At 38.7% G+C, this 288,358-nt stretch overlaps 3 protein-coding genes across 12 annotated transcripts; 1 reads left to right on the forward strand and 2 right to left on the reverse strand.

Annotated features, from left to right (window-relative positions):
- Positions 1–4,585: 4,585 nt before the first annotated feature.
- On the reverse strand, positions 4,586–56,269 carry TNFSF13B (TNF superfamily member 13b). Of its 3 annotated transcripts, XM_041731147.1 has the most exons (9): positions 55,990–56,269; positions 38,050–38,180; positions 36,636–36,727; positions 35,901–36,054; positions 35,716–35,803; positions 20,250–20,306; positions 9,637–9,749; positions 9,402–9,552; positions 4,586–6,196 (listed from the first exon to the last, which is right to left on the reverse strand). In XM_041731147.1, the coding sequence occupies exons 3-9, from the start codon at positions 36,683–36,685 to the stop codon at positions 6,084–6,086; spliced, it is 726 nt and encodes a 241-aa protein (XP_041587081.1). In that variant the 5' UTR covers positions 36,686–36,727; positions 38,050–38,180; positions 55,990–56,269; the 3' UTR covers positions 4,586–6,083. The 3 variants fall into 3 exon arrangements, with proteins under 3 accessions (XP_041587081.1, XP_041587079.1, XP_041587080.1); XM_041731145.1 differs by lacking the exons at positions 36,636–36,727; positions 38,050–38,180; positions 55,990–56,269 and having other exon boundaries at positions 35,901–36,597; XM_041731146.1 differs by lacking the exons at positions 20,250–20,306; positions 36,636–36,727; positions 38,050–38,180; positions 55,990–56,269 and having other exon boundaries at positions 35,901–36,600.
- A 10,679-nt stretch (positions 56,270–66,948) lies between these two features.
- On the reverse strand, positions 66,949–84,006 carry ABHD13 (abhydrolase domain containing 13). Its single transcript, XM_041731148.1, has 2 exons — positions 83,714–84,006; positions 66,949–68,110 (listed from the first exon to the last, which is right to left on the reverse strand). Exon 2 carries the CDS (start codon positions 68,088–68,090, stop codon positions 67,077–67,079), a length of 1,014 nt encoding a protein of 337 aa, XP_041587082.1. The 5' UTR covers positions 68,091–68,110; positions 83,714–84,006; the 3' UTR covers positions 66,949–67,076.
- A 2,399-nt stretch (positions 84,007–86,405) lies between these two features.
- Positions 86,406–219,403, forward strand: LIG4 (DNA ligase 4). 8 transcript variants are annotated; one of them, XR_005984082.1, is made up of 6 exons: positions 86,428–86,533; positions 152,464–152,539; positions 186,352–186,420; positions 214,349–214,375; positions 217,447–217,542; positions 218,990–219,403. XR_005984082.1 is itself a non-coding variant. In XM_041731234.1 (2 exons), exon 2 carries the CDS (start codon positions 90,660–90,662, stop codon positions 93,192–93,194), a length of 2,535 nt encoding a protein of 844 aa, XP_041587168.1. In that variant the 5' UTR covers positions 86,406–86,533; positions 90,511–90,659; the 3' UTR covers positions 93,195–93,482. The 8 variants fall into 8 exon arrangements, 6 of the variants coding, with proteins under 6 accessions (XP_041587168.1, XP_041587163.1, XP_041587167.1 ...); XR_005984081.1 differs by lacking the exon at positions 186,352–186,420; XM_041731234.1 differs by lacking the exons at positions 152,464–152,539; positions 186,352–186,420; positions 214,349–214,375; positions 217,447–217,542; positions 218,990–219,403 and adding an exon at positions 90,511–93,482 and having other exon boundaries at positions 86,406–86,533.
- The last annotated feature ends 68,955 nt before the right edge of the window (positions 219,404–288,358 follow it).

Below are 288,358 nucleotides of genomic sequence, written 5' to 3' on the forward strand. Positions count from 1 at the left end.
AGAACAGCTGCCCAATACTCCTCAAAACTGCAGAGGCCACGAAACCAAGGAAAGTCAGAAGCTCAGAGCAGGGGAGGTGAAGGGGCTGGACATGCCCTGGATAGGATTCAAGGAAGAAAAAAGATAGCGGTGGGAATGCCAGTGAGATTCTGGTCAAGCATGGAGTTCAGCTAATCATAATGTATGGGTGTCCTTTCCCAGGTGTGATGATGTGAGAAACGTAGACGATGTAAGAAACACAAGAAACATGTAGGGGAGCCTAGGTGAGGCATATCCAGAACTTTCTGTACTCCCTTTTGTAGCCTTTTGTAAATCTAAGCCTACTTTAAAATTTTAAAAACGTGCTTCGCATATTTTCCTTAAAAGGTGGTAATGGTGGTTGTAGCTGGGAGACCCTTCTTTCCCTTCCTGGCAATATAATCTCAAGTTCCTAATATTTTTGTTTTTGTTTTTTAAAAGATTCTATTTATTCATGAGACACACAGAGAGAGGCAGAGACACAGGCAGAGGAAGAAGCAGGCTCCCTGCAGGGAGCCCGATGCAGGACTCGATCCCGGGACTCCAGGATCACGCCCTGAACCAAAGGCAGATGCTCAACCACTGAGCCACCCAGGCACCCCTCAAGTTCCTAATGTTTTCAACTAAATTCTGTAACTTTCTGCACAGCTCTTCAAATTCAATTAAAAAAAACATTGCATTTTGCACTTTATATGAGTAAATTTTACAGCATGTAATCTGTACCTTAATACATTTTTTTGAAAAGAAAAAAATTCTGTAAGTTCTATCCATTGATTCCAATTTTATCCTCTAGCTCTTTAAGTAATGAAAATGTTTCTTCCTTCCTCTTCCTCTCCTTTTTATTTTTTTTGGATTTTGGCAGGAGGGGCGGTGTCTTTCTTTTTTTATTTTTCCCTCTCGTATAGAAATTTCTACTATCTTTATGCTTCATTACTTGGGAGTTTCTATATTTTTCTCAGTCAGGTGTCATGTTGGGAAAGGCACATATGTGCAGGTGAGGGCTCTACTTTCCTGAGAAGCTGTAGGATCCACTCCCCAGGACCAACAGGCCGGCAGCCAGGATTCCCGTTAGTGTTAAGTTGCACAAAGGGAAATCTCTGCAACTTCCCAGACTCGCCCAGCGGCTGCACCTGAGCTCATGTGGGAGCATGAGACAGTGTGCCAGGCTTGCCAGCCTCCTCTCTGGGACCCATGGTGAGACAGGTCCCCGGGAGCGTGGGCTGTCTTCTCTTGGGGAGTTTGCTCCGAGGCTGGAGACGGCCTGCCGACGTGGCGGAGAGCAGTCCTCAGCAGGTGATGCTGTTTAGAAACATCTTGTTCATTTTTGCTCTGAGTTTTGGACCCTAACTGAGCAGTCCAATCAACTCTGAGGTTTACACTTTAAAAAACAATCACTTGCCTTAACTTCCAAGGCAGCCAGATGGCCCTGTATGATGCAGTGGACTTCTCTGAAATGCAAACCAATGTGTGGCTCTTTTCATTCTCACATGACTCTTCACCCACAGCGTCCTGCTCATCCCCGAGTGTGGCTCCTACTCCAGGGGGTCACTGTGCACCCCTCGGGACGCTCACTCCCTGGCGAGGCCCCTTACAAAGATCAGCTGTTTCCCAAGGTTTGGAGGGAGCCATGTGGGGGGCGATGCTGAGGGCTGTGGGCAGGTCCCCCTCATCTACCTCCTGAGTCTGCTGAGGCTGCAGGCTGGGCATGTAGGGCGCCCCCAGGGCCCAGGAGGCTCTTCCCTGTGGACGTTTTCTTTCTCATCACCACTACCCACCCCCTTTCTGTTTTCTTGCCACTCCCACCTGATCCCCTGGATCCAGGTCCTTTCACACTTACCAGGTTAAATTTAGGGCAGCCTTGGCTCCCACACTGACACTCTTGTCCCTACATCTTGGAAATGCTTAGCCTCTGGGGCAGGATTTCTGTTTCCATTGGCACCATCAGGCAGAGGCAGTTGTCCTTTTGGGACCTGAAGACAGGCAAGAGTGGTGTTCCCAACCCTGAGGGGCTGCATTCTTTCTTCTTTTAAAATTTTTGGTTTATTCAAGATCTCTTAAGACCAAACAAAACCAGGTTCTTTCAGATCTTTTGCTAAAATAAAACCAAACACTGCATGTCTCTTTACTTCTTTTGAATTCCATACTCATGCTGCATTATTAATATTCTTCTATAATTTTATCTTATTACCTTTATTTTTAAGTGATGGAGAACATAATTTCATTGCATTCATTTTTAAACAATGCGAGACTTAGTTGACTTAAATAAGGACAGTGGTCCTTATTTTGAGGTCCTCACAAAGCAAGCCTGAAAGCTGGTCAGGCCATGACGGCTGGACAGGGATGTCCCCAGAGTATGGTATCATTGACCCTGCATGGGTCCCTCACTCCCGTGCATTACCTCACAAAAGATGAGGAACCCCAAAGGAGAAGCTGCCCTGGTATCAGCATGACCAGGGATCTTGGTCCACTGCCTTTTAAATTTTTTTTTTTAATTTTTATTTATTTATGATAGTCACAGAGAGATAGAGAGAGAGGCAGAGACACAGGCAGAGGGAGAAGCAGGCTCCATGCACCGGGAGCCCGACGTGGGATTCGATCCCGGGTCTCCAGGATCGCGCCCTGGGGCCAAAGGCAGGCGCCAAACCGCTGCGCCACCCAGGGATCCCGGTCCACTGCCTTTTAACGGTGATTTGTTTGTAAAAGTTAATCCAATGTATACAAAGTTACAGAACTGATGTATGAAAGTGAATGTGCCCACAGATCATCAGGAGCAAAGTGCATTTGATAATCACTAGCCTTGGGCAGCCCCAGGTGGCTTAGCGGTTTAGCACCGCCTTCGGCCCAGGGCGGGATCCTGGAGACCCAGGATCAAGTCCCACCCACATCGGGCTCCCTGCATGGAGCCTGCTTCTCCCTCTGCCTGTGTCTCTGCCTCTCTCTCTCTCTCTGTCTCTCATGAATAAAAAAATAAAATCTTAAAAAAAAAAAAAAAGATAATCGCTGGCCTCCTCATGCAGGGCCAGCAGGTGACAGGTGGGCAGAGAGTCACATGGGGTCTGCAGCCCAGCACCTGCCTGGATAAAACTAGCCCACGGCACTGCTGCCTCTACAGCCTGCTTCTGTGCCACTTTCTGTTAACTCTTTACCCCTCAGATATCTTTCTGGCAGTATTTACTGAAGCTGAATGTATGAACATTCAATGTCACAATAGTTCGGCTTCTAGGTATCAATCCAGCAGAAAGGTGTCCATAGGTTTCCTCAAATATTTTCGGAGAATATTCATAGAAAGTTTAAATGTCCTGTTTTCATGTCACGAATCTAGATTTTTTATATTAGCAACCAAGTCAAAAACCATAAAGTGACACGGAAGCCAAAGCAAACACATTAAGCTGGCAGCCTTGATGCCCCATTCATGGGTCACCACCTCTCTCCCGGGACAGGCAAGCCTGATTTGTAACTCAAATTACAACAGGATTCATTAAGTTCCCCTATCAATACACTGCTGCACCCATAATCACCCAGGCCAGGAAGATCCCCTCTCTGGCTCATCTGTCCCACACGGGCGAGCAAGCTCACACCCTCAAGCTGTCAGTTGTCAGCCCCGTTCCTGCGTTCACATGTAAGACCAGAGCCTCAGGTCTGGGCTCATACACCCAACCTTAGAAATGCTCTGTTCTAGAAAATCTCAGTACAGCATCATTTTTCTTAAATTGGGGGAAAGATGGGGAAGAAGGAAGCTGGACCACCAGTGCTGCCATGGGGACCCTGCATCCCCCACCCCTGCACTACCTCATCTTCGTCCCGTTTCCTCATTGCTAAATAAACTCCTATTGGACGAGTCTGACTGCACTCACAGCTTACACTCGAAGAGGATGGGATTCACATGTTTAATGCTGGTTTAAGCTGAAAACAAAGTAAGAGTTAAGAATATTTCATGCAACGGAATGCAGCATCTGCTGATAACTGCGCTAAGCCATTGAAGCACAGGGTAGCTGTAGACTACGGTGGCTGGTATGCAAGCCTGTTCATCTGTAGCACTACCTTCTTTACCCATGTGCTCCAAGAATTACTTATTTTCTATCTATCTTTTTTTTCTATCTATCTATCATCTATCTATCCATAAAAGCAATGTGAACAAATTCTTTCTGAAATATGTAAAATATTCATAATTTCAAATGCTTTGTTTCATACCCTAACATATATTACTTTATAATGTTTTACAGGTATGCACTGAATTTTAATTAATTTATTTATTATTTTTTTAAAAGATTTACTTATTTTAGAGAGAGAGAGGGAAGAGGAGAGAAAGAGAGTGTGGGGGAGATGGGGCAGAGGGAGAGAGATAGAGAATCTCAAGCAGGCTCCATGCTGAGCACTGAGCCTGTCCCGGGGCTCCATCTCATGCCTCCAAGATCATGACCTGAGCAGAAACCAAGAGTCGGACACTCAACCAGCTGTGCCAGCTGGGTACCTCTGCCCTGAATTTTTAAAATGGCATTTAGTTACGTGAGGAAAAGCCAAAAGATGAGTTGGTGTTAACCAAACTCCAATCAAAAAGCCAGGCAGAAGAAATTGAAGTTTTTTATTTGGCGATTCAACTTAGCAGCAACACTAGGAAAATGACTCACCCCCCAGATCAGGACTCCTGCTCCACCTACGCATTCAGATTATAATATTGTAAAACAAAGTAAGTTGCAAAATACATTTGATTTTAACCAAAAAAGCCAAAATTGTAGTAATCAGAGTTTTAAACAAAGTTTAATCTTAGACACAAAGTACAAATCATTTTTTGTTCTGTTGTGAAAAGCATATTCTTCAAAACATTTTAATGTAGGCTGGAGAAAATGAGTGTAGATCTGGGTCTATTGTTTTCCATCTACTGTTTAAACTAGAGAAGGAAATTGTTTAATGGAGTAAACTCCTTAAACTGATGACATTTAACAACAACAACAAAAAAAGACAAGCAGAATAGGGAAACTGGTGTTCTAAGGACAGTTATGACAGCATTTGCAAATAGATTGTCTATTAGACTGAAATGAGGGTGATGTCCCTGGCACATTCTGAGCACACAGCTCAGCTCACCCTTAAGGAAGCCAAGAACTTTAATGAAACCTCCACTTCTGTAAAAGCTAATCACAGGAGTATGTTGTAAAGGCTGTGATAATAGCAGCAGTTCAAAACAGAAGAATAGGAAATAAAGGGCAAATATATTCCATTGTTATAAATGTATTCATTAACTTCTCTTGGGAGATTTTATTTTTACATAAGAACAATTATAGCTGGGCTTTTTTTTTTTCTACCTAATGCTCGTATGCGTAATAATTGGAATTACCCCACAGTAAAATTTCTGAAGTGAATGAAATTAGCTACGAAAAAATACATCAGGTGCAGATACACGAGAGAATTACCTCCCTCCTGTGAAAAATATCTGGTGCTCCATCAGGTGATACATAATATTACAGGTAAAAACTGCACACTTGAAGTAAACCAGATGAATTTAAATAGTACCTGAATTTGAAGTCCAACTGCTTAATATATTTAAATGTAAGCTTTTAATTACTTTCTTAATGTGTTAAGTGCAAGATTTGTTTGTTTTTCTTACTTTCTACAATATTAACTGAAAGAGACTGGCAGATTGCACACGAAGAGAGAGGATGGACCTGAGAGTTCCCACATGTCCTAAGGTCCTGTGGACGCCGGCAGCTGGTGTGCAGCAGTGATGGAATGCCGTTTTGGAAGAAATGATTCTTGCTCTTTTGCAGCCTGTGCTTCCTCCAGGTCAAGAAGCTATGACTAAATTGTTTAACATGGCATTATAGGGAGAAGCCTATTTCTATCTTTCCTTAAATGGGCCCTATTTCTCATAATTCACATGACACCCTTTGGCTGTGGTTGTCTGTTAAATTTCCTGTTTTGGTCTAGTTTCAGCGAATCAAAACAAAGAGCTCACAGAGAAGGCTACGGTAACTACTGTTTTTCTTCCTTTTGGTGTTTCCAGTTAAGAGTCTTCTCCTTGGAGGTACAGAGAAAAGAAGGGATACAGCCACAAACGAGGTGTAAGTAGGTCACAGAAGCTTCAATGCACCAAAAAACGTGCCGTCCCCGTCTCGTGATATTTTAGCGTCCTCACGCGGTATTGCAAGCTGGAGCTCATCTCCTTCTTCCAGCTTTGCGATGCCTGGAAAACAGTGATTTACAGGGACTTTAAGTGATTGTACAATGCGGGAGGCCAGGGGCGGGGCATTAAGTAAAACAATGTTATTTTGGAAAAATGTGAACATGGGCATTCACACTTCAAATGACACCAGCAGACTTCTAAACCAGTTACTACTCTATCAGCCTAAAGACAAAAAAGAGCTAAAGCAAATGAGCACAAAGAATTACAACGGGTATAAGTGTATTTATCACCTACTATCTGTAAAATGGAGACTCTGAACAGAAAGCCATGTCTTAGTTGAAGAAAAAAACTTAAGTATGTCATACACATTCCTCGATGGGATATTGTATGGTTAAAAGTGGTTTTGTTTCATTTTATTGACAAATAAAACTGTTTATAATAATGTTAACAAATAATGTTAAATACGAACACAAACAGAAATACAAAAAATTAATGGTGCTAAACAAAAATATAAAATAGAAACACAAAAAGTACTCACACCATGTAGTATGTATATACTGCATAGACACTCATAAATACACTTAAATGTGGATATAAAATGTGTGTATAATTAAAAATAAAAAACAAGGGGAGCCCGGGTGGTTCAGCAGTTTAGCGCCGCCTTCAGCCCAGGGTGTGATCCTGGAGACTGGGGATCAAGTCCCACATCAGGCTCCCTGCATGGAGCCTGCTTCTCCCTCTGCCTGTGTCTCTGCCTCTCTCTCTCTCTCTCTCTCTCTCTCTCTCTCTGTGCCTCTTATGAATAAATAAAAAAATATTCTTAAAAAATATATTCTTAAAAAAAATAATAAAATAAATAAAAAATAAAAAACAAAACACCACCTATTAGCAAAGCGCACCTGTTAACAGTTTTTTTCTGGAGTCCAGACAACCGGGGTTAGGAGTCATGTGGATTATTTTTTACAATGTTCTATATTTCCATGTTTCCTTAAATGACCATATTTGTCCTCATAATCAAAAGCAATAAAGTACTTAAACTGACTGAAAAACCTGTATGTGCCTAATTTACAATGATGTGTTCTGCCTATGTGTACACAGGGAGTACACTCAGCACATCAGTGGGGACCCCACTTTAACAGACAAATATGAGGGAAAAGAAAGGAGAATCAAGGGAGGAGAAGACACAAAGAAACTAACAAAGTAAGAAACTAAGAATACCAAAGCTGTTAATACTTTCAATCAAGTATTTAAAAAGTAGTTGCATTTTCAAATATCTGCCATGAAAACGTATTTACGCGAATTATGTTGTGTATATTAACATCCATCATCCATCTAGACACGCACAGGGCTGTGATCAGAATGACAAAAATTCTGTCTCCAAGGATCTTGGGTTTTTTTGTAATGGATTAAGACAATAAACAAAAGAACAGTTTCAGGTATTGTGGAGGGTGACGTGTACACTTTTGAGGATTAGCAAAGCATTTGATGACTACATGAAATAGTAAAAAATAGACTGGAATTTATTTGTTGAATAAGTCAGTTGTTATAAAGACTGGATATAATGTAATATTTTGACAAAGGCTATTGATCACACAGCATTAGGTAATACTAACTCTCAAAACAAAGTCAGAGTGAACCAACGATTTTAAAGTAGGTTCGGTTTAAAAATTGCAACACAGGGCTATTGGCTATTTCAATTCTTCCAGGTTATAGAAATCAGGTATAACTTTGATTTGTAACTTCACCACACACTCGCTTTGTTAATGAAATATTAAGACTCAGCTTTGTGTAAAAGCAGGCCTTGATGTTACACCGGGCTCCTCAAATGGACCATTTACATTTTTTCCAGGTGGAAGTACTGCATTCTCTTATATATTAATATATAGTTTTTAACGGTTTTGAACAGAGTTGTCCTAGAACAGATTAAAATTGCACACCTGAAATGCTCTGGAGAATAGTTCTCATACATAATGCGAAGCTGCTGGCACTGAGACACAACTTTAAGGTTTGGTTAATTATTCTTAAAAGGCAAGGCACCTAGGGAATGTGGCTTAGAGTGTGAACAGGGAGGGGCCAACAGCCAGACACCATCCCAAGAGCTCCTGGGGAAGCTCTGAGGGCTGCTGCATCTGAACACGGTACCAGGCATGGCCCCAGGGAGCTCCTGAGGTACCGGTTTGGATCTGCAACTCCAGGATACTGGTCATCATCACTGGCTGCAGGGGAACATCTCTTTATGAAAATTAGGGAGTTTTAGTTCAACACACTTCCTCATCATCCCCTTACAGCTGTTTATGGCTGTGGGTCCATAGTACCAACTGTCTCCACTTTTTGAACTATTTTCCTTCCTTCCTGATTGAGTTACTATGTACTTGTTAGCAGGCACCTTCACATCTCAGGGCCTCAGACTCGGCGGCCAGGCTCCCAGCCTGTGTGACAGTAACTGTCTGAACTGAAGACATTCCTCGGGTTCTCAAGGGATTTGTCAAATGACCAGAAAGGAACAAATGTATAAAAGGCAAATATTCCTCCCCCAAACCAGCTTTGATAAATTTATCCCCAAAATAAAATGAAGAGTATGTTGGCAATTATAGCCCCAAAGACCTGACTGAACAAAGCCCTGCCTTTCTCTTTTCCTCTCTACATTTTCACTGCCCCTGATCTGAAGAAGCTTTGCTCCTCCATGTCCCCATCCCAAATCAGCTGTCTGGTGTCCACGTGCACCAGACGTCACCTGTAGGAAAGTGAGAAAGCCACTGGGCAACTTGACCAGACCCTCAGTTCAGTCAAGGGCATTTCTTCAGCAACACGTGGAAAAAAAAAAAAAAAAAAAAAACAAACCCTAGAGGCTCATTCTCTGGGGTCGGACCAGTTGGTTTAATCCAAGTTCTGGAAATTAGAAGCTGTGCCACCTAGGACAACGTGTACTACCTCTCTGTGCCTCAGATTCCACCTCCCTTAAAAAGGGAGGATCATATGAAGGAGCCCAGGTAAGGTGCAAGACAAGGATGCCTGGCACATGGTAATCATTCATCCTGTTATCCTCATCGCTGTTCTTATGCAATATTATATGCTGAAGCAAATGCAGTTTAGAATGGCTATCCATGTTGCCTGCCCTTTCTCAATTACAGAAGAGTGATAAAACTATTGGTCACAATTTTATCCATTTCAATGCATATAAACTAGCTTATCATTCCAGAGAATAAAAACCATGCAGTATATCAAGGAACATCTTCCTGTCTATTGATACAGAACCATTATTTACCAGCTGAATAACAGGAATTATTGGGTAGTGTTTCAGGCATATTTTGAATACATCGGAACAAAGTCACCAGGCTCAGTTCATCCCCAAAGACATGGACTTTTTTCCTCTGTATTAGGTGTCCCATGGCAAAGGTGTTATCGGTGTATAAAACCTGAGAAACAAACCAAAGAAGCTGGTCAGAAGTGAGCATGGGACGGAGGCTGGGCGGTTGGCAGCAGGTGCGCGGGGAACCTACCTGACTGTATATGAAAAAGTAACCGGCTTCTTTTACAAGTATTTTATTTTCTTTCTCCTCCAGAGCTCTTCCCCTTTTAAAGCTGAGCAGCCACGGAACAAATGTGTAAGCTCCTGTGATGAAGACAGAAAACTTGTGAGAGCAGCAGTTTTTCACCTCCACTTAACGGTAAAACCGAGTCTGAAACTTAAGAGACGAATTTTATCTTTTGGTAAAAGAGGAGAAGGAGACAAATCAGGATGCTCCGTGCTGTCTCAGCAGTGGTCTGCACATTACTACCACACCCCTCAGACACAGGAACCCAAGGGCAAGCACTTTGCTTTTATTCTCATGTATTTCAGCAGCACTCACCAGACAGCCTGGTCTGGATGGGAGAGTCTCTGAATGACACACTAATAATAGGGATTTTCTGGTTTTGCTTTGGTTTCCACAGAGAAGGGAGTTAGTATGGGGAAGAGGTCCTCTCCCCAGTACAGCACCAGAACAGCACTTAGGGACAGCAGGGAAGGGACCAAGACAAAACCTATAATAGGACACAGTCAAGGAACTCGGAGATATTCGTCGGTGATACTCAAGTTGAAGTGGTTACTGGTCAGCACACTAATTCTCCTCCGTGACCCCTGAGATCTCTCTGGGGAGTGACAGGGGAGCCGGAGCTCAGAGCAGCCAGCAGGTCCAGAAGCAGGCAGGCAGGAGGGGACCTGGTCCCCACGCCAGGGCACCCTGCTCTGGGATGAACACCCATGTGGAATGTGCAAACACTCCTCTCCTATGAATTCACACCACAAATTCACTACATCTCTCACCACTATGTAAAAATATTGGAATAAATGGTGAACTTTGAGGCTGGCTTAATAAATGGGGGGGGGTTATAAATAAGATGGCGTGAAATAAGTGAAAAGAAGATTAGGGAAGTGGTAATATAAGGAGAGAATAGTGAAATGAAACTGTGGTAGTATAAAATAGTCTAAAAAATGTTCCCATGTAGTTAGTACTGTAGAACCACAGGCGTCCCCGAGCTTCACCTTGCTCATTGCATAAAGGGAAATAATAAAACTCAGAGCCCACTGGACAATAAGCCAGAAGCTCAGCGAGAACAATTTGTCCTAGCAGGAGCTTAAAGAAAATGTTTCCCTGTGAATTTTTGTAAGAAGGTGGCACCACCCAAGGATGTGGTGTTGGAGATGCTTTCACGTTCATAGATACAACTGCTAGGTGAATGTGCCTGGGTCAGCCATTCCACCAAGGCAAACCCATCATATCTGAACTTTTTCTAAATAGATCTTTGAGGGAATAGTATAAAACAAGAACCACACATTCTCTGAACACTTCTGAGAAGTAAAGAACCTGAGGTGCTCACACAAAGCAAACGACAAGGTGAATCTGAGTTCAGTTCCCTCAGGCAGCCCTGTAAGTGGGCATGCCAGACTGGAGGGGAAGGAAGGAGCCTGGCAGGTGCCTGTGGACGCAGGTGCTCTCGTGCCTCCTCTGCTGCACTTCTAGGATGCACCTCTGTCTCCCACAAGTAGGCTCTGCTGTTCCCAAGAAGGTCTGTGAGGAAACTTGGCTTGGGTGAAAGTCCTCTGGTGCTGCGCTGAAAGGTGACAGTCCCTGGAGAAAGCCTCCTCAGTTACAAGTCTCAGAGGCAAACTCACCATCCCCTGCTGTTTACACAGCATCAGCATCGTTTCAGTGGAGAGGATTATGGTAGCATAGTTTTACATTTGTTTAAGTGAGATCATGTGCCCAAGGCACTTCTAAACGCAGTGTGTCCAAAAGAGGAGGAGGAACTAATGATCATGGCTGTTCTTACTGTAAAATAACTGATGATGGAAGGGGACTGCTCTCGTGGTCATGAGGACACCTGCCCGATGGTCTGACCAAGGAGCGCCTTCCTCCATTCAAAACCATACACGTCTTAGGTTCTGACCTCTCTGGGTTCAGGCATCACTGCTGTCTGGTTTCTGGCTCCTCCCCAGGGCCTAGTCACTGAATTAACTACTTCAATTTTAAACATATAATAATTAAAATTGGTGGGGTACGATGCAGTTGCCCACCAGCATCCTGTTGTTTTTTAACATTTTTTTAGGGCATCCTGGGGGGCTCAGCAGTTTAGTGCCGCCGTCAGCTCAGGGCATGATCCTGGAGTCCTGGGATCGAGTCCCACGTCAGGCTCCCTGCATGGAGCCTGCTTCTCCCTCTGCCTGTGTCTCTGTCTCTCTTTCTCTCTCTGCGTCTCTCATGAATAAATAAATAAAATCTTTAAACAAAAAAAAAAAACACATTTTTTAAAAAATCTATTTTTAAAAGCATTTTATGAGCTAGTTGCTGGAACTAGCTAGTTGTGTGAGATGGAGCGCCACCACGGAGGCAAGATGCACTTGTGAGCTGAAAGCAAGATACACATTTCCAAAACCGCTTGCCCATATTCTGTCTAGAGATATTTATTTACTAAATTTATTTTTCAACACCTTAAGTTGGTTTCCTACTTCTTTACACCATACATCTATCTATAAAATCAGTAAGCTGGTTTTTACCCAGTTTCACTGCTGCATTGTCAGAATAGAAAGAAAAACAAGTAGTTATTAGGTATAAATTTTTATGTTTTCTTGACATTTTCTTTTGGCATTTCATCCTATCTTGCCGGAAATATTCTTACAAGAGACAGTACATGGTTGCTGGTTTTTATGCACTGTCTATATTTCTCCTCCCAGCACATACATGTTGCACACACATGCACACTCACAAATTACACTGCATGAGGCCAAATGCCAAGGACACAGCCCTGCATGACATCTGCATTCAATGAATATGTGCTAATGAGTGAATCTTAAATCCTTTAAGAAAACAGACAAAACAATACATTAAAAGCTAACGTAGGGTAGCCCAGGTGGCTCAGCGGTTTAGTGCTGCCTTCAGCCCAGGGCCTGATCTTGAAGACCCGGGATGGAGTCCCATATCAGTCTCCCTGCATGGAGCCTGCTTCTCCCTCTGCCTGTGTCTCTGCCTCTCTCTCTCTCTGTGTCTCTCATTAATAAATAAATAAAATATTTTTTTAAAAAGCTAAAGTAATTATAAACATAAGCATAAATATTATAAACATGTTTCTACATCTTAAAACTTAATTTAGATATTTAGCATGTTAAATTAGACTATGGATAAATGCTAACAAGAAAATATGCATGAAGTGCCTATTCTGTAGGATGCTTTTCTTTCTTTTTTTTTTTTTTAATTAATTTATTTATGATAGACATAGAGAGAGAGAGAGAGAGAGGCAGAGACAGGAGGAGGGAGAAGCAGGCTCCATGCCGTGAGCCCGACGTGGGACTCGATCCCGGGACTCCAGGATTGCACCCTGGGCCAAAGGCAGGTGCCAAACTGCTAAGCCACCCAGGGATCCCCTGTAGGATGCTTTTCTAAGCCAGAATGTATCACTACCAATTGATATTTGAGAATTTGTAAATAAAGTCCAAGAGTATTACTGCTTCTCTCTCTCTCTGTTAGTCCACAGCTAAAATACAGATGTGCTGCGGCATGTAAAGGCTGAACTTCCCAGGTCCACTTAGCTGTAAATACTTGATGTATTTAAAGGTTTTTGAAAACTTAATATGTACAATAATATGTGAACTTAAATTAACAGAATGCCAGTATTAATATGTGAAAATAATTTATACATATACTTGAAAGTGTCCGCTCTTAAAGGAGCTCTTTCCTTTTTTTTTTTTTTTTTTTTTTTTTAAGGAGCTCTTTCCTGATCAGACTTATACAAAATATATAAATTTTAGGTTGACAACATTTCATAGAAAAATCTGATATATTTCATTAATACTTGCTTTTTATTTTACTTTATGAATAGGAGATTTCCTTGAAAGCATTCATACTTCCGGTGTTACCTCCCTCAGAAACGGAAAATAAATGTTGCAGAGAGCAGCTGTCAATTACACCTATCCTATTGGGTTACAACTCTTGATTTTGTAATCTTATTATCATACAGCTGCTGGAAATAGTTTTAGGGGATAAGATATTGATAATACTTTTTTTAAAAGGCAGATTATGTCAATTAATTTAAGAAACAGTAATTTCTTGTATAAAACAAGTACTGTTTGGCATAGAAACCCACAGTTATGGCAGGTTTGGTTTTATAGTTGAGGCAAGCAGCTAGGCTGGTCATGGGGGCTGAGCTCTTCAAAGGGCTGTGAGCAGCAGACAGAGATGATTACTCTATTTTAGAGAAACCACTATGTGGCTACCAGTCAAGGAAAGGAACAAAACTGGGGCCAAGGAAACCAGCCATGGGGACACATGAGGGCGGTCTAGCAGGATGGTGAGATGGGAATGAAGGGGAATAGATTAATTCAGGTTATATTCATGGGAATAAATGATAGGGTTTTGAGATTAATGTACTGAGTCAGAGGGAACAGTCAAGAATGACACTCAAAATTCTACAGGAGGCAACCGAGGACACAGTCATCACACTCACTGAAATGGGAATGCTGGTGGAAGGAATCTGGGGACAAATTGTACAGCCCAGGCTGAGATGCCACTGAGTTACAAAGGAAGAAATGTTAAAGAGACAGAGGTGTATACAGGATTGGAACTGAGTGGTTTGGGCCAAAGTGCTACATTTAAACCATCCGCACATAGATGCTAAGTGACAACATAGGAGTATTTAGCCAAAGCAGAGAGAAGAATGAAAAGAGAATGAGACTGTATCAGAGGACTGAAGAGCATCTATAGTAAGGTACATTTAAGAGTAACTTGCAAGGAAATTTACAAAGGAGTGGCCTAAAGGGTCAGAAAATGGGTAGAGAAACAAACAAGGGCAGTGTGTATTTCATCAAATGTCAAATTCTATTGGGATACTACAAGTAAATCTCATCATTTCCTGTAGAAAATACTCACATGGCAAAGGCAGAAATAAACAAGAGCCTTCTGCCACCAACATGAGTGTGGAAATAATGTCCATCCTTTTCTACCTCCTGTTCCATCATGTGAAAGAAGCAGACAGATGCATGTTCCAGAGTAGTCGTAAGGGCTGCAAAGTCACTGGGATCCCCCTGGTACTGGGTGTGGAAGGGGAGGGACGAAGCAAGGAGAGCAGTGACAGGTTCTGGAAGTGGCTGAGTCCACAAAGAGCCAGCAAAAATCACCCCCCTAAGGGTGAAGAAGCCCTCGTATGCATGCAGACATCTCTGACGAGTACACAGTCCAAGAAGTTTCTGTGTCACCTAAAAGAACTTGGAAGATGAGGAGGGGAAAAAAATCATTTAAATGAAAATAAAAGTTTCAGAGTGGAAAATAGGTTTTGTACAAAAGAAGATGGAAATAAAGAGTTTAGAATTTGAAAAAAAAAAAAAAGGACTATAGAATATATAGGACCCATAAAATAGTCTTATCCACACACCTGTGAACAGACCCCTGGTAGGCAAAACCAGCAACAACAAAAAGTCAAGCAGAGCAACCACAGAGGGCTGCTACAGACAGAGAGGACACACCCCAGGCCAGGAAAGTTGATTCCAAATAGCTTCACTAGTTTTGTGCTGCTGTAACAAATCACCACAGACTTAGTGGCTTGAAACAACACACATTTACTAGCTCATGGTTCTAAACATCAAAAGTCTCACTGGGCAGAAATCAAGGTGTTGGCAAGTCTGGGTTCTTTCTGGAAGCTGCAAAACCTATCCCTTTTCTGGCTCCTGCAGTTGGCCTGCTTTCCTTGGCTCATGGCCACCTCCATCTTCCCAGGCACCCATCACACCATGCCTATCTCCACTTGCATCACCACATCGCCTCTCTGACTCTGATCCTACCAACTCCCTCAGTAAGGATGCTTGTGATTACCCTGAGCTCCCCAGATCAGCCAGGGTAGTTCCCCCAAAGTTATTATCTTACATCTGCAAAAGTCCCCTTTCCCACATGACCTACAATACTCACAAATTTCAGGGATTAGGCTGCAGACATCTTTTGGAGCTGTTATTCTACCTACCATAATAGTCAACTCTGAAATATACAGTAAAACAAGCATTGACTTTTTAAGGTAAATAAACAATTCTTTGTATAATCAGGCAAGAAAGTCAAGCCACTTATGAGAAGAAAAATTTCTCTTACCTTGGTTTTCTTCAAAGTGCATTTAATGCCAAAAGAGAGTAGAGAAATTCCTACAACTCAAGTAAAGAAAAGATAAAATGGGGATTTTGCATCCAGCCACCTTTCTTTAAAATATAAAAACTACAGGGCAGTCTGGGTGGCTCAATCAGTTGAGCACCTTGCCTTTGGCTCAGGCCATGATCTCAGGGTCCTGGGATCATGTCCCACGTGGGGCTCCCAGGTCCTTTTTTTTTCTTTGATACTTCCTCACTTTATTAAGGTTAACAGGATACTTATACATCTAAACATTTACTCTAGGTATTCAGTGACATTTAAATTCTGAATTACCTTCCCATAATTAAGTTTCGTTAGGCACATTGGTTTGTATTTTATAGAAAACACTTATCTTAGGTCACAAACAGGAAAGAGTATAATTTGCAAATGTTACAAAGATGATACCAAATCTCAGCTAACCTCTTTCCCAAATTGCAACCACTGTTAGTATTTAATGAAAACAGAGCCCCCAAATAATTGCTTACACATTATCACTGTATGATTGTGGTGACTAAGAAATCCCTGAAAGAGCAGTAAGCCATGATTACTGGAAAGCTCAGAAGACTAGCAAGGCTTAATTGCAAAGTATTAAACAGAAGGGCACAAATTGTGTTTTCCTAAGAGGAGCTAGGAACTATGGATGTCATTTAGTAATGCATTGGAATGGCATTGCCTAGTGCGAGTGTTGCACAAAAACTCCAGGTCACCTCTTCTTTATCATTATTTTGGATAAGCTTCCACAATCATAGCATGGCCCTGCCTACCAACTGCACAGGCAGCCACTAAGCCTAAAGTAAAGACCCCTCCCCCCTGCTCATGCTCTCTCTCTCTCTCTCACTCATGCTTGCTCTCTCTCTCTCAAAAAAAAAAAAAATCTTAAGAAAAGAGTATTTGAAGAATAAGGGCCAAATTCTTCTTAATTTTGAAGAAAGAATGAATCTATACATCCAAGAAACTGCATGAATTCTAAAAAGGATAAACTCAAAGAGATCCATACCAAAGTGAGTTATAATTAAGGGGTTGAAAGAAAGAACCAGGAGAAAATCTTGAAAGCAGCAGGACAGAAGCAATTTTTCCAATACAAACAAGGGGGATGCTCAATAATATTAACAGTTGATTTCTTTCTTGAAACCATGTAGGCCGAAAACAGTGGGATGACACATTTAAAGTTCCAAATGAAGGATTACATCATCAAGGTGGCAGCATAGGAGTCTTACACATCATCCCTCCACAGAAACAATAATATTGGTGCCAAAACACCAGAAATTCAGAATCCAGCTAAGAAGTAGAAACTAAGTAGTAGAGCACAGACTGAGAAGTAGTCACATTTATATAGGTAAGAAGAGCAATTTCAACTTATTTACATTAGCCCCTCCCCCAAACATGCCTAGGTCAGCACCACAAGATGGCCTTAGCCTGTGATTCCCCTGTGGAGGAATGGTGAGATCTGACATGGGGCATCTCCAGGCTCCATGGTCTCTCAGAGTGCCTTCCGTGGAGCTGGTTTCCATCTTGACCCATACTTTGTGCTGAACATCCAAAAGAGCTTGGTCCCTGCTTCAGTTAGAAACAAAAAAAGGGAAGACATTCTTCTATAGTTCCAGTTTGTTTTCTTTGTTTTGTTTTGCATGATTGAGGAAAAGCAAAGAACAGATTATTTTCCTCCAGGAGGGAAGGGAGGAAGCAAAGGAGACCTTGCCCCTGGCCTTACAGTGGATAATATTAGGCACTGCTGATCAGTAAAAGTGTCTCCCAGTCAAAATCAGTCCATGAGAGGTAGCTGCATAAGCAACAAAGCAACTCTGCAAGGAATGTGAAGAATCAAGAAAATCCAACACAATCAAAGGGATAAAACAAATCTCTAGTAAATCTGAAAGAAATAGCTATAAAAAGTTGTAGATTACTCTGAACTCTAGTATAAAAGTTAAAAGACAAAAAAAAAGCATTAAAAGGAATTATAACTACAGTAATTTGTTAATAGACACACAATATAAAAAGTTGTAAATCAAAGTTGTTATCAGCTTAAAATAGACTACTGTAACTACGTTGTTTGATATAAGTGTCATGGTAAACACAAATTTAAAAACCTACAGCGGATATCCAAAATACAAAGAGAAAGGAATCAAAACATATAAATTCACAAAATAGTCAAGCCACAAAGGAAGACATCAAGAGAGGAAGAGAGGAACAAAGGAACTACAAAACAGCTAGAAAACAATTAACAAAGGAAAATAAGTCCTCACTATCAGTAATTACCTTAAATGTAAATGGATTACATTATCCAATCAAAAGGCAAAGACTGGCTGAGTGAATTGAAAGAAAAACAAAATCCAAACATATTCCACCTATAAGAAACTCCCTTCAGCTTTAAGGAAATATAGTGAAGGGCTGGAAAGCAATATTTCATCCAACTGTTAGACAAAAGAGACAAGAAGTGGCTATTCTTGTATTAGACAAAAAAGACTTCAAGTAAAAAAAATGTCACAAAAGACAAAGAAGGTGTCAAGTAGATGTCAAGTAGATTGATTCATCAAGAGAATATAACAAGTATGTATGTGTGTATATATACCCATACACACACATACACACACACACACACACACATACACATATACACTCAACACTGGAGCCCCTAAATGTAATAGGCAAATACTAACAGATTTGAAGGGAGAAATTGACAGCATTTCAGTAACAGTAGGAGACTTCAATATCCTACTTTCAGTAATAGATAGATCACGCAAAAGAAAATCAGTAAGAAAAAAGTGTTCCTGAACAATACTATAGACCCGACGGACTTAGCAGATATGCACAGAATATTCTGTCCTACAGTCATAGAATATGCATTCTTCCTAAGGACACAAAGAAAATTCTCCAAGATAAATAAAATATTGGGACACAAAATAAATATGAACAGATTTAGGAAGACTGAAATCACACCAAGTATCTTTTCCGGCCACAATGATATGAAACTAGAATCAGTAGTAGGAGAAAAATAGGGATATTCAAAATATGTGGAAATTAAACAAAACACTCCTGAACACTAACAGGTCAAATGAAATTGAAAGGTAAATTTAAAAATATCCCGAGACAAATGAAAATGGAAACACAATCTATCAAACTTTATGGGACACAGGCAAGCAGTGATGCTACAACATGCCCATGTGCACCACCAGGTGCTGGTATCACAAGGCTAACCAATGGTTCCAAAGGGCAAGGCACCCAGTTCAGCACCCCCTGGTCAGTGAAGAGCAGTCACTACATAATATTCTTTGGAATTCATGTTCACGATCAAGGAGTAACTTCATCTTCTTGTGTGACATATAGCATTTTCGTTTCGTCCAAATGTGTAAAACAAAGTTAATATTTTTAAAACGTTTTCTTTGGTCCTTAAGTTCTTCTTCTGACTTCATTTTAATTCTTAGTAAACAGTCTGATGCCTATTAAAGTGGCAAGCATAGGACTTTGGAAAATGCAGAGAGATAAATAATAACAGAATCTCAAATAGTTTCCTCTGTGTTACATGTTACATTTGGGATCACTAAAGTCACTCAGAAAGATACAGATGCAAGACAGCACTCAAAAAAAACAAAACAAAACAAAACAAAAAACCCAGCACTCCTGGCACTCAAAGGCAAATCCAAAAACATTCTCTGGGCTCCTTCTCATTTCCATCCTGGCCTCCAGCTTGACTCTCTGATACTTGTGACCTCCCTGTTCTGGGTCGCAGCCCAGACATTCCCTAGCCCCTGGCCTGCTTTATTTTTCTCCATAGCACTTAATTTTATCATTCTACATTTTACTGATTCATTTGCTTTTTTTTTGTTATTTTTTTCCTGTTTTCCCCTCATCACAAGGTAAATTTCATGAAAGTGAGGAACTATACATATTTTCTTCATTGCTAAAGCTCTATGGCTCACACAGAAATTGGAACATTGTATGTCTTTAACCAATATGTGTAAAATATAAAGCAGTCATTTCACATTAGATTATCATAAAAGTGTGATATTTATTTGCACACATTATATATTTATTAATAATTAATATTAAATGTTTGTGATATGTTCAGTTTCATCTTCATCCTATTATGATTTCTCAATCCTAGTAAAATAGGTGAACTGATATTTGTGCAGATGATCTCAAGTCATTAGAGAAGCCAAATTGATTTCTAAAAAATAAAAAAACCAAAAACTGAATTTGGCTTAGTATTGATTTTGTTTTATCATATGCTAATTTTAAAAAATTTCTAAGTATTAGCACCTCTACTAAACTAATTCTGTTTGTTAGATTATTATATTAGCCTAAATATTTACTCCCCAATCATTTTGAATACATTTCAGCTTCTTATTTTACATCTGATTCTGAGAAGCTTGGAGGCAGACAGCTGATGTGAGATGAAGTCTGAATATAGTCTTACAAGTGATTAGATTGGGTGGAACCGTAATAAGAAAAGTTATAGGAGATGATCTTATTACCTTTTCGTATAGTAGGTGTGTCACTGTCTGCAATCAGTTGCAAGCAGTCCTGAGTGACTGAAAAACAAAAATACATCCTTTTAGCTATTTGAATAAGAATGATAAGGGAAGTAAGATGTCTGAGCGCATAAGGCTACACAGCTGTTCTTCCAGAAACACGGAAACAATTATGCTTCCTACAGAGCCTGCACTTTGTTTTAAAACTGCTTTATGAAATCTGCACATAGATTTTTGTTACAAATTTTACTTAAAATATAGTACATACATGAAATTCATGCTTTAGAAAAGCTCTATGTGCTGTTTGAAACACAGTAAGTGTACCATCCTTAGAGTTCAACCTAACTTGCTGTGAGGTATGATGCCTGGACAGAAAGTGAGTTTAGTGATGATTATCATGTGCCTTTCAAGCCCACCGTACATATGAGCCAAATGTTCAGAATACTCTAATGTAATGTTTTTGTTTTAGAAAAATCCTAACATTAAGGAGTGCCTGGATGGTTCAGTCAGTTAAGTGTCCGACTCTTGATTTTAGCTCAGGTCATGATCTCAGAGTCATGAGATTAAGCCCTGCATCCAGCTCTGCGCTGGGCATGGACCTGCTTGAGATTCTCTCTCTCCCTCTGCCCCCCTCCCTCACTCTCTCTCTCTTTCAAAACAAAAACAAAAACAAACAAAAAAAGCCAATGTTAAATAGCAATTCACTGTTACTGCTAATACAATTACCATTACTGAGAATAAAAATATTTACTGAGTAGATACAAATACAGGCAACCTCACAAAAATACTAAAAATTATGTACGGGAAACTAAGTCCTGAAAAGTGTAAACAGCTCATTTGGGGCCCATGGTGAAAAGTGACAGGGCCAGAGCTTAACCCGTGCCTGTTTCACTCTGGAGCCAAAGTCAAGCTTTGGGTAAAGTATTTTGGACCAAGAAGAGAGAAGAGACAGCATCTTTCAAAATAAAATGGGAGATTTCCCTGAAACTGCATAATCAGTAAAGTTTCTGGGAAGCATCAATTTGCATCACATATCACGTGTCCAATATTCCAGACAGCATTCAAGGAAACAGAGGACTATTCTGTTATATAAAGACAGATGCCTCCAGGTAAAAGCATATTGAGAACACTGTGTAGATATCATGAAAAATAGGACACAGAAATTTAAGTTTGCCTATTTTAAGTCAAGAAGACATTAATTTAGAGTTTTTTATTACCCAGCAAGTATCTTATTCAGAGTTGAAGTATTACTTTAAAAACATTCTTCCCACATTTTAAGAGGTTGGCACAGTGAATTCCTGCTTCATTGGATTATTTTAAAATGTTCTAAGTTCTAATATTTACAACACAACACCTAATAACAGATGTAATAGTTACAAGCTATTCCTAAGCTGCACAAACATACGGCTCTACAAAGATCACCGCTGCAGGGAATGATCACAGAAGAAAATCTGTTATGAAGTCTCCCTCCGTGTTTGGGTGGAAATACGATGTTGCAATTCCTTTATCACCCTGAAACTTTCCTAACATATTTCTATGTTTATCTGATCATTTCAATAGGAGCAGAACATTCTGGACTACTTGTGATTCTTTTGTTGATCTGCAAAGCAATGGTGGCCATGTCTGTGCCACAGGGAAAATGTGACTCATTAGTGCTGTTACTATGGTAGACCTTCTGCCACCACAAATAAGTAAAAGCATCGCAAAAGGAAGAACTGTTGTGAATAAGGATGGCATGAAAGAAAGAAGAAACAAAACACCCACAGCAGTGAAAGACTGAAGAGCGGGCACAGTATCTAGCTAGAGTAGCCCTACTAACCCTACCTTAAACGTGTTCCTATCTTTCTAGCAAACACTTCTTAAGGAACTACCACTCATAGGGCACCATGGTAAGTTCTGTGAGGGATGCAAGGGTCAATCAGAGTTTGGGAGAAGAGGATGCTGACAAAGGTCAAGGTCAAATTTCCAAATGTTCCATCTTTCCCTTGCTGTATGTGCATATGCATACAGAGATTATTAAGTGAGATAGTGTATGTGGCCCATTTAGTACCATTTCTGGTCCACGATACTTACAAGGTCAATCTTGGCTATTATAGTGGGAACAGTGCTAGCATTATTGCTCTTCACACTATTGCACTCAATAAACTGGACACATAAAGGAAGAGCACCAGGAGGCCATTAAAACCAAATGACCCCAATACAGAGAGACAAGAAAAATTGTAATATGTTATTCCGATTCCAATTAACCCTTCTTGACCATTTACCCAACATCCCATAGAATACTTACATGTTTTATTCAGAGAAAGAGTCTACCTAGAAAACATCTGAATTTTAATCTCTGCAGCCCAACTAGAGTTGGCTACAACTTACATGTTAAAAAACAATGATCTATTCCATCATGTAGTAGCAGAAATATAATTTTTAATAGAAAATACACTGCGGTAAGAAAAGTGTATTCCAAGAAAATACTCTTCAGAAAGTGGAATATTACAATAAAAGTTCAGTAATATGTTTGAATTACACTCACTGAGACCAGTGACATTCTTTGACTTTTCTTGTTCCAGACAAAGTCAATGGGCTTTTGAACGAGTGCTGTCAGAAATAAGGCAAGGACATCCCACTTTGGCCTCATGAGTTGCTGCTTATGTGTTGTCAACCTCATCAGTGCTGTTTACCTCTTTGCTTTCAGCTCTTCCATTTTAGGAAATCTAATGTCCATTATCATCTTCTCTCTAGTACAATCCTTTAAGACCCTCCAATTCAACAGATCTGGCCTTAAAGTATGTATTGTTGCTCACAAAAAGTGGGTCAAAATAGCAATACTGCTTTTTCACATCTCCCAGTAGCACAGATAGCCAACCACAAGAGTTTTGAGAATGCACAGTCGAAGGTTAAGAAACACAATGCTGGTAACAATTATAATGGTCATCGATGTGTTTGGTTTTCAAGTCTTGCATACATCCTTCTCTCTACTACAACTGAAGGAAACTTGAAGAGTGTGAGAATAATTTATCTTTTTAACTAAACAAGGTAACAGCATACATTAAAACCTTTCTATATGATGGGGATATACATATTTCTAAATATATATATTTTATAGTATAATAATGTGTGAAAAAGGATAATTGATAAGTACAAATTTACAGCATAATATTGATTCATAACATTGAATTTTGTGTAAAATGTTTCTAAAACAAAAATATTATATTGATGGCAAAAATAGTTTACAAAAGAGAATTCCTAAAATAAGAGTTTTTAGAACAAAAATAATTTGCTATTGCTCAATATTTGATATAATAAAATCCAACCAACCTCACAGTGAGAATACATTTAAATATTTTCCATACGGAAAACATTTTGAGTTTGAAAGCCATGTGTATGACATTTTTGCAGAGCCTGAGTGGCTCAGTCTGTTAAGCATCTGCCTTCAGCTCAGGTCATGATCCCAGCCCCACATTGGGCTCCTTGCTCAGTGGGGAGTCTGCCTCTCCCTCTTCTCCCCACCCCCCATGCTCTCTCTCTCAAATAAATAAAACCTTTAAAAAAAATAAGTATGACACCTATGCTACATTCAAACACCATTTAATTAGGAGAAGGGATTTGACAGTTTATGGGATTGCTAGTATCTGCTATATTATTTTCTGTATTGGAACTAGACGTTTTCAAACTAGAATTGGGTTTACTGTACATTATTTCAAGAAAGTTCAACCTAATATAAACTACCATAAAGAATGCAGTTATTGCAGATTATGCGTAATTCCAGTAGAAAGCACAGAGCTTCCCCCATTACATCTGCCCCATTCATATGGACCTCACCTACTTGTTCCTGATCATCCTTCTTATTCAGCTCATTCAAGCTGCTTCCAAGCTCCTCAGTCTGGATGAGAGGCCCTTCCTGCATTTCCCTGTATCTCTTCTTCCTCCCGTCCTCTTACTTACTGCACCATAGTTTCTGAAGGTGATGCCTCTCTCCTATTGCTGCATACTTTCTTTACCTGTCAGTATATGGAAGTCATGTAGTTTGATTTTTATGGAACTAATTTTTTAAATTTTATTTATTTATTCATGAGAGAGAGAGAGGCGGAGACATAGGCAGAGGGAGAAGCAGGCTCCCTGTGGGGAGCCCAACATGGGACTGATCCCAGAACCCTGGGGTCACAATCTAAGCCAAGGGCAGATGCTCAACCACCAAGCCACCCAGCTGTCCCTGGAACTAGTTTTGAACAAATAATCAGTGGAAAAGTCTAACTAGGAGAAATCCCATAAAGATCTAAATATTGACCTAATGATGGACATGGATTTATGAAGAAATTGAAGAAAACATGACTTTGGGATAAACATTCCTTAAGGAATGGGAATACAAGAATTTAGGGGTAAAAAAATGGATTTTAGAGTTTTATTTGACCATTGATAAACAGTTTGCCAAAACGAGTTAACAGAGTTTTAAAAGTCTTTCTAGAGATCTAAATTGTATATATTTGACTTACCAGAAAAGCTTTTAAAAATTCAGAATTTTTAATCTTGAGAGGGGCCTGCCTGATACATGTTGTGCTTTAGAAAGATCATAATGCATCCTTGTGTAGAATAAAATGCAGAGAGTATGAAAGCAAAGGGTCAGCTGTTGACTGGTAGTAAATATAACATGAGGATTTGATCTCAGAAGCAATTATATAAATAGAGCATCCGAGGTACATTGTGAGAAAAAAAAATAAAAGTTTGTAACTAATGAGTGTGTGTCTGAAGGAGAATTAAAAACTAATAATGAAAACAAGATTTCAATTCTGGATAATTCAGAAAGATGGTAGTACTACAATTCTGAGGCAGTACAAAAGGGGAGCTGGTTCTTTGGAGGTTTTGGAAAGAGGTTGATAAAATAAAATAGAAATTACAAGTGTCAACAGGAGTAAAGAAAGATATCTCAATGTAAGATTTGTGTGTGTGTGTGTGTGTGTGTGTGTGTGTGTGTGTGCTGAGTCCTAAGCACTAACTGGGCATTGTTACATACCCTTCATAATGTGAGTGTATCTTCTATGCCTAAAGCACTGTAGGATATACAAAATGGTAGCCCTTTGCCTTGCCTCATAAACATCAAGAGTAAAAAAGCAGACAAAACAAAATAAAACAAACCCCGGAAAACAAGATGCCATCTTCATAAGTTATTTCATTTTACAAGTGATGAACTATTTTAATTTAAAATTACTAATTTTATAATCAAGTCATCATCTCCATAGGATGTGTTTTTATTTTTATTTTGCCATGACTTCTTTGCATCACTTTAGAATATTTCTCATTATTAATGATGTATACTCATAAAGCCCTGGATATCAGTAACTTACCAGTGAAGAAAATTAGCTTCATGCAAATTCCACAACATGCAAACATACTTGAAGTCAAGGAAGGTAAAAACAAAGAGAGAAATACACAACTGAATGCTTGGAGAAAGCTACCAGAGAGCTGCACAACAAACTCTTACACCTTCAACTCCCCCTTGGATATTTCTGTCTAGATGTCACACTGATAATTCAAATTCAACATGACCCAAATCAATCTCTTTACCTTCCTCACATGCACTCACCTCCTACTCGTTTTCTCTTAGTGGCTATAACCATCTTCTTAGCTGCCCAATCTAGGAACTTTGTAAAAATGCCAGATTCCTTCCTCTGCAATCTTGAAACCCAGCAAATAATTCAGTTCTAATGGTTTGAATTTTCAAGTTTTGCTCATTTATCTCATTCAATAATTTCACTGAACACTAAATTTGGGTCATGGGTTGTGCTCTGGATAGCAAAAAAAGAAAAGAAACAGAGAATACACAACCCCTACCCCTATGGAGCTTCTGATCAAGTGGAAGGAACAGGTATGAATCAACATCACGAATACAGAATTGAAGTTGCAAGAGAAACACAGTGCCCAGACTTTAGCCCAATCAGGAAGGCTTCTCTGAAAGGGATGCTTAAACTGAAGTCAGAAGAAAGAAGGGGGGCATGAACATTCCAGACAAAATTAACAATCATGAGTATATACAAAGGCTGAGGTTGGAAAGACACAAGTATGGCCAAAGGGGAGAAAGACAGACAGACAAAGAGAGACAGGGAGAGGACAACACACAAGGACAAGACAAGCATGGCAGCCATGTTCAGATTTCTACGCTCACTGCTCTGGACAATTGTACTCATCCACTGAATTGTGCCTCTTCTCTTTTCTGCAATTTCTATTCCATTGCTTGCATTCCCTCCAGATTTCCTTTCCTAAACCAAATTTTATCTTGTCCTTGTAACATTTATAAGTCCTTCAGTGGGTTTTCCCTGCACACAAAACCCAAGTCTACCTTTACACCTCCATCCTCCCACCCCACCCAGAATGGGAGCTCAGCCTCATGCCTCCATGACTGTTTATCCACCATTCCCTCTGGCTACATATTCCTCACCTTGACATCTCGTGAAATCCATCCATCCCTCAGGGCTCAGACCAAATATCAATCCTTTCCCTCATCCTTCTAGCTAAATATTTGATCCTATTATACTTTGTGCACACATCTACTGAAATAGCATTTCACTATCCATCCTAATCGTTTCTATTATTGTCTCACTCCCTAGGTTGAGCCACTTGATACTAAGGACCATCACTTACAAATTTGCAGTGTCTGGTTTACATCAGAATAAAAAAAAGAAGAAAAGAAAGAAAATTTGTGCAATCATTTAGAAACAAAAATAGACATCATAACAATACCCAACTTTTTCCAAATGGTTCTTAAAACTAAAATGCTTGAGGGCAAATAGGTTCTATAAAAACCACCACCACCACTGATATCTGGACTCTCTAACAATAAGTCCTTGGGCCCAGGGTTATATGGAAAAGACTTTCCATTGCAAATAATCCTCAACAATAAGGATTTTGAGTTTTCATTTGTAGACCTATAGCACACTATAACTATTTTTTGAAGCAAATGGTTGTGCAGTATTTCTCTAAAATTTTGTGCTATTTCCCAGAAGAAGTTCTAGTGTAGCAGATGGGAGAGAAACAGAACAAACTGTGAAGTATGACCTCACAGCCAGTGTCAGAGCTGTCACAGGGTAGTTATTTGCAGTCATCTCCCCGTCTACCCCAAACGGCCCGACCATAGGAGGAGGAAGAGAAAGCCTGAACTTGTAAAAACACTTCAGACAATTTTCCTTTGCAAAAATCCAAGCAAAGGAAGAATGCCAAGGCGGTGGCAGGCATTCTGTCACAGTAATGCCACTTCTTGCCTGTTGTAACTTCATGATGCATCACTGTTCCCATATTCTGGAACATTGTTGCTTCTTCCCCAAATCTGCTCAGTCTTCAAAATTCAGCTCAGCTCTTAACCATCTTGGTGTCGACCATCGTTCAGCCTGTGATCTGAGCCAATATCCTGTGATACCATAGCTAAATGTCCTCTTATTGGTACTCATGTAGATAACAGTCTAGGCCTCTGGGGGACCCAACAGATTGTGTCAAATCTGGTGCATTACTTGACCATCAAGCATGTACAGCTCGCATAATGGAAAAAAAAAAAAAAAACCTCAGAATTTGTAGTCATTCATCTCATTTGATAACTTTCCTGAACGCTAAATTGGGGTCATGTATTGTGCTCAGGAGAGCAAAAGCCAATAACACCAACCTAATAGGGATTACCGAGAAGGTAAATGGTATCACAGATGCACAGAGCCCAACCCAGAGCTTGTGCATGTAACATACCCAATAACTTATCCACTCTCCTCGTATATTCTGGAGTGCTCACCTCAGACCTCTGCACAGTGGATGTTTCCTCTATTTTTGAGCAATATCTCTTTCTTCTCTAACTCTTAAGAAATGAGAACATCTTTTATTTTTTAAAACATTGTATTTATTTGAGAGAGAGAGAGCAGATTTGTGCAAGCGGGGTGACATAGAGAGAGAATCTCAAGCAGAGCCCTCCTGGAGCGCAGAGCCCGACATGGGGTCGATCTCAGGACCTTGAAATCATGACCTGAGCCGAATCCAAAAATTAACTGAACCCACAGAGCCCCACCCCTCCCGCCCCAAGAGCCATTAGAATACTCTTTTTTTTTTTTAATATTTTACCTATTTATTCATGAGAGACACAGAGAGAGAGAGAGAGAGAGAGAGAGGCAGAGACACAGGCAGAGGGAGAAGCAGGCTCCATGCAAGGAGCCCAACATGGGACTTGATCCCGGGTCTCCAGGATCACACCCTGGGCTGAAAGGCAGCACTAAACCGCTGAACCACCTGGGCTGCCCTAGAATACTCTTTAAAAGAAAATCTGACCACAAGAAAAGTGCAGCTGCCCAATACAGTTCTTTTAAATAGGACTTGACTTATAAAAATAATAATTAAACATTAAAATGAATATCATCCATTCCTACAGGATTATTAAGAAGAACAACACATTCTTCAATATTATGAATTTATTTTGAAAATATCAACCCAGGGCACCTGGATGGTTCAATTGGTGAAGCATCTGCCTTCAGCTCAGGTCATGATCCCAGGTCCTGAGATTGGGTCCTGAGATCGAGTCCCGCATCAGGCTTAGTGGGGGATTCTGTTTCTCCCTCTACCCTCTGCCCTTCGGCCCCACTTGTGCTCACTCTCTCTCATACTCACTCTCTCTCTCTCTCCTTCTCAAATAAATACATTAAAAAAATTTAAATATCCCTCCATTTCTGCAATTTTTTTTAAAGTTGAAAGTATAAAGAATTATTGAGCCTTTGAGGAGAAATAGAAAGACTTACCCTGGCCTTCCTTACATACGCTGCCCCTCCCCTCCTCCCACCCTTCACATCGCCCATCTTATGAACCCCTGCCCAAGATATTTCACTTTTTCATGCTCTTTGCCATTTTGTATTGTAACTTACTCATTAATTGTGTTTATTGATTACTTTGTGTCTTTCCCCTTTGCAGTAATGTAATCTCCCGTGGGCAGGATACTTTTATCTGTTGTGTTTTCTGATCAGAACCCAACACCTAGAACAGTCCTTAAGACCTGGCAGGCCTGTGGCATACATGGAAGAGATGCAACATCACTTCTGGCTGCTTTGATTGACTCATTTCCTGGCTCTTCTGTTTCCCAAAACTTTAAACTTGACAAAAACAGGGTTCAGAGATTTGGTTGTGAGGTCACTAATTTATTTTATTACTTTTTTGGAAACTGAACAGAAGCCAGCTCTTGCAACACTGAAAAAAAGAAGTAATTATTGAAGCAAGGGGGAAAAAATAGCACTCGGGGAAGCTTCTGGTCAAAGATCACCATGACAGCAGCCAGCTGTTTCTGTTCTAGGAAGGAACACGCCCTTACTGGGTAAAAGCCTCCACCAGCCTAATTCTGGTACAAATTGGATGACATTGTATATGCTCTACATTGTATATGCTTTCAACATTCATTTTACAGTCTTGTAAGATACCGCCAAGCCAGAAATGGCAATGAAACAAAGACTGGATGTTACAGACCCATCAGACCTCCCATCTTTCCTTGCAAAGGAGATGGATTATGGATTTTAAGAAAGAATACTCAAAAATGGAGTTCAGTTATTTGTTAAGTACCAATGCTGGTATCTTAATTGTGACAAAGTATTGTAATGTAAGACAACAGGAGACACTGGATGGGGGCTAGATAGCAACTCTCTGCACTACCTTTGCAACTTTCCTATAATTCTAAAATAATTACAAACCAAGAAAGTTTATTTAAAAATGGAGAAAAATAAAGTAGATTGGCCAAAATCTTACAACAAATACTTAGAAGATGAAATATGAGTAATTTCCCCCCTCTTGTTTGTATATTTTGTTCATGCTTTCACACTGTTTTACTATTATAATTGAGACAAGTATAATACACATTATCAACAAAAATAATTTTTGTATTTCTATAATCTAAAACACATACATTTCTAATAACTTTTAAATTCCCTACTGAATAACAAGAGGAAAAATATAAAGGTTACCTAATTTTATTAATAAACTGAGCTCAGTGCAAATCCATTTGAAAGAACCCATTCTTTTGATGGCTCTTGGTATGGTTATCTCTACATTTTTTAAGTGGATGGAAGAGTTAGATGAGAACTGAACTACAGGGATCATGATGATTCCATTTGTGAAGAAATTTTAACATGTAATATTTCAAAGCCAGATCACTTTAGTTATTAATTTTATTTGGGAATATCTCCAAATACACTTATGGGCTGAAAAGTGAACTTTTGGCTAATGCAAGCCATTTGGCAATTCTTTGATCCTGGATTTCCCCACATTTCTGTTTGTTAGATTACAATCAGAAATTATCTTATGAAACACAGAAACTTAATAAGACTTCCATTTGAAACACAACACAATTAAGAAAAACAAAACCGGAGCCAAATACCCAAACTGTATAACTAAGTAAGAGCAGCACTCACCCTTGGGAGGACTGGAAGAATGTCAAGTGGGCACGTGGGCTGAGGCTGATGTCGTCCCTTCATCTACTGCTATTCATTTTGTGAATACTCACCAAGCTGTATCCTTAAGATACGTGCCCTTTTCCGCATGTAAATAATACTTCAATTAAAACCAAAACATTAAAGAAAACCAGAAATTCATGAAATTAGAGTTAGATTGCTGAATATGAGAGTTTGTCTCTGACTCTTCAGCGAACCCAGATTGTGTCTCTACCTGGTGAACCAAGAAGGTCTGGGACAAGGGGCCCCTGAACTCTCCCTGCAACTCTAGCCTTGCAAGCAAACTCATCCTTTGGTAAATTAGTTGCTTTCAATGTCAAGTTAAAAAATTGCATAAGATGGCCTCCAATCTAAACCTGAGAAATGAAGAAATATGGGAAAATCACTCCCTCTTCAAATGATGCCAAGTCATTGCATCTTACCTCATAGTAAGCCCCAAATCAATCAGCAAATATTCATAGAACACCTACTGTGTGGAAGTATCACAATGAATGTGCCAAAGAAAGAGGACCTGGACCACAGAAGCCTCTACTCTTAGGTTGTACAGACAGGACACATACAAACCTCCCCTGGGTGCTATGTAATCCCAGGTGTGCTACATACTGAGGATGTGGTGTGTTCTAGCCCAACACCCTGGAGTTTACTTACAAACTGAACAAGCACACAATAAAACTGAAGTACTGCTGAAATTTAGATTGGATTTACAGAGAAATGAAAATGGGCAATGTCCTGGGGTGTTATTTAGCAATAGTTAGTTCTGAACCTATTTGATATAGTTATAAAATGATGGCACACTAATATTGAGGAGTATATGTAGAAAGCAGACTACTCTTTAAAAAAATCTGAAACAATATTATAATTCTGTTAAGTACAAGTCCAGTAAGGGTGTTGATGTGGCTCAAAACTATCCATGAGATTGAATGCTACATTATTTGTTGAAAATTCTGTGTATTTTAAAACAGTTTAATAAGCTATTTGAAAATCCCAGAACTCCAAAATCACAACAAAACCTTTTTAATAATTAACTATGAAAGAACAGTAAAACCTAAGAAAATTCTATCTAATTGGGAAATTTAAGATTTGTTATTTAATAAAAAGATATTAAGCATTATTGGTTATATAAATTAAACAGTGAACAAACTCATTTTCTTCTTCAGAGTTACAATTTGCATAAAATTCCAACAGAAACTGTCAATGGTTCTATAATGCATATAGAAAATTAATAAATAAGAACAAGAATGGACAGTTTGAAAGCAACAGGGACAACCTAAAGTTTTTGAGTCTTACTTCAAATAAATCAGGACAAGGGGTGCCTGGGTGGCTCAGTCGGTTAAGTGTCCAACTTGTGGTTCTGATTCAGGTCATGACCTCGGGGTCCTGGGATTGAGCTCCACATCTGGCTTCCTGCTCAGTGGGGTATCTGCCTTTCCCTCTGCCTCTGCCACTGCCTTCAGCTCATAGTCTCTCTCTCTCTCAAATAAATAAACAAATATCTTTAAAAAAAATCAGAACTAGACTAGAAACAAACAAAAACAAAGAAAGTTGCATAGATTCAAATTATACAGAATTTTCTCAACTCCAAAGAAAGGACATTACCAAACAGACAAAGAAAGAAAGAAAGAAAGAAAGAAAGAAAGAAAGAAAGAAAGAAAGAAAGAAAGAGTCAAGGAGTTCCAGACAACCCTCTTGGTTACATACACATTACTATTGTAGTACTAAGCAAATTACATTTTCCCTGCACAGAAGTATGGCATCTAAAATGCCATTCAAGCCAATTTCACCAATGAGGAATAGCAGATATGACCTGTAACTGAGGTCCTCCTCTTCAAGGAGAGGAGATCTCCTCTCAGATCTATGGACGGTATGAGTGTTAGTGTGTATATATATGGCGGGGTACTATTTATTGCATATATATGTCATCTATACATATATTTGATATATTTATATACATACTATATATACCTATACTAATATATATATAATGTATATATACACACACATATATACTATATGAAAGGTCTATGAAAATCTCAGGCAAATTATGATTATGAAAATAGCAGTTATATCTGGACTGTGGAAACTGGGTAAATTTTTATTCACTTGATACAATTTTTTGTTACTTTCCAAACTTTCTAAAAATTACAAATTTATTTAGAGAAAATCTTTAATCAGTATATGATTTTTGGATGCCATAGAATCACAAATTTGTAAAATTTTGCACATAGGAGGAAAATTTAAATATAATAGAGGGTATTTATGGAAGTGGGACTCTGGGAGTTAATTAATCTCTTATTCAATGTCCTTTCTTCTTAAACCTGCTATAATGAGCCCTTTGCAGCTCTTTTGCAATGGTAAAGTTAAGGATTATTCATAAACCTAATGTGCAGAGGCTGGAGAATACTAGCATGGAGGTTGAAGAAGATTGAAACATTCTGACTCTATGAGATATTAAAGCTCACTATATTACAAAATACTTAACATATTTTATTTAATACATATAAAAAGAATAATAAATCAATGAAAATGTCTCAAAATAGATTCAACTATATGTGAGAAACTTAATACAATATAGTAAGCTTTCCAATGCAAACAAGTTAAAAAGAATCATCTAATAAATTTAGTTGAGATATTAGGAATAATTTAGAAGGAAAAAAATTAAAGAAGAAAGGGAAAGTTAAAGCTAGTAGACAGGATCTACCAAATGAATGCCAGGAGGATTAAGGAGTTAAATAACAACAAACTAAAACACAAAGTTATAAACCAGTCAAAGTGGTAGAGAATAGAATAGGCTATATAAGAAATTATGAAGAAATACATTTTTAGCTTTGACGTATGACAGAAGATCAGAAGGAAAAGTTTATCATATTACATACACAGATGCAAAATCTCTGCACACGTTTTAAATAAGCAAGATATTGGGAAGATATTTACAGCAAAATTTTGATAAACAGAATGTTTAATATAGTTCATTCAAAATCACAAAGAATTAGGACAAATGAGGGAAGTTATAAATAAAAATTAGCAGAAGATAAAATTAGAAGTTATGTAAATATGCAGAAAGAAATTCTTATTTGTAAGCGAGTAACAAATTATATTTGAGATACTGTTTACAACTACCAAGCTAGCCAACGTAAATTTTAAAAGATAAAGCACTGTAAGAATGTGGAGAACTTGTACACTGCATTTCTGACTGCAATACATTTATAATTCATTTTGGAAGCAACATGGCAAAAGGGAGTAAGGGTGATAAAGATGTTTATCCTCTTTATCTCTGATATTCTTTCTATGGAACATGTAATTCATCAGAAATAAGAGGGTGGCCCAGGTGGCACAGCGGATTAGCGCCGCCTTCGGCTCAGGATGTGATCCTGGAGTTCCAGGATCGAGTCCCACGTCGGGCTCCCTGCATGGAGCCTGCTTCTCCCTCTCCCTGTGTCTCTGCCTCTCTCTCTCTCTCTCTCTCTCTCTGTGTGTGTGTGTGTGTGTGTGTGTGTGTGTGTGTGTCTCTCATGAATAAATAAGCAAAACCTTTAAAAAAAAAAAAAGAAAAAAGAAACAAGAAATCTGCACAAAAGTTTTGGAAATGGTCATGTTAAATAACTGTGTGACAGGAAACTAACATGGATGTGTGAGAATAACTTAGTAGTAGGGAAAATGCTTATTGCATAATGATAAGTGAACACAAAATAAATCCATAGTATATATGCTGTATTTTTTCAGTTAGGTAGGAAATACATATGATAAAATTGCAAAGTATGAAAATGATTCACTTATTAAAGTATAGTAAAAGTACTCACATTTCCTAGTTTATATATATTTAAACCCAACTGTTTCTGATACTTGACACAAAGCATATGTAGAAAATTATGGTTTTAAGAAAGAAGTAAGAATTTTCTTTCCATGAATAAGGCAGTTAGTAAAGAATACATTTCCAGCCAAAGCATCTAATGTGTGTGAGTGTGTGTGTGGTCTGACGGAAGAACACCTAGTCTCTAAGTTGCGTGCTTCCCTCCACAAGTACAAATACATATGTACAGAACTACACCTGTTCTGCTCACCTCAAGGCCAACGTGAGGACTTAAGGAAATGGTAGCCGTGACAATAACTATCCCAGCATGCGCCAAGCAGGCCCATGCTGTTTGCTCAAAATGTGTTCTTTCAAAAAAAAAAAAAAAAGAAAGAAAGAGAGAGAGAGAGAAAGAAAGAAAGAAAGAAAGAAAGAAAGAAAGAAAGAAAGAAAGAAAGAAAATGATACCAGGGATTGTTTAAGTTGTGATATTATTGAATGAATGTCATGCTCTTTTTCATTGTTGAAATGCAGGAACTAGAATCAAACATTTGGGGAAGCCCTGCCCAATTCAAGGTTTCAGGAATCTCTAAGACTGTGGAATAAGTGGGACAGAAAGAAAGGCAGCAATCATGAAAGAACTCTTACAAGAAGATTACAAACTTGTAGATTTCCTGGAAAAGCATTAAAGAAAAGCTTTAAAATCTGTGTGTATATGCATGCATGCATGCGTGCGTGCACATGTGTGTGTGTGTAAAATGAACTTTTTTAGAACTACAGCAATAAACAAATCACAAACACACACCTGCTCCCAACAGGAGCTTCACTGGGCTGGATGGCACACAAGGTGCCCTCAGGAAGTGTTTACCTTTACCTGACTGTCTAAGACTCAGGTAGACAGAACCTATACTGACCTGAAGCGCTTTCCTGCTGGAGTGATGGACACTGTTTCCAACACAGGCACTATCTATTGGAGGAAGACTCTGGGCTCTTTCTCATCCTTTATGCTGCCAGGACAGCACAGCCCTCACTATGGTCATGGAGGACAAAACGTGGCGTGCAGGCTCATCAATGTGCCAATGCACAGGCTGTGCCCTAAAGCCACATCTGGTGTAAATGCACCTCTCACAGTCTTTGAGTACTGATCAACTCTCGGGACCCCAAAGCAGAAGCCAGCCTCCACACCTGTGGATGCCAGGCTCCCTGGCTCCCAAATGCTTCTGCACCCAAAACTTACCTGTTTCTTCCGGACCCTGAATGGCACGCTTGTTTCTGCTGCTTTGGCTGGAGTTGCCTTCTCCTGCAGCGGATGGTGCCAAGATTCCCTAAGGAGAGAAAAACACCAAGTTATTGCAAAGATATCTGAGGTGTGGGGGGCAGTGGTGCGGGGCGAACCTGGGGCCGCAGCTGCTGCAAACTCACGTTCAGAGCTGAGGTGACAGCTGGGGTCTCCCGCATGGCTGCCCTGGGGGCCCTGGCTCTGGCCTGTGGAGGGCCTGGCAGCCGCTCAGGCTCAGTGTGCTGTTCCCGCAGCTCCGCCCGGAGGCTCCCCAGCTCCGCTTGCAAAGCAGCCGCCCTGTGGAAAGACACCACGGAGAGGCAGCAGGCCGTCAGGGCCAGTAGCAGGGTCACGGCCAGCAGCGTTCCATCTTTGGAGCATGGGACAGAGGGGCTTTCCTTCAGGGGGAGGATGGAGACACACTCCTTCAGTTTCATTTCTTCTCCCCTCTCAAGGCAAGGAGAAAGGCGTGACTGCTGGCCTTCTGTGCAACCATCCATGGCACTCCCGCAACTTTGAAGGTTTGGACCTTTCGAGTAAGTGAGCGCAGGGAATGGATCATTTCCTGTGAGCTGTGCTTGCTCATGTCCTACACGGACTACATGGCCTGGCCCCGCGGTCGCCCTCAGGAGAGCTCTCCTGAGCTTCCCTCCGTCTGCCTGGCCGTATCGCGGGGCCCCCCCCCGCCCCCCGGTATGATAGGTCTTCCTGGCACTGGCCCTTCTATTCGATTGCCCAATCATTTCCTCATTTCGCTTTCAGTTTTTGTAAGAATTTTAATCGCATCTAAGACACACACACAAATGGGCCTCGTGCATCCATTGGTATGACAGGACATGGGGTTTGGGCTGGTACACTTGGGGCAGCTGGACAGGTACCGGAAGAGCCGCCGGTGGCAGGACGGGAGCCACTCTGCTCGGGGCCACATGGCTTCGGAGGGCAGGGGGAAAACACACTGACGTTCCTGCTGCTGTAATAAAAATAATTAATGTGAAGGTCAGATAAGCTAAGTACTAGCACTGAACTGTACTCAGCTGGAGAATGATTTATGAACAGTTTCAGAGTAGGAAATAAAACGAGATTTCCTCAGGGGAGGCACAGACATCCACTAGGGAATATTCTCTTTATTATTATCTTAGCAATGAGATAAAAAGAATGTGACTAAATTTGGGGGATGTACTTAGATTACACATGAGGGCTTCTTTATATGCAGGGGATGCATTTTGAAGGGAAACATGTGTACTGCGTTCCTTCTGGGACTCACTGCCCGGCAGTCAGCCACCCACAGGACGGCCAAGCCGGGAAGCATTCCCACTGAGCTCCAAGTGTCCACTCAGGCCGACAGCATCTGGGAAAACTGGCCTTATCTCCAGCTCCAAGTGCCTCAGTCCAGCCCACCATGAACTAAGTGCTCTTTCTCTAAAGCAGCTAATCTACTGGTCCTTATTAGGCTGACCCTGCCCCAATCTACTGTGTGTGCGAACAATCTGATTCAGCCCAGAGTCATGGTAGTTCCAAATCACGGCTGCTGGATGTGGTCTTGCCGCCAAGACAGCGGTCCTGCCGTCTTGATGGCTAGCTCCTGGGTACTTCCTGGTGTCTGGGCTGCTCGGCTCCTAGGACCTGCATGTTGTGTCAGGAGCTCACACTTCAACAAATGCTACTAAGCACTTGCCAAGGCCTGGCTGGGCCTGAATCCTCCATGTGCCACGACCGGAGTGCTAGCTCTGTCTCACATGATGTCCCTATGCCAGCTTCAAAAGGAAAGTCACAGAAATAACGTAAGTGAGGGTAGGAGCTCCAGAGCCAGGGTGTGAATCCTCACTCTCCTTGGTCAAAACACATGGTGTGTCTGGGATTCAGTTTTCTGTCTGTGAAATGGGATGGTAAGGGTCCTTGGGAACTGTAACGGGGCTTATAGGAACCAGGACAAACTAGATTTAATATGCTTCCATTTCTCATCCATTTTCACTTATGACATGAACTATTTTTCTTTATTACAAATGGCACCATCACAGACATCTTCGTGCGGGTCTCCTTGGAATGTCTGCAGGGATTTCCCCGGGAGACACCTGCTAGGGTGTCAGCACATCTTCACCTCTGTCAGGAGTCACAGAGCAGCCTCCCTGAGGAGTTCCTGCTTCCTCCCTGGCTCACGAGGGGTGACGTCACCAGACACTCATTTTTACCTACTAGGTTCCTTTATGTCTGTGAGTTCTAAGACCTTGTTAAATGACTTTTACAGAACTTGAAAAAAAAAATAACACCTCTAAAAAGTTCAATGAAGATTACCTTGGCTGCCCAAAGCAGCTGTTCTCCGATCTCTCAGGTGAGTGCGTGAACAGACTCCTTTGTGTCAGATGTCACGTAACACACGTCTCCTGTCATAGCTCTTGCTTCCAGGCCAATCAGTGGGACACACACTAGAAAAAAAAAAAAGAAAGAAAGAAAGAATCAGTTTGGGGATTATACTAAACCCTTCTGATTGAAAGTAAGGGAAGCTCACTCAGGTTTATGTGTGTGTGTTAATATTACCCAAAGACATATAGAATAAAAGAATTTGAGGCAGTGCTAGAAATTCATTGCTCTGTGCTTTCACTCAGGACACTTGTAGCCACTGCTTCTTTCTGTGAGTTGACTTTCTTCCACTTTTGGTGGGACACTCTTGTCCATATGCTGCTGTAAAAATTCCAGAGAGGGGGAATAGTTCGATTGCGTTGGAGAATTAGTTCTGCCTTCATTGCTCTTTTGGATAGACACCTTCATGGCCGACTGTCTTCAGAGAGTGCCACTGACCAGCCTATGTGTAGGTCAATTTAAAACAAGTGTCTAATCTTGGATCAAGTGGTGGGCAGCCCTAAGCATAGAGAGGGCTGGTGCGTCTTCCACAGAAGGCGGCAGGCCGGTGGCTTCCCCTGACCCAGATGTGAGGCTCATGGCTACTGCCATGTGCACATCCTTCACGGTGATCACACGACCGAATTTCTCTGAAGACAAGTGGAAACCAAGCAGCATTCATGTGCTCCTGAATTTCTTATTAGAGGAACAAAAGGAAGTTACTACTCCATAAATCAAGGATCTGTTTCCTGCTGAGGAAATGTCTTGACAATAATTTAACTGAAATTCTGTTAAACAAATAGCTTGCCACTCATTGAATAACACCCCACACCACAAGTTTATTCAGAGAAGGAAGCTACCATACCTGAGCCACAGAGTGCTCTCTGCCAGGATGCAGCTACTTCTTACCTACTTTTTTTTCTCACCTGAAATAGAAAACATTCCCGTGTATCACAGCTACACCACTTGTAATAAATGAATCCATGTTGCTTGTCCCGTCCACTCAGGACTGGGCAGATAGGAACATGTGAGAGTATAGGTGAAAAGAATTTAAGTTATGAGTTTATCCAAGGGTGTGAACCAGAGAATAAAATATTAAAAAAAACTTAATTAGGAACTTCTGGCTTAATAGTATTATGAAGATTTAGCACCTTTAGGAAACCTCTCTTATACCTCTTCTTTGAGGATAAATTATCTTTATTGAGGATGTGGACCTCTCAACTACGTGAACAAGAGCTCTTCTAGATATGCGGATGTAGCTAACAATGGATCTCGGTAAAACTGGCTTCCTAAAGAGCTCAAAATGTGGTAAACAGTTGGATACAAATAATTATTACATTTGAGAAACAATCATGTTGTTTTCTTTTGGAAATATATATGCAGTTAGTGAAACTGATTTGTAAGGCTAAATGCTAATCACCTGGTAACTGTGAAGTAATGATGTATTTTTCTGGTCATTTTGTGTACAAAAAAATAATCCGGGCAATGCTGATTCCTATTTCTCAATAGTTACACTAAAAAGAGGAGCATGTGCATTTACTGGAGCTTAATTTGTGTCACTCTTGGGAAAAACATCCACTTTTGTTAATGATTTAGTTTCATTTGCAAATATGTCTTTAGTTTGTCGGGGCGCTGCTTTCAGACGTAATGCTCTTGAACAACAGTGTTTAAGTGTGTGCTTTCAATAAATTTCTGTCGACCTCAATACTTTTCAATGATAGTGCAGTTTAGTTTGCTCTTCTTTCCCCTTGTAACACCAACATGAATAAAATTTTAATTAGTATTAAGGTGGGTATGTGTCAGTCAATGCCATCATCTACCTATTCCATATACATGAATGAATCTGTCCATGCCACATATAAGGCCACAGAATACACACTCACACCTAGGTACACTTGAATAAAAACTGGTCATATTCAACCCATCTCGAAAACACTGGGAGAAACGATAGAGTAATTGTTTCTCTAGAGTAGAAGTAGAGTAATGAATCTCTGTTAAGATTTCATGCAAGAAATCTTACTCTCTGCCTCTAAAAATCATTAAGGCAGAACTTGCAAACATTTAAAATAATTTATTTGAAATTTTGTTCAATAAATGTTAGAAGTAAAGTGATGGAAGTAGAGTGCCCAGGTCAGACATGTATTTCTGCATTGTCTGCATGCCTAAGGTTGCTTCACCATCTAAACAGACTCTTTCCTGCCCAAAATCTAGAAACTGATTTTTTTTCTACCTTCAGCACTACTTTATTATTATTTTTTAAATTTAAATTCAAGGGGCACTTGGTGGCACAATTGGTTAAGTGTCCAATTCTTGATTTCGGCTCAGGTCATGATCTCAGGTTGTGAGATCAAACCACATATCAGACTCCTCTCTGGGCATGGAGCCTGCTTAAAAGTCTCTTTCTCTCTCTCCACCTCTGCCCCTCCCCCAGCCCCTGCCTATGTGTGCACTCCTTCTCTCTCTCTCTCTCTCTCTCTCATAAATAAACTAATGCACGTTAGTTCACATATAATGTACTGGTTTCAGGAGTAGATTTCAGTAACTTATCACTTACATATAACACCCAGTGCACATCCCAAGTGCCCTCCTTAATGCCCATCACCCAGTTACCCCATCTCCCTGCCCACCTCCCCTTCAGCAACCCTCAGTTTGTCTCCTATTGTTAAGACTCTCTTATGGTTTGCTTCCCTCTGTTTTTATCTTATTTTATTTTTCCTCCCCTTCTCCTATGTTCATCTGTTTTATTTCTTAAACTGCACATATTTATTTCTTAAATTGCACATATGAGTGAAATCACATGGTATTTGTCTTTCTCTGACTGATTTATTTCGCTCAGCATAATACCCTCTAGTTCCATCCACATCATTGCAAATGGCAAGAGTTCATTCTTTTTCATGGCTGAGTAATCCATTTATGTATGTATATATGTATGTGTATAAATATGTGTGTATGTGTGTGTGTATATATATATCCCCTGCATCTTCTTCTTTTTTTTTTTTTTAAAGATTTATTTATTTATTTATGATAGACATAGAGAGAGAGTGAGAGGCAGAGACACGGGAGGAGAGAGAAGCAGGCTCCATGCCGGGAGCCCGACATGGGACTCGATCCCAGGACTCCAGGATCGCGCCCTGGGCCAAAGGCAGGCGCTAAACCGCCGAGCCACCCAGGGATTCCGCCCCCTGCATCTTCTTTATCCATTCATCAGTTGATGGACATTTGGGCGTCGTCCATAATCTGGCTACTGTGGACAGTGCTGCTATCAACATTGGGGTGCATGTGCCCCCTTGAATCAGCATTTTTTGGGTGGAATCAGCATTCTTATATCCTTTGGATAAACACCTAATAGTGCAATTGCTGGGTTGTAGGGTAGAAACTGATTTTGTTTAGGTGTCTGTCTTTGTGGGATGCTGACCAATTGCACTTTAAATCCTAATTACTGAACTGCAAGCCTGGTGATTCCATACACATTGTCTTTGGTTGCTCAGCGTGGACCAAGTGGCGAGGTTCCTCACAACCAGGTGTGAGGGGGGCTCATGAGAGAGAGTTCATCATCTTTCAGGAGAAACAGAAGGAACTCCTGCTCTGGCACACGTCGTCACAGGACAACCTGGAAGTGTGTTAGCTGGCCTGACTGCTAGGCTGCGGGTAGGAGCGCAGAGTCAGGAAGAGACCTGGGTCTCTCACCACACTGCTGAGCTGCTGAAGTAATCAATCTTCCTGTTCCTTATTCAGGGATTTTCTATATTAAGTCATACATTTTCCTTATTCTTTCAGCCGGTTTGCTACATGATTAAATGCGGAAGCTCCTGGGGCATCCTTAACAAATTCTGTTCGCTTGAGGATATTTATAGGTCTGCAATTACAGACTCTTTGTGCTGAATGGGTTTGAATGTTCGTTCAGATTTTTTCCACGCGTCCACATTTTAAAAACCACAATATAAAGAGAAAAGGTCGGTAGCCACAGCTGGGAAAGCTGGATGCAGTCACTAAGAGTCTTCTTTCCCGTTTTACTTTTTTTTTTTTTTTTTTATAACGTCAGTTATTTCGTGGTGTTGGGATCTTCAGAAAGTAACATGATGACCAGTGCTGCCATGTGCAGACGGGCATAGTGGAGGGGTCTTCTCTGGAAGGAACCAGACCCCACTCAGTCACCTGCCTCGACAGGGAGGACATGAAACCAGCACTGTGGGTGTCCGCATGGGAAGGGAATCACCTCGCACAACCCAAGGGGATTCCGGGGTGTTCCTGGGGAAGCAGTGTGGATCTGTCCTTCTGTGATTCCTACCAGCTCCCAGGGGGAGCCTAACTGCAGGGGGGGCCAGAGGCAGCTGGATGGTGGGTAGTTTTGGAAGACTGTGAGAATAAACCATCTGGTGGGAAGTCCAAAGGTGCCATGAAACTCTGCACCTTTTCCTATCAAAAGAGTTCTCTATTTCCTTGCCCCCCTGAGTCTGAGATGAGCTTGTGAGCTGCTCTGACCAGCAGAATATGGGAGATGCAACCGAGTTCCAATTTATACTCTCTTGGGCTGTTTTCCTGAGACCACCATGTAAGAAAGTCACTGAGAAGCACCCCAGGGTCCCAGGGTAAGAAAGCCAGTCTATCCACTGTGGGATAGGAAGACACGGGAGTGTTCCCAGCCAAGAGCCAGCATCTAGTGGCCAACATGTGAGGGAGGCCATCTTGAGCTTTGCAGATCTCGTGGCTGCCAGGGACAGGCAACCATGATAATGAGGTAGGTGGGAACAGGAGATGCATCAACCAGAAAGCCACAGAATCACAAAAATGATAAATCATCATTGTTAGAATCCACAAAATCAGGGTGGCTTGTCACTTAGCAATAGAAAACTGAAATACCACATTCCCTGATTATAGTTTAATAAAAATCATTTAAAAAGCTCACCAAAGAGTTACTTGAAAATGTAAAACTGCAATCACAGATAAAATCTGAATCAAAGGATCCCTGGGTGGCGCAGCGGTTTGGCGCCTGCCTTTGGCCCAGGGCGCGATCCTGGAGACCCGGGATCGAATCCCACATCGGGCTCCCGGTGCATGGAGCCCGCTTCTCCCTCTGCCTGTGTCTCTGCCTCTCTCTCTCTCTCTGTGACTATCATAAATAAATAAAAACATAAAAAAAAAAATTAAAAAAAAAATCTGAATCAAAGATGTCTGCAAAACTGAAGTCAGAATTGGAAAATGATGAAAAAAGGGAACAATTTATATTAAAATGGCAATAATGCTAACGAGATCAGAGCTCTAAAAACAAAGCTATCGTCAAAACCCAAGAATATTCTGAAGAAATCAGAAGAGGACATAAGAGGAATAAAATAAGCCAAAACAATCCAGGAAGTGAAAATTAATAAAGGTAATCAGCATTGATGGTTAGTTTTTAATTGTGTATTTCTAGTTGGAATGTCAGAACTCTTTCAAAAGTGCAAAATAAAAAAGTTGTTTTGGAAACGACTCTGGCAATACCTAGTAACACTGAAAACACATACGAACTTGGTTGGATGCAACGGTTCTGCCACTAAGAACTTATCCATGGGAGGCGGAAACAATAGAAAAGGACATATAGATATTATCTCAAGGAAAATTAAATCTTGTTATGTTTAGTCCTCTATTGACAACAGGCAACTTCTTTGGTGTGTTTTCCCACTACTCAAAACATAAGGCTAAATAAAAGACCCTCTTTTTCTCAAACTGTTTCATTACCAAAATGATGGTCCAACTAATTTATATGATAATTTGTAAAAGTTGTGTTAGATAATTGTGTGGAGTCATAAAACTTATATGTTAGTAAAAATTCATCAATCTTATTGTTGATTACTTCTGAATTTTCTGCATTTAAAATGAACTGACTTTTGTCTATTTATCTTAAAAACAGGTTTCTTTGTTCCACCACTAGTGTAAAAAAAAGAGGGTGATTTCCAGAATTTTAACCAAAAGCATAATCTGTTATCTCACGGCTTCAGCTGTTTACATATTTTAAACTGAATAATGGGCTTCTAATAGCTTCAAAAATTAAACACAATCCAGACTCATGTTGGTATTTCCACACTTAGGAGAAGCAATCATGATGCAGCTCAAAATTCCTGCAAAATTCTCATTGTCACTTATCAACCAGCAGTTCTCGTGATACTTAACCAAGAATGACAAGTAAATCTACTAGTGACTATTAAAATCTTCCACCAGGCAGCCTGGGTGGCTCAGCGGTTTAGCGCCGCCTTCAGGCCAGGGTGTGATCCTGGAGACCCGGGATCGAGTCCCACGTCGGGCTCCCTGTGTGGAGCCTGCTTCTCCCTCTGCCTGTGTCTCTGACTCTCTCTCTCTCTCCCTCTGTATCTCTCATGAATAAATAAATAAAATTTAAAAAAAATTAAAATCCTCCACCATTTCCGGATGCCTGGCTGGATCAGCTGGTACAGTGTGTGACTCTTGATCATGGGGTGGTAAGTTGGAGCCCCCTGTTGAGGGTAGAGATTACTTAATAAGTTTTTTAAAAATCCTTTACCATTTCAGAACACTAACCTTAAGTCATTAACTATAGATGGTTTTTCACTTTTTATAAAATTGCATTAAAATACAAATAACATAAAATTTACCACCTGACCCTTTATAAAGGCACTCTTTGATTTCTCTTTAACATAGTTGATTTTTGAATTTATCATTTTCACCCCAACTCAGACAAGGAAACCTATTTCACTTTGGGAAACTTCTGCATGTCTTGGGTTTTGCATCACAAAGAAAACTGACACATCATCTCAGGCTCCAGAAGGTGGCAAAGTGTGTGCAATACTCCATTCAGTATAGAGAAAGGTATTTTGGTTCCCACAACTGTCCTTTGCCTATAACGCCCTCTGGCCCTAGATTGTTTTTTATGGTGTTAAAAAAACCTACAAAATAAAACCATCTCTCACTGTTGTGGAACTGCTGCCACCCACCATCTCCAAAACTTTTTCATCTTGCAAAACTGAACCTCTATTCTCGTTAAACTAACAACTACTCTGCCCCATACCTGATAACCATCATTCTTCATTTGGTCTCTATGATGTTGACTATTCTAGATACTCAGATAAGTGGAACCATATAGTATTTGTCTTTTTGTGACTAGCTTATTTCATTGAGCATAGTATCCTCATGGTTCACCCATGTTATGGCTTATATCAGAATCTCCTTCCTTTTCAAGGCCAGATAACATTTCATTGTGGGTATATATGTCTATGATTAATGTGTGTGTCCCTGTTCACTCTGTTGATGGCCCGAACAAAACTACTTATTCCAAATAAGAGGGAATTGCACCTGCTTGACTGCAGGGCTGGAATATAGGTCTTTTCCTGTCTTCAGACTTGAACTGAAATGGGCTCTTCTGGGGTCTGGAGTCTGCTAACTTTCAGACTGGAACTGTCAGCATCAGCTCTCTGGGTTCTTAGGCCTTTGGATTTGCATTAGAATATATGCATTAGTATTATAACGTGCATATATACACTTATTCTGTTGTTTCTGGGAAGAACTCTGTCTAATGCAATACCACATTTTGTTTATCCACTCATCCATCAGTGAGGGATGATGATCAACTTGGATTGCTTCCACATTTGAACTACTGAATACTGTTAGAATGTTCTTGTGCAAATAGTTCTTGGAGGTCCCATTTTCGATTCCTTTGGATAAATATACACAGAAGTAGAATTGCTAAATCAGATGGTATTTCTATTTTTAATCTTTTGAAGAACCTCCATAATGTTTTCCACAGTGGCTGCACCAGTTTGCATTCCCACCAACAGTGCAAAGTGGTTCCAATTCCCCCACATCCCTGCCAACAAGTGCTACTTCCTATTTCTTGATAGTCACCATCCTAATGGATGTGAACTGATATGTCATTGTCGTTTTGATTTCCATTTCCCTGATTAGTGAAGAACCATGGACAATGTTAAAGCGCTTTAAAAAATTACCTTAGAAAAAAAGCACACGTTAACTTGTTTGCACTATGAAATAAAGCTACAGATAGACACATAGTTCTTGCTTGCTGATTGGCAAATTTTCTCAAATATGCTCGTAAAGAAAATCTCTGTCATCCTCCTATGCATCTCTTTTACTGTCACGTAGTTACCATACTCACAACACTTCTAACATCAGATATATGGGTGTTCTCCCCCATCAGTGATTCTCCACAAAACCAGACAGGTGTCCTACAATTTACCCCAGTTCTGACACCATCTACCTGGAGACAGGATCAGATCCCACAGGTTAAGGGCTCAGTCACTTCAGATTGCCTCCACCTCACTTCAGACGCCAATGATAAGTTGAGGGTGTCACATGTGCTTCAGATGGAGACACTCTAAATCAGAGGTCCTTACCATCCCGCCTCTGGTTTGACTAATTTGTTAGAGCAGCTCACAGAATTCAGGACAAGAGTCTACTTACTACTTAGCAGTTTGTTATAGAAGAATATGATAAAGGATACAAAAATATCCAGATGAAGGGGGTGCACATAGCAAGGTAAGTGGGAGGGGGTGTGGAGTATCCATGCCCTCCTCAAGAACACCACTCTCCCAGCACCTCTATGCTCTCACCAACCCAGAGGCTCTCCAAATCCAATGCTCCTAGGATTTTTATGAAAGCTTCCTTGGGTACTATGGATCATTAACTCCATTTCCAGACCCTCTCTCCTCTCTGGAGAAGGGAGATGATAGGGTGCTGAAAATCCCAAGCTTCTAATCATGAATTGGTTTTCTTGGTGATCAGCTCCATGCAGGAGCCTACCAAGAGTCACCTAATTAGAACAGAAGACACTGCTATCATCTAGGATATCTCAAGGGATTTACGAACCAGGGTCAAAGACACACACATATATATTTTTTTTTCTAAATTCTTTTTTAACAATAAATGCTAATTTATTTACAATGTGAAATAAAACTACACACTGTGTTCAGTGAGCTGCAACTTCCTCAAATATGCTGATTCATTTGCAAACACAGTAGTGAAGCAAATTTAGAAACACATTAGTTGGATTCTTTCTTTTTTTTTTTTAATTTTTATTTATTTATGATAGTCACAGAGAGAGGCAGAGACACAGGCAGAGGGAGAAGCAAGCTCCCTCTTGCTTCGGGAGCCCGATGTGGGATTCGATCCCGGGTCTCCAGGATCGCGCCCTGGGCCAAAGGCAGGCGCCAAACCGCTGCGCCACCCAGGGATCCCTAGTTGGATTATTTCATAGTAACTGTTATCTACCCATGTTAGCAAAAGAAATCCACATCCTCTATAAGGACACATCTGCTCTAAATACCCACACTCTCTAGGTCACTGTGTCCTTGGTCAGGACAAATCAGGACATGTACTGTCAATCTGAACTCTACTGTCTCAGCCCTGGTGCTTGACCACTACTCTGAATAACTATTTTCCTTTGGATTTGTTATTCTTGTCCAATGGACCATCCTACTTTTTAAAGGTGAATTTGCATATTTTTAATCTATTATAGTTTCTTTTCTAATACAAAACATAAACCCCAAATGCAATGTACAACCAGATGAAGATCCCGGTTAAAAAACAAAAACAAAAAAAAGCTTCAAAGACATATGGGGAGAGAATGAGGGGAGCTGAATATGAATTGGCTGCTTTATTGTTCATCATTATAGGTTTAATATTGATAATGTGCTTATGCAGGGGGACATCCTCATTCTTAGGTGATGCACACTGAAGTATTAATGGGTAAAGTGTCATCACACTGTAACTTACTTTACAGTAGTTCAACATAAAAGAATAGATACTTGATGGATGTAGCAGATTGACACAGGTGAAGCAAAATATGCCCAAATTGGGATGCTGGGTGGCTCAGCGGTTGAGCATCTGCCTTTGACTCAGGGCGTCATCCCGGAGTCCCAGGATCGAATCCCACATCAGGCTCCCTGCATGGAGCCTGCTTCTCCCTCTGCCTGTGTCTCTGCCTCTCTTTCTGTGTCTCTCATGTATACATAAATAAAATCTTTAAAAAAAAAAAGTTTCTAAAAAAATTTATGCCAAAATTCTGACTCTAAGTGACAAGTGAATGCTTACTCATTTTACTGTTATTTCAACATCTCAGTAGGCATGAACATTTTGTAACCTCCCCAAAATGAAACAAAAGATCAAGCACTTTTTTCTATTTACAAGTTCTAGGAAAAGCAAATGTTGAAGATGTCACCTCAGTCTTTGTCTATGTGCGTAATTATCCTTTTTCTCAAAAGTAAAATGACACAAAGCTGATCATCATATAAAAAGCAGATTTTTCATTTAGCCATTATTTCTTGTATATAGCACTGAAATTGCAATGGAGTTTTTGGTATGAAAACAATCCAGCTAAACAACTGTGCCAGCTTTAATGATGTGTCTCTTGCTTCTATCCTTCCTTCCAAAAGGCAGATCAGCTGTTTTCCACTCTAATCCTTCAGGGTCTGTGCCCACCACATGCTCTTTTGATGTGGATTTTCAAACTACATAGCATTTATGTCAGTTTCTAATAGATATACATTCAGAATACAGACTGGAAAGACAAGGGGGTAGCTTCCACCAAGGAGGGACACCCATGTCTCCCATCGTGTAGGGCCTCTAACAGGTGCCTGTGTGGGTGTGGGCACCAGAGACAAATTGTGTCCTTAAAAGCCATGGGACATGATCTCCTGACTGAGCCTGGTATGGAAAGAGTGACACTGCTTTACAGTGAACTCAGGATTAGAATCACCCAACACAGGCCTAGACAGCAAGCACTTCAGCAGTTGTCATAATATACTGAAAATCAGAAGCACTGCTCCAGGTCAGTCTGATGGCTCTTCGACCAGCAACCATTCCCAGATTCCACCAGAACCATTCTCCATTCAATCACCTAGAGTGATGATGTAGCCAGACAGGTCAGGGAGGCTGAGGCAGGTTAGTTTGATTTAGAGAAACAGAGGCAGCTGAGTCCACAGAGTGTGTGACTCTTGACCTCGGGATGGTGGGTTTGAGGGCCACATTGGGTGTAGAGATTACTTAAAGTCTTAAAAGAACAACAACAAAAAAGAAATAAAAACAACATATGATGTTTCCTGTTTCCAAGTAGAAGACAGTCAATTCTTTTTCAGGGAATTCTATTCTTTCCGAATATAACACTTACTGTGTATTTGTATTGCATGTGCATATATTTCTTTATTTGCCTGTTAATTGTTTATCTCCCCAAACTCCATGAAGGCAGAAGCTGAGTCTGTTTTGCTTGCCTTTATAGAACCAAAATAGTACAATGACAGATGTATCATAGACGCTCCATACACGGAAAGAATGCAGTAAATAGTACCCATTGTGTAGGCCACATGTCTTTAATTTGGCCACATCTATATAATCAAGAATTTAGGCTAGTGTATATCTAAATGTGCACTTGTCTACCTATGGAAATTTTTATATCGGAATCTTATCAGCATAACTTAGATTAACAATACATTAGATTTCTGGTAATTTATTATACTTCAGTATGGCAAATGTGATGCATGCCAATTAATCAGATTTAATGAATTAAGGTTGGTTATTATGTAGAATGACCTTGTCTGTATAACAATTTAGGTTTTATAAGAAACATAAAGACTGTTGGAAAAGGGGGTGCCTGTGTGCCTCAGTCAGTTAAGCAGTTGACTCTTGAATCTGGCTCAGGTCATGATCTCAGGGTTCTGAGATCAAGCCCCAAGTCAGGCATCATGTTCAGTGGGGCATCTACTTGAGATTCTTTCCTTTTGCCCCTACCCCCCTGTTCACATATATTTGCTCTCTCTCTCTCTCTCTAATAAATAAATAAATCTAAAAAAAAGAAGGTTGTCGGAACCTTCTTACATATGTATAGGCCTCCTAAGAGACTATTACTATTCACATTGCACTGCAACTTATTTGTTTCAGTAATATATCATGAGTATTTCTGCAGATCAAAAAAAAGAGTTAGTTCCTTCTATAATTTATTATTTCCCACTGATGGAGTTTCAAGCTGTTCTGTAGGTTTTTTATTTGCTTGCTTGCTTGTTTATTCTGGCTACTCCAAAAATGCTACATTATACTTTTACACATGCCTTCATCTACTTATATTTTAGGGATAGGCTCCCCAAAGTGAAAACACTGGGTTAAAAGTAATGAAACAAATCTTCAATTTCAATACATAGATGCAATTTGGTCTCCAAAAATGTAACAATTCTTAATCCTGCAGCTACACTTTCTCCTACCCTTGTCAGCACAGGATCTTAACAACCACTTAAATTTCATTCCTATTAACCTTGAAAAATGAAACAGTCCATTGTTCATACACTGACACCAAATAAAACTGCTATTCTAGCTATCTCTATACTAAAATGTCCCAATTCTTCAATAATTTTACTGAAAATTAAATTCTTATGGTTTTTAAATATAATTGCCAACAAATCTTCCTAGAATTCATACATTCTAAAAGAAATATACTTGTACTGAAGATACTCATCATGTCCTCCTTCCTTTTCCTACATTCCCCTCTCAGATAACCTGCCCCATGGACAGCTCGAGAGCTGAGTAGTGGAGCTGAGGGCATCTCTGATGGCACCAATTATGAACTAAATCCAAGCACAGCAGAAGTCAATCTGCTAAGTGAGAGCATAGATGTGAGTCCATCTGACCCCAGAGCAGGCCAGAAAGAAGCTTCATTCATTGATTCTTTGATCAAAATGGTCACGCTAGGGTCTGCTTTTGTTGGCATTTAACAAAACCGCACACTCTTTCATGGTATAACACTTAACAAACTAAACTAGAAGAATATTAACTCAACATAATAAAAGCCATATATTAAAAGCCCACATCTGACATCATACTTAATGGTGAAAAACTGACAGCTTTCCTTCTAAGGTTAGCAATAAGGGCAGAATGCCCATTCTTGACACTTTTATTTAAAACTATATAGGAAGTCCTAGCCAGAGCAATTAGGCAAGAAATAAAAGGCAACCAAAATTGAAGAGGAAGTAATAAAACCATCTCTGTTTACAAATGACATGATCTTATATGTAGAAGACAGGATTCAATTTAAAAAAAAAAACTATTAGAACTAATAAATTCAGCAAAGCTGTACAATATAAATCAACACAAAAATCAGTTGTGCTTCTGTCTAGTAACAATGAACAACTTGAAGGAAATTTTAGATACAATCCCATCTACGATAGCATTTAAAAAGAATAAAATAATCAGGAATAAACTTAACCAAGTAGGCAAAAGACTTGTATGCTGAAAACTACAAAACATTGCTGAAAGTAATCAAACAAGACAGAAATAAATAAAAATACACTGTGTTCATGGATTGGAAGATTTAGTATTGTTAAAATGTCTATAACATGCTCTAAGTGAACTACAGATTTAATGCAATCCCTTTCAAAGTGTCGATGGCATTTTTTTGCAAAAATAGAAATAATCATAGTAAAATTCATATAGAATTTCAAAGGACTGCAAATAGCCATAACAATCCTAACAGAAAAACAAAACGAAACAAAACTAACATCTTCACACTTTTTGATTTCAAAACATAGTATAATGTTATGATAATTAAAACAGCATGTTTCTGATACAAAACTAGATACACAGGGCAGCCCGCATGGCTCACCGATTTAGCACTGCTTTCAGCCCAGGGCGTGATCCTGGAGACCTGGAATCGAGTCCCAGGTCAGGCTCCCTGCATGGAGCTTGCTTCTCCCTCTGCCTGTGCCTCTGCCTTTCTCTCTCTCTGTCTCTCATGAATAAATAAATAAAGTCTTAAAAACAAAACAAAACTAAATACACAGACCAAGGGAATAGAATAGACAGAAAAAAAATGCATAGCCATGTAGATGATTAAATGATCTTTGACCAGGTTGCCAGAGCTGCACAACGGGGAAAGGATACTCTCTCTTCAACAAATGGTGCTGGGAAAACTGGATATCCACCTTCAAAAGAATAAAGTGGGACCTTTCCATTAATACCATATACAGAAACTAGCTTGAAATAGATTAAAGACTTAAACTTAATACCTGAAACTATAAACCTGTAGAACAAAAAGCATACAGGAAAAAATCTCGTGATGTTGGATTTCACAGTGATTTCTTAGACATGGCACCAAAGGAATAAGTATAAAAAGCAGAAATAGACAATTGGGAATATACCAACCTTAAAAACTTTTGCATAGCCAAGGAAACAGCAAAATGTAGAAGCAATCTAAAGAATGAAAAAATACTGCAAATAATATATCAAATAAGGCAGTAATATTCAGGATATATAAAGAACTACAACTAGCAACAACAGCAGCAACCCCCCCCCAAAAAAAACTGACTTAAAAATGGGCAAAAGACTTGAATAGACATTTCTCCAAAGAAGATATACACAAGGTCAGCAAGCACAAGAAAAAGATGCTCAACATCACTAATCATCAGGGAGATGCAAATCAAAACCACAATGAGATACCACTTCACAACTAATATGATGGTCACTTATAATGACAAAAAAAAAAAAAAAGCAGAAAATAAAGTGTTGGCAAGGATATGGAAAAAGTGGTACCCTTGTACTCTGTTGGTAGGAATGTAAAATACTGTAGCTGCTATTGGAAAACAGTATGAAGGTTCCTCAAAAATTAAAAATAGAGGTACTATATGATCCAGCAAATCTCACTTCCTACTACATATCCAGTATGATTGAAAATGGGATCTCAAAAAGATATTTGCACACTTATGTTCACTGAAACATTATTCATAATAGCCAAGATGTGGAAACTAAATGTCCACTGACTGGTGACTGGATAAAGAAAATGTGATATATACATACAATGGAATACAGCTTTAAAATAAAAGGAGAGCCGGTCATGAGTTGCAGCACGGATGAACCTTGAGGACATTGTGCTAAGTGAAACAGGTCAATCCCAAAAAGATCAATATTGCCTGCTTCCACTTACATGAGGTATTTGAAGTAGTTAAGTTCATAGGAACAAAAAGTAGAATGACATTTGTCAGGGGCTAGGGAAGGGGGAAAAAGAGAGTCATTCAGTGAGTATAGAGTTCCAGTTCTATAAGATAAAAATGTTCTAGAGATCTGACACACAAGGTGCATACAGCTATCACTACTGTACTGTTCACTTAAAAATTATTAAGATAGTAAATTTTGTTATATGATTTTTACTACAAAGAAAGGCAACTAACTTATGACAAAATAATAATAAATATGTAAGCTATATAGAGGCAAAATATTTGACAAAAAAAGCACAAAGGCAAGAGATGGAAAAACCAAAGTGTTACTTGAAGATAAATTATAAATTTAAAAAAGATACTGAGAGAACTTAAGGCCTAAAGATGCATATTTTAGGATATTAATTTGACCCAAATTAATAAACAGCTCGTCAATTTGCAGACTTTTTTTTTTATAAAGTAACATGCTGATTTCAATGTGTAGAGAAATGCAAATGATTTAGAACAGTCAAAAAATCTTAAAAAAGAAATCAAAGATTTGCACTAAATGATTTCCAAACTGTCTTACAAAGATCCAACAAGAGTAGTACTGAAATACACATAGAGAAGTGAATGGATCCAGATACAAGGCCGGACATAGTTTTTCTGGACCAACCAGCCTCCCCGCCTCCCCTGCTCTCCCACTACGATGGCAGCAGAGCCAGTACTGCCTTGATCTGCTCTTTCTCAAGGATTGGTTATACTTCAAAATAAAACAATTTCAAGGTAACAGAACATCTAAATGTAAATGCCACCATGTCTCTCTTACACTTTATCTGAATATGTTCATTTCTGCCACCTCTAAGTATCCAGCAAAGGAGAAAAAGAAACATAAAAATTAACTCTGACATTTTTATTGTCAACGGAAAGGAGCTGGCGTTACTAATTAAATAAAGCTGTGGTGATCCAACTGTAATGAAGTTTGTTAATAACAACCTAAATTCATGAATACATCTTAATAGACTGACAATACATTGAATGCAAGCATGTGTGACGGGTCATGACTGTTTTTTTGTTTGTTTGTTTGTTTGTTTTTTAATGATAGTCACACACACAGAGAGAGAGAGAGAGAGGCAGAGACATAGGCAGAGGGAGAAGCAGGCTCCATGCACCAGGAGCCCGACATGGGATTTGATCCCGGGTCTCCAGGATTGCGCCCTGGGCCAAAGGCAGGCGCTAAACCGCTGCGCCACCCAGGGATCTGACGGGTCATGACTGTTAAGTGTCTCAGAGGTGCTGTGCTGCCTCTCACAACATACAGGGTCAGTGGTGCTGGGCTGAGCGTACCCCTGTCTGTCTTCAGTTCCTGCGAACTCTGCACTGTAATAAAAAAGGCTGTTCTGGGCTGTGACACCAATTTGCTAATCTTTTTCACCATGATACGATACACCAACTTTTATAACCCATGTGTATTTGCATAAGCAATCAATACTCAGCAACCTCCAAAGCTCTCTAGCTGAGCATTAAGCTCATTCATTCATTCACATTTTGAACAAACCTTGTTCTAAAACTAGCAAGTGCCAGCTACTCTACCAAGAGGTGACGAAAACATCCTTCTCTTTCTCTTCCAGGGATATCTTCTCTTCTCCTAACTTTATATATATATATATATATATTTATATTTATATATAAATATATATATATATATATTTTATTATTTATTTATGATAGTCACAGAGAGAGAGAGAGAGAGAGGCAGAGACACAGGCAGAAGGAGAAGCAGGCTCCATGCACCGGGAGCCCGATGTGGGATTCGATCCCGGGTCTCCAGGATCGCGCCCTGGGCCAAAGGCAGGCGCCAAACCACTGCGCCACCCAGGGATCCCTCCTCCTAACTTTAAATGTTCAAGCTCCTCATACTAGGTCCTAGGTTCCGCCTGTCCTTTCAGACTCTTTTCCTCAACTTTCTCCCTTTTTGTTACTTCTGTAAAACATACATGAAATTTACCACTTTATCTGTTTTTTCAATATATGGTTCAGTGCATTAAGTACATTCCCATTGTTGCACACTATCCATCTTTATGGTATCACTAATGACTACCTCAGTGACTATCTTTAGATCTCTTTCCCAAAATCTAATGCCATCTTGGATATCATATCCTTCAGGTTTCTCTTAGGTACAAGTGATAAAAATCATCTCTAGCTAATTAAATAGAAAAAGATTTCACTGAACAGATTTGGGGTAACTTCTAGAATCTTTGTAAAGAACCAAGGAATCATGCTTGGAGGCTCTAGATCTATATATCTCTCCTAATCATGATGCAGAATTGGGCCCATGAAACTACCACTGCTATTGCCACTGGCACAGATCTTTCAGCTTGCACCACCATTTACACTCCTATCTCTGGGAAACTACGTCTAGAACCAAAGGCGCCAGAGGCTCTGAAATCCACATCTGGCTGCTGCTCTCTGCCACTGCCTACATTGGTGTGGGTTTTCCACGGCCTTTCTTTTCCATGTCACTACCCTCCACCTCGAAGTCTGGACCCAAAGTCTGGATCCCACACAGAAACCTGTATCTTTGCTGTGAGAGGAGTACCCCACATTGGGAGCCCAGTTCAGCTAGAACTGCCAAAGCAAGGGAGGGTGCTGGGGAGTTAAAAGAATGAGAAATGTTCATTATTTTGTTCTATAGCACTTCAAACTCATCATAAAATTAACCTAAACTAGCATTTCTGTCAAAACCTTCTTGTGCTCTCCCCATCATCCAGGCATTAAAGGCAGAGACACAGAACTAATAATTCTGTATTCTTCTCCACTCCTCCCCATCAGCCACATCCCAAGTATATCTTGAATCCATCCACTCCTCTCCAGATCCAACATTATCATCTGAATCCAAGATTTTTTAATTAAAATATCCCTAAATGGTCTCACCCATTGTAACAGCCTTATTGAGATATAATTTACATGCAACACTACTCACCCATTAAGAGGGGCAATTCAATGATTTGCAGCATTTTCACATAGTTGAGGTAGAGATAGATAATAATCTATTTTAGAACATTTTCACCACCCCAAAAAGAAACTCCGTCCATCAGCAGTCACTCCTCATATCCCTTCGGTCATTAATCTACTTCTTGTCTCAACAGAGCTGCCTACTTTGGACACTGTAAATGAATGCAATCATATAGTCCACTTAAACCTTCAACAATGGGGGTTAGGCATGCTGACTCACTATGCAGCTGAAAATTCATGTATGGGGCAGCCGGGGTGGCTCAGCAGTTTAGCGTCACCTTCGGCCCAGGGTGTGATCCTGGAGACCCGGGATCAAGTCCCATGTCGGGCTCCCTGTGTGGAGCCTGCTTTTCCCTCTGCCTGTGTCTCTGCCTCTCTCTCTCTGTATGTATCTTTTGTGAATAAATAAATAAAGTCTAAAAAAAATTCATGTATGACTTTGGACTCCCCAAAAACTTAATTACTAATAGCCTATAGCTGACCAAAAACCTTACAGATGGCAGTTAACACAGATTTTGTACTTTATATGTATTATATACTGTATTCTTTCTTACAGTAAAGCTAGAGAAGAAAGGTGTTAAGAAAATCATAAGAGAAAATACATATACAGCATTATACTGTATTTACATTTTGAAATTTTGTGTATAAGTGGAACTTTGTCACTGTAGTTCAAACCTGCATTATTCAGGAGTCAACTGTATATAGTCTTTTGTGACTAGCTTCTTTCATTTTACATAATGTTTTTAAGGTTCCTTCATGTTATAGCATCTAACAGTATTTCATTTCCTTTTATTGCAGAACAACAGCATATTCACTGTATGGATACATCACATTTTATTTATTAAATTATCACTTAACACATATTTGGATTGGTTCCACTTTTTTGTTATTATGAACAATGAATGCTTCTATGAGCAATCATGTACAATCAAAGTTTTTCTGTGAATACATATTTTCAGTTCTCTTGGCTATATACCCAGGAGTAGAACCCCTGGATCATATGCTAACTCCATTCTTAACCTTCTGTGAAACTGCTAGACTATTTTCCAAAGTGTCTTCTCCATTTTACATTCCCACAAGTAATGTAAGCATTCAAAATTTCTCCACATTCTTGCTGATGCTTGCTGTCATCTTTGATTATGTCCATCCTAGTGGGTGTGATGTACTATCTTATTGTAGTTGTGATTCATATTTCCCTTATCACTAATGACATTGAGCATCTTTTTATGTGCTTATTGGCCACCTGTATTCTTCTGGAGAATGTATTCAAATCCTTTGTCCATTTTTAAAGGTATTTTTATTTATTTATTTATTTATGATAGTCACAGAAAGAGAGAGAGAGAGAGAGAGAGAGAGAGAGAGAGGCAGAGACACAGGCAGAGGGAGAAGCAGGCTCCATGCACCGGGAGCCCGACGTGGGACTTGATCCCGGGTCTCTAGGATCGCGCCCCGGGCCAAAGGCAGGAGCTATACCGCTGTGTCACCCAGGGATCCCCCTTTTTCCATTTTTAAATGGGGTTGTCTTTATATTGTTGAGTTGTAGATGTTTGCATATTCTAGAAAAAGTCCCTTATCAGTCATGTGATATCTACATATTTTCTATCATTGTGTTGGTTGTTTTTTCATGTTCTTTATAATGTTCAGGCAGACTTTAATTTTTTTTTCTTTTAAATCAAGCTCAATTTATCTAGTTTTTTCTTTTGCCACTTGTGTTTCAGTGTCATAGCTAAGAAACCATTGCCTACCTAATCCAAGCTCACAAAGATTAGGGCTATGTTTTCTTCTAAGTGTTTGTTACATTTTGACTTACTTTTTATATGGTGTCATGTAGGAATCCAAATTATTCATTTGCATGTGGGTATCCAGTGACACATCTGTTTGTTGAAAAGATTGCCCTTTCAATACCAAATTATCTTGGAACTTATGTCAAAAATCAATTTTGGCAGGGGATACACAATCCAACCCACTACATTATCATGTTTGGGTTATTTATTAATAGTGCACAGATATAAAATTGATTTTTGTACCTTGATCTTGAATCCTGAAACCATGCTGAACACATTTATTAGTTCTGATTTTATTGGGATTAGTTCTGATTTTAGGATTTTCTATATACAAATCATTTCATCTATAAATAGGTATAGTTACTTCTTCCTTTCTGATCTGGCTACTTTTTATTTTCTTGCCTAATTGGTCTGCATAAAACCTCCAGAATAATGTTAAATAGAAGTGGCAAGAGTATACGCCCTTGTCTTGTTCCTGATCTGGAGGAAGGTTTCCAGTCTTTCACCTTCAAACATGATGCTAGCTGCAAGTATTTTGTAAATACTCATTATGGGCCTAAGTTTCCTTCTATTTCTAGTTTACTGAGTGTTTTCCATCAAGAAGGTGTGTTGTATACTGTCAAATGCTTTCTTCTTTTCACACAGTGTTATAAACTGAATTATGTCCTCCAAATATTTCTATGTTGGAGCCCTACCCCAGGTGTGACTGCATTAAGGGATAAAGTTAATGGGGTACCTGGTAGCTCAGTCATTTGAGTGTCTGATGCTTGATTTCAGCTCACGTCATGATCTCAGGGTCCTGGGATCATGCCCCATGTCAGGCTCTGTGCTGGGCATGGAGCCTGCTTAGCATTCTCGCTCTCCCTCTCCCTCGGCTCCTCCACCTCCCTTAAAAAAAACAAACAAACACCTTAATGGGATAAAGTAAACCAAGATCATAATCATGACCTTGATAACTGGTGTCCTCACAAGAAGAGGAAGAGATCTTTCTCCATCTACTCACAGAAGAAAGGCCTTGTGAGGATACATCAACAAGGAGGCCATCTGTAAGCCAGGAGGAGAGCTCTTACCAGAAACCAAATTTGCTGGCTTCTTGATCATGAATTCCTAGCCTCCAAAATGGTGACAAAGTAAATCTTTGTTGTTTAAACCACAAGTCTGGGTTCTGTTATAGTGGCCCAAGCAGATTAATATGCATAGTGTATTGCATTAATTCAGATTGTAAACTAAACTTGCATTCCTGCGATAAAGATCACTTGGTCTTGGTCCATAGTCCTTTTGTATTTTGCTGGATTCAATTTGCTAGCATTTCATTGAGGGAGATCCTTCTTCCATAAAGGATATTGGTATAACTGGCAAAATATGAATGGGATCTGAGAATTAGGTATAATAATCTACTTGTGTTATTTTCTTGGTTTTAATGGTTGCATTGAGTATGTATGCAGGAGAATGTGTTTAGCTAAACCCATTAAAATATTCATACATGATGGGCCATTAGCTTGGGAATTTACTTTTAAATGCTTCATTAAAGATTCTTTTACTATAAATTCATCTTTTCTGTAAGTCTGTGATTGTTAACAACAATATAATGAAAGGATGGATGGAAAATAAAGAAAGGGGGATACAGAATTGAAAGACTAGTAACTCCAGAGGAAGACATGAGAGATTTAAGTAGGAAGGGGGAATTCAACAAGATGCCATAGGGCTCTCTAATCTTGAGGAAAGGAAAAAAAAAATAATAATAATAAGGCTATTTTCTGAGCCACGTTATAATCTGGATGTGTACTATTCTCACATGCCAGGATCATTCCTCCTCTGCATTTTCCAAAAGCTTAGTAGGAGATAAGAACACTTTGCTAAAAGTCCTTCTTATGAACTACTCCTCAGGCAGATTTGCCCTCAGCTTTTCTTCCAGTTCTACTCATAATAAATAAGAATTAAAGGGCAATGAGTTACTCATTAATATATTTTCTTAAATTTTAGGCTCCAAGCAACGATTATTCTTATTACATAAGGGAAACAAGTTATACTATTAGAACACAAATGGTTTATATTTTAGATTAGCTCCCCCATAGAAAATGTAAGACAAATAGTTAAGGTGTGCAAAACACATATACCAAATATGATGTCAAACTGAGAAAAACTGGTCTTCACAAGAGAGTTCTATTCAGAACTATAGGAACAGTGTCCAGAACCTACAATTCTCCAAGACTATATGAAAATGTTTAAATCGCTCAAGAAAAGCTTCTATTTTGTATAAAACATTATTAGCTATATACCCTATCTGGTATTCTTAGTAAAGAAGTATGTCATGTAAACTAACCATTCTTGTTTGAATTATAATAACATCACTTATGCTGGGCTATAACCTTTATAATCATCTTAACAGCAATACCTAGATTAACTTCAGTGAATACTTCAGCCTTTACGAACTTCTGAGATGACACAGGGATACGAACAAACTACTCAAAGTTCCAGGGTTTTCTGCTCTTCAGATAAAGTCTCTGGAGTGCAAAGGTATTTACATATATTTTCCATCTATATCATCATATAATGGAGTATTTGCTATATCTAAAGAACATTTTTCATCCATCTACTATTTTCTAAATCCCAGCTATGTGTCCAAGGCAATGAGGAGAAATGAGAACTGTGTCCATCCTTACAAAGTTTAGTCTACTGGATGACACTGTGTGCTTGATGCCTGTGTGTCTGTAATTTACAATGTTACTGATGAAAATGCAGAAGTCCAAATAACAGATAATGGTGAAATATAGTAAAAGACTGGGAAAGGCTTTAGCAATACTACATCACTTATCATTCATCTTCAGGTCTGCTTTTATTTGAGAATTACAATTGTTTACCAACTATCTCCCAAGATTCTGAGCTTCCCCCTGGGCTCTACCTTAACCCAGTCCATCCCATATTTACAGGTCTACATGAATACAATAGAGGAGCCTTGAACTTGTGTTTACCTCAAGGTATATGCCCTGGGAATAAAGGCCACACAAAAAAACCCAATATGCCTCATTAAGTGCATATCTTACTGGTTTAAAAAATGATAATAGGGATCATGATAAAATTTTAAAAGGGGAATTACAGGTACATGGTTAAAAATGTAATGGAAGATAACAAAACTGGGACATAATCACTATCAACCAGAGAAGAAACCCCATGACAAGGGGTTCTTTGGCCTTCCACTGATGTGCCTGCTAACTTTGTGGCCCTTGTTGTCTTACCCTGTACTTCTACCAGTTAATGCCAAGCTTAGTGGTCACATCTTAGCGATGTGACTTAATCACATGGATACCTTCGATGTTTCTACTTTAATCACAGGCTGGTGTGTGTGTGTGTTTACCTTCCCTTATAGGTGTTGCTATTCTAGATCTAAACCTTTAAGAAATATGAAAAGTATTTTATTAATTGCCTCTGTGCATCTTCTTCGTTCTTAGAGAAGGAAAGTGTGGACTAACTTCAGTGAGCACATTCCACACAGAAAACCTACAAGGTGCTTAGCACTGTGCTAGGTGCTGTATCAATCAGAAAGAAACCAAATGGCAGCCTACCGTATCTTGGTTTATTATAGAAGCCAAGACATACAAAAAGGAAATAACAGTGTGTATAATGAAGAACTAAATTGAATATAATCAAGTACCAGACTACAAAAGGTAGTGAGTGCCATAATCTTCAGAAAGGGGAGCAACTATTCCTAGAACTACCATGAATTTGGGTTCTGGGTATGGGAGCTCAGCAAGGTGAGAGGACATTCAATTTAGAGGTCAAAGCACCAGGCTTAAGTAAATGCAGAGATGAGAAAGGAATCTGATTCATGGAAGAGGAGTCGCCACCATTTAGGAGAATATGGTTAAGTTTACTTTGTGAAGGACCCTACGGACCAAGAAGTCTGACTCTGATCTGATGAGAAATGCAGTCACTAAGTACCCTTTGGTAGGAAAAGGTGTGGAGTGGTTTTGGCAAGTTAGAACAGGACAAAGATCAAGGAGTGAGATCAGCAAAGTCAGAAACCAGTTCACTACTTTGTGATCAAGAAAAAACGACAAAAAGGAGTCAGAACAATACTCGGTATGTCACAAGCATTCAATAAAAGTGCTCGCTATTATAAAATAATTTCAGGGACCAGCATGGTAAGGCTGGGAAAATAAACAGTAAGATCTATTTCAAAAGTACCTGTTTCACAACATGAGAAAGATGGACACTCATATTTTTTTGGGTCTTACTTTTCTATCAAGGGCTGAAAAAAGAGAATGAGCAGTCTTAATAAGGTTAACTTCTAGATCTTCCACAGAAAAGCATTTAAATGCTTTGTGGAAAATGTGGTTTATTGGGTAACATTCCTAACAAGTAAATTGCTCATGAGTAAAGTACTCAAAGGTTTGTTGTGGGGGGCCAGTGATCATTAACACGTTCTACCATCAGGTCTCACACTCGTAGGTATTCAGAAAATGTCTTTCCCTCCCTTTTCCTTATATTCTCTAACTGATCCAACTGTTGATGGCTTTTAGCATGTAAAAGAATGTAAAGCAAGAGTTGGGAGAGTGAAATAGGAATGTGAAAAAAAAATTTTTTTTTTAAATAAGAAGTAGTAGTTTAAAAAACTTTTTCTTGAGATTCAGGTTGGCAACCTTTCAGTAAAGCACATGGGAGATCTCACCTCCCATCACATCTATCAACGGAATGGTGGTCTCCAATAAGTGAACTCTTCACCTCCCCTTGTAAGGGGGCCATTGAGGTTTGTCATCCAGTTCCTATCATCAGACTGGTTCGGACACTCTTGAAACATGTGAGTTTCTTATCAGGGAAAGCAAGCTACAGACTCTTAAAGACTAAATGAATATCAGGCCATTTTTAATCATACTAAACCATCAACTCCATAGTAATGGGAGTAAAAAAAAGACCAGTTTTGTGAGAAGGCATTTTATGAATCTGAAGGCAAAAGGACGATGAACAGTTAAAATTTATTCATTCCTAGATTAATTTAGCTAATCAAATGCTTTGGGGCCTAGTCATTCACCAATGGTTCATATTACAGAAAATACTTACAATTAGCCTAAATTAAATGTCTGTGGAGGGATAATATGAAGGAAGAGAATATAAATCTAACTTCCACTTATCATCCTTACCATTACAACAATAAAAATTCATTAATTTCCATATGAATTCAGAAATTTTATTTAACCCTTAAGGAAACCTTAATGTCCTACCATATAATTCAATAGAAAATTGGGGAAAAAAAAAGACTGAATACAAACTATCTTAAGACATTAATCAAACTTTTAATGTTATCAATTTATTGCATATGTCAGTACAGAAAAATAGAAAGTATATTCTAAAAGAAATTTATTGTAAAAAAAAAACAAATGTAAATGCTTGCTTGCCATGGCTAGCACATCGTTTACGGTAACATTCAAATTTGAGTTATAAAATTTTATTACTCCTTCAAATAAAATATGGCAAATAACAAAAATATGATTTACATCATGAAACTGGGTTAACGTATTTTATCCTGAATGTACTTGAATATGCCAAAAACAACTTGACTTTTCAGTATTCACTGTACTGACAGAAACTGTTATAAATTATGTTAAACAACACACACTCATCCCTGTTACATTATGAGTATATGGCACTTTTTGTAAAAAGTGTCTCTTATATGTAGTCCTATTTTTAAACTACATTTTTAAGATACAAAATATAAATGGAGGTATATTTGTGCCATTTGGCAAAAACATGTCAACTATAAGTAGGATGAATGTATTTATTCTGCTATACAAATGAATATATTATTTCTGATTAGCTAAGATGATGTGCATATATGGTAATATAAATAAACAGAAGTGCTTTTCATTTTCTACCCTACTGATTTAAAAAATAGATGTCTGTGCTCTGTCATTTCTAACTTTACCTGAGTGATATGAAAATACATAAATCTAAGTGGATAATCTGAAAGCATTATAACGAATGTTTTTCACAGTTTTTTTTTCTTCTTCTCTAATTGTTGTCAAACATAATAGGAAAAATGGAGAGGGGGGAGGTCAGTGGAAGAGTTCAGTATATCTCAATCATGACCTAATTTTAAGTGATTTCTGTGACATCCTGTTTAAAAGTACCTTATTTTTTTCCCGACCTTAAGGAAGAAAGGGACTCAATAATAAAAAACTGCCCTTAAACTGACATTGAGAGAAAATTTATATAAAATTGAACATGGCCTTCATTCTGTAATTTGACCAAACAAACCTATTCAGACCTCAAACCAAATCTTACAAAAATAAGAAATGAATATAAAAGCATCAGGTGGTATGAATTCTCAACAAGAGACTATAATTGACACATTACCAAAGCTGGAACTTGGGTGATTATCAAGTGTCTACAGCTCATCAGGAAAGCTGCCCAGTAACAAAAAGGAAAATACTATTTTAATAAAAGTATCAATTCTACAGTCAAAGTATTTGCAATTCAGGTGCTCTAGTCACTTTCTCCATTAGAGACGCCTTGCATACAAATGTATTGTTTTGCTCTGTTAGGTATCCTTTTTGCCAATCTCCTCAGTTAATCATTTCCTGGATCTACATCCAAGAACGAGGTCATATTCCCTTTCCAGCTATTTCTATTCATTTAATATTTTTTACCTTTCATCTGTCACAAATTCTTTCTCCCCATAGTTTGCAATATCCTTCTCAGTATCCTTTTTGCCATTTCCCCTCCAATAATCCCTTTCAAAATAATGATTTTGATCTAAATGAACTGTATCTTCCTGTATTTAAAATCGTTATACGATTTCCAAATTTGCATTAACTTAATAACTTAAAATTCATTCATAATCTCTTAGAGCTGCTCTTGCAGATGAGGCAGAAATTAATACACAAGGCAGACATAGTTCTATTCCCACTAGGACATGGGTCCAAATGAAGGTGTGACCTATGAAGCATTCACATTTTATTAAGACCGACTGCTTTGGCCACAAATTAGATGTTTTGAAAAAATGACGCCATGAGCTTCATGGACCTCTAATAACAAGAGTTTGTCTTCTACTCTCTACCCATCTAAGAAATTTCAAATACAGAAGCGAGGAAAGAAAGATGTATTACAACCCTAAACACAGCCCCTTCTGCTGCAGGAAGACACTTCCTTAATCCGAAGAGAAATGAAGGTGAGGATGGAAACAAGTACTTTACAATTTTTGAAATCCTGGCCTTAGGGAAAAACAAAACAAAAACCTGTTTAAAAACCCTTAAAAAAAAGCAGCATAAGAACAAAACACTGATGAAGAAAAGGTTGAAAGCTTTTATACTTCATCAGCATATTTACAACTAAAGTTGATAAATCCCTCCATGAGTAGTAAACCAAATAATCACATGAAAACACACAAAGGTACTCTGTAAACTTAAAAGACTGATACAAGTCTAAGGTGTGCCAAGTAAGCTCATGCCTAAGGACACTGCATTTGTTGTATTAACTCTTTTCTTTTTAATATATTACTATTTAGTCATTCTACATATCAAGGATTGACAAGATGAAAAGTATCCTTTAATCATGGTGAATTTATACATAAAAATACACCTTCTAAAAAAAATACACCTTCTGTGATATGCATTACCAACTTTTTTTTAAAGCATGACTAACAATAATTTTTAGAAAAAGTGTCCTTAAAAATCATACTTGCTAGAATTTATTTTCTAAATACTGACATAGAGTGATTTAGAATGTTATGCAGCAAAAGTATTTCTAGCCCAATCTCCTTGGAAAGATTTTAAAATTAAAGTCAAGAATATTGACCCATTATTCCTCTACTCTAGCTGCTTGCACAAAGCCAATAAATATAGCTAAAATATTCAAAATATGTTAAAGCTGATGTAATGTAATGTACAGAGCTCAATTACATCTAATTTTTGAAGACGATTCGAAACAACCTAGCACAATTATACCTCATAGCTTATTTTTTTTTTAAGTAAATCCTGCAAGTTTTAAGAGGCTTTTTTTTTAAAGCAAGATTTTTCTTACTCTTCTATGTGCCTAAGTGCTACTTCTCACTTATAGCCATTTAATTGTTAAATGTGGAAATAGGTTCTGTAAGAAAAAGCTCTAGAGTTCCTTCACTCCCACATTCCTACACTGAAGAAAAAATAAAGACTTCCTGAAACTGTCTTTCAGTGCTATCGTAACAACTGAAACATTAAACCAAAGAACAGCTTTTTTGCTTTTGTTTTTGTAACTTTTATTTTCAGAAAGTCCAATAAATGAGATCTTGACTTTAGTGGGCTAGATATACCTAGATACTGGACTTAAAAATCAAATGTGGGAGTTTCTATAAAATCGTATGTACAATCATGTAATGATGGTAAGACTTGCTAATTTCATTCTTAAACAAGTTCTAATTATCATTATGACTGCTAGTAGTGGTTCAGCTGTAGACGTACAAAACCGACAGAAGCTAAAAGTCTCTTTGCCACCAAAATTACAAATGTTAAAAAGTTCAAATATGCACATCAAAGCTGCAGTAAAATCCTAAATTTCTATTTTTACATGCTATGATCCAGACTGTACCTAACAAAACACGGTACATGTATATTGGAAAATGGGGTCCCATTTATTTGTAAGAAAAAGCTGGATCTCAGCATTCACCGGAGCAAAAGTCAACGGCAACCTGCACACAGGCCTCAATTTCACTTCTTGCCAAGAACAAAATAGAGTTTACATAAAAATAGATATGACCCAGGTTACCATATACATAGGTATATGACCAGTACTATTTACATTAAAAACATTGCATTGCATAATTCAAGGAATAAAATACCATCATGCATTTCATTTTAACTGTTAAGGGGAAGAATGCAGTTACAGACTACGTTTGCTTACCATGATTGTCCTGGTATTTACTAAAGGCAGAATACTCAAAGGTTTCTCGTTTACAAATCTCCTTCCGCACCCAGCCATTAATCCATGTGTCACAGAGGGCACACCACTGAGGTAACAAGAAACTTTTGAATACAATATGCTATTATACTGGCATATTAAACTAAAGGTATGGATACATAACCACATTGAAAGGTTCGATGAAAATGTATGAAATAATCCCAAGAATTATAGTTCTTCAAATGTAAAAAACTATTTGGATCATCTCAAAGGAGCACTGAAGTCCTTTCAAAGTTTAATGTCACTCTTCAGACAAGTACAGACATAACACACTACTAGAAAGGAACATTCTTTATCATTCTGCACAAATTAAAATACAGTGCATTAATCAAAAAAAAAAACATCATATAATTGTTACATTAGATGAAGTTTTTGCCATTTCTTCAGGAGAATGACTTTTTATTACTTCTTTGATGAACTGTTCAAGGGCAGTGAAGTAACCCTGGCACTGCCATGTATCATTATGAGTTCCATCAGGAAAAATAGCTAATCTCTTAGTCCGAGATGGGGATAGTTCATAGAGTTGCTTCATCATTACTGGTGGGATCAACTGGTCAGAGAGTCCAGAGATGAAAAGAGAAGGCATTCTGCACTGAGAGATTTTTCTGTAGGACAAGAATTTATTTTTGTAGCACCATAAAGGAAGGTAACGCATCGGAAAGAATGAAAATAAAGTGCTGGCCATGTGCGGTATGCTTAAAAATGTGTTCTCCACCATAATGGCTGAAATCCTATGTGAATTTTCAGAAGCCAAATGAATAGCCACTGCTCCTCCCAAGGAACGGCCAAAAAGGAAGATTTTTGTTTTGTCAAGGTCAGGTCTAGTCATCACATAGTCTAGTACAGCTTCAGAATCTAGGTAGAGTCCTTCTTCACTTGCTTCTCCTTCGCTTTTCCCATATCCTCGATAATCAACAAGCAAAAGATTAACTTTGAGGTTAACCAACATAAGCAATGCATTTGGTAACCTGTGACCTATGTTGCCTGCATTCCCATGAAAATAAATTATAGTTGGGGAATAAGGTGAATTGTCTCCAGTGTATCTGATCAATATAAGATTTAGACGCACTCCATCTTTGGTTCTGATGAAAATGTTTTCATGTGGAATACCAGTGGGCATGGGAACATAAAGGCGTGACGAAGATGGCTGTTCTGGAAAATAAAGCAATACATCCTGGAATTTATATAGAATACCTGCTATTGATACGAATATTAACAAAAGTAAAATAACGCCTCCATACAGGTGAAAAGTCACTATTAAAGGTAAAAGAGAAATACGGCAAAGAGCCCAAGACCATGAAGCCAAGGCTATTAGCCATCTTTCAACAAAGTTCCACAGCATCCAGGACTTTTCCATTGTAGCTCTCCGAAAGTATCCTAAAGAGAAAGAGAGAGAGAGAATCAGTAATTCAACATACATTATTTTAAAAGTTAGTTCCGTGATATAAGAAATCATGGTCCTACGAGAATCTTTGAAAGGCTACATCAATCCATCCACCGTTGCTCTAATTTCCCTTGTTCCTTCAGTTCTCAAGTCTCCTTTCTCCTTCCACTACTGTGTTTAAGAAACACATATAATTCATCAAATTATATTCACTTTTTTTTTTAAAGTGCGTAATTACAGCCAGGTACTTTCATTACTGCTTTCTCCTTGATTTGATAGGACAATCAGTTGATGTCATGTTCCCAAATTTTTATATAAGGGATATGGAGGCTCAGGGGCATAAGTAAATTGCTGTGCTACAAGCTCCTCAGGCAGAAGAGCCCAGGGGCCAACTAGGATAATCCCAAAGCTCTTGGTGTGCTTACCAGTGAGCTAGGTAGGTTGAGGGGGGAAAAAAACTGTACTGAGGTTTAATTGACATATAACATATTATTTTCAGGTATACACATAAAGATATTGATATATGTTGGGAAACAATCACCACAGTAAGTCTAGTTAACATCTGTCACCATTCATAGTTGCAGAATTGTTTTCCTGTGATGAGAACTTCTAAGATGCGCTCTCTTAGCAACTTCCAAATATGCAAGACATATTAATGACAGTTGCCAAGCAGTAGACCATATCCCCATGGCTATTTATTTTACAACTGCAAGTTTGTACATTCACCCATCTCATCCATCCCTGCCTCTGGCAACCAACAATCTGTTCTCTGTATCTAAAAACTTGGGGTTTGGGTTTGGTTTTTGGAGTTTTTTTAAAAATTTTTTTTCTTGTCTTTCTCTGACTTCTTTGTTAGCATAATGCTCTCAGGTCCACCAAATTTTGTCGCAAACAGCAAGGTTTCATTCTTTTTTATGGTGTGGTAATAGTTTGCCATGTGTATATATCACAATTTCTTTACCCATTCATCCATCCATGGACACTTAGGTTGTTTTATATCTTGGCTGTTGTAAATAATGTTGCAATGAACATGGGGGGGGGGGGCGTATCTTTCTGAGTCAGTGGTTTTGTTTTCTTTGGATAAAGAGCCAGAAGCAGAATTGCTGGATCATCTGCTGGTTGTGGTTTTAATTTCTTGAGGAACCTCCATACTCTTTTCCACAGTGGCTGCACAGTTTACACTCCTACCAACAGTGGATGAGGATATCCTTTTCTCCACATCTTTGCCAACACTTCTTGTCTTGTTGATAAGAGCTATCCTGACAGGTAGGAGGGTATATCTCACTGTGGTTTTTGACTTGCATTTCCCTGACAATTTGTGATGCTGAACATCTTTTCATGTACCTGCTGGCCCTCTATATGTCTTCTCTGGAAAAATGTCTATTTCACTTCACAATCACATTGTGTTTTGCTGCTATTCAGTTGTGTGATTTCTTTATATACTTTGGATACTAACCCCTAATCAAATATATGATCTGCATAGATAGTGTGCCATTCAGTAGGCTATCGACTCACTTGTTGACAGTTTCCCTTGCTGTGCAGAAGCTTCATAGTCGGATATAGTCCCACTTACTTATTTTGTTTTTGTTGCCCATGCTTGGGTATCATAGATCCAAAAATCACTGCCAAGACAGATGTCCAGGGGCCTACTGCCAAGTGTTCCTCTAGGAGTTTTAGGGTTTCGGGCCTTAAAGTTCTTAATCCATTTTGAGTTAAATTTTTGTTTATGGTGTTAAGACTGGGCCAGTTTTATTCTTCTGCATGTGGAGATCCTGTTTTCCCAGTGCTATTTGTTGAAGAAATTGACCTTCCCCCACTGCATATTCTTAGCTCCTCTGCTATAAATCAACTGACCATTAGTGTGTAGGTTTATTTCTGGTCAGTCTATTCTGTTCTACTGATCTATGTATCTATTTTTATGCCAATACCACATTGTTTTGATAGACCTTTGTGATATAGTTTGAATCAGGGAGTGTGATGCCTCCGGCTTTTTCTTTTTCAAGGTTGCTTTGGCTCTTTGAGATCTTTTGTAGTTCCACAAAAATGTAGGATTACTGTTCTCTCTCTTTCTGCAAAAATGCCACTGCAATTTTGATGGTGATTGCATGGTATCCGTATATTATTCTGGGTAATATGGACATAACAATTCTTCTAATCCATGAACAGGCAGTATCTTTCCATCAATTTCTGTCTTTTTCAATTTCTTTCATTAATGTCTTAATAGTTTTCAGTGTACAGGTCTCCCACCTCCTTGATTAAATTTATTCCTATGTATTTTATGAAAATGTAAATAAAACCGTTTTCTTAATTTCTCTTTCTGATAATTATTAGTGCATAGAAACACAACAGATTTTTGTATATTGATTTTGTAAACTACAACTTTACTGAGCTAGGTAGGTTGAAGGCAAATTTTACTAAAGAGATAGTTAACATATTCTAACCAAGGCCACTCTGATATAATTTATTGTCAACTTTCTTTTTCACATTATAAATTATAAGTAAACAAACTAAAGTCAGAATAAAATATTTTCTTCTCTCCCTGGAGGTTTTCCGTTAAACTTAGAACAATAATTTATTTAAATTAACCACGGGTTTCTAATATTGTATTATTTTTTAGAAAAAGTTGAAGACTTTATTGTACACATTAAAATTTCAGATTGTCAGCATCATGAAATAATGCACAACTGTTCATATAGCTCTTATTGCAATTTCATATCATTGAGTCAAAACAGGTTGCTATGATTGCTATTGATAAAGCCACAAACACCTGGGGAATAAGTGTGAAACAATAGAGCAATTCTATTTGAGAACCAGAGATAAATGAAGAAAATGACTTACTAGAGAAAAACTTCTTTAAAGATTTCTGAAAATTATAATTGATAGAAGAAAACACAGAAGTAAAGTGATTCAAGCCAAAGCTTTTTGGTTATCAAATAAAAGTCTATGTATGGTATCTTAAAAAGGCAAAAAAGGTGAGATACAAGTTTTCTTATGTAGCAGTCATCTATTTATACATTTGCTTAATTTTAAAAATATTAAATTCTCTTTTACTCACTAATAAAACTACCATAAAGAAGTTATTCTTAAATTTAATAAATAACAGTTAATGACTAGCTTTTAAAAATTTTACTGTATTCTATAAGCTAATAAATGTGAAATTTTCATTCACTGAACTAAACACTGAAAAAAATCATAAAACCAAGTTAAATTAGACAGCTATAAAGAGGAGTTAGATGACTTAATAGATATGATCTTTCACTATTATCTCACCAAACACATCTTACTATTTCACTAAACACAGACTTTCAAATTTGAGTTCTTGTTCAAATGACTCTCATTGAACATAAACAGCATAGCATTTTTCTAAAGTTTCTCTGAAATCAATACTGCCACCCAGTTGTAGCAAGTTTTATTACAATGAGTACTATGGTAAGCCAGAGAAAAGCCGATATGTGAGGTGAAACAAAAATTCAAGCTTAAAAACCACAGAGGCAATACCTGAGCAGTAGGTATCAAGAACTGGTTAAAGACCGGATTGAAAGAGTCCGCACTCTAGCAGCCAAATCAGCCAATTACATTCAATACTGAAAACTGTTCCAGATCAATTATCAGTTAATATCTTTTACAACCTATGACAGCTATGTATCAACAGAGCTTAGAATCAGATAGGGCTACTCTATATTCCTTCAACATAGTGGATAAGTCTTAACAACACATCCGGCCCACTTAAACTTTTCATCTAATGTTTAATTTTATTTTTATATTTTTTAATTATAAGTGGTATCAATGATTTTCATTTGTACCAAAAAGGTGTACTTGAGAAATGTGAAAATACAACAGTGTTAACTTTATACATAATTTTTTAAAATTTATGTAATGATTAGGATTAGCAGAGTTTGAGATAAAATACAAGTATATTTTGCACTATTGGAAAATATATACCATTTAAGATTGCACTATTTGGAAAATATATACCATTTAAGATATTTCTTTAGTGAACAATTTCATGGTCTTTTCATAGTTAAAGCCAATCATTTATGACAGTTTTCAGAGAGATGAGTAACTCAAACACCATTTATTTGGTGATTTAGTAGAAAAAAACACTAACATTTCATCACCCTAAATTCTGCTCTATCATACATTTGCTGAATAATTTTGTGTTTGTCACTTATTTCCATTTTGAATTTCCTTTTTAGTACAATGAGAATCTTTAAAATGTCTATATATAAGGATGGTCAGTATTACCAAATGAAACTAAAAGCATTTACAAATACTATGGAGATATGGTAATTTCATCTGCTTTTGTGACTAGTATTTCTAGCTGTACTACCATGTTTCTAACCATGTTCTGCTCAAATTAACATCAACATCAGAATGTACAAAGTAAATCTAGAAATTTGATAAGGGTCCCTATTATCTTGCATAATCAAGAGCTGACTCAGTTTTCAAATCAAACAAAATCTACTACAACATTACATACATACATATATGTAATATATATACACACACATACATATGTGTATATATAATATATAGGAAATAGTTATAATCTTCAATTACTCAAACTCTGAAAAATTATCTTTTTAAAAGTATCCTCTTTAATTTCTAATTTCAACATACAATTTTGAATTTAAATCTATAAGGCCAACAACTGTCTTCCTTTTTCACTACCATATCCCTACTGGGTAGTACACCACTTGACATACATTCAAGACTAAGATGCTTTTTAAATGAACAACCCAGTAATGTATCTAAATTATTAGACTTCTTAGAAAACATAGCTGTATTCTGAGCATATATATATATGGCATATTTGAGTCCATTTCTGGTTAGAAATAGAGGAATTAAATTTGCAGTTTTCAACAGAGCATTCCTGAACAGTCTTTGTGACTTTTGTGATAAATGTAGCTAAATGACTTTGTGATAAACAAATGTAATCTTATAATCTTAAACTGTAGAAGATAGAATCAAAGTCAATCCATTTGGAAGAATATCAAATAGAAATCAATTGTAAGGGGGACAGGTGAATAAAAACTGCTCTGAAGTGTGTATGCTGTCTTCTATTTACTATGCTTTGGCATATCAGTGGTTTAGAAAGAGACCTCTACTCACAGACTGTCATTTTTACTTAACCCAATTATGCTAATAATTTCTGATCCCTAGTCTGTGTCACACCTCTATACTCTTAAAGGAACTGGAGCAAGCAAACCTAATATAGGAAGGATTTTTTTATTTACTAAATTTGTTGAAACGATCAGCAAAATACAATTACTGGAGGCATTTGCTCACATGTAAAACTTGTACAGACCCAGATGTTAGGAAAGTCAGTAAGAATGAATGCCACCTCTAATACAGTCCACTGTATAGATCCCATAGCTAGTGGTATGCAAGTTTTCCATATATTTTGTCAATAATTTAGTGTAAGTAAAGAAAGTAAAACCTTTTCTCAGGCATGAAAAAAATGACCTCTGGTTAACCTTCTAGTAGTTTCCCTGGAAACCCATAAAGGTGGGATACTAGCTATTTCTAGACAATGTTTTGTGTGGTAAACTTGACCCCGAGTGGTGAGCAAAATCTAGATTGATTTTTAAAGATTTTATTTATTTATTCATGAGAGACACACAGAGAGAGGCAGAGACGCAGGTAGGGGGAGAAGCAGGCTTTCCATGGGAAGCCTGATGTGGCACTCGATCCCAGGACTCAGGGATCATGAGCTGAGCCAAAGGCAGATGCTCAACCATTGAGCCACCCAGGTGTCCCTAAATCTAGATTTAAATACTGAGGAGGGCTACCCATGTCCAGGAGGAAGTATAAAGGTGGCCTTTTCTCAACAGGGATATGGCTTGTAACTGGCGTGTCCTCTGCTAAGTCCTGGATGCCCATGAGCTATTACAAAAGATACTATTTCCCAGTAAGCAGGAAGCAGCTAAGTCAGAGTGGCACCTGCTCCCAACCACATCATCTTTCCACTAGCCTGAGTTATTATTTGGGAACAACACACCTGATACTAACATGCTGGCTTTTCTATCCCATATATTTCAACAAAGGCGAGAGAATGCCAAGTATGGTCTATCAGGTCTTGAGAGTGTGAATATCCACCTGAACCCAAGACCATTGCTGGCCGTGGACAATAAACAAGGCAAGATGTTATACCTTAGAGTACATTTTATGGGGCAAAACATTTATGAAATGTGATGCCAAATAAGATGGATTATCTGCCAGGTTCTTTTGAATGATCAAATGCATTTGCTGAGGCCTCTTAGTATCCTAAACAATCAACTTTATACTAACTAGAAGGGTTGCATAAAGGGAAAGAACATTAGACCTACAGACAACAGAAACTCAGACAACCAGTATCTTCTCATCTTCCATGCTTCCACCTTACTATGTTCTATCACACCAGATCCCACAGTCTGAAGTCTCTAAAACCCATCCAGCTGTGGCTTTAACCACCTCACTTAATCTTTACTTAATATAGGAGAATCTGATGCATGAGCTCTCATCACGATCTCTCATAAAAAGTAAACCTCATTTGCTAATAAATCCAATGGTTCTTTCTCAATAAACACTGCAACATCACAACCCCTAAGCAGCACCAAACACTGACTTCCTCAGCTTCCAGTATACTCAAATTCCAGCAGTCCTCCCTCTGACCCAACCCCTAATATAGGTATTTTCCAAGGTCTTGTCCATTTATCTCCTTTCCCTCAGCCATCTCATTCTCTCTCATGGCTCCAATTATCATACTGGTTGTATAAATTATTCTGATTCTGTGTCTACTCCATCTACAGTCTCAATTTACCTGTTTCCTGAGTACCTGATGTTCAGTGACACCTCAAACTTATCTATAACTAACCATACCCTTCTCCTCATCTTACATTTTGAATGTTTTATGTTAATTATGAAAAAAAAAAAAAAGCATGATGTGTAAACACTTTAAAAAAACAGGTGAAATTCTGGAGCTCAATATATAATAATAAGTAAACTAAAGCTTAAGCACATTATTATAACACACACAGGTCGTGATTCAATGAAAAATCAACATTAAAAATAATTTTGTGCTTTTTATTTAGATGAAGTAATTAGAGGCCTCAAATTGATACTAGTAAGCACTTCTCAAGAAATAATCTATTGAGGGGTGCCTGGGTGGCTCAGTCGGGTGAGACACCAACTCTTGATTTTGACTCAGGTCATGATCTCAGGGTCTTGAGATTGAGCCCCAGGCAGTTGGGCTCCCTGACCCTCCTCCTGCTCCTGTGTTCACACTCACTCTAAGATAAATAAATGAATCTTTAAAAAAGAAGAAGGGGCACCCGGGTGGCTTAGCATCTTCCTTTGGCTCAGGTCATGATCTCATAGTCCTGGGATAGAGCCCCCATATGGGGCTCCCTGCTCCATGGGGAGTCTGCTTCTCTCTCCCTCTCTCTCTCTCTCTCTTTCCCCCTTCCCACTGCTCATGTTCTCTCTCCCCGTCTCAAATAAATAAATGAAAATCCCCCCCAAAAAGAAATATTCTATTGGAAGCATGACTAATTTTTATTATAATGTATAGGCAAAGTAGATATGAAAGTTTTCCTTTTAAAAAAAATTGTTTTGAAATATTAGCAACATCTTGTACTGTCAGAACCATCAGGTTGGCTACAGTGTCAGTAGAGTGATAAGTCAACCAAGTGAGTGATAGGCATGCTCACCTGATCTCCATCACCTCATGTGCTCCCTCATATATACGTACCTGGAGAAATGCGAATGGCTCCATGCCTAAGGGAAAATACTTAAATACTGTCTAACCTCATGCTCAACAAAAAGAGAGCAATAGCAAAGTCATGCCCCTCCTCAATGACAAGTCCTCAGAACACCACAAACGCCCACGGGAGTTCTCAAACCCATCCTAGGCCAGTGAAGCGGTCCCTCAGTTTCCCAGCCTTGTCAGATTCCAATGCATCCCTCCCTACTATTTAAAGGTTAAAGGTCATGCCACAAATATGTACAGATCCCATTATGTGCATGATAGTGCCTAGGGACTACAGACTATTTAAATTTAATAAATGTATAGCCCTTGTCCTCATGTAGCTCGTGATCTACTAAGGAAACACACGGGGCATATATAACAATGCACGTGTAATATAAGTTGACTTAATTATAGAGAAGACAAAGAAAATCAAAGATCACAATTGCCCTTAAACACAGCAAAAGAAAAATAAAGCCATAATGATGTGTCCTTTACAACATGATTTAGTCATCTCTACATTTTATCATGCTTGTTTACTTAGAGAAACCATGTGGAAATCTATGCAAACTTTTAAAAAACAGGACAAAGCACAACTCCCTGATTAAGGATTTCTCTTACTTGCCATCAAATAGCTGTCTATGCCACATATTTTTATCCATTTAGCATAATTATTCACAGGAAGTGGAAGTATGCAGGCATAATCTAAGTAAATACTTGGCCATCACAGTGTCAAGGAAATCAGAGCAGCCAAACTGGATGAGCTTAACGTTCCCATTAAGCCTGAGACCTTCCTTTGCCAGTGGTTTTCAAAAGGTGGTTGCACTGCAGATGCCTAGGGACACCAAGACCCTCTGACGTGTCTCTGAGATCTGCATTATAATTATATTAAGACACTATTTGCACTAATGGTACAAAACCAGTGCTGCATACGACTGCAGCTGCCTGGCAACAAACAAGACAGAGCAACCAGGAGTCCTATTCTTTATCCCCATGAATTCCAGGAAAGGGGGGGAATGTCAGTTTTACTCAAGAATGTCACTGAAAAACTCATTAAAAAAGTATTAATTATATCTCAACCAATGAGTACACATCTTCCATGTTCTGAGTGACAAGTGTGTGACACAATGAGGAGGACACCAGATCACTAGTGCTGTGTACTGACAGTCTGAGTTGTGAGCTGAACTATGTGCTTTGTTTAGGTGATAATATTTTTACTTAAAAAGACAATTAAACGGGAAGTCCCAGTGGCTCAGCAGTTTAGTGTTGCCTTCGGCCCAGGGCGTGATCCTGGAGACCCGGGATCAAGTCCCACATCAGGCTCCCTGCATGGAGCCTGCTTCTCCCTCTATGTCTCTGCCTCTCTGTGTGTGTGTCTCTCAGAAATAAATAAAATCTTAAAAAAAAAAAAAAAAGACCATTAACAAAACTATGGTTCCTCAGGCTTAGGTGTCTGGCACACATTCCACAGAAAATGAATGTGAAGTTGCCAATAGCTTCCCATGACTTCAGAGACTTTTCTGATGGCATTGTGGTAATGATATTATTAGCAAATGTGATTTTTGATAACCTTTCAAACATATCGGCATTTGGAACTATCTGCCCAACACAGCAAACAAATATTTTCCAAACAACCAATGAATGATACCACATAAACAAAGCATGAGTAAAAGTTTATTGTGAGATAAACTGATGGATTTTTTAAAAAAATATTTTCTTTATTATTCATGAGAGACACACACACACAGAGGCAGAGACATAGGCAGAGGGAAAAGCAGGCTCCCTGCAGGGAGCCTGACGCAGGATTTGATCCCAGGATCATGACCTGAGCCAAAGGCTGATGCTCAACCACTGAGCCACCCAGGCGTCCCTACAAAAGTTCTTTGATACAGGTTTCAGATTCCACAACGTAACTAACCCTTAAGATGCTATCTGTCTAGTATTGGAATAGTATCCATAATAACCATAATACTACTCTCTTATCAACTATGGGTCTGTGCAAGCCTGATCTGCCTCATAAAGTTCCCCTCAAACAGCCTACCTTCTGAGAATGATACAGAAACGTGATGATCAGCCTGTATTCTATCAAGCAGACATTAAAGATATTTTTTTTTTTTGACATTAAAGATATTTACAGAGATCTGTAAAACAATGCCATACTCCTCATTATTATTTTTTTGCAAAGACAGCTGTTCTGAATAAAAAATATATTAATATGCAATAAATATTTTGCTGCCACTTTAAAATGATAATTTACATATTTCATAAACTCTCAGCTTTAGTTTCTAACAATGAATACCTCTCTCTAGAGTATACATATACAAGAACACTTTGGCATCCCTGGTAATTCTTTAAAATGTAAAGGGTTCTGAGACCAGAAAGTTTGAAAAACACTGTTCTATAGTGCCTAACTATATAACCTTACCATCTTTCTCCTCCAGAAACTTGTCTCCTTCAAATTAAGAATGATATACTATGGAGAGAACTAGGTAACTATCAAATCATCCTAAATACCCCACAAATTGTCCTGAAGACTGACAGAACAGATTCCACAACTAAAAGGAGAAAAGAGGCCACGTCTAAGAAGATTCTTACAGCTGAGACTTGCAGTACTAGGTGGAATCAAAGCGGGGCAAGTGGACTTCCTTGTCTTGTTCCTGATCTTTGTTAGGGCTAAAGCATTAAATCTTCCACCACTGAGTATGCTGTTACTTTTGAGTGTTTTATATTTACATGGCTTTCATTTGTTGAAGTATATCCTCTCATACCCACTCTGTTGAGAGTTTTTATAATAAAACCAGATGTTTGATTTTTTCAATAGTTTATTCTGAACATTAAAATGATCTTATGATTTTTATCCTTCAATTTGTTAATGTGTGGCATCATGCTGACTGAGAATATTGAGCCACTACTGGATCCCCAGAATAAGTCCCTGAAACTAGTATAATAATGTATGCCAACTATACTGGAATTAAAATAAAAGAAAAAAGAAAAATCCCCACCCCCACTCCCAAAGAAAGAAGTACTACATTAAGTATTTTGTGCATTACAACATATGCAGGTTGCTAAAGCTTGCTAGATTTTGGAAGAGAAGTATCCTTTTTTTTTTTTAATTTTTTTTATTTATTTATGATAGTCATACAGAGAGAGAGAGAGGCAGAGACACAGGCAGAGGGAGAAGCAGGCTCCATACACCGGGAGCCTGACGTGGGATTCGATCCCGGGTCTCCAGGATCGCGCCCTGGGCCAAAGGCAGGCGCCAAACCGCTGCGCCACCCAGGGATCCCGAAGAGAAGTATCTTTAATAAAAAGACCTAATATTTTTCAGGTTCCCAAGGATCCTAAACATAAGACAGATGACAAGCTGTGGAGAGGAAATTTTCTGCCTAGGCAAAGGTTCTGTGTCACTCTGGGTGAGGCTTGTACCCGGTGAATGCTGCTTCCCACATTCTCAAATCACTAGCCAAGTCGATATTTAAATATGGCAACCTATTTTTTTTTTTTTAAGATTTTATTTATTCATTCATGATAGTCACAGAGAGAGAGAGAGAGAGGCAGAGACACAGGCAGAGGGTGAAGCAGGCTCCATGCAGGGAGCCCGACGTGGGATTCGATCCTGGGTCTCCAGGATCGCGCCCTGGGCCAAAGGCAGGCGCTAAACCGCTGCGCCACCCAGGGATCCCGGCAACCTATTTTGAATGGGTATTCCCACATATCATTTTTTTAGCTTGGGTTTCAGTTTCCACATTTGCAGAAAGAATCCCTAAGATCTCACAAATTCTTTTTTTTTTTTTTTTTAAGATTTTATTTATTTATTCATGAAAGACAGAAAGAGAGAAAGGAGCAAAGACACAGGAAGAGGGAGAAACAGGCTCCATGCAGGGAGCCCGACGGGACTCGATTCCAGGTCTTCAGGATCAGGCCCTCAGCTGAAGGCAGCGCTAAACTGCTGAGCCACCAGGGATGCTCAGGTCTCACAAATTCTATTTTATAGGTGATAGAGAAAAATCAAAGGCAGAGTTGGAAAATAAGCATCAGATTATAAACAGTCTTTGCTAACTACCACAGAAGGTTGGCGGGCCCAGTTATATGACTTTAACAAGTAACTGAAAAGTTAGGGAGAGGTAAGTATTCACCAAGATTAAAAATGATTCTCCAGCAATCTCGGATGTGCACAGATCCAGTGATTTTATATTTAAGTTGAGGTTTGTGAAGTATTTTATTCATCATACACTTTCCAGTCTCCTTCCCAGACCCCTGTCAAATAACACATTTTTAAAGCACACGTAGTTAAAGTTGTAGAAAATAACTCTGGCTGAGCAACCTTTACGTAAAACTACAGACATAGCATGTTTTAGGAGTGTGTAATTACTAGGAGAGGAGAAAAGAAAACTAGGAATATACAAGGAATGATCATGAGTTTCTGTGAACTCTGCAATGTCTTGTTTCTGCTTTAATAGAACTCAGGTTAATGTTTCCAGTAGAAAAGTAATGTACATGATGGCAAACATTAAACATTACTTTCAAGTCTAGAGTAACAACCACCATCAACTTCTTCCTTGCCAAAAAATATTATCACCCCCCTTTGAAGTTGGTAATCTATTCAGATCAGTTCTTTATCCAGCAATATTTTATCTACAAATTAAAAACAACTTAAATATATCAAGACTAAAACCCAAATTATGGGAATGAATACATTTTAATTATTGCCTCGATAACTAGGGAGAGTAAATCAGACAAATACGTTATTCTTTCAACCACACTTAAAATTATATTTTAATAAAGGTCAGAATTTTCACACAAAAAAGTAAATGCTCATTATCCTTACTATTTTTTCATTGCAAATGTTTACACTGTATTACACAGTATATGGTGATTTACTGATTCTGCCAACAGTACAAGATCGTTAAAAAAAACCACAGATGTTTACCTGCACGTGAAAGACAAATTCCCTCTATGAATGTGAGTGAAGGTTCCCCAACTATATACACACAATGGAAAAAGTCCTCACTCATGAATATACTATTATTTTTCAAGGCCCTTAAGTCCATCTCAAATTGATAATTTGGGGAATAGCTTGTTTAAAAATAAAAACTGATCATTCATTAAAAAACGTACCTACAAACAAAACAAAACAAAACAAAACAAAACAACATACCTACAAGTGACAGAACGGTGCACGTTCAAGCAAAGGCTGTAAAACTTAGAAAGCAAATTCATGTGTCATCACTAACAGCCAGATCACAGACAAACAATGAGTATCCCATGCTGCTCCTCAAGCACTCTGAAGGAATTCAGTTTCCAATCCCATTCCCAGTAATACAGAACTCAGACTCAACCTTCCTGCATCCAAAGATCTCCTTTTCTGCGCAGGGAAGTTAAGAAATCATGCCAGCTGCACAGCTGACGTGGAAACACAAGTAGCTATCTCTGTGCTGGAGACACCACAGAATGAATTATCTACTTCCCTAATGGGTATCCACATGTCATCAATAATGAAAAAGGGTGTATTAATAGTCCTTTGGGACAAATGAACAACAATGGCCTATGAAAATGTTGGAGAGTAACTGAATAGTTGAGATAGCTTTTTACATTGGGATTTAAACCTGCTTGAGCAGATATCTCAAACACATCAGACAGCCACACAAATGGCATTTTCCTGCTGCCCCCTTTACTTGAAGCATGGAAAACTTGGCAAATACAGCCAACTCTGAGAGAACAAAGATGACAGATCACTGTCACTATGGAAGCCAATCACAATTTGTCCTGAGATTATAAATATCTGTAAGAAAGAAAATTATTTAAAAAGATTCACAAAAGCTAAAAATGCAAATAAGTAATGTTAGAATTAAAACTGATAATGAAATTCAGACAAAGTTTCCAACTTATGGAGGGGGTACTGTTCTAGATACTTTACTCAAAACTAGATGGATGAAACTTAAAAATCATTTTTCTCATAAAACCAACGTTGCAGAAATAAAATTCTCAGGCTAACTCAATAATGTATATAGTTCACTTTGGTTAAATACTACAGCTTTGCAACTTCAGAAGGTACTGCTGTAGGAGTCAGGACCTATAAGAAATAGTAACAAAATATGTAATAACTCATTATGAAGTGTATCCTTTGAGGGGGAAAACATCTCAACTAGAAAAATTAGAAAAACTGGATCCCTTTTCTTCGGTCCAAACCTAAGAAGGGTTATCTAAGGGTCTCAGGCATTCCTGAATGAGATTTAAGCAAGAATTAGAAAGATTTTAGAATCTGAGTTATAACTGAGTTCTAAATCAGTGAAAAACAGAAATAGATTCCCCTGAAATGAGCAGCAAGAGAGGGGAGATCACAGGAAAACGTCAGGCCTGGCAGCCTCCTGAACCTATCACCAAGTTCTCACTTAGCTGGTGAAGCCTGTCACTCAGAGGGCAAGGGCCAGGTGTGCCCGAGAAGGCAGGTGGGGCTCCCGGGTCTGGACGCACAGATGGTCCTGAGCTGGCTTAGACGCGTCATTTCAAATCACCTACCAAAGGGAGGCAGTGTGATGCAGCGGAAAGAGACCTGTTTTCTGGCTTGGTCTGTAATTACCTGGGTGACTTCTGCCAACTCACTTAGCTTCTCTAACTATAGGTTTCCTCCGAGGTAAATGGGAGGTGAAACACATAATTGAAAAACTGCTGGGATCTAGCGTGATACATAGTGTGTTAGTGCAGCTACTTCCCTAACTAAGACCACATTCAAAGCGTTTATTATCCACCCACAGCGGGGTAAGGGAAAGTAAGTACAACTAGAACTTCTGCTAGACTTGGGTTAAATAAGACAAGACTCACTGGAGAATACCTGAGTATGTGCACACAGGAAATAAGCTGGGCAATGCCTTATTTTTTCTGTGAAAACCCAGCTCCCTCAGGAAGCCTGCGAGGGACCTCTGCTCCCTACTAGCAACCGTTCCACATTCTGTAGTCAGTACAAATTTACGTGGTGCCGCCTACTACCACAGGATAACGAATTTATCTGCTTCACACAGGCCGGGACTTCCTTGACGACGAGGACTTCATCTCTTCGGTTCTGTATTTTCAGTACACAGCGCCTGGCACATAGTAAGTCCATGCACAGGGACTGAATGGAGCAGTCTGCTTTGGGGTAGGGTAGTGAGATGGCATTACATGGGTAGCGGCCAACGGCTACTTACTGAAATAACATTGAACTTTTTAAGCAAAAGACGTGATTAATCTAAGCCTGCACACGGAGAAGTACTGACCCGTGCCAGGGAGACCGGGAGGGGATCACCCAACGTCAAACATCAGCACGCGAAGCCCCTGTACCTACTCAGTTACCACCTAGCTGCCCCATGTGAAGCGGCTGTGGAATAAAAAATATGGGGTTTTGGTCATGACACCCCAGGAGTAAGGCTAATGACGCGTTCTGCAGGAAATGCATTCAGCGGACAGACACCCCGGCGGGACCGGCCGCGGCCATGCGGGGTGCGGTCGCGCTGGTCCCTGGACACCCCAAACTTCCCGCCCGGGAACCCGCAGGTCGAAGGCTGTCGGCGCCAGGTCCCCGCGCCCGAGCCAGGGACGTTCCGGCTCGCTGTCCCTCGGGGCGCGGGGGGCGCGGGGGGGCGCGGGGGGCGCGGGGGGCGCGGGGGGGCGCGGGGGGCGCGGGGGCCTCCCGGTACTGGTCCGTGCGCGCTCCTGGGAACGCGGCGGACCAGGTCCCGACCCCCGCACGGCAGCCCGGGGCCCCGCGCCCGCGCCCGCGCCCGCGCCCCCGCCGGGCCCCGCACCCACCTCGCGGCAGACCCCGCCGGCCGCCCTCCCACCCCCGCCGGGAGCGCTCCCGGCCGCCGCCGCCGCCGCCGCGCGCCGCACTTACTTAGACCCGCTCGCAGGCTGCGCAGTCGGCCGCGGACACGGAAGCCGGCGCCGCGCAGCAGCGTCCCCCGGCGCCGCTTCCGTCGCTCCTCATCGTCCTCCGCCAGCCGAGGGGCCGCCGCCGTCGCCACGGTCTAGCCCGGAGCTCTTGCGGCGCCGCTCTCGGCTCCTCCACTTCCGGCCCACGCTCGGTGTCGCCGGCAAATATCCCCGCCGGCACCCACATCACCTGCTCTCCTCTCAGCCTTCCTCCCCCAAGCGCGAACCGGCCCGCCCTCCCGGGCGTGCGCACAAGCGGCGGTCGCGGGGAGTCCCCGCGACGGTGGCCCGCGAGGACAAGATACCGTGGAGCCTGGACCCCGGCCCAGTGGAGCTCGCGGCGCGCTACCCGCGGCTTCTGCGCCAGGGGGCCTCTGGAGGCCTTCGACACTCCTCCGGGGGCCCCCAGGTGAGTGTTTGTAATGCTCCAGATTTCCCTTCGGGACACAGTTCTAAGTGTGCACACAAATAAATATTAATTACATAAGAAAGCGTGTCTGCCTAATAGAGTTATGAGCGCATTACAGTGTATTCCCCTACGTACTTAAAATGCATGCATAACTCATTTTGTTTCTATTTTCTCCCAACCCAGCCCTCTCCGACCTCTAGCAGAGGCCTGCACCTGGGGAGATTTAGACGGGCTTTCAAAGGAAAAGAATGCAAAATAATCTTATTTTTGCAAATTTTACAAAAGCACGGGCCCAGGGGAACACTGCTAGAGCCCAGGGCGTGGGAAGTGGCCACACAAATGAGCCCTTGAAGCTAATATTTCATTAGATTCACTGTCTTTTTAAAAAAATTTTTTTAAGAGATTTTATTTATTTTGAGAGAGAACACAAGTTGGGAGAGGGGCAGAGAGAAAGAGAGAGAATCTCAGGCAGACTCCCTGCAGAAGGTGGAGCCCAACAGGGGCCTCCATCTCACCACCCGGAGATCATGAGCTGAAATCAAGAGTCCGAGGAGGCTTAACCTACTGAGACATCCAGGTGCCTCTCATTAGCTTCACTGTCAACCCACCTGGGGACCAAGTTGTACTAAATAGTTTTTCTACAGATGTTTGTCCCCCTCCCTCAGCCATTCTCTATTCTCTGCACCTTATTTTATATATAGAGAAAATATTTCATATTAAAAACAAACAACGACAAATAGACGTGTATCTTGCCATCAGTCAGAGCGCTCCAGGTCAAATCCAGGCTCTTGATGATAGCCTCCTGTGTCACCTAATAAATGCCAGGCACTAGGGTAGACTACTTATATAAAGTAATAATCAAAGCAACTCTAGAAAATACGTAATGAGAAACCCTTATCTTTGAACCAACCGTTAGAAAAGCTAAAATATCATGGTAAATTGGAGACTAAAATTTGAATCAATTTGGAGTTTGGTTTCATAATCCATGGTTCTTCTCTTAGATCAGCAACATAAAGTGCAAACTCTGATACTGTAGGAGCTCAGTAGATGCTGAACAAGCTGCAGATGTGCACAGACAAATGCCCTTTCATAAGATGGGCAACTATGGGATGTCCTCTACCAAAACTGTTGGGTGCTGCTCCAAAATAAATTAAATAGTAGGTAGAGAAATTACCATCACCAGAGTATCCTGTGACTTTAAAACTTCATAGCTGATTTCAGAGACATTTTTGGATAACTTAGGTGAGTTGGACATACAAGGAAATTGTTGTTGGACTCGAAGGAGCCCTAAGTCTAGCTCTACTACAAACTAATACTGTGAATTAAATAAGTGTCAGTTTTGTAAAATGCGATTTTTGTACACTAAGGACCCCTAAGGGCACTTAACAGCTTCAAAATGTTCTCAGAATCCATTGCAGCAAAATATCACTTTCTTATAATACCACATCTTAGAGCAACAATATCTTATGCTGAGGAAATAATTCCAAAAGTTGTTTCCCCCATTGTCATGGATAATTTCTCAATTCTCCATGAAAGAGGACAGGCCGTAACAAAACACTGGTAGAAATCAACAGCTCCTGGGACATAAGGACTGAGTTTGTTTTCATCTCAATCTTGAATACTTAGCAGAATTACTGTATTGGTGCTGAATAAAGGTTTGCCAAATAATTTTATTTTTAATCCTGGAACGGACGCTAAAAGAGTCCATAGTTGATTTCTGGGCATGCAACTCTTTATGTCTGTATCAAAAATTATGTGTTACGTATTTTTATGAATTATGTATTATTTCTGCATGAAGAGACAAGAACTCCCATCAAAGTTGTAACATCGTGAGAAACAAGTAGCAGAGGGCAGCCTTAGGCAATTTTGCAAATGCCTGTTTTTCCACTTGAATGAAACAGCAGACGTTTTGGGAGGGAAGATGCCCCTTTCAGTCCTGGGCACTGTCACAACCAAGCAGTGAGACACTCAGACGCCGTCACTTGCTAGGGAACACGCCACGCGGACCGAGGCCTAGGCTCATGGCCCCGTGCGCTCGATTCTCGCTCAGAGACGAAATCCACCCTCATCGGTCAACCACTGGCAAAGGGCACTGCTCCTCTGGGAGGCTAACAGGAGTCGTGTCGGCAGCTACCGGCGCCCTCCGCAGCCTGGCCAGGAGCGCCCCGGCCTAGCCCGAGCGTCCCCGCGCCTGCGCACAGCATCCCCGTGACGTCACGGCCCCGCGCTGCGACTGCGCCGACGCAGGGTTTGATCAGTCGGGGCGTCTCCCGGCCTCAGCGGCGAATGCGTCTGCGCCCGGGGCAGCTGGCGGAACCGGCTCCCGGTGCTGCGGCTTCCGGTCTGGTGACCTCACCTGCGGCTCCGGGGCCGGTAGGACGTTTGCGCGGCGGCGCGGCTCGGGGGGCGGGGTGGGGAGTGCCTGGGGGAAGGGCCTGGGCAGGCGGGCGCCGGGACTGGCTGACGAGCGGAGGGGGGGCCGCCCCGAGTCTTCTCAGCCCGGCGCAGGCGTGTGGGCTTGAAAGTTCGTTTTTCTTGCTTCGGGACAAAAAGTGTGGCAGTCCCTCCGCCCCTCCGGGCGTCACAGGTGCAGGGCCCGGGCCACCTCGGCGACCGCGCTGCGTTAGAAGGCGGGCCTTGGGCCCGGGGTCCTTGATCGGGACCGCCATCCCCGGACGCGGCGGCGGGGCGGGGGTTCGCCCGCGTCTCCCCCCGGGACCGTGCTGGCTGCGGTGTTGCAGTGGTTGTGGACGTTCTGATTGCGGGGACCCCCTTCCCCAAGCCGGTGGGGACCCTCGGGCTCAGAAAGGTAACGGGATGCTTGCCCGGGTCCGTGGCGGGCTTCCTTTGGGGGGGGCGGAGGAGGGGTGTGCCCGCCCCCCCCCCGTGGTTCCGCAGGCGGGCACCGCTGCCTGGAGCCGGACAGAGAGGCTGGAGCCTTGCTGCTCTTCTCACATCTCGTCTTTTGTCGTCCTTTCGGCTCCCACCGCCTTCTGGCCTTTTCCTGCCCCAGATTCCTTTCTGCTGAGACTCCCCCCGAATGTCACAAGTGCTTGGAAGGGAGGCCGCTGTGAACCTTTGTCCCCTAGGGAAAGAGCATCGTCTGCTCAGGGGCTGTACGAAGGACACTTAACTTGCACCAGTCGCTTTCTCTCCTGTAAAATCACACTGAGTCATCATAGTCACTGAGTACAACCTTGCTAGTGTGTTTTGTCGTGTCACTTTAGGACAAGACAGGCAGCCGCTGAGTGGACGATGAGTCATTATTGTATACGAATTGTACTCATTCTCTTGAATGTTTTGCTTATGTTTATTAAAAGGTAAGCGTATCCTTCCCTTTTTTCCTTAATATTTTGTAACATTTACATTTTGAATGTCACTTGCATCAACAAGCATTATAGAACTAAAATTAAGGATTTGCTGACTGCCAAGTACTGCGTTAAGCACCTTGTGTACATACCTGATGTCATCCTCATCTCACCTTCTACAGTCATTATCCCCATTTTACACTACAGAAACTGACAAAGACATTATGTGGCTGCCCCATGTCACGCAGCTATTAAGTTGTTGAGTTCACAGTTGAACTCACATTTAGTGGTCTCTAGAGCCTGAACCCTAACCACAAACGTTTTTTTTTTTTTTTTCCCACAAATCAAAAACATCAGCTAGGAACCTCAGAAGCCAGAAAATAAAATAAGAATGTTTAAAAGCATTGGAAATTCTAATGTTTGACTTTTTTGTACAATTTTATTATTTTTTTTGGTACAATTTTAACGAGTAAAAATATTTAAGCCTACTCATACTAATTTTGGAACCCTTGTTATATTTAGAGCAATTTTGGGATACATGTTTAACCTAGATTTCAATGTGGTTATAAAGTAATTTGAGTCTTTGCCTGCAGATTGTTGAGAGAAACCAAGACCAAGTAGAATATTCAGATATTTAGAAACTATATACCCATCTTGAATGCTCAGAAAAGTATTTCTTAACATTCTTCATATTATATCTATATATAATATATGAATTATAAATACAAGATTATATACTGGCTTGAGGGAGCCTGTTTTGAGAGGTAGACAGTGAACATACATAACCAGGTGGTTCAGTCAGTTATGCAGATGAGAAGAGAGAGGGAGCAGTTACTGATTCAAAGATAAAAGTCTCAGGAAAATGGTGTCTCATGGGTTTACCTCTTGGTCTAACTGACTCCGTAGAAGTTGAATTTCCCTTGTCAGGCATTAGACTGAGAAGTGTGGCCTTTCTGCCAAAAGGCCACCAAATGGGTGTTGAGAAACTTACCTAGTGCAGTCACAGCTGCTAAATGTTTTTGACCAAACTGAATCCTAACCGGCATATGTGGGGGGTTTGCGGGGGTATGACCAGCTGCTGGCCTTTCCTAATGTGATCTTCCAGGGACCCAACTCTAGGGGCTCAGTAATCCATTCCACAAACAGACCTACCAAGTGCCAGGCGCTACGGACACAGATCACCCCTCCTGAGTTTCTGGAGACTGTAGTAAAAGTGGTCCCATATCCAGCCATTGGATCTATTGTGCCAGATATCAGACAATGCAGCGGTGTGCCGGCAGTGTGTGTGCCTTCTTGTCTGCTGCTGCAGGGACTCTAGTGGTCTCCAGAGATGACATAGACCTCCTTCCTCCCTGTAAGGCTGCTCTGACTCCCTGCTCTCTAGGCAACATGGGGATGTGCCAGAAGGTGTCTGAAACCACAAGACAGAATGTAGTTTATATTCTAAGGATGCACATTTTTACTTGAAGTCCTTATTGGGAGAGTGAATTGATTTTAATGTTACGTAGTTTAAATAATATAATAGCTCTGATATCATATAGATTTTAATAGAATTTTCTGGGATGCCTGGGTGGCTCAGTTAAGCATCAAACTCCTGATTTCAGCTCAGATCATGATCTCAGGGTGTGAGGTTGAGCCCCGTGTCATTCTCTGCACTGGGCATGGAACCTTCTTAAGATTCTCTCTCTCCCGCTCCCTCTGCCCCTCCCCACCTCTTAAAAAAAAAAAAAAAAGAATTTGCATGAATATTTAAAATTTCAAAGAAATGTCACACTTGTGGTGACCACTTTAGGAAATAGTCTAGACCCTAACCCAGCAAGGTACCTGTTATTTCCTCTCTGACTTTAGACAATGCTTCAGTGAAAAACTGTCTCGTGACATTTTACTTTTGTTAAAACATTTAGCATTTTATAATTACTTCCCACTATATCCCCTTTTTCTTTAACAGAATGTATGCTGTATTAAGGCAGAAGCAAACTATTTGCCTATAGTATGTTTCCCTGGTGCATATGTAGCTGGTGAATTGTTGGAGGGTAAATGGCATGTGAATATGAACAAAAAACTGTACTAATGAATTTGAATTTATAAAGCTATTTAAATTACTATGATAAAATAGAGCTAAAAGAAGTACATTACGTAAGGATTTCATGGAGAAGGTTTTTTGAGTTGGGTTTTGAATACTGGAGTGATTTGGCATAGCTAGTAGTGAAATGAAAGTAAACATAGACATAGGCTTTGTTTGGCTGAAAGAAGATTTTTTTTTTTCTTCCTGCAAAGCCGAGTTTCAAGTCAGTGATTTGTTAAAAACATCTATTTCTGATGTTGTGTGGTAGTCTGACAGGAGAAGAGGAGAAATGTAAGGAAAGGCCTTCCCTCAGAAACCCAGAAACGAAATTAATTGAGCCTTGTTTTTCTGTTATTGTTATTCTTTGGCATTATGTGCTAAGTAAGGAATGGAATTGGGATCCCTGGGTGGCTCAGCGGTTAAGCGCCTGCCTTCCGCCCAGTTGCAATCCTGAAGTCCCGGGATCGAGTCCCGCATCCGGCTCCCTGCATGGAGCCTGCTTCTCCCTCTGCCTATGTCTCTGCCTCTCTCTCTGTGGGTCTCTCATGAATGAATAAAATCTTAAAAAAAAAAAAAAAAAGGAATGGAATCATTAATTCACTGAAAGTTGGATTTAGGGAGAAAAACAAAGTGGTCCATCTCAGTATCGTAAATGTAGGGAAAGGGGCTGGTGATACTTTCGATAATAAATACTAAATAAGATTGAAGTAAAATAGTTGATTTTTCACTGAATGTAGAGATTGAGAAGAGATATAATTTATAGAATTAATTCATTTTCATGTGGCAAACATTGATAAACATTTATTACAAATGAGGCACTCTCTGTAAGGTCATTACATTAAATATTTAGTTGAATTTTATCTTTTATTTAAAGCTATTCTCTTTTTGCCTTATTAGTTAAACCAGAGGATTCACCATCGCTTCTATGGCTGCCACACAGACTTCACAAACTGTTGCATCTCACGTTCCTTTTGCAGATTTGTGTTCAACTTTAGAACGAATACAGAGAAGTAAAGGACGTGAAGAAAAAACCAGACACTTCAGAGAATTTTTAGATTCTTGGAGAAGATTTCATGATGCCCTTCATAAGAACCAAAAAGATGTCAGAGACTCTTTTTATCCAGCAATGAGACTTATTCTTCCTCAGCTAGAAAGAGAGAGAATGGCCTATGGAATCAAAGAAACTATGCTTGCTAAACTTTATATCGAATTGCTTAATTTACCTAAAGAAGGAAAAGACGCCCTTAAACTTTTAAATTACAGAACACCCACTGGAACTCGTGGAGATGCTGGGGACTTTGCAACAATTGCGTATTTTGTGTTGAAACCAAGATGTTTGCAGAAAGGAAGTTTAACCGTACAGCAAGTAAATGACATTTTAGACTCAATTGCCAGCAATAATTCTGCCAGAAGAAAGGACCTAATAAAGAAAAGTCTTCTTCAGCTAATAACTCAGAGTTCAGCACTGGAACAAAAGTGGCTTATACGGATGATTGTAAAGGACTTAAAACTTGGTTTTAGTGAGCAATCTGTATTCTCTGCTTTCCATAATGACGCTGCCGAGTTGCATAATGTCACTACAGATCTGGAAAAAGTCTGTAGGCAACTGCATGATCCTTCCATAGGACTCAGTGATATTTCTATCACTTTATTCTCTGCCTTTAAACCTATGCTGGCTGCTATAGCAGATATTGAGCGAATAGAGAAGGACATGAAACACCAGAGTTTCTACATTGAAACCAAGCTAGATGGTGAGCGTATGCAAATGCACAAAGACGGGGATGTGTATCAGTATTTCTCCCGAAACGGATATAACTATAAGGATCAGTTCGGCGATTCTCCACGGGAAGGTTCTCTTACACCGTTCATTCACAGTGCATTCAAAACAGATGTACAGATCTGTATCCTGGATGGCGAGATGATGGCCTTCAACCCTAATACACAAACTTTTATGCAAAAGGGGAATAAGTTTGATATCAAAAGAATGGTGGAGGATTCTGATCTGCAAACCTGTTATTGTGTTTTTGATGTACTGATGGTTAATAATAAAAAGCTGGGACGTGAAACCCTGAAAAAGAGGTATGAAATTCTTACTAGTGTTTTTACACCAATACCAGGTAGAATAGAAATAGTGCAAAAAACACAGGCTCATACTAAGAAAGAGGTAATCGATGCTTTGAATGAAGCAATAGATAAAAGAGAAGAGGGAATCATGATAAAACATCCTCTATCTATTTACAAGCCAGACAAAAGAGGTGAAGGATGGTTAAAAATTAAGCCTGAGTACGTAGATGGGCTGATGGATGAACTGGACATCTTAATTGTTGGGGGCTATTGGGGCAAAGGTTCACGAGGTGGAATGATGTCTCATTTTTTGTGTGCTGTAGCAGAGAAGCCTCCTCCTGGTGAAAAACCGTCAGTGTTTCATACTCTGTGCCGTGTTGGTTCAGGTTATACTATGAAAGAACTGTATGATCTGGGTTTAAAATTGGCCAAACATTGGAAGCCTTTCCATAAAAAAGCTCTACCAAGCAGCATTTTATGTGGAACAGAGAAGCCAGAAGTATACATTGAGCCTTGTAATTCTGTCATTGTTCAAGTTAAGGCGACAGAGATTGTCTCCAGTGATATGTATAAAACTGGCTGCACATTGCGTTTTCCACGGATTGAAAAGATAAGGGAAGACAAGGAGTGGCATGAATGTACTACCGTGGATGACTTAGAGCAACTTCGAGGGAAAGCGTCTGGAAAGCTTGCATCTAAACACCTTGATATAGGTGGTGATGATGAACCACAAGAAAAGAAGCGGAAAGCTGCCCCAAAGATTAAGAAAATTATTGGAATTATCGAGCACTTGAAAGCACCCAACCTTACTAATATAAATAAGGTTTCTAATATATTTGAAGATGTGGAGTTTTGTGTTATGAGTGGAACAGACAGCCATCCAAAGCCTGACCTAGAGAACAGAATTGCAGAATTTGGTGGTTATATAGTACAAAACCCAGGCCCAGACACGTACTGCGTGATTGCAGGATCAGAGAACATCAGAGTAAAAAACATCATTTCTTCAAATAAACATGATGTCGTCAAGCCTGAGTGGCTGTTAGAGTGTTTTAAGACCAAAAGCTGTGTGCCGTGGCAGCCCCGCTTTATGATTCACATGTGCCCATCGACAAAAGAACATTTTGCCCGTGAATATGATTGTTATGGTGACAGTTATTTTGTTGATACAGATTTGAACCAACTGAAGGAAGTGTTCTCAGGAATTAAAAATTCTAGCAAACAAACTCCAAGAGAAATGGCTTCTCTGATTGCTGATTTAGAATATCGGTATTCCTGGGACCGCTCCCCACTCTGTCTGTTCCGACATTGTATTGTTTATGTGGACTTGTATGCTGTTATTAATGACTTGAGTACCAAAATCGAGGGAACAAGATTAGCAATTACAGCTTTGGAGCTTCAATTTCATGGAGCAAAAGTAGTTTCTTGCTTAGCTCAGGGAGTGTCTCATGTAATCATTGGGGAGGATCATAGTCGTGTTGCAGTTTTAAAATCTTTTCGAAGAACTCTTAAGAGAAAGTTTAAAATCCTGCAACAAGATTGGGTAACTGAGTCAATAGACAAGTGTGAGTTGCAGGAGGAAAATCAATATTTGGTTTAAAGCTAGCTTTTCTAGTGAGGAAAGCCTGTGATCTGGTGGCCACATTGTAACATGTGGTCATAATAAAATATCAAACTATATTTTTATCCCTTAAAATTTATGCTTAAATATATTAGATATAGAAAAACAATAATTTTAACTTTTGAGATAAGACATTGAATGGACCAAAGCCAAGAAAAAAATTCATTTTAACAGTGTAGTATTTAATGACTTTTAAAACCAAGATGAGGGACACCTGGATGGCTTAGTGGTTGGTCATCTGCCTTTGGCTCAGATCCTATCCCAGGGTCCTGGGATCGAGTTCCACATCGTGCTCCCCAAAGGGAGCCTGCTTCTCTCTCTGCCTATGTCTCTGCCTCTCTCTCTGTGTCTCTCATGAATAAATAAATAAAATCTTTAAAAAAAAAAAAGTTTTTTTTAAATAAATAAAACCAAGATGAAATAAACAGTTTATCCCTACTGAAATCTAGAATTCTGACCCAAATATTAATAAAATACATTCAGAAGCTTTTAGAGTCATTAAAAGCATTGATCTAAGTGGATTTTCTGAAGTAAAATTTTAATAGTTTTTATCTAATAAAAGCATTGCAAGAAAAAATTGTTACAATCGGACATATATTATGTCTTTTAAACTGAAGGTGAAAATATAAAATGTGAAATGTAAACAAATTTTTAAAGTTAAGGACAACCTCGGGAATAAAACCTCATAAAAAAAAACTTGTTAATGGCATCGTTAGGTAAATTAGGAGAAATAAAAGTAGATCTATTTAATTAAAAGAAACTTGCAGTTTTAAAAATACTTGACCCACATTTTTTTTTTTTTTTCAAAACTAGAGCATGTTTTAAAGAGAATGTTTTTAGGTGAACTGTACACCAGGATAAACAGTATTCACAGAGAGTGGTTTTCTTAGATGTAATCCATTGAGTACATGTCAAAATGGCATATGTCTCGTGACTTCCATTACATAGGGGTAAACTGCTTTGACTATTTAAAATGATTTTTATCCTTAGGTTATTTAAATTCAGTATGTATAATATGTATTACATTTAGATTTATATACCAAATTTTGGAATACAGTCTATTCATTTTGAAAAATATGTTTTCATGACACCTTTGCAATACTTGAAATATGGTACCTGAGGAAATGTTATTATTTATTTGTAAGTAATTTGAAATTTTATCGAAACAGTGGAACAAATGTTATTGTTATATTTCTTAATTTAAATAAAATATTTAATATGCTATTAAAATGTATGATGTATTTATTTTAGAACACTTCCTAATAGTTATTTCAATCATAAATATGGTATCAATATAATTTTTTACAGATTCAAATCAGATTCCTATTTGAGGTCCTTTCTATTTCATATTAGAATGAACTTTATTAAAAACTTAAACTTTCAAAGTTTTAGGATACCTATTGAGAAAAACTACAAAATAGACACCAGTAAGAATAATAAGGGAGGAAAGTACATAATTTTACCACCAAAGCTATTAACATTCCCTATTTTATGTTATTGATAGTAAGGAAAGCACAAAATACTTTATTTACAGTGTAGCAGATAAATATAAAACTATAATGCTGTATATGATCAGCTTTTCTCAATGGGTGGATTTACAGGTCACTAAAATATATCAACAGGTCACTAAAATATACCAACATCACTTTAAATTGTTGTACACTGTCCTACTGAATGTAGTGTAATGTATTCAGCTAGCCCTTATTGTCACCTAACAGGTTATTTGACCTTGCACCCACTGCTGCCCCCCCACGCTTTTTTGTTTTCCTACTAAACATAATAAATCTGAATCATAGTCTGTGTATTCTAGTTTTGTTTGTTTCTTATACATTCTTAGAATGGAGTCGCTTATTCAAAATTAATGTATTTTTTAGTAAATTGATGTGCATTTATGCAAAGTACCTTTCTAGTTTCTTCTCATCTTTCTCATCCCTAAATGTTGTAGAGTTTAGTTTCTTAGCATTGGACCTATTCTCTTTCTTTATTCGCTCTGTAGGTATTCTCATCCCATCCCTTGGCTTTAACTTTGCTAATACCTCTCATGTATTTTTAGCTCTGATTTCTTTGCTGAACTCCAGTTCATGTATCTATCCACATAACATCATCACATGAAGTCTAATGAAACTCTCATACTTAATGTGTGTAACTATATCATATCAAAATTTTAAAATGAAAAAGAGAGTAGTATAATTAACCTACATGTGCACATTGCTCAGTGTGAACAATTGTCAATGATCAGTCTTTTTCATATTTATAGACCTGGATTGTTTTTTAACATTTAGATTACCTAATTTAATTTACAAGTGTTCTGGATTTCTCTGGATTTCTCAAATACACTTACACTCCTTCCTAGCATTCCCCTCCTCACTAAATGGTGTATCTATTCACCCTGCTGCTCAAGATGAAAACCTTGGAGCAATCATTGGCTCCATCTGTTCTCATATTTCCAATACACAGCAAGTCTTACTGGCTAGAGTTTCCAAATAATCCAGAATATGACCTCTCACTGGCTTTTCTTTTTGCACTTTTATCATTGCTCTCCAGAACAACATTTTTACTTTTAAAGATGCAGTCAATTCATTTTTCTTCCACTGGTCAGAATTACTGAATTCCCATCACTCATAACTTCCAAAATCTTATAAATAAATGGCCAGTTGGACTTGGCCCCAATTACCTGTCTTTTGTTAGCTCTCTGATTTGATTTCCTACCAGGTACCCCCTTGCTCACCACACTGTAATCTCACTGGTCTGTGTGCTATTGATTACAACTTCCTTCAGGTCTATAGTTTCCTCCACTCACATCCCCAATACTCACTATCCCTTCACTTTGCTTTACCTTTATTTCTTACCACTAGAATACAAATTCCATGAATAAAGGCACTTGATATAGTTTGTTCACTGTTGTAATCGGTCATTCAATAAATATTCATGGAATGTATCCTCTGAATCAGATGGGAAAGCCTACTTTGCTCTTCTTCAAAGCCATGGGTTCCTGCCAGAAAGCAGGATGAGATATTTCTTGTTCAGGAACACCTTTTTCTGCAACCCTGATGGTTAGCACCGTTCTGAAAGAGTTCCTATCTTTAGGCTGATGGCATCTTCCTTGAAAATCAGGTAGCTACCCTACCTACTTCACAGTCATGCACTTTGTTTGACATTGAAGTGAAAAGGGCTGATTTGGAAGCTTGGAATTCTCACTCGGGAAAATAGATTGAATACAGCTTTAAAACATCTAATATGGAATTCCCTGAGCACTAGAGCTATTCTATAAACCATTACCATTCAGTTTCAGCCAACATACATTTGTACTTTCTTTGATAGTCATATAAGTTTAAAAGAATGAGTATGACAGCCTTTGCTTTCAAGGAACTCACAGAATACCAAAAGATAGGTAATTGGAATACAAAAGATAAGTGCTTTCCTAGATAAAGGAATGATGGATTCCCTGAAAAGCCATATGCTGTAATGAAAAGAATACAAGCTTTAGGATCTAGTTATCCTGGGCTCTGTTCCAGTTTTTGCACCAATTGTCTGTGTTATCAGAGCAAATCACAGCCTCTTTGGACCTTAGTTTCTAAACTTTCAAATGGAAACTATCTATCCCACCCAGAATGTTTGAGGACAGAATTATAGCACCCAGCATACAGAAAGGACCCTTCAGCTTTTATCTGCTGCTCTTATCTGGACCTCTCCAGAGGAGGTTAATTATACCAATGGGGGTTAATAAGTGAGTGGATTCTGGAACCATAAGTAGAATTCCATCAGGCATAGTGGTATGGAGGGTGTTTCCTGGCAGAGGGAAGGTAATACAGGCGTGGGGAGTACAAAAATTCAGGGGAGAGTATGTGTAAAATATTCAAAATTAGGTGGGAGGGAAAGATATAGGTAAATTTGGATAGATTTTTGAAAGATTAATGCCATGCTGCAGAATATGAAAATACATTGAAGAATTTTAAGCAAGGTATTTCAAGTTCCTGTCTAAGGCTTACTTCTTGATTCCCCCCATTTTAGTTCAAGCTCATGTAGCAAAAATACCGTCAACTGAAGGGCTTAAACAGCAAACATCTATTTCTCACAGTTCTGGAGGCTGGAGGCTGGAAGTCCAAGATCAAGGTCCCAGCATGGTTGGTTGAGGGGTGTCTTCTGTAGACTTCTTATTGTATCATACCTGGCGGAAGGCACTAATCTCATTCATGAAGGCTCCCCTCATGACTTAAACACCTTCCAAAGCTCCTACCTCCAAATACCATCACTGTTAGGGGTTAGGATTTCAACATACAGATTTGGAGGACACACAAACATTCAATCATTTTGTAGAATAAGAAAGTTTTATTTAGATGTAAATTTGTCTTTCTATCTGGGGGCCTGAAGCTCCATATTCTTGAGCTTCTATAACTGGCCGCACACTCTTCCTATATATTGTTGTAAATAGCAAATATATTTTAAAAGACTTGATAGAGTACCTGGGCCATAATAGTCTCTAAACAAAAGCAATTGCCCATTTCTCTTCATCTCTGCTTTTTCTCTGGTAGAAATGTGCCAGAGACAATCCAAATTGGTCCTTGATCAAAACTGATTTAAAAAAAAAAAAAAACCAACTGATTTTTTCCCTGATCTATAGTTATGACATTAAATAGTCATTTTACTGTTATTCAGGGTATCATGTCATGTGTGATCTCAAGTAAATAATGTGTATTCCCCAAATGTAGCACTTATCCTCACTGGATCTCGGTATTGGCATTTGTTGAGTGTTGTAAAGGACAACATGGCCTTAGGTCCCTCACAGCTCTAAAATTATTATGCATTTGTAACCTTTCATTTAGGGTTATCATGTACTAGTTGAATTAATTAAAAGCCATTTTATATCTTTGGGAAGTTGTAGTGACAGTAGGATAATATCCTGATCTATGTAAAATCAATAAATAGTTTTCATTCTTTTTTAAAAAATATTTTATTTATTTATTCATGATAGACATAGAGAGAGAGAGACAGAGAGAGAGAGAGAGGCAGAGACACAGGCAGTGCCTGACGTGGGACTCGATCCCGGGTCTCCAGGATCCCACCTGGGCCAAAAGCAGGAGCCAAACCCCTGCACCACCCAGGGATCCCCAATAAATGGTTTTCAATACATACTAAGTCTTAAGCATTATAGCAAATGTGAGAATTAAAAAGTAACAAAAATAAACAGCATGAAACATGAAATATGTTTTAGAATATTATATATAACTTTAAAGTTCTTAAAATTTAACTTTTTAGATTAAATTAATGATCCTAAATGTGTTAGGGGTATCTCTTTATTTGGAACCTATTGTTTGAATAATTAATGAAAAATAGCCAAATATGTATTCTATTAAGGAGGTATTAATTCTTAATATTACTCTTTTATACATTTAGAATTATATATATTAAAAGATCACATTTACTAGACCTCAATAATGTTAACTAAAAACTATTTTTTAAAAAGATTTTATTTGAGAGAGAGTGGTAGGGGTGGGGAGAGGGAGAGGGAGAAGCTCTGAGCAGGGAGCCTGATGATCATGACCTGAGCTGAAGGCAGACACTTAACCAACTGAGCCACTCAGCCGCCTCACTAAAGACTATTTTTACATATCTATAAAAGATACATGTTTTCTTGTATTTCTTTAGACTATTACCTGAATGCCAACAATATTAAAATTTCTGAATTGGGCAAAAGGATATAAAAACATGTATGAATGTCATGTAAGGACAGATGGCTTGCATCCTGGAGGCTTTTATTTCTTATGATATTCTTTAGAATTCACTAATAACTGCAATACTGTTAAAAGTCATGCAAAGAAACTTCTTTAGAAATGTATGAAATATCTGTCAGAGGATGGACTACGGTGGGTATAGTGTAAGGTCATCCCCATGATCCCTGCATAATGGTGCTCACATTCTTGTACAATCCTCTCCACTAGATCATAGATATGACCTGTGACTGACTTCTTATCAGTAGACTATGACAATGATAGATGGCACTGCATGATTACATTATGTTGTATAAGTCTGTCTTACTAGCTGACTCTCCCTAGCCTGTTTCCCTTCTTCCCTCCCTCTTCCGCTTCCCTCTCTCCCTCCTTCTATCACTTTTCCCTCTTTCTCTCTGCTGACTTTCACAGAAGTAAGCTGTCAAATATCTTACATCTGTGAGAAACCAGGTGCTGCCACAGCCACAAGAGCAGGGAAGCAAATGCTTTCCAAATTGAGCCTTCAGTTAGAAATGCAGCAATAGGTAACTAGTTCATGTCTCATAATGCTCTCCTCTTCCTGAAAACCTTCAGTTTTTATAAATAATAATAATAATAATAATAATAATAATAATAATAAATTTATAAATAAGGACTGCATATCAAAGTGCTAGTAGTGTTCAGGGCATATGGGGCAGTAAAGAAATATTTCCTTCTTCACCATTTGCTCTGTAAGGCTTACTAGAAAAAAAAATCTAAATTGAGTGTAACACATTTAACCTGCCCTCAATTTTGTCTTTTCTCTGCTTAGCCAATTCCAGCCAAACTGACTGACTATACTTCACCCTTTATACCTCCATGAACATCCTGTTTCTTCTTCTGAAATGTCCTCTTTGAGTACCTGCTATGACAATCCCCCAAGTTTAGATCCTATTCATCTTTGAAGAGCTGATATGCCATTTTTATCATGTAATCTGCCCCAGTTTCTTAGTCATGATGCATCTCCTCCCTACAACCCAGGAACCTATATGTTTTGTGCTTCTTATAACTTTCTGCCTCAAAATCTATTTGTCTGATGTTATCTTTTGAGTTAGTGCTTTGAGGATACGAATAATGCTGCATGAGTCTCTTATGCTTCAGTGTGTCTTGTGTTTATCGAGGTTCATAAATATATTAGAATACAACTACACAGTATTGCTTCACTACTTTTTCTTGAGAGTTCTTTCCTTGTCCGTAGCGTCACTGTTATTTTTAAGAGACTTTATACTGACACTAATGACATCACCAGTATTCACTGCTTAAAAATTCTCTGCTGGAATAAATATACATACAGTTATAACTCAGTAGTTGAGAGCACAGACCCCAGAACAAGGTGCCTGAGTCTGAATTCAGACTGGGCATATCTGGGCAAGCAATGCAACTTTTCTGTGTCTTGATTTCCTCTTGTATAAAATAGGGTAATAACAGCACCTACTTTATCACGTTGTTTTGAGGACTAGTTTGTGTGTGTGTGTGTGTGTGTGTGTGTGTGTGTGTGTGTGCATGCGTGCATACGTGTACATGCATAATGCCTGGAACACTGCATCATATCAGGTATTATTTTGTATATAATGTAGAAGGGGAATACCAGGTGCAGGGGTTCTGTGACACATGGTAATAACAGAATGTGAATTGGAGAAAAGAATTGTTATTTGTAAGGGAAAACCTTCCAACAGGCAGTCAATCATTTTTTGCCCTTTCTTCTACATAATGATTCACCCCTGGGGAGGATTTTTACACAACCCTCCTCTCACCGCCCCCGCCCCGGGGCTGGGCAGCACCTAGAGACTATTTGATTGTCAAGACTGGGGAAGTGCAACTGCCATATGGTAGATGGGGCCAAGGATGCCATTGAATATCCCATGATGAACAGGAAAGTCCCCCACAATTAACCAGACAAGGAGCTTCACAGTGTTGAAGTGGAGAAAGCTGTTCTAGAATCATGTGAAATGTAATGGGAGAAGACACTGTTTTATTTGTTAGTGATGCCTTCAGACTAGCCATAACCACAGCTTTATTGCGAGTCAGTTTTTCATTCATAAAACAAATGCTCATTCCTGATTATTTCGTTCAAAGGGGTTAGTATGTGGGTTAATTAGTGTTTGCAAAGCTCTTTGAAGATGTAAAGTCCTACATAAGTGCTATTTATTATTAATTACCATTCTGGAAGACCTGTGCTGTGACCCTACTTGTTTACTAGCCCAGTCAAACCTCAAAGACCTGAGTGATACTGAATGAGTTTTGATAATTTGGAACGTTTATAATGAGAAAGATAGGCATCTGGGACCTAAGCCCTTTTTTGGATGGCTGGGATATGACTCTATATAAATTAGCTCATTAAAATCAAGAAAACTATAGGTTTTGCATTGGGGTCTGTTTCCTAAATTGGAGTAAATTTCTTCCAACTTTGCAAAACTATATATAGCAAGAGAGGGTGGAATCCATCATATAACTTTAATGTTTATGAAGAAACAGAAATAATGCATAGGAAAAATTACATTATTTTTATTTATAAGCTGCTTTTCTCTGGCCCACAAGTCACTGTGTAATTTAGACTGTCCAGTAAAATGAAGGCAATAAAATGGTTTGCAAAAACCTCAGGAAACCAGGTATAATACAATATGCTTTTTTCTCTAGATATGAAGTATAAATTATGACATAAATACAGTTTTATACTTCCACTGTAGGAATGTCTTTAAATTTCAAAATAGCTCTTAATCTCACCTAATTTGATGTTTTCCTGTTACAGTAGTCTAACCTGTAGACTTACATAACAGTATTATATTTAACTCAGCATCAGTCTGGATCACATATTTGTCCATGACATACTGGGGTAAATCTGGGGTGGCTAGCCTTGTTAATGCATAAACCTGAGCTGTGGGATTTAGCTTTGTCAAATTCCATGGAATACCATGTGTGAACTTAAGCGTAAAGTAAAGGAGACATTGCATATCAATGTCATTTTTTTTTAGATTTATTTATTTTTGGGGGGGAGAGGAAGAGACAGAAGGACCAAGGAAGAGAGAGAATCTCCAATAGACTCCCTGCTGAGTGTGGAGCCAGATGCAGCACTCCATCCCAGGAATCTGATATCATAATCTGAGCCAAAATCAAGAGTCAACTAACTAAACCACTGAGGTTCCTGGAAACATGGATTATTTAATAAGTAGTTTGGAGATACTATGTAGTCATCTAGAAAAAAATAATTTGTAACCCTCACTGCTTAAACCAAATATATTTCATACAAACCAGATATTTAAAAGTTAAAAAAAAAAGGGGATACCTGGTGTTTCTTGATTTGGCTCAGGTCACGATGGAGACCCAAGTCAGGCTCCACTCTTAGTGGGGAGTCAGCTTGAGAGTCTTTCCCTCTCCCCATCCCCCCGCTTACTAAACTGTCTCTCTCTCAAGCACTTAAAAAATAAAAATTAAAAAATAAAAGTAAGAAAACAAAGCCATATAAATAATACAAATTTAGGGGAAGAGTATTTTACATATTGAAAATAAAAACAAAGTAGAAGCCAGAGAAGAAAGGATCGCTAAATTTAATTTACAAAATTTATTAAAAAAATCTGCAGTAAATACTATAAGTCAGTAGAAGGAGGTGACCAAGAAGGGGAAATATTTGTAATGAAATAGTAGAAAAATGACTTTTTTCTTTATGATATGAAGAGCTTCTACAAGAAAGACTATCATCTATGTAAGAAATAACAAATATGACTATTTTAAAATGTTCAAAACCAAAAAAATATAGCTTAAACAAAACAGATGTTAAACCTATAAAAAGATAGATTGCTCATGGCTAACAAAGACATACTAAAGTATATTTTTCTTTTTGCTATAAAATTTACAAACCAAAACGTTGATATTTTGTTTCAATAAGAATGTGAGAAAACATATTCTTATGGTTTTTTAATTCAAATATTTATATCATGTACATATTAATCTTCTTCTATTGGGGCAAGTGGCAATACCTGTCAAAATTAAAAATTCATGTATCTTCTGCCCAAGTTATTCAGTTTCCAGGGATTTACTTTACAGGTGGTGTTACACATACACAGAAGACATATTTACAAGGATAGTTACTGTAAAGTTACACTATGATGGAGAAGAAATAAATGTTATAAATGTTAAGAGATGTTTGATTTCATAAGTGATGGTACATCAGCCCATGAGAACATGAAACTCTGATATGCATAGAAATACCTTTTCCAGTCACCTGGGTGGCTCAGTCAGTTAAGCATCCAGCTTTAATCTCAGCTTAGATCTTTATCCCAGGATCATGAGTTCAGTCCCCATGTTGGGCTCCACAACCAGTGTGGAGCCTACTTAAAAAATGCCTTTTCTTTTCTAAGAGTTTCTCTGTTTTTCTACTGACTATATCTCAGGAAGTTGCAGGGCACTGAGGGAATTCTTTTACCATTTATATATTTTTTTAAATATTTGATTTTTGTATTCATGAGAGACATATAGAGACAGGCAGAGACACAGGTAGAGGGAGAAGCAGATGCCTTGTGGGAAGCCTGATGTGAGACTCGATTCCAGGGCCCCAGGATCATGACCTGAGCCAAAGGCAGATGCTCAACCACTGAGCCACCCAGGTGTCCCACCATTCATATTTTTTTAAGGGAGATATAGACTAGGGTGCTCATACAGGTTTCCCCCCAATATCCAAAAGTAGAGTGTTCCCATGAAAACGTCTTTAAGCTCCACATGAAATGAAGAAACAATTACCATTAATTAATACAGAAACATTTTTGAGCATTCCCAGGCCCCAAAAGCTCACCTTTCTTAGGCTTTTCTGAGACCTTAGGACACATCTTGCTAACACAAGCACAGAATAAATCAAGATAAGGCCCAGATGCTCACAGATAACATTTCAAAGCTCTGGTGGCTGGATGAGGAGATGCTGAGTATGTTTGCAAGGCAAGGAGTGGGCAGGGCTGGCCTAGCTGCTCCAGGTACATGCTGCCTCCATAGCACCCTGTAAAACCAGTGCTGACTGCTCTTTCTGTTTTTCACCTTTTCTTGTTAGAGTGAAAATCCTCTTCGAATTTCTTATGATTGGCAAAAAACAGGTTTTTCATAAAAGCAAAGTGGCATAATGCGAACTTTTGGAAGGTTGGAGATAACTGTACAAGCTATTCATCTCTTGGAGATCACACAGGAACTGTCTTCCCTACAGAAGGCAAATGAGAGTCTACATAGACAGAAGTGAGATAGAGATTTTCTCTTTTCTTTATACTCATTTGTGCCTTCCAAATGTTGACTGTGTTGATGTATTATCTATTAAAAATTATAAATCTATTGAAGGAAGGGCCAACAAGTGAACTACCTGTTCACAACAATAACTATTATCACCACAGCCCTTAGCATTTTCCAATATTTATGCCATGTTGCTGCTCAGGGATGTAAAAAATATTGTTGCCTTACCTATGTGACTGTGCAGTAACCATCTTGCTGATAGGAAAACTAACACCATTTTTTATGTTTATTTTGGTATTGAAAAACTATAGCATATTTGGTTATTCGATATATAGAAATAAAATATCTTAAAATGTTTTGTTTATTGAAAAAAAACCATGAAAATAAATGCCAATTTAATTACATAGAAATTTTGTTGCAGTCAAGAGATGCCATTTAATTGTCACAGGCTAGATTAAGAAGACTTGACTATTTTCCTGATACATTTTTACACTGATTAAATTTACCTGGCATTCATGTTTGGCATTGAAAACCAAGCTATATTCAAACTATGTTTTGTGTTTGTTTTTTAAGAATAATCGCTAATTCTAAAAACCTTGTCTAATCATTCAATTTCTCATTCTGCTGCTTCATTATTGGTATATAGAAATGCAACAGATTTGTGTACATTGATTTTGTATCCTGTGACTTTACTAAATTCATGTGTCAGTTCTAGAAGTTTCTTTGATGGTGTTTTTCAGGTTTTCTACAGAGTACCATGTTAGCTGCAAATAGTGAAGGTTGAACTTCTTCCTTGCCAATTTAGATGCCTTTTATTTCTTGTTGTTGTTTGATTACTATAGCTAGGACTTCTAGTACTACGTTAAGTAACAGTGATGAAAGTGGACACCCCTGTCTTGCTCCTGACCTTAGAGGGAAAGCTCTCAATTTTTCCTCTTTGAGAGTGATATTAGCTATGGGTTTTTCATATATGGTCCTGATTATGTTGAAGTATGTTCCATCTAAAGCTGCTTTCTTGAGGTTTTTATTATAATTGGCTCTTAAACTTGGACAAATGCTTTTTTTGCATCTATTGAAATGATTATTGATTCTTGTCCTTTCTTTTATTAATGCAATATATCACATTGATTGATTTGCAAATATTGAACCATCTTTGCAACCCAGGAATAAATCCCTCTTGATCATGGTGGATGATTTTTTTAATACACTGTTGGATTCAGTTTGCCAGTATTTTATGGGGAAGTTTTGCATCCACGTTCATCAGGGATATTGGTCTGTAGTTCTCTCAAAAGTTAAAAATAGAACAACCCTGCAATCCAGCAATTGCACTACTGGATATTGACCCAAAGAATACAAAAATACTATTCAAAGGGATACGTGCATTCCTATGTTTGTTGCAGTATTACCTACAAAAGCCGAATAATGGAACCAGCCCAAACGTCAAAGGGATACGTGCACTCCTGTGTTTGTTGCAGTATTACCTACAAAAGCCGAATAATGGAACCAGCCCAAGCGTCCATCCACTGATGAATGGATAAAGAAGATGTGGTATATATACAATGGAATATTGGTCACAAAAAAGAATGAAATCTTGCCAATTGCAATTACATGGATGGAACCAGAGAGTATTATCCTAGGCGAAATAAGGCAGTTGATTTCACTCATGTGGAATTTAATAAACAAACATAAGGAAAAAAGAGAGAGAAGAAAACAAGAAAGATACTCTCAACTGTAGAGAGCAAACCAATGGCTATCAGAGGGGAGGTGGGAATTAAGGAGGGTGCTTGTTGTTATGAGCACTGGGTGATATCTGAAAGTGATGAATCAGTATATTGTGCACCTGAAACTAATATTACACTGTATGTTAACTAACAGAATTTAAATAAAAACTTAAAAGAAGGAAAACCTGTCTAACTACAACAGCAAGCCACCATTTTATTTCCTTGTTATTATTGCAATGACAGTGACCACATTTGGATATTGGTCCTTTTATTGTAAATATAGATTGAAAGATAAGATATGGCTAATCTAAAACAGATACTCTAGATTAAATGGAAAATTAAAGCACACAGTCATTGCCAAGTATACCGGGCTCCACTCAGCAGTGCTACTTTTCTCTACCCCACAAAACTGGAGGACAGGCTTGGAGAAGATGCAGTTTTCTCCTTCACAATGTATCTCAGAATGGCTGTTCTCCATGCATCTCAAGCTGTAATGTAAATTTATTAATTGAAGGAGCTTCACCTTTTGTATCGGAAATCCCAATGCAAAATCAATTTAAACTTTTCTCAGTAGAAAAACTTGGTCATGTATTTCTTACAATATCATCTCCTAAGGATAAGTTCATTAGAAGATAATCAGCAAAATACTTTTTAGACAATCTGTTAACAGCCAGACATAATGCTTGCCTCGGTAGTAGCAGCTGCCAGCCTCATGATTCACTGAGCAGGACAATAAATTTCAACTTATTTGATTTGGTTAATTAGTGTAAATGAGATCACTGTAGGAGCAGTTGCTAATTATCAGTTACCATCAAATACCTGATGGGAGAGGTGGAGATGATATGCATAATTTTAATCATATTCATTTACTTGAACATAGAGTAATCCAGTTCTCAGTTAGCATTGCTCTTTAAAGTGAAATCCCATATATATGGCTGGATGGATGGATGTGCAAGGATGGTCATCATAATATTGTTTGCAACAGAAAAAAATTAGAAACAATCTGAATGGTTATATAAATAGAATGTTTCATATGCGATTATGGTAGGCAGCCATTAAATTACTGAGGAAGGAAATTTAATGGCATGCAACGTTTGAAATATACATACAGTATACATTTTTAAAGTATATTTTAAATGCATAGAAAAGATATAAAGTCATAGATCTTGTATCAAAATAGGACCCTCAAATATATGTAAGTGTAGTTGTTGTGACTATCTTTTTTTTTCTTTGTATTTTTCTTAGTTTTCTATTACTTTTGTACTGAGGAGAGAATTCTAGTGAAATGAAATTAGTATGAAATTAAAAATGAAACCCTGAGAACTGAAATTGAACATTGAAATCAGAGATCTTATTTTTCTCTCTGACTGGAATTCATAAGACATGTTCATTTTTTTCCTCTTGGCTGATTTAATTTTTCAGGTATCTACTCCTGCATGTAGTTCACAAGTTTTTACTTAGTGGGAAGACAGGAGTTATGTTTGATTTGAATCCTAAACTGGTAGGGCCAATCCAGCTCTGATGGACTTGGCTGTGTTGCTGACACCACACAGGGACCACAGGATCTCAAGCTGGTGTGCTGGTCCTACCTCCAGGCAGCCTCACAGCTCTGAGTCCCGGTCACCAGATGCAGCCATGTGAGAATGCACCTCGCGGACACATTTTTTCCCACTTTCTTTAGACAAATAACTGATTTTGTGGGGTTTCTTAAAAGACTTTATTTATTTATTTATGAGAGACACACAGAGAGAGAGAGAGAGAGAGAGAGAGAGAGGCAGAGACACAGGCAGAGGGAGAAGCAGGCTCCATGCAGGGAGCCCAATGTGGGACTCGATCCTGGAACTCCAGGATCACGCCCTGAGTGGAAGGCAGGCACTAAACCACTGAGCCACCCAGGGATCCCATGAACTGATTTTGTAGTACAATAATACCAGAGAAAAGATAAGAAATAGAAATTCACCAGGCTCCTGTCAATGACAGGAACCATAAATCAGGAAGCTAGGAATGTGTATCATAGGCCATTATAGACACCTGGGTGGCACAGTCAGGCGACTGACGCTTGGTTTCAGCTCAGGTCATGATCTCAGGGTAGTGAGTTAGAGCCCCACAATGGGCTTCATGCTTAGCATGGGGTCTGCTTGACACTCTCTCTCTCTCTCTCCCTCTGCTCCTCCCCCTGCTCATATGCTCTCTCTCCCTCTCTCTAAGTAAATAAATAAAATTTTTAAAAGAAACATAGTATAAGAGAATCACAGGACTCTAGATTTCTTCAGGCCTGTCTTGGGAACTTTTAGGATGAGCTTAAGGACTGGATATGGTTTAGCACTTCTATGTGAATAAAACATCAACTCACAAGTAGTGCATATAGAAGGACCACAAATAAAAAGAGAGAAAGAGCAAGTAGAAAATATAACGGTCTAGTCCTGAGAAACCATAGGACGTTACTTCCTGGTCACAGATGTCCCTGGGCTCATCAGTATGTCCATCAGCTTTCACCACCGCCACTGCTTCATCACTCATTATGCTTGCATTTCTCAACATGAAACCTTTGTTCTTTTTTTTTTTTTTTTTGAAGCCTTTGTTCTAATCAGCAGGCTTCCCACTGGCCCATCAGTCTTTAATAAATGATTTCTACAAAGAAGACAGGAAAGATATATGCCTTATTGTTATTTATAGCCTCACCTGGGTTCACAGAGATCTCGGAGCACCACTGGCCCCCCTCTCTGTCTCTGAATGTTCACCTTATTTGCGTGGGCCATTCCCACCTACACCTGTCCTGCAGCCTCCTCTAACCCCTCCCTCTCTGAAATCCTACTGTGTTTTTAGCCCAAACCGAACAAACTCATACTTCTCTCTGTTTTACTATAGTTATAGTAGTGTTTAGTAGGTCATTCAGGGAATTGCAAAATCTTACCAACATTTTCAGGGGATTTTTCCCACTTCAGTTATAATTCATAGAGGTCCATAGCAAATACCTACTGGTTAGCTGATCAGATATTATTGTACTATTTTACTTTTATACTTATACTTTATCCAAGTCATGTAAAATAAATAGAAAATAAAAATAAATAAAACAAGAAATAGACTGTTATAGTGCTGCAGACTTGGCAAATAAATAAACAATATTTTGTAGGATTGCTGATGAGTAATTTATGGAATTGACACTTTTTAGTACAGATGTAGAAAAATAAAAACTAACACCCTGGTGGAGCAATGATGTCTAATTTCAAAGGCAGATATATCTATATCTATCTATCTATCTATCTATCTATCTATCTATCTATCTATCTATCTATATAATACAGATATATCTTGGCTAACAAGGAATTGGCATAGAGAGGTACTGAAGTTAACTTTAGAACATATTCAAAAACTAATCATAGAAAATAGATGGTTTATGATTGGAGTAGGGCCTGAGAATTGTTGATGGCAGGAAGCACCTGCTACCAGTTTTAAGTTGTGTCAGTGCAGTGGTTGCATGCTGGACTCTGAGTCTAGTATTGCCGGCAGGATGACTCTGGGCTGCTAATTCTGCTAGCTTTGAGCTGAACTCCACTTCTAGGTAGAATTGTGATGATAACAGGCTTCTCTCAAGGGATTGTGGTGAAGATTAGATTAATAACTGTAAAGGACTTAAAACAGCTGCTTGGCACCAGGGACAGATACATTTTTCTGGGGGCCTAAAGCTTATAGAATTTTCCAGCTCTTCTATAAGAAGATTTTTTAAAAGTTTATTTATCCAAGCAATCTCTACACCCAATGTGTGGCTTAAATTCACAACCCCAAGATAGAGTCACATGCTTTTTCAACTAAGCCAGCCATGCCCCCCTTAAGAACGTAATACAGAATTAGACATGACATCAAGTGATATCATTAGGAAAGGCAGAGTAACGTGCTTCAAAAGTCCTCTCTTCCATAAAGCAACAAGAATACTGGCAAAACTTGTTAAAGCCAAAGTAGGCTTTGTACCCTTAAAGACTGTGTTAAGTGATTGGTGTCATGATTCAACGTTTCTTTGACTAGGAAAGTGAAGAGAGATATTGAAGGCAATGGAACCTGAAATTGAAGGCTGGAGGCTCTTGGAGAATGGGCTGGAAGAGAGAATTTTGGAGGATGCATGTCAGCTTTGGAGTTGGGGAGGGGTATATGTGTGAGTAGCAACTTTCCCTGTCCTGCTCATGGGTGACTTAATGTGAATAGGTGCAGCCCAGGTCCTCAAGTAGAATGAAAACATCATTTCATAGATTTGAAGTAGTTTTGTTTATGTTCTACCACAGGAAGAAATGGAGGGTCAGGGTGAAATCTTGCCTTACTGTGTGAGCAGAGGAAAAGAGTAATGTTATGGTAGAGAAACCTGGCAGACAGACAATGCCTCAGTCAGGTGAGGAAGAGCACGATCATCAGTGAGAAGCTGTATTGATAGCAGGTACCCTGGATACGATGTGATGAGAATAGCACTTTACTTCTCTGCTCTTGCTCCCCAAATCCCATGACCCAAATCTAATCCAAGAAAAACATAAGGAACATCTCCAAAATGTTCAGCAAAATAGCAGCTGGTAGTCCCAAAAGCTGTCCAGGTCAACAAAAACAAAGAAGTCTGAGAAACTCAGAGTCAGAGGAGCCTAAAGGGATGTGGTAACTAAATGTCATATGCCCTGGATGGGACCCTGGAGCAGAAAAAGCATATTTGGTAAATTCAAATAAACTGTAGACTTTAGTTGATAATAATGCATCAACATTGACTCATTCATTAAGTGTGACAAATATGCTATACTTACGTAAGATGTTAACAGTATGGGAAACTGGGTTGTGGGCTTTGGAGTAACCCTCTGAGCTATCTTTGCATCGTTTCATAAATCTAAAACTATCCTAAAATAAAAATGTTTATTTAAAAAAAATGCCTTAGAGAACATTGTTAGTTGATGGAGAAACTGAGATTCAGACTCGTGCTCTTTGCATCATACGAAGGCACTCTATTGGCTTTCCAGGGCTGCTATCACAAAATCCCCCAAACTTGATGGCTTAAGCAACAGAAAGTTATTCTCTCACAGTTCTAGAGCCTAGGAGCCCAACATCAAGGTGTGAACGAGTTTGGTTTCTCCTGAAGCCTCTCTCCATGGCTGGCGGATGCGATGTCCTCGCATGGTCTTTCCTCAGTACACCATCCCTGGCGTCCTCTGTGTGCAAAGTTCCTCTTCCTATAAGGACATAAGTCATATTGGATTCGGGCCTGCTCTGACAGCCTCATTTTACCTAAATCACCTTTTTAAAGATCCCGTCTCAAATATAGTCACATTCTCAGGTCCTGGAGGTTAGGACTTCAAAATAGGAATTTTGAAGGTGAGTCACAATTCAGCCCATACAGGTACTATTCATTTGGGGGGATAAAACCATGTCTATTTAAGAACTATTTTATGTATGTTTCCATTTTAGATTTAGGGCATTTACTCTGGGCAGATGTACTGTGTGAAAATCTAGGTTGGAGCTGCAAATACCTGCTTTTTGTGAGCATTTGTCCCAAATCTACAAACCCCAATTTTTTTCTCCCTTCATTCTGCCTGCCTGTCATGTCTTGCTTTGTATTTTATTCTCACCTGGCATCTCTCCTCACCCGACCCTAAGGTACTTGAGGATGTACTTGTCTCCTGACGGAGCCCGCTTCTCTTGGAGGCTTGTGTTACAAAACAAAAACAAAAAAAAATTAACTCCCTGAAAAAACCAACATGTACCAGCACTTTTAAAGAAATATCTAGAAAGCCCCATGACATTTTTATGATAACCTTTTCCCTCCTTCTTCTAGGTCTGAGTGCCAATCTCAAGATTCACAATCTCTCATCTTTAGAGCTATCTAGAGGTAATAAATGGGTGGATTTTTTTCCTGCTCTAACTCTTTGAAAATTATAGCTGCTTGAAAGTGTTTTATAGGAAGTATAAAAAGGTCAAAAGACTTAAAGTAGCCAATAATAATTTGGACTCAGGAATGTTTTGATTAAGCTTTTAAATTATGTTATATAAATAAATTATATGGGTTCGAATGAGCTTTAAGATTTCCCTAAACATCTGAAGAATTTTCAAAGAGAGAGGATGTCTATAATTAAAGTAGTAAATCTTTAAATAAGCAGTAAATTATGCAGAAGCTCTTGAAGCATTTACGGGAAGTAAAGACGAGGCAGAGTTAGGGTGTAAATAGGTAAATATATATATATATGTACAATTATTTATATATATGTATATATGTTTTTTGGTTTTGGATTGGTGTGTTTCTGAAACACTGACTATACTAAATATTTTTAATACTATAAATATATTACACATGAGGTGACTAAATTGATTAATATGCTATAATCATAGGGTTCTAAGGAGGCTTAGCAATTATTTAAGTTCTTACTCTTAATTTAACAATAGGAATATTGAGACCTAGAGAGAAGGTATGCATTTCTTGATACTAACAAACATATGTACAAACCTAAAGGTGGGGCAGCCCTCGTGGCGCAGCGGTTTAGCGCCGCCTGCAGCCCAGGGCGTGATCCTGGAGTCCCGGGATCGAGTCCCACATCGGGGTCCCTGCATGGAGCCTGCTTCTCCCTCTGCCTGTGTCTCTGCCTCTCTTTCTGCGTGTGTCTCTATGAATAAATAAACAAAATCTTAAAAAAAAAAAAAAACAACTAAAGGCGTTCCATCTCATGAATGCAATAGACCAGTTGTTGTCGAAAACCGACCTTTGTGATCCCAAGCCAAAACATAACGCAGAGCCAGAACTTGGGGAAAAAGAGGAACAGGAAGGACAGTTTTATGACCTTGCAAGGCAGAGGAGGCTGCGGCGGGCTGATGCCTTCCAAACTGCCCACCTGGGGTAAGAAGCTGAAGGTTTTATAGGAAAATGCAGGACCTGGGCAGTTTCAAAAGTGCTGCCAGCCGCGTTCCCCACCTCTTCAAGATGGTCTCATGACCATGGCTGCTGCCAGCATCCGAGTCTTACTACTAAGTATGGATACTGGGTTCGTACAACAAATGATTGTACAGGAAAACAAGTGAAGGAGAGAGGGAGGTGTCAAGAATGAGGAAGAGAACAATGTGTTCACAGTGAAGCCTTGCTGAAGCATGAACGTGTCCATCTCAATTTCCACCCACCTTTACATCTCTATAGTGGGTTTCAAAGTGAAATGAAGAGAGATGCAAAGAAAGTCAAGTTGAAATGTGACCAATTTTACAGAGGAAAGAAGTCGATGTAAATATTCCAGTCCTTCCTACCCCTCCATGCAAATACACAGACATGCCCTGATTCCATGATGTTGTTTTGCTTGCTGAAAAATTTTTAAAGATTTTATTTATTTATTTATTTATTTATTTATTTATTTATTTGAGAGAGAGAGAGAGCACACAAGCAGGGGGAGGAGCAGAGAGAAAGGGTCAAGCAGACTCATGATGAGCAGGAAGCTGGATGCTGGCTGGATCCCAAGACACTGAAATCATGATCTGAGCTGAAATCAAGAGTTGGATGCTTGACTGAGCCACCCAGGTGCCCCTACTCACCGATATTAACTCTCTATGGGAGACTCAAGATGGATGCATATTCCTTGACACTTCCTGTGGCAAAGAAGGGGCTCTTTCTCCTTCCTTGGAACCTGGGCTGGCCCTTCATAGTCTGGACTAAGAGAATATGGTGGAAGTGATGCCACACTAGTTCCATGGCTCTCTATTAGGCAGGCTGGCAGCTTCTACCCTGATTCCTGAGTCCTGAACCAGCCTGTAAGATGTGCAGTTGCCCTGCTGAAGAGACCACCTAGAGGGACCCTGAAATCCAGGAATGGGAGAGCTACCCAGCTGAGCTCAGTCCTACAGACACATGAGTGCAGATCCCTGCTGACCTCAGGCAGTACCAGTCTGAACTCCCAGCCCATGAAACCATGGAATAGAGTGATATTACTGCTATCTAAAGGCACCAAGTTCTGAGAGAGTTTGTCTGAGAGATAACTATATTACACTTTGATTTAAATTTAGGAACTGCTACAACATTAATTTCAGGAAATGATTGTATTTTAATACATAATATAATAACTTAGCTAAGTATATTAAGATAAGTCGAAACATAATTAAGAAATACTCATGCCTGGAAAATTTGATCAGAGGCCATCGTGTACCTATTAATGAGTACAGGCACAGGTCATTGTTGCTTTTAAAATTGTGGAAATAATTGTACTCCAGATCCTGCCAAAATTGTGGTCCAGAGTGTAGAGCCACCAGCCTCACCTGGGAACTTTCTGGAAATGTGGGGTTTCTGGACCTGCCCCACCATCAGAAGCTGCATTTTAACAGCTTTAGCTGTTAAACAGGGAGCTTTAACAGCCATTACCTGGGTGATTTGCATGTAAATCTCTTAAACTAAACACTGAGAAGCACTAGTCTAAATAGTTTTATTAGAAGGAATGGGAATTTATTTTTATATATTTTAAAGATTTTGTTTATTTATTCATGAGAGAGAAGCAGAGACATAGGCAGAGGGAGAAGCAGGCTTCCTGTGGGGAGCCCGATGTGGGACTCGATCCCAGGACCCTGGGATCATCACCTGAGCTGAAGGCAGATGCTCAACCACTGAGCCACCCAGGTGCCCCAGAAGGAATGGGAATTTATGCAAATAATTGTGGGAGGAACATTCTTAATTTTATTGCAGAGCACCCCTTTCTCTGGAATGTTTGCATGATGGTTAAATCTAAAGGCAAAATTGTTCACATCTACTCTGCTCTTCCTCAATGGCAATGGATGCTAGGTCTGGGTTACTCTTTTCTTCTAACATCTCGTTGCTATTTTCAAAGGCAGAATTTCTTCAAACCACAAATATTCAAGAATAGGAAAATATACTTTAAAATTGGGCCATGTATCATATATATACTTAAGCTATGCCTTAAAAAAAAAGCTATGCCTTAATTATATGAATAAAACATATAAACCCTCTTATCAGTTCTTTGAAAATAAATATTTTATAGGATAGGCTAGTGAAGAAACAGATCCAACAGAAATAGTATTACAAATGGAGTAATTAAAACCGTTCTGATTTTATGGTGCTGGGAGAAGATGCAGCAAATCTGGAAGGCATCTAGAGAAGAGTAACTCAATTTATTAATACGATAAGGTGACTTCTTCTGGCAAAACTGGTAACGCATTTGCATACCCAGCTCAAGAGGACCTGGTCAGGTCGCCCAGGGCATTTTCTTGACATTGGTCCACTGCTGCCACCTACTGGTCAGGAGTGAATTTTCCTCTGTTGGCCTTGTTTGTTTTTTGTTTGGTTTTGGTCTCTTTCTTTTCTTTTCTTTCTTTCTTTCTTTCTTTCTTTCTTTCTTTCTTTCTTTCTTTCTTTCTTTCTTTCTTTCTTTCTTTCTTTCTTTCTTTCTTTCTTCTTTCTTTCTTTTCTTTCTTTCTTTCTTTCTTTCTTTTCCCTTTCTTTCTTTCTTTCTTTCTTTCTTTCTTCTTTCTTGATTTTATTTATTTATTTGGGGGAGAGAGAGAAAGAGAGAGAGCATGAATGGGAGGAGGAGCAGAGGGAGAGCGAGAAGCTGACTCTCCACTGAGCAGGGAGCCAGATGCCGGGCTCCATCCCAGGACCCTGAGATCATGATCTGAGCCCAAGGCAGATGCTTCACCAGCTGAGCCACCCATGTGCCCCTGGCCTTTCTGTTTTAATATTAATTGGTTTATATGTTTGTTTTTTTATTAATTCAGGAGATATAAATTAAGGCCTCTTCGAGGGTGGGCTCTGGTGATACAGCAATAAGACAGTGTGCTTGCTTTAGTTTGGTTCAATCAAATGTCAGGACCAGGCCATGACATCCAAGGAGTATGGAGTGACCCAGGATGAAAGGGAGCCCATGGGAAAGACATCAAATCCAGTCTTGGAGGTCAGGGAAGGATTTTGAAAAAGAAGTACAAAGAAATGGTTCTAATTTGTGGTTCTGGATTCAGGACGTGTAGGATGGAAGTCCCCCTTGTTACTCTGGGGAAAAGACTTAGCCTCTGTCTGTCTCAACTTTCTTATCCTGGAATTGGCCTCAGAGAGCTGCTGGGAAAGAAGAAATAAAGGACAAATAAAGAGCTGAGAAATGTGCCCAGTCAGGAGTAAGTGACCAAGAATATTAAATGTTAGCCTTGTTCAATCATATTCTTCCCAGTCTCAGGGCACACAGTAGCAGCAGTTTAAAAATATGCCCACTGGCTTCACCATACTGAGAAGGCATGTGTGGGCAGGTGCGGTTTCCTGAGATAAGCAGGTTAGTGGGGTTGGAGGCTTCAGCTCACCTGGCTAGTGTGCCTGTGTCACCACCGGCAGGCCAGCTGATTCCTCTTCTAGATCAGGGTGGTGTTTTTGGTTTGGGTTTTGTTTTGTTTTGTTTTGTTTTGTTTTTGAGAACAAGATTTTGTTTTGTTTTGTCTTTTTCCATATTTTTCTCACCTTTGTGTGCAGACTAAATATTTCTGTTTCTTTTCTTCCAAACTTACTCTGATTCCACAACATGTTATCTGGTTCCTGGATCACTTATTGCCTGGATACTGTCCTGAGTCAATGACACTGAAAAATTAGATCTCTACGCATTGCCTGTTACAGACCTTCCACTTCAGAAACAGCTTTATCATTCAGCCGGTTCCCAACTTGTGCATTCTCTAGACTGATTGTCATTTTTTTAATATTTCAGATTCTCTCACCACACTGCATTTTACCCACGACTCTGGCCACAGAATACCATTTATCTGGTACTTGTTAACCTACCTAAGTTAGCCATTTGTCTGTTGTATAGGCCCCACCTTCTGGTTTATTGAGTTATTGTACATTCATCGGGAGATGACTGGACAAAAGGAGCAACTTTTCTTTATTTTGTTGATTTTTCCCCCAAATACCAGAAGAAGTAGGAATGAATACTCCTGCTTGCCAGATGTTTTGGTTTTTTTTTTTCCCCCTTTGGAAACAAGAGTATTGCAACTTTGAGTGTTTCTGCTTATTCAATTTCAGACTTGGAGGTGAGGTCAGAATTGCCAGGTGGAGAGTTATTTTTTTAAAAGCTTTTATTTATTTGAGAGAGAGAGAGAGGGTGAGCAAGAGAGAGAGAAGGAGCAAGGGGAGGGGCAGTGAGGGAGGGAGAAGCAGGGTCTATCCCAGGACCCTAAGATCATACCCTGAGCCCAGGCAGCTGCTTCACCCACTGAGCCACCTGGATGCCCCCGGTGGAGAATTCTTAGAAGCCCTGCTGTAGGTTAGTTTTCTCTGTTGAAGTCCTATGTCCAGTCTTTTAAAACTGACTCAGAAGAATGGCTGCATGTTCATACCTATGTAGCATCTTACATTTTAATGGAGAACTTCTGCATTTCCTTTTTTGTGAGTGTTTGATGTTTTTGGTGCTCAGTGAGAAAAGATGAGACCCATGAGAAATAACAGCAAGGTCCCAGAGTGAATTCTTTTGAACAGAAGAGTCTCAAACAGATTCCTGGGGGGCAGTAACAGCAACCTAAGGGAAGCAGGAGAGAGCTGAGTGAACCCTGGAGTCTAGCTTGGTCTGCAGCTCTGGGGGGATGCTTCTGGCCAGCACACTGAGAGGTCACCCAGCCCCAACCCAATCAAAGCTTTTCGTGGGGGGGCATCTGGGTGGCTCAGTTGTTGTGCATCTTCCTTCAGCTCAGGTCATGACCCCGGGTCCTGGGATTGAGTCCCACATCGGTCTCCCTGCATGGAGCCTGCTTCTCCCTCTGCCTGTGTCTCTGCCTCTGTGTCTCTCATTAACAAATAAATAAATAATATTTTTTTAAAAACCTCTTTATGAGAAGAGGCACTAGAGAGGGAAGAACTAGGGCCACTTGCGTAGTACACCTGAGGAGCGCTCCTGGCCCCCAGTGAGAAGAGCATGTTCTCTGCTACCCTCCAAGGTTCCGTGGGAACAGGCTGCAGGCTTACTTCCCTCACCAGACTGTCCCAGCAGCCAGCCTGGTGACTGGCACGCGTCTCAACAAATATTTGGTGACTGACAAACCAACAGGCCTCTCCAGGTGATAAGGACACGGAAACGCAGAGCGAGGTCACAGGCTGGTGGGAGAGTCAGGCTGGCAGGGGGGCGGCAGCAGCCCCAGGACCACTGCTGGCAGGCTGCAGGCTGGTCACAGCTGAGCAGAGACTGGCCCTCAGAAATTCCTGAGACCAACAATCCACCTGCCATCTTAGCTTGTTTTCTATGGGCAGGGAAGGCCTATGGGCACAAAGGAGCAGTATTTGCTTTGCCCATTTCTGTTGTTCTCTCAGGATTGGTCTAGCCCAGGGAAGTCCAAGTTACAGTTCAACTTCTATTTCTACCATGTCATGTGATAAAAAATTGTTTCTCATAACACCTGTACCTGTATCCAGTGCACCTTATGTTTTGTTGCTTTGCTTTCTCCAAGCTGATACATATACAGTAACTGTAAGGAGTAGATTTCCTGCTTGTCTGTTACATTTCCATGCATTAATCAGTTCTCATATGTTTGGTTTTCTTTTTTTTTTTTTTTTAAGATTTCGTTTATTTATTCATGAGAGACACAGAAAGAGAGGCAGAGACATAGGCAGAGGAAGAAGCAGGCTCCCTGTGGGGAGCCCTACACGGAACTCGATCCCAGGACCCCAGGATCACAACCTGAGCCGAAGGCAGATGCTCAACCACCGAGCCACCCAGGTGCCCCAAACAGTTCTCATTTGCAAGGAAAAAGGAACTCAGAGAGGAAAGATAACTGAAATCTGTATGGCTTATATAAATTGTAGAAGTTGAGGTATAAATGTATCGATCATGCCATATTATCATTTGCAGAAAATACACAAAGGAAGTGGCTTTAGTATACATCACAGAAAGAATTTAAAGAAAGGTTTTTTTTCCCCACAAAAGTTAATTAGAGGTAAACAGTATATATCCCTCAACAAATGTATATATATTTATTTATTTAGAAATTGAAATATAATTGGCATAAACCTGATTTTAGTTTCATGTGTACAACATAAAGATTTGTTATTTGTATACATTGTAAAAGGACCACCACAGGAAGTCTAGTCACTACACAGAGTTACAGAGTTTCTTTTTTCATGATGTGAACTTTTAAGGTTTATTCTTTGAACAACTTCCAAATAGGCAATACATTATTATTAATTATAGTCACCATGCTGTACATCACATCCCCTTGACTATTTTATTACTAGAAGTTTATAGGGCAACCACTGCTATGTTCTCTTTTTCTGTGAGCTTGTTTTTTTTTTTTGTTTTAGATTCCACATGTAAATGAGATCATACAGAATTTGTTTTTCTCTAACCTACTTCATTTAGCATAATGTCCTCAAAGACCAGCCGTGTTGTCCCAATAGACAACATTAAATTCTTTTTATGGCTGAGTAATATTCCACTGTATACATATACTACATCTTATGTATCAATCTGTCATTGATGGAAGGAATATTTATTACACAGCAGCTGTATATCAGGCATGGTGTGGCTGCTGGGGATTAAACAGTGATCAAGATGATGAAATGTTAGCTTTCATTGTCTTTACAGATTTGCAGAATACAGGGGGAAAAACGAGAAATTGGGACAAAGTATGAAAATGTGGCTTGGGGAAATGGGTTGAAGGAAGGCTTCCTACAGGATGTGGTGTCCAATTCAGGGGATGGTGATTAGTGGCTGTGGGATGTGTGTTGGAGAAAGAGAGTCCCAGGCAGACAGTGGCATGAACAGACACTGGTGAGGATTTTACTTTTACCCTCAGGGTGAGGGGGGGGGGCATGACCAGAGGCATGACACACGCAGACTAGCTTGCTAGAAGACTCTGACCTGATTGTGGAGAACACACTGGAAAGGAGTAAGGACGGGGAGTGGGATGACCTGTTTGTCATTTGTCTTTCACAATTATGATGGGCATGCCCCAGAAGCATGAAGCATTTGGTATACAGCACCACAGACTTTTAATCAGTGCGTCCTTCCCTGTACATTAGCAGCCAGTTTTCTTTCCATTTTATTCCAGTAGTTGAACAGTTTCCCTTTTATTCTAGCTCTTCATCAGCATTTAGTGAAGGCAATCTCATCTAGTGTTGGCTAAGGCTGGCAATGTACAAAGTCCTGTGCGTTTTCATGTGGGTTTGTAACAGTCCTTCAAAGCAGGTGATTTGCACCCATGAGAAAGTTTGAGGAGCATTGTTCTAAATCTTTCAAAACCCAAAACCCTTATCAGTGAAACACAAGCCCATGACCTAGCAACATCCCAACTGCCCGATGTGTTGGTTAAGTAAAATGCAAATTCTTGAGCTCCACAAAAACCACATTGAATGAGAAACTCTGGACATGGGACCCAGGCTCTACAGTTTTAGAAATTCCCCATATTAGGGGCCCTTGGGTAGCTCAGTTGGTTGGTCATTGAGCTCTTGGTTTAACTCAGGTGGCGATCTCAGGGTTGTGAGATCGAGCCCTGTGTCAGGCTCCATGCTTGGCAGGGAGTCTGAGTGAGATTCTCTCCTTCTGCCCTTCCTCCCACTCACTCACTTGCTATAATGTAAATCAATCAATCTTTGGGACACCTGGGTGGCTCAGTCAGTAAAGTGTCTGCCTTTGGCTCAGGTCATGAGCTTAGGGTCCTGGGATCAAGCCCCACAGTGAGATCCGTGCTCTGTGAGGAATCTGTTTGTACCTCTTCCTCTGCCTGCCTCTCCCCCTGCTTGTGCTCTCTCTCTCTCTCTGTCAAGCAAATAAATAAATAAAATCTTAAAATAAATAAATAAAATCTTAAAATAAATAAATAAATCTTAAAAAAAAAAGAAATTCCCCATATAATTCTGGTGCATAGATATGTTTTAACTCCTGATATAAGACAAGGGAAACCTCCAATATCCACATGAGATTCTATATTATTTGCATACCAACAAAATTGTTCTTCTCACAGACTATTTGGAGCAAAAACATTGCATAATTAGATTCCATTTTATTTGTGAATGTAATTAAACTGACATTCAGTTATGAAGTTCAGGACATTTTGCAAATATTTAAGAGTATTTTAAAATTTCTCCAGGGGAACATGTTGCATAGGTTCTGTTATGTGATAAATATCTGTCTTTCTATTGGCTTTGTCTCCAGGACTTGTAGCTATTCCTACAAAAATCAGGGAAAGCTCTGATGCCCATTCAAATTCACAGTGTGCCTGACTTTTTAATGCATTTAATCACAGAGTTTCATAACATGCAGATACTAAATTCAAATTGTGGAAGCTCAGTGTTTTAAAAATTTCCATTTCTATTAAATCATCACATTTGAGGTTTTTCACATCAACAAGTGAAAGTAAATGAAAAATGCAAAAGGCAAATAAAATGTGTACTGTTTGTTATTAGCTTCAAAGCTGAATATTTCACCATGAGGCCATTATTCTGTCACCTTTTGTGTAATATAGACCACAATGCTTTGATTGCTTGCCCTGGAATGTTTGCACATGGGGCTGGGCGACAGCGCTCCCTGGGGGCCACCGGTGCTTGCAATGCTCGAATCTCAGAGAATCACATGCTCATTAGAATTGAGGCCACAACTTTAATGAAAGAGGCATTATCTTTGGTATTTGAACTGTCTGTGTTAATAGTCTAAGCTTTAATATCATATTGTGGGTAGACTAGTCATTCATGTAGGAAATTAAAGCAATTTGACCATAGGGAGTTACTGAGATGGGGATGATGTTAGGTTTTATTAGTATGTTTGGTCTCTTATGCTCAAACTTGCACTGGGGATATGTTTCAAATGCTTCAGACACAGTTTTGAGAATGTTATATTTCAACCAAGGTGATTTGGTACACAACTGGACGTCAGCTGCCTGGCCTCCATAAGTTCAGAAGGTTTTCTGACAGTTCTATCTCCACCCCTTCTGTTTAGTAATGAATCTAATTCCATTTTAACTGTGTGTTCTGATTTCAGATAAAAATGAGACCACCACTAGCTAGGAAGAACAGCGAGCTCTGGTTACTTCTTCCTTGGTGGCAAGTGTGCATAGTGGGGCAGTTCATGCTGTTCATTCACAGGTGTGTCGTAGCTGGGAGGTTCTATGCTTCCCAGCCTCTCAGCATAAGGTGTGGCCATGTCACTAATTCTCCAGTAGAATGTGAGCACAAGTCATGTGTAGTATTGCAGAACCAGGGGTTTCTAGAAGCAGACACTCCATCTTCACTCCCACTTCCCTCCCACTCTCTCTCGAGGAGCCGCAGAAGGAAGGAGCCCAGATCCTGAATGAATACAGGCAGGAAAGATGCCTGATGACTGGGATTACCCATCTTACACTATTTTTCTGATTGAGAAATAAGATGCTGTGGTGCTGAGCCATTATCCTTTGACGACTATTTATTATCACAGTCAGTCTCTCTGTTAAAATGGAGAGAATGGCCTGGGGAGGAATGGAAGTATGGCCAGCCAATGGCACCACCTGGAAGGAAGGCACCATGGGGATGGCAAAGATGGACTCCCATAATCCACACATTTACCAAGGGCTGGTCCTCACTTTCTATAAGTGCTGTAGTGTTTAGTTTTGATGTTATGCCAACTTTCTATCCAAATGTCATAATAAATGAATTTTCTTATTTACCCATTTGTTTAATAATAAAATATTTCCTGAGTACTGACCAAATGCAGGACCAGTAGTTTCTGAGGGATGGACAGAATGCCAACAGAGTGCCAGCTCCAGGCCATAGGACTTCATGACCAATGTTTAGGCCAAAGGGATTGAAGAAGGGAAGAGAGATGGAGTACAACATGATTATAACAGAATATCACAAATGCTTTCATGGAAATATGTCCAGAGTATTGTGAAAGCCTTGGCAAGACCATGGTTCTACATGAAAGTCACTGGGAATGGTTCACCAATGTCCAACTTTCAGTGCTTAGGATGAATAAATCAGCTAGCTTTAGAATGAGGACATTTTTGGTAAGCAATAAAAATTAAAAATAATTGGGGCACTTGGGTGGCTCAGCCTTCTGCTCAGGTAGTGATCCCGGGGTCCAGGGATCAAGTTCCACATTGGGCTTCCCACAGGGAGCTGCTTCTCTCTCTGTCTGTGTCTCTGCCTCTCTCTCTCTGTGTCTCTCATGAATAAATACATAAAATATTTTTAATTAAAAATAATTGCAACAAAACCAAAAAAAAAAATAATTGCAACAGGTGGATAAAATTAGAATACTTCGCTATAACTGGAAACTAGAGAATGGATATAGCAGGAGCAGACAACAACCCACTGTGTGTGGATTAATGATTAAGCTTCAGCAGGATGCCGAAGGACCTCCCATGTTGTGGGATTTCTCTCCTCTACTTGCCACTATACATACCATAGATGGATCATAGCAATGCACAGAAATGAAATTCTTTATCTTTAGTGTCATGGGTTTTATTAGCACACTGTCTAAACATCTGTTTGTCATGTTGTTCCACACCAGCTTTTGAGATTCAAACAAGGTGTCATGCATGAGTGGAAGTCAGCCACCTCATTTGCATAATTTCTAAAAGTTCTCTGACATTCAACTTATTAAGGAATTATTATCTAGTGAAAATTCTAACTAAATATCTATTGAATGACATAATCAGTTTTTTTTTTTTAAAGATTGAACTTACAATTAAAATTCTTTGGTGCTACTATCATGTAAAACTGGATATCTCCCCACCAAATTAAATGTATCCAATATTAATCAAATGAAGGTGCTGATAAAACAGTTAAGATTTTGTAAAAATCCTAACTTAAATTTTTAAAAAGATTTTATTTATTTATTTTAGAGAGAGAAAGAGAGCAAGGAGGAGCAGAGTGAGAAGGACAAGCAGACTTTCCACTGAGTGCAGAGCCTGACGTGGGGCTTGATATCAGGACCCTGAGATCATGACCTGACTTGAAATCAAGAGTCAGATGCTTATCCAATTGAGCCACATCGGTGCCCCTTAACTCAATTTTTTCTGTCCCTCTTTGCTTATCTACATGTACACGAGAATGTAAACTACCAATTAATGCTTATAAAAAGGGAAGACGGGGAGGCAAATACAAAGAGATATAGAGTAGTTACATATGTGGAAATGAAAACTTTATCTATGCTATTAATTCTGAATTTAGAATAGTTTTATTAAAAAACCAATGCAAGGCTGATACTTCATGCATGAATTTGCTCTATGTATGATGAATTAGGTAACAAAGACCTGATACTAAGAATACTTTCATTTTAGCCCCCAGTTAAGGATCACCTCTCTGCAAAGTGATTTTTCAGCCCAGCTCCAATAAATACAAATATGCAAGCTAAAAAGAGCAAGGAGAAAGTACATGGTCGTGAAAATCTTGAGTGTGGAGCCCAAGAACATACAAGGAAGGTGAACATCCCAATGGCACCTGGGTGGCTCAGTCAGTTAAGTGTCTGCCTTCAGCTCAGGTCGTGATCCCAGGGTCCTGAGATCAAGCCCTGCATCAGGCTCCCTGCTCAGTGGGGAGTCTGTTTCTCCCTCTCCCTCTTTGCTCTCTCTCTCTCTCTTTCTCATGTGCGCACTCTCTCTTGAGTAAATAAATGTAAAACTCTTAAAAAAAAAAAAAAAAAAAAAAGAAGGGAAGGTGAACATCCCATGGCTGGGTAAGACAGAGTAAAGAATGCCCCTGCAGAAGGCAAGTAACTTCAAGAGGAAAGAAATACTTGTCCTGAGTCCCTGTATAGTACGCAGTATTCAGGAGTCTTATTTCTCTCTGTCGCCCTGCAGGGTAGATGGGAACTACCCACTCCAACTCAAACCCCTGTTCTATGACCTTAAGTGCTTGCTGTTTCTGCTGTGTGCATGCATTGCAAGGAGGTGACTCCCAGAAGTCATAGAATTAATGGAACATGCCACAATATCTGCATTTTGTAGGACTGTGAAGCTGAAGGACAATTTAGAGATTTCTTAATCCAATAGTGTCACCTTACATTTATTCATCCATTAGAAAATCACCTTAAAATTATATCCTAACCTTAAAATTATATCCTAACCATCCCCCCCCCCCACACACACACACCTCGGTAGAGATCACTATTTTGAGCCACCATCATTTCCTTGACTTACTGAAATAGCATCTAATTGGTTTCCCTCTTCCACTCTTGACCCCTTAATGTCTATTCTTCACATACCATCCATGATGACATTTGTCAAAAGTAAAATCGATCACTCTCCTCTGAACAAAATTGTCCAAAGATTTTGCATCACATGCAACATAAAATAGCAATAAAATACAAATTCTTACCATGATCATTAAGGTCCTATATTAAAAAAACACCAAGACATCTCTCTGATTCCATTTCTTACATCCCTTATGCTTGATGCTTCAACCTTTCTGCTATTTCATACACGTGCCAAAAACACTCCAAAACCCAGGTCCTTGGCAAATGTAAGAGATACAAGGGGAGAAAAAAAGGATAAAGCAGAGATGATTCAAAGACTTTTGTTCACAGCAGCTGAGTTTTTGGTGATGGTTTTTATTCAGATGGTGAAGATGTAGTTTCTTTTAAGATTTTTATTAGGGAAAATTTTAAATATAACCCCAAATTAGAAGGACAAATAATATGAAAACCCACATAGTTCTCTGTGATAAGACAACTCTTCCAAGTTGGTGCCTAGGCATTTCACAGTATGGTGGTCCTGCTCACATCTGAGTCTGGACACTTACAGAGATCTGAGTGTAGGATTCCCACCCCAAGTCCCCACCTTGTTTTTCCTGGGACACCTTTTAAAATAACCACTCAGAGTTAAGCCCCTGAAGAGTTAGTGACCTCTAGCCACAACCACCTTGTAAGTAACAAGTGCTGCCACCCTGCTCTCTATCTCTTGCTCACTCATGACCTGGGACAGAGAACCATCCTTCCCCTGGCTTGCAATGCACCCCCCTTGCCACCCACCCCCACTTGGGAGACCTACAAGTAATTCATCTTGTGACTTTTCTTCCTTTAATGTGGGTGTACTGAAACTATGCCTTCAGTCAAGATGACCCAGAGTTTTCACTTCCCCAAAGTGGAAACTCAGATGCTGAGAGAACTACCTGCCCATCCCATTTGGCCTGTGCCTCCTCCCATAGCAGGTCATGATCTGCATGTTCTGAATTTAATAGTTTAGCCCTGGCTTCTCAGCACATCATCACCCAGCTGAAGCAATCATCAGCTCACCGAGATCCTTGTTCCATCCGTACTTTAATTAGATTCTTCTCCTGCTACCTCCCACCAGCATTAGCCTACACAAGCAAATCCCAGACCTCACATCATGTATTCTTATCAGTTATTTCAATCAATTCATTATTAAATTTATTATGCATATCATAAGGAATCTTTTTTAAAAAGAACCACGATTCTGTTATCATCCCTAAGAAATAAATGGTAATTTCCTAATAATATCAACTATTTATCAGTGTTCAAATTCAGAAAAGTCACTGTGAGTCATGAGAACCAAAAGTTTTCCTTTGGCTATATAAACTTTTAGATGCTTACTGGGGACCTTTTAAAGATGCCAAGTGAAGAGGTGATCGTGTGAATGTGAAGTCTGGGGGGCACCGCAGGGGGAGATGTCAACTTTGGAATCAGCAACATATACACATAAGACAGTATTTAAAATGATAACTTTGGAGGAGGTTCCAAAGAAAGTGAGAGTTCAGGAATCAGCCCTGGAAACAGGCTAACACCTAGGGGATGGGAGGAGAAAAGAAAAGTAAATTTTCAAATAAAATGTGAAACCCAGAAAAGATAAGTGATTTGGCCAAGGCCCCCATAGCAATTTTCATCAAGGCTAGAACTTAAAGTTGGACCTTTTTTATTCTTTTTTGAGTCATTTTATGATAGAAGTTAAGGGACATATATTTCTCTTTTCAAAATCTGTGGACTTTGAAGTCTGTTATTCCATATATTGACCTGTTTCCATATTGTTATTAGTTTCATGATTATATATGTTGCCACAAATAAGAAAACTCATTGTGTCACAGAGAAAGCATTTTTTGTCTAGAGACTTTGCTCACAAAGGGATTGATTTCTGGTAGGACGTATGGTAACATAGTGAAGCTATCACTGCCTGGGAGTGTGAGCCTCCAGAAAGGAGGAGTGATTTCTCAGTGATGGTTCAATGAAAGGAGAGAATGAAGCCTGTTGAATCTTCTGAGAGATCAGGGTAACATCTCCACAGTAACCCAAACTTAGGACTGATATAGAAAACTATCAAGTAGTCTGCTTCTGGTCTTCTGTCTTGGAAGAGCGACACTATTAATGCATATGTAACCAATTCAAAGCAAGATTTTGTTCACAAGTAGATACTTATTATTTGTAATTAAAACATTAAGGGCAAGAGGGCCTCAGAACAATATAAAGTTGACTCTCTGCTCCTCTCCATTCAACAGACAGCCAAATCTTCTGGTGCAGTGCCAGTACTGTCCCTGAGACATGATGAAGGTAGAAATGAATTGATTTGGCTGTATTGGGTGCCTGGTCACCAGGGCTGCTTTTAGCTCTGGCAAAGTGGATATTGTAACCATCAATGACCCTTTCATTGTCCTCAACTACATGGTCTACATGTTTCAGTTTGATTCCACCCACAGCAAATTCCATGACATGGTCAAGATTGAGAACAGGAAACTTGTCATTAATGGAAAGCCTACCTCTATCTTCCAGGAGCAAGATCCTGCCAACATCAAATGGGGGTGATGCAGGTGCTGAGGATGTTGTGGTGTCTGCTTGGGTCTTCAGCACCATGGAGAAAGCTGGGGCTCACTTGAAGAGTGGGGCCAAGAGGGTCATCATCTCTGTCCCTTCTGCTGATTCTGCTATGTTTGTGTTGGGTATGAACCATGAGAAGTATGGCAACTCCCTTGAGATTGTTAGCAAGGCCTTCTGCACCACCAACTGCTTGTCCCCACTGGCCAAGGTCATCTACAACAACTTTGGCATTATAGAGAGACTCATGGCCATAGCCCATGTCATCATTGCTACCTAGAAGACTGTGAATGGCCCCTCTGGGAAAGCTGTGGCATTACAGCCTAGGGGATGCCCAGAATATCATCCCCACCCCTACTGGCACTAAGTATGTAGTGTAGGCAAGGTCATCCCTGAGCTGGATGGGAAACTCACTGCATGGTCTTCCATGTCCCCACCCTCAATGTGTCAGTGATGGATCTGACCTGCCACCTGCCAGGTATGATGACATCAAGAAGGTGGTAAAGCAGGTATTGGAAGGCCACCTCAAGGGCCTCTGGGCTACAGAGAACCAGCCTATCTCTTGCAACTCCCACTCTTCCACCTTCAATGCTGGAGCTAGCACTGCTCTCAATGACCACTTTGTCAAGCTCATTTCCTGGTATGACAATGAATTTGGCTATAGCAACTGGGTGGTGGACATTAGGGCCCACATGGCCTCCAAGGAGTAAGAGCCCCCTGGATCACCAGCCCTATCAGGAGCAAAATGAAGAGAGAGGCCCTCAGCTGCCCCAACTCATCCCCCCAAACACTGAGAATCTCCCAACCTCCAGTTTCCAACTCAGACATCCTTAAGAAGGGGAGGGGCTTGGGGAGCCCTACCTTGTCATGTACCATCAATGGAGTATACTATATTCAGTCAAAAAAAAAAAAAGAGAAAAATAACAATACAACATCAGGCATGCTAGTGCAATGACACTTGGTATCTCACAGTTTCTTTATTAACTTAAATTTTCATGTTGTGTCATCTTTTGGATCACATTTTTTTAAAGCAAAAAACCTATGGTTGGAACTCATGATTCTGTTTGGATTTGTAGCCATAATAGCAAAAGACAGAAACCTGGCCACCATGACCCCTATATGGACACTTTTGTCTGGGTAATGGGAAGCTAATGGATGTAGAGAAGACCACAGGAAATGACAGTCTTCCTTATTATCAAATGCTTATTCCAATAAAGTAATTGAAAGCATTAATTACTCAGGAATTATGAACCTGAAAATTAGTTATGATATTGTAGTTGTTAAGAATGTTGATTATTAGCATGAACAAGTTAGAAAAAGAAATGAAGTAATTTGGTGTTTTAGCAGATGTTTTTCTGAAAATGCGTACCAAAAAGTGGAAGTAAGCTCAAGGATACAGTATCTGACAAAAGAACAAATCAGTCAAATTTATTGAACGAAATCACCCCATTTGGCATTTATATCTAACACTTTTCTTCTGACAATTTGAAATTAGTTGGCTAGTGATATTAGATTTCATCCTCAGTGAAGTTAAAATATTAATGTATAGCAAGGAAAAAAGAGCCTGATCTTAACTGCACAGGTTTCAGCCATGCAGAAGTGAGGATGGACATAGTATAGGGATGTTGGCACCACATCTACCTCGACCACTGGCTGGCCTTTGAATAGGATATTAAGCCTTGTAAGCCCCCGTTCCCTATCTGCAGTATTGCTCTTGCAATATTGTCCGGTTGTTGTCAGATTTTATTTTTATTTTTTATTTCTTTAAAAAATAAATTAATTTTTATTGGTGTTCAATTTACCAACATACAGAAAAACACCCAGTGCTCATCCCGTCAAGTATCCCCCTCAGTGCCCGTCACCCATTCCCCCCCACCCTCCGCCTTCCTCCCCTTCCACCACCCCTAGTTCGTTTCCCAGAGTTAGGAGTCTTTATGTTCTGTCTTCCTTCCTGATATTTCCCACACATTTCTTCTCCCTTCCCTTATATTCCCTTCCACTATTATTTATATTCCCCAAATGAATGAGAACATACAATGTTTGTCCTTCTCCGATTGACTTACTGCACTCAGCATAATACCCTCCAGTTCCATCCACGTAGAAGCAAATGGTGGGTATTTGTCGTTTCTAATTGCTGAGTAATATTCCATTGTATACATAAACCACATCTTCTTTATCCATTCATCTTTCGATGGACACCGAGGCTCCTTCCACAGTTTGGCTATTGTGGCCATTGCTGATAGAAACATCGGGGTGCAGGTGTCCCGACGTTTCATTGCATCTGAATCTTTGGGGTAAATCCCCAACAGTGCAATTGCTGGGTCGTAGGGCAGGTCTATTTTTAACTCTTTGAGGAACCTCCACACAGTTTTCCAGAGTGGCTGCACCAGTTCACATTCCCACCAACAGTGTAAGAGGGTTCCCTGTTGTCAGATTTTAAATGGAAATATATGCAACACATATATATCTCACACAAGTATCTGACAAAGTGAAGGTGATCCAGCTATTAAAATCATAAGTTTGGCCACATTTTGCACTCATTTGTCAGCTCTGCCTCTTGAATGCTCAGAATAACTCCCCACCTAGAAGTGCAGCCCCTGCCCATCCTGCCATTCCATGATGCTCACGTCATGCTTCTTCATGATGAGCCAAGTCACCTGAGAATGAACATGGGTCTGTGCCTACTTGAGTGGTCAAATACAAGGAAAGCAAAATGCATTTATATGGTAGGATTTGAGAGTCAGGCTCTCACTTCATAGTCTAGAAATAGACAAAAAGGGCCATAAATATACAGATCATTGTGGATTCACAGCAGACCATTAGCAGGGAGTTAGGAGTACAACAGGGCCACTTCTTTTAGTATAAGGCTGTAAAGTGTAACAAGCACAAACCATTGCTTGATGATTCAGACAAAATTGGCATGTATGTGTGAGGGACCAATGTGTGTCTTCAATATTGCAATCACCACCATTATGCATGGGTACAGATGCCCTTCCCATGCCTTAAGTAGACATTTGGGGGCTTCCTGATGGTATAAGGAAAGGTGTTTCTCTGTGGGTGCCTGCATTGCACACCAGCATCAGGAACACTGGAGAACAAAGAAACAGGAAATATACACAACCATTTTAAGGTGTGTCATCCTTCCAGCTTTCTGATTCCAGGGCGTGAACATGAATTCTTTTACATACCAGGATTAGCCAGGGTCTTCCAGAATATGTATATATATTTTTTGTTTTATTATAAAGAATCTACATATGATTATGGACGCTGAGAAGTTCTAAGTTCGACATGAGCATACTGGAGACCCAGGAGAGCCAATGGTGGAAGTTCCAGTCCAAGCCTGAGCCAAAGGCAGTTGAAGACCAATGTCTCAAGCTGGAAGACAGAGTGAAATTTCCTCCTACCCAACCTTTCTGTTCCATTAAGACCTTCAGTGGATTGGATGAAGCCAACTCACATTAGGGCGGGTGGTTTTCTTTACTCAGTCTACAGATTCAAATGTTAATCTTATCCATACACTCTCACAGACACACCCAGAATCACGTGTGACCAAATGTCTGGGCATCCCGTCAAGATGACACTTAAGATTAATCGTCACAATGCCCCACTCCTGGCTGGGACACATTAGGCCGTATTTATTACTTGGAGTTTACTATTGAAAAGTTGCTTCCGGGGGATCCCTGGGTGGCGCAGCGGTTTGGCGCCTGCCTTTGGCCCAGGGCGCGATCCTGGAGACCCGGGATCGAATCCCACATCGGGCTCCCGGTGCATGGAGCCTGCTTCTCCCTCCGCCTGTGTCTCTGCCTCTCTCTCTCTCTGACTATCATAAATAAATAAAAATTTAAAAAAAAAAATTAAAAAAAAAAAAAAGAAAAAAAAAAAAAAGAAAAGTTGCTTCCATTTGATATGGTCATGGATTCTTTACCCTTAAGGGATCCAAGAAAAGAATCCAGGGGGTTGACTGTGTTGTATGTGTGTGTGAGTTGTAGTGAATATGAGAATTTCAAGGGGAAGCCTCCATAGGACTTCAGTTGGACTCACAGCCTTCATATAACTCTCAGACGGATTCTTGACACCCAGCATGTTAACCACAATGTAGCCTGATACCATGGGATATAGATCAGAGTCGTGAGTGGGGCAGAGGTGTGTCTAGATGCTCAGAAGACAGCTGTCACATTTTCTGACCTGGTGTTCATGGCAGTAACCTTCTGTGCTCCTTCTAGACAGAGAATTCAATATTTAATGATTTCGTGGTTATTGAGGCATATGCTCTGATTCACTAATATAATTAACTCTTAGAAATGTATCCCAACACTCCACTACTTGGGATTTGTGACCTTTGGGGGATGGGTACTTCATTGTCTTGAGTATGCCATGTGATGAGAGATGCCATTGTTCTCAGAGTCTGTTGGGGGTTAAGTAATTTTAGATCAGAAGGAGCTACATTTTCTAAGCTTTACTTATGAAATTTAGCTATATTATTTCTTAGGCTTCTATATGGATTTGTATCTCACTTTGGCTCAAAGCTTAGCCATAGTGTATAACAAAAATATGGCTCCCATCACAGAACACTAGACCTTGGTGGGGGGGGGGGAATCTCATAACTTAGTGGGAAATAATGGAAAGATTTTTAAAGTATATTTTATATTTTCCTTAGCATTCTCAAGAGATTATTGATTTTTTTAATCTCAGTGTCTCCTATTTGTTTAACCATTTTCCTCATTTTATGCTAAAGCATTTCTAAATAACAAGAGGAAAACGGTTTTATGATATCAATAATTTAAATTCCCTTTAATTTAAAAAATACAATCTTTTAAATGTCACATTTGTCTCACATTCTACTTTTCATTACAATATTCCCTGAAGCATGGATCTTATAACTAAGAGAGCCTTTATAGTCATTATCATAAGTATGAGGCTGCTTGCTCATAATCATATCGGTGTGTCCTTTTTGTAGACTACACAACCTTACAGAGCATTTTAAGATTGCATTTAGTTATTCATGGGGCCACCCAGTGAGAGCAACCGCTCACATGAATATTGGTTGAATGAGTGCTTTGAGTAATATATCTAACTTGTTTATTTGGTATTAATGTGAAATTCTATCAAACATCACTGCCCCGTTCCTCAGTTCATGCAACGGGAATATTTCCTAGAGTTCCAGCAGGTGGCAGCATATAATATCGAAAAAAACGCAGAACAGCTTCTAAAAACACGTAGGCACCAACAGGCTGTTCTCTCTTTACTGTGTCTGAATCCTCCTCGTGGGCCTCCCAACCAGCCTTAAATGTGAAAGTAGCATGTGTATATATGCTGATGATGAATAAGCTTCTCTGTATGAAGATTACATATCCTATGAAGGCCAAGAATAATAAAAATAGATGAAACGTATGGAGGGGTACGTGATTCTCACTGTTCTAATCACTCACTGTGTATCATTTGTCAAATACTTATAACATCTTTTTGTTGGTGTTTTTATCATGTGCATTTTACAGACAACAAACGGAGGAAGGGCTTTACCCAAGCTGCTGAGTAGAGGAGGTAGGATTTTAAACGAGGCTGTCTGGCTCTAGCATTTTTTTTTTAAAGATTTATTTATTTATTCATGAGAGATCAAGGAGAAGATCATGAGAGATCAAGGAGAAGCAGAGTGATAGGTGGGAGAAATGGAAGGCAGGAGGATGTCAGAGGGGCTGGCGTAAAGAGCAGCCTGTGTTTTATTTATTTTTTTTAAGATTTTATTTATTTATTCATGAGAGACACAGAGAGAGGCAGAGACACAGGCAGAGGGAGAAGCAGGCTCCATGCAGGGAGCCTGACGTGGGACTCGATCCCGTGACTCCAGGATCACACCCTGGGCTGATGGCAGCGCTAAACCGCTGAGCCACCTGGACTGCCCCATGTTTTAAAAGCAATGTGACAAAGGTCTCCTCTAGGCATTGTCGGCTCTCTGGTGTAACAACAGTGACTTCCCCAGCCACCCTGTGAACTCTCTGGGAGGCGAGGCCATATTTTCTTGAACTTTGAGTCCCTCCCAACCTGATCTGTGAATACCTCACACAGTACTTTGTCCCCAGTAGGAATGCAGTGGCTGGTCATAGAGGGGGTGTGCAGAGGCCAGCTCACATGGCACCTCGTGTACCTCAGCTGGACACCAGCACCACTTCCCCAAGAATCGGAGCGGCCATGGCTCATGGGGAGCTGGCCAAGCTGAAATCAACCAGAGAGCCTTTCTCAAATCTGGCGGAGAGATTAAACAGCTACAAACTATGGCCACGAAGAGAAGAGCCAGGTGGTACAAGTCACAGTTTACAGAGGAGAGAATACACTCAGGAATGCTCTGCTGCCCCTGTCAAAACCAGGAACTGTACTCTTTCACTCGCAGATTGCAAGAAAAAATAAAGCACCCCTGGAGTGAGAGATCTGTCTGTAGGCGGTGCAGCCTCTGTCCTGGGCTGGAGCAGAAGGTCAAGGTGGGGGTTAAGCCTCTGGGAGGAAGGCTGGGAGATGCTGAGCAGCCTCAGGGGAGCTCAACTGTTCACTAGTACCACCTAGTCACACCAGCACACCAGACCAGGAGCTCTACACACCAGTTTGGGGGGATACAAATATTCAGTCCATAGCTCTCACCAACGGTAGGACCATCCCTTTGGGAGCCACTGCTTTAAAAGCATTATGCTGTGTTTTGACTTCTTCTGGATATTTCTATTACTGCACCCTCTGAAGTTATCTCTCTCTCTTTCTCTGTGTCTCTCTTCCCCTACTCATGACAGGTTTTTGAGAGCAGGTGCTGGTTTTCTAACAGCACATGAATATTCTAAGATGAATTTATATGTGCTTTCAAACTGAATAAAAATGCAATTATGCATGAAAGTAAGGTACACTAAGCAAAATGAACAGAACAGAGGCTACCAATGATATCACCTAAGGGAGCCCACGATTATGTGTGAGTTATAGGACTGATCGTACAGTATAATGTCTTTGACAGTGCCTTTTTTCACTTAAAAATATTTTGTGCTGACAACACTTGGGCCTACTGGTATATATAAAACAACATTAAGAGTAGAATAAAAAAGGGGAGCCTGGGTGGCTCAATCAGTTAAACATCTATCTTCAGCTCAGGTCATGATCCTGGGGTCCTGGGATCCAGCCCTGCATCAGGCTCCCCGCTGAGCAGAGAACCTGCTTCTCCCTCTGCCCCTCCTGCTGTTCATGTTTTTGTACTCTCTCTCTCTGTCTCTGAAATAAATGAAGTCCTTTAAAAAAAAAAAAAGAAGAAGAAGAAGACTTAGTATTGTGAACATGGCAATATGCCCTACATTGGCATAAATATTCAATCTAATTCCTAAGAAAATCCCCCAATCCCTTTTTTGCAGAAATTGATAGGTTGATCCTAAAATTCTTATGAAAAAATTAGAGATTTAGAAAAGCTAAAGCAAATTACATTCTTTGTTTTCAAAAGTAGAGTATTTATTATATGTTTACTTTTCTTGTTAAATATATTCCTAAGAATTTTTTTTATAATTATGTCAATATTACCTATGATATTTTTTCCTGCTAAATCTGTTTCTGGTGCTTATTAATGAAATATACAGAGGTGATTGATTTTTATTGCTGTGTTGTATATGACCACCTTCTCAAGTTACTAATTCTAGTTGTTTTGTGCTGGAATCTTGTTGTTGTTGGTTTTTTTTTTTTTTTTTGCTATACATTAATGTGATCAATGAAAAAATATAGTTTAGTTAATATAATCCACCACATCAATAGGCTAGGGAAGAAAAAGCCTATGGTCCTATCAAATGAAGCAGAAAAAAAAGAAAAGCTTTTGTAGAATCCCCCAACTCATTCATGATAAAAACAACTCTCAGCAGATAGAAATAAAGGGAACCTCCTCCACTTGACAAAGAACATCTAACAAAAATCCAGAGCAAAAATCATACCTGATGAAGAACAGTGAGATCTCACTGCATGCATATTAGAATGGTTAATGCTCAAAAACCTGACACCACCAGAGGTGAGGACCTCCTTTCTGGATTAAATAGCTGCTTTCTGTTCATGTACTCACATGGCCTTTCCTCCGTGCATGTGCAGAGATGGAGAAAGCTCTGGAGCCTCTTTGTCTTCTTATAATGGCACTTCTTATAATATCATTAAGGTGGGGATGATGGCTTCAACATAGATCTTAAGGATGTGCAAATATTCAGTCCATAACAGTGAATTTGCAAAATTGTAAGTAGTTCAGAATGACTGCTGCATATGTTGCAGATGGAAAAGAAAGTAGAGATTAAAAACTGGGCAATATAAAACTCTGATTTTTAAATGTAGGTTATGGGAAGCTATGGAATACTTTCCAAAGAAGAGCAGCATGATGGGAGCAGCATGATTAGGTTTATTCAAGTAGCAGTATTAGAGTGGATGGATGACAAGGGATAGCGTCAAGGAAGCCTTTGTGCAACATATAAGGACAGCGTGAACCAAGGCAGCATTCAATGGAGGGGACAGAAGAGTTGTGAGATGGACAAGGCAAAATCCACAAGATATGGGGAAGACTAGATATAGGAGAGAAAAGATGTAAGGGGCAGACAGTGGTAGCAGCCCTATGCACTCAATCTGGGAAGAGAAGTAAAATTCAGTCATACAGGCAGTTAAACTGACTCTGAGGAACACATATTTGGATTTGTTAAGTAGATATTTAAATAATCTGTCTATTTGGACCTGGAAGACATAACTTTTAAGGAAGGCAGTAGATAGCGTCAGATTCCAGAGAAAAGTCAGGAAGCCTAAGGATAAAACACTAACGGTTCAGTCCAGCAAATGCAATGTAGTACACTGAGATCCACAAGGCCCTTGTCACAGTCAGGCATATCTTATTTATTTATTCATTCATTCATTCATTCATTCATTCATTCATTCATTTATTTTTACTTTTTAAAAACTATTATTTACATTCAGATAATTTACATATATTACTAGTTTCAGGGGTAGAGGTCAGTGATTACTCTAAAACACAGTGTAACACACCGCCATGAAGAAAGTTCGATATATTTATCCAGAAGTGTATTATCTAGGGGATAATTTCCTGAAAAGTAAATTGAATTCTCTCCACTCAGAAAGAGTAATTACCAGGTAGCATGGTTACGTGAGCTTGGGCTCACTAGTACACGCGTCAACTCAACATTTTTCAGTGGTTGGATATATTCAGTTTATTTTTTTGCTTTATGAATTTAGTTTTTGGATATAATTCAGTTTAACTTGTGGCTACCCTCATTCCAAAATAGATAAAACCAATGTGCCTCCTCAAGGTCACAACTAATATCTACATGAAGTCTCAAAAATAATACAAAATTAATTTATTTCTCATCTAAGCTACTTTGCTATCTACCTCTAGAAAAAAAAAAATCTTAAAACTGAAATTAATTTAGCTCTTATCTTGTTGAGCTTTCCTGGAAATACTTATTAAAACTCCAAACGAATATCTTTGATTATTCTCAGAAAATACTTTCAATTGCCAATTCCCTTGCTGTCTCAGTGTGCATTAACAAGCAGTGACCATTGGGACCAAGGTGCAAAGCCATTTGAGGTGCCAGAGCATCCTACAGGAATGCAATTATTTCCTTGAGGATTTCATCATTCTCAAACTGGAATGAGCTCTCTACAAGTGGAATTGCCCTTTTTTCTTGGGAAAATATGAGTTTCTTTGCTGCTAATATTCTAGGTACTTATACTCAATTGGAGGGGAAAATTGTTTTGGCTGATCTGAAAACACTTCTGCTAAAAAGAATTACAGGTAGTTTGTATAGGAAAATAATGTTCATCCATATTTATTCATTTTGAGAGATTCTTAGGGCACATGAAACCAAAGTGCTGATAACTTTAGCTTATGTGTACTCTGCTTTTGTTTCACTTGGAGCATCTCTGCTCCTTAAGCGGGATATGGTGGGCAAACCAGGATGGAAAGGAGTTTTATACAATCCTCTCCCCAAGATGTTGGGTTGTCAGCAAAGTTAGTGATTACTTTATATAGAGCTCATTATAATATGTAAATTTATAGCTGAGTGGTGTCTGACACCAACAGTACCATTTGGATTGCAATGTCTGAATTTATCCATAAGTGAATATGTTGCTTTATTATAATGCAGTGAGCATTATCCCAGGCTTGGGTGATGGGGTGACGGGCTTGAATCTGGGTGGTGCTGCTCTTGAGCTGAGCAAACCTGGATGGTTAGCCAGCCTCTTGTCACACAGGACCTCAGTGTCCACGTGCATGCCACATGGCCATGGTACATTGCTTAGAACAGTTCCTTGAAAACTATAAGAGCCCCAAATGTTTAGTATTCCTTTTTATTCTCTTTCTTTTTTCCTCTTCATATTGTTTTTACAATATGAAGTCTAAATAATATTTTATATTATATAAAATATAATTAATATATTTTTAAATAAATATATAGAATAATATAAATATAAAATAATATAAAAATATATTATTTTTCAACATCTATTTTAGTAGTGTTTAAAATACACTTAGGAAAAGCACTGCAATCTTCAGCTATATGGAAAAGTCCATGAAGGGGCATCTGGGTGGCTCAGTGGGTTAAGTGTTTGCCTTCAGCTCAGATTAGGATCTCAGGGTCCTGGGATCGAGCCCCACCTTGGGCTCCCTGTTCAGTGGGGAGTCTACTTCTCCCTCTACCCCTCCCCCCACTTGTGCTCTCTTCTGCTCCATGTCACATAAATAAATAAAATTAAAAAAGAAAAAAGAAATATCCATGAAATGTTTTCACTTTCTTTGGAGGAAACTATGCTTCTGAAGGTTTAGAAGTAGCTGTCTTTGGTTTTGCCACCACTCCTCCTGGAAGGAAAGAGCCCATGGTCTTAGTATCCTCATTACTCTGCAGAGCATCGATACTAGTATTTTGTTCCTGAATTAATTACGGGATTTTCCTTCTGACTTCCAACTTCCTTTCTGGATCAAACTTACTTACTAAGGTTCAATAAAATGAGTGGCTATAAGTCTGTTTGGTGAGACACAAGGTGGTATATTCTGCTTGATAGGTACCAAGCATTGGTATCTGTGGGTTGAAACAAGTGCAATTTACTACATAGTAAATCCTTTGATATAAGACACGTAGAAGGCTGTGGGTAAAGAGAACAAATTTTTTGAGGCTGAGAGGACCTGAGTTCAGGCAGGCATGAACACAGCCTGCACTTGGTGCCTTTGGGGGTTGTCAAAGCAGAAACTGCACCAGACAAAAGTAGGCCAGGCAGGGAGACTTTATGCAAGGTCACTGCAAGGCAGGAGAGAGGCCAGGGCACAGTCTGAGCTTCACTCAGACACCACAAAGGGCAGGGGGTCCTTAACGGTAGATGAGAGGAGAATATCTGTGGTTGCGAAGAGGCAGCACCCAAAGTAAAGGTAAACCCATGTCCTCATGACAGGATGCAGTTTTGCAACTGAAGGCAAAGCGTCCTGCCATAGTTAGGTTCCTACCCTCCAACAGGAACTGGGAGATGGCGGTGGGTGTCATCCCCTGGGATGTTTTCACTTCAAAGGGACAACTCTGGGTCATTGAGATAGAGAAGCCTAGGTTCTAAAACTTGCAAGAGGTCTTTAAAAAGATTAGCAGACATCACAAAGAGGCAGAAAGGGATTCATAAATTTTCCCAAGTATGTGCTCTAAGTAAAGAGTAGGGAAAAGCCTAAGTAAAGGTTCCTTTGGCTGAGGGAACATGCGGGCTGTTCAGGGCTTCCTCTGCATCCTGGGCACGTGGCCGGAAGGCATGCCAAGTGACAGGACGTGAGAAGGTGGCTCAGGGCCAGAACACGGATGATGGTGGAAGTCCCAAGGTGGAGCTCAGGCTTCATTCCCCAATCACTGAACTATTTCAAGCATGGGAATGAAACGATCAAACTTCCAAATTAAGCAAGTATGAAAATTTGCATATGTGTATGAAAGAAGAATTAAAGAGGGTAAGACAGGTCACGGGATGTGAAAGGAATTCTCTCGCTTAGTGCTCAAAACTGTGATGTGGGTGTTTATTGTTTCCACTTTCATATGAGAAATGCAAGGCTCAAAGTGTTTAAGTAACTTTTCCAAATGTCACGTATTTAGTAAATGTGAGTAATTTCACACCCATCTGTCTCCCAACGAGCTTGTGAGTTTCCCACTTGGCAGTGGGGCTACCAAACCAATGACCATCAAACAGAAAATGTTGTGGGCTTGCTTAGGGAGATATGAGGTCATGTGTGAATGGTGGTAATTCTGGATTTATGGCACTTGCATGATTACGGAGAATTGCAAAGTGAATCACTATCACTGTCGGATGGATTGAGATGGATGTCAACTCTTCCTAGAAAATACTCCTAGGATCTTGGCCATCATCAGCTTCCTTAAATTTCCTAGATTGAATGAGATAATACACATAACACAGCTTCACAGATTGTGAAATCCTAAGAGATGAAGGGTATTACTTCACATTAGAAGAATATAAATTGTTTATAAATCAGTTTCCATCTTAGGTGCACTAGGGTAGATTATATTCAGAGGAGTCCCACTGTGAATTATTTATAAAGTGAGGGATTAGTTCCTGTGGTATGATTGTGGATTTTCATATTTTGGGGGGCTGTCTGTGGATGATTCAAAAACCCTTCCTGATATCCAAAACATTACCTTGAGAAAATATCTATTTAAATATATATATCACAATGTTCTATATTGCAAGTTATGCAAAACCCAGTTCAAGCTGCTCTAAACACACAGTTAATTAACTGGGTTTGCGGCTAGAAATCTGGCCTTTGGGGAGCCTTCATGTAGTAAGTCAAGCTACCTGCCCAGGACTACATTGCATCCTAATTGTGCCCTCTGCCTCACTGTTGGTTTCAGCCTCCCCCGGCAGGGGCTACACAGCACCCCCATTCTTCTCCCTTCCAGTCACTTCACCTGGGCCAGCAAAATGGCTTCAACCCTTGCAGCCTTTCATTCTCACATCACGTAGTTCATAAGGAGAGAGAGCATCTCTCCTAGTTCCTTCTGCAGAAAGAAAAGAAAACTTCTCTTTCCCAGAAGGTCTTCGTGAGTTTCCCCTCATATCTTAGTGTTTTCCTTTGGCAACTGGATTTTCCCTGACCAACCACTGTGAGCAGAGAATAAATTGTCTTCTTTCACTCATATGAGGCAGCTGGCCCGTCTCCCCCGCCATGCCTGTAGCTGAGATTAGTGCAGTCCTGCCCCAACCACAGAGATCCCCAAAGGCTGGGTAACTATGCTAAAAGCAGACAATGGACATTCCCTGTAAAATTTCATAGACTGTCTTTGTGGTTGAATGTAAATTCACAATTTCACCAAATGGATCAATTTTCTTTGAGATTTCCTTTCTAATTACTTTGAAGTTCATTGGAATTCCTCCAATAGGTTTATTAAAGATTCAGTTATATTTCCTTCAAATTATCTATGGTTTAATTAATACCTTAGAGTTTTGTTTAACTGGCCCTGGAATTTGTCTGGATTTTGTTTTGGTATAATGTGTGGTTCCAAGGCTTTTTTTTTTTTTTTCTGGCCAAATTGTTCTAAGTTCTTATTACCCTTTATTGAAAAGCTTTTCACAGTGTGTTGTGCTATTTCCCTAAATGTATATCTTCCCAAGTATCTGTTTTCTTCTGTTTATTTATTGACCATTCTCTTCCCATAACTCAGATTTTGTTTAACTATTAATTCCTTTTAACTTGCTTTTGTTTTAAATATAAATGCAAGGTATCCACATGGTGATTTTTTTCGATCAAGGATATATAAAATAAAAGCCCCTTTCTGTACCCTTATCTCATTCCACAGAGTTAATAATTCATTATATTTTCTTCTGGAGACATTCAATGCATCTCTTCATACATATATGTAAAAACGAGATGTTAGTCTTTTCCTACAAATTTAGAATAATCCCTTATACATTTTAGGTAGTATCCCTTGGTCCAGCCTATGCCTTAAAAATACATGTTTCCTTAATATATGCTTCCCTTTCAACTCGGGTTATGGGGCTTTTCACAGTTTGTAAACCACCACATGTTCAAGTTTTTTAGTATTTTTCTTTATACCTTCCAGTATTTGTTTCCATTTTCTTGAGCTTCTCTATGTCAGTCTCTTGAGTATTGATGCATTATACCATTTTAATATCTTGCTCTCTGTTACTGCTTGCTTTTCAGAATTCTCGTAGCTCTTTTTTAAAAATATTTTATTTATTTATTAATGAGAGACACACAGAGAGAGAGAGAGCACGCGCGCGCTCAAGGCAGAGACACAGGCAGAGGGAGAAGCAGGCTTCAGGCAGGGAGCCTGACTCAGGACTCCATCCCAGGTCTCCAGGATCACGCCCTGGGCTGAAGGTGGCGCTAAACCACTGAGCCCCCAGGGCTGCCCTTCTTGTAGCTCTTCTATCAGTTCTTTTTTCCCTGCATGCTCTGGAATCTGAATGCTTGCTTAGCTCCCTCCGAAAATCCAGTTAGCATTTTTGTTGGGAATTTGCAAAAGCGTAAATCTGCAAAAGAGAGAGAGAGAGAGAGAGAAGCCAGAGAGGGTAAAATTTTGGAAGCTGGAAAGCAGATGTAACTAGTAACTAAAATTGCATGAACAGGAAACATTAATCTGGAACTAAAAATGGGCAAAGCCCAGAAGCAACCCCACTCCCACAGCTAATCCTCCAGAGGCTTGGGATTGGAGAACAAATAAACTCAGAGTGAAAAATCAAAGGCTGTGCTGGGAGAATTGCTTGAGTCCTTAGATACTGTCTGTACTTTTTTCCTGCACCAAATACCTGCAGTCTCTAGAGGGTAAAACAGAGTTTGCTTGATGGGTCAAACCAGGAACAACTGAGTATCAGAATGAGCAAATATATTTTAAAATACCTGGATAACTCTCTTTTCACACCCATTTTCCCCCCGACTTTTTCAACAAAGCCCTCACCTAGCTCTATCCTAGTGATTGGGGGGCGGATTACAGGTTTGTGGGGCCTGAGGCTCACATAATCTGGACACCCTTTACCATGCAGTGAATGTTGTACCAGTCAAAATTCATGCTGTGGCCATAATCCCCAGTGGGATGGTATCTGAAGGTGGAACCTGTGGGAGGCAACGGGGATTTGATTAGCATAGAAAGGTGAGACTCTCATGATGGAATTAATGCCCTTAATCAAAAGAGGAAGAGACACCTGAGCATGCTCTCTTTCTGCTTTCTATGAGAACACAATGAGAAGGCTGCTGTTGCAAGGGGGAAGAGGGCCTTCACCAAGAATTAGATCTGCCTGCCCCTTGGTCTGGGACTTCCTAGCCTCCAGAACTTCAAGTAATAAATGTCTGTTTTTTTTAGGCCACTAGTCCATGGTATTTTGTTATAGTAGCCTAAACAGACCAAGAGAACCGTTTTTCCCACCCCCCAAAGTAATCAAGATTATAAACTGTCAAAACCAGAGGACCATGTGGACACATTGCTCAGGCCCCTGCCGAGGCCTGTTAGGGGTCCTGCACACGAGGAGGCTTGTGTCTCATTAGTGACTTCGGCACCTCCCGCTGCACCTGCACCACATGATGCTGGGACTGTTCCTCTTATGTCCTTCCTCCTCCTGCTCCTCCTCACCCTGGCTTCTCCAAGACTGCTCAGTGATCTTACTGCATTTACTAAGGTAAGCCCAATCGACTTTAACTTAGGTTTTGGCTACATAGGCCAGACATTATTTTACTAACCAAATTTTGTTATTTGGACCTTTTTATTATCATATCACTGGAAAAAATCAAATACCGTTCTGAGCAGCAACTTCCCTAAGTATTCAAGATGATGCTTGTGATAGTACTTTTCATTTCTTTACTAACTCTGGTGCTGAAGGACACTTCCTCAGATAAAATTACATTAATGTCTTCTGAATAAAAGGACATTGGGAAAATATACGCGAGGAAAAATTATTCTAATAAAAAAACAAAATAACCATAAGCCATTTTGGGTATCAATCAGTTCTTCTGAAAAATATTAGTTCAGAATTGTCTTTTAATAACTAGTATACTTTCCTCATAATACATTTTGCTCTGTAAAGGTTGTCAGGATGACAATTTGAATACTATTTAGTTCTTTCTAACTATCTTAAAGAAGCTTGCAAACCTCCAATCTAACTGCCAGTTGATATCTTTGAATAGACTGATAAATTACTGAGATAAAGGAAATGTATAAATTGGGGCACCTGGGTGGCTCAGTGGGTTAAGCGTCTGCCTCCAGCTCAGGTCATGATGCTGGGGTCCTGGATCAAGCCCCAAGTCAGGTTTCCTGCCCAGCCAGGAGTCTGCTTCTCCCTCCCCCCTTCCCCCTGGCTTGTGCTCTCTGTCTCTTTCATGTTCTCTGTCTTTCTCAAATAAATAAATTAAATTTAAAAAATTACAAATCATTCATCTATTTAAAAAATGCATGTACCTCTCATTTTTATGGGAGTTTTATGTTTATATATGGGAAATAGACATTGTCTGTCTACTCTTGGTGTGAATACACACATAGCATCCCATAGTACATATGTATTGAACCCTAAATGATTTTCTGCTTCCCAAACCATTCCTGATTCCTTTACTTAAATGCCTTGTTTCCATCTCCTCTCTCTTGTTGAACTTTCATTTTCACTCTTTCTCTCGACTTATCCAGTTTTTCCTGTTTCAGGATCATACCTGCAAGTATTGAGTTAGTGGTGTCAGGAGGTTCATTACAGGTTCAGCAGAAGGGGGACTCTAGCTGAGTGGGTGAGGGGGAAGGGCACAGAATGGCTGGGCAAGGCTGGGGGTGGAGGCTGATGGGCAGAGCGGCCTGCTCCAGGGAAGGGCACAGTTTTTACATTTACATGTCATAATGTGTATTTACACATATAATCTCATGTAATCTTTTCTATGACCCTATATATCCTATTGTTCATCCATTTAAGATGAGGAAGGAGAGGCACGGAGAATGTGAATATATACTCCATGATCCACACAGCGGTGGGTGGATCCACAGCTCCATGCAATTGCAGGCATTCTACTTGCACAGAGAAATGTCATCAGTTACTAGGGAACCAAGAGAAGTTCCATTCGGATTAGCATCACCCTTTAGAAGGGTCCTGGGATTGATCCTGCATTGGGCTCCCTGCTCAGCAGGTAGTCTGCTTCTCCCTCTCCCTCTGCTTGTGCTGTCTCTCTCTTTCAAATAAATAAAATCTTAAAAAAAAAAAAAACAAACTAGCAATAAGTCATCTGAAATAATATATAGTTTAAATACTACTATTTTTTCATTTTCTTTAGCTCACTGTTCATACATGAATGGTTTATTAATGTTTCAATGAGTTTAACATTTTTTTCACATATATGCCTACTCCTATCTATATACAGGAGTATACTATATATATATATATATATATATATATATTTCTGTACCTTCTACAAGTGGTTCTATCTTGGCCCTGCTAACTTGACTTTTTTAACGCTGATTCTCTTTAACCGCATGGGAATGTGAACGTGGAGCTATTTATTAATGAAGTCATATAAAGCAATTTGTTGGGAAGATAGATGCAGAGCACCTAGCTCTCAGCCACACACAGAGAAATATCAAGAGATAATGGTACAATCTTCCTCTGAATTTGCATTTAGCCAGTAGGCTGGGCACTATTCCTTTCTCCTGATGGTGGTAATATATCAAAGGAACCCACCATAATATGTGCAAGGGTAAAACCTAGATGCACCCTGCTGAAGAGTCATCAATTTCTGATAACATTTGCTTTCCCACACTAGAAATTACAAATAATGCATTTTGTAATGATGCAATTTCTAATTGCATAATGAACTTATACAGGCTACTGTCCAAGAATGCTCTGTATTATATATAGAGAGATTCCACTGAAAGCATAGAGTAAAATGTAAAATTATTTCTGAGAACCAAGGTATGAACAAATCTTGACCCCAAACCCACAAATTTTTGGGCCTTGCAATTTAACAAATACTTTTGTTGATAGAATATCAAACTGAGGAGGCATTTAAGTAAAATTAAATGCCTAATAATATATTTGTCCTTTGAGCAATAAGTATTTTCCTCAACAAACTGATATGAGACCTAATTTGAAGTGTATATTAGATTGTGGGGTCTGCCAATTGGCAGCTTTTGGGGAAAGAAAATGAGTAGAAATTATAGAGTGGGAGATACTAGTAGTGAAGACAATCCTATGCTTGGTTAAAAATTTAATTATCACTGTACTCTTTAAAAAAAAGATTTTATTTATTTACTTATTTATTTGAGAGAAAGAGAGAACAGGAGGGGGAAAGGGAGAGAGAATCTCAAGCAGACTCCATATTGAGTGTGGAGCCCAATGAGTCGTAGGTGCTCTGTAGTTGATCTTTTATGCTCTCCCTAGAACTATATTATTTTAGAGCTTTCAGAGCTTCATATTTGCTGTTATTTACATCCAGTAAGCACACAAGAAAAAACGTCAAATAAATGGAAAAATTGAATTTCATGTGGTTAATATGTTAAGTCCTAAAGTGACATAGCATTAAAAATAGGAGGGCATAATGGACAAAAGTTAATCATCACACTTTCCCTGAAATATTAATAGGCCTTTAATCTTGCATTATCAAGAGCTTTGTGCCCTTTCTAGGGGGAATTAAGCCTTGTTCTTTATCATAGGACTTGACTAAAACTTTAATTATTGATATAATACAGCCCTTTTATAACATAGCTCATTATTCAAGTCAGATCTACTAATATATATTAAGCACCTACTTTCCATTGGAACTGGCTGAGGTGCTTTGGGGACACAAATTACATGTAAAAGACAAAATGTCACAATCTTTGAGCTTTTCAATGTGTCTGGATATAGTGTAGTCCAAAGATTACCCCCTGAAATATTATAACCACATATTGCAAAAATGTGAAATGACATGTAGAGCTTATAATTTAGGGGAGGAGACAGATTCACAAACAGATAGTTCTAATATTGTATAGTTGTGTTTCTTTTTTTTTTTTTTTTTTCAATTGATGAGCTGCTCAGGTGATAAGGAATGGCACTCACCCAGGGTTCAGGAAGCCATTGCTGATCAAGCAGTGCGATATCCGCGTAAGCAATGAAAATTCGGAAGACTTTTGGGGAACCAGTTCACATGAGCAATATACATATAGCATGTGTATGGATGCAGAACCCTCATTGTTTGATGTAGGAGCTAGGTAAAATGGTTGTAGATGAGGCTGGAAAGCTGAGGATTACCTTGCCTGTGGTCATTGAATTTTACAAGGATTTATTGTGATAACAACTTACAAATATTGGTCACTTAACCAACGACAAGTTGGTTTTTGAATCAGGTAGTCTGCTAGATACTAATACAAAGCACCAGCATTGTTCCGGAATGCAAAACATCACACTGACTGCCATTCCAGTACATAGGATAGACACCAGAGTATAGGATCTTGAAAGAAAAATAGATTTCCTGAGTCCCATCCTCATGGGAGAGGCCAGTTCCTGAGCCTATCACAAGTGGTTGCAGTGAGAAAGGCTTATAAAGCCGCAAATCACTCTCCTCCGACCTTACCAACCCCACTCTCCTACCCAGGATGATGGCAGGTAGAATTCCTTAGGGAATAGGGGTGGGTTTTAAGTTGCTTTAACTTGAATTTCAAAGGGCATTTGGGTTACTATTAATACAATGCCAGTTTTGAAGGATGGTCTCAATGAAGATTAGTTTCCCCTCCTGTCCTGCCCCAAGCAGGACTGAAGAAAACTTATTAGCTGACAAAGTAGAATGACAGTAACTTCAAGGCTCTAGCAACTGTGTGTTTGATAAGCTAGATTTTAGGGAAGGATGTAGCAATTTAGTGCATTACATGTCAACCTGAAGTGATTTTTTTTTCTTTTTATAGAGGACTGTGACCATTTTTATTCTTAAAATATATTAAGCAATTAATCATATCTATACTATTAACATCAACTGTTGCCATACTTCATGACTGGGACTCATATTTTAATGTCTAGTTTCCAATCCTGGCTGTAACTTCCTCAAATCCAGGAGCCTCATGTGACACCCATATCTTTGCCATAGTGTAAAGATGCTCATAATGCTCCACACATCTTTATGATGGTGGTGATGAGGTATCACTAAGAGTCTTGTTTTGCCTTATTTATCATTTGAAGTGCTAATGGTTGTTTTCCTGTTCATCTTAGACCTAGTTTGGGAATATTTTAAACACAAACGTGTCCTTAAAATTAAGACTGTCTGGGACACATGTGGACTTGGCTTCCGGTCTGCGCTACAGGGGAGTGGGGCGTAGTGCAGCTGTATTTTAATAGCATGATGTGTTAGAAAGATAGTTAGGGGGTAAGTGAGAAGGAACATTTTAATCTAATCATGAAAGTCCTTAATCAGAGCCCTGCCTTCGGCAGGAGGTTAACATTAGGGAGATGGAACAGAACCACAAATACAGGCTCCACCTCATTAGAGAAGAAAAGCAGAGGCAATGATGTCACTGGCAAACTGTGGGATGCAGGATGAGAAAGCTCCAGAAGGCAAAGCTAGAGGGAATACTGAGGAAAAGGTGAGCAGGCGAGACCCCTCAGCAGGACGAGGGCTAACGGAGTAAAGAAAGTGCCTTGATTTCCGCTGCCTCCCACATGTACTGATTAATTCAACAGCCTTCCAGTTTCATGAAATGGAGGTCAGAGAAACTTCAAGAACATCGAACCAGGGAGAATTAAGGGATTAATAATGATATTAAATAGGTTACCTTTTTTCTTTTCTTTTGGTTCACATGCATGCACTGAATTGTATTTAATAATCATCTCTTATTTGTTAGCTTGGGAATATAATGAACTTTTAACTTCTTAATGTTTTAGGAATATTGTGAGGGTGAAGAGACTGACTCATGAGTTTCCCTAAACACACAGTGAGCTGTCTTATTTCTGCTTTCCTTCAGGTGTGCCTTCTGCCTGCCTTGTCTCTAAGTCCCAGTTCAAAGGTGTTCTGTGTCTGGACCATTCTGACCAGGTCCAAGGAGAACTTGAGTTGTGTGTGTCTACAGGTATCTATTACAGTCATTATAATGTAATGTGATCGTAGAGTTAGTAACTTATATTTCCTTTTCCCATGAGGCCAGCTAGGATAGGATTGATGTCTTGTAGTTATTTTGACTTCCTAGGGGTTAGTGTGGTGTATATATAGAGTAAGGGCTTAAGAAACATAAGGAGAGAAAGTCAAGGTCTTGAGCAGAAAGAGGCCTTGAAGTTAGAGCCACAGTGGAATGGTTTTATTTCATTGATTCTTGGTGATCTGCTGTTTGGATCGTACATTGAAACTCAGCCTCCTTTCCCCAGGTCTGAGGGGAGGGTACCTTAGATCTGGGATCAGAAATTCAGGTCTTGTGGTGAGGACTCATGGATAGAGCAACTTCAGGGGAGGGGGCAGCAGTTGTAAAAGGAATGGGTTTAGGCACCAAAAAAGTCCACCCTTTCTTTGAATCTGTTCCCTCCCCATTTCTTTCTTCAGATGACCTCCTCTGGTTTCTACATCCTCTGACAGAAGGAGTATCTTAATGGTCATGATCACAGTCCAAGGCACTATGTGGCAAAATAGATGTTGGTTCAATTATGAATAAAGAATAAGGGGGACCTGGGTAGCTCAGTGAGTGAAGGGTCTGCCTTCAGCTCAGCTCATGACCCCAGGGTCCTGGGATCAAGCCTTGCATCGGGCTCTCTGCTCAGCAGGGAGTCTGCTTCTTCCTCTGTCTCTGCCTCTTCCCCTGCTTGTGCTCTCTCTTTCTCCCTTTTTTAAATAAATAAATAAAATCTTAAAAAAAAATAAGAACCACAAATGAAACTCAAATAGCATATAAAACCAAATACCTGGTAAACAAAGAAGCACATTTTAAATAATACATTTTTTTAAAGATTTTATTTATTTATTCATGAGAGACACACAGAGAGAGGCAGAGACACAGGCAGAGGGAGAAGCAGGCTCCCTGCAGGGACCCCAATGTGGGACTCAATCCCAGGACCCCAGGATCATGCCCTGGGCCAAAGACAGACACTCAACCACTGAGCCACCCAGGCATCCCTTAAATAATAATTGATAACACATCAGTATGTAAGAGAATTGAGAGAGTCTTGTAGGTATTTATGTAATATAATTTTCCTACAATTTCTCCAACAAAAGCAGAATTGAATTGCTTCCTGGTAGTGCTAAAGTAAGCTATGGGTTCTGTCAAGTAAGCCCTCCGGATTTCACATTTATCTGGACTCTAACCTTGATAAATATTCAAGTGTTACTGCTTGATCAGACACGAAAGACTACTGACTCTATAGTTCCATTTATACATTATTCTAGAAGAGGTGAAATTCTATCGATAGGAAGTGGAACTGGTTTCTGGGATGGGCCACAAAGGGCAGTGAAGGAGATGTGGAGATGGAGGAAATGTTTGGTGTCCTGTGCTGAGGGTCAAACAACTCCATGCATTTGGAAACTTCATCAGATTGTACATTCAAAATCAATCCTTTTTACTGTAGGTCAATTCTACTTCAATACATCCAATAAAATCTAATGACCAAGTTGTGTACATGATAACTTGTGATTCTTATCATTCATAAGAAAATTGCAACTTTCCTATGTTTCAGAGTTATGTTCTGAAGAAATTTAGAAAACTCAAGTGTTTGTCACTCTGTTGCAGGCAATATTAAGGGTGACAATTGGGTTAAAATAAAATCAGTGTATAGAGTAAGCAGTTGAAGATGGAGAGGCATGGAAGAAATGTAGGGAATGGGAATTAGCACAATCCCTGCCTTGATTTCTGGAATAAGAATTGACAGCGTTTCTAGTGCATTGCCCTGTGAAGTTACTGACCTCCAAAGATTTATTTTTGTATTCGTTTATCCATTCTTATTGTGTGTATGTGTGTGTGTGTGTGTGTGTTCACACAGGTGTGCACACTCAAGCACTGTGTGTGGAAAAGATGATGAAACTAGAGTCCCAGTTCCATCACTTACTAGCTGTGTGGCCTTGGACGAATCACTTATATTTCTGAGTCTTTCCTGAAAAAGGGCATAATGGAATCAAAGACAAATCCTAACACCCAATATTGTGAGAGGTTCAAAGGATAGTGTTGCTTTTACCAACAAAGTAACAATGAAATGAACCAAATCCTTGAGAGCTTATGGCCTTGACTGGAAGCATTCGTCTCTTCCTTCTCCAGCCCTCATTAGAGCAGGTGTGAGTTATACCAGGTGGTGACATTGACACTGTTTGTCTGTCTTCTTGTTTTCACAGCTAGTGACACAGTTTAATAATCTGCTTAATGACTTCAGGTGTTGACCTCTATGAAGCTATACCTCTGTCACTCTCTCTTAAAATAGACAGCATTATAAAAGCTTATTAAAAAATGTGACAGGTTTGAACCCACATTTATAGAATCACCAACAGAAAACTCTGCTCCTCAGAGGTATTTCAGTTTGCAGAATAAATTCAAATACAGAATAAGTAAAAATATGCAATGTGTATATCTTTCTGTTTCTCAGTCTATTATCACAATGCATTTTGCTGATTTGCCCTATCCTCCTTCTTTTTTAAGTGGGCCATGTTCCAGGTAACTTACTGAAATTACTATTTCTCATCCTTGCCCTTCTTGCTCAACAAAGAATTTCCTTCTTCACATGACTTTCTCATGGATAAAAGTCTTCCTCAACCCATTAACCCTAACACTCCTGGGATCATAATGAGTCTGCTAGACTCTTTATTCTTATATTTATTTATACCTCATTTATGGACCTTGTTGTCTGTGCTTTTTTTTTTTTTTTAAAGATTTTAGTTATTTATTTGAGAGAGAGAGAGGTAGCACGAGTGGGGGGAGGGGCAGAGGGAGAGAGAGAGAAGCAGAGTCCTAGCTGAGCAGGGAGCCCAAAGTGGGACCTTGATCCCAGGACCCTGAGATCATGACCTGAACCAAAGACAGAACTTATTACAACTTACTTTTTGCTAGGTACTTTCCATGGATTACTCAGTCAGTTCACTATATAATCCCATAAGGTACATAGGATTGTTACCTTGATTTTATAATTAAGGAATTTGAAGGACATAGATGTTAAGTATTTGGCCAATGTCTCACAGCTAGTAAATGAAGAAATGAAGATTCAAAGGATCAAACTGATATCTCCTTGACATGTGTATTTGTTTTTCTTTTCTTTTCTTTTCTTTTTTGACATGTGTATTTGTATTTGTTTAAATATCTGTGCTTTTAGGTAGACTTTAATCTCTCAGAGGGCAAAAGATGCTTCTTCCTGATGTCTTGAGTGCTTAGCACATGACTTCACCCATGATAAAGTCTTGATAAGTACTTGTTGACTGAATGGAAGCACATGTTTGCAAATTATAACAACCAAAATTTATTATTTTTAATAAGTGAAGAATAAATATTACAGCAAATCAACAATGGATGATTAAATTAACAGGAAAAGAAATGAGAGATTTTCAAAAGAAGTGCAATGAAAAAGTAAAAGTAAACTATGTTCAATCTCAACAGAACTGAAAAGTGAAAGCATTAGTTTTCAATTTTTACTTACATTTTGAAAGACAGACAACACTAGAAACCATCCTCTCTCAAATGCCTGGCTTTGTAAATCAACTGAGTGATGAGAACCCAGTATCTCTATTGTTGACTGGCTCTATTAGAGTCCCAGCTCTGCAGCTTGTTGGTTACATCCCTGGGCCTCAACATCCTCATCTACAAAATAGGGTGGTGATACAGCTTTCTTCAGAGGTTGATTGTGAGGATTCAGTGAGTTGACATTCATAGTTTTCATAATATTATCAGGCACAGATATGTTAAGTTAATGCCTGTTTAACACGCAATTCTTGTGTTTTCAGGAGAGGCCAGATGGAATCCTGTATTTGCTGACCACCAAGGAAGGGGCACCACGTGTCCTGTTCCCAGCTGAGCCAGGTACTGTAAGCCTTTTTTAGTACAGGTGATGAAACCACAGAGCAAGAAGCCAGTAATCCATCCAGGGACCCCGTTCAGCAGAGGAACTAATGTAACTCCTAACCTCATCTGTTAATATGACACCGTCCCTCAACTGGCTGTAAGCTTCTTGACATTTATTTTTGATCTGCACACTACATATCATATGGTGCTTCACAAACTAGAATTACTACTAATCATTGAAGAAATACATATAGATTGAGTGCCTACAATAAATTTATGTCCTTAAGAAGTGTATAATGTATTTGGATAAATATGATACTTCAGGAGAGGGGATCCCTGGGTGGCGCAGCGGTTTGGCGCCTGCCTTTGGCCCAGGGCGCGATCCTGGAGACCTGGGATCAAATCCCACATCGGGCTCCCGGTGCATGGAGCCTGCTTCTCCCTCTGCCTGTGTCTCTGCCTCTCTCTCTCTGTGACTATCATAAATAAATAAAAATTTAAAAAAAAAATGATACTTCAGGAGAAAGCCAATGATATAAATAAATTTGACATAAATGCCAACTGAATTAGAACTAAGAAGTGCTTTCAGGAGTTCAGAGACGATCCCTTGCATGCTTACTTAATACTTGATTGTTTTCTTTAAAAGTAACTTATTTAAAATCTCTATTTTTCTTCTTTCCATCTCTGAGATAATACAATTTGCTGCCTGGACTCCTTTCGTTATGGTTTTCCAGGATGGCATTCATTGGTTCAGAACAACTTCAGTGTTTCTTACTCTGCATAGATAAACATAGCACTGATAATATGGCCTTAAACACCCATTGTCTTTTTGTACTCCTTCAGAAAATATTCAATGATATTAGATTCCAGCAGGCTGTGTGACACAAGGTGTGAGACACAACTCCCTTTTGTCTTCTAAGTGTTAGAAGCCAGGCTTAATACTAAGCAATCTGTTATCAATTAGCAGAGGACAGTGAGGAGGTAGATGTGATCCTGGTGACAGAGAACAAAGTCACTATGTCTCCGTTTGAACACCTCTACTGAGGGAAGAACTAACACACAGGGCAAACACAGCGACCGCTCCAGCAGGTCATGTCTCCTTGAAGAGGACCACAGAGGGCACAGTTGTGACATGCAAGCATCGACCCAGAGATGGCACAGCTCTCCTTCATGTCTCCTTGAAGAGGACCACAGAGGGCACAGTTGTGACATGCAAGCATCGACCCAGAGATGGCACAGCTCACCCAGGACACACTGCCTGATGCTCATCCTCAGACGTGGAGGGTAAGGAGCTTATGCTTTGCAAAAGCAACCCAAGCTCAGGATTTGAGAACCAAAGGGAAATTGTAGATCCTCATTCCTCAGAAGAGAAATGGAGATCCCAAGAAGCAAACTGATGCTCTCAAAGTCATGCAGTTAGGTAATGCCAGATCTGGAGCTGAGACAGAAAACAGGATCTTGATGATTAAAATCATGTCTTTATTCTAGGTTCTGCACTGGCCCTCATAAACAGTATGCCAAGCATAAGGGGTTTTAATTATTCTTTTTCTCCATTTATCACCTGTCTACCTGCGCTGCTGCCCCATCACCCACCATGATTCCTGCCCCAACCCCCCATTTCCTCTTCCTGTACTACCATTAGTACCAGAAATGCTGGTACTTAATTAAGGATGGACACAATGGACATGCTGGCTGAGAGGTAGTACTGGAGATTTACTTTGAGGATGTGGAGACTCAGTCCTCCCCCCCATATACCACGAATGGGGCTCTGATTGGAAATGATGAGGTGTGGGCAGTGATTTTGGAAATATGAGGGCAATGCTGTTACCTGCAGGCCCGTGGAAGGCAGGAGGTCCACCTGCCATACTGGGTGATCCAGCAGAGGAGGTTTCCCACCAGGTGTGGCAAGTGTTACCTGGCTGCTCCTGCTGCTCGTTATAAAATGCAAGAGGACGGGAATACGTCAAGGAAGGACTTTCAACGAAATGAAATCGTGACTGGCTGGCTTGGAAGCCTCCCAGCTCTCCAGATGCCAAACAAGGCTAAAATTAAAAAATGGCTTCTGAGCAAACATCCAATCCAGAGCACTGTCAGGAAAGCCTGGTGCAAAGACGAAGGTGAGAAAGTCGCTGTGATATGCTGCGTTAAAGCTTGGAAAGATCAGCCTCTGTCAGACCCAGGGCCCTCTGAGGCAATGAGGGTGTGCCCCGAGGTCCTCCACATCAGACAGTGGCCTTCTTCCCAGAAGAAGGCTGGGCAGCAGGAGCCCAAGGGCTTATTTTTTATGCAGTCTAGGTGAAATGTCACAAAATTCAGTGACTTGGTTCCTAGCCGGGGTGTTAGTCAAGTTGTTAAATTGTGCAGACTTCTCAGCAGAGCTGGAATCTATTTCTCTCCCTCAGAGAGGCTCCATGCAGACACAAGACAGAGCCTGAGAGGAAGGAACCTCCAGTTCTTCTCATTCTGTAAACGGTATCCCCGTCTTTTTCCTTTCTTCCCCACCCCCACCCCCTGCCCAGCAGACTCTGGAACACAGCCTTGTCGCCCCCCTTCAAAAGCCAGCCCCTCATGTTTGTTCTCTCTTGCAGTTGAGCCTCCTCCATACCTGGGGTAGCATGGACCTCTCTCCTTCCAATTCTTCCTGATGCTTTTTGGTGAGAAGGAAAGATCTTTCTCTGGGAAAGTTGTACTTTCAGGTTCCCTGGAGAATGAGGTAGAGGAAGAAACACAACTTACGTGGGCAGTTACAAGGCCTCCTGAGTTTTTACACATTCATGAGCCCACAGAAGCCTCCTTTTGGTACTTGATACCCAGGGGTCCCTAAGTGGTGTGTCTTCATGAGGATTTGGGGACTTAGACAACTTCTGTGGACAGGTTCTGAGATAAAGTTTAAAAAGTTTATTTTTAGTAATATGTGTTAGAGTTTGTATAGGTAAATGTTCATGGAGTATTTACTTTTAATTTATTTATTTTTAAGATTTTATTTATTTATTCACGACAGACAGACAGAGAGAGGCAGATATGTAGGCAGAGGGAGAAGTAGGCTCCCTGTGGGGAGCCCAATGTGGGCTCCTCGATCCTAGGACCCTGGGATCATGACCTGAGCCAAAGGCAGACGCTCAACCACTGAGCCACTCAAACGTCCCTGTATTTACTTTTTAAAAGTTAAAAACAACACGTGTATATAGCCTGATTTAAGAGAATATATATCCATGTTTACTTAAAATAGACTCCAGATAGGTTTCTCCACGTTTCTCAAGTGTACTGTAAAGCATTTATAAAAGTTGTGACTGACTCATAAAGCAGGTATTAACAGATAGCAAATAAAGTAACTGGTACCATACATTCTCTGAACCTAATGCAGTTTTATTAGAAGTAAATAAAGGGAAGAAAAGGAAAAAAAGATAACCAAAGGAATCTCATAATTTTATAAATTTGAATGTAATTTATATTCAATATACGTATACTCAATAATACAGATTTATAATCCACAAAGCTGAACTGATAGCCAACACTGTAGCAGAGCAGAGACAGATGCCAAGCTCCAGATAAGGCATTATAGCCTTGAGGGCCGCCAGCTACTTGACTCCATGGGCCTGTTTCCATTACAGTGGAGGTCCCTATACTTACTTTCAAAATGGATTCGACTTCCATGCCTGCTATATTTCTTCCAGGACTATCACTGTAAACTTATTAAATGCCTTGTTCTCTTTTATAGTATTCCATACTACACTCTTTCTCATGAAAGTTTTCTCTCTTTCCTTTTTTTTTTTAATGGCAACATACACAAACCAATACACTCATGCCATGGCATTCACTCATGCTCTGTACCCAGTTATGAGATGCAGTTGACTTGTGACAATTCAGGTACAGCATAAACTGGGAGAAAATACCCTGACAGTGTGGGCTATCATCCTGTGGGGTGTAATGAATGCACTGAAAGATCAGTGGAGAAATAATGCTGTCTCCTCCATAGCTGGAAGATTGGGTTGGAGAGCCAGTGGTAAAAGAAGCAATAGCATCTTTCACTCTTATACCTAAGACCCATTTGCAAAATACTTGTTATCCATCATCATGAATTTAGACTCCACTCTATCAGAAGTCTAGGGCCTCAGAGAGAGAGATGTTTCATCACAGGATATAATAATGTTTCCATTGAGACTGCCATTTTGTTTTCCTCATGCCATTGATCCAATAGCCCCAAAATATTCTGTGAGCTGGGCTTGTGTATCCTGACAAGTGTGGGAAGCTAGTGCTGCTTCTGGCAATGTGAGTTAGGATGAATGCATTAGAATCCGATATAATCCTGTGAGGTACCTCATTCTAATGTCACATCCAGTGGTAAAAATTCATGGAAGACTTCAGCAAGTTCGTATAGACAAGTCCATGAGGGGCTCAGGCCCTGTGGAAATAAAGATTTGCCTCCTCCACCTTAACCCTCCACACAAATAAAGAACTCATCCAGCTAAGATGCTCCCATGAAATAGGTGGGAGGAAAACACATTTTAAACTTCAATCACACTCTCTTGATTAATTGCAGAAACTAGGACCCTAGCAACTACTCTTATTTTCAGCTTTGCTTTCTTAAGCATGTATTTATAAAAATGAAACAATGTCCTTCTCCCTTTTTCACAGCATGAATAAAAGGAGTGTTGATGGGGTTTAGCCATTAAGTCCTTAGGTTATAGGACAGTAAGGCGGGATAATGATTGACCTGGAAGAGGACAAGATGTTACCCAGAGATGTGTACAGTGATTGGTGCACTAAGGTCTCCCTTTCAAGGGAGTGAGGCAGGGTAAACAAGGATGTTTGAGAGTGCAAGGAAGTGTCCATGGAAGAGAATTATGGTTGGAGAGGACACAGCACTGGCTCTCAGCATACTTTCTAGTGAGTCTATGCAGAAACTTGAAAGCACAAAGCTGCTCCTTCACAGATAGGGTTCTGAAAATGAATTAAGTCCTTCCACTTTGATAAACATATGAGATCTGGAAGGTGCAAGTACATTCCTGGATGTTTTAGAAAGCCAAGTCAGTATATGTATACATTTTCTTTCATAAATAGTCAAGACTCCATTATCCCAGCATTTTAAAATATTTTATCAGTATCAAACACTCTATATTAACTAATTTTATGTTTAAAATAGTTGGAGTGGTTTCATTTCCTGTAATGGAATTCTTACTGGCACAATTTTTAATGAAGAAATATTAGAGGCATTCCCCTTAAGACAAGAAAGGATACAAAAATGGCCATGCTTACTGCTTCCATTCACTATGAAGAATAGAATAAGACAAGGAAAAGACATAGCATTTATAAGAATTGGAAAAGAACAAACTAAACTTATATACTGCTGCTGAGCATATCTGCTCCTGATGGTGAGGATATCTTCTAGGTATGGCCCCTGAGATAGTCCCACTCATGGATCCTAATGTTCATAACATTATTGTTTGTAATAACACAGTTGTAGGTATCACTGATTTGAAAATTCCAGTCTCTTTCTTACCTATTAATGTATTGTACAAAGTGTTTCCCTAATAAGCATGTTTTGTAACAGTGTACATGTTACACAGGCAGAGCGTTCTAATTTTGTTTGGGTGTCTCTACTACTGGAAAAAAGGGAAAAGTCTTTATTTATACAGAGTATAAATTCTCAAACTTCAAATTATCAGTACTAGTTCCAAATCCACAAATTCTTCAGATTCACAAATTTAGCCCCTCATCTACATTTAAGTAGTGCTATAATCATTCGTGTTTTTCTTTTTCTGGTTAAATATAGTCTTGCATTTATACAGCATAGTTTGAGATTATCTTGAATCCTGACTATTGATCTCCATTTGATATGTTTGTGTGTCTTTTTCTATCTTAAAGTTTATGCTAAGAACATAACATGACATTTTTGGTGTGCACTTGACAGTTCACAAATAGAGTATTGGTTATATATCTTATTCTAGATAATACATTTCTGTTTGTTTGTTCTTATTCCTAAAGATAGGGTTGAGTAGCCTATGTAGCCATGTTGCACTGTTGGCCCTATATATTTTCATCTCTCCTAACATCCCTCTGCTAGAGGACCTAGGTGAAATAACCAATAAATATTAGAATCACCACTTCCTTCTGGGAGAGAATACATCTCACAGTTCAAGCTTGGAATCTTTTGTTTGGAGATCACTAAGATCACTAATCTTTTAGTGGATAATTTTCCTACTATTTTCTACTCTCCTCTCCTGTATCTGTAAAAACCCAACAGCCACCTAGTCTTAATATCCCACACTATAATTTCCTTGCCCAATAACTGACCTCCCCAGACTGATACACACTCTTCTATCCCACTAGAGATGAACTTCTACTAACTTATTTGGTTGTGGCTCTAATAACTGGTCTATTCTTTGCCAATCTTTTTCTCTGTGTGAGCTAAAGTATAACCTATATTGCAGATGCTGTCAGGACCCTTGTTAATATCACCATGAAGTCATGAAACTAGGACATTTTATCCATCTGATTGATTTACTTTCACACTTCAATCATCCAAATAGGATAGAAAACTGTCCCCAGGCACATCTTTTGTGGTCTGGTGGACACTGTGATCTTTCTTCCCCATCCTGCTTCCCCATGAAAGGACCCTGCTTTCCGATAGTAGAATGAAGCTCTAAGGATGGCTTAGTGCCCTGGAATGAATCACCTTCCTCCTGAGTTACTCCTATCCTTTCTCTGCACCTAGCTACATTTCCTTTTTATGTACATTCCCACTGATATCTTACTCACTGGAGAACAGACTGTACAACTACATAAGCCTCTTCAAATAGATTTTTTTTTCCCTTAGTTAGGTCATATGTTAGTGTATCCTCACGATTTCATCAGGAGAGCCTTCTATCATTCTTGAGCCATTTTCCCTCTTAAAGTCTCTTGCTTTTGGAACTACCTACATTTGCTCTTCAAAGTTTAGACTTTTAATTTATTTGACTCAGCCGAAATTGCTGGTGATACAAAATCAGTGATATACTGTGCCTTTAAAGACTCATGCCCCCCCCCCAAAAAAAATAATAAAAAATAAAGACTCATGCCCAGTTAGATTAGATGGGCAATATAAGACTGTGCCTTATGGTATAAATTGGTAAGGGCTCTACTAGAAGGTCTTGGCAAGTATGTAAGGGCACAGAGGGAAGAGGGCCCTCAGCAGAGATTTTGCAGAGTAGGAGTTTGCCTAATAGAACAAAATGATGGAGCATTTCTGACAAATGGGGCAGCATACATAAAAGCCCTATTATATGAGAGAGCATATGGGTCCAGAACACAGAGAAGACATTATTGCTATGGCTGGAAGATGATGTATAGTAGGGGAGTGATTAACAAGGAAAGGACAGTAGGAGTGAGATTATGAAGAACATGCATTTTCCTGCCAAAGTAGAAATCTCATCAGGAAATAAGAAGCACTCACATAAGAATCTTCAATAAAGAAACAATAAATTCTATGTTCTTGAGGGGAAAAAACTCTCTTAAAATCTTACTATTAGTTTGGGGGAATTCTAATATTTTATTTTTATAGGACAGGTGGCTTGAAACGACTCTTTTTGGAAAGCACTAAACTCATGGCAGCAGTTCTCGAGCAAAACTCACATGGTACTGGGAATTGCAGTCTCTATGGTTAATGTGATCAAGGCACTTAACCCCCCCACCTTTATGTGAGTATCTCCCATGTCAGTACCCACATTCCAAGTTCAGCAATGAGTAGTTGTTTGATGGACAGCAATGGAAATTGCATTATTTGGAGATGTATGGAAGTGTTGAATGACTTTACTGTATGCCTAAAACTAGTATAGCACTCTATGTTAACTAACTGGAATTTAAAAAAAAAAAAAAAAAATCTTACTTTGAGACCATGGGCGAAATTAGACTGAACATTTTCTTGATTTTACAAGGCATCTCTAGATCACCCCAGCACATCTTCTTGGGTTCTTTAGATGCTACCAAAGACATGTTGTCTATAAGTATGATTTGAACGTGTTCACTATTATATCACAAAGAGCTATCACAGGGCCTAGAAGCTAGTAGGCATACAATAACATTTATAACATGAATGAAAGAGGCAAGCAAAAGTCTCACTGAGCCACAGTACATCCTTGGCAAGCAGTTGGTGAGAAGTCAAATAAGGAATTGTAAAAGTGATGGAAGATTCTAACAGGTTTGTGTCAGGCAGGAATGTGGGAGAGCCCTGAATCATCCCCAAAGCCTGACCTTGAAATACACACTTCTTTTTGCATGTATTGCCAGAGACAAGGGGGATGAGAATTTCAGGTAGAGAAAAATTCTCTAAATGCATGAAGTGATTGAAGGTTCCAATGCAAGTTTAGAGATTCCAAAAAGTTTTAGGAAAAGGTGATTTTCTACTACTTGTGTTTTTCAGTTCTTCCTTTCTTGGTTATGCCTGAATTATGGAATGCATAAATCCGTACAGTGACTAGTGCTATCAAATAAAAGAATAACATACCTGTGAGTGAAAGACAGTGCTGGACAGAAGGATAGGGAGTATTTCTTTGTCACTGGATGTCTCTTTATTTTCTGACTCTTACCCAATTTTAAAACAGTTAACGTTCAATCTCCTGTTCTTTCATTCATACACTCAGCCTAAATTTAGCACCTGATATTACCATAGACTATGCTTAGGGTTGAATGAGGTTAGCTTTCTTCTTATGTGTATGTTTACCTCTTCAAACTTCAGTTTTCCATAGGACATATCACCTCACCTCATCATAAGTGCCACACAATAACTTGTATATTGATTGGTTTCTCACCGAGCAATAAAAGTGTATTGGGAATGGCACGGTCAAGAATTAGACATTTTTCCATTGTTGGCTGAAGCATTTTGTCAACTCAAGAGCAGTATCTTCACCTACATTTCTAAAAGGTGTGAGCAGTCTGCATATTATTCATAGACTAGGAACTCCAACAAATGCAGATGATGATATCATTTTATCTCTGAAAAGGCACTTAAAAGATATTTAGGCTTACCCTCTGTTTTACTAAGGAGAAAGAAAGAGGGAAGGCACAGTGAAGTACCCGAAATCACATACTTCACTGATACGCAAGTCAAGGCAAGAGCTTTATTTTGTTAATCCAACATTGCTTCTGCAATAGTTTGTGATGATTAGTGTTATATGGGGTAATAGCCTGCAGAACATATGCTTTCTGTGGCATACACCCTCATAGAGTAGTAATCAATCATGTGATTTTAAGCATTGCTAATTATAGCTGCCATTTATTAGGCATTTTTTGTATATGAGGTACCTTATGCTCATATTTGGCCTAATCTTCATGACAACCTCATACGATGGATACTCTCCTTCCTATTTTATTTTTTTATTTTTTTAATTTTTTTTAAAGATTTTATGTATTTATTCATGACAGACACACAGAAAGAGAGAGAGAGGCAGAGACACAGGCAGAGGGAGAAGCAGGCTCCATGTAGGGAGCCTGATGTGGGACTCGATCCCGGGACTCGGGGATCACACCCTGGGCGGAAGGCAGGCGCTAAACCACTGAGCCATCCAGGGATCCCCTCCTTCCTATTTTATAGGTAGAATCAGTGAGGCTTAGGAAAGTTAAAACCCTCCCCGCCCCAGCCATACTGCAGTTAATCATGAAACGAACACTCTAACCCAAATTTCATCTAGCAAACATCTCTATGTCCCTACAAGTAAGCTATTCTCCCTCAGTCAGACTTAGCTCTGAAATGAAGAGATAAGATAAGCAAGTATCTACCGATCCTTTCTACTGAAAATAATCAATGATTCAGTTCCAGGTACAATTATGGAAGTTTGCAAGCTCAAAAATGATCATTAACCCTGCGTTAAAGCTACCAGGAATTCAGTGTTAAAAGTTTCACTTACTCTTTCCACCACAAACTACAATACACTGATCTTGAAGTTCCTACATGTCGGATGCTTTTCGTTGTCACAGAGAACCGAGGACTGCTCTAATGGGAAAGGCCTGCAAGTTGAACTCTGCTCACTTGTCTATTAACATTTTTACCTACTTTTAATTGAAAGGATGGTACACCAAAGTTTTTCTTTGAAATTGTAGAAGTATCCTGCTGACAAACACTGATCTTTTCCAAAATACCAGAAATGTATACCTTTAAAAAATAATCTGCCTTCTTATTATGTTAGGGGGTCAGCTAGCTCTCTTTGCAGGGGAGCCAATGATCCAGCGAGTTCATCTTCCATGCCCTGGTGTTCCTCTGTCTCCTACTTTCTATTATCTTTGAAAATGTTATACTCATTAGCATCCCCACTGCACACAGGAAAGACAGGACTTACAGAGGTTTTCCTCTTGCCTGCTTCAAAGGAGCAGAGTAGATAAACAAGGTAAGTAAAACAAGGATCTTCGAGAGTACCTAGGGACACTATTTCTCATCTACATGAATTTTTCAAGTCACTAGTTGAATATTTACCTTCATCTCCTACAGATTCTATGTCCTATAAGAAAACCAGAGAGCATCAATGGATAATAGGATCGTTTGGAGCCTCAATAATATATTTAGCTTCTCCCACTAGTTTCTTACTTTTACATTTTTACATAAAAGAAAATGCGTTCTAAGAAATCACTTATAAAAAGAACCTTAATATTTTTAACAGCAAGTATGCTCAGAATCCCCATTTCTCAAACGGTGACCCCAAATCCCCTCCTAGCCTAGGAGACCTTCTCAGAGGCCTTCAGCTTTTCCATATTTTTACATTAAGTGTTTGATTTTATCTTTTTTTTTTTTTGATTTTTTTTTTTATTTTATCTTTAATTAAACATTTACTACAAATGTATTTTGGATCATCTGATTTATGCCGGTAGCTGAATCCCAGCTGTTTATTTCTGCTATAATAAATTACTTTTGCGTTTAACTTCACTCAGCTAAAAACCACATGGAAACGTTTGTGGTACGCTGTAGAAATGAGGGCTTTGTAGTAATCTGAGAAAATTGATGGAGGAATTAGGGCCCTAACACATCTCTCACTGGCAGATGATAGTTGAGTTCAAAAAGACCTCTGTGATCACAGATATTACCGCCTTCAGATTGTGAGCAGACACATTTGTCAATTTGCAACAGTTTATTTTCAGCGAAGACTTTTCTGCTCCTGAATCTGGCAGCGATTACCATATATGCTCACGAAATGTAGAATTCAGAAATGCAGCTCTGCAAACTTTGTATTCAAATAACACAGGAATGCTAATTAAAATCATCATTAGAGAAGCTTTTGTGACAGAGTTTCGTTAAAGTGAGAAGCTTGATTAGCTCAAGCAGTCAAGTCAAAGTTATCAATATTTTATCGAAGATACCAATGCAAATAGATATTTTCTATATTGTATATTTAAGTCAATGTGGAACAAAATTTAAAATAGAAATAGGGCAAACTTTTCCTTATTATTAAATACATATTCTTTATTGTTAAAGCCAGCATCTATAGTTTAATTTCAACAAAATTATCTAGATGAATAAATATTATTGGTTGGAAATAAGTTTATTCTTCTAGCTTTACTTTCATTTATTTTACAATCTCTTTGGATTTTATAGGTGCATCGGACTTATAGGAATAAGGATTTATACAGGTCATGCAGATTTAAGTCACTGTATGATGAAAACATGAGGAAATTTTTACTTAAAAGGAGACAGTATGAGAAAAAATAAAAAATAAATGAAACAAAAGGAGACAGTGTGTTATAAAAGTCTGAGAATATACTGTGATATGCTTCACAAGTGGTAGCTTCCTGGTAGAATTGTTTTGTTTTGTTTTTTAAGATTTTTTAATTTATGTATTCATGAGAGATAGAAAGAGAGAGAGAGAGAGAGAGAGAGAGAGACAGTGACACAGGCAGAGGGAGAAGCAGGCTCCATGCAGGGAACCTGACATGGGACTCATCCCTGGTCTTCAGGATCACACCCTGAGCTGAAGGTGGCACTAAACCACTGAGCCACTGGGGCTGCCTGAAATGTTTTAATATACTGGATCACAGAACTGGGGAGAGTTTAGTTTACATCTATTCTACTCCCCTGGTTCAGGCAAAATGTAGACTCAAGTAGTTAGAACTCACATCCAGATCATATAGCAAGTTAATCAATCACATAATGTTTCTGAGCACTTACTTCCTTGCTGCTGAAAATAAAATGTGCACACATGGCTAGTGGCAGAGCCCTACCTGGAACTTACATCTTTTATGACCAATTCTCATCTGTTTCTATCTCTCTGTAAATCTTTCTAAGCCTGCATACCAGCTGAGATGAAGCCCAATGTCTATGCAGAAATCCCACAAATCCTAGGGACCTCTTCCATTCTGGATTCTAGGTCCGTTAACAACACAATTCATTTTGAAGTTCTTTGAGGGGGCTGAGACTTAATTTTAATTATAAAGAAGGAGGAGCATGGGAATAAGTTTTTTAAAAAAATCTGACCTCAGACTAGCCAGACAGAATGAATTGTGGCTCTTTCTTAATTGAAGGAAACATTGTATTATATTGATATGAAAGGACAAGGCTTCATCACCCTCCATAGGTGTCTTTAGCTATGATGACAAATGACAAATTAATATGGAAAATTTGCAAATCATTGAAGTGTCCATGTTATTCCTACACTCAGTCTCTGGGAAAAAGTTACAAGGTGACATGTTGTATAAGAATATTAAACTGCATTTGTCATCAGTTCTCTGAGCTCCACTTCCACTGATGTTTGACCTATATAGCCTTGAATCCTGAGGATTTGGGTCCAAAAGTCCTTAAAATGGTGGGTGTTTCCTTTCCCACATTTTGTAGAGAACCTGGTAAATGGGAAGTTCAAAGTCCATGTGTGTAATATTATGGCATGATTTTTTTCAAAAATACTTGCTTCATCCAAGGGGCTCTGAGTCAGTGCGGCATTTGGGTGAGAAGTTACTACTTCTGGCTGGATACACTGAGAAAGGCATTTTGCAGTTGACTAATACCCTTCACCAAATATCCCCCATCTCCTTCTTGCAAGCATGGGGCAGGATGGCTCATTGTAATCCCTTAGGGTCTGACCGTGGGGTCCACTCTGTCATGCAAAATTCCACAGTTGTCTTTTTTGATTGAAATCTAGAGAAACAATTCTAATTAACTTAAGAAAGGCACTTACTGGAAGGATAGTGAGTAGTTCAAAGAATTGAAACAAGAGCTGGTCAAGTAGGCTTTGGAGAAGACAAGAATAAAATAGTTCAGGAACCAGCAACAAAACTCTTGAGCATCTACCTTGTTTGTTGGATTTGAACCCAGAATGAATCCTGGCTACCAGTAGTAGACTCATCCCCAGAACTTGTAAAAAGCACTCATGTTAAAAATATGAGGAAAAAAAGACTTGGGGCATCAAATTAAGGGCCCCGAGGCTGAAATTAACAGTAACACAAAGAAATATTTTCAAGTCTAAACCCAGCAACTAATATCCAGGGTGTGCCAAGAATTCCTGGAAATGAACAATAAAGGCAAAAATTTAATCAGAATTTAGTAAAAAATTAAAATTTAAGCTCTGATATCACAATGAATGAAGTTTATGAAGGGATAATCTCTATAAAGGGAAAAAAAAACCCTTAAAGCTAACCAACTTGTGAAGACATACTCAGTATCATTGACAAATATAGAAATGAAACATAAAACAAAAATATCCCCTTTGAAATTTGAAATGAAGAAAATTAACACACTGGTTGTTGCCAAGAGTTAGTGAGGATGTGAACATATATAAAACTTCATGTCTGCTATTGGGAATGTGGACTAGGGCAGCCATTTGTAAGTGATTTGGCCATCTGTCATTTAGCCAAATTATGCACACAGCACAGTATTCCTCTTAGCTGTCTACCCTCGAAGAAATTCTCACACAGCATTATTTGTGTTATGGTGAGTTGGTTTCAAGTTGACCATCCACCCCTAGGAGAAAAGAAAGTTACAATTGATAGATAATACACCAACGGGTATTATGCAGCAGTTAAAAGCAGCAGTTAGAGGCAATGGATTTTATATAAATATAAATGTATAATTAGGACTATTAGGTGAAAAGTGTAGATAGATGATAGATAGATATAGATAGATAGATAGATAGATAGATAGATAGATAGATAGATAGTCGGATCTAGGTGGCTCAGTCAGTTAAGCATCTGCCTTTGGCTCAGGTCATGATCTCAGGGTCCTGGGATCATGCCCCACCTAGGACTTCCTGATCAGAGAGGGGGTCTGCTTCTCTCTCTCCCTCTGCCCCTCCCTTCACTCATGCTCTATCTGTCTCTTTCTCTCACTCTCACTCTCCCTCAAATAAATATTTTTTTAAAAATAAAAGCATTTGCTTAATAAAGAAAGAAACAATAGATTATATTTAACTCAATACCATTAAAAAAATTTAAAATGCATGCACACCAAGCAAAATACACATTTTTTTTTTTCAAGAATGCAGTAAACAGAACAGTTTTCTATAGGGTAAGAGATGATCATTAGGGTATAATATAAAAACACATCTCTCTCTCTCTCTCTCTCTCTCTCCTCTCATTTTTGGAGAGCTCCCTAGGTGATTACAAGGTACAGTAAAAACTACTATTGAACAAGACATAGAAGTTAACAAAAGAATAAATAAAAAGTTTCCAGTGGGTTTTACCCCTTATAAATGTCTTCACAAGTTCTCAGCTCCCTAGTGGGAGAATCTGATCACTGCAGCATGGGTCATGTGCACTCCTAGGTTCCTGGACTCCTACCTGCACTATAGAGCAAAGGGAACTGTTTCCCAAGAAAAGAATGCTGAACAGTCCCAAACCCCACATGGGCCCTATAGCACCCAATACTAACTAGGGCAGACGTTTGGATGTTTCGATTCTCAAATTATATTTAAGGTAAAATCTTTGATTTCCAGATGATAAAGATTAATTAGTGTTATCAACAGTGAATCTCCATACATTCAGGATTCAGTTTATTTCACTTAAAGAAATGATGGAATAATCTTGAGTACTTCCTTAGTATGCAGCTTAGAATGCAGCTTTCTGATCATTGTACCTAGTATGGTAAGTGTGGGGAGCACAGCACAAACATATTTTGGATGTTGCCATAAGGAATTCCAGGCTAGATGCATTTTCATCTGTCATTAGTGCTACATGATGTCTTAGAATCAGGTATTATCAGATGTTTGTAAACGATTAGGAAAAACTACCTAAAGCAATGACTTGTGTGAGATGTTTAGGCAAAACCCCCATCATTTGCTCTGAACGTTCCCAACAATGATCTTGAGTTTCCAGCATCGGATGGGACTCGGTTCCCTGTGCTCTCCTCTGGCATCTACTCAGCAACGATTTAAATTATGACTTTGTGTTTATAAAAGAAAGAAACTAAAGTCCAGAGAAATTAAGTCACGATAGCTAGAAGGTGGGAGAGCTTTCACTTGGACAAGGGACAATCTTATGGTTCTCCCACGTTTGTCTTCCCCAGGGAATGAGGTGTTTCTGGTGCACTCACATCCAGAACCTTCATGTCTGCACAAATGACCCTGAAATGCCCTGTCACTGTATTTTCACAGCTTCATTGTTTAAAATTTGATGTACTAGTGCTCCAATGTTTTCAGTCATAAGTAACATAGTATTACCGAGCCATTAAATGCTTTTGTCCAATGTGTACGTATATGTGTACATGTGCTATGTGTACATATACATATGCTTTATATGGACATATGTGCGTATACAACCTTGTACATCCAAGACACGAGTCCAGACATAGGAAATATCATGATGAAGGAAGACAGATATAACTCATGCCCTCAAGGAGGTATTGCTCAGGGGAGATCATTTCTATGAAAACGAGCAAACAAAGCAGCCCCCAATTCCAACTGTGATGTGGCTTAGGTGGTGAAGTGTTTGCTCATACTTGTGTGGTGTGTGTGCGTCGTGTGTGTGAGAGGGAGAAAGAGAGACAGATCAAAGGAGAGAACGTGGAATGGGACATGAGATAACAAAAGCTATGGATTTCTTTTATATAGGTCTTAGAAATTTGAGGAAAACTTTATTTGTTTGGGTGGATTTAGGTGAATATTTTCTCAGGAATACCTTCCAGGTGCTGGAAATCACTGGGCTGCCAGCGCTCACCAACCATGTGGGGGCTGCCTTCTCTCCTTCCCAGCATCTTCACTCAAACCCAGAGCGTGATTTACCAACCAATTTTACTCACTTTGCATTTTATGAGCTTTCGCCCTCACCGTCTTCCATCTGAAAACATTTCCCTGATCTTTTCTAAATATGTGTGTGCTGTGTGCAGAAGCACAGGGTCTCTGGGTAGAATGCAGCTTTCTGATCATTGCATTGTTCTTTAGGGCACATTGAAGTCTCACACAGGACCCTGAGTGCTTACTGACCTCCTCTTGTGAATTCTCCACATGTCATCCTCAAATCTGTGCTCCATTCTTCTTAGAATAACACATCCCCAGCAGCCTATTATGAATGACCCCTGTCCATCCTCCCCCTTGGACCCATTTTCCAAGCATGAGTCTCATTTATCCAGATCCTAGTGAGCATTTCCACTAGCAACACATAATATGCATGCAGCAATATGTTAAGTTTCCTGAAAGGTAAACAGCCCTGACTTCCTCATTTCTATTGATGATCTGGCATTCTTTTGGTCATTCCAGTTTAAGAATTTAAAAGCATTTTAAATCATTTTACACTTTTACTTCTTATGTCCACTCATTCACCAGACACTTCTGATTCTTCCTTGGCAATCCTGATATGGAAGTAGGTTTATAGCCTTCTCCTAAGAAAGCACTGATGGGTTGAGGGGCATCTGGGCACCTACCACTGGAAACGACTTTGTTTAGGATCACTTGTCTCTGAGAATATTTTGCATATTTTGCGTTCGTTCTGATTTGGGGACCTAGGCTGGAAACTTGACTCACTTTTATTTGACCTTGGAGAAGATATTTTTGAAATTCCAAGCAGGTGAATGTGTTTGGGGGATACATTGTTGTGAATTAGCGATTCCTTGTACCCAAACTCTAGAAAACATTTGAATGACCTCTCAGGGGGCAGAGGGCAACTCTTGTCTTAGATTGGTGCTGGTTAGCACCACCAATGCAGGCAAGTGTGCAAGCCTGGAAGCCCCGCTCCCAGACATGAGCACGAGTGCTGCTGGTCCCCACCAAGCAGCCGCTCTCAGGAGCCTCAAGAGCTTGGTGCAAATTCGAGGTCCACTTATTAAGTTTGCAGAGACGAGAGACAGAGAGAAACCTGCTTTATTATACTCATCTCCCGGTCAGAAAGCATCTCCTTTATGGGTTCACCTGCCATCTGGGTCCGTGAGTCTGACGATGCCCTTCTGTCCCTTCCATCAGCATCTTTGGCAAAGTGAGGCACACAACAAACATATTATAAAAAAATCTCTGCTTTAACTGCCTCCTCTTTGTGGGCCTAAAGATTTATTCTTCAAAGGCTAAAATGTTTAGATCACACATGCTACCTCTCGGTGCCCTATTTAATGCCCTCAGCCTTGAGTTGCATGTTATTTAATATGAAAGTAACATCTGGGGCTTTCTTTTCATTGCCCTTTGCATGGTACACCTGGCTGTCTGCTCTTCTTTCCTGCCACCTCTTTTTGAGTGTTTTTGTAAATAATAATAAATAATATATAGCTTTTCTTATTTCTAACAGAGTCTGATACTATATGTGACACAGCTGTTTAACCCACTGACATTTTGATAAACTTACTCTCAATCTCTAAGTTGTACTTATACTTAATAATTATTTGACACTATTTTCTCTTCTGCTCTTTCTTTATCATCATTCGTGGCTTGAATTCTTCTCTTTTCTTTTTCTTCCCCCTGTGACGTTGGAGGTTCCGGTGTGCTTTCCAAGGCTTTTTCCTCTTTTATGAGAACATACCAATGCTAAATAATTCTTGCACACCCTCTGAACCACCTCCCACAGACCTTGTCTCACTGACAGGACCTGTCGCAGGCCGCGGGTGGCAGAGGCAGCCCTGGGCGAGCAGTGACAAGAAGCAGCCGTGCCAGCAAGGCTGGAGGGATCAGGGAATGAGGTGGTACTGCCAGAACCGTGGTGGGAGCTGGAACCGTAGGAGACTCAGTGCCAGCCAAAGGATGGAAATTGAAGCAGAGAGGAGGAGGAAGAAAGATCCTGGTGTCTCCTTCCCTCTTCGTCCTGGCAGCTCTAGAGGAGCCAGCTGGCGAGGGGGCCTGGGACACAGACCCCGGGGAGGGCAGGGCGTGGGGTGGGCTTCCAGCCAGCAAGCCAACAGCGGCTCAGGCAGACACTTCCTGAACTTTGCAATTCCGAGACTATCTTTATTTTGCACGAGCAGATGGATGCTGTCTTGGCTTGCCACAGGATTCTTGGTGCCGGTCCTGGTCTTTCCATAATTTATAATATTGCTCCACTGCCATCCAGCTACCAGGCTTGTTCCTAAAGAATCTGATTTCATTTTTATTCTCTCATTTTATGTTTCCCATCACAAAGTGCACGTTATATTTTCTTTTCTCTTGGAATTCAGGAATTACACCAGAGAGGTGGCCAACTGATCCTGGTATTTGGGGCAGCCTTTCAAACTACAGATTCAACTGCTTTTTTCACCCATGGCTAATTCTCTGTATTATTCAGTCTGCTTTCCCTCCTTTCAGCATTCTCGTTACTCCTGTGCTACCTTTCCAACGTTGCTTTCATCATTTTTTTTTCACAGTTTCCATTACTACTACATTCTTATCTTAGAGACTTCTTCCACCTGTTTCTCAAAACAGGGAATAGGGTGTCTAAACCAGGATTTCTGGGGGGTTATCATTCCTATACATATTCAAACATGATGCAGCTCATAGCTGGTGCTTAATAAGCATCTTTGGATGAAAAATAGATTATCGATTAGTAACAGTTATTTTCAGTTTGCAGGCTACAAAATATGTGGACATAGGTAGAGGTATAGCAAGGTGGGTGTACATGTGAATGACTGTTCACATGTAAAAATAATGCTGCACTTGGAAACATTTGGATTTCTTTTTTTAAAAAGATTTTACTTATTTATTCATGAGAGACACAGAGAGGAGAGAGACAGAGAGAGAGAGAGGCAGAGACACAGGCAGAGGGAGAAGCAGGCTCCATGCAGGGAGCCCAACGTGGGACTCGATCCCGGGACTCCAGGATCACACCCTGGGCCGAAGGCAGATGCTAAACCACTGGGCCACACAGGTTGCCCCACATTTGGATTTCTAAGGGTTACACAAAATACACCATTAGGACTTTTACATAAAGCCAATCACAGAATGATGTACAAGCAAATATAGATTTTTCAGTGCACTCTGCCATTAACTTTTTTTTTATTTTCTAGTTCAAAACAGGAAACGAAGGCATGAATAGATGTACTGACCATTGTGCTTATAGAAATATATGTGTTTCATGCCTCAAATGATAGCAGAACATAATCCTTTGAGATCTATTTTTTTATTAAGGCATCTAAAATCTTACTTTGTTTTCTCAACTGGGAATGAGTATGATAATGCTAATCTAAGGAACAGTTTTTTAAATGATGTCTAGGAGACTAGAGTTTTAAAAGAGAATCTGTGTGATGTTTTAACCATATTAATGTTAAAGCCCCTTTTATGAAGCACCTAGCAGCAGTGCGCCCACTCATCATGAATGAGGACAATGGAAGAGTGCTTGCCTAATATTGCAGACACATGATTTGATTTATAAATGTGCATTTGTATAGAATTCTCCATCTTTTATCCATTAACTTGAACTCAGAAGTAAAAAATATCAAAAGAACTACTGTATTTGTCTCTTCCTTCTGAATTTCTTTTTTTATTTTATTGAACTGTAATATGGATCGCTATGGGAAGACTGATTATAAATCTCATCCTCCTATGGCAGACAGTTTATTTGAGCCACTGAGGTATTTCTATTAAGCGGTTTATTTGTTTATTTATTTATGTATTTACCTATTTAGAATTTATATGTAATAAAATGCACAGACCTTAAGCATTCAGATGGTTGATTTTTGACCTGAGAGACCATCATTCAAATCAAGTTGTAAAACATTTCTATCACCCTATGAAGTCCCTGAGAAGACCCCAAATGCTGTGTTCTAATTTGTGCTGGGTACCATTATACCCTTCTGGGTTGTAGTGTGTCCAGCATCCTGGGGTAAAAGTCCCTCCCACCTTCACTTCCCCCACACACTCAGTGGAGCCCTGACTTCAACATGGAGACATCACCCACAGAAATGTGGAAAGATTCTCCTATGTAGGAACTGAGTCTTGTGCAAAGGCCCAGGAGTTAAGGTTATGAGGATTTTCACTCTGATGACAATGACAGAAAGCAGTTCTTAACCCTGGCTTCACAGTAGGATTACCCTGGATACTCTCAAAAGGACCACTGCCCCTTCCTCCAAGGCTTCAGACCACAGGTTCTTTGATTTTTCATCTCATGAACAATTCTCTCAAGAAAGAAAATAATCAGGCTCAGCTTGCTAGAATGGGAAAAGAAAGAGAAGCAACAATAGCACCATAAATATCATTTATCAGAAGTTTGCTAGAACTCCTGGCACCATGCCAAGCAGTTAAGCTACATTATTTCTTTCACGGGTATATTATTGTCATCATCCCTGTTTGACATGAAAAACATTTGAGTCTGAAGGATGTGAAGTAACCTGCTCAGACTCATCACTTACCAACAGGTGGAAATAGGTTTGAATTCAGTACTGTCTGAAACAAAATCTCATGCTCTGAACTATGCTACACTGTATTGCCACTTACAGTGTCACAACTGATGTATATGATTACTCCGTAGTTATTCCAGCAATTCTCACTTCACCTCAATGAGGACAAGACTGAACTCAAAGTACATTTTCTCTTTTAAAAAGACTAGATTAGGGGATCCCTGGGTGGTGCAGCGGTTTGGCGCCTGCCTTTGGCCCAGGGTGCGATCCTGGAGACCCGGAATCGAGTCCCACGTCGGGCTCCTGGTGCATGGAGCCTGCTTCTCCCTCTGCCTATGTCTCTGCCTCTCTCTCTCTCTCTCTCTGTATGTGACTATCATAAATAAATAAAAAAAAGACTAGATTAGGGACACCTGGGTGGCTCAGTGATTGAGTGTCTGCCTTTGGCTCAGGTTGTGATCCCGGGGTCCTGGGATCAAGTCCCACATCTGACTCCCTGCAGGGAGCCTGTTTCTCCCTCTGCCTATGTCTCTGCCTCTCTCTCTATGTTTTTCATGAATAAATAAATAAAATGTTAAAAAGAAGACTAGGTTATACATCTAATTATATGCAAAATAAAAATGTAATTAAAAAACCCAAACATTTTGTTGACATCTTTGAAACATTCTATAGACTGCTTCTCTTTAAATGCATTTCTACCCATGGCCTCCATAAAGCAGGCTGGGCTCTGACAACATAATGTGTCACGACATAGTGCACTGTTTAGGGTCATTGTGTTTCATTTCTAAGTACAAATTTCTCTCATTTGCCACATTATCCCTGATGTCAATAATAATAGTCCCAATAACAAAACCAACGAAGCATTGGTTTTGTGTTGGGTATCATTCTTAGCAAGTCACACCAAACCTCAGTCTGTGTTTGCCTAAATATTGCAGACACATGATTTGTGTGTCTGCAAACCCCCAGCAAAGAAACAGCCCCAGCAAAGGAATAGCACTGTACATGTGTTTATATAGATGTGCTTTGTTGTTGTTGCTGCTGCTGTCATTTAAGTTCATGTTTATGAAACTAGGAGATGAATTTCAGAAGCATACCTGTGGGGCACCTGAGGGGGCTCAGTCAGTTGTCTTCATTTGGCTCAGGTCATGGTCCAGGGATCCTGGGATTGAGCCACACATTGGGCTTCTTGCTCAGCAGAGTCTGCTTCTCCCTGTCCCAACCCCTGCTATCTCTCTCTCTATCTCTCACTCTCTCTCTTAAATAAATGAATACAAATCTTCAATAATAATAAAAAAAAGAAGCATACTTAGGAGCAAAGTAAGTGAAATCCCTGGAATCCCCCATATCATTGTCTAGATTTTCCTCCCCTGAAAGGATGATGAACTAAAGGACAGGAAATGTCCATGGAAGGGTGCAACCTTGAGTCAGTTCCTTCTGGAAGCTTTCCAAAAGCCTCATAGCAGGCAGGTGTCCTGATGGAGAGCAACTGGCCCCATGCATACCTTTTGCTGTCCCACTGTTCCGTGGTTAGGGTCAGTCCCTAACCTCAACTCACAGGACTCTCCATCTCAACAGTCAGCCCTTCCTCCCCCTGGGGGGTCAAAATTGTGTAATCATTGCCTCTTTATCATTTGTATCTTATTTCCACGTGCCCCAAAATTGTATTAACACGGACTTATTACCTTAAAAGAATCAGATATTTTGTGTAGTTCTATTGATTCATATAATTTCTTTTATAACAAATCCTAATACATAAAGTATTTTCCAATATGCACTAACAGATACAGAAGCTTTTAAATTAAAATTTATAAGACTTCCCAATTATAAATTTAACCTTATAATGTCTATTTTAAGACAACAACTGTCCTCCCAATTAGGATTTTCTATCAATGTCTCCCCTTTATTCTAGGGAAATTCTATTTATGACAAGTCTGACAGGAGAATATTTTACTTTTCCTTAGTGATCTGTATGTTGATATCAAATTATTGATACAATTTTCACTTTTTGTCCAACCTGACAATCTCTGTGCTCCCTTCTGGATATTCATACAAGAAGCACTCAATATGCTTCCTTCATTTAAATATTCCGGTACACCCACTGCAATATTATTCCTGCTTAAAGTTCGCCTAACAGATGACCTATGTGTGGCATAAAGAAACCAGAATCCTTTGAGGAGAGTCTAACTCATAATGACTGACTCATTTATTCTAACCAGCTCTAAAACGCCTATCCTGTCACAATTCTTCTACATGCCCTGAGTCAACATCCATTAAATCAATTGATAGGAGCTATGAGTGGGCAGTCTGTTTGTTCCGTCTGTACAAACATTAAAAAAAAATCCTTTAGATTTTTAAAAAACATTTTTCCTGATAAAACAAGTCTAACATTGGCAGTATGAGAATCAGGCAGATATTTGGAAGATGTGATAATGATTAGAAAATATACAAGGAATGGCACAAAAGAACCCATGCTTAAAAAAATTTGCAGATTTTTTTTCAAATGGCTGAATTTTTTTTTTAATCTTTTTTTTTTTCTTATTTATTTATGATAGTCACAGAGAGAGAGAGGCAGAGACACAGGCAGAGGGAGAAGCAGGCTCCATGCACCGGGAGCCCGACGTGGGATTCGATCCCGGGTCTCCAGGATCGCGCCCTGGGCCAAAGGCAGGCGCCAAACCGCTGCGCCACCCAGGGATCCCTCAAATGGCTGAATTATTAAAGTTTAAGAATGTCACAAAATACGACAGAACTCTGAAAATAAATGTCACTAAGAGAGTTAATGAGGAAATGATGGTAGACGTAATTGCCAATATGCAGATCTTCATTGTAAGTCAGAAAATCAGAATGAGCCTGTCACTTATAGTGACCTATGAAATTAAAAGAAACAGTCTGACATACACCAGTGTAAACCAGGGCTATCTTGGGGTTTCCCCCCAAATTAAAATAAAACAATATATTTGAATTTTGATTATATGATGCATTCATTTTGTAAAAATGTAATTCACTAAAAATAATTGACTTGGGGTCATTTTTTCTCTGTGTCATAATGAATTTCTGTGAATTTTGGTGAACAAAGAACTGATTGATTTGTTATCATCAGTGATCCCTGCAGTTTATCTGCAGAAAAATAACGATCTATGAAACTTCCCAGATTAGTCAAAGGTCTCTGGCACTTAAAAATTCAGTCATGTCATAAATTGGAATATTGTAATTTAAAAAGCACAGTTAGACATTAAGAATATAATCATGTTTACTTCTTTCAATACTCTTTAATAAGTGGCTTTGTGGTGTGTGACAGTGATGAAAAGAGAGAGTGAGATACGGCTGGTCTATATGGAAGCTGTTCAAAACCCTTTTGAGGATCATGGATATCAAGTAGGAATTACAACTGTAAAAGGTCTCAGAATTGCGTACTGAAAATACAATATGGACACAGGTTTATATAAAAATCAGAAAATAGAGGGATCCCTGGGTGGTGCAGCGGTTCGGCGCCTGCCTTTGGCCCAGGGCGCGATCCTGGAGACCCGGGATCGAATCCCACATCAGGCTCTCGGCGCATGGAGCCTGCTTCTCCCTCTGCCTGTGTCTCTGCCTCTCTCTCTCTCTCTCTCTGTGACTATAATAAATAAGTAATAATAAAAAAAATAAAAAAAAATCAGAAAATAGAAAATAAAGATATAAAGAAATTTCCCCTAATTTTACTTTCTAAGGGTCGAAATCCTTATGATCCATGAAAATTCTGGATTAGAGGCTTTCAAATTATTCACATTTAAAATACTGAAGACTTAGGGATCCCTGGGTGGCGCAGTGGTTTGGCGCTTGCCTTTGGCCCAGGGCGCGATCCTGGAGACCCGGGATTGAATCCCACATCAGGCTCCCGGTGCATGGAGCCTGCTTCTCCCTCTGCCTATGTCTCTGCCTCTCTCTCTCTCTCTCTGTGACTATCATAAATAAATAAAAATTAAAAAAATAAAATAAAATAAAATACTGAAGACTTCATTGTGTATAGAGGCTCCCAGCAGGGAAGATCTCTGTGTACTTCTGGGGGTGCCAGGGCATGGCTGCTAAGTGACCCATCTGCAGGGCAAGGCCAGGCCAAAAGAAGGCATGAGGCCAGTGGCTGAGAAAAGGGGAGGGGGGTGGTACTGAAGAGCTGGAAAGTTGCCCATTGGCAGAGTTGACTAAATGTACAAGTAGGGCTGGAAACAGGTTTCAGCAAGACCCACAGCAAGCGAGCCAAGCTAGGAGTCAGGCTGAGCTGGGAACAAAGTGCTATTATCAGAGGATACTGGGTTACTGGAACAGATCAACTAATGACAACATCTTGCTTCTTGGGAACATACCAACTTCCCTTTGGATGGGCACTGCATCTTAATCTAGGCAGTTGTTTGCCCAATAGGCTGGCAGCTACTATAGGCTTTTATATCTTGGTCAGCGAAGTAGATATCTACTGTAGAAGAAATCATAGCAAAAATCCACATATAACTAACCCTTCCCACCCCATGCAGATACTACCTCTGGTCAATGTCCTCAACACAGAATCCAAACATTTTGTTAGGCACACTGATTTTGCTTTTTATTTATATGTTTTTAAAAGATTTTATTAATTTATGAGAGAGAGAGAGAGAGAGAGCACAAGCAGCAGGAGCAACAGAGGGAGAGGGAGAAGCAGACTCCCCCCTGAGCAGGGAGCCTCACAGGGCACTCGATCCCAGGACCCTGAGATCATGACCTGAGCCAAAGGCAGACACTTAACTGACTGAGCCACCCATGTGCCCCTGATTTTGCTTTTAAATATGAAAGAGTTTGGGGGAATATTTACTAACATGTTGCTCATAAAAATAAACCTCCAAATTTTGTGTATATATTCCCAGTGGGAATCTAATAGAACTACTCAGATTGAACATCCTTCCTGGGCATGTCTGTGAGGCTGTGTCCAGATGAGATAAGTGTTAGAATGGGTGGACTGCGTTAAGTAGACTTCCCTCCCCCAGGAGTGAAGCCCTGAATCCAGGAAAAGGCAGATATGGGAATTCACCCCTGTTGCTTCCTGCCTGCTTATCCAGGTTGTTACAGTTCCTTATCTTCTCGAGCTCTCAGACTGAGATTTTCACCACCAGCTACCTGGTTTTTAGGGCTTCAGACTCAGGCTGAATTACACACCAGTTCTCCTAGGTCTCCAGCGGGCAGATGGCAGATCGTGGGACTTCACAGCCTCCGTAATCACTGAGCCAATTTCTCATAATAAATCTCCTATATATATATCCTGCTGGTTCTGTTTCTTTATGAACCTTGGCTAATGGAGACCAAGAGCAGGTTTTGTTTTTTTTTTTTGTTTTTGTTTTTGTTTTTAATAATCAGAGTGTCTCTCAGAAAATGGCCTCAGATGATTAGATGCTTCACTATGAACATGCAATTTCAAGCTGATGTAGGAAAAAAAAGTGTCTGCCTTTGGAAACTATGTGGCAACATCAGGTCAGATTTTGCCCTTTCTCTTAAAAGTAATGCAAAAACAAACAGAAAAATTGGGTTTTAAAAAAACAAAAACAAAACCCAAACATCAAAACATATTTCCATTTCTATCAAGACCACAGATTCCAAAACATGTGGAGGAGCTGCTAAAAGCAACTAAGATTGGTTAGAAGCCACAGGCAAGGCAAATGAAAGATGAAGAAGAGAGAAAGAGTGCAGTAATATCTGATCTCAGAAAGCTTAGGCAGACACAATTTCCTGAAGATGAAGAATTCACCTGAAGTCAAAATACTTTGTTTCTTCCTTAGAATACTGAGAATCAAAGCTGAAATGTGAAGAACTATGAGACAAGTTTCTCCTCAACTGAGCTGAGTTCAGGGATGCTGAGGAGATGGGCCACATGAAGACATACGCAGACAAAGAATAGTTGCTAGAAGCAACCATGTTGGCAAAGCTATTCCAACATCATGGTTCCTATTCCCCCATTGATATCCATCCTTTCCCTGGTGGTCTACAGGAGGGCCCAGGAATATGGTAGGCCCACAGTACTTTGCTAGGGAGTCACCACCTCTAGAACAAAGAATAGCAACTATCTCTCACCATACGATAACTCTCTCTCTTGACCTCCTTGGAGAAGGTGAGGCACTGGGACAAGAGGCCTGGAAGTCCTGGAGGAATTATTTGCGCTTGGCAACCCAGGCAATGAGAAATTATCAACTCTCATCACAGTAATTATCATTATCCTTCATTGTCTATGATGTGGATTTTTACTGAAACCATGGAAGAAAGAAACTACCATGTTCTGAATACCCACTAAAGCCAAAATGCTTTCATTTGTCTCATTTAATTTCCATCCTAATCCATGTGTATTCCCAGGAACTAAGGTTTAGACACGTTTTATCTACAAACATTATAGATCATGTAAGTGTTACTGCTGGTAATCGAACCCAGAATGTCTGCCCTGTGATATTCGATTCACTCATTTTCTGTTTCCTTCTAAATTGTCTGAATTCATGGAGGCCTTTCCTTATTTCAGGGAAACTAAAAAGCCATCAATTAAACATTACACTATCATGTCATATATGTCCAGTAGGAAAGACAAGGCACTGTCAATTGTACCATGATATTCATCAATGATATAGGATGCATCTGACTATCAGATGTTAAAACAGGAAAACTAGAAATCATGAAAATAGGGGATCCCTGGGTGGCTCAGCAGTTTAGCACCTGCCTTCGGCCCAGGGCTTGATCCTGGAGCCTCAGGATCGATTCCCACATTGGGTTCCTTGCATGGACCCTGCTTCTCCCTCTGCATGTGTTTCTGCCTCTCTCTCTCTCTGTGTCTTATGAATAAATAAATAAAATATTTAAAAAAAAGAAATAATGAAAATAAGATCTATTTAAGTTGAGGAAAAAGTCAAACTTGTAAAATAACTCCCACAACTTTATATGTGAGAGAAATGATTGGTCTTGGGTAAAGACACTGAATCATCCTAGTCTTTTGATAATCACCCAAAGAAAAGTTAGTTGCATGCTGATTGCTGATACATAGTGTGACTCAATTTCAGGTAACACTGCAAAATATTGGAGTCGTTTTTATTTATTTGTATGTAACAAGAAGGAAATAAGATAAGTAAAATATATATAAGTAAATCCTCTCCCATCACCTGCACACTTCCAAATAATAGATATTCTAGATAATAGAATGACTCTTGCTGCTAAACCCTCACTTCCAATCAATATATTTTGAAAATTTGCAATGTTGACTCTAGCCTTAGTTATGACTTTTAAGTTTCTTTCTGTTGATTAAATTAATCTCACAGGGCTTTCTCAAAAAGGTTGAAACTTTGTTTGCATTCGATGGAAATGTTATGTTAAATTCGATTTCAAAGATTCAGGTTCCTGCGGAGAACACTATGGGTGTTAGTGGTTCCTATTCTCACCTTATTCCCTAAGGTGATAGGGAATTTAGAAAGTTGCAGGAGTCAAATCCTTTCCATCTGCCTTGATATCCTTCAGTGCCAAGAACTGTGGTCAGTGGAGCCCCAGAGGTATGTGTGGATCAGCATAGTAACACCCTTTCCCCCTCCCATCACTCCACAACACAGTAAAGTCAGCTTTGACTATAAAGCAACTTTCCTAGTGTTTAAACAGTTATGCAAGAATGTATAAATGCAAAAGGTATTGTTGTAGCTGGTATGGCATTGTACATTTCCAATTAATAGGACTTTGAGTGAATTTAATGCTTGTGAAAGTTATTCATGTAGTAAAGAGTGTGTTTTTATTTGCAGGTCAGTATGGAGACATCAGAGTCTCTGTTCTGACAATTCACTTTACCCTTGAAAGAGCTGATTTTTTAGCTCTAAGAAAATCATTCCATATTTGTGCCAATAAAATAATTTATATAAATCTTTTTATACATAACTCAAAATACTCCAAGCTAATTCACTCATATGACACATCCACAGAAAACGTAGTCCTTATTATGAAGAGAAATTATTAGTTCAGAGTTGACTCAAGGGCATTATGGCTATATTTTAAGCAAGAAACTGAGTGGATATTTCCTCTAGGGTGCATTCTCTTCTCAAGACATTGTGGTACATGTTCTTTCAGTTGCCCCTTAAGGGGCTTAAAGGCACCCAGATTTAAAAAAAAAAAACAACAACAACTGTATGTGCCTTTTTATAAAAATGATCGAAGTCTTCCTTCAATCATGCTATATTATTCATATCACTGAATTTAAACCTTTACTACTAACTTGGAAAAAATATACATTGATTCACTATATGTTCTTTACAAAATAGAATTTTATATCCAGAGAATACTCTAAAGGGGATCTAGCTTCAGCCCAGCACCCTGAGAGCTCACTCACACATTATGATGTCTTTAAACCTTCTGGGTTACACTACCCTGGCTCTGAACGGTTCAATGCCCAGAAGTAAAGGCACATTTCCAAGATGCCATTTCAGTGAGAAGATCTCATTGGAGTGTTACTGATGTGGAGAACAAAGGCAAGAAGGAAATATAGATAAAATTAACTTCCCTTATAACTTGCAGCCCACGGATAAATACTTGAGGCAGGCAGAGTGTGACAGTTCCTCCAGGAAACTCCCAACTGTCTTCACGTGAATGCTTTGCTGGAGGGAAAAACAACCTTAGCTTGACAATAGCAAGGCCTCCTACATCCAAAGAGTCTTTTTTAGCACATGAAAGTCCTTTTGGAAAATCCTCTTTGTCTTTAGCTCCCCCAGCTCCAAAGTATGCAATCAATTGCTCCTTGGATTCTAGTGCAGCTCTTTCTGCCCAGGAGTCCTGTCTCCAAGCTTTAATAAAAAACATCTTTTTGCACCAAAGAGGTCCCAAGAATTCTTTCGTGGCCATCGGCTCTGAACCCCAATTTCCACATCATTACTCTGGATAACATTAGCAGTGCTTTGTGATACCATTAGGGGTCAGAAAAGCTATGAAACTTAAAACCAGCCACTCTTAGGCTAGGTTATCTCATCCTTCCAAGAGCAGCAGAAATGCCATTGAGAAGATTCTTAGTGTCTCCTGAGGCCACCTGATATCTACAGCCAGCTTATGGAAGCCCATGCCTGAAACCCTTCTGCCAGAGTGCCAGCCAGGGCCCAGAGTTAGCATCCAGGATGGTAAAGCTCTCAGGATATTGTTTTTAAAACCCTGGAGGATGCTCAATGCTATAGGGTAGATTCAAACCATTCAGCAGAGAGCCTTGTGTATACACACGCAGTATACACAGTCCTGTATACATACACTGTATAGACAGTCCTGAATAGGATAATCTGTTAGGGTGTTGGAAATCAGAGGAGGAATCTGGACCTCGAATGCTGAATAGATCTTGTCCATTAGGGGCACTCACCAGGAAGCATTCCACCAACTTCAGTTAAAAACTGTTGTGTCTGTTTTGCAGACAAAAGCATAGAACCCTACAGCAATCCAGTGTGCTCCAGGGGATGGCCCAGGGGATTCAAGCTCGATGTAAGACAGATGTACATCTGTCTCCAAGACTCTTACATGGCAATATTAACAGAGGAGAATATTAAAAACAATAAACAAGTGAAGAAATTGTCAAAACACGTGCATACAAGGATCTCTGGCCATTCTTGCAAAGACCATAGAAAGGAGGTAATTAAGATCAGTTTATGAGGCTGGCATCCAAATCACAGAGGCTGGTGGAAGGAAACAGAGCTTCTATACAAGGAAGTTAAGAACGGAGGAGGTTAAGGTACAGTAGCTAAAGGGCCTGAACACTTAACATATCATGAGTAAGGGACAGGTGGGGGCTAGGTAGGGAGTGATAAGTAGGGGGCCAAGGGGTCAGACTCACAAAAATCCCAAGGATGTGGAGGTAAAAGGAAACCAGAGATAAAGAAACAAACCAGACCATCCTGTCCTAGATGTCAGAGGTAGGGTCTTGTTATAACAGCTACTTGTGACTAACAAAGAATTACTGGACCCTAAAAAGTAATATGGCATTAAAGGGGTGCTCACTAGTCCTCACTCAATGGTAATATCAATAGAGATCTTAAAAGGATTTAGGTTCCCTGGCTGGCTTTCAATAATAGACCAACACTACAAGCCCCCAGAGGACCCCTCTCACTTCTGAGAGCTTTTTCTGTATCCTCGCTTAATAAAACTCTATAGCTTTATTCACTCTCCTTTATCCTCAAGATTCATTTCCTCACTCCATAAGATGAGAACCTGGCTCTTCCACTTCAATATCTGCCCATCTTGATGGGCACTGCTTTATCAGGGCCTATGTGGAGGCTGTGTACTCCAGCAGGCTCCACAGAGCAGAGACCATAGTGGCCAGTGGTGGCTACAGAGCAGGTAAATCACAGGTTCTATCTTCCACCACCCCACTCCCCCTTGGGGTAACAAACCAACCTTCTTTGTGTAGAACTCACTTCATGTGGCTTATGTAACTCTGATTCTTCTCCCAGTCTTGTGCTGGAGTCCAGCATACCCGGGAACTGCTCACAAAAATCCTGTATCCACCTGGTGTACAGTAATTATCAAACAGCTTAGCATTTGACCCAAGCAGGGCTCATGAGAATCCTCTGAGGTCATCTGCTGGAACAATGATGTGATTTTTATTTCCCTGGGCTTGTTAGCCAGGAGGATGATAGAAGCAGGGCTTCCTGTCTCTCTTTGGCCACCACACAAAGGCAGCCTGCCAGAGAATGAGATTATTTTAACCTCTAGGTACAAAGGAGCTCTAGGACTGAGCCACTGCACGCCAATAAATTCTTTTTACTTTCTGTAAGCTAATGTGTCTAGGGTTTGCGTCACTTGCACCTAAAGGAGTCTGAACACAGAAATAAGAAAGAACAGTGAACACAGTGGTTCGGTGGCATTCCTATGGTGAGAGTGGTTCCAAACTTTCACCCTGAAAATTTTGTGGAACATTCTCTTTTTAAACTAGTTTGCTATAGGTTTTGATGACAGGTTCTACTTTGGTCCTATTGTCTGGCTATGATGTTGAAGTGGGAGAGTGAGGTTCATGGAGTAGAAGAGTGAATCTTGAGGACAAAGGAGAGTGAATTAAGCTATAGAGTTTTATTAAGCGAGGATATAGAAAAAGCTCTCAGAAGCGAGAGGGGTCCTGACAGGGTTGTCACTGGGGACTTGTAGTATTGGTCTTTTATTGAAAGCCAGCCAGAGAACCTAAATCCTTTTAATATCTCTATTGATATTACCATTGAGTAAGAACTAGTGAGTACACCTTTAATGGCTTATTACTTGTCAGGGTCCAGTAATTCTTTGTTGGTCACAAGTAGTTGTTATAACAAGACCCTACCTCTGACATCTAGGACAGGATGGTCTGGTTTGTTTCCTTATCTCTGGTTTCCTTTTACCCCCCCATTCTTGGGATTTTTGTGAGCCTGATCCCTTGGCCTCCTACCTATCTCTCTCTCTCTCTACCTAGTCCTGCCAGTCCCTTATTCAATGTGAGCAATGAACCTATCTTATATTTTCTTTCTAAATCTGTATATCAAGTGTTTTGAGTGTTTTGTTTTTGTTTTTAAGTAGACTGCATCCATACTGTGAAGCCCAATGTGGGGCTTGAACTCACAACCCTGAGTTGGAGATCTGACCTGAGATCAAGAGTCAGATGCTTAACTGACTGAGCTACCCAGGTGTCTTGTGTCTTGAGTTTTCTTAATGAAGAGAAGCGGGTGAATACTTTTTGATGCTAATTAATTAACGTGCTAATGTTAACATATTAATTAACATACTGAATAGAGAAATTCAGATGGTCACTCCTACACTTAGAAGTCACTATCATACATAGCATGACTGCATAACATGCACATGGCATTTATACTTGCTAGCTCCCTCTATGCAAGAATGTATACGTGTATTATTTATAACATTGTTAAGAAGGGAAATCGAAGGAGTTCCCTAATATCATTTTTTTAAAAAGCACAGTGAATTTTAGAAATGCAGTGTAAACAGAATATAACAACTTTCCTCAGCTTCAAACTAATGGAGACACGTTTTAAAATAAAGGAATACAGTAAGTATAAGGACACAAGAAAAATGGACTTTCGTATTTCCAACACATTTAAAGGTAGCAAAAAAGGCAGGGATATCTTCAAACAGATAATTGTAATAATCAAAATGTAAGACAATGAAAAAACCCACAAAATGTAAAACAATGAGAATACAAGCTTATTTTTCACTTTAGAAGTGATTCAGTGTTTTCTCATTTTAGAAACATTATATAGAAAATGATACAAACTTGTTAGAGATATGATATAGTGCAGAACAAAGCCACCCAATGTGAAAAATAAACCTCTTAAAAGAACTGGATGCCAGGAAACTGAATTAACCCAAGCCAATTGACGAAGCCTGGCTGATGAGCTACAAGGCAGCAATTTCCTCTGGCTTATTCTACCATAGATATGCAGCAAATCATTTGTCAGTCATGATGCCCATTGCCATAATTATCCCTCGTCCCTATCCAAGGCCATCACTGGGCCAACTTTATAGCTCATTAATTTGGGGCAATATTTATGGTGAACCTATGTGAGACCTTCAGGTCTTCAGTAAGACTGCCATAACTAGAGATTTTAGAGCAAAGGAAAAGTTGCATAAGGGTATTTTTTTGGATGTCTCTTTTTGTCTTTGGCAAACTCAAGCCTATGAACATGTATGGCACCTTGCACAAGCCCTGCATTAGCGGCATTGTAGAAATGTGAAGAGTAGATGGCGTGTGCTCATGAGACACCTGTGATTTAATTGAGAGGGCAGATACACACTCTAGAGCAGATGATTATTGTGCAAGGCACATATACTCCACCCATTATTTAAAGAAAACCCAGGACCGACACTTCAATATTGTGAGAGTTTTTCTATAAATAAGAGTATAAATTCTCTTAACTCTCATGGTAAGGGATGTTCATTATCAGCTTAGAAATTGTAAATTTTCAGGTTGCAGAGCCCCTCACTCAAGGGTCATAGGGTCCTTAGGGTTAATGCCTCCGGGCGTCACTGAAATTCTAGGAAAAGAATGAAAAGCCCATGATAATCATTTAAGAGATTTAAGTGAATCTCCAATTAAATATTATGGGACAAAAGCCTATCAAGGCTTCTTGATGCTTTGACTGTCTGATTGATTGATTGATTGATTGATGCTTTTATTTATTCTACCTTGTTTTCATAGTATTAGACACACAAAGAATGACCATAAAGATATAGGAGTTCAAAATATCACCGTGGAATTGTTAAAAAGGTAAATTTATGTTATGTGTTTTTTCCCCAATTAAATATATATGTAATACATAATATATGATTAACATATTGATATTATATATGATTAATGTAATACAATATATATATATGTAATCAATCACATTGGGCATATGTAATTATATATGGAAAATTATAAAAGTATTAGATTTAAAGTACTTGAGCAGTCCTCACTGATAACTCTAACAGAAGGAAATGGTCAGGATTACGACATGCTCAGATTAAGGAGCAGAACATGCATCGTTGCAACCTTATTTCCAAATTCAAGAAAATACTGACTGGAGGTACCAAACTGTCACACCCTCTTCAGCAATCAAGAATCATCCCTATCAGGGGATCCCTGGGTGGCTCAGCGGTTTGGCGCCTGCCTTTGGCCCAGGGCGTGATCCTGGAGTCCTGGGATTGAGTCCCATGTCAGGTTCTTGGCATGGAGCCTGCTTCTCCCTTCTCCTGTGTCTCTGCCTCTCTCTCTCTCTCTCTCTCATTCTCTCTCTCTGTCTATCATAAATAAATAAATAAATAAATAAATAAATAAATAAATAAATCTTTAAAAAAAAAAAAGAATCATCCCTATCATTCCTGATCACACAAGAAATTCCTGGTGACACAATGGGCCATTAAAATAACCTTTCATTGAATATTGCCTTAATATCCAGGAACCAGCTCCATGAAAAGAGCTATTTGCAGTGTTAGTTTGGCAACTCATTGTCCTGGGGATTTTTTAAATTCTTGCGACAATTAATAAAAAATAGACCTGCCAAGCATAAGTTGCTATTGTAAATTATGAATACTTTAATCCACATTCAGAGAGTTTATCATTGAGGTTCTTCTTCTGGTGTGATTTATTTGCTTATGTTTACATCCACTTGAGAAAGAACAATTGCGTTTTGTTCTTAAAATAAATTTCTCAGAGCTGGGAACACAATCTTCCTTTTGGTCTTGTCTTTTCCTCACAGTACCTGGGATTTCCTTTAAAATGTTCTGGGTAGGGATCCCTGGGTGGCGCAGCGGTTTGGCGCCTGCCTTTGGCCCAGGGCGCGATCCTGGAGACCCGGGATCGAATCCCACGTCGGGCTCTCGGTGCATGGAGCCTGCTTCTCCCTCTGCCTGTGTCTCTGCCTCTCTCTCTTTCTCTCTGTATGACTATCATAAATAAATTAAATAAAATAAAATAAAGATTTAAAAAAAATAAAATAAAATGTTCTGGGTAAAAAAAATAAAAAATAAAAAATAAAATAAAATGTTCTGGGTAGCTTGAGAATTCAATTTGAATGGTGAATATAAATTGGGATCCAATGGAGAATGTAGCCCACAGTCTTCTGTGCAATATTGTTGAGTGATTACTGTACATTGACAATAAAATTGTTTAAATGTTTTGGTTGACAATATATAGGAAATAGCAAATAATTGTCTTCATTTGGGGTTTTATTTTCATTTTTTGTTTTTGTTTTCTTTTTGGTAAATAAACTCCTTATGGAAGAGGAATTAAGTTCCACCTCCCAGAAGAGGGATATTATTTGGAATTCTTCTGTAAGAAGATCTCCTCCCTCCTCACCCATTTACTTACGTCAGTGTGAACTCCTGCATGTTTTTCTATACCTTGGGATGTAAACCAATTTTACATTATTTATTTTGTTGCTTAAACTGTTCCAGGTGTATCCACTGGGAAATCTTTTAGCTTGGCTTTGTCATTGTGATATATCTCTAGCATTTTATATGTTTCTTTAGTTTGGGGCCCTTTCTTACATGGTGGGACTACAAACCTAGGATCATCTTATATTTTCCCCACCCTACTCCCAGAATCAGATATTTCTCTAAGATACCTTGATTCCTTTTAGTGGGTAATAGTATTTAGAAATGAAGAATTGGGTGCTAAGTACTCTTGGCCTTACTGGGGTATCACTGCTTCCAGACTCTCAGCAGAGAGTTAGGAAACTGTGTATACATAATAACCTATACATACACAGATATCTAAAATTATTTCTGCATTTTCTAGAATATACACACTCGTATTCATAATGATGTCTGATTCTAATCCATTCTAGGACTCATTCTAGCTGTCTCTTCCTTGATTAGTTGTAACTTCTTTCTCTAACAGTAAGAAAGATGGATCTTATTATCAACATCATTTCTTAACCGATAGAAACCTCATTCATCTTTGAACAATAATTTGCAATAATAGGTCCTAAAGGATTAGAGATACTTAGTCATCAGATAAAACTTATCATGGTTGGCCACAAAGTTAATGAAAGTAGTCACCTGATACTGGTAAAATATTTACAAACTGCATTTACATTTTTTATACATATAGTTAAAAACTTGGAGAAAATTTACAAGAATAGTACAAAGAATTCTTGGAATCATTTTATACAAAATCCCCAAATATTAACATTACTACATGTTATATTTTTTCTCAGCCATTCTAAAGTAAGTTGCAAACAGAATGTTCCTTTTATTCCTAAATATTTCATTGCATATTTCCTACTAATGGATCACCTCAAATATTTTGTCCTGTTTGATTACTTTTAGTAGAAGAAAGAATAAGAATATTAAGTTCAGAGGCACAAAAACTGCCTATTTGAACAACCAAGACAAGACAGTCATGGTCATGATGACAATGGTAATGGTAATTATAATGAAAAAGTGGTGTTGCCTTGTATTAACACTAAGGTCCTGATCAATGGCCTCACGTACACTTGGTCACTGAGATCGTGGAGAGGTCCATACAAATTATTACTAGTTAAGAAAAAGCAAAAAGCACTAGTTACTAGTTAACAAAGAGTCAATAATCTTTTTGAATAGAACAGTCTTGTTATTTTTGGTTATATTAAAATAATGACAATGTTTTCTCTAAATGCAAATGAGATGCCATTTACCTCTATGGCTTGAGTCCTCCAACACTTTCTGCGTTCTTCCTGAACCACCATATTTTTAATCCCACATTGATTTTTCTTGCCATTTAAGTCAGAGTTTTAAAATTTTTGCTTGACATAACAAAAATCTTATGTAACTATTGCTGACACAGTGGCACATTTTCTTCTGTGTAAAACACTAATATATGAATTTTTATTATGCTTGTCTTTGGATAGTAGCTTATGGCTCTTTTTTTTCTGGAAAGTATTAGCATTCTTTAACAGGGTTCATATTAATCATGGCTGTAGAATTGTTTTATGACAAATAGAGAGCAGTATCTCATTATAAAAGAACTAGCTAAACATACATTCTATGCCTGGCATTTGAAGAGGCTTAGTCTGCTAGTTTGTTAAGAGTAATTAATGGTAGAAGGTTTGGCACTTTTCACTGGTGTCAGTGAAAAGTGATTCCAACTCACTTCTAATTGGAAGTAAGAGTTCTGTTGTTCATTTTTAAAGAAGTTTGCCAGATTTTATGGGATAGAAAAGTTTGCTCTGTTCCTGAACAGTGAATCTAGGTATAAAAACATCACTTCTAAAAAAAAAAAAAAAATCACTTCTTAATCATAACTTACATTTATAGAGTTCTTCTGCTCCTTGACTCTGAAATATCATCTTTTTTTTGGATCAAACGCCCTTTCGATTCAAGATTGAATTTCAGGTTTTTAGGTTAAAAGTCTCTACCTAAGCAAAATGTCTTAGTATTTTTTATATGTGGCCTATTAGATAACATTGACAAATCTCTAAGAAGTAGTAGAATAAGGATTTAAATGTATTTTGTAAGTGTACATAGATCATATTTGTACTTAATAAAATTATTCATGTTTCTATGCTTCTGAAAGCTTTCATCAAAATGATCATGCAATTAATCCAGCTTGAGACAGATAATATGTATATAATTGATCAAATTAGATTTGGTATATATATAGGACTTCATTTGGTATATTGGGGCTTCATATATAACATTTGTTTGCCTAAAAATGAGATTTAGTCTTCAAGCATCATTTGACTCATTTGAGAGAGATGTACTTATCAATAGATGTTGTGTTGTATAGTAGAAAGAGGATGAACTTTGGAACCAGGCAAAACCAAATTCAAATTACCTGGAAGTAATTTTGTCACATAAAATGGTGATAGTAATATTTGCTTGTGAAGATTAGCTTTAATAAATGTCAAGATGGTATGTCACTTTCAGTTCCCTAAGGAGCAGATGTCATAATGGGATTAGGTACGTAAAAATTTCAGAGGAAGATATTTGTGATAAAGAAAGAGGGATCAGGAACAGTCAATGAGCAGGGAAGTCTCCAGATCATGATGCATGTCAGATCACCACGGGAAGGGAGGAAGACAGGCTGGGTAGGGAGACTGTCACATCACAGTTCCACAGATCAGTGATGAGGTCTCAAGCAAGGCTGCCCATTCGAGGGATCTCATGTCAGATAGGAATGGGCTGGCACTAATACCTCTGCCATGTTTGTTCATTGACTGGTGGCAACCCAAAGAAAGCATGGCCTCAGCATAAACCTGGTGCAAATTCAAAGGGTCAACAACTGGAGTGGACAGTCAGCGATGTCTGTCTCCCACAGGGAGATCTGATAGCAAGCATCTCTGGCTACTTTTGGTAAGGAGATTCAATAAAGGATAGCAAATATTGTGAGGTAACATTGATCAGAAAGAAAATGCTGGATTTTCAGGAAAAAAAGTTGATTTACATTATTAGCAATTTCAGAATCTATTAAGTCTGTGTATTTGAGGAAAGGTATACTGGCCAATAAAGCAATGTAAAGCAATGTAAGAGATTAGGTGGCAGAAATTGTAGACTGTTACATTTTGCAAAGGAATGTGCTACAGACTGAATGTTTGTTTCCTCCCCCAAATTCGTATACTGAAACCTAAGCCCCAGTGTGACCATATTTGGATGTGGGGCCTTTGAGAGCTGAGTAGGTCCTAATGATGAAACCCTCAGGAATGGGATTCTTGTAAAAGAGACCCTTCCAAGGTCCCTTGTTCTTCCTGCTAGGTGAGGACATACCTAGAAGATGGACACTAGGAATCAAAACCAACCCTCACCAGACACTGGATCTACCAACATCTTGATCTTGGACATCCCAACTTTGAGAACAGTGAGAAATAAATTTAAATTTCTTATAAATCATCTAGTCTATGGTATTTTTGTTATAGCAGCTTGAATATACTATGAGTGAAATGGCCGTGAATATAGGCTTATATGATTAATCAAAAATATAATTGAGTTAGATAGATGGATCTTAGGCTCTAGCTACATTTATAACTATAGCTCAATTTCCGAGCTAAGAATGCCTTCCTTGGGACAATAATTTTTATTGTGAGAAAAGTCATGTGCAAATAAAATACTGGAAAAAAAAAACAAATAAAATACTGGTAGCTAAGATAGAGAAAAGCACATGGACTAGTTCACTTCAACTGATGAGAAGATTGTTTCATTGAGTGTACAAAATACACTTTTTTTTAAAGATTTTATTTATTTATTCATGAGAGACACAGAGACACACACAGAGAGAGGCAGAGACAGAGGCAGAGGGAGAAGCAGGCTCTGTGCAGGGAGCCTGACGTGGGTCTCGATCCCGGGTGTCCAGGATCACACCCCGGGCCGAAGTCAGCGCTAAACTGCTGAGCCACCCAGGCTGCCCCAAAATACACTTTTAAATGACTGAAGTCCACCTACAAATATTAAACCACATTGGGTGTAGCACGAAGATTTCAGAGCAGTATATTCTGAATTCCTCCCTCTCATTCCTTGTGTCATTTTTTAAAAAAGATTTATTTATTACTCAGCCATCAGAAAGGATGAGTACTTACTATTTACATCGACATGGATGGAACTGGAGGGTATTATGCTGAGTCAATCAGAGAAAGACAATTATCATATGATTTCACTCATATGTGGAATATAAGAAACAGTAGAGAGGATCATAGGGAGGAAGAACTGACTGATAAGTCATCAGAGAGGGAGAAAAACCATGAGAGACTCTTAACTCAAGGAAATAAACAGGGTTGAAGGAGAGGAGATGAGTTGGAGGGTGGAGTAATTTGGTGACGGGCCCATGATGTGATGAACACTGGGTGTTATATGCAACTAATCACTGAACACTACATCGCAAGCTAAATATGTACTTTATGTTGGCTAATTGAATTTAAATTTAAAAATATTGTAAAAAAAAAGATTATTTATTTATTTTAGGGGGCACAAACTGGGGGAGGGGCAGAGGGAGAAGGAGGAAAAATCTCAAGCAGACTACCTGCTGAATGTGGAGCCGACCTTGAGATCATGACCTCAGCCAATACCAAGATTCAGATGTTCCACCAACTAAGCCACACAGGTGCCCCTCTCCTGCCAATTTGCTTACATGTTTTACTTTTACATAGGCTATAATCACACAATATATTGTTAATATGATTTCTTTGACAATTCTTTTAGAGAGATTAAAATATGGTAACATTTTATTTCTTTTCCAGCACTCTTCATTTCTTTGTTTGGTCCCCGATTTCTGACCGGTATCATTTCTTCTCCATGAATGACTTCCTTTAACGCTTCTTATCCAGTAGAGTGGCTGGCAATGAACTTCATCAGTTTTTGTCTGCCTGGGAAATTGGTTACTTCCTTTCATTTTTGAGAAATACTTTTTCTGAATATAGAACTCCAGGATGACAGTTCTTTCCTTTCCATGCTCTGGATATGGCATTCCTGCAGTCTCCTGGCTTGCTCCGTTTCTGATGAGAAGTGTCATAAGTCTTAACCTTTGTTTCTTTGTAGGGGAAGTGTTTTCCTCTGGTTGCCCCTGGGATTCTTTGTCTTTGGCTCCAGAGTTCGAAAACAACATGCTCAGGCGTGTGTGTGTGTGTGTGTGTGTGTGTGTGTGTGTGTGTGTGTGTGTGTGTGTGTGTGAGAGAGAGAGAGAGAGAGAGAGAGATTTACTATATCTAGTGTTTTCCAACTTCTCAGATTCTGGTTTTGCATCTGCAAGTAATTTTGGAAAATCCTCTGCCACCCTTCCTTTGGGTATTTCTTCCATTATGTTCTCTCACTCAGTTCCTCTGGCATTCCAGCTACAAGTGTGGTAGAGTCTTTGCTATTGTCCCAAGGGGTTGGCGTTTCCATTCTGTTTTTGTATCTTTTTTCTTTTCTGATTCAGTTAGGATAACTTCTCCTGACCCATTTCAAGTCCAGCATTGATTTCTTTGGTTGTGTCGAGTCTACCAACCAATCTCTACAGCTTCCATCAAGGTGCTTTTTATTCCTCATATTTCCATTGGACTATTTCTTACGGTATCCATCTCTCAACTGAAATTGCCTTCTGATCTTGCACATTGTCTGCTTTTTCTACAGATAGAGTTTAACATCTTAATTAGAATTATTTTATAGTCTCTGTCTTATACTTTCAACATCTATTTCCTAATAGATTTGGATGATGATGATGACTTTGGCCTTCTGGACTGTGGTGTTGTTTTTGTCTTTACTTCCCATGTGCCTCACAGTTTTGTGTAGGACAGTAGATACTGAGGCAGTATTCACTTTGTTCCTTCCTTCATGCCTTTAGTATAGGATCTGTTTTCTTCTGGGCAGGATTTGGGCTGAATTTGAAGGTTTTTTTGCTCTGGTCACTGAAGTTGAAGTTTGTTGTTGTTACGGAAACCACAGACTTTCAACTGCTCTAGTGATACCTTGTTTCTATCTCCCTGGTTGGTGTTAAGTCTTGACTCTGTGTTTGTCCCTTAAGAGAGTTTCCCCTTTGCTGGTGTCTTCCCTTATTTTTTGCTGGAGTTTCATTAGTGTGACTGTGGGATGGGGGGCAGACAGAAGGTGGGTTTTCAGTTGTATACTGATTTGATTTCAGGTGTAGGGAAATCCTGGGGGGCCTGGACCTTGGGTGTGTGGCCTTCACAAGACCTCTTGTCCTCCTGCGGTTGTCACTTCTTCCCTGCCCCACTTCCCCTGGCTACAGTGCCCCAAGACTACAGTTCTGACCCTCCTCTCCTGCAGATTAGCCTTTTCCCACTAAGAGAAGAAGGGAGGAATGAGTCTGTGCTCTGTCCCCTCTTCCAACAGCAGTGGGATGCCAGCCCTCCTCTCTCTGCTGACCCAAGCAGTGTTTTCTCTAGTGAAGGAAGATAGGTTAGGTCTAGGTGGATTTTCATGGTGGGGTGTGAAGAGGAGAAGTGGATTCTTTCTGATTTAACTTGAGATCCTGGTAGATGTGTCCTGGGGTAAAGGTTCATAGGAATGTGACAAGCCCTCTATGTCAGTGTCCTCCATGGCACTCACAGGAGAGCCCACGTTCAGTTTTTAGCAGCTTCTAAGGTGTTTCTAGTTAATCTTGCTAGCAGATCCGTTTTGCACCCAGACATGTCTGCCCCCAGGCCAATGTGTGGGTTCTGTTCCTTTCTGCAGACTTCTAGGTCTCTCTAGAATTCAGGAGCATTTTCTGCCCTGTGGCTTCAATTCTCAGATGAGCTCAAAAAAAGTCATCAATTTTCAGTTTGTCTTGCTTTTCTTCTTCTTCTAGAATGTGAGTGATATCTTTTTTTTTTTTTTTTTTTAGCTCTGTGTAGCTCTGAGGAATCTTTTTGTTATTGATGAAATGGCAGAGTTTATTTTGAATGCTTTACTGTCAGTTTGATTAAACAGTTACCCCAGGTGTTGCCTCTCAAGGCACCTATATTCATGTCTTAATCAAATGTCCAAATTTCCTGCGGCAACTATTGTGATTTTTGCATCCCTACATTGGATCTTAAATATAGAAAAATTATAATTTTCAGGATATCTTTTAAACCTAAAAGTAGCTTGAGGTTTCCCAGAGAGGCCCTGGATAATCACAAAGATTTGTTCGCTCATCTATAAAAAGAGATGAGCTGGAAATCATTAGGTTTATTTAATATGTTGCTATTATAGTTGCATGAGAAGATGCATCAAATCGGAAGAGATGCTGACTGAGCCTTGCGGAGAGAGCAGTGCTATTACTGTAAATATTTCAGAAATGGCGTATTTTATAGGAAGTTCCTAGATTATCTGTCAATACCCACACTGTCCACATAGGATTTTGTTTATCAGAGTCCTGCTGGTGTTTTGCCTGATGATACTACGTGACATCAGTCATTGGTTTCGCTATTATTTAAAATTCTTACTTGGCCGTAAGATACAAATTACTTACTTAATTTGTATCTGTTACCCAAAACTGAGCTTGCTTCTTGGTGGGCATTGAGCCCAAAGACATGATGAAGCCAAAGAATAGGACAAGGTAGCGTTTTACTGGCAACCAGAAGGGAGAACACCAAGGCTCTTTCCCCAAACAGTGTCTTGCTGAATAACAGAACCAAGGAAGTTTAAGCCAAGGGTGTACGCATATTCGTGAAGGGGCTTGCATGCTGGGAATTCAGCATGGAATTGGGCAGAAGACGGGAGTTTAGTCCAGAGTCTTCAGGGCTGCAAAGGTCCCCACCATCGATTCTCTGGCTCTGTTGGTGTTGGTTATCTGCAGATAACTCAAGAATGCACTCAGGTCAGTCTTCACATTTGAACCAGCCCTGGGATTTTTTTTTTTTTTTTTTTTTTTTTTTTACCACCGATCTGTTGTCCTTGATGTGACAAACTATCTCCTGGCCCATAGTGGCTCTTTGCTCTTACCTTCTTTCAGAAGATGTCCTGGGGCCCAGAAGGACTTTTCTAATGTCAGGAAAGCTGTGTCTCATCTTTCTTTTGCAGGGGACTCTTAACTCTTGCTGCCTACACACATCTAGTATCTTCTAGGCCAGCTATTCTCAATTGTTGGCACACCTCAGACCTACCCATGGAGTTTTATAAAAATACCAATGGTGGGACCCTCTGCAGACTTACTGAATCATGTTTTATCAAACTATCTCCTGATAGTTTTGATATATTTTTAAAGGTTTTATTTATGTATTTATTTATTTGACACAGAGAGACAGAGCACAAACAGGGGGGAGCTGCAGTCTCCCCTCTAAGCAGGGAGCCTGATGCAGGATTTGATCCCAGGACCCCAAGATCATGACCTGAGCCAAAGGCAGATGTTTAGCAGACTGAATCCCCCCAGGCACTCCTCATGTTATATCTTGAGTTGTAGTGTGTGTGGGCTGGGGGGGAAGAGCTCTTCCTCTGCAAATGTCTTCCATCAGGACTAAGAATTCAATTTACATGAGACAGATTAACACGAGAAAAAAAAAAGTTTTATTTCATGCTCACAAAAGCCTACTAATGAAACTGAGACCCAAAGAAATGACCAAGGCAGCCAGTTTTTACACACGTTAGGCAGAGAGATGATGAACTTGTGAAGAACTTACAGGATAAGAAAAACAGGTGTTTGAAAGCTTTTATTAAGACAGAATTCTTTTTTTTTTTAAAGATTTTATTTATTTATTCATAGAGACACACAGAGAGAATGAGAGGCAGAGACACAGGCAGAGGGAGAAGCAGGCTCCATGCAGAGAGCCCGATGTGGGACTCGATCCAGGGTCTCCAGGATCACGCCCCGGGATGCAGGCGGCACTAAACCACTGCGCCACTGGGGCTGCCCTAAGACAGAATTCTAAGCAGAATTTGGGCTGAGGTAGTAGATTAGTAAAAAAAAAATTAAAAACAGATAATAACATGGTTAATTTCTACAGTTTTCTCACCTTGAAAGTCCCAGTCTTTACTGATAATGAAGCAGAAGAGCGAGATTCATGTCCTAAAGATTTGGAGTCGAAGAATAAATCTTGTGGACAAAAGGGAGTGAGTAAAACAAGAGTTTTATTAAGTGAGAATACAGAAAAAGCTCTCAGGAGTAAAAGAAGTCCCGGCAGGGTTGCCACTAGGGGCTCATAGGGGTTGGTCTTTTATTGAAAGCTAACCAAGGAACCTAAATCTTTTTGACTTCTCTACTGGCAAGCACCCTGGATTAACAACTAGTGATCACATCTTTAATGACTTACTTCTTTTTAGGGACTGGTAATCTTCTGCTGAACACAGGACACTGTTTTTAAATAAGATTTCCCTCCCTTGGACACCCAGTAGAGGGTGGTCTGAAGTGTTCCCTCATCTCTGGATTTCTGAGTCTGATGACGGAGCTACCTCCTACCTACCTACCTCCTCCTACCTACCTCTCCTCACCTAGCCCCTCCTGTCCCTTACTCAATAAGGATGTCTTTGACTTCTTTGCAGAGGCATGGTATTTTCACATGGGAGATTTGTTTCCTGCTCTCCAGGAGGGCAGGGGAGATTCAGAGTGCCCTTGCACATGTTGTTTCTCAAGTAGCTTCAATTCAAAATAATCAATAGGCCACTATGGTCCATTTTGGGGCAGCCTGCCCTGGGCCCCTACCATATGTTATGTGTATTCAATCTCAAAAGTATTGCATCTTACATATCAAGATTTTTCCATGAGAACATGTATATTTACGAGTTTTTAAAACTCAGATGTCACACTCACAAGCTTTCTTGAAAATAGCTGTATTAGTTATAGACATATTGTCTCTTTTTTGTGTGTGTGTGTGGTTTCATCATTTTTGTCTGTCACATTGTTAGATAACTCTTCTTTGAAACCCAAATCCAATTCCCTATAACGTATAATAGGCCATTTACGTAGTTCACATATTTACTTATTTTTCTTGTATTATTTTTCTACCTGCTTTACCCGAAGATAAGGTAATAATACATGAGGAAGCCCCTCTGTCTGGTGCCCAGCCCACTCTGTGGGGTCTGTGAACTGGCATTACCCAGAGCTGTGCGGTGAGATCTGAACATGCTCATCCATTTTACTGCCTTTTTTTTTTCTTCTAACTTTCTCATCCTACTGGACATCTCTTTTATGTTTAGAAGCCATAGTTGACTCTTTGCTGCCCAACCACAGAGACTATCTCAGCTTTTGTAATAAATAATTCTTGCAAACATCTATTTTTTTCAAACATCTATTTCACCCACATCCACCATACACACACACACATACACACACAGACCACATCTTCCTAATAGACACAGATGCAATATTGTTATTATAATAATAATGGTAGTAATAAAAACTTATTTAAAATATTACTGAATCGAAGTTCCCATTTTGTCACTATATGTCTTTTGAACCAAGAAGTATTGAAATATATTTGCATCATTGACGTCTCCAGATATTTAAAAAAAATGTATAGCGTTTTCATAAAAATGAGTTTTCATTTGAACTGAGGGTTTGGGGAAGAGGAGAATTCACTATGTACAAAGGAGCCTGTCCTCAGTCATATAGGAGGTTCCTGAGTAAGTTATCAAGGGGGAGTTTGTGTACTTGGAGAAGGAAGCCTGGTGGCCTGGAGCCCAGTGCCAGGTGGCGAGAGACTCAGGCAGGAAGCCTGCTTGTCCGGTCTCAGTCCCTGACATTCTGTGAGAGCCAACCCCACTAGTACACCACTTTCCCCACATTATCTTGTACACAGTTTTATTATTTATGGATGGTGAGTTCTCCAGGGTACAGACCAGTTCATGCTTGCTTCTGGTTTCTCAGTGTTTAGAACAAAGTCCTAACCCTGTCTTTCCATTTTGAGCTAGTTCACAACTTAGAGAGAATTGCTACAAACATATAGAAACCATACCAAAAATTTGACAAGGTATTTCGCTAGATGCCTGAGGCATAATGGGAAATATATTCTCTATAATAGCACACATACATACACATACAAGACAGAGAGACACACATAAAACACAAGCACACATGCAACACACATACATACACAGATGCACGCACACAACACACACACGCGCACACACATTGTTAAGCCCTGCATGAAATCTCTCAACTCCTCTCCAGAGAGTTTAAGTATTAAGACAAAATGACCTTCCTGGTAAAGGAAGCATGTTCAGCTCATCCTCCCTGGCACCCACAGGACATTTGGAAGACTGTGCTGGCCTCCCTGCCTCTCTGGCCTGAGCCTCACACCCTGGACCTCAGTGTCCACACTGGCCACCCTGCACTCCCTGTACTCAGCACTGACCTTCTGAGGGTTTGTAAAAGCCGTGTCCTCTCCCCATCCCCATCCCTCCCAGTGGCATCCATCCATCCTTCCCCATTACACCTCCCTTCCTGGAAAGACTGCCGAGGCCTCTTGGCCTCTGCCCCGTGAGTGTTCCTTCGTTGTGTTGCCATTGTGCTTTGCATGTTGTCCTCTAAATCTTGATTTACTTGTCTCTCTTTCTCACCAGACACAATTATCTTTGAAAGCAGAGGCTGTGTTTTGTTTGACTCTGTGTCTCCAGCACTTATTTTAGTTCCTAGCAGCAATATTTGTAGAATTAATGAATTATTTATGAGTGAATAAAGGCAAGTAAGAAATAAATTTGACTTAGAAATCTCTCTTGCTCCTGTGTCTGGGAGGATAATAAGATTAAGATAGGATAAGTGGGTGTAGAAACAGGCTTTGGGAAGAAAAATTGAATTCAGTTCAGACTGTTGAACATGAGTAAAGTGTGGAACATCTAGGCAGGTAGTTAATAACCTTTAACAAATATTTATTCAGAACATACTTCTTGCCAGGCCCAACACTCAGAATTAAAAGGGGAGTCAGCCTGGCCAGGGTGTACGGCCCCTGAGCCCCCTCTCAGGCAACCAGTCTGTCAAAAACTTAAAGAGAGCCCAAAGGGTTCTGAGGGCCAGGCAGTTAACAGGAGGGGCCCCAGGAGCAGGCCTGCTGTAGAGCTTCCCTGGGAGTACAAGGGCCAGGATGCAGATAAGGATGTATTCTTGCTTAGCTCTTTTTCACCATGGAGGGGAGCTGCTTCCAGCTTGTCTCCATGATCCTGAGCACAGCTGGAACTGCTGCTGGGTTTTTTGTTGTTGTTGTTCTTCTTGAATCACGGATTCTTCTGCAGACAAATTTTACACACAAACTATTTTAAGAAGCCACTGTAACAAGTTTGCAAAAAGAAAGCATAATGCCTATCCTTTAGGAGTTTATATTCTAAAGAAACACACATTCCCCCCACCCTGAATACATGTGCCATAAACTCTACACATGTGTTTGCTCAGAATGAGCTGAGCACAAGGTCTGTTTAATATTGAAAGAAAAGGGGAGTTTAGGGATATTCTTGTGTATTTCAGAATTGTTTCTTGAAGAAAGGATTTTAGGATTCCAAGAACACCTCCTCATATGTACTATTTCTTATTATCTGCTGATGAATTACAATGTGATTATTAAGAACATTGTTACTTGCTGCATATGACCTAAACACATAAGAGATAGTTGCACTTTGTTTACTGGAATACACAATGAATCATGGAGATCATCACCCTCTCCTGTAATGACCTTTGACCCCCCCCAGGTCACCAACGTTATCTTGCCTTCACCAGAACACTGAGTTCCCTACTCAGATCTGTGTATTTGATTTTTTTTTCTTTCTTTTCATAACTCACATATCACCCTTTTCTCTTGGAAGGACCTTCTCTTCACCCATCATGAATAGATTTAAGAATTACCCTAGGAGAAAATATTTGGTATATTGTCTTAAATACTCCATCACATGAGAAAGGAGTATTTCTATAGATATCTTTATCACCTACACTTTTGTTAGGTTTATGAACCAATTAGGTGGAAAGGACTTCATTTTAATATTATTTAAATTTAAGATTTTAGTAAAACATTAAAAATATTTTTGTGTCTTGAAGTTGCTATATTATTTAATAATATTTAAAGAATCTTTAAATAATAAAACCTTTACTGTAGCTTGGAAATAGTGAAAAATTACTAGTCTTGAATGGTATAAATACCATTACTTATGAATATGCAATAAAATATATCAACAAGTTTGTAAAATATGCATATATATTTATTTATAAATACATATTTATTTAGAAAACTTTGGAGACACTCCACTGAAGACATTTAAAAATGTAATAAACTGATAAATCAATATTCTTTGTCCCTTCCATCCATCTTGACCCTCCTGTCTCCCTTCTCTCTCTCTCTTCCTCTCTCTCCCTCTCTCTCTCATACTGGGTTCATTGAGTATACATTAGTAGCATGCATCTCTACGAGAGAGATCAGTAATGTGAAATTCTATTTTTTTTAAAGCAAAGACTTAGATGATTTATTTTAACTCTGAATTTATTTAGCACATTTATAAAAATAAGTTCACATGGAAACATTAGGAACAAAATTCACAAGTTTACAGGAAGAGAAGGAAGATTCTTTTTTTTTTTTCTCTAAGGATTCTGGTAATTAAATTTTCCCATTTTATCTAGTTCCACTGCTGAATAGTTTTATTTAGAGTAATCTTAAATAGTGAGATTTCTGGCAACAATAAGGACTCTTACATATAATTATCTGTTTCAACTCATAAATGTATTAATATCAGCTAATTCTGCTTTGCTTTTATATATAATTTTTATTATGACTTAAGCACAATTTTGATATGAGACAAAATGGAAAAAAAAGACAATCATAATTTGATTATTTTTTAATATGTTTTTAACTACAGGACAAATGTGTTCTTTTTTATTGATTAGGTTTTATGTAAACATTTTGCCTACTGTTATATCATATCTTCTTAACTATCTTAACTTATTTTAAATTATTTTATATAACATCCTACTGAATAATTTCCTTTATTATTGCATACTACTAAAAATAATTTCATTTCTGATTTTAATATGTTCAAAATGCTATAAATCTTTCTGCATTTATGCATCTTTTATATTTAATAATGGTTCTTTGGAATTGATTACAGAATATATCATTACTAAACAGCATGAAAATAGTAATGTTTCTTACAGGGTACAGTCTTAGCATTTTAAATTAATAATACAATTTTATGATATATTACAATTTTACTATATTTTAGTAAAGTCTGAGACAGCCATTCTATAGACATTAGGCATTTAAACTTTTCAATATGTCAAGTTTATTTCAATTAAATTATAATTTACATGAGGTTGAGTGTTTTCCATACATATGTTTACTTATTATTTTTACTTTTATGTAAATCATATCTCATGAATTTTACAAATTAATTTTCTGAGATTGTGTAAACATTTCTTATGAATTTAGAAAACCTTCATATGTATTTAAACTTTTAGTTTTCATCATAGTATTTTGCTTTTTACCAAGGAGATACATATACATACTTGTTTCAAGCATATATGTGTGTGTAATTATTTTAAAAAATCTGTGTGTCAATTTTTTCTCCTTTCTGCCATGTGTTTTTTTCTATAGAATCTAAATTTAATAGTCTTTTCTAGTGACCTGGTAGGAATATTATATGGATTATTTTTATCAACTCCCTGTTGAATACACTTTCAGTTTTATTTTTCTAACTTTTGAATGATGAAACTTTCATATTGACCCAAAAAACAACAGATTTTCATGTTGAATTCAGGAAAATGGAAGTATTTTTAATTAATTTAAGAGTGTTTAATTACTTTGTCTAAGTCATTATTATATTATCTTTATTTAAGGGAACATCAGTAGTCTTTAATTACAAATCTACGCACATTTCAGTGTACATACGTTAATTCTGTTAGGAAATGTTTTCAGGCTTTGAGATTAGTAAATGAAAATCGAAACAGTCTCAAGGAAAACACTTTCTAAAATATGTGGGTAATTTAATTCAAAGTCATATATTCTTTAATATATCTAAGATTAATATGATTGATGTGTCTTTGCCATTGCAATATAGATTTTATGAAGCATAACTTTTCCCAGCTAGATAGTTTACTTAGTGATTTTTGCTTTAAAGGTGAAAGAATTCTGTTGTTGATTATGAAATATTACAGTGAAAGTAAATAGAGAAGCTTAGAATAATTTCATATGAAGAGATCAGCTGGACAAGTATCATTGGACATGTTGAAGAATAAGGAAATATCATGCATTATTCTACTGATAAGAGATATAGTGACATAGTGATATATTTCTTAGCAGTAAGTTACATTGACTAATATTTGAATGTTGAACATTATTGCAGGATTTCTTGTTTCAGCTCTTCATGTAAAGACCTTGGAAGTCTCATCCTTACAACAAGAAAAAAGTTAAAGAAAAAACAAAAACAATGACTTTTAATGGGCCTCTCAGAGAACTGAGGTCATAGTGAGAACAGCCGCCTCCAAATCTGGAGAGACAGTAAATGCAGAGAATCAGAGCTGAAATGAGCTTCCCTGAAGCACAGCTGGTTGGAAATACAAACTGCTAAGAACCCTTAAATGATAATTTTGACCAGATGCTGCAGTGAGGGTTGGCTAACATGAATGAGAGAGACCTGGGGTCTATATTCTGGGGGAGCCTCCTCATGTACAGAGGTCCTAGATCTACAAATTCCATCAGACATATGTAGTATGTGATATTCAGAGTAGATATCAATCCAAGTGTATCATTATTCAACTAAATATTAATAGTGCAAAAACACCAATTAGAAGGCAGTGATTGTCAGAGTGGATTAAAAGCAAAAAAGGTGGCCTAACAATACGTTGTCGACAAGAAATCCAGTTAAAATTTAAAGACAAAAACCACTTATAAGCAAAGGGTTGGAGAAAGATACATGCTAACACAAATCAAAAGAAGGCTGGAGTAGCTGTATTAATTTCAGATAGACATACTTTAGAAATAATAAAATCATCAGAGATCGAGAGAGGGGCATTACAGGTGATAAGAGTCTGTTCTCTAAGAAGAAATAATAATGCTTTGTGTGTGCGTACCTAATAAAAGAATATCAAAATATTGAAACTTGCTATCTCAGGAAATATTTTGGAACCTACAAATGTGGTTTATCTATTTTCTTTTTTAGGAAAAATGATTATCTCATGATTTTCCTTGGATTCACTAGGTCTGTGTTCCACAAGTCAACTCAACCTGATTACTTAAATGGACAGCAACATCAACAAAACCCAATGGCTTTATTTTTGGGGTGTGAGTGTAATTTTAGAAATATTTTGAATTCAATCTCTGACATCTTTAAATAATTTAGAATTATATTTTAATTAAGAAATATAATAATACATTAAACATTTGGAATATAAGATTAAAATCATTGCAAATGTGTGAGATACTGAGGGAAATCTGTAACCTCCTGATTCCACTGAAGTTTTTGTTTCAACTGAGTGACTTCTAATGAATGAGGACAGCTGCCAGTAACTCTTGATTTTGGAATAAATGATAATAGTCAGTATAGAATGTCTCAATTTGATATTCATGAGAATGTAAATCTGCCTTAACATGATTTTTTCACTTGGGGCAGGAAACCCAAGCAAAATGTTTGCTTTGTGAACAATTTAAAAAATATGTAAAGTTTGAAGGAAAATCACTAGCATTATTTTCAAATAATATAAAGAAAAATTTTAATATGGAATAAAATTCAAACAAGGTGTTTTCGAAAACTATTTATTTATTTATTTATTTATTTTTCGAAAACTATTTAAAGATAGTTTTCAGAATAACCTTGGCAAGCCAATCTCAAGTAACAGAGGACCTTTTAGGAAGGAAGGTTGTGCTATTGATGTGTCTCAATCTATTTGAGGGGGTCCAGGACATGGGATTTGCACATCAACTGTATCCAGGGATATGTTTTTAATTGTTCAAAAGAGAACAAATGATTAACCAGCCCGGATTTTTAAATTACAGTTAAATCCAAGTGTTGGTTTCAATGATTATACCATTACACTGGTTTTTGTTACTGTATTTCTAGCTATGTCTCTGGAGAGATTAGTTTTACAGTTTTTAAAATTTTATAGTTAAATTTAATGACCCTTTCTAGTACCCAGTTATGAACTATTTCAAGAAATGTCCTGTTCTATTGCATTATGATTGAGACTATATTGAAAACTGGAAAGCATTGCAAACATGGGAGATGTCTGATTCAACGATTACTGTCTTCTTTCCATTCCATTTTGTGTGCATGTGAAAGTTGGAAAATTATGGCTTATTTTATAATCAGAGATCTAAAACAGAATTTTGGAACAACTTTAAGTTTTAGAAACATTGTTAACAAAGAACACCTTTCAACTTTGGACTACCTCCTAGGCATATATATATACTCATTTCCCCTTCTTGTTTCTGTGCAACAAATTCTTTGTATCATTCTGGTCCTTGTCTACAGGACACTGCCAGGGAGTTGTGGGTCATGCTCAATAGTTTTTGGCTGTTTTACCTAGAATTCTGGCAGGCATGATAGTGGTTAAAGGGTATTGGGGGCTTAAGCATTTCAGCAAAATTGTCCAGTGTAACTCTTATTTTGCTACATCAAAGCTAGAATTCATGGTTGGATGTTTCCATCTCAAAAAAGTAAGTATAAAAGATGAAATCAAGCCCTGGGAATGGGCTTCACGTTTAATACCCTTGATGTGCTATATAAAATCAATATGCTTTTCACTTATCAGCTGCTCCAAATCCTCCTCATTCTTTACAAAATGGAAGCACGAGGCACAAAACTTCCACTGTAATTACTCCAGATAATAGAAAAGACTCTTTTGACCTGGTTTTCTTTCCTTTCTTTTCTTTCTTTCTTTCTTTCTTTCTTTCTTTCTTTCTTTCTTTCTTTCTTTCTTTCTTTCTTTCTTCTTTCTTTCTTTCTTTCTTTCTTCTTCTTTCTTTCTTTCTTTCTTCTTTCTTTTTTCTTTCTTTCTTTCTTTCTTTCTTTCTTTCTTCTTTCTTTCTTTTTCTTTTCTTTCTTTCTTTCTTTCTTTCTTTCTTGTTCTCTTTCTTTCTTTCTTTTCTTTCTTCTTTTCTTTCCTTTCTTTTTTATAAGTGTGCTGCTAAAAAGAGCATGTCTCTAAGCCCAGTGTGGGGAAAGACCTTCAAAGAGCTACCCCTTTGATCACAACAGGGACAGCCTCTTTAGCCTCCCAATTAGCCAGGGACAGACACAATTTTAGTCACTTGGTTGGTAGGACCTACTTTTTCAGGATGATTCGCTATTATTTTGATGTATGAAAAACAGAGAAAAGTGGCTTATTCCTGTTGATATCTCTTGTTTTATCAAGTCCTTTTGATAGAGAGGTCACTGCATTGTATTTTCTCACACTCACAAAGCTTGTCACTGAGAATACTGTGTGAGGGTAACACAAAACTTCACTGTATGCAAACATAGCTCTATTCATAATTAATGAGTGGTTGGCCTTCTTATTTCCTCCCTCCAAATAATGTTACTATGCTGAGGCAGAAGATGTCCAGGCCTCAGTGTGATAAGTAAGCATGAAGAAATCTGAAGCAGCCTCATTCCTAGTGGCAAAGTTGGACCTATTATCACCTCACGTTCTTGTTGGACACCTTTGGTTTGAGTAAGAGACAAGACACTGGGTCTCAGAATGAAAAACCATTTAAGGGAATGACTCACATGGAAGAGGTTCACTAGTGTTCTGTGTATTCTAAGACACGTTATTAAAGGCAATTAACCCTTGGGGGAAGGGGTGAGGAGGGGATGGCATTGCTCTGTGCATGTAGATGCAAACACATAGTGATTTATAAAGATGTGGAAGCTGGATTGGATGCCTCCTGAGTACCAGGAACTCTTTTCCAAATACTGTGTTCTCATGAAAGGTTTCTGAAGCCAATGCTGTCATTATTCCTCGTACTGAACAAACAAAACAGAACAACTGAGGCACAGAACAGTTAATTGTCCTAGGACCTAAGCTCTACCTGTCCACCCCAGGGCACAAACTCTTAACCACCATGATCTGTGGTCTCCCCACATTGAAGGTGATTAGAATTTAAGACTTTATGACAGAGCAGAGTTTGATATCTTAGGATGGAGAATGCCAAGTACTCTCACCAGTGGGGCAGGGCTAGAGGGGAAAGTGTAATAAAAGCCAATTACTTCTTTTAAAACAGAAAATGGCTGGACAGTTATTTGTTAGTTAAAAATAACACTGAAATTTTTATTTAATTGAACTTGTCCTGAGCATATAAAATTGCCTGCATAAATTCAAGCCGAAGAACCATCTGTTTTCTTCCTTTTTAATGACTTTGCCAGCATGTGTTTTTCCAACATTTGTGCAGAATTCCCAAGAGCCTTGTAGAGACATGCTAAGGAACCCCACGGGCTACGTTTGGAACACCAGGTAATATTTCATGTTCTGATTACTGTGAAGAAAGCAAGAGGCTTTTTAATTGTGTTAGAAGGAAGGGAGATAAATATAAAAAACAGCATAAATTTTTAGAGTCGTATGTAAAATCAAATCTACTTGACCTGACATGCTCTAAAACTTGGGTGCAAAAGTCAAGTCTTGCAATCTTTGGTTGTAACTGAAAACATCATGTAAAAAGACTTGGTATTTTTATAAAGTTTTCCTGGGGAAAAAAACATAATATCCTGTTGGGTTAGCTCATTTCTGTGATTTAGTTTATCTTTGACCTACTTCTTGTGGCATTCATCAAACAAATACTTCTTATTCCCAGAAATGTACATTAGAGATAGGGTGAGACTGTCAAAGTTTATTATTAGAGAAAGTTTATTGTAAGGCTCATAGTTATTTGCATTAACCTAATTCTAAATACTTATTGACCTTTATTTTTTTTAAGATTTTATTTATTTATTCATGAGAGACACACAGAGAGAGGCAAAGACCTAGGCAGAGGGATAAACAGGCTCCCTGTGGGGAGCCCAATGTGGGGCTTGATCCCAAGACCCCGGACTCACTACCTGAGCTGAAGGCAGATGCTCGGCCACTGCTCCAGCCACCCAGGCACCTCTACTCCTTGAACTTTATTCACAGATACATAAAAACAAATTATACTTGCAATTATGTTTTACTTTACTTCCTTTGTATTTTAATGGTTGTATGTCTACATAGTACTATGAAGTAAGCAAATGTAAGAAGGGTCTGGCTTAAGACAAGAAAATAGAATCACATAATGGATTGGAAGACAGTCTAAGACTTGTGACCTGGGCTGAAGGCCATCAGGAATATAGTCAGGCCCCCACATAGGGCCAACTGCCCTCTTGTTGGCTCTGAAGGAAATGGCATAACCAAATTTTTTCACTGGGTATACATGGATATACATGTTTTGGCGCATATGAACACACTATGAATGTAAAAACAGCCATTTATATATAAGTGGGTGAACAATTAAATTGCACCCTCTATGATGCAATCATCTTCCATGGCTGTGAGTAGACACATTTTACTCACCATTTAGAGCAGTCTGTTAACTAAGATTGTTTGCCTGTCATTTAATATTTAGAATGCAAATGTGATACCACAACTTCAGAAAAACAATGGATTGAAAGAAATTCAGTTTGCAGGGAATCAGGTATAAAAACCATATTGTAGGGGCACCTGGGTGGCTCAGTCAGTGAAGGATTCTCGCCTCCGGCTCAGGTCATGATCTCAGGGTCCTAGGATTGAGTACTGCATGGGGCTCCCTGCTCATCGGAGAGTCTGCTTCTCCCTCTCCCTTTGCCCCTAACTCCCCCCTTGTGCTCTCTCTCTCTCAAATAAATAAAACCTTAAAAAAAAAAAAAAAACGGAATTGTAGAGTTATCCATCATTATGATGCTTTTCCCAGGGTTGTGGCCTACTTTACCCCTTGTTCTTGGAAAGGTAAGGGTTAAGAGTGTGGGCACTGGAGCCAGATAAGTGGTTTCCAGTTTAGGCTCTGCTTCTTTCCAGGGCAAACTACTAATGTCTTTGTACTTCAGTCCCCTCTTGTAGAACATAGACAAATGACAGTCACCCACTAACTTCTGGTTTACTCCTTCTTGTGACATAAATAAAGATTTCAACAATTCACGCATCCTGGTTCTCTCCTGTATTCATTTCGATGTTCTCAGTCTCCATGCAGTTTATCCCTGTAACATCCTAGGCTTTTACATTCTCGCCTTCCTCCCTATTTCAACAACACACTTGCATGTTTGAAATATGAATACATACTTTGTTTTGTTTGTAAAAGCAGAACAAGTCATTCCATTAAAAGTGAAAAGACTCATTCAGCAAGATACTTTTAGATACAAGAATGATATTGTAATGAATTGCAGAATTTTTATGTTTCTACAACCTCAAGAGGAAGAAATTGAGGTGCAGTTTGGACAAATTCACACAGAGGCAAATCCTTGAAAAAATGGGGAAATGGTTGGTGTGGTGGATAAACAGGGATGTATTGAACTGGAAGATTTCTTAAGATCATGTTGGGCACTGGTCATGCTGGTCATTCTTCTTGCTATGTGGTCCAAGTGGAGGGAAAAGTGCAAAAAAACTAAATATCGTACCTCACTGTGGCTTTGGTTTTCTTTCTATCACAAGCTACTGTTGCCTGGAAAGATGCTCTAGGGAGCAGGGTGGGAGAGTCAACTGTCAAAACAGATTTCTTTTTGTATTGTTAGCAGAGACAAATTCAGTTGGGATGTATAGAAAATGATTGCCTGTCTTCTTTTGAAGAGAGCATATGCCAAGAATACAGGAAAAATCCATATTTCTGAGATAATCTTTTGCAAAACCAAAATGAAAATTATAGTATCTTCATGTTCTAAATTAAAAAATTATGATAAAATTACAGGTCATTCTAGAGACAGTAAAAGCAAAATTGAGAATAGTTGGAATAGAATATGTTGGCAAAGATTTTTAAAGAAGCAAGAAGACAAACAAGATATTTTAAATAGCAGATTTTATAAAAGAGAAATTGAATTAGGACTTAACACATTTCTGAACCAGTCACAGAAAGGAAAGAAGGTAAGTGGGAGAGGATAGGGTAAAAGGTACTATGTACATGACAGATCCTTTACAATACATAGGGGAAAATGGAATAGGAGAAGGAGAAGAAGTAAGCAAATACAGAGAGAAAGAAAAGCTTTTGGATGAGTAAAACATAACCTGATTTTGTAGAAGACTTGCTAAGGTTGGAGACTATAGAAAGCAAAGACACACATCTGGTCATGATCAGGTGACCATTCAACTGGCATTCTTATTTTTAAAAATAAAATTAAAGTTATTAACAAATAGTGCAAATAAAATGACAGCATGCTTCTTTGCAGTTATTTAACAAGCTGGAAAAATAATGGCGTGGTATCTACAAATGCTGATTGGAAAAATATTTGAACCAATATGTATCCATACCCCCTACCAATATTTAACTCATTACATTAAGCTCCTATGCGCAGTTCCTGAAAATATCATTTAAAGTCTGAGCTACTAAAGAAATAAGTCATATAAGGTTAGGAAATATAAATATGTAAGTATATATTGAAATGGTAGGCAAATAAGGTAGTAAGACAAAGACCAGCCATCACCTGGAAATCATGTAGAAATCAAAATTGCTGGGGCAGCTGGGTGGCTTAGTTGGTTAAGCCTACAACTAACTCTTGAATTTAGCTCAGGGCATAATCTGAGGTTGTGAGATCGAGCCCCACTAGGGGCATGGAGCCTACTTGAGATTGTCTTTCCTTTTCCCTCCCCCTCTCTCCCTCTCTCTCTCTAAAAAAAATTAATTAATTAAAAAATAATTTAAAAAATCAAAATTGCTATTACAATGGAAAAGCTGAATGTTAAAAATTAAGAATCTTCTAAAAATCATTTGTGCTATTATTAAAACTATACAGTTTATGGTTTTAGATAAAGACAACAAATACCATTTCAGGTGTACGTTTAGAAAATGGAAGTAGAAAAAAATCAACCGTCCATCTTTTTTTTTTTTTTTTTTTTTGTGAAGGAGAAATATTCAGTTTGACAGCATATAAAATATGATTTAGAATTCATTGGGCCCTGGAAACTTTTTTTTTTTTTCAGAGTTCTGGAAAATTCTTAGTTTCTATGTCTTTAAATATTTCCCCTGACCTATTTTTTTTAACCTCTTTCTGGAATTCTGGTTTGATATGTTTTTGGTGTTCTCTCTCCTTCCTCCATGTCTCCTAGTCTTTTCTTTTTTTGAGGTCACAATATTTACTTAGCTTTCTATTTTAGGAGAGTATTTTGGCCTAATCTCTCCTTTACATTTTCTATCTCTTTGTCCATCTGTTCTGTATTCTGGGTAATTTATTCAGATCCATCCTCCAGTGCAAGAACTCTCTCTTTTTAATCTGTTTTGTTTTAATTCCTGTTTATTGTTGAAAAGCATTATTTCGTGCATGAAAATAAAACCCAGGGCCTTGTTAAAGTAATCTTTTATTTTTCTCAATGTAATCATGCTTGAGATGAACTGTTTATTCTACTGTCAGGTATACCTCATCTGCTAAAATACCGGAATACTTGGACTATAATTTTGTTTGCTTTGCTTTTGTAACTTTTGGGCTTTGTTTTACAAGGAAACTTCCACACCATCAGAATGCACAAAAGAATATTTCAAAACTTTTGGCTTCTGAGATCACTTAAAAATGACCTTCTAATAATAGCTAAAATAGTTTAAAATATAAGTTTAAAATACAAAGAGTTTTTCATTTAAAATTATTATTAAGGGGTAAAAAAAGCAAAGACTTGGCGTTATGAGTTATGTCTCCCCAAAAAGATATGGTGAAGTTCTAATCCCCAGGATGTCAGAATGTGACCTTCTTTGAAAACAGGGTCTTCACAGAGATAAGAAAGTGGAAGTGAGATCATTAGGGTAGGCCCCCACCTGGGATGACTGGTGTCTTTACAGAAAGGGAGATTTTGGACATGGACCAATGTACAGAGAGGGGAGATGACCTGAAGTTGTACAGATGGGGGCAGCTTTGTTCCTGGAGTCATATGTCTACAAGCCAAGAATGGCAAGGATTTGCCATCAAACACCAAAAAGCAGAAGCAGCAGGAAGGATTCTCTCCCAGAACCATCAGCAGGCACACAGCCCCATCAGCACCTCGACTTCAGACATCTGGGCTCCAGATCTTGAGACAACAGACTGGCTTTTAGCCACTTAGCAGTTGGTGTTCATTATGACAGCCTTAGTGAACTGATACCTTTTAGAGCCCCTGTGACCCCGTTGGAAATTCTCTGCGTGGTGTCTTAGAATATTCGAGAGGAATCCATGATTGTAGTATTTTCTTTTATTTCTTTCTGTAATTCAATTTTTCCCTCTGCTGGGCTACTCATTGTCACTATTCAGGTTTTCTTTTCCTGGTCATCATTCAGGTCATCTTCATGTGTTCTCTTTTCCTCTTTTTTCTTATCCCAATTCCCAGATATTTTCAAATCTACTTGTTAATTCTTTATCACACCTTGTTCATATATTTTCAAGGATTTTAAAAAATTCACTAAACATATAAAATATAGCTATTTTATAGTCTTCCTCTGTTAGATCGGATGTCTTATTTATTGAATGTTCTCTCTGTTAAATCACAAGGCTTTGCTTATGGATTCTCCTTTCTTTGTGTTCATTTCATGACTGAGTTGCATGTTTTCTTTGACATTTGTTTGTGGGAATGTTCCAGGACCAGGAATGATAATGCATTTTTCCAGGAAGGTCTTCATTTGCATCTTCCAGGCACCTGGGAGACAGGAAGGCCAAAATGAATCAAAGAAGATTCTAGGCTTTCTTCAGTATGGATCTGGAATATACATCCACAGGGGAGCACTTTGTTGCTTTGTGTTCTTAGATGCAAGTGATTTCACTTGTACTCCTGGGTGTGAGGAGGATTCTGTGAGGAGCAGTGATTTCCCTTCCTCTGAGGAAGTAGCCCTTTGGGGTCCCAATTTACAGGAGAAGAATCTCCCATTAGATTTCTTACCTGGTGAGTCCTGGGTTAATCTGACCCTAGCATACTATGAATCTAGAACAACCTTTATCACAAATTCCCTAACTTGCTCTCAAGGCAAAATTCCTTTCTGTGCTCAGTTTATCTCTCTGAGTTCCCATGCTCACCTAGTTTTTTGAACTGACAAATTCCACTTTCCATTCAGGTTCTCAATGCGGGCTGATTGGAGTCTCCAGCCCTCTACACTATGTTTTCAGAAACATGGCCTTCTTCTGGGCAACTGAGCATTTTCATGGGCTCAGTCCTCCCCTGGGAGAAGGAGGCTGGGCTCAGTGCTCCTACATAGATTAGAGGATTGGAACAGAGTTTGGACCTATGTTTATTCTCTTTCTTCCAGCTGTATTGAGGTATATTTGATAACAGCATCACACATATTTAAAGTGTACAACGGGGATCCCTGGGTGGCGCAGCGGTTTGGCGCCTGCCTTTGGCCCAGGGCACGATCCTGGAGACCCAGGATCGAATCCCACATCGGGCTCCCGGTGCATGGAGCCTGCTTCTCCCTCTGCCTGTGTCTCTGCCTCTCTCTCTCTTTCTCTCTCTGTGACTATCATAAATAAATAAAAATTTAAAAAAAAATAAAGTGTACAATGTGATGATTTGATGTGTATACGTGGTGAATTGATTACCACCATCAGGTGAATCAAGTTAATTAATATCCCTCACCTCATAGTTACCTTTTCTCCCTGTAGTGAGAACACTTCAGATCTACTCTCATAGCAAAATTCCAGTACACAACACAGAATTATTAATTACAGTCACCCTGATATTCATTAGATGTCCAGAACCTACTCACCTAATGACTGAAGGCTTTGACCAGCACCTCCCCATTTCTGCCCCCACATCCCCATCCAGGCCCTGGTAATCATCATTGTCTGCTCTTTGTTTCTATGAGTTCAATATTTATTTATTTATTTATTTATTTATTTATTTATTTATTTAGATTCCACCTATAAGTGAGACCATACAACATATAATGTTTGACTTTCTCTGTCTGGCTAACTTCTTTTACATAATATCCTCTATGTGTATCTCTGTCTGGCAAGTGGCAAAATTTCCATCTTTCTCGTAGCTGAATAATACTCAATTTTACGTGTCTATATCTACTACATCTTTATCTGTTCATTCATTTGCTAACAATTAGGTTGCTTCTAAATCTTGTCTATTGTGAATAATGCTACAATGAGCATGGAGGTACAGGTATGTATTCAAGTTACTATTTTCATCCAATTTTGCAACTTGTGCAAGATAGAGATGTAGCTGCTTGCGGAGCCCCCACTCCAGGATAAGCGATATTGGTTTGACAAACATGGGGGTGAGGTATAAATGCTTTCTTTTCTCTTCCTAGGAAACTGCATGACCCTGAATGGCAGCAGTAAGTATCTTCTGTCCTCTCAGATCCTCCTCCTGTTCCACATTCTTTTTTTTTTTTTTTTTTTTCTGTTCCACATTCTTAAAGGGATTTCTGGAATTCCAGTCCTCTCCATGTTTTCTCTTCCTGAGTTTGTAAGATTATGTTAATTCCTGTTCAAATTCCACAACCAAATGCCCTCTCCAATCCCTTCTAGCCCTTCTGGTAGAATGTTCCAAAGAATGCAATGTTCATTGTTCTAACTCAGTGTTTCTCACTGGGGCTTGATTGGCATTTGGGTATAATGATTCCACCTGTGGAGCCACTGGATGCCAACTTCACTCTTGAGCCAACGATATCATTAAAGAAAAAAACAACAAAAAACAGAGACAAAGATTTCCAAATGCCCTTTGGGATAAATTCTATCTCAGTAGAGAATTCCTATGGTCAATGCTATCAAAATCAGTTCAGTTGGAAATGCTGTTCCCTAATTGTGTGTACGTGCACCTTAGCATCTGAGGAGTGGGAGGCCTATTTGGGGGGGAAAGGAAGTACTATCAAGAAGTAATTTATGTTTGTGTGACATGTAATCAAAATTACCAGTGTGTTCCTATTATAGGAAACATACAAAGAAGGTACATTCTCCTATCCCTCTGGCATCTGGCTTACAAAGGGTAAGAGCTCTGTGTAGGTGTGGAGGCAAGGTCGAGTCTACAGGCAGAACACACAAAACAAGAGAGAATAGTTAAGCTAACATGAGGTTTGTGTAGCAATTAGAGAAAGTAGAAGAGTTCTGGGGGCTTGAGAGTTGAGTGTGGAAGTAGAGCACTGGGGGCAGCTGCCATCCTGGGAAGTTGGTGGGCTGGGCTCACCATAATAAGAGAAGATTTAAATACGTCCCAGCAGCAAGCATATACTTTTCTCTCCCCAGTAGCCTTTTATAGAAGAAACTGAATAAAGATAGAAATGCTTCTAATTTCCTTTTGATTGATGTGTGTGATTTGATGTACGTATTTGGAGGAGAGGAGAGAGAAGCTGCACCAAGCCTCAGCCACGAGGATAGTCGTTAAGCATGTGATTGTTATTAAGAACGCAAATCCTATTTTCACCAGCATCATTTATATTTTTAAAGATATGTTTTTGAAATTTAGAAAACCTCATATTAAGGCCACGACATTTGCTTTTTTTGGATGTCCATTCAAATAAAGACATAATAGGAAAAATTTCCTTTGAGCATTTTCCATATAGACAATATAATGCATTCATTTGGCAAGATAAAATCATTATTATTATTGAAATCTATGAAAATGACTTCGACGTTGGCTTGACTGTCTCAGAAAAATGATTTTTTATTTCCCGAAATAAAAGCTGATGCTAATATTTTTATTGTATGCTTTTCTTCTATATAATATGCTGTGAAGAAATATTTCATTAATCTGACATAAAATTAAATATTTTAAACTATGAATTGGTACTTAGGAGGATCTAAGCAGGCATTGTATTGACATAAAATATTCAGAAATACTGCTTGGCACGTGCCCTAGTATTTTTATGAAAATTAAAATACCTATTGTATTCTATTTGGCATATCGAGGTTCTGGCTTTTGTCTCTCACTGTACATAGTGTTGTGATTGATTTAGCAACATGCATAGAAATAGCACAAATAATCACCTCAGCATAATACAAAGTAGTTACAGAATGATGATTGGGATATGTTGCATTATGCAGCATTTAGCGTGGGAGTGTTTTAGCTGGATGATACTGAAAATTAGCCTATTAGTTTATAATCTGGTTGGTATTAAAAAGCCCTGTCTGTATTTTGGTCACATTATTGAAATTAGTTCAAAATGTTTACACCCTAAGACTGAGCACCACCACCCTTAACCCACGGACACTGATGGCTGCTGTCCAGTAACACGTGTACCTCTCCTGAAATACTGGGGCTTAGATGTCATGTTAAGTAGTAAAGTGCTTTTCATGTTCTGTTATAAGTGGCTCTTACAGTCAGAAATGTATTGGCTTCTACGGAAGAAGATGTTTGTTTTTTAATTTGTCTGACACTGCTGAGCTCTGTCTGGGTCAAAATCTCCCTCTGCTTTCCAGAGGGCAAAAGCTTTCCCTGTAGGCTCACACCGTGTCAGCAGAGGTCTGTAGAATTGCCGGGCAGGAGCGTTCTGGAAGAGGAAGTGGCAGCAGTGCGCTGTGGTTTCAGATCACTGAAATTCTCCATTTCTCTAAATTCTCATGACAGATTCTGGCAGGGCTGCTGTAGGACAGAGTGAGATATTTGCCTCCAGCTGGTAAGAAAGACTTAAAGAAAAAAGAAAACTGTAAACAGTATCAATTCCAGAAAGCAGAGAGAGGACTTTGGGGGCCGTCCGCCTGCCCACCATCTGCTCACACGCGGACAACCTGAGACCCCCCTGTTTGCAAAGGGACACACACGGCAGGCAACACACGGGCTGCCAGGCCCTACATGGAGTGCAGGGAAGATGTGAGGAAGCGGGCTGTCCACAGTGTCATTTCCACTCACCTCTTCAGGCAGGAGACTAGCTGAAGCCAGCCCTGGGCCTTCCCAGGGATACACTTATTCCTGCCATGGTAAAAGCTGAATGCTAAAAGATTGCTTCCGGAAGAAGAAAAACTAAATTAGATAGTTTGCAAATCTGAGAGCGGCTTCCCATCTGGTGAATACGTTTCCCTTCACCTTGCTTAGCTATTCTCCTACCCTAGAGAGTGCCCAAAAGTTTCCACCTCATTGGCACCAGCCACCCTGCAAGGTATGTAGCATATACTGAGATACTAATGAAAGACAGTACATAGCTGTATTGTGAGCAGAAAAATCAATGGTATATTTTCTGGGGTCAAAGTTGCACCCTGAATTTAGGCTAGAGGACATGGCGACAACCACTCAGGCTCTAGGACTTTCCAAGTAGTGAAACGTATAAAAACATTTGCCTAGGGTCTGTTTTTATAAAGCTTAAATCTAGTATCTTAGAGGTAATTTAAAAAACAAATTCTTATTGAATGTTTTCTGTAATCACCCAACGCATAAAATCCATAGTATTTAATGCAACCCCCTTCTATCTGGCAGGTGAGGAAATGGAGATTGGTTGCCATAGATGAAAAATTAGTGGAGGAGGAAGCTGAACATGGTGTTGGGAGAAAATAATTAAAATGTGAATAAAAGGTAAGAGAGAAAATTGATCAATTGATCATATCGACAGATGACCTAAGAAGCCCTCTGGTACAAGATTTGGCAATATAATGTCACAACCCAGCTTCAGAAACTAACCAAAGTTCGGGTAAGCCTCCACGTATTTCTGCTGAAGAAAATCAGATTACATGAGCCTGCATGTGGGATTAGAGATGTTTTATCAACACAGAAGACAAAGAACTTAATCCAGTGTGAAAAGATAGGTCATCTATTCCTTCCAAGTGGAGCAGCATTTCACCAAAAAACATGTTTTTACCTATTATCCCAGTTCCCAAGAGTCAGTCTTTGCCACCATGGGTCCCAATTTGCTGCTCCTGTGGGGAGTGGGGGTGGTTGTCTGCTGGTGACCCTCCCGGGTATGCACTCTACAACTGGGCTGCTGGCGGAGGGGACTTTGCTCTAAGGCTGTCTCCATCCATCCAGGAGACACAAGGCGGTTTCAGACAGCTCCCACAAAATCTGAGGCAGGAAGCGTTCTAAACATAGAGAATGAATTCACGGAATTGTTGGTTTTACTTCTGCTCACCCACAGCCCGTAGACATATGTAAGTCCCAAAGAAGTCAGAGGTGGTCTTTCCCTAAGGCCATTGGCTAGGGTCTTTTAGAATCTTGAGGATCCCTCGTGGATTTCCCATTGATTGTTTTTGTAGCTACAACTTGTTACAGGAATCCTGATTTATAAATCAAACCTCTGGAAGTGTGTGAGGGAAATCATCTGGTGGGTTTTCAAGACCACAAGCACTGTAAAAGCTAAGTTTCAGTTGACAAGGAATGGGGATTGTTTGGTTGAATAAGTTGTGCATTGTTAAGTGAATTGTCTTAACCTATGTTGTCCTCATTTCAGTATCAGAAATAACCACTGGATTTTTCTCCCTGTATGCACTTCCTTTATAAATTTTCTCTGTTATAAGTGCCTCAAAATTAAATGACATTAAATAGCGAACACCTGCTTAATAAAATTAAAATGAAGCAATGATGACAAATACTATAATAAAAACAAATGCAAGCTCAGGCCCTGAAATCTCATGTGGTTCTCAGAAACACATTAGAAATCCAGATGAACATTTTTAAATGTTTACTCAAGTCATAGTAAAAAAAATACATTTTCATAAACGTCTGATATTGTTGGGATCCATTTAGAGAAACATTCACCTAAAAGATGCTCCAAGGTAGTCATATCAAAGGTTTCTTTTTCAGTGTCTGTGTATGTATAGTAGACACGATTGCAGAGCATGCTGGATGAAGGAGTTAAATAATTCTTATTGGCTCTTGTAACTCTGATAATTTAAGACACAGAAAATGGATATACATTTGAGGCTTTTCACACAAACAATAATATTTTGAGGACAGTCCACACATACAAAAAAGGCATTCTCCCAGGCTAGGGAAGAGACAGGAGAGGCATCTTTTCCTGCCCTAGGAGCAGAGGGAACCGGTCTCTTGATCCTCGCAGCAGAGGGAACTGGTCTCTTGATCCTCGCAGAGCCTTGGATAGGAAGCAAGACACCAGGAAGCAGTGACCACGTGGCGGTAGGACCGTGTTGCCTTACCAAAGGTCTCTGTGGCCCACGAACACCACAGACAGCATGACTGGCTGGCCAAGAGCCCCTATGGACACCTCTTTGCTCATCTGTGACCTGAGGTAGGAAGGGCCCATGGTCGACCCGTCTTGGCATGACAAAGACCTCAGGCTGCCTCACAGTCCTATGGACAGAGACAGGGGACAATGGAAGCTGGAGTCCAAAATTAACTGGAACGATAGAACATAAAATCATATATACCGTGGACATGAATTCATATAAGCCTAAGTCTTTCCTTAATAGAAAGGAGTTTTTTTTTTAAATAATAAATTTATTTTTTATTGGTGTTCAATTTGCCAACATACAAAATAACACCCAGTGCTCATCCTGTCAAGTGCTCCCATCAGTGCCCGTCACCCATTCACCCCCACCCCCCGCCCTCCTCCCCTTCCACCACCCCTAGTTCATTTCCCAGAGTTAGGAGTCTTTATGTTCTGTCTCCCTAGAAAGGGGTTTCGATGGATGGGCTGCCCACTGGGATCACAAACACTCATTTCCGTGGTTTGTTACCTTAGAATACACTCATTTATTTCTGGAAAATAAACACCTCATGATACTGTTCCTCTAGGTCCTGAGTCAGAAACTGGCTTTTACTCTTCCTAAGGTAAGGGTATTACCCGATGGCATTGGTTTTAAGTAAATCTCAAGGGTTTTTTCTTTTTAATTCTTTCTTAAAGATTTTATTTATTTATCTGAGACAGAGAGAGAAAGAGAGCACAGAGGGAAAGGGAGAAGGAGAAGCAGACTCCTCGCTGAGCAGGGAGCCTGATGCAGGGCTCAATTCCAGGACCTTGGGATCATGACCTGAGCTGAAGGAAGATGCTTTACTGATGGAGCCACCCAAGGGCACTTACTTTTTCTTTTTAAAAACCCAGTATCAGGATTATATTATTGTTAGAATTTATTTGGTATAAGAAAAAGAAAAGGTTAATTAGTCATCTGCTGTCTAAAATCTAAGGAAAAGTCAGCCTGCTGATCTTTATAATTGTTACTAACATAATTGCCCAGTGAACAGGGAGTGTCATAGGACCAGTTTTGTTTCCAAAGAGACTACTGGAGGGGGAAAAAAAACCCCTCAAACCTATGATGCCTTTTTAGTGAAAATAAAGAGTTTAGTATAATCGTGATGTTTATGTTCACAGATTGCTTTTACTAATATGCTTTCAAATTAGGAGGTTTGACATCTATATCAGACAGGATCAAGTTGGGAAAACAGAAACCCTAACAGTTTCTTGTTGTTGTTATTGGTTTTTGTTGTTGTTGTTACCTGAGATAATTTAATACAGGATATTAGTTAAATAGATATTGGAAGACTGGAAAACAAAGAGGCAGTGATGTGGTGCCCAGTGTAGCACATCTCAAGAGCCCCTGATAAAAGGAGCAGCACTTGGGGGTAATCCAATCGTGGACACAGACCTGGGCTCCTGGCCGGGGGTGGCCTCCCTGGTGCCAGAGCTTCATGAGCCTGGAGAAACCCGCGCTAAGCTGGGACGCAGACCTCTACGGCGAGGGTGCTGGTGGACAGCTGCTGGGACCTCAGGATCTCAGACAAGGGCTCACCAGACTGGGACCCACACATCTGAGGAGTGGGAGGTGCCTGCCTGAAAGATGTGATGAAGTGGTTCTGGCAGTGAGGAGGATGCCTGCAAATAGAACCAGCTGTTCCTGGAACCCGCAACCGCTGCCAAACGGAGGGACCATTATTGGTGGGAAACTGGCAGGACAAGCAGAACGAACCGAACTACCTCCTCCCGCCCTCCCTTCTCCCCGAGCAGCCCCTGCCAGCTGCGCGAGCTAAGAGAAGCCTAGCTGGCACCGAAGTGCGGTGCGCAGCTCCCTCCAGCATCGGAGGGAGGTGGCGGAGGGAGGAGGAACAGCGCAGTCGCCAGCATCAACCTCCGAACCTCCGAACCTTCGAACCTTCGCGCTGGATGCTCAGCGGCCAAGCGCAGCTGCCCCCACGCACAGGTGTAACCCCGCACGGCGGTGATAACGGGACGCCAGTGTCCTTTATACAGATGAAGACTGCTTGTCCTGTCTCCAAAACAAGAGGGGAATAAAGAACAAAACAGAATTTTGTGAAATCTGTATCCCTCAAACAGTCATGTGAGAAGGACACACGACGTATTGGTTGCTGCCGCACAGTGTGGGTGGGGGGAGTCTGTCCAGGATCCAGGAATTTTCTGGGACATCTCTCACCTGCTGAGATGTCAGTACATGACTGACAGTGAATGCAAGACTACAGCAACCAAAGCAAACCAGGGCCCCAGAGTGCTTAGGAAGGGATGAAAGATGCAGTTTCATTACTTAGACACCTGCTAGCTAAGATTCCAGGAGTGGGCAAGGCCAGATGGAACGGCTAATGGAAGAGAGAAGCTGGAAGTATCAGAGAAAGAGCAGCTGTGGCAGTTACGGACGGTCATTCCTCTCTAGTGTGTTTGATGCACCCGTGTTTGTGGGTGGACCATATTCTTGCTTGATATCTCTTCCTCTGTGTGTGTGTATGTGTATGGGTGCCTATCATCTATCTATCTACTATCTATCTATCTATCTATCTATCTATCTATCTATCTATCTATCTATCTATCATCTATCTTCTCTCTATCAATCTATCATCTACCTATCATTTATCTATATATCTATCAATCATATATCATTATCATCCTCACCATCTATCTACCCAACCGTCATCTATATACTAATATTTTCCTGTTTTCTTTCCTTTATTAACTTACATAAGAGTTGCAGATAATAGGTAGCTACAATTTAGCCTTTCAGTTATAGAGTATGCAGTTGGGACCATGACTGAGTTTGAGGAGTAATTAACATTGCCCCAGTGATAAATACAGTGAATGTTATGCTAATCTACCAAATTTGTATATGTATTTCAAGAGAGAAAAAACCCTAAACACTCATGAACCAGGCTATTAGTTAGGCATAAAAATGATAATACAATGAACATTTTTTTAAATTAGTGTTAGAAGCTATTCATAATGTATTCTCGAATGTTATTTTTTTAAGTACACAAAGTCACATGTGAGACTGCCATTTCATCCCATGGTGGTAGCAGATTTGCTCTCTCACTGTCAACACCTGCAGAACTGGACAAGAAGTTAAACAAACATTTTCCCAGATATTAGAAAAGAGGCTGACAGGACAGATGCGGGGAACCCCACAGTAGCCCCACCTGATGTTGTGGTGCAAGGAACATTCTCAACTGTGCAAGACTGGAAACCAAGCAGCGCACAGTTGGCTCACTGGGCTGAGGAGGGGAGACTATTTGGGAGGCCCAGCAGCTATAGTCAGTGAGAAAGAGGAGCACAACAGGAGGGATACACAGAGAGGGGGCACCAGAAATTTGCTAGGGTTTCCTTTAGGTCCTTTGAATATATTAAAAAAATGAATATATTCTGAGATTGTAATACAAACATTTATTTTTAGCTAAGACTGTAACAATAGGTTGTGAAAAATTGTACATAGGTACAATCTTTTTATTTTTTTATTTTTATTTTCTAAAGTTTTAATTTATTATTTATTTATTTATTTTTAAAGATTTTATTTATTCATTCATAGAGACACACACAGAGAGAGAGAGAGAGGCAGAGGCACAGGCAGAGGGAGAAGCAGGCTCCATGCAGGAAGCCCGACGTGGGACTCCATCCAGGGTCTCCAGGATCACGCCCTGGGCTGCAGGCGGCGCTAAACCGCTGCGCCACCGGGACTGCCCAGGTACAGTCTTTTTAAAAACAATTTGGCAGTAAGCATCTGGAACAAAAACAAGATGGTTCCTAATGTAGGTAAAGTTGGATGCCACTTTAAAAAAAATGCACAGTGTATATAAACTTAAAAACTGAGAAGAGGATAGAATTATGAATAACTTTGCTTATTTTCATTTTGCTTTCTATGCATTTAATGTATATTGTACAAGAGATATGTTAAGTGTTAATTTTAACCAAAGAAATGGTATTGTTTTAAGTTCACATTATGTAGCTAGTAAGCTCATTTGTAGGAACTTTTAGTAATAGATATTTAAGATAGTATTGTTTATAATAATAAAACCTCATGAGCAACCTATCTGTAAAAAAATGAGATTAATTAATTCAACAATGCACAGTTATGCAATAGAATATTACGAAGACATTAATCATCTTTTTGAGGGATATTTAAGGACTTGGAAAATAATCCAGAATATGTAACTAAAATTAATATTTTCAACTGTATATAACCTCTGTTTCTAGTTTATAAAAATAAGTTAGGAAGACAAACATATCCCTCCACCCACCCCCTACCTCACACACACATAACCTAGACAGACATGAAAAATGTAACAAGCTGTTCTTTCTGGGTAGTGAAATCAGAATGTTCATTTCTTCTTTATTCTTTTTGTTATTTCCCCAAGTTTACCATAAGAAAGATGTTTGTTTTCCCTACTGAGACAATAGGAATGTATTCCTAATGCAGAAGCAAAACATTTAACCCTATTTTTATAAAGTTGTCAGGAACCTAGAATGGACTCAGAAACATTTTTCTGCTTCCTTGGTGCATACTAGTGATTTCTGGATGTCATCCTCCTTATCTAATGACAAAAGTTCCAGCTTTCTTCTTTGCCAAGAGTTTTAGAGTTATGATTTGGATGTGACTACATCTAATAATAGTGGGGAGAATATGAAGATTTCTGATTTATCATATAATTAGTTGAAGAATAAAGAATGTGTATATTTTAATTATTTGGAATAGACTTTTAGATAATAATTTTTAATTCTCCAAGAAAAATTAATCACTAGTGTCACTTGGCATTCAACCAGCATGATGAATGTGCATGTTTTACGTGGTGATGTTTATAAAATAAAAGGCAGCTCACATTTTCATTGCTATTTGGTTTTCTCCTACATGGTATATTCACAAAATTGATTGTAGCATTTGTCTTCAGAAAGGTCATTATCTGATTGCTATGTTTTGAACCTTTATTGTTCAAGTTTTATTAGTTCTTTTGTCTCTTTTCTCATTTCATTTCAGTGAAATACAAAACAGAAAGCCAGTCAGTCACTGGTTGCTCCCTCAAAGGCTAAAACACTTGATTGGCAGACATGCCTATTACTTGCACAGAAGATAAGAGAGTAAAATTCTTGAGAGAGAGAGAAGCAAATTTTATTTAGAGTGGTAGAAACTGAAATCTTGAAAATTTGAAAATGTTTTGTGTTTGAATTATCTGAGAAAATGAAAAAATTATAATTTTGTTGTGAGTTTAATAGACTCTCAGAGTTTCAAAGATACACCCAGAGAACATTTTAATAAATATTTGTGATTATTTGAATTCTTGCCTGCATTGTTAGTGAGGGTGGTGATGTAGTAATGTCTAACTGCCTCTAGATTGCAAACTGGCTCATGTTTCATCAACTACAGTTTACAGACAGGATCTGTAGGTGGTTTCTAAAGTAGCATGATCATCTACCCAACTCGAGGTATTAATGTTTTTCTTTTTTTTAATACTATAAAAAAGTGAATTCTGTGGCAGTAAGAATTAATATTGTAGTGTCCTTTGCAGCATCCTGAGGGCTTGGGGTCTTGGCTACCTGGTGGCCTCCCAGCAGGTAGATGATGAATGCGGCACCATTTTAAGGAAACAGATTAGGCTGTATCCACATGATGCAACAATTTCTCAGATGGACCTAAAACTGACTTTTTCTATTTTTATTAAGGCTCTTAAGTTTATGAAAAGACCACCAGTTTCCCTAGAATTCAGATTTGGTCATTTGAGCTTCCATATTCCATTTTTATAGATGAATGACAGGAGTACAGTGAATTTTTAAACCTTATAATTACTATTTCATAGGAGAAATCAACATACACACATTTAAAACCTATGGATAAGTAAGTAGGTTTCTATTTTTCCAAGCCAAGAATCAAGATTTAAGATATCTGATCTGACATTCACATGTTCTTTGTGGGGAATCAAGTATTTATTTATTTATTTATTTATTTATTTATTTATTTATTTATTTATATTGATTTATTCATGAGAGTCACAGAGAGAGTAGCAGAGACACAGGCAGAAGGAGAAGCAGGCTCCACGCAGGGAGCCCGACGTGGGACTCGATCCGGGGACTCCAGGATCACACCCTGGGCCGACGGGCTGCCCGGAATCAGAGTATTTAAAATATAGCCTGCTTATGAAAGCCAAGGCTTTTTCTGCCATATTTGTAAGTGGCTTCTCTTTTGCATTTGTGCTATGACTGCATGCTGCTGTGATGTTTTAGCAGAGCGATCAACGAAGTGCAGCTAAGTAATGCTGTGTATACGATGCCATTTACACTCGGAGGCAATCCAGCATGTGGCAGCCGCACAGCAGGAAAGTCCAAACACAGAACGTCCGAAGAATTTATATGTTATTTTAGGACTAAACACTTTTAAAAAGTCAATCAGGCAACGGAGCTAAAACAAGTCCCCAGATAATATCATAAATATGAACACATGTTTTAAGAGATTGAATTCATTAAATTTCCAGGAACCAGCAGTACTCTCTCCCTAACTTTAGAGCTTGCCTTAAGGATTGTCTTTGAAAAAATTATTTGGTAGGTGAAAGTAACCTTCCTGAGCTTATACTTAAAATATCGTCAAACCAGGTATTTCAGGTAGCCAGTTCTTCAACTCTGATCAGCAAGAATTAACTATTCATTGTGTAGCGTGACATCCATGACCTCACAACCTCTTGCTCTAAACTGCTCTTGTTAACCACACTGACCTACATGCTACCCACTAACCACAGGATGCTACTTACATTTACATCACTTAAAATGAAATAACTTAAAAAAAATCAATTTCTCTGTTGCACTACCCACATTTCATTCCTCAACAGTCACTTGAAGGTCAGGCTATTGTACTGGACGATGCAGATATAATGCATTCCTGTGATCTCAGAAAATCCTATTGGGTAACCCACATATCACCTCTCCAAGAAATGACCTGAGATGAGGACAGTGATGGCAGATGGGCCATGCCGAGCCTGGGAGAGCAGCACACCATGTCAGAAAGACAAACATTGTTGATTTTACCGCTTTACTTATCCAATATGTGTGGGGATTATTGTCTTCATATTTTAAAGAAGGATATTGGAATTTAGAGGGAAAAAATTTGCCAAGGATCAAAAGTTTAGTCAGTAGTGAATCTAAGACTTGAACTCAGGTCTTTTGCTTCCCGATTCAGTGTGTATGAATCTCTGTAGTAGGACATGATGTCCAGGAAGAGAAGAAACATGCAGCTGAAACCGAGGGTAGACTTTGCTGTGTGTGAGTGTACAATGTGGAGAGGTCTGGGAAGGAGATGGGGTAATTTAAAGATTTAAGTCTGTTGATTGCACTATTTAAATATTCAGAAATTCTTTTGAAGTTCCAAAAAAATGAATTTGGGGAGCAGAAGAATTATCCTTAGTGTGGAAATGTATCAAAAATGTGTGTGGTACATGCCTTTATGTCACATGGAGTTGAGAGCTAGGATAAATGCATAGATTAGCCACTATTTATTGTTGATTAATACTTCTAGACTAAGTAAAAAGCTACATGTTAATTTGTAGATTTTTGTCTGGTAGAGATGCAGCGATTTTTTCCAGAGATAAACCAGAAGATTATTTGTATATGGCTCTTTTGACATTAATCAGGTTTGTATCTTAACCCAACATTCTTACCCTCTGACTGCTTATTTATACCTGTCTTAAGGGTCTTTTGAACTGGCCATATATCTTACTAGCTCCTCTAACTGATGGGTTAAACAAATACTTGGCATATATTCATCTTACGTTTATAAACTCTGTTTTAAAAGTGTATTTGTGGGGTGCTTGGTTGGCTCAGTCAATTAAGTGTTTGACTCTTGATTTCAGCTCAGGTCATGATCTTGGGGTCCTGAGATTGAGCCCAGCATTGGGCTCTGTGCTCAACAGGGAGTCTACTCGGGATTTTCTCCCTCTTCCTCTGCTTCCCATGCCACAGTTTTCTCTCTCTCTCTCTCTCTCTCTCTCTCTCTCTCCCTCTCTCTCTCTGTCTCTCTCAAATAAATAGATATTTTAAAAGAGTGCATTTGATAATGACACATTGAAAGTTTTGGAAGTTTAACCAAGAAACCCAACAGGAGCCAAGTCAACTGTGCAGTTTAGGAAAAGCATGGGCTATATTCCTTTTCTCCCAACCTGGAGTGCATTCCAAGCCGCAATCCAATTAAACTCCCTGCTTCCCTCTCTTCTTGTGTTTTGTTTCTGCCTCCTGCATGGACAGTAAGTCATTCTCCTTTGATGGTAGCATTGGTGGTAAATTTGGCCTAATGGCCTGAGCATTCTGTGAATTCTACTGGATAAAATGTGGACAGCTATTCTCTGCTGGGTGAGAGAAGGCAGAGAATTCAGTTTGCCAGTCTTTTGGGTTTTGTCTGATTGTGAGTTTACTTGGGTCCATTGAGATACTTATGTCCACTGGGAAGGGAAATAGCTTTTTCGACCTGGTGTAATTGTCTTTCTGTCTTTCTTTTCAGCGTTGGCTGAGCTTGAACTGACATGATACATTATCCATGTGTCTGTGGGCCTGTATGTCTGTGTTTTGGAAATAGCTCCCAGAGGAGTATGAACTCTTCCTAACTGCAGGGGACACACATAAATATGAGGGAACATCTTTTGAATTAAAAGTGTTCTCTTTGATTGACTTACACAAATTTTTAAGAGCTCTTAAAAATCTAATAGTTTCAAAATTCACCCCAAATAAGAAATGTCTGATTCTATACATGTGCTAGATTTTCAAGGAAAACACCTTGCTAGTTCAGATACATTTTAAGAATTCAAGACAAATAATTAAGGTGAATCTTTTAGTAAATAAGACTGGCTTAATTTTTGTTTAAGAAATAAAAACATCTCTTCTTTGATTTACCCATGTGAAGTATAGTGGAACTATACATTTGATTTTTTTTTTTAAACACTCATTGTGGAGCCCAACACAGAGCTTGAACTCACAACCCTGAGATTGAAAACTGAGCTGAGATCAAGAGTCAGATGCTTAACCAACAGAGCAACCCAGACATCCCATATACATTTGTTTTTTTTTTTTAATTTTTTTTTAATTTTTATTTATTTATGATAGTCAGAGAAAGAGACAGAGAGGCAGAGACACAGGCAGAGGGAGAAGCAGGCTCCATGCACCGGGAGCCCGATGTGGGATTCGATCCTGGGTCGCCAGGATCGCGCCCTGGGCCAAAGGCAGGAGCCAAACCGCTGCGCCACCCAGGGATCCCTATACATTTGATTTTAAAAATAAGCTCTGGTGAAAAAAAAAAAAAACACCTAATAATCTAAACTTCCTAAACCTTTCTTATGTGTTTACTAATCAAATAAGCTAGCATTATCCCTACATAATATATACAATTATAAACATTCATTTATTTCATTCAACTACATTGAAGCATTACTGTGGCAAATTTTTTTATATCAACAATAATTATGTTTCCTAGTATGTCAGCTTCAATGTAATTTTAAAAGTCCTTGGATAACTTATGAACTTGGTTTTATAATATATAATAATAAATAATCTTTGAATACCTAAATAATTTCTAAGTATCTGTTAGTACTAAACCTTTGACTATTAAATGCTATTTGGTATTCATATACCGCTGCTTTTTAAATCTTGATATGCTATAGAGTGGCTCTATCTTTGGGTCATGTTGCTAAATATAGTGTAAATGTAACATCTGAGGGTGTAGAAGAATGTGCAACAGGTGTCAGACATTTTGTTAATCTGTAAAATGATGATAAATTCTGCACAGTTGTCAAGATATAATTTCCAGTTCTACTCTGTGGAATAGAAGTGAGCTTCTTTGGCTAAAGTCGTAATTAATATGGATTGTTGAGAATATACCGGGAGTTACAGTGACAGACATTCAGCTGTGTATGCAAGCTGTTAAGGTGAGCTTTTGTTGTTCACAAGAGAAAATGAGTACTTTGTCATGTGTGTTCTCTCCAGAATAAAAGAGAATGTGATAGACACAAATATATGGATGGAAATGTTGTAGAAGGTAGGCAGGAAGGAAATTTTTAAATTTTTCTTTCATTTATAGTAACTGTAAATAATGATTCTGAAAAGAAGAAATAAAATGTGTTAAAATTTTCCAAAATTGACTCTTACTCATAAGGAATAAAATGTTTGTGAAACTATAAATATTTAATAATGCAAAACCAGACATCAGCTTTCTCTCTGTTAAAAAACTATAAGCTCTTGACAATGGATAACAGAGATTCTTAATTACCTTCCAGGTAATCTTCCCAAGTAGCAGAAACTCACTAGAATAATTTATCTGCCAGTTCTAACTTTACTATATAATTAATTTTTAAAAATTATCATGTAACTCCTTCACTTTTGAATGAGCTAAGGTACCTGCTATGTTTGTTTTAACATATGTTATTGATGGAGCACCTGGATGGCTCACTCGGTTAAGCTTTGGACTCTTGGTTTCAGCTTGGGTCTGAGTAGAGCCTGTATAGGTCTCTATGGTCAGTGGGGAGTCTGGTGGGATTCTCTCTCTCTCTCTCTCTGCCCCCAGCCCCTGTGTGTTCTCTCTCTCTCTTTCTCTAAAAGTAAAAAATCTTTAAAAAATATGTTATTGTCACACTGATGAAATAGGTATTCAAGTATTGTTTCTCAGGGATACATGAGCCTACCTTAACCAAGTGAGATGTCTTTCCAATATCACAGCATACACTTAGGAGAAGGGAAAAAATTTTCATATTTCTTCCATATATGAAACTATCTCTGAGATTTTCCAGAGTCCTGGAAAATTACAAAAGTTTTTTTTTTTTTAAAGTTCACCTGAAGAAAAGAGAGATGATAGATATAATTAAGTTTGTTCAGATATGCATACTAAATTGTTCCAATATCATTTATTGAAAAGACATCAAATGGATGGATAAGGAGAGGATTTGTTTTGGATGTAGAGAAATTCTAAAACTTGCACATTGCTACTGGGAACGTAAAATGGTGCAGTCATTGTAAAAAACAATAGGATAGTTCTCCAAAAATTCAACATAGAATTACCACATGATCCAGCAATTCCACTTCTGGTATATGCCTAAAAGAACTTCAACTGGGTCTAGAACAGATATTTGTAGCTCCAGGAATGTAGAAACAATCCCAGTGTCCACCAACAGATGAGTAGATAAACAAAATGTTTGTATGTACCTATACTGGAACTTATTTAGCCTTAAAAATGGAAGAGACTGTGGTACATTCTGTAGTGTGGGCAAACCTTGAGGACACTACACGAAGTGAAATAAGCCAAACACAAACAGGGCAAATATTGCATGATTACATGTACGCAATGACTTATATAACAGGCAAATGCATAGAGAAAGAAAGTAGGATGGTCATTGCCCCAGGGGCTGGGAGGGTGGGAAATGCAGGGTTATTTAGCGGGTACAGAGTTCAGTATGGGATGATGAATGATACAGATGGATGGTAGTGATGGCCGAACCACATGAACAAGGTGAATGTTCTAAATGCCACTGAACTGACACTTAAATAATGGTGAAAATGGCAAAAAAAAAAAAAAAAACAACACACACAATAAAACCCACCCTCTTTTCTCCTTATGTGTCATTTTGGTTAGTATTTATCACTAGCTGTTAAATTCTCTAATTTACAATGTCTAATCTGCCTTTAATATGATGTATTTTGTATCTCAGACATTGTAGTTTGTAGAAATTTGATTTGGTTCTTTTCATATCTCTTCTGTCTCTTCTTAACTTTTGTAACTAGGAAATACAGTTATAACAATTGCTTTAGTGTCAGTTAATTTTCACATCGATCAATTGAAAGATTGTCTCCCCATTTGGGGCCCCATGTACCTGCTTCTTTGCATCCTTGGTAATTTCTCATGGGATCCCAGCCATTGTTAATTTTACCTTTCTTACTCAGTAGTGAATAATATTATATCCCTCCAAGTATTACTGCTCTGTGTTCTAGGACACAATTATTTGGAAACCATTTCATCCTTTCAGACGTTGGTTTTCAAGTCTGTCAGGAAGGACCAGAGAAGTGATGAGTCTAGGATCAATTATTGCCCACTCCCAAGGCAGGAGCCTGTGCACCCTCTGTCCAAAGCACCATGAACCATGAGATCTCCAGGGAGGTCGGTGTGAACATGCACTGCTCATGGCCCTCTGCAGGAACAGGATTCTATTTCAGCTAAACCCTTCTCATGGTTTTTCCACTGACCACATGTATTTTCTCACATGCATTTGCTGATCAGCTGTCTGCTGGAGGGTCCCTTTGCTGATCTCTGGAATTCTCTCTATCGTTTAGCATTTTCTTATTTGGTATTCCCTGAACCCCAGACCTAGCCTGGAAACGCTCTCAAAACAGTGCTCTCAGGGAATCATAGGACTCCTTTTGCTTGTTTCCTGTCTCTTAGGGTTAATGTCCTTTCTTGCCTGCTGTCCAAAGTATAGTAGGTAGTTGTTCTATCTTGACCTGAAGTGGAAATCTTAAGTTCTTTTTTAAACTCTTGAGTATATAGCAGAGGAACCAGGAGATCTCCGGCCACACTGTTTCTTAAAGTCCATTTATTTATTCACACTCCCTCGTCTTCCTGCTTTTCTTTCTTTAGTTAATATCAGCTAATGTTGGACATGCCAAATATTTCTAAATAACTAAAGATTCTTCATCACAAAATGCTCCCTGAAAACAACCCACCTGGAAAACATAAATGCTGTGAAGCTGACAATAATGGAAAATTGTGATGACAAGTTTTCTGTTTGTCATATCAATACTACCTTTTTAAGTAATATAAATTTTTAACATTTCTGCTTCATATTTGAAAATCCTTAAGGATAATAATAAAGTTGAGTTTCATACTATTTTATTAATAAAGGGAATTAATGGGAAATCAAACAACAATTTTCAGAACTGGAAAGGAATCCAGCTTCCTGGATTTATTTTTCTTAGTAAAACCAAAAGTGAGTGCATCTATTGTATTTTAAAGTTTCTCTAAAGCCACACAACTCCCTGTTCATGCTCTTTCTTGCTCACTCTCTCTCAGATAAATAAGTAAAATAAATTTTAAAAATATCTAGTTTCCTTTTAGTTCCTTAAATTTTGGGGGAAAATCTACCATTGATGAAGTCACTTAGAGACTCTGAAATAAGTGACATTTTGCCAAATTCATGATTCATTTGCTGCCCTCGGATTTCACCCTGTTGTCCAGCATACAGAACAAGATAGAATATTTTCGCATACTTTTATGGCTTCTGTAAAGAAAGATCAGGTCTGTGTAACTCACAAACCTAAATCTCTAGTGATTTTAGGAGACCAGCAAAATAAATGAATGTTTTCTGGGAAGACATCACCAAAAAACTAGAAACACTTCAAGGGAAGAACATCACAGGTGCGGGGTCATAGAAGGAATCTGATGTGGGACTCATCATTTGGGAGGCTCAGTGTTCACAGGAGGGATATTTCTCTCAACTGTTGTTCATACTTCAACGCATTTTATATTTTAATGTGTGTGAAAAAATGAGCAACAAGCATGTGTAGACTAATATAAACAAAATAACAAGTGAGATTTTCCTTTTCCCTTTAATATGTGAGAAATAAAATAGAGATAGCTGCCTACTGCGTTTTAAAGGGGATCCCCATTGCCCATGTCAGCAATCTATAATTCTAATTTGAAATGGCCACTTAAATGTGCTTGAAAGCATAACTCTGAAATGCTATTGGACTTGTTCCTAGTTACTGATTCAATTATGGAAGAGCTTTAGCTTGGGTACTGTCTGGTACACAATTGATAAGCTTTGAATGTGAAATAAACAATTCTCATTAAATGCAATGTCACCTTTTTCTTGGAAATAAATAGTTCAAAATCTATTTAAAAATCCTTTTCATTAGAATTGTTTTGAATTTAAAGTTGCAAAGAGAGTGCCAAGATTTCCCATGTATTATATACTCAGTTTTGTTCACTTTTAACGTCTTTCACTAGTATTATATATTTTTCATGGTTAATGAATCAATAATGATACATAATAATGATTAGTTATTAATTATTAATTCTACTAACGTGGATTGAGATAGTTATTTTTGAAACGCATTTTACACAACCGACACATTAAAATATTTACTTAACTCTTCTTTAAAATAAGGGGAGATTTTCCTGTGGTCTAACAAACTGAGCCCTGGATATGTTAGCCATCTTTCCGATGTTATATTCTGAAAGCTGCATTGCATCAAGCAGCATGTTGAGGTTTATTAGATCATCTCAAATTTCTCTGGTGTCATGATTCTCCCTGGAATTTATTTCTACTTCTTGGTCCTTTCAGCATTCAGTCAAATAAAATAGTATATTCTTTCCCTAGAGGAAAGTTTGAAACAGGAAAAAGCAAGAAAAAGGTGCCTATCTGTAGCTTTTAGAGAGTATTGCACATTTTCCTCACCAACCTCCACAAACTCACTTAATGGTCTTCTGAGCTGATGAAAATAAAAGAACCAGGGGCCAGTGGGCAGCATGTAGACCCAGTGGAGCTAAGAGGAAGCCTTGGGATGGGGAGGCAAGAATGAGCAGTAGGATTTGTGGGATCTGAGAGTGGAGGGTGTGGGCACTCTATGCTCTAGGTCAAGTCCAGGGAAGGCAGCAAACACACAGAAGAATGGCTGGAAGGACAGATGTAAAACAGTCCTGCAGCATTCCTGTTCATTCCATCAGTGCACAAGAGAAACACAACAGTTTCCATGGTTCCAAACTAAAACAAAGTAAAAGGTGAAGACAGGCTGACGAGATTTGCTGGGTTACAGCATGCCAGAAAGTATTAAATCATCCCTCTCTCCTCAAAAGCAGAAATCCACAGGTCCTCCAAGGACCCTGCATACAAATCTTGATTGATAAATGACCAAAGACTAGAATAGGACAATAGATAGCTCACAGGACATGGAGGATTCAGAAGGCACTCCCCCTTCTGCCTGCCTTTGGTACTCATCCTTGGTACTCCCTCACCACTAGTTTAGACTCCATCCTTTTGGGGGGAAAAACTAAATTTTCAGTGGCCAAGATTTCATTTGGAAGTTTAGTTATAGAACTGCAGACTGAGTTTTATTGCACTTTATATGCTTAAGTTAAAACTTCCCTGAATATTTTATTTACAAATGAAAGTGGAGGCTGGTGTGTGTGTATGTCCCCGTGACGGTCTATATTCAGATCTCCTGTTCTTTTAATTCTTCTTTTGTTTATCTTTCATCACTTTCAAAGGCATAGAGTATTTAAAGAAGTGTTTAAATTTATCTTGGAACCGTTTTTAGATGTTAAAATGTTCTTATTGCTAATGTGATTTCTTGCTCTGTTTAAACAACAGCTGTGCACTAACATGCCATATTGTGCTTTTGTATTTTAATGGCTTGAGCTACATCCTAAGAAACTGGCAGTACTCTTATTTTTGTGTTATGTTATTGATAGAAACAACTGTAATATGAAAGTTTGAAATTAAGTTCATTTGGTATCAAGTTTCTCATACATGTAAATATTGAAATCAGCAATGAAATGAACCATCCTACAGCCTCCCGGAGAGGTGGTCAGACTTGTGAAAGCAAGCATACAGAATCCGATGAAATCCAGACTTTCTTCTGGGCTTTCTCATGAATGTTTTGTTCCAAAATTATATAAAGTGTGCAGATAACTTTTAATAATTCTGTCATTTTCAATATTTCCTATGGATATGACATGATTTGGTGCCTAGAAAATTGCTTTTCACTCATAGAAGCAGGTTATGATTGAGCTAACAATAACTGAGTACTTAGTATGTATCAGGTACTGTGATGAGCATTTTCATGTATCAAAATATTTAGTATTCACAATAAACCCTTAAGTTCTAACATTTCTCTTTATTAATTTGTCTTAAATGTATCCACAGGGGTTTTGGATCAGAGAAAGTTCTTATTACTTACCTCAAAGCATATGATAATGTGGTCACTTCTCCTAGATCTTCTCCCTGGACCATCAGAAAGAAAGCCAGGGCAAATGTTCAACTCCAAAGATCTGTGTTGTAGGCAAGGAACAGAGGAAAATCACGTGACCTGATAGAATGAGAAGGAGACCACTGCTCTCTCTACTTTACATGAGTCTGCTTTGAACTGTCTTACTCCAACCGTTTGGGATGGAAATAATTCTCCCCGGAGAAGTGACAAGCCTGGTTTCTCCAGTATTGAAGGACATAAAGATGTCACCATGGTCCAGGGCCTCCCCACTTGGAATGTTGATGGGTGTCTGGAGTTGTTACAGGCTAGACAGCACCAAATTCACTTCTGAGGCTTGTTTTCAGTTTTGGTCCAAGTTGTAGTAAAGTCTGCCCGGAAAGCCCTGACTGGTCGGAAATATCTATATCTTTTCTCACGACACCACCCACATCCTGAGTTATTCTTCAGACGAAGCAAATTAAAGAAGTGAACTTGCGCTGGGTCAAATTTTAAGTTATGGAGAAAACCAGGATTTTGACCCCAGCTAAAGTTAAAGCCCCAAATCTTAAAGATCACAGAATCTTGTTTATCTTTTGGTTGGATAGATGAACGAACCCATAAAACGGCCATTCCTCATCACCACAATTAACTTTTACTTCACATTCTCTTTTTTCCTTCACATTTTCAGTGTGGCCTCCTCTCTATGGTGAGACATGGAGAGCCTGTTTTATCAGCCTCTGGGTCATTTAGTGGGTTATATATAGTGATCTGGTGAATCTGTGTGTGGAAGGACTGCTTAGGGTACTCCTATTTTGCCATCTTCCCCAGAAGTCTTTTCACATTCTTTTTCAAACACATCTCATATTAATACAGAAAAGTGGTTGCAACTTGAATATCATTTATTCACTCATGAGAATGAACCCTGGACTGGGGGAAAAATGAGTTCATATGGGCATAATTAAATAAAGATAAGAATCAAGTACAAATTTGGTAAATCTATATAGATGCAGTATAGATTTAAAAACCTGTAAATTCTGATCCCTCCAATGGGATATGTAATTTAATAAATAAACTGACAAGCACTGTGTATCACACAGCATAGGTAACTGTAATTAATAAATGAATGAAAAGTGATCTATGATCTTCTATGATTATTGCAAATGGCATGGGGAAATAAATCTTTGTAATAGATCTTTTGTTATATAAAACCAAAAATTCATTTAAATGTAATATTTGGCTTTATCATCTACTTTGCTCCTTTTTGTTTAAAATTTCCCTTGAGAAAAGGATATTTAACATATTTATATTTATTATGCAATTTCTAGACATCAATATTTTTCTCTATCTTAGAATAACTGACATTTAGAGTGAACAATTATCTTAATATTTGACTATTAGTGATAGGTTGGGATTATTTTTGCCTTTTTTCCCCTCAGTATAATTGATTTTTATAGTTGCTAAAACAAAGTGTGGGAGGATGGTGGAGGGTGGAGGGACTCATCTCAAAGTCTTAGTGCTTCAGATGAAACCACTATTCTCATGTCTTTCCAGACCTATAATAATTTCTGGAAAGGAAAGAGAATTTGTGATTTCAATACATTTCTAAAACATTTGCTCTTCAAATTTGGACATACTATGTGGCTTTTAATCTAACTATTTTGAGGAAACACCTATGGAGAGACTGGGAAATATTGGTAGCATAAACAATATTATTATTGTTACTATTTTTGACAATTTATTAAATGCCAGGCACTCAGCAGGGTCATCAAGAGTATGTCTTCCTGAATATTCTGGACAAACAGGGAAGAGATTCCATGTGCATTAGAGAGGGTAGGAGTTCCATGGGGAAGTAAGAATGTCCATGGAAAATAGAGTTTTGGGGAGTGGTGCACTATAATTCAAAGGCATAACACCTTGAAGATAGAGCAGTAGATTCAGGGAAATGATGCTGAAAACAATCTTGTAACTTACTACCTGGTTGTCAAGGAGGAAGTAAAGAGGAAAGGGGCAAAGGAGGCTGAAATTATCATTCCCATTTTATAGATGAGAAATTGAAATCATGGAAGTTAAGTAACTTGCTGAGGGTGAAGTAAGTAGCAGAGCAAGGATTAATCTATTTACAATGTAGATTTTTCCTATCATACCAAACTACCTCCAAGAATTAATTCTATGCATACGATTTTGCTAATAAGTTCCATTTTAAGAGTCCCCAAGGTTATGGCAACTATAAATCTATGTCACTAATAGACATCCTATTGCCTCTCCTCCCTGAAAGTAACTGTGTAAGAATTTATAATTTATATTACATCTTACAGAACAAATGTAAATATAAAATTCCAAAGAATCAGGACTGCTGAAACCATCAATACTGCACAGGAGAATTAGAGATGGCCCTAACGATAAAACCAGTAATTAGAGAAATGTGGTTAGAAAATTTTGATCTTCCACAAGGAAGCAAATGAAATACCAACATTCCACCTGGTTTCCAAAGGAATTTGAGATTGTATGCATGAATTTACTAAAATGGGCTGCAAGATTTTTTATATTGCATTTTGGGATAAGCAGAGCTGAATATGGCCTGCCAAACTACTTATTCCTTAGACAGCTTCCCTCCATTATGTGGGAGAGCATTTGTTTACATTCCTGGGTGCGGAAACAGGCTCAGCCTCAGTCCCCAAACCTTTATTGCAGGAGGCAATGATTTAATCTCCTTGCCTTGCAGCTAGTCAGGAAACAATTCTATTGCATTAGAGAGTGATCTCAACTTGCAGCTCTTTTTAACCAAGGTAGGATTTTCTTTCAATGTGAAGTTCCATTTTCTTTGCAAACATCTTTGTTTGCTACTGCTATCTGTCACATATAAATCTAAAAACTATGGATCTCTAAGTCTATTAAATTCAAAAATATGCAAAGAGGCCATGGAGTCAGATGCCTGAGACAAATGTTTTGTTATCAGTAGAATATTGAGAGAAAAAACGGCAGGGTGAGCTGGAGGAGAGAAGTAAATTAAATATAATACAGAGAATACTGTAAGTTAGCAACTTGACATGCTTTACACAGCTTTTAGCAGAGAAGATTGACATATTCATACTTTGCAAGATACTTGTGATTGATAATGTTATTCTCTAAGATAAAAAGTTGCATGAAAACATATTTAACTGATACTAGGAATGCATCCAATTTTTATGGGTCCTGGAGTTTATATAATTTGGACAGCTGACTTGAAGGGAAAAAATTCATGTACAGAGTTAAAAATAAAAACACAAGTATAGAGACTTGGAAGGAATTTGTATAAATGTGGGGACTTGAGGCTTAAATACATTAATTAGCCTCTGATTCAGATACACATAAAAATTTTAGAGATTAATATTTCATTCTAAAAGGAAACTTTAAAAAAATTTCATAGGAGATTTAGTAGTAAAAATCCTCGAAGCAACCAGATTCTCTATGTAAATGGCACTTTTGCCTCATTGGTTTGCAGTTCATTTTGCCCTAGGATACCTGGCATTCAAGTTTAAGGAACTCCAGTAATCACTGCCCAGTTATCAGGAGTAGAACCTCTAATTTGTCACCTGTGGATGATGGCATCAAATGAAGATCTGACATTTTTGGTTTGTCATAGGATGAAATACCATGTAGTAAAACAAAACTATGTTGCTAATGATATGTTACATAGTTATTTGTTAATCCTTTTCAAAATGGTTTACACAGTGTCCTTTCAATAAATAAAAAAATGTATCTTCACGTTTTTTCTATATTTTTAAGTCTTTAGTGCTTTGTTATTTTTTCAGATTTTCTAAACTTTCTTCAATAAGCAGTATTATAACTATTTTATTATTAATTAATAGAATATTATCATTTATTTTATAAATAAAAATGTTTTAACATTGAGACAACGGTAAAATGTGAGCTTAATGTCAATCCTTTAACTCAAGATAAATAAGGAATAATTATTCTCATGAAATTGTATAAGTAGAATATCTGTTGAATCAACAGTGCATTGTCCCCTCAAAGAAAATTTCAATGTTGTGTCTCTGCACAAGTAAAATCTTGGTAACATATGTGCAAGCATTCACAATTTTCCTGGTGTGAAAAAAAAACTACAACTGTCCTATTTTTATTGCATAGAAGCAATAAAAATATAACTTTTCCTTAACTGACTGACACATATGAATTCACTGTATGTTTAAAAAGAGAGATTAAATCAGAATCCATTGTGCTTTTATTGTTTATACTCCTAGCTATTTGCCATGTTCCCATAGTAAAGGATTCTAGTCGATGATGCAAGTTTGAAATTATCTTTTTTTTAGTACCATTTAACTTCAGTTTAGTACTTAGCAATCTGGATCATATGTGTTTCTAGCTTATGCAGTGGCTTAATTTGCAGAACAATAAAACCACAGGTTGTTTTTGACATACAACATATTTTAATGAATGAATATCTAATATCTAATATCAAGAAGATTTTAGAAGGAGCTAATAAACATTGAATACCCATATCATAGTTATATGATAGTAATATTGCTTCATCTGACATCCTAACACGTTATTTACATCTTTAGTAAAAGGACACAGGTACAGATTATTAAAATGAGCATATAAGATTTTTTAAATAATAAAAAGAATAAAAAATAATAATAAAAAGAATCTTCTGAAAACCATGACATGTATTAAACAGTAAATATTAAAATACAAAAACAGAACATTTTAGACTATACTTTATATGGCTGAGAACAGTAAAGCACTGCTCAAGATACTCTTTTCTTACCTTATTTGTGAAACTTATGCACATCAAAGTTTATTGAGAAAATTTTAAAAAGAAGACATATATATGCTTAAAATACGGAAGTATCCTTCCAACTCTTTACAAAACGTAAAATATAATAAATAATCAAAAGCTAAATGTAATGAAATGTAATGTAGATGATTAAGTGTTAAATTCTATAATATGGAAAGTGCTTTTTGATAATAAAAAATTAAAGAAAGGAATGGATAGAAAGTTGGATAAAGATTTGCAAGGTCAGCTATGATAACTACTGGATATGTGTAGCCATTTAAATTTAAATTAATTAAAATTAAAAATTCAGTTTCTCAGTCATAATTCTACATTTCAAAAGAATATTTCTAGTGTCTGAAAATCCTATTGAAAAGTGCTGTTTTATGGGACACCTGGGTGACTCAGCAGTTGAGCATCTGCCTTTGGCTCAGGGCATGATCTCGTGGTCTTGGGATCAAGTCCCACGTTGGGCTGCCTGCATGGAGCCTGCTTTTCCCTCTGCCTGTGTCTCTGCCTCTCTCTTTCTCTGTGTCTCTCATGAATAAATAAATAGAATCTTAAAAAAAAAAAGTGTACTACTGAGCACACACCATACTGGCAAAACTTTAGAAGAACAAGAATATTCTCTCTGCCTGATATTGATTTATTCTCACCATTACCAGAGAACTATGAATCAGTGTATCATTTTCAAATGCAAAATAACAATATTTATTTAATAACATACTTTATAATATATATGTGTATGTACATGCCATGTATAAATCTCTTGATAGCACTATCAACCTTGGCGATCTGCCCCATAGTATAAAAGTTCAAGTACACATAACACATAAATGCAGGTGTTTATAAAGCCCCTGCTTGTAATGTCCCTTCCCCCAAAACAAGAAAGGAAAAGACACAAACAAAAGTAAAAGTTAAAAACAAAGATTGCCCATGAAAGAGAAGCAGAGGAACATATTATGCTGTGTATTACATATTACTTCTTGGAATATTGCACAGCCATTGAAAATAACTTAAAACATCATAAGTTGACTTGGGATGATGCCCACACAGAGCTGTGAGTGAAAAATGAAAGATTTAGGAAAATGCACATGAGATCAACCCATTTTTAGCAAAGCAAAAGTGAGAAATAATACATTTATGCACATACATACATAATATATGCATATATATACACACATCAATATATGAATATGCTTGTATAATATATGTGAGCATGGAAAAACATGAAGACTATGTGCTAGACCATTCACTTTGCTAATATGTTGTGGAAGTGGGCTGGAGAATGTGATTAGGAAAAGGAACAGTTAAGCATTGAGGCACTGAAAAAGACATAGGGTTGATTTTTCATGCATTCACATACAATTATATATGCCTGTATCTGTGTAAAGACATTAAAATAATTTAAAAGTAGATTCAAGCTTTCTAAAGCCAGGGAACATTTAAATTATCCAGAGTGAATTTTAATGCACATTTCTCCTTCAAAACACTCATATAAGATTTTTCTTGCCAGTTATTGCTTAATTGCTTTATTTAGGTTCAATTTATGCTTTCTCTTGTTTACATAAAGATTTATTTCACACATCCAAGGAAAAGCATAATTTTATTTAAGTAATCATGATCAGAAGAATTAACATGCGAGAGCAGTACATCCAACAGAAATTAATACAAGACAGGTTGTGAGAGTCACGTGGGTCATTTAAAGTTTTCTGATTGCCATATTTAAAAAGTGAATGGAAACAGGTGAATTTGAATAATTTGCATAATTAATAATTTTAGTAATATGTTTAGCCTCAAATATCCAAAACATCTTTATGTTAATAAGCAGTTAATATACAAATTACTGAAATATTCTACACTGTTATTTTTTACTAAGCCTTTGAAGCCTCATGCAGATTTTATACTTTGAGCACTTGGTACTTTGCTCAACCACATCCTCCTTGGTAGCCAGGGCATGAGACAGAGTTGTACTATCAGCTGGCAAAAAGGAAGGTACTAATACAAAAAGTTGCTGTTATAAAACATTTGGTCATGAAATAGAGTGATTTAGAACTATCAGATTTTTTATGTTCATTAGCATACCGCATATAGATGGTAAATAGTGTCTCCAGGTTAAAAATTTTGCCCAACGCTTCACAAACGGTTTCCTTTTCCCCCTAATTCTACTGTGATATAATTGACAGGCAGCTCTGGGTAAGTTTAAGGTAAACAGAATAATGATGAAATTTAATACATATTGTGAAATGACCACAATGAGTTTAGTTAACTTCTGTCATACCATATAGATACAAGAAAAAAAATTAAAAATATATCATTTTCCCTTGTGATGAGAACTCTTGAAATCTAACTCTATCAACCATCAAACACACCAGATAACAGTGGTAACTGTAGTCATCATGCTGTTAAACTGTTCTTTCAGGAGGATCCATGAGGCCATTTTGCCTGCAGAGCTACACTGCCCTCACACAAACGGTAATTTTAGACACAGGGGTGCAAGGGAGAAGTGTGTGTGCACGCACATATGCACTTCTTGTAGACTGAACTTTCTGCTTTACTAAGCAACTCATTCCAATCATCTGGAGAACTGTCATTTCTTACAATGCACAATCTTGCACCAATCCAAACTAGTGGGTTTAAGATATTCCCAGTGGGTTGAGTGTCCATGATTTGATTTTTTTAAAAAATCAAACTCAGGGTTCCTGGGTGGCTCAATCAGTTAAGCGTCCACCGGAGTCTGGGTTCATATCATGATCTCAGGGTCCTGAGATGTAGTCCAGTGATGGGGCTCCACGCTCAGAGGGAGTCTGCTTCTCTTACTCTGCTCACCCCTTTACTCCTTTATCACCCCCTCACGCTTTCCTTCTCTTTCTTTCAAATAAATACATCTTTAAAAAATAAATAAATACTGCTCAACTCATGATTGTGAGGTGATCATTTCTATTGGTTTTTGATGAACTCTGTTTTAGGGAGGTCTGCTGTCTGTCTTTGGTTGCACTCATCTTAGCACCTAAGCTGTGCAGACACTGCACCTGTGTTCTAGTGTTTTATCCCAAACTGGGTTTATTTTTTAAAATCCCACTACTATTTTCCTTTCAGCTTGAATATGAACTTTCCCCAACGTCAACTCAGGGCACATTTTCAGTGCAAGTTTTGCAACCGAAAAATAAAAAACTGAGAAGCATCAGTGTGTCTTTGTAAAACATCTTTACTAATGTGGGACTGGAGGCCTTGTTGCCCCAGGTGGTGAAAAATGAAGTTTTGCAGCAAAACAATTCATTGTGGAAGTCCATCTACCGTGTGTCTAAACACACCATTTTGCTTCCCCTTTTCCTGGGTGTTATGCATCCATCCACAACCATGCCCACTGCTGTGAGCCCTTGAGATTCTCCCACAGTGTAGAAAACCTAAGTTCTTCTGCCTGAGAGGCGCACAGGTAGGAGATACAAAGATGGAGTAAAAGGAAGTGGCCAAGACTTGGAAAGGAATTAGGGAGGAAGGTGGAGGCTGCCCAGTACCCTGATGCCCAAAATTGGGGGGTGCATATTCAACAACTGACTGAGGCAGCATTGAAATCCCTCCTTTTAGGGTTCCAGATAGCGGTTTCATCCCAGGCCAGCATCTACCCACCTTGGGAACAGAGTGTGAAAGGAAGCTGAAGCATGCAATGTGGGCAAGCAGGCACCCTGCTTCTGCCACCACCCCCTCTCCCTCTGCCCCACGCATACAAGGCAGTATGGGCTACAATGTGGTCAGCAGCATGGTTTATGGTAAAAGAAAAAAAGAAAAGAAAAGGCAAACAACTCAAATGTTCACAGATGGATAATGGACAAGTTAGATCCTTGGACCATGGAGTACAGTATAGCAATGAAAGCAGACACAGCACTCCCATTGCTTGGAGACAGATCAGAGTGAAAAGTATACACCTTAGGGATTAAACACACAGCAAAATATAGAAGAAAACACAGAAATGACTAAAAAATATAACTGAGATTTAGGGTTACATCTGGGTGAAGGAAGAGTAATGCAAAAAAAAAAAAAAAGAATTAGGAGGCGTCAAAAGCATTGCTCATTTTCAATTTCTTAAACTACATGGGAGGCACAAATATATTACCTAACACTATTTTTAAAAAAGATTTATTTATTTATTTTAGAGAGTGAGCAGATGGGAGGGGCAGAAGGAGAGGCAGAGAGAGAAGCTCAAGCAGACTTGGTGCTGAACGTGGAGCCTGATGCAGGGCTCCATCTTAGGACCTTGAGATCACGACCTGAGCCGAAGTCAAGCGTCAGATACTTAACCATCTAAGCCACCTAGGCATCCCATAATGCTTTTTCTTTTTTTAAATAGTGTGTGTGTGTGTGTGTGTATATATATATATATATACATATATATATATATATAATAGACAAGTCATATATGATGACATGTATGGCATTTTATAAACACATGCATAGATTTTATATATATGACATTCAAAAAATAAATCTAAGAATTAAAATTATGGACCTTGCATTATTATAAATTTGAGTTTGCATTTTAGCTCTGCCATATTCCAGATGTGATCCTGAACATTTGTTTGTTTTTTTAAACAGGCTCCATGCCCAGTGTGGAGCCCAATGTGGAGCTCAAACTCACCATCCTGAGATCAAGACCTGAGCTGAGATCAAGAGTTGGATGCTTAACTGACTGAGCCACCCAGGGGCCCTGATCCTTAGCACTTGTTAACCACTGTGAGCCACTTTTTCCAACTCTTTACAATAGGAAAGATATTTAATTTAAAGGGAAATGGTCAACTGAAACATTTTTCATTTGTAAGACTCTCGTTTCCTTAAAAAAATTTTTTTTAACATGAAAAACACCAGACTTGGTAGTGCGCAGATAAAGAGTCCTGCAGGGGTTCAGTTGGTCGCTGGTGCCGTGGACTCTATGAGCAACCCTGAACAGCTCAGTCAGAGGTGGGTTCTGCAAGGCAGATACTGACTGCACTTCCAGAACAGTTCTCCTAAAGACTTTGTAATCAACTCTTGCCCCTTTGTAGTAATTTAAGCCTTGTTGTTATCATGAAAGGGATTTCACTTAGATGGAAACTTAGTGTTTTGGGCAATTTGCCTTACATTGGTCCCCGAATTAAGACCTTACAAGAAGTCAAATCAAGACTGCACTCTTTAACATTTCCAGCATATGTCTGCTGCAAACTGTTCTTTAAATTTTTGAAAGAAAATTCAATAGATGAACAGCCTTTGCCAAAGCAAAACTTTAAAAATTAGATTCTGTTTGTATACAGAATTTAGAGGTAATATTTCTTCATGGATTAGTATGTAAGTGGGACAAACACACGTTTTTGTGACTCACTGGATACTAAACTGCTAATCTTTTACAATAAAATAGATTTTATTCATAATTTCTGTGACTTTTCATGTTTTCCTTTTTCTCTTTTTTAAAAAGGATTTTATTTATTTATTTACTTTAGAGAGAGCATGAGTGGAAGGGGAACAGAGAGAGAGAGAGAAGCAGACTCCATGCCCAGCAGGGAGCTGACTTGAACTTGATCCCAGGACCCTCAGATCATGACCTGAGCTGAAACCAAGAGTCAGATGCTCAACCAACTGAGTCACCCAGGTGCCCTTCCTTTACCTCTTTTATAGTACCTCACATCAGATATTTCATGAGGCAGCTGCCTTCTTGCCTCTCTCAACCCACACAGAAAACTGTGTATGCAGCCAGACATTCTGGTCACGAAGAAGGTTTGCCTCATTGCTGCCTTTCAGCTACATTCCTGAGAAGGCTGTAACCATACCACAGTCTTCTTCCCATTGGGCATGGACTATGCAAAGGCCCCTGTTTTTATTCCTCAGTTGATTGTTCTTATGGACTTCCTCATAAGGCCACTGATCTGTATTCAAGCTGTTAGTTCATGCAAACTTATTTGGACCCTCCAGACCTGATCAAACCTGACCTATTAAATACCTTATCTTTCTCTTTTTTAAAAAGATCTTTTTTTATTAATTTGAGACAGAGACAGAGAGACAGAGACAGAGAGAGAGAGCATGAGCAGGAAGAGGGGCAGAAGGAGAGGGAGAAGCAGGTTTTCGCTGAGCAGGGAGCCCAATGCAGGACTCGATCCCAGGATCCTGAGATCATGACCTGAGCCGAAGGTAGATGCTTAACCAACTGGGCCACCCAGGTGTCCTCTTAAATACCATTTCCAAATGATTATAGGTTGCTGTTGAGCACATCCAGTCATAGGTGTTGGGGTCAGATATCACCAGTTCATGGTGGGCATTGGTTATGTAAAATCTGAGGAGACTCACAGTCAATCAATACTAGGTCTCAGGATAAGCTAGAAGCAGTTTCCTTAAAGGAGCATAGGTATATGTACAACAGGAGATAACTTGTCTCCAAATGTCTAGAGGTCTGTGTTGGTACGGTCCTACTGGAGTCTGCAAGAAGCTGGTTCACCTTCAACAGACACTTCAATTATCATTGGATATCCTGGGTTTTAAGGCCCAAATATCAGAGAAGCTCCACCAGCCTGGGCCTGATGTAAAGCCTTCTCTTGTTCTATGCCTTATTCAGGCAAAAAACAGCTACTGAATGGGATACATAGCAGATAGACTGGATCAGCTCCCTAAATATACTATACATTGACTATAAAGATAAAAAGACCCACATATATAATGTGGCACATTTGAGTAATATGAGGTGCAATGTGCAAGATTTTAGCTTCCACTTTGTAAGGGTAGATAAACGTAGTCCAGATCCCTGGACATTCAGAGTGGATAGACTTCTGAATTTTCATGGGGTGTATCCCACACACTCTGGCTCACATGTCTGCTAGTAAGACATTTTAGTTTTTTGCTACTACCTGCTCATTAGATTCAATTGGAATGACATCATCAACAGAGTTGTGACATGTTCCATAGTGAAAATATTTACAGGTTAAATTATGGCAGCTCCAGAGGGTTCTCGCCAAGTAGTAGAAAGAAAAGAGTATTTTCCACATCAAAGATAGAGCAAAAGGATCTATGTTGATTTGCTATGTTGATTAGAGAATGAACAATACAATAAAGCAAAGGAGATCAGAATACATGAATGTATAAAGACAAAATTTAATGAGTTAGAAGATAGAGATTGAGGAAAGTAGTTAATAAATCCAAAAGCTGCTTTTTTTCTGAGGAGCGAGGAGGGGCAGAGGGGAAGAGAAAATCTTAGGCAAGTTCCATGCCCAGTGCAGAGCCAGGGAAGAGGGGGCTTGATCTCATGACCTTGAGATCATGATCTGAACCAAAGTCAAGAGTCGGACACTTCATTGGCTGAGTCACCCAGGCGCCCCCAAAAGCGCCCCCAAAAGCTGATTTTTTTAAAAAAATTAATACACGAAAGTTATCAATTTCTATCTAATTTAAAAGAGGAAAAAATACAAAGCTCATATTTTGAAAGAGAATGAAGTAAAAAAACATAGCAAGAAAAAAATAATTCAAAAGAATCCTAAGAGTCATGGCTTTGAAAGTTATTTCCCATGATCTCCTTATTTGCTGCAAATTATTTTGGGCCATACACAAAAAATTATGTAACTTTTTTTTTTTAAAGATTTTACTTTTAAATAATCTCTGCATTCAACATAAGACTCAAACTCCCAACCCCAAGATCAAGAGTTACAGGTTCTACCTGACTGAACCAGCCAGGCACTCCTAAAATAAAATTTTTAATCTGTTACTAACACATTTTAATCTGAGTGAAACACTTAATTAGAGAAATATAATTTTCTATAATGATTCCAGGAATCATAAGAAATATAAACATCCCAATTTTTATTAACTAAATGAAAGACTTACTGTACACTTCAATGCAAAGCATCATGTAGCATGGGTAGTGCCATGCACAACGTTAAGAAGTATACATTGAGCCTTCTCCTGAGCTGTGTACTGCTCGCAACTGAATCTGGTACTGCTGCTTTTGTTTACATTGTATTAAAAACACATCAGTCTACTTCTATTTTATCAATATGCATTTTTACCAACATATTTTTTTTCATTTTTTCTTTTTTTTTTTTCATTCATAAGAGACACACACACACAAAGAGGCAGAGACACAGGCAGAGGGAGACGCAGGCTCCCCACAAGAGCCCAACTTGAGACTTGATCTTGGTCCACGAGATCAAACCCTGAGCCAAAGGCAGATGCTCAACTGCTGAGCACCCTCTAGTCCCCAAAGAACAGATTTTGAATCTTAAAATGCTCTTCCAATATTAATGAAGGTATTTTATTTTTCACCTTAGATCTGGGAATATAATGAATAATATTAACACATATCTTAATTCTAAAAAACCTTGCATGTTCAGATTCACTCGAATTTAGTCAAGTTCTATTATTCTTTGAAATTTTTGCCGAATTCTATGTGGTAACAGGGTTGTTTTCTCCTATTTATAAAAGGATTGGCCTGAAAATATCTTTTTGGACTCATCTTTTCATATATTTATTATTATTTGGTATTTTTCTTTAAATAAGTTAGCAGCTTTTGTTCTCTTATATAATCTGGAATAGTGCTGTCCATCTCTTTTAAGCCATGCTTCACTGAAATTCTTTGGTTGCCTTAGGCTCACCCTCATCTCTTTTATTCATAAGAACGTTAGTGTTATTTTTCCAGATCACACAGTCATAGAATTTGATCTAAAACTTTTATGCCAATAATATGTCAAGATTGGCTACAAAATTTATAAAACAAAATGCAAAGTAAAAATGTGGACCTCTTGCTCAAAAACTACTAGAAACTTTAAGATGACCACAAGAGAGTATTACACTAAGCATGGGACTCTTCTGACTGCCCACATCACACATCCATAAGTTAGAAATGGTGACCCTCCACATCTCGTTCACAAAACCACAGATATGAAGCCAGAAAGGACTTGCAAATTATATTTTGATTTCATAGAAACTTGAAATAAGTCAGTTGTCTTAGGCATACTTTCAAAAAGCCTTGCTTTGTTGCATTAGGTGGGGGTGAAAGGTTGGAGTCGGGAATGGTTGACAGCAGTCCTAAGTCTACTAGATCCAAATTCTGAGTTTCACTCTGCCATAACTAACTCTGATTTTGTTGGATATGTCCTTCTCTTCAGTTTGCAACAGATCGCTGATTGAACTTGTATGTGGGGAATATTCAACACCTACTTCTTACTGCTGCATTCAATTAGAAGGCGTTTCTGTTATTCCCACTTGGATTGCTTATACCACTGGTCACTATGTTGTTTTCATATCTTATGGAACTCAGTTTCCGAACTAGCAATCTCTTTAAAAATGACCACAGAGCTGTTCTTAAGAACTAAGTAGTATAACAACACCAATTCTGTCCTCTTTGAATTCTTGGCAGGCACATCTCAACAGTTAAAGCCAGGGGACATAAAAAAGAAGGGTGTGAGGGTTTTGAGGGTAAATTTAATAACAGGTCTTAATTCATTAGCTACAGAATGAAAGCCACTCCAAAATGGCAAAACTGGGTTGTTTGCTTCGTCAAAAATGGCTGACCCTAATAGGCAAAAAATGCAGAGGTTCAGTCCCAGTGAGCAAGGATTTTTTTTTTTTTAAACTAAATTCTGTTTTCTGTTTATTATGCAGAACTATGGCATAAGTGTCCACTGTTTAACCTCGGGGAACTGAAAGTCAAGATTTGTGTCACTGAAGACCATTTATTTTCAACCTTTTCATTGAACAATTTTTAGCCCTCTGAATGAACTAAGCTCTTCTTTTTTACTTTAAGTGGTGTTAGGACATTTTGTCCTTGATAAGTTACTGTCATTTGAGTTCTAAAAATCACTAAATCACTAAACATGAAGCTGACTATAAGAAGCAACTTGCAATTACTCTTCCTTTGAAAAAGATGAAGAAATTGTGGCAGAAACCCATTAAATCCTCTCTCCAAATGCAAAGTCAAGGACTGATGTTCCACATTGGTCAAGCACCAAGAGTACTACACGTACCACACAGTTCTTGTAATCTGAGGTAGAAATTGTCTGTGATATTTTAATTTTCTGTATCAGTTTGGGTTTTGAGCTAACTTTTAAAATTACATTGTATTTAACTCTTTTGAAAATATAATGATCACAAAACACTATGATAAAATTATCTTTATCCATGATCACAGAATTTCACTTGAACTAAATAATAGAGGTAACTTTTTTTTTCCCAAAATGGGGACATTTTCAGCGTAGGCCGTATGAAATTTGTACACGCATGTACATTTAATGAGCTGTGGATTATTGGAGTGGTGGAACCCTAGAGATTAAGTAAAGCAACTTCTTTTTATTAGAGAAATTGGAACCCCTGAAGTAAAGCACCCTCTCTAGAGCATGCAGTTAGGACCCAGCAAAGATTAGGATTTCTGTCTTTAATTTAGTGCTATCACATACTGCAGCCTTGATAAAATGCAAAGAAAAAAACTTGACTTATTTGTGTGTGTGTGTGTGTGTGTGTGTGTGTGTGTATGTGTATTAGGGGTTACATTAATATGTTTTAATCATCAGATTGCTCTAACCATACTAGAGTTTCAATCATTGTACATATTCTGTTATATCCGAAAATTCAAAACCATAGGGAAAGGAAAGTGTTAATAATTATACAAATAATAATCCTGAATCCCAGGTAACACAAACACAGGTGTTTTTCTTCTATGTTCTTTTTCTGTCTTTTTGAAGTATCCTGCTATCATTTTTGAGAAGTTCACAGGTGCTAAGGAAGTCAGATGTACTTGGCAGAGCTTCTCCCACAAGAGAGTTTCAGGGTGGGGAGGAAGCAGGGGTCCCCCTCTGCATTGATGATATGTGGGAACAGAGGCTGTTCTAGGTGAATGACAATGCTCAATGGGCAGCAAAACTGCTGACAACCCGTGATCCATGCATGATGCAAGTTTTCCCTGTATGTCTGCCTCTGTGTCTTCACGGAAGTTTTAAAACTCCCAAAGACATGAGTGTGGCTGGACTTGTAGCATGGTAAAATAGTAAAGGAGTGAATATCTATATATCAGTTGGCACAGAGCTGCAATAAAATGTTGCACACAGATGGAAAAAGGGAAGCTGAGGAATGGCGCACTTACTTAACACTCCAAGGGTAGGCTGTCCCAAACTGAAACTGCACCTGGGTCATAATCTAGGGTCAGGAGAGGGGGAATTGGGAGGCACGTGGGAGGGTTGGAGCCTAGTGTGGACTTTCGAGGGAGATGGAATCGGTGAAAAGGAAAGAAGGAAGACAGGGAGGTAGGGAATGGAAGAGTTCTGTCATCCTCATTTACGACTGAGGAAATGAGGGTACTCAGAGTATAAACAGCACCTTCAGTGTCTCAGAACTGTGTGTGATGCTTCCCCACCGAGCTCTTCAGCTTGTTAAGAAAATACTTTGCAGAAACAATGGCAAACAAGGAATCTAGAAATTGGTGAAGGCCATAGTCTTGGCTGAATAGGTATAAAGAGAGATGGGACCAGAGAACTCAGGCTGAGGCAGATGCGACTAAGCTCCCTGCCACTGCAGCTTCCATGTACTCCTGTCTTATATTTTCTACAGTGAGTATTTATTGCTCGAAAAAGTAAGAATAAAGAAATACAGGGCTTTTATTTTAAAAACATACATGTATGGCACATGAATTCATTTGGATATTAACTTGGGATTTTTCTGATTTTTCTTCCTCCTTTCCTCTATAAATGCAGCCAAGACCTTTCACTCTGCCTTGTCTCAGGTTTATTATGAAAGGTAAGTAGTAATGTGCTTACAATGATGATCAATCCAAAAAGAAAATTAAGAATAAAATTGCATTCAAAATAGCATTGAAAATACTTAGAAATAAGTTCAATAAAATAAGTGAAGATGTATAAACTAAAAACTACAAAACTTTGCTAAGAGAAATTAAAGAAAATATAAATAAATGGAGATACATCATATGCTCATACATTGATGGCCTCCATATTGTTAAGACAGCAGTTGTCCCCAAATTGATGTATAGTTTCAATTTACTCACAATCAAAATTGAAGCATTTGTGTGTGTGTGTGTGTGTGTGTAAAATAACAAGCAAATCAAAAAATGTGCATGGAGATGCAAAACACATAGAATAGCCAAAACAATTTGGAAAGAACATTTAGTTGGAGGACCTTTCACTTACCAATTTCAAAACTTGGTGTAAGGCTCCTATTTATCAAGATAGTAAAGATAGACATATAGGCAAATGAAACATAATTGAGAATGTAGAAAAGAAATAAGTGTATTTATAGTTCATTTATTTCTGACAATGGTGACAAGAATATTTGGGAAAAGGAAAATTTGCTCAACAAAGAGTGCTGGGACAATTGGATATCCATATGCAAAAAGATGAACTTAGATCTATACCTCAGACCACCCACAAAATTAATTCAAAATGGATCACAGGGCTAAATGAAATAACTAAAACAATGAAACTTGCAGGAGAAAGCATAGGAGAAAAACACTGAGACCTTGAGTTAGGCAAATATGTCTTAAATGTGACATTAAAAACACAGTCCACAAAAGAAAAAAAAAGATCAACTGGAACTCACCAAATATCACTATTAGTACACACCCAGTAGAATGGCCAAAATTCCTAACACTGATATCACCAAATGCTGGAAAGGATGTGGAGCAACAGAAATTCTCATTCACTGCTGCTGGGATGAAAATGGTATACCTATTTTGGAAGATGTTTGGTCATTTCTTACAAAACTAAACATACTCTTACCATATGATCTTGGAATCACACTCCTTACCATTTACCCAAAAGATCTGAAAACTTAGGTCCACACAAAAACCTGTACATGAATGTTTATAGCAGTTTTATTCCTAATTGTCAAAATTTAGAAGCAACCAAGATGTCCTTCAGTAGGTGAATTGATGAACAGTGGTATATACAGACAAGATAATATTACTTAGTCCTAAAAGTACATGGGCTATCAAACCATGAAAAGACATTGGAATAATATTTTTTAAAGAGATTTTATTTATTTATTCATGAGAGACACAGAGAGAGAGAGGCAGAGACACAGGCAGAGGGAGAAGCAGGCTCCATGCAGGGGGCCTGACGTGGGACTCGATCCCGGGACTCCAAGATCATGCCCTGGGCCAAAGGCAGGCGCTAAACGGCTGAGCCACCCAGGGATTCCCGACATTGGAATAATCTTAAATGCATATTACTAAGTGAAAGAAGCGAGTCTGAATAGGCTATACACTCTGTGATGTTGACCATATGCCGTTCTGGAAAAGGCAAAATTATGGGGCTAGTAAATAATAGATCAGTGGTTGCTAGGGTGGTTAGGTGGAAGGGAGAGATGAGTAAGCAGAGCACAGAAGGTTTTTTGGACGGTAAAAACTCTCTATATCATACTATACTGGTGAATGTATCCCATTATACCTTTGTCCAAAGCTATATAATGTACAACACCAAGTGAACGGTGATGTAAACTATGGACTGTGGGTGGTAATGATGTGTTGATATAGGTTTATTCATTGTAACAACTGTTGATAATGGGGAGGCTGTGAGTGTCCAGGAGCAGGGGGTATATGGGAAATCTTTCTACCTCCCTCTTAATTTTGCTGTGAACCTGAAACTGTTCTAAAAAAATAAAGTCACAGTAAAGAAAATCACTATTAAGAAAATGAGAAGATAAGCAACAGATTGGGAGAGAATATTTGTAGAACATTTATCTGATAAAGGACTTATAGCCACAATTTACAAAGAACACAACTCAATAAGATAACAAACTAATAAAAGAAATAGGTAAGACATATGAGCAGATATACAGAATAAGGTATACTAATGGCCAGTAAGCACATGAAAAGATGTTCAGAGTCATTAATTATTAGGGAAATGTAAATTAAAACCACAATGAGACACTATTTCACATCTACAAAAAATGGCTATATTAAATGACAGCCCAAAACAAGTGTTGGCAAGGGACATGGAGAAAATGAACACCCACATGCATTTCTTATCCGAATGTAAAATGGTGCAGTTGCTTTGGAAAATTTCCTCAGCAATTTCTCAAGAAGATAAACACAAGACTACCATATGACCCATTATCTCCACTGTTGGATATTTACCCAAGAGAAAAAAAAATATGTCCACATTAAGACTTACATGTGAATGTTCACAGCAGCATTATTTTTAATAGCCCAAACTGGAAATAACCTAAATGTTCATCAACTGGGAATGGACAGACAAATGTGGTACACTTATACAACAGATTATTATTCATCAATAAACTACTGACATATGCCACATCATAGATGGATCTTAAAAACATTATGCTAAGAAAAAGAAGCCATAGTCAAGATAATATATATATATGATTTGATTTATGTAAAATGTGCAGAAAAGATAAATTTATAAAGACAGAAAATGCATGAGTGGCTGCCTGAGGCTGAGGGTAGGAATGGGGGTTTGCCATAAAGGAGTATGAAGAATGCTATTAGTGAGATGAAAGCATTCTAAAACCAATTTTTGATGGCTTATTATCATGAAGTTGGTAAAAGTAATATATACATGCCAGATTAATTAATTGTTCAGTCTTAATATATACATGCCAGATTAATTAATTGTTCAGTCTTAAGAAAGAGAATTCAATAAGTTCTGCATGCAACAAATTATAAGTGTGATTGGACTTTTAGGAGCAAATAACAAAGCAGCCCATATCCACACATCGATCAGCCCAGAGGGGACATATTGGAACACATCTGGTTTATAAAATTTCACTTCTCTTGTTTTTATTATTTCTAGTCATCAGGGAGAGCATTTCTCTATTCAGCAGGGCTGATATCAGAATGGTAAATCAGTGAAAAATAACATAAGAATTATGCAATGTGAGGTCATCTGAATTACTATTTACATATTATTAGTATATGTCCAATACACCTAAAAATAATAATTAATTTTCAAGTAGTTTATGTCTACTTTTTAAGCATGGGATTGTGAATTTATTTTAGAAATCCTGTGTACTAGGAAGAAGCTGATAATCTGTCAATAGTGAATATATTAAAAATTGTATTTTCTCATTTTCAAGAAAGAAGAGTTCATCAATCATAAGGTAAAAAGAAAAGGGCTCATTGTAAATGGAAATACTAGATCCAACAGTGATTAAATAAACACACAACACAGTAAGGGTCTACACTGGGTTTAATGCTCTGCTGTTGTCATTTTGATATTCTTTTCTTTTTTAAGATTTTATTTATTTATTCATGAGAGACATAGAGTGAGAGAGAGAGGCAGAGACATAGGCAGAGGGAGAAGCATGTTCCCTGAGGAAAGCCCGATATGGGATTGGATCCCAGGACCCCAGTATCATGACCTGAGCCAAAGGCAGATGATCAACCATTGAGCCATCCAGGTGCTGCTGTCATCTTGATATTCTTAATGATTTTTTAGCAAGGGGCCTCACGGTTTTATTTTGCACTGAGTGTAACTCATTGAGTTAGGTAGCCAGCACTTCATGAAGACAATAGTACCTGGAGAAAGGTGGGCTTTTACCATAGTAGTTCTGCTTTAATTGTCCTCCATTGAAGCGTTTCTTCTCTGTGTGCGTAAAGAGATGATAATATGTGCCTTATGGTGGGTATAGTCAAACAGCTGAAGGAATTTGTGCAAACTTCTAACTCACAATCATCATTTTGTTCAATTTACTTAATTCTTGGCAGATAGCACAAGATAGTAACCGGTTCTTATGAACAGCTTAGAAAGGTTGTCCTGTGGTGCTCACCCAGCACTGTATTTGTTTGCCAGCAGGCTTGTGGCCACTGCGCACCAGCAGTGTGTATGCTGAGCAAGACGAGGACAACAGCTGTCCAGGGATCTCATTGCTGGAGACCACTCCACCCACAGTTGACACGTGGTGATAGAGAATACGAAGGAGGAAGAGGTGCCAGACAGGATAAATGGTACTTATTCTGAAACTAAAATCCATAAATTATGCTATGTTAAACACACTTGTGAAAGCAAGCTGGTGTTATCTGCTAATGAAGGTTTAGCTGCTGTAGACCTACATGAAGGCTATCAAAAGCTTTTTACAAATGAATAAAACATGTACCAGAGAACATATATTTTCTAGGAAGTAAAAATTTATTTCTCTCAGCTTCATATGAAACAATGCTTTCTTTTTTTCCTATCTTTTTTCGTCTTTTTGACCCACTCCATGTCCTCCACTCTTTTGGCAGGGGCCTATGGTTGTGAGATCTCCACACTGCCTTTTCATTAACACCCACACATGCACACACGCACACACATCACCCGAGTAACCGTGGCTGCCTCGGTGCTGAGTTGAAGACTCTTCACTGCACTCTTGGCAGTAGGAAGTGAGTTGATGGATTCACCACGTCTCACCATAGTTGGGGGAGGGAGGCTAATGGTGGAGACACACAGGGAAGGGAGGTTAAAGGAAAGTGTATTACACATTTGCTGATCTTAGAGAGGGATCTGTTCTACTGCTACCAACCAGCCAAGTGCCCTGAGATCTGCAATTCCTTTCCATTTTTTTGCAGCTTGCATTTAAGAAACACTGACTTAATCAATGTGTCACTATTTCATGTTCATTTACAAAGGGAATGTTTGATATTATAGAGGGTGAAAATACGTGGTCAGCCTGGAGCCTAGCAGACACCCTGATTAGCACAGGGGTCTTGACGGAAGCACCAAGTCAATGGGGTGAGCATTGAGGCTGCTGGACCTTGGTTCACATTTTCTTCTTCTTGAATGCCCTTGTTCACAGAATAAATGCATTCATTCTTAAATCTAGCCCAGAAGTCATCTTTCTCAGTAAGTTATCCTGCCTCTTCCAACTCAAGTCACCACATTCTTACCTTTGTTTTTATTTTTGCTTTTTTTCACTGTCAATGATTCTATGCTTCTAATTCTAAATGGAGAGCCTCACTGAGGATCTAAGCAAGACTCAAGGAAACTTACTTTTCAAAAGACTTGCTGGGGAAAGACTTGTCATTTGGCCCCCTCAATGTGAATCCCAAAGGCCTATATAAGCATTTTATTTTACATAACAGGGCATGAGCAAAAAGTGTTAAATCATCAGTGATCTGTTGCTGAGGCTGAGCAAAACATTAAGATAGATTGATATTTCTTTCGGTTTACCTCTTTCACCAAATCACAAAATGTCTTCAATTTGGTAAGTGTTTACTAATCATTTATGAAAGAACTTGTCTTACCTTCCTAGGATGGGTATGACAAAGTCCCACAAACTGAGTAGTTTAGCCCAACAGAAATGTATTGTCTAACAATTCCAGCCCCAGGAGGTCTAAAATCAAGGTGTCTGCAGGGCCATGCTCCCTTTGAAATCTGTAGGGGAAAATGCTTTCTTGTCTCTTCTGCTCTGGAGGATTGCAGACTCTTTGACATTTCTTGGTTTATAGATGTATTACTCCAATTCTCTTTTTCACACAGCTGGCAACACATCTTATAAACCTTGGTTTAACTAATTATATTTCTAAGACCCTATCTCCAAACAAGGTTGTATTCTAAGGTAGTGGAGTCTGGGACTCCAACAATTTTTGGGGGGAGGGGGCACAATTTAGCCCATAACTAAATTTATTTTAGTCTATATATAACATTTCTAAAATGCTTCCTGCTTGCAGGAGTGAGAATGCCTTAAATTCCAAATTGAAGATTTTAAAATATTAAAGCCTCTAACTTGATCATAAGTGAATTATAGAAATTATCTTTTTCTCTCTTCTTGATTTTAACACATAGCTGGACTTTACTAAGATTTAACAAATGTAATGTGCATGCTTACAAATTAGAATAATTCAGTAAGTGTATATTTTCAATGATACCATATGGTATTGAGTCCTTCTGAGTAAAGTCCCTTATAAGATAAACCCAGGTTTGCTGATGTCACTAGCAGATTTAGTTTGGGCAACATTCAAGCATCATGTGACAAAGAATGCCAAGAATATTTCATAAAATTTTAATAAAATAAAAATGAATGTTTTGATAGTTTAAAATACAGACAACCATTGAACAACATGGGTTTGATCTGTGTGGATCCACTGATAACACAGATTTTTTTTCAAGAGCTTAGTACTGTTTTTTTTGTATTTTCTCTTCCTTATGAGTTTCTTTTATCTTATGATTTTCTTAATATCAGTTTCTTTTCTCCAGCTTATTTTTTTTGTAAGAATATAGTACATGATATGTATAACACACAAAATACATGTTAATCGACTGTTTACATTTGTCATTGGTAAGGCCTCCGGTAGACAGTAGGCTATGAGTAGTTAAGCATTTTAGACTATTAGTTAGGTTTCTGGGGAGTCAGAAGTTATACTGATTTTTGACTGTGCAGAGGGTCAGCACTCCTAATCCCCGAGATATTCAAAGGGCAACTATAGTAGTATTTCAATCATTTGGATATAGTATTGTTTTGCCTTTATTATTTAAATAATTAGTTCAGTTTTCTGTGTTATGTTTTGCATATAGTTATAGTACATTTTTGCCCAACAAAATTCTAGTAGAAAATGGTATATTTTAGCATTATTTCTGCATTTTTGCAAGACTTTTAAGCATAAGAAATGCTAAAACTGAAAGAACAGTCATCAGCAAAATAGCAGTGTCATCTCAGATTGCGTGATTCTGTGATTAATAGCTATGTTGGCAATCACTGAAGCCCGGATACTCAGATAAAAATCAGCAGAGTGGGTGATGAAAATGTACCATTCATTCTGTGACCAAGACAAAAATGAAAAATATGACCGTCAACCTATCCCATACATTAAAGCGCCCATAGAATTCTGTTAGCTTCAAGTAGGAAAACTGTGAGTTACAATGTAAGACTAGAGAATCCGCTCTAATGATGGAGGCAGATGTGGCTACTGATAACTTCATTCTTAGACCTGAGTGCATCCCTTGTGCTACCATATTCATTAGCAAGGGAACAGAATGGAAAGTGTAACCAAGCCCCAAATTTAAGCATGAATTAAGAGGAATTGCCATCCATTTCAAAAACTTCAATCAATATCCATTTCAATTCAGTGGATAAAGTTTGCTTATAAGGTATTTTTATTAATAGGATGTTATTCTGCCTTCGAGTTCATCATGATTTGAATTGAAAATGTTTGTAACTATCATCATTGTCACATTTTAATTACGGTGATGGTGATGATAGCTAACACTTGGTGAGTTTCTGTGGTAGTAATTTAAGACCAGTACCTGAAACTGTTCTTTCTTCCTTTCTAAATGCTGCAGAATGCAAACAAATCCTTTTCCTAAATGAATGTTACTACGCTTTGTTTCAAATGAATCTGGCCACAGATGGTTGGATAAAGGAGAACTACCTACTCAAACACAGAAGCTACAAGCTAATCATTGTTCTACAAGCTAAGACAGAAGAGGTGTGCCCAGTAAGGTACTAGATACGTGATGGAGACCTGATGATCCAATCAAAGGTTCATCCCCAAAAGACAGTTTCAGTTGGGAGAAAATGAAATATTTGGTAGCAGCCTGAAGACGAGAGCTAATTAAAACAGATAGAGTAATAGGCTCAACATTATGGCAGGGCACTAGTGCTGGAAGAAGAAGACAATTGCTTCTGCGGTGAGAGACATCTTTCCCCATCATGGGCATATATGCTTCGCATCCAGAGCAATTCTATTCAATTGAGCCTTGTCTGTGCCACTGTTAAGGTGGTTTCTTATGCTTGACTTATTCTTGATTTGCCTTGAAAATAGACTCCATCCAGCGAAGTCACTTCATTAAGTCTCTGATCTTTAAAATTCATACATGATAGTACAATTTAAAGAAGTTATATTATCTCACTACCATCACTAACATTGATACAGTAAATTTCTTTTGAATATGAAGTGAATTGCAAGAAACCAGCATGAAAGTGTTTTTCTATTTTCTGTGTTTATATTTATTTTGCTGCTATAGTGTTTGTCTTTAAAAGTTCTAACAAATGTGGTAATAAAATTTTTTAAAAATGGCTGGAAAAGTTACATTCTGAAAAGAACATGTCCATTTATAAATAAATGTAATTACAAATGCATAATTAATTATAAGGAAAATAATCTATTCACAATCTATTTGACAAAGTTTTACTTCCACTTAAAAAATGATACCTTATCAAAATTTTATTTGTTTTTGAAATGTATACATTGTTTTTATGTACTGATAGTCTTTGGCTATGTATTTTCTGTATAAGATTATCTCAAGAATTCTATCACTAGCATACCAATCATTTTCCCATGAAGTTTATAGTATAAAATGACACTATTTGACTTACTAATCCCTAGGATCCAAACAATTAATGGATCGCCCAATATTTAGAGCATACTATACAGTGGTTGAAATTGTATCAAGCAAGTCATAAGACCTGGATTCCAATTTTTGCCCTACTAAAATTAGTTGTGTTTGGTTAAGTTACTAAATTAAAATGAAGAATCTGAAGTCCTAGAGATGTTGTTAGCCGACTTTGATAAATTATTGCTAAAATTCCCAGTAGTATTTTAAGCCTCTGATTCTATGATATAAACTGGTCTACTATAATACATAAAATACTATTTCCACTTTAATTAGTTTATCATTTGACTGGGATTTACTGTTTCATTATCAAAGAAAACCATTATTAACCAATATATAAAAATGTAAGGCAATGGATTTTAAATTGTAATCATAGATTGTAAGATGAAGTCTCATCATCATTCTTTGAAAGGATGATTTTAATGAACATTGTAGGATTTTAGAGCTGTCTGCTGTGATGTGAGACATGATTGCCATACACATGTTATGGTGTCACTTTTCATGCCTATCCCTTTAAGTGGAGTAACCTAATACTGTTTAGTCTCTGTAGAATGCAAGGTACCTATAGCAGGCGTGTGAACAGGGTGTTACCTGTTCAGAACATCTTGACATTGTCTTAGCATTCATTCTAAGTGAGAATTGTGCCTTGCTCAAATGCAATTTAAAATCCATATTAGTAAAAAAAAAAATAAATAAAATAAATAAAATCCATATTAGTTACATTAACATTGCAAGTAACAATGCCTTTTTCTTTATATATCACAGTTAGGGTGTAACTGCTCTCTTCCCCACACTCTTTCTCAACTGAAGTATTTTATAACTGATTAGTATCATTATAGCTTGTTTGGTGATTTGGTGAGGTCATTAGAAAGGAGATGAACAAAAACTGCTTTATTTTTAAAGAAAATTGGCATGAATTTTAAAGAAGCTCACCAAAGCATATATCCATTAACATTCAAATTGATCAAAACTGCTTCGTTTTATATTAATGGTTAATTAAAACTTCACCTTCCCCCACATGTAATATCAAGTAAAATTTGCTATCATTGTGGAAAAATACTAGGGGTCCCATTTATCAGATGTGATATAGTCATCTACTGCATTATTCCCTAAACACATGAACTGTTGTTTGATCTCAAGCAAAGCCAACATGAGGTTCTTACTCATGTAAGAGTAAGAAAAGGCACATTTGCGCTACCATATGGAGGGGGTGTTATCCAGCCAATATCATCTCGGTCTTGCAAAACTTCTTATCTCACACAATAACAATACATCAATATACCTGTGGGATATACCTTAACATCTTAACATCTTCACATTGTGAAAACATTTTAAAAGCAACTATTGTGCATCACCTCTACATGTTTAAGAAGTTGGAAATAATTAGTACCTCAAGAAAAGGTGTACTTATCCTAGAAGTGAGGGACCCTGAAGAGGTGAGGGGCTAGGAGTTTGTCAAGGGACTGCATCTTCTCCTCTGAGGAAAACATCCCTCATAGAATCAGGATCCAGGGCTGGAATCCCTTTACAACCTGAGAGGTTTGTAGCACTCAGTCTCTCTCACCTGTAAAATGAATAACAACTACTTTGGCCATTACCCACTTATGGCCAAAATTAAATGAAATATTAGATATCCAACCAATTTGAAAAATGTGAGAATGAAATTCATGTTCAAAGATCAAAGATAGGCATACAAAGACAAGATACCAACATGATTTTCAGAGGTACTTTCAGAATAAAAATTGCTTTATTGAGGAAAATCATTCCAAAATAAAGTGGGCATCCCAATATTGGCTTATATTAACACTAGTATCATTAATATTAGTACTAATATTTGTATCATTATTATTACTGGTTAATTTTATCTTTGAAGACCTTGAAGTTAAGTCCAATGCTTTTCAGGAATCCATGTGAGTAAGACTGATGGAATTCTTGCCATAGGGCCACAATGTTTATGACATTATCATAATTCAGTGACACACACAGGAGTAAAGGTGATGCTCTTTATATATCAGTCTTCAACCATAATATCTCATGTACTTAAAGAGTAAGTATTAGGTTAAGACCAAGAAGGGAAAAGTCTATACTCTCTCATGGAAAAAGGCATTAATTATACTAAGTTTGTCTTTTGGATAAAGAAGTAACATTGCTGTCAAATCCTCAGGGATCCACTACCTAGACTACATTGTGCATGTATCATGAGGCCCAACTAATAGTTGCAATGTTATCTACATTAATGTTGATATAAGGTTCACTTGCAAGATGCAGGGAAGAGAATATTAGGGACTCGGTATGTGTAGTAACATTTGGAGTATCAGGGCAGTACTATAGTCATAGATGATGTAAACCTGTCTAGATAGGGGTAGGAGAGTGAATACAGGACCAGCTCTTGACAATCCTTGGAACTGGCTAAAGGGCTTTTTTTAGGGGGAATCCTATAAATATTTGATCCATCTGTACTGTGACTAGACCTCCTGACATTCTGTTATCTTGTCTGTCTTCAATTTTAATATGAATTATGCTTTATAACTGGGTCTTGTCAAAACTGTTTCCTAATATCCTGTACTAAATTCCAAAAAGTACACACCTCAGAGCTGTTAATTAAAAGGGCCTGCTGGTATAAATAAACACATATGCTGCTGATTAGCCACCCTTTAGGGGTCAACAGTGGGGAACTCCTGCTGGGCTTCTGTTAATTGTTGTCCAAAATCCTTACAGGAACTGTCTAATGATCTCGTATGGCTTTGGCCATCTGGCCCTCTGAGTTCACTTGCCAGTAAATAGCCAACCTTTAGAGAAAGAGAGAAATATCCCTTACCGGAGGAGTAGCTTAGGAGATAAAACCTAGTATCCACAAGTGTACATAAGGATTGATTTGCTTTAATTCACTAATGAAACCCAATACACTTAATTTAAATTGCCCATTAGATTTATTTTGATGTCAACTGCTTTAATATTAGCTATAGAATGAATGTTTTTGCTTTCCTTACACGAGCAGCATTATATGCAATTAGGATTGGATTGTAATGCATATTATATTTACAGTCATAAACAATGAAGAGTCCTTCTAATAATTAATATTTCCGTATCATACTTGACTATGTTAAGTGGGGATGCATCTTTTTCCTGCAGTGCCGTGCTGTGGAACTGATGACCAGGTGCAAAACCTAGTTTCACATATTCTAAAATAGACTTAGGATTTGGGTTGGTATTAGTCCTCTAAATGTTACAAAGCTGCACTATTAGCTGGTTTGTCACTACATCATCCCTTCCATTTTTAGATAAAGGTTACATAATAGAAATAACAGATTTAAAAGAGCTAAAACGAGAAGAGTGTTCATTCATAGTAAGACATTGTTTTAGAAAATCTGTCTTATTTGTCTCATTTCCAAAGAGAGAGGAAAGTCTGTATATAGGGGAAGAAGTCCTTCATCTTAAGGTACATATGTGCATATTATTTCATAGATAATTGTGTGTTAAATAGAAGACTACACCTCACTACGTTTACTCTCATATGTTTAATCTGCTAATATACTTTGAAAAGAGATCTGACAGCACTCTAAAATTTACCTAAGCAATGGAAATGGAAATTAATAGGGTAATATTATTTGTATTTCATTTTATCCATATTTTGCCTTGTATCAAATAGATCCTTTTTTTAATTCTTTTTTTAAAGATTTTGTTTATTTATTCATGAGACACAGAGACACACAGAGAGAGAGAGAGAGAGAGAGAGAGAGAGAGAGGCAGAGACACAGGCAGAGGGAGAAGCAGGCTCCATTCAGGGAGCCTGATGCGGGACTCGATCCCGGGACTCCAGGATCACGCCCCCCGCAAGGGCAGGCGCTCAACTGCTGAGCCACCCAGGCATCCCCAAATACATCCTTTTTTTTCCCTAAATTTTCAAACTACTCTCTTTACCAGATGATATATATTTCACCCAGGCTTTGTTTAATTGTTGAATATTATTTTAAGGAAATTAAGTACTGGCGGAAGACTACTCATGGTGTTCATGTTGGCATATGACTGATCAGTGAGGCAGCATGGGTGGTGAAATTCAGCCAGCCTGTGACTGTCAACTGCAAGAGACATTATGATTGTTTTTTAGTGATGTTGCCCTCATTATGAAAAATAAATAAAAACAAATTATTTCTAAGATTTTACAAGTAAGTTTTATATGAGGAACAGAATGTCAAAAACTTTCATGTTTTTGGTTTTTTTCTGCTTTTTTTCTTCCATTGTAACTGTTTACCAGATATGAGAGATGAATGGGAAATGAGAAGCACCTCAACTACCAAATTTTTCTAGAACTCACTTCACACAAGAAATCTCCTTCATTACACTTTCCCATTGCAAAATCAAACATTTCTTTCTAGATATAATTAAAAATGAAACAAAGTGACAAACAAAATCTTGAATGACTGGTTTCCTCTAAATGCTACATCCTTCCAGAACCTAGAACCTATAATGCTTTCTTACTCTCATTTTACTTATCCTGCCATATCCTGGTTACATCTTAGGTAATCTCCTTGGAAAATCTCATATTTTGTTCCTTCCACACATTTCTTCCTTAGTGATTTTTCAGAGTCTCTCTACAATGTCATCTAAATAGTTAAGATCAATCCATTCACTTACATATTTTGCCCTTGTCAAAAGTACAGGAAAAAAAAAAGTACCGTTTTCAGAGTGTAGGCTTCTTGTCATATATTAATTTTTTAAAAAATGTATCTGTTTAAGAGATTTTGGTAAAAAATATGACCAACTGAAATTACAAAAATATTATTCATTACTGAAGTTATTTGTCAATATTTGAGTGATTCTCCACTTTAAGTAGCCAGAAGACAAGGTCATTACACATATTAAAACTAATCTACATTACATTTACATTAATATCCCCCAAATTAGTAATTGTGCTAAGTGAAAGGAAATGCAGATTTAGATGATATCGGAAATCAGCTCAAATTACTATTTAATTAACTGAGCAATCATTAGCATAATTTGTCAGAACCTATATTGTTTACTTCCATTGTACCTTGAATTTTTTTCAAATTGGAGATGAAATTTACATAACAAAATTTGTCACTCAAGCCATTTTGAAGTACAACTGAATGACCTTCTGTACATTAAAAATATTGTGTAACTATCAGCACTATCTAATTTTATAATATTTCCATCACTATACAAAGAAATGTTTTACTCATTAAGCAGCTACTCCCCATTTCCTGCCTTGCCCTCAGCCCCTGGCAACAATGAATCTGTTTGCTGTCTCTATGGATTTCCCTATTCTAGCAATCTCTAAATGTGTGTAGCTTCTTTTACTGAGCATATTGTTTTCCAGATTCATTCATGTTGGAGCATATATCAGTATTTCATTTTTATGTTCAAATATTTTGTTGTATGGCTATGCCACTTTTTGTGTATCTATTCATCTATCACATTATGAATATGAATTGTTCTCACCTTTAGTTATTATGAATAAGGCTGTTATGAACATTTATGTACAAATTTTTGTACTTGTTTTCAACTCTTTTGGGTATATATATCAAAGAGTAAATTTGCTCGGTTATATGGTTATTCTGTTTAACATTCTGAGGAACCACTAAACTGTTTTCCATGGTAGGTTCACTGTTAAACCATTCCTAATAGGAGTGTTATCAAGGTATAGGGGTTCCAATTTCTCCACATCTTTGCCAACACTGAATGAAAATTTTTCTGACTATAGCCATCCTAGTGAGTATGAAGTGCTATCTTATTCTATTTTTTTTATTTGGTGTTCCATAGTGACTAATGATGTTGAGAATATTTTCATGTGTTTGTTGGACATGTGTATATATTCTTTGGAGAAATATCTATGAAAGCTTTTTGTTAATTTTGTAATGAGGTTGTTTGTCTTCTGCTGTTGAGTTGCAAAATTCTTCATATATTCTGGATACATGATTCTTATCAGATATATGATTTGCAAATATTTTCTCCCATTCTGCAGCTTGTCTTTTGAGTGCTCTGATAGTAATCTCTGAAACACAAAAATTTTTAATCTTGATGACATTAAATGTACTTATTTTTCTTTTCTTGCTTGTGCTTTTGGTGCTGTATTTAAGAAATTATTACTTACTGAAAGGTCACAAAGATTTGCAGCTATATTTTCTTCTAAAGGTTTGACAGTTTTAACTCTTATATCTCTGATCCATTTTGAATTTTTAATTATAATGCAAATAGGGATCCAAATTCATTCTATCCCATTTGGTTATGAGTGGTCCTAATATCATTTGTTGAAAAGACTCTTCATTCCCCTTTGGAGAGTCCTGGCATTTTAAAATTTAAATTTCTGAATAGTCCATAGTAATGTCTACTTTCAATCCTGATTTTAGTGACTTGACTCTTCTCCTTTTTTTTTCTAGGTCAATCTACCTAAAGAATTGTCATTTTATTGGCATTTTCAAATTGGAGTACTGATTTTTGCCATACCTCATAAGTTTTGTTATGTTGTGTTTTCATTTTCATTAATAGCATAGTATTTTCTAATTTCCCTTGTGATTTCTTTTTTAGCTCATTGGTTGCTTAAGACTAAGTTGTTTAATTTCCACTTATTTGTGAAATTTCCAGATTTCCTTATGTTACTAATTTCTAATATCATTTCATTGTGGTTGGAGAAGATTCTTTGTGTGACTTTGATATTTTTACATTTACTGAGACTTGTTTTGTGGCCCAAGATACATGTTCAGTCCTAGAGAATGTTCTATGTGCTTGAGAGGAAAATGTATACCCTGCTGCTGTCAGGTGGAGTGTTCTACATACATCTGTAAGGTCTAAATAATGTATAGTGTGGCCAAGTCCTCTAGTTCCTTGTTAATATCCTGTCTAGCTGTTCTATCTGCTATTGAAAATGGGGTAACGACGTATCCACCTATTATTGTTGAACTGTCTATTTGCACATTCAACTCTGTCAAGTTTTTGCTTCATATATTTTGGGTCTCTGTGGTTTGGCGCACATATATTCACAATTGTTATATTCTCTTGATGCTCTCACACTTTTATCAACACATTATGTCCTTCTTTGACTCACATCAATTTTTGACTTAGAGTCTTTTTATATAATATTAATGAAGCTACTTCAGTTCTCTTTGGTTACTATTCCCATGGAATATCTTTTTCTATCCTTTTACATTCAACTGACCATGATATTATAATGAAGAAATTTAGAAAAGAAAGAGGCAATGAATAAAATTGGAAGGACAGTGACAAAATTACACTTTCAAGTTTGAAAAATAACTCTGAGAACCACTTGGAAGACACATTGAAGAGGTTGTGACTGAGGCATTCTGACCCCTGCCGAATACCGTACATTTTACTAATATTTTTCACATCCTTCTGAGGCAATGATACCTGCTAGAGGCAATGGGCCATGCTTAGGTCAGCTATTCCAATATGATTCAATTGTGAAATGATATATAAAATATATATTACATGTTTATAATATTACATAACACTAGTTTTGTTCTTTTGGAGATGCTGCATTTTAGAAAAATGCTAATGTCTTCCTTCTGAATTGAATACATCTCTAGAACATTTTTATTTCCTGTACACACCCATGTGTTTATGCATATATAATGAAAACTGTACTATTCTGGTCTACACACTCTTTATGTAAGCATTATATATTCTAAAGAAGATATTTTGAACAGTAAAAGCAATAGCCTGAAATAACATGGTTTAGGAAATAGTAAAATCAACCAGAATTACAGTAAATATTTATTATAACTCAATATGCGCTAATATCATACATCACTTATTAGATTTAATTTCTTGATTACTTTTCCTTCCCTTAGTATGTATTAAACATTAGCTGGCAGTGCTGGTTGCTGCTCTTTACATAATGAAAGATTACCCTTATCATGCAAGCTCTCACAAAAATATTTACATTTATTTTAGATCAATAATCTCATGTGAGTTTTGTGTAAAAACATATAAGATAAAAAAGGTTCCAACTCAGACATCTTGCAGCTGAGTATAAACATGAACACTAGCATTTTGAAATTCCTTTGTAAACAGAAAGACTTGCATTACTGAACCACAAAATATGTCAAGAGAGTGTGATTGTTTATTTACTTCTCTGTTGTGTATTATATTGGGCCTTCCCCTAAGTTTGTATTTGCATATTGTTAGGCATGCAGAGAAAGGAATGTATCTATTTGCATTTTTAGCATTTGGTATCTCTGGCATAAATGAAGGTAGGCCCTCATATTCCCTCAATACATTTCTTGTCATGAAAATATCTCCCCAGTGAATCACTAATGTGGTGTGTAGAGGAAGCCGGAATATTAGTGAGACAATCTTCATACATCAGTAAAAAATTTAGGCTCTTGGTTAAATTTAAATCTCAAATGTAATTTCTAAAATGCAATGATGAGATTTGGTCACACCCTCTTTCCTCAGAAACCTATCCATCACCCCCAAATATTCCATGTATTTGTTGATACAAACTTTTCCCTGACTCTTAATATATGTGTCTAACCTCAAGGAATATATTACCACTTGGAAACTCACAGTAGCTCAATAATATGTTGATTCATTTAAGCTAATCGTCTAAGGCATAGGGCAGTCTGAATGCAAATAAGAGAAAAACAAAATTGGATAACTGTGGTATGTTCTGAAAATAGCAGCCCAAACTGGAGATTAAGATACAATTCATGTATGTACTAAATGAAGACATCATAGATATAAAGGCTTCAGATACAAAACAGTGGGCTCAAATCCCACTTTTGATGCTGACTCATTGGATAAATTGTGGTCAACTTCTAATTTATTCATTCATTTTTCAAGCACAGATCATTATTCAATAAATATTTAAAACAACCTAAAGTAAGCCAGGGCTTTACCTACTAGAATCTCATGTTACCAAACCTATCCCGTCCCTTAGTTTTCAGTAGTTTTTAGTATTATATTAAAGGTAGCGTATGCAAAGTACTTAGCACAACGTATGAGACATTGTGGGGTATTTGAAACATATTTGTTGAATGGATGGATGGATGGAATATCATTAACCAAATATGAAAATTATTCTAAAGTTAAAAAACAACTTTCTCGGTATATGAAACAATCTTTTTAGGTAAGAACACATTAGATTGCATAGGCCCATTTATAAGTTCAAAGAGAAACCAAACAAGTAATGTTTGTAATTTTTCCATCACTCACAGTTTTTCATTGTTATATCTTTGGTTTCCAAGATAATTTTGTGCCTCAGCTAATAAGCACCATCATATTATATCACTGCATGGACAGCTTTATATAATTTTTGGTACTGTATTTGAGACATCAGAATGTGTGGTGCAAACTTTTTAAACCCCTCATGGATTAAAGAATTGCATAATGTCTCAGAATAAAATAAGAATGTGCCTCCACTCATGCAATTTTTTGGTCATTGGCAATAATGAAAATTTTTCTCTAGCATGTAATTTGTTATTCATGAAAATTTGTATGTCAATACCAATTAAGCAGAGAAAAATCCAGCAATTGTAATAAATATTTGGTTTTCAAAATATGTTGGAAAATATATTGTGCATATTAATGTGTATGACAAGTACGTTAAAGTTAGAGAATAATGATAAAATAAACCAATGCTTCACTAAAGTAAGTATATTTGTACTCTGAAGTATCTGTGAGCCACTCCCCAGTCTTGTTCCCATCGCTCTCCCACACCAGTGTCAGTTTTTCTTAATTTGGAGATATTTTTTCTTCCTTTTTCTTTGTAGATTTACCACAATACTGGATATCCCTAAAAAACACGTATATGTTTTAATTTTGCTTGTTTGTTAGCTTTATAAAAATGGGCTGGTACTGCATTGCATTTATTCTTCTCTGACCATGCTTTTTATTTCTCAGCATTGTTTTTAGGTTCACCCAAATTTATTTGTGTACCCTGTTTCAACATTTTCACTGCTCAAAAATAGTGATTCTTGAAACTTTGGGTCTCTGGAGTCCCTTTTCTTCTCTCCTTAATACATGGTAAAGTTATTTTCCCCCACCAACTGCAGTCTACCATTGTCCATATCATCACTCCAAGAAAATAGGCATGCTTGCTGGTTCTCATATTCATTGTTTCCTTCTCCATTTTTGCATATGCTCCACCCCGCCCTCAGCCAATGCATAAAACATCTAGAACTTCACAACTGAATTGTTAAGGATATACATCTGTTGCTTGCTTTTATGTTTTATTTTTCTCCTTGTTTTATGTGAAAACATTAAATTTTACTAAGTTGTGTGAAACCATTACTTCCATCTGGTCCTATCATGCCTCCATGATACTGTATTCTTCTTACTCAAGCATTTTCTCAAGAGTGATTATAAGTAGATGTTGGTATGGTAAACCACCTGATGTCTTGGAAAGCTGAAGATTTCTTTATTTGAACTCTAGTTGTCTCTAATAAATGGCATAGGTTTAGATTTGAGGAGGTCTTTTTTTTTTTTTTTTTTGGACCAGTCTGTTTTTTAAAATTATTTTTTTTTAATTTTTATTTATTTATTTATTTTTGAGAGAGCGAGAGCGTATGAGAAAGCGGAAGGAGGGGGTGCCAGAGGGAGAAGCAGGCTCCTCATTGAGCAGGGAACCCCACTGTAGGGCTTGAGCCCCCCCCCCCCATCGCCAGGATCCTTGGATCATGACCCCAACCTAAGGCAGATGCTTCACCGACTGAGCTACTCAGGCGCCCCAGGATAACTCTTTTAAGAAGTAAAATAATCTAGTGGTAATTGAGTTGAATATAAAAGTACGATTTTAAAGTTATTGACTTAAACACTTGAAAATGCTACCGATTTTCTCTTCCATCGAAATTGCTATTGCAGTTAGAAAACACCTGGCTATACCTGACTTTGTGTGATTCACCAGGTGGCCAAAATGATAGGGTTCCTCGAGTCGCCTTCCAATTGACACCCGTATCCTGGGAAGGCCGTGGTCTGAAACACAAAGGTGCATCTAAAAGGTCTCCCCGATGGGATCCGCCAGGGCTTTCCCTCATATTTGGCACCGTCACCACCACGTCTTTCCAGAGCTTGTCTTGAGGTCATTTGCAGTCCTTATTTCCCATCTCTGGGCCTGCTTGCTGGGAAACAAATGCAACATCGGTCTCACCCTGCAGGTTTTTTCCGCTGCAACCCTGAGGTGAGGTGTGACAGAACCCAGAACCCGTGCCACGAGGCACAGGCCCCTGGGGCCCAATAACCCCACCGTCTCAGCATCAACATCAGGTCTGCACCAACCAGCACAATTACAGAATCGTCTCAAAGCCATAAAATGAGGTCAAAAAAGAGATGCTCTAAAAAAAAAAAAAAAAAAAAAAAGAGATGCTCTGCCTTGTCCTAGCTGCAGGTGTCAAGAGTCCCTCCATCGCCCTCCCAGAGGCGGGAGCGCCCCCGGCTCACTCGCCTCAGGGTTTGGAGCCTGCCCGGGCGGGGCAGCAGGGCCCACCCTGCCCTCTACTGAAACGGGACTCGTCTTACAGAGCTTCAGCCAGGGGCCCTGGAGGAAGGCGGGCCCCAGCCAGACCCCTGCCCCCCCACCCCTCGGGTCACAGGGCGCCCACAGTGCAATGTGGCTCCGTGCCCAAGGACCTGGCGGGAAAGGCCGGGATGCTCCTCCGAAGGGCTCAGCGCGGGAGGTGCCGCCCACCTTGACCAAGGCCCCGCCGCCTGCCCCTGGGGAGATGAGGCCCAGCAGCTTCCTGCGCTTTCCTGGGTCCCCCAGGGGAGCCCTCTGGGGCCAGGAGACTTGGGACTGAGGTTCTCCACACTGCGCTCAGTGGACGTTCAGGGGAGCAGGGATGGAGGCGCTGGGAGGAGGATGGAGACCCAGAGCAAGTGCGCCAGGTGAGCCTTGAGGCGGTGGAGAGCGTGGGGGGGGGGGGGGGGCAGAGAGCGGGGGGGGGGGGGGGGGGGGCAGAGAGCAGGGCGGGGCATGGAGCACGTGGTTCGAAGCCTGGGTTCAACACCAGAGCTGTTCGCGCTAGGTTATCTCCGCTGGTGTGAGTGCTGCAAAGGGTTTTCTAAATGCTGTGCGTGTCTCTAGCTCCTTGTGATGATTTTAGGGGGCTAGGGGCAAGTCTCTGGAGACAGAGGTTCTCTGGCATTCTCCATTTGCACCCCTGACCTAGCACTGCTGTTTTTCAATGGTGATCTTCCTCCACTGTAGTCATCTACATGTGTTTGGGTGTGGAAAGAGACTTAGGATCTAGCGGATGCTGAAAGGTCAGCTGGTTGATTTGTACCTATTGATCCCCTCTCCACTCTGAGTTGCACGCTGGGGGTCTTCCCACAGCAGTGGTGTCTCCCTTCCCCTGTACCCCCCACCCTCTGGTCTGAGCCTTCCTTCATTCTGGTCTGCACTTCCTGCCTCCCTCTATCACCCCAACAGTTTCTGTGGCCTTATACACTCCAACAGGCCTTTTGTTAGTTGGCAAATCCATCAATCTCCCTCCAGCATTTGGCATGGGTGTGGGAGTCCCTGCTGCTTCGTCGCACTCAGAAACATCAGGCTTACTGCTTGATAAACTTGAGATGAGTGACTTTGTGTCTTTGACATTCCCTTCTCAGTGACTGATGGATGAAGAGGGGAAGTTGGGTTGGTAATGTTCAAATGCTCCCTTCTTCAGTAGCTATTTTTATCTATGAGAGAAGTAATAAGATGTCTGTATGCCATTCATTCAGGATGTTAGACACCCAGACATTGAGGCAGGGGATGCTCCCATTTCCAGTAGCAAAGTGGCACTAGATAAAACTCTCCAGACACAGGAAAATGATTTAGGAGTGCTGCACAACGTTGTGCTATCCAGTGAGAGACCTAGGAGGATTTGGCCGAAAACAGGACAGCCACTGGCTTGCATTTGGTAATTGAAAATTTTTATTTCTAAGGATAATCAATAGATAACTCCAACAGATTTATAAATGTATATTTTTGAAGAAGAGAAAGATAACATTGTCCTAAAAGCTCATATAAATGGTTCAAAATTTATCCTTTTAGAAATTGTGGATTTGCTTGGAAACCAGGTACAAACATAAAATGTAATTAATTAAGACAAAGTATAGGAACTAATTAAAGAGATTCTAGAGCTGAGGTGAAATCCCCAGATGACCAAACCTGGCTCAAAGGATGTTGCATTGGTAGAGAAGCTGTTGACCTTCCCTCTCACAGATTTCACTCCCTTAGGTCAGGTACCTAATGACAGGGAGACCAGCACAATGACCAGTGGCCAGTGGCCTTCCCGGCTTTCAGAACTGATAGAAACGTGGAAGGTCCTTTGATAAAAGAACTTAATAAGGAACCTCCAAAACTACACTCTCTCCAACATTGAGGAGAGAGCTCTCTTGGCAGAGTTGCTTTGATTATATAAATTAAAAAGTGGCACTTCACATTCTTTAAATGCTGTAGAGAAATCCAGACCTAACGCACATGCATCCTGTATACATGCACACAGACAGACACACGCACAAACCCATGAAATTGATAAGGCAAAAATTCCCCAAATACCAAGATGTTTTTAAAAAAAAGAACGCTTCTCTCGTACTAGTGATAATAAAAGAAGCAGTTATTTTCTTTATACTTTTATGTGTTTTTTACAATGAGCAATTACAACACTTGTTATTGGAAAAATATTATTAATGGGTAGAATATAAACTAGCCTATAATCATTCTTTCTGCCCTCCTACAAGCTGCTAGAAAAAGCCTGCCATGGTTTCCTCTGAATTTAATATTCTTTCTCTTATTAAGGCTAATTTTGAAAATGAAGTGCATTGATAATGTCTGTGCTAATTTGTAATAAAGGAAAGACAGAGGGGAAGTGTACCACAGTAAAAGGGCCATGTGGTACATTAGAACATCGCACCAGGCCATTTCTTGTACATGGTCCGTGTCTTTGATCTTTTCTTTTATCAGTGCTGCAATGCCAAGAGACTGGATTTTGACAGTCAGCTTAGTAGCTTTTCCTGCAGAAGTGACCCTAAATTTTAAGTATTCACCATACCATTCTGGCAATAATCATGTAACAAAATGTCTCAGGGCAATGTGTTGCCTAATTTGTTTAAATTGTGAACAGACAGGCATGAAAAACGAACACCAGATAATAAAGACTGTGTGTATATAGCTCTTATTCACACCATCATATTAAAACAATTTGGTAATTCATTCAACAATTGTTAACAATAATTTTCTGTGACATAAACTTTTAGCTCCTGGACCATCAGAAAATGTCCCTGACTTCACAGAGCTCACATCTTAGGGTCAGAGGCAGACAGAAAGCAAGTGTGCAAATAGTCATACTCGATTATAATTAACTGAATGACACTCTGAGATGTGACCTCTAATCCCCAAACACAACATGATGACCAAGAAGATAAGCCAAACTTTCAACAACCCCAGAATGTTATGTAGAAATGGAAATATTATGGCTTTTACATAATCAAGTCTTGTTTTGTTTTTTACCCTTTTTTCCTTTATCATAACTTTGGATAGACTAATTATCAGGCACTTAGGTATATATATATATACACACAATATATAGGTATATATATATATACACACAATACACACACACACACACACACACACACATACACACACATACATACAGGGATAGACATAGACCCTCAAAGTACTTAGAGTCTATCCTCTTTCCTTACACAAGTTTTGGCCCTAGGGCATGTCTTAACAACCCATCCTTCATGCTAAACTCTCTCACAGATTGTGCTTCTCAGGAAACCAAAACTACAATACATAAGAAATTAGGCTCTGGAAACAGAATAGTCTTTCATAACCATCTTGAGCAGGACCAAGATAGCCAGACCTTTGTACTCTTGCCAGCCTGTCTTTGGATAAGAGCCTCTGTAGAAGAGGCCTGGCTTCAGGCAAGGTGTATGCTAGCTGTAGCCAGTGGACTTTTCCATCCTGAGTCCTGACTAACTCAGGCATCCTGGACCAGAGGCTACCCCCACTTTCCCCTCCCTCCTTCCAGGGAGATCAGTGGGTATAGGGTTGAGGCTCTAGTCAGTGAGGTTGCTGCAGGAGGGAGGCATTTGGATCCATAGCAAGATGGGCACAAAGGTGTGGTGAAAGAACACCCCATGGATATCTCTGGAACCAGGAAAGCCTCTGGGTTATGAACATGGAGGCAAGGAAAGAAGTAATGGAAGAGTGTATCCAAACCTCATAATGCCTATACTGACCCCATCAGAAAATGATTTACAAACATGCTTACTCATATGACTTCAGGGATGAATGGACTTCTATTCCTCCCCAAATGATCATGCCCATCTCCACGCAGTGAATATTTTATTTCTTCCATTATGCAATTAAAGATGAAAGTACAATCATTAAAGTGGAAATTTCACATAGGAGTAAAAATGAATCCGAGCAAATAATGCCAAGGTAAGTGTCAAATTCTTCACTATTTTGAAATAGGACTTCAGAGGACAGCATTATGACTAGAAGAAAAAAAAAATGGAGTAAAAGAGAGAAACATGAATATTAAAAATACAGTTAACTGTGTACTTGGTCTATTTTAATTTTTAAGGGTATGCTTATTTTTTAAAAAAATAGCTGCAATGAAATTAACAGACATTTCCTGAATTCATATTTCTAATAAGAAACTGTTTAGGGGCAGCCTGGGTGGCTCAGCGGTTTAGCGCCGCCTTCGGCCCATGGCCTGATCCTGGAGACCCAGGATCGAGTCCCACGTCGGGCTCCATGCATGGAGCCTGCTTCGCCCTCTGCCTGTATCTCTGCCCTTCCCCCTCTCTCTGTTTCTCATGAATAAATAAATAAAATCTTTAAAAAAAAACTGTTTAGGAATATGAGGAGATGGGATGCCTGAGTGGCTCAGTGGGTTGAGCATCCAACTCTTGGTTTTAGCTTAGGTTGTGATTTCAGGATTGTGGGATTGCACCCTGTGCCCCACAGTGGGCTCTGTGCTTAGTGGGGAGTCTGCTGGAGATTATTTCTCTTCCACTCATGCTCTCCCTCTCTCTCTCAAATAAATAAATCTTAAAAAAACAGATTTAAGAATATGAGGAGATGAAGATACAAGGGAGAGAGAATACCTATCCTCATGGTTCAGATTTGGCTGAATTAAGAATCCATTTTTATTTAATTTTGTATCTTTGAGAGCAACTTTGACTTTTTTGTTACAAGATAGGGTATAAATTTGGAAACCCAAAGAGTATGCAAATATTCATAATATAATTTGGAATTAAATGTGCTCTAAGAGTTCATTGCAACATGAAAGGTAATCAAATGAACTCCACTGATAGGACATTTGTGATGAAGTTCAGGTGTGAAATAATCTTGAGATTTGTGGAGAGTAGAACATCTTTATCTTCTAGAGCCAATGCATTATAAAATACAAAATAGAATATGTCCATGGATAATACTTTGGTTTTATTGGAAAATAAGGTATATGTTTTAAAAGGTTGGCAGGTATGTCTGCAAGACTAGCCTGACTGTGTTTTAGTAAGCTTTGCATATGGGATGCATGGTGACTTTGAGCCAGGGACTAATGTTCTCAGAATTGTACTTCAGAAGCACAACCTATGATCAAGGTTTGGGGAAAATTTAAATGTCTGGAGGTAAGAGGCTGAGTGAACTGTAAAGCAAAGTGAGCATTAGTATGAATATGGAAAAATATAGTAGTTCCCCAACTTGTAAATTATGTGACCCAACCAAGTTTCGTAGCTAGTCTCAGTCTTAATTTTCTAATAACTAAAAAGGGAAACAGGACAGCTATTTCACAGAAGTTCATGTAAGCAAAAAACAATGAGATTTGGGGATCCCTGGGTGGCGCAGTGGTTTGGCGCCTGCCTTTGGCCCAGGGCGCGATCCTGGAGACCCGGGATCGAATCTCACGTTGGGCTCCCGGTGCATGGAGCCTGCTTCTCCCTCCGCCTATGTCTCTGCCTCTCTCTCTCTCTCTGTGACTATCATAAATAAATAAAAAAAATTAAAAAAAATAAAGATTTAAAAAAAAAAACAATGAGATTTGTAAAATATTTGAGTGCATATTTCCAATAATTACTAGTGCTGTCTGTATCTATTAACCATACAGGCTTTTGTTTATTACTGTATTCTGGGAGTAAAAAAGATGTGCCATTGAGTGTTAGCAATGAGAATAAACAGGGGAAAAGAACACTCACATAGTCTTCATCACTTGTACCCCCAACAGAACATGATTCATTAAAATGAATGGCAATTATGAAATTGTGGCAAATCATCCTGGGACTTCTTTTCCACTGAAAATTGTTAGAATAAAAAGCCATGATTATTTCATAAATGATCAATTAAAAACTTTGATACCCCATTCATGTTACCTTGTCTTTTCTTCATCATGGAAAATTTGTGGCCAAAAAATTCTGGATATGGGATTTGATGGTCTGACTTGATGCTAAACTTAGGGCTCAAAGTGAATATTGAGAATCATGGGGCAATTTGGTGATTCTGACAAGAAGAAACATTGTGAAGATATTTTGGCCATGCATCAAGTGGATAATCAGAATTCAAGGAGTCATTACCATGGGAATTCTGTCCTTTCTTTGCAAATAAGATTGGTCTTGGTTATGAAATGTACCAAATTTAAACTTTTCAGAGAGACAAGATTGTTTTTGAGCTGTCTTGTTTCATTTGTCAGTGTTTTCACACAATAAAAAAACAAATTATCTCTACCACTTCTTTATTAAGATGTTTATTAAGCCTTACAACAGGAGAAGAAAGCAGTACAAAGAGCAGGGTAATGTAGAAGCAATGTGATAGAATTATGTATAAAGAATGAAAAACAATGTAAATGCATATATGTATATAAAATGTGCTTTTACCTTAATATTTATCTATGTGTGCATATGTACATGATTGTGTAAAATACTGCAAAAATATTCTTTGAGTCCATACATAGAACAGAGGATATATCAAAATGACTAGAGGACTCACAGGACCAGTAGTGCCAAAGGCAGAAAAGAATAAGAAATAACTTCCTAGAATTATTGGTCCAAACAATTTTTTGTCTGATTTTAAAATGTGTTTTTTTAAAAAGATTTGTTTATTTTAAAGAGAGAGAGAACATGCGTGCATGTCTAATTTTTAAAAATTAGAAAAAAAACCAACAAGATACCCTAGAATGGTCACTGAGCAATAATGTATTGTGTGTTGGTTTTCTTTAATACATGTATGGATTCATAAGATACTAGCACATAAGTCATATAATTCTACCTTTATGATTTAAAATTATATTGCCAGCACAAGCATATATTTTCTGTAATGAAAAAATGTTTTATAGTGGCTTCAGGCTATTCTAAGAGATCATCTCAACTATTTTCCAGTAATTAGACCTTAGAATCACATCCTAATTTTATCTATTATATACAATACTTCATATAATGTTTTTAATCAAATTTTTAAGTGAAAGTACTAAGTTACCAAAAGTGGCTGCTTCTTTTTAGAAAACAAGATTTTATTTGAGAGAGAGAGAGAGAGCGCGCACAAGCAGAGGGAGAGGCAGAGGGAGAGGGAGAGGGAGCAGCAGACTCCCCGCTGAGGAGGGAGCCAGATTCAGGAGTGGATCCCAGGACCCTGGGATTATGACCTGAGCTGAAAGCAGACTACTTAACTAATTGAGCCACCCAGGCACCTCCAAAAGTGGCTTTTTTAAATAACAGAAAACAAGATCAAGCTCCGTTATAAAGATCTCAGTTATCAGAGGGAAGCAGACTATGGCTGATGCTTATTTTCAGTGTGGTTAGTAGGTAAAGGAAATCATTGATGAAGGGTGTAGCAAGTTGGTCTAGGTTATTGCAAAGAGACTTTGCAATGGTGTTTCACATAATGTGATCACTTAACATTGAGTGTGTGACAGGCAACATCCTAAGCCCTTTATAGGTAAAAACTTATTTAATCTTCACTATAACCCCCTGGTTGGTAATACCACGCACCTTTGTTTTACAGCATAGGAAAATATGGCACAAAAATATTATGGCCTTCACCCAAGATCACTCAGTACTACGCAGAATTGTCAGGACCACTTTGCCCAAGAGCTCTCATGCCACGTACCTCTCTTGCAGTTACATTGAGGTATTTAATATTGACTGTGCTTCAAAAATTTATCATGACCCACATCATCAGAATTCTCTTGTATATTCCTGGAAACTAGAAGGCAGTAGGTGTACCATCTTTGGTATCATTCTGAAGAAATTGACCAGGTAATTTTTCTAAACAAAAGCAAATGGCATCTAAGCAAGATTTAAAGATAAAAACAGAAAAATTGTGCAAGAAAAAAAGTGCTCCCTCAGTACAAGGCCATGTATGCAAAGGGTGGACCTTCAAAATGCCAGATGAAAATTGCTGGGGGATGGTAAGCTGAAAGCTCCCCAGAACTCACACAAGGTACTGGATCAATTGGAGAATTCTCAATGGTTCATTGAGGCCTTTAGCCAAAATCTCTGTGGTCATGTGTTGTGGAAGAGCATAACTTTCTGCGAAGTAAAGGCTACCCTAAGGGATGCCACCAGGACATGATCCTGGAGTTCTGGGATCGAGTCCTACATTGGGCTCCCTGCATGGAGCCTGCTTCTCCCTCTGCCTGTGTCTCTGCCTCTCTCTTCATATCTCTCATGAATAAATAAATAAAATCTTCTAAAAAAATCTGATGGTCCTCTAGTAGTTCATCAGATTTGAAAGCCTGAGCAGCATTAATTGGTTGTTAATGCTATTTATGATGCTCTAGTTCCTCTTCAGTTACTACAATTTTTATTTCGTTATCTTTATAAGGTGGAGTCAGTAAGGGTGATGGACATCATGACCCAATAAATTCACACAGAGTGTGAGGGAGCGGAGACAAAAACAGGCTACGTGAACCCCACATTTACCTCATGTAAAGAATGTGAGGGAGAAGAAAGTGAGGAATGAGGAATAGAAGGAAAAATGAGTGTGGATAGAAGACTGCAGGCAGCAAATAAACAAAACCAAATTATGCTCATCATAGAAGTTATTTTCATGCAGACTTACCATGTTTCATGGTATCAAAATTCAGTGGAGCATCACTCATGACTTCCAGGTCTCTCACTCTGATCCAGTTTTATCTAACTTGAGAACTGATTACAGATAACACAATTGTGTGGGGATACCAGCAAAATTTGTAATATAGAGAATGTAGGAAGAAATACTTGTAACTAAAATAATATCTCTACATCACTACTATTAATTCTCATTTATTAACTCTACATTATTAATAGGACATTTCTGATACTCATTTTGTACTTAATTGATATAAGTCAGAAAAGTAAACTAGAATAGGTACATATGGATAATGTTTTAGTTGCAAAGTTGACTAATAGAATAAAATTACAAAACTTCCAGTCAGTCAGAAGAAAAATACTAATACACACAACACAGGCATACAAGCAATATGTTAAAAAAAGAAACAAAAACAAAGCATTTCATGAAATATTAATGCAAAACCAAGAGCAATCATATTTTTCATATCAAAAAACTTTGTTCCAACCAATCTATTAAAATAAAAACACTCCCAAATAGCATCACAGAATAAAATGCGACTGTGTATTGTATGTAAATCACTAAGACAAAGTGCCTCAGAAACACTGATAATAATCAGATGTTTAAAACGCATGGGCACAAATTGAAAGCAGTAGTCTTGATATCAAGTAGTGTTAAATTTAGAGTTATTAAATACTATAGGACACAAAGAAGGGCAATTTGTATCAATTAAGTGTGAAATCCACAACAAAAATCCAATAGTTATTATGCATGTAATAAACTATCATAAACATTCATGAAACAAAATAACAGGCAATTCAAGGAGAAATAGAAACAATGCAGGAGGTGATTTCATGGGTACTTGTCTTGAAACACAATATGTGTAAAAATAATGATAAAGGTGACCCAGGTAATTTGATGAATAAAAAGATGTACTTGATATAATGAATTCTGTACCTTGAAAACCGAGAATATGCCTTTTTTTGAAAGTGACCGTATGCTCAGCCACAAGCCCACGGAAACTATAAGTCAACTAAGCATTTTAATTATTGTAGCTGTGCGGAAAATAGTCCCCTGTCCTGGTTCTCAGACACTAAAATTATGAATTGACTTGGGCCAGATTGTACAACCCAGTCCGTGAGTGATGGATGAGGGCTTCTTTATGTCTGAGGGCACTATTATCCCGCAGTGATGAATTATACAGGATATCTCAGAGATTGATGAAGCACACCTGGCCCAGGTGAGACGTTCCCTGGCATAGATTCAGATTTGACTACTATTAGGATTTCTAAAGCCTAACATACTAAATTGGATCTAGGAGACACTCAAGCTTTGAGGAATTCTGGAGTGACTTTTATTCACTCACGAATTGTTAGTAGTCTGCAGCCTTCTTTTCTCCAGTGAGGAACTTTAGGACTGAACGTTCATCTTGTCTGTAAAAATTTTGCTGATCTCTTTGCTACCTGCCAGTAGTATGCTGATATATCTGTATCCTTTAAATAATTAAACATTGAATGATATACTTATACATCACCTACTATTGATTATTAACCAAGTGACCATTTGTCCTTAAATAGTCACAAAAATTGACAAAGAAAACCTCAATCCATTCTCAAAAGAAAAAATAAAGATATTATCAAAATACAACAACAAATAAAGAAAAACCAGGAAATAAGCTATATTACCAGCATTTGAACACTTTCTTTAAAGGCTTTTGGTTAAGACTGGGAGCATAAGGGTGGTGGGGAAGGAAAAAGTGTTACTGCAGATCATCCCCAAAATAATTATAATAGAATATTATAGTTTGATCTTTGAAGGGGGAGAAAAAAACACAATAAAGGATACAAATTGTTAGCTAACTCTTTCCAAGGAAAAAATAAAAGGGAGGAGAGGCAAAGTGCAACTATTGAAAGCCAGATATGATAAGGAGAGCTAACCAAACAGAATTTAAACTCATGAGGTTTTTTTTGTTCAATGCTAGGCAAATAATTTTGAAAACATGGGTGAAATGCATTACTTTCTAGAAAACTAGAAATGATCAAAACTAATCAGTGAAGATATAGAAATCCTAAACAGACCTGTTAGTTTGAGAGAATTAGGGAAAATTGTCAAACAGAAAAAAAACCTGAAGGATGTTTTAGTCTGGGTGCTTTCCTGAACAGAGAATTGTGAAGTTGATGCAGGTAAAATGTTTGGATTACTTATTAACATTTTCTCGTGTGGAAATGAAAGAGACTTTGCTTAAAAAGCGTTTTTTTTTTCCTGACATCTGATTTTGGTCCTTCTAAATCTTGAACTCAAAGAAAATAACTTTTCTTGAACTATACGAAAAAAAAGAAAAGAGAAAAGAAAAGAAAGTGCCTTATAAAAAGTACCAATTAAATAAATGAGTTGCTGGTGAGAGGCAGGAAGTCTCCTGTGAATTCTTTAAAAGAACAGGATTCCTGGGCCTGGAACAAATGAGTAACGGCACAGTAAATGTTTGTAGTAAATGGAATTACACATTTAAATGCATATAGCATCACTGTAGGCATCAGGTGAGTTGGGCTCTATACTAGTTCCATCACCCAATGACTGACCTTGAGCAAGTCCCTTAACTGTTTTTGTAAATTTTATTTTCTTTGCACAAATGGAAGATCCTTGCATTTAAAAAAAAATTATTCATGAGAGACACAGAGAGAGAGGCAGAGACACAGGCAGAGGGAGAAGCAGGCTCCACACAGGGAGCCCGATGCGGTACTCAGTCCCGGGATTCCAGGATCATGCCCTGAGCCAGAGGCAGGCTCCCAACCACTGAGCCACTCAGGCATCCTGATACTTGCCTTTTTAAAATACTGTGTATAGATTGGTTTCTCACCAGTTTTTTGAAGGATGCTTAAATAATAGTAAGTTGAAATATTAAAATAATAGGAACATTTTATGTCTTACCTAAGTGGATGGAGTAAAATTGGTACCACTCCCTATGGGAGACTTGCCTTGATTGCTGAGAATATGTTATGGAAAAGTATGGGTTTATCATTATCATACTCAAATGTGCAAAGTAAACTTAGGTCTTTTTCTTCTCTCTTTTTTGAAGCATTTCTTTCTCTTACAGCGCTCTTCCCACTGGTAAGTGGGAAAATAAAATTTAACTCCAATATATTAAACTCAGTCCATGGGATAATTCAAATAGTCCTTTGAAGAATCACTCAGTGCTTTTAGAAAAACATATTCAGTCTCTAATATTACTCCATCCTCATTCCTCCACCCAAGATGATGTCCGTGTATATAAGGGGGGCTTGCTGAATCACATGGCAGCAGAGTAGGGGGTCTTCCATTCTCCTTTGTTCTGTGGTTTCTTACTAATCATCTCTATAGAGTAGTTAAGTTTACTCTCTGGTCATTTTGGCTGGAATTTTTGCTAAAAATGGTAGCTGGTAAAGCATGTAGCCCATTTCCTTTTAGTTTAATTAAAGCCTGGATATCTTGCCATGCTGACTGTACACCCTTAGATGCTTGCTGGTTCTACTGACCCTCTCTTAGTTACCTCCACTGCTGCTTTTTGCCTCTGGCCAGGCTATCAGTGGCACAGAATTGACTGTGAAGTCTCCACTCCCTTCAACAGTTCAGACTTCACAAGTAGACTTGAACTTGACTACCTACCTCATAAAGAGATCCAGGAATTTCTGGGATCTGTCTAAACCATTTGGGAAAAATGGGAAAGCTAATAACTAGCCTGAGAGAAGAAACAATTACATCATCTAGCCAAAGTTACTCTATTTTGAGACTCTCCTAAGTTGATGTTGGATAAAAAAAAAAAGCACACCCTAAATGCTCTAGAGGCTCATTTCCTTCTCCCTTCCAGGAGTCCACCAGAATCTGACTAAGCATGTATAAGTTGATTCAGAGGCAGCTCTAGAAATTCTTAATCTCAAACAATGTTACTTCCTTAGCAGGAAGATCCCATTGTTATGCAGTAGACTTCATGTTCTCTGCCCTCCTTTCTCCATAATGCACAGGATGATGTGGAGGATTGGTACTTTTTATTGTGCACTTCCTTAGTGTGGTCAGCCCTGCCCAACATGATGGTAAGAATGGCAAGAGAATATGGCAACATGTCCTTGTACTACTTAACTGTCTCTGATTTTCTGAAAAATCCCTGGTTTTATAGATAAAGAACACAGTTATGCCTGTTGCTATGTGCCTGTGCCATACCTGTAAAATGAGAGGAAGATTGCACAACTCAGTACTCAGGCCAAAAGGAGCTATTTTAGGGAATCATGGGGAACACATCATAGGGAATCACAACCAACATACCCTTGGCTCACTGTAATCTAAGGCAAAATACAGAGCAAATATCCAGTGGTATGCTGGAGCTGCCCCTGCCCACTTATGATAGAAGACTGTTAAAGTTTTAACTTAGCCTTTGTTGCAAGTTAAATGATATAAAATTAAATGAATTATATCAAGACAGAATATATACTCAAGATGCATCACTTAACTATTTTATTACCATCTGTCCTCTTTGGATTATTGACATTTATTTTATCTCTATGGTGGAACTACTACATCACAATGTACTACTTCACATTACTTCCCAAGTCTGCATTCAGTGGCATTGTGTTGTCTCCTTGAAATTGGTCATTGTAGGAATACTTAGCCTATAGAAAAAGGCAAACACTACAAACATAGGCTTTGTTTTTTTGTTTTTTTGTTTTTTTCTCTTGGAGCTAAACATTGGATAACATACCACTGATCAACCTCTCGCCAAATGGAGACCATTGTTTGTTCCTGGCTAGGAGCCAGAACAGAGAGCTATCAACATGGCTGTCAGACTCACAGCTTGCCTTCTTGAAGCTCTTTCTCCTGCATAGGAAGCACAGTTCAATACTGAACTGCAGTGTAGCCATTCTTGAAGATACATAATCAAAGCTCAGTTATATACACCAGCAAGAACTATGAGAAGAAAAATAATCATTTCAGTGTGGCTTTGTAATTCGTTATCTACCTTATTTGGCAACGTATTTACCTTTCCAGATGTGTTTAGTTTAACTCAATCAGGTGTTAAGCATCTGAGCAAATATCTTTCATTGAAGGGCTCTGCATCCTATCTTGGAAAAGAAGAAAATAGTCTGATTAGCATGTTTTGTCACAAATAATACATTCAAGAAAAATAGTATTCTTGTAATTCCTTTCATGCCAACATTCCTAAAGTTGTTTGAAATTAACTATTCTTTAGTTTCTGTGTTTTTTTATTCTTATATAAAAGTCTTTAATTTATTCTTTTATCCAACACATATTTAAGATAATGATGGAGGTTCAAGGATGAATAAGGAGTGTTCCCTGCCCTTAAGGATATCATAGTCTAATTGGTGGAGACAGCCTGATAAACAGGAAGTACCCAATAACAAAGTAAATGCAGTGATATAAATGAAGGGTGGTTTGTGGAAGCACATGTGTAGATAATTGTGTCTTCAAGTATATAAACATGATATTGCCTCCTCCCCTCTCCTCTCCCTCTCCTTTCTTCTCCTCTCCTTTCCTGTATCCCCTCAGTGCTCCTGCTGGGTAAATCCATCTGAAATATATGGTGATATCCCTCATCCTCGGTTGCTTCATGTGGTACTGTGAAAACAAAACCAATTTTAGCATCAAAAGATATTTTCAAGTATTTTTCTTCACTAGGCAAGCTGTAAGAATCTTCAGCTGTTTTGTTGCCATGGTGAGTGGAGTGGAAGCGATATTTCTAGTCAGAAAGGAGAATCTAGAAAATGAATGCTAATATGAAGTAAACCAACAGCCGTCATTCTTTAATGCAGTCAAGTTAAGTGTGAGAGTCAGCACCTCCTCTCAGACACTCGGGAAACATGTAATGGTTCATGAAGATGGGGGTAGGGGTTGCCTATTTTCTCCTCTTTGCAAATTCAGTTTTGTATATTCTTAAGTTATGAATTTTACTTTATTTCAAGAATACACTTAAAATTTGGTTGTAGTGAGAAGATAATTTTTATAGGGACAGAGGAACTAGTTTCAGTCAGTCCTACAGAAAATTTTTAAAATTATCATCTTCTGTTTAGTCCAGGGAATTTCATAAATTTTCAAGAGCTCAGTATGTTCACCTATAAAGAGAAAAAAAAAAGAAAAGAAAATGAAAACGTATAGTCTTTGTTCCTTATAGAAATATTTTGATAGTAGATAATATAATGTTTTCTAAAAGACTAGTAAATTGCTAAGAACCAGATAAACATTTATTTTTGCTGTTATTGCATGGCAATACCACACACAGAAACATGTAATATTGATCACAACACCTGATACAATAAATACAGAGTTCTAGCTGGTCAGTAAAATTCTCTCACTATTTCAGATAACCTATTCCTTGCCTTTCTTTATACAGTTAGTGAGATGGCATGGTTCTTTGTGGACTTCTATAGCTATAACTATATTCAAGAGGCCAAACAAGTCTTTTGCCCATTGTTTTTGTGGAGGTTTTATCTTCTTATTAATTGTAAGAATTGGTTATATATTCTGGATATAAGTTGAGTTTAGACACTATACAAAAAAAAAAAAACCATAGGAATGGCCAATAAACAGAAGAATAGGTGCTCAAATGCATTGGTGATTAGGGGAATGCAAATTAAAACCATAATGACATGTTACTTCACAACTACTAGAGTGAATACAATTAAAAAGAATATTGGCCAGAATATGAGACAACTAGAACCCTCGTATTTTGTTAATAGAGTAAAACGGTATTTTGGCAAATTTCATTGCATTTTCTTTAAATATACACAAGATTTTTTAAAAAAGATTTTATTTATTCATGAGAGACACACAGAGACATAGGCAGAGGGAGAAGCAGGTTCCCCATGGGGAGCTTAATGTGGGACTCAATCCCAGGACCCTGGAATCATGACCCAAGCCAAAGACAGATGCTCAACCACTGAGTTATGCAGGGGCCCACAAGATATTTTTCCAAAGGAAATAAAGATGTGTTTAGGAAGACTATCACACACAACTACCTCTTCATTCATAATAGCTTCAAATGGAAATAATCTAAATATTGATCCATAAGTGAATGAATACATAATTTATATTTATAAAATATAATACTACTCATCAATAAATAGTAATGAAATGCTGATTTACACATCAATGAAACTCAGAAACATCATTCTATGTGAAACAGGCTAGAAACAAAAGAATATGTACTTTGTGATTCTATTTCTGTGAGGTACCAAAACAGAGAATATGGTATATGGTGATGCAAACCAGATAATTTGTTTGGGTGACAAGTGGGCTGGGATTGCATTCAAAGTAGGCAGGACACTTTCTGAAGTGATGGAAATGTTATATACCTTGAATGATGTGGTACCTACATAGGTATATGTCTTTGCCAGTATTCATCTGATTATGCACTTAGAATTTGCCCATTTAAAAAAAAGAAAAAAGAATTTGCCCATTTTATGTAAAGTGTAATTTATAAAGTTAATTTTATTTATTTTAAAAAATATTTTGTTTATTTATTTGAGAGAGAGAGTATGAGCATGAGCAGCAGAAGTGGGGAGAGGTGGCAAAGGGAGAGGGAGAAGCAGACTCTCCGCTGGCAGAGACCCCAACTCAGAGTGATCCGAGGATCCTGAGATCATGACCTGAACTGAAGGCAGACGCTTAACCATCTGAGCCACCCAGGTGCCCCTATAAAGTTAATATTAACTGATACAGTGAAATAAAGAACTTTTCAGATAAATTAATACTGAGAAAATTTGTGGACACCTGAGACATCTTAAGAAATGCTAAATGAGGTTCTTCAGGATGAAAAGAAAAACTGCCAGAAAAAAACTCAGATCTCTCTAAAAAATTTATAGTCTTTGATTTTAAAGTTATTTTGCTGAAAATATGATTTCACATTGGTACTTTTTAGTTTCAACACTTTAAAGATGTCATCCATTAAGTTTGTGTTCCCATTGTTTCTGATGAAATGTCAGCTGTCATTCTTAGTACACATCCCATGAATGTGAAAAGTCTTTTTTCTCTCGTGCTTTTAAGATTTATTCTTCATTTTTAGTGCTTATCCTTGGACTATGATATACATGAATGTGATTTTCAGTGGTTATCGTTCTTGGGATTTGCAAAACTTCTGAGATTTATGAGTTGATCTTTTTATTGGTTTTAATAAATGTACCTCAGTTTATCTTCTG

The sequence above is a fragment of the Vulpes lagopus genome, chromosome 16 (genome assembly GCF_018345385.1).
Source record: "Vulpes lagopus strain Blue_001 chromosome 16, ASM1834538v1, whole genome shotgun sequence".
NCBI classification, from domain to species: Eukaryota; Metazoa; Chordata; class Mammalia; order Carnivora; family Canidae; genus Vulpes; species Vulpes lagopus.

Excerpts from the sequence above, each read along its gene's own strand:
- LIG4 (XM_041731229.1), top strand. The coding sequence starts at position 90,459 with ATGGCTGCCACACAGACTTCACAAACTGTTGCATCTCACGTTCCTTTT.
- ABHD13 (XM_041731148.1), bottom strand. The coding sequence starts at position 68,090 with ATGGAAAAGTCCTGGATGCTGTGGAACTTTGTTGAAAGATGGCTAATA.
- TNFSF13B (XM_041731145.1), bottom strand. The coding sequence starts at position 36,500 with ATGATTGGGCAATCGAATAGAAGGGCCAGTGCCAGGAAGACCTATCAT. Across the intron at positions 9,553-9,636 it reads ACTTTTTCATATACAGTCAG|GTTTTATACACCGATAACAC; the intron begins GTAGGTTCCCCG and ends TTTGTTTCTCAG. Across the intron at positions 6,197-9,401 it reads TAATTCCTGTTATTCAGCTG|GCATCGCAAAGCTGGAAGAA; the intron begins GTAAATAATGGT and ends ACTGTTTTCCAG.